At 49.4% G+C, this 214,274-nt stretch overlaps 3 protein-coding genes across 3 annotated transcripts; 2 read left to right on the top strand and 1 right to left on the bottom strand.

The window, feature by feature from the left end:
* Positions 1–147: 147 nt before the first annotated feature.
* LOC135460655 (zinc finger protein 420-like) lies at positions 148–140,212 on the top strand. The gene is given in 6 exon segments (XM_064737560.1): positions 148–199; positions 386–1,043; positions 63,342–63,557; positions 97,455–97,853; positions 97,929–98,068; positions 139,764–140,212. Coding segments are annotated over 6 exon segments (1,914 nt in total).
* LOC135460654 (olfactory receptor 14A16-like) lies at positions 67,119–82,079 on the top strand. Its single transcript, XM_064737559.1, has 2 exons — positions 67,119–67,194; positions 81,133–82,079. The coding sequence occupies exons 1-2, from the start codon at positions 67,119–67,121 to the stop codon at positions 82,077–82,079; spliced, it is 1,023 nt and encodes a 340-aa protein (XP_064593629.1).
* Positions 140,213–166,790: 26,578 nt separating the features above from the next.
* Positions 166,791–169,612, bottom strand: LOC135460656 (zinc finger protein 586-like). The gene is made up of 3 exons (XM_064737562.1): positions 169,532–169,612; positions 167,648–167,729; positions 166,791–167,461 (listed from the first exon to the last, which is right to left on the bottom strand). Exons 2-3 carry the CDS (start codon positions 167,700–167,702, stop codon positions 166,791–166,793), a joined length of 726 nt encoding a protein of 241 aa, XP_064593632.1. The 5' UTR covers positions 167,703–167,729; positions 169,532–169,612.
* Positions 169,613–214,274: the final 44,662 nt, after the last annotated feature.

Consider the following 214,274-nt stretch of genomic DNA (forward strand, 5'->3'; position numbering starts at 1 on the left):
TAGTTGCCTTGATCTTCATTTTGTTATTTAATTGCAATTCTGGTTTAGACGTTCCCCAGGTTTGCCTTCAAACCAGTACAAATCTCAATGTGCTCATCCCTTGTTATTCTCCCAAAACAGGATTTCCCATCCCCAAACCATTGCCAGATGGAAAAGGAGGCTGTGAGGAACAGGAAGGATCCCCGGCACACCCAGGCAGGTGAGGAGGAAGTCAGTGCCCCTTTTCCCCTCTCTCCTGCTCCATCTCCCAGCCCAGCATGGCCCCTGGCTGCAGGACAACCCTGCTGCCAACCCCATCGTGCTGGGGATGCACTGGGGGGATCTCCTTCCCCTTCCCTCTGGCACGGAGGCAAATCCCATCCTCTCCTTGTCCTTCCTCCCCCAGAGAAGGAGCTGAGGATGGAGACCAGGGAGGACAAATCCCCACAGCAGAACCTCGAGGAAGAGGCCGTTATGAGTGACTCCAGGGCACAGGAATCCAACGGGGAGGAAACTCCCCAGAGATCCCTCAGGAGGATGGGCTCCAAACCCAGCCCAGTGTGCTCTGAGGAGGAAAGACCCTCCCTTTGCCAGGAAGGTGGACAGAGCTTCAGCCAGGGCTCAGAGCTGGTGGTCCATGAGCAGCTTAATGATGGAGAGAAGCGCTACAAGTGCTTGGAGTGTGGGAAGAGCTTCAGGCAGAACAGCACCCTGATCAGTCACCAGATGATCCACACCGGGGAATGGCCCTGCGAGTGTGGGGAGTGTGGGAAGGGCTTCAGCTACAGGCCAGAACTCATCAGGCACCAGCGCATCCACACTGGGGAGAGGCCCTACGAGTGTCTCCAGTGTCAGAAGAGGTTTCTGACCAGCTCCAGTCTCCTCCAGCACCAGCAGATTCACACAGAGCAGAGGCCCTTCCGCTGCCCTGAGTGTGGGAAGGGCTTCAAGCAAAAGTGCACCCTCATCACCCACCAATGCATCCACACCAGGGAGAGGCCCTATGAATGTCCCCAGTGTGGGAAGAGCTTCACCAGCAGCTCTAACATGACAAAACACCAACGGAGGCACCACTAAGAGAAGCCCTGTGAGTGCCCCAGCTGCAGGAGGAGCTTTGTGAACTGCTCCAGCTTCATCCCCAATGGAGGTCTAACGTTGGGAAGAGTGTGGGTGATCCATGTTCCCTATGATCCATGATGGGAAGACAACTGCCCCAATACCTTCCCCTCTCAATGACATGGTGTAGAACTGAAGAACATGAGGGTCTGGCCATGGCACTGTAATTACATTCACTCCCACCTCAGGTCATTGCAGGGGAAGGAAAGGGACTCTCTCTCTCCCTGAGAAGAAGGGTGTCCTTTCCAGGTGGGGGAAATATGTTGCTGGGAAGAGCCAGGCAGTTGTGTTTTAGTTTTCCCTGTAAACAGTTTTATTTATCCCTTCTGTGATCAATAGTTCTTCTGTTCCATTTGTTCCTTATCTCGTTGCTGTTCCCAATAAATTGTTCTTATCCCAGCCCAGGATCTTTGCCTTTTGTGCTTTCCAGGGGGAGGTGAGAGGGCAGCGAGGGCAGCGTGGTTTTAGCAGGGGCAGGAAATTGGGGAATCCCATTCCTGAAGCCCGGCCCGTGGAAACCGAGCATCCCAGCTGGTCCCAGCCCTGGTGGTCATGGCAACAGCCTTGGGAGGGGGTCCCTGGCTGGGGCTGTGGGAACCTCTTCCCTCTGGTGCCCAGGGACAGGAGTGGAGGGAACGGCTGCAGCTGAGTCGGGGCGGGCTCAGGTTGGATGTCAAGTAAAGGTTTTTGCCCAGAGGCTGCTGGGGCCCTGCCCAGGCTCCCCAGGGAAGGGTCCCAGCTCCAGGGCTCTCTGAGCTGCAGCAGCGTTTGGGCAGCGCTGCCAGGCCCAGGCTGGCATTGTTGGGGTGTCCTGTGCAGGGCCAGCAGTTGGACTGGAGGATCCTGATGGGTCCCTCCCAGCTCAGCCAATTCTGTGGTTCTGGGATCCCATGACCCTGGGGATGGGGCTGCCAATGGTTACCATGGCAACGGGCTCTGGCTGCAGGCCTGAGCTGGTGTCCATGGCAACCACCCCTGGCATGGGGTCCCCATGGAGCTGCCATGGAAACTGACCATAGAAACAGCGGGTTTGTGATGGTTGTCATGGAATCTGACCATAGCAACAGGGGGCTGGTGATGGTTGCCATTGAAACTGAGCATAGCAACAGCGGGTTTGTGATGGTTGCCATGGAAACTGACCATAGGAACAGGGGGCTGGTGATGGTTGCCTGCTAAGGATCAGATTTGTCACAGGCCCTCTGAGGGGTTCCATGGTGACTTTCCAAGAGTCTCCAGGCTGTTCCAGAGCTGGAATGTCACAGGCACAGACAGGGGCTCCATAGAGACCTCCCAGGGCTTTCTGGGGATGGTAAAGAGCCCTGTGGTCAGAGGCAGTCACAGCCATTCCATGGTGACATCCCAGGGAACCTTGGGCTGCAAAGGCACCGAACTGTCACAGGCACTCACGGGGGCTCCACAGTGACATCCCAGGAGTCCCCAGGCTGCCAAAGAGCCGGGATGTCCCAGATACTCACAGGTGTTCCTGTCATGGGCACAGTGGTAGCTTCAGACAAAGTTTATTAGAGAAGTTCCTGTTGGGTCACAAGGTGCAGAAAGGAGCCCCAATAGCCCCTATAGATCCCCAAATGTCACCGTTGAATCAGAGATGACACAGACTCAGATCAAAAGGCTAAGGGCTAAAAGCCACCTGTTTTTCCTGTCCTCTTCTTTTATATCTTGGTTTGCTATGGGTGGATATCACTGGTCATTTAATCAACACATTTCACATGATTGGCCAATTAAGACAACACCCTTCAGTAAACAACTTCATGGAAAAAAACCAACTTATTACAAACATCGTCAGGTTACCAGTTATTAATGTTTGGGTTTTCAATGGCCCCTCTGGGAGCTCCCTGGATGGGGAAAACCCTCCTGTAGCAGTTCCATGCCAGGTAAAAGGAGATGCACAGGACTTTTTTGTCTTCACCTTCTTGTTTATTTTATCAATAAACAAGATCAATGTCAATATTGTTTATTGTTATCATATCTGAAGTTTTACATGCTGTCCACACCAGCCTCATTTTGCTGGAAAAGCACTGCCAAATGACTCCAAAATGTATGGTTTCAAGGTATTTTAAATTTATCTCATCCTATTAACTCTTAAGACATATATTATTTCTACTTATCTACACATAATTGATCCCTTGACTGTCCACATAACCTCTACACTGTGCTTTCCTTGACCAATCACCCTGAGCCACCAACACTGAAGAAAATGGAATAGATGAAGAAGAAGAAGAAGAAGAAGAAGAAGAAGAAGAAGAAGAAGAAGAAGAAGAGAGGGACTACACACAAATTCCTCCATCTTGCTTCCTATCTACACCATACTAAAAATCCCAAAACCTAAATTTCTCACCTAAGTCCTAAGTGACATGCTATAGTACCCTCTAATTTATTTCACACTTTGGTAAATTCTAATCTATCTCAAAGTCCTGGAAGTCCTCTCCATGGGCAAACGTTAAAGGCAATGTTTCTCTGGGGATCAGGACCCCTCAGAGCAGACACAGAAATATTCCCTGTGCCCTGGATTCCCACACATTTAACCTAAAATCCCTTATTACTCAACATGTGAAGTTACCCAAAAATGTTTCAGGTAAGTAGGATTAGATGGAGAAGAAATAAAGAATGATAGAAAGACACACACATAGGTACCAGCTGCTGGGGTTCCAGCATTGCTAACAGAGGAACCCCAGAAGAAGGCAGGATCCAGACCCTGGGCTGGCCTCGTACTCTGGCTTTTAACCCTTGGGCCTCCGTGGGCCCACCCCTGGGGTGGGACTGCCAGTTGCTTCTCCAGTCAGAGTCAGGGTAGCACCAGATGTTGGTATGTGATTGATTGATTGATTTATTGACAGCTGGGCTAATCAGAGCTTGGTTAACTTCTCCCCTGCTGTGTAACTGACAGCTCTCCCAGGCCATGGCTGGGGGCAGGGCTCTGTCCCATCACAAACCAAGGCCTGACCCGGCCCTGGCCCCACATGGGCATTCTGAGCATCCCAAGGTGTCTTGGGATATTGATCTCATCCAGCCTCTGACAGCAACCACGGTGGCACTATGGAACCTCAGGGAACCATGGGTCAGTTGTGACAATGGAGATCCAAGGAAACTCTGGTGAGACTGTGGAATCCAGGAATCATGGAATCAAGGAGACCATTGTGCAAATCATGGGCCCTATGGAAGCAAGGATCTATGATGAAAGTGTGGTTTGATTATGATTGATTTAAAACAGAAACAAGAAGCCATTGTTTCACAGCAGGGCTGCATGGGGCCAATGGACCCTTGTGACTCTGTTGGGTCTCATGAAACCAAGAAGCCATTGTGACATTGCCAGACCTCATGGAATCAAGGAGAATATTGTGACAGTGTGGGGACCCAGGAAATCAAGGGAACATGGAACAGGTCAGCCTGGTTTGGACTTCTGGGGACTGTCTGACAGGTTCCACTGAATTCGACATGTCGAGGGCTACTTCCCATCTGACTGTGAAGCACTGAGGCTCTGTGCTTTCCTTCCTGTGGAAAAGAACTGTCTTTCTTGTCTAGGCTCCCATGGCAGAAATTAGGATTCCACGTCTAAAATTCTCTATATCCAAGAGTTTCTCCCAAGGAAAATCTGACAATACAGTCAAGTCTAGCTAGCCTCATTCTCTGGTGACTGCCTCTCATCTGCCCATAGCTTGATTGTTTTTCTCCTTTGGAGACCACTTTGACACTGCGGGGTGTTTTGGAGCCAAAGGGCATTGTTACTGTAGGAACTTGTGGAACCAAGGAGATCATTGTGACACTGTGGGTACCATAGATCAAAGGGTATGGTTCCTCATGGAACAAAGGACATCATTGTGGCTCTGTTGGGCTGCATGGTCCCAAAGGGTCAGTGTGAAGCAGCGAGGCTTTGTGGAACCAAGAGGCCATTGCTGCATTTTATGACCTCGTGGAGCCAAAAGGTCACTGTGATCCTGGAGGGGATTGTGGATCCCTGGAGAGCATTGTGGCATTGCAAGGCCCCATATAATCATGGAGGCCATTGTGACACTGTGGACCCACACGGAACCAAAGGGCCATCATGACCCTGCAGTGTCTCATGGAAGGAAGGGGCCATTGTGACACTATGGGAACTTGTGGAGCCAAGGGGATCATTGTGGCACCACTGGAGCCCATGGAACCAAGGAGCCATGGTGACACAGAGGAGCTTCATGGAACCAATAGACCATTAGGGCACCATGGAGCCTTGTGGAACCCTGGAGACCATTAAGATCCTTAAGGACTTGTCTAACCAAGGGGCCATTTTGACACCTGAGGGCATCTTGGAAGCATGAAAACCATTGTGGCACTGCAAGACCTCATGGAAGCAAGGAGCCATTGTGACGCTGCAGGGCCCTGTGGAAGCAACGGAACATGAAATAGGTGTGGCTGCCTTGGCCTCCCAGGAGTCACCTGACAGGTCTGACTGACCTTGGAATGTGGAAGGTCACTCTCATCTGCCCCTGAAACACTGGTGCTCTGGGCTTTTCTTTTTATCGAAAAGAACTGTCTATTTTCCCCAGGCATCTATGGCCAAAACTTGGATTCCACCTCCAAATTTCTTTGTTTCCAAGGATTGCTGCCAGAGAAAAGTTGCCAGGACACACTTGTGCCAGACAGGCTGGTCTTTGATTCCTGAGTGCCAGTACTCACCTGTTTTCCAAACACTAGAAAGTGCTCTGTGCTTTTCTTTTTATGGAAGAAAAACATCCCTCTTCTCCAGGCACAAATGTCGAAAATCAGGATTCCACATTCATAATTTCAAATATCCAAGGATTGCTCCAAGAAAACCTGCCAGGATAGACAGGTCAGGCTTGCCTTGGCCTCTGGTGGCAGCCATTAATCAGCTCCTGAAACATGGGGGCTCCGTGGTTTCCTTCCTATGGAGACCATTGTGACATTTGGGAGCCTTGTGAAATGAAGGGGCCATTGTGACACTGCAGAGCACCATGGATCCAAGGGACCATTGTGACACTGTGGGGCCTCATGGAACCAAGGACATCATTGTGGCTCCATTGAGCTGCATGATCTCTAGGTGCCAGTGCAAATCAGCAATGTGAGAGTTAGCCCAGCTGTAACTCAGAGTCAGCCAGATTTTACCCCGGAAGAACAGGGTATGAGTTTCAAGTCCTAGGAGTTGTTTTTTTAACTTAGGGTGAGCTTGACAAATTCCCCATAAGCCTTTAGTGTTGTTATGGTAAGTTGTCCAAGTTCTACTCCCCTATTGGTTTATTGGTTACTTGTTTCTTCTATATGGTTATTGTTCTAGTTTTCTAGCCCCAAGTGTCTATGTTGTTGCTTCCCCTTTGTCTCAGGTTTTAGGATCCTGCCCCTTGTACTGTGCTGGACTTCTCCATGTTTATTGTTTTTCACTCTGTTATTAAAAAGTTCATTTAAAACAACTCCATTGATCCTGCTCCTTTTCATTTTTGCCTCCCTTGCCCTGAAGTCAGGGAACCAGAGAGGTTTGTCACAGCCACTCTCATTGGGACATTTGGCACCTGAACAGAGACCATGATATTCAGGGCTGCCTGTGCCAGTCATGTCAGCTGGGGTTAGCTGATGGATAGGCCAGTGCTCTCTGGGATTTTGGATTGTGCCAGGCCTGGCGGATTCATCATTTCTTCAAGGGACCTTGCCCAGGATCAGCAGGGACAACGACGATTTCACCTGCACAGGATTGCAGGTGGGTTTGGGGAAATGCAAGACATTTATTGCCCATTTTGCCACTGTGTTTTTACAATATACACCCACATCCCATAACTGATTTGATGTGTCCCGGTAGCTCTTCGCCATAAGGCAGAGAAAGAGAAAAATGGGCAGCCAGATGTCCAAAGTAGAAAGGACCATATATGGATGCTTTAATTCTCACTGATCATGACAAAATATTTTCAAAGAACAAATTAAAATCACTCATGAGGTGGATCATTAGAAATTTTCCAGATGCCTCTGCTGATGAAATCCATACCACTGAATTTTGGGACTCAATGGGAGTTAAACTGTACAATTTCTGATCAAAGGGGACCCCATTGTATCCCACATGCTCCCCATCTTCCACACCACCCTTGACCTGCAAGCAGCGTGTTGAAAACTCAATCTGTTGGTCACTCCAAACTCAGGACATCCCCTCAAACCTGCCTTTTTCAGACCTTCCTTGATGGTGCAAGATTGCAATGGCTGTGCGGTCTTGGAGCATCATGCCCTGGAGACTCAAGATGGAAGGAGCCTGAATGTGGCTTGGGACCCCGACAACCTGTCCTCCATCTTGGCTCCTCCACTTCCTGCTACCACAACCTTCTCTCCCACTATTGGAATAGGAATCCCAATATAACCAGTTAGATTGTGCCTGGGTCAGTGTGACTCTCGCTGCTGAGCCAAAGGCGGCTTCTGTGGTGCTTTACCCCAGAGATACCTTGGCTGCTGGAGATTGCAGCGGGGCACTGGTGCAAGTCCAGGCTTGCCAGGAACTCCGTTTACCTCAGGAGAGAGAGCTTCTGGCAATGGTGAAGAGAAGAAGGAGAGGATTCTGCTGGAGGGTTGCCAGATGTTTATTCCATGGTTACAGAGGTCTGAACAGGGGCAACTGCTGCCACCAGAATGGAGGCCGCATGGTCTGATTAACCTTATAAGCTCGGGGACAGGGGAAGGGGAGGGGACAGGTGAGCTACCAACCAGGTGAAAGGGGCAGGGTCTCAAGGGACTAGGGACACCTATACGGGCCATGTCCCCCAGGCCTGAGGAGCATCCTTTGAAATCGACCAACCATACGACACCTTGCTGGAATGTTAAACCTGATTGACAGGGCTCACTCAGCAAGGGGGCGAGGGGGCAGGGAGAGAGGCATAGGCACACCTGGGAAGGGACCCGGAAGTTTAAAACAGGACATTGCAACACACCGCAACATCCCGCCATAGACGAAACTCGAGACTCCACCCCCAAAACTGTGGGTCACACCCCCACTGACAATCATTCCACCTTCACCCTGGGCCATGCCTCCAGAACTCCACCCTGGAAGTCTGCCATCCTAAATCAAGGCCCTTCCTCCCCAACACCTGACAAAATGGCAGTGCCCTTTGCCTAACCCTCCGGCAAAAATTTAACCCCCATGGTCAAAGATACTAAGCCAAATGGTCACACTATTTCTAATTCAAATGTTCCTCCTCCAAGTTATTCTTCCTCCCCAGAAGACAGTTTGGAATCCCCAGAGCCACACTCAACCCCAGAAAATCCCTAGGAAAGGATCTGGAAACAAGCAGTTAAGGAAGGAGACTGGCAAATATTCTCAAAACTTCTCATTGTTATGAAAGAGGGGGCAGAACCCAGCTATCAGCCATTGGTTTATGGGGATATCAGGGATCCGTGTAGGGCAGCTAAAGACCAGAGGAAGGACTTAAATCTTGGTTTAACGGCGTAATGAGGGCCATGTTTACAGCACATATCTTAACTCCCTATGACTTAAAATATATTATGACCATGTTGTTGTCACCTACAGGATACACCCTGTGGGAAGGGGGATGGAAGTGTTTATTAAATCAATTAATAGCAGACTATGCTAATAATGAGGCAAGGGTGGAATTGACAATCAACCATCTAGCTGGAGAAGGACAACAGAGCCTACCAGATGATCAAGCAACAGGTATCCCCAGAGAAGTATTGGATGATATCAAAGAGATGGGTTTGCAAGCTTTAATCCAGGCATCGGATGGTAGCACCCCCAATTTGGACTACTTTGTGTGACTGCAGCTAAAGCTTTAGGACAATTAGACCATCTTGGGTGCCTGTTAAATAAGCAAACCAATGCTACCTCCCTCACATTGAGTGGTCTGCTCTCAGACATACAGACCATCAGACAGGCCACCTTGCAGAACAGCGATAGAGTTTTTACTATGGGCGCATGGGCATGGCAGTTTAGACTCTGAGGGCATGTGTTGCATGAACCTCTCCAGCCACAGCGAGTTAATCCACAAAAGCTTTCAGGCACTGAAAGAAGAGTTCAAGGAGCTTCAAGAGGAAAACAAAGGCTGGTTGAATAAACTCTTCCAATCTAAAGGAAAAAGGGTTTGATGAGGTCTGGCTAAAAGAGGACTATTAATTCTCTTAGTGGCTGTTGTTTTATTGTTAATTTTCCCATGTTTGTTAGGATGCTTTAAGAAAGCCTTATAAAATTCTTCCAGTTCCATCTTTGCTGTAAAACAGAAAGGGGAAGATACCCAACACAGGCTCCTAATGGACTCCTTGGAGGAGAGAACTGGAGGCCAGGATGGAACAAAAACCTCTCAGAGACTCAGTTTGGGAAGGAAAATCCTTAAAAGTACCTAAAAGTATTCTTAAATCCATAAAGTACCTTAAAAACTTTGAGTATCTCGAAGTATTAATGAGCCCCACTGAGTGTCAGTACAAAGCTCTCCAGGGACTCGTTCAAGCAGATAAATGGGGCCATGATTGCACAAACCTCTCACATAGTCTGTATCAAAAGGGAAACACCAAGCACCTTAAAATAACTGAAGTACATTGCAGCATTAATGAGCCCCAGAGAGTGTTGTTACTGACAAAGCCTCTCCAGGGAATAATTACAGCAGATAATTGGAGGCCATGATTGCACAAACCTCTCAGACACTCCAAAGGAAAAGCCAAACCCAAAGTCCTTTTAAAAACCTGCAATCCCTGCAGGGAGAATTCAGGAGTCCCCAGGGCCATTGCTGAGCAAGGCTCCCCAGGGACTCCTTCCAGCAGATCCTTGAGGCCACTGGGGTGTGGGCTAGGGTGGGATGCTGAGGGCAGGACAAGGGGCTGACAGTGCTCAGCCTGGCTGGGGCTGTGCCAGGAGGCCCCAGGGCCTCAGGACAAGGTGTCTCCTCACAGTCCTTGGTGGCACAGACCCTGCTGTGCCCAAGGGCACCAAGACTTGGCTTCTCTATGTCCCCACCTGTCATCACTGCCTCCAGTTCTCTGCTCTGCCTGGGACCTGGGGACACTTTGTCAGTCATGTCCCTCAGTGGGACCCATTAAAAGTCCAAGAAAATTTGGAGTTGGATTCTGACTTGGAGTTCTGGAGAGGTTTCTTCACCTCCCTCTCAGAGACTGATGTTCAGGGCCTGAGCACAAAGCCCCAGAGGCTCATTAAAGTTCTTGTGCTGTGTCTGTGCTGCTGAGCTGGGCTGGGCTCCTGGCACAGAGGCAGCTGCTGGTAAGCAAGAAGAACTTCAAAAGCACATTTCTCTTGATGAGCAGCTTTTCTGCCAGCCCAGCAGGCCTGGGGCACTGCCTGCAGCCACCCTGGGCACAGGACAGAGGCACAGAGAGCTTCAATCAGTCAGGGCTGGGAAGGTGCTGAGAAGTGCCTGGGGCAGAATTCCTGCCAACCCTCGGCACAAGAACCTCTGGCTGCAGGACAATGTAGCTGCAGCTCCTGGAGCAATCTCCTCAAGCTGGAACATCCCAAATCCTACAGACCCTGTGAGTACATTCTCTGATTCTCTCTTGTGCAGAGCAGCCAGGGGTGCCCAGGGCTGTCCTGCAGAGCAGGGTCCTGCAGCCCAGGGCACTGTGCTAGGGCAGGGACTCTGCTGCCTGCCAGGGACAGCTCTCAGCCAGCCCTGGCAGCTGCTCCCAGCACTGAGGGACAAGATCTGGATGTGAGGAGACAGCTGGTAAGGCTTGGAAGTGTTCTCCTTGTGAGGGGAGGATGCTGCATTGTTCAGGACTGCTCTCAGCACGGCATTTAACTGCAGAACACTTCAAAGTAGATTATACAGGGAGCACAGCAAGGCAGTTGCTGTATAAAAGGGAAAATCCTCCTTCTTTAACTTACTGCTCTGGGTTGCCTGGCTGGAAAATTGCTCATAGATATTCATCTCCTGGTTCACATTTAGAAAAATAAAAAAAAAAATTTCTCACAGATCTGAATAAAGCAGGCAGTGACAGAAATCACCACAGGACCCCTCACAGGCAGCATCAGTGTTGCTTTTCCAGCCTCCTCAGGGATGCTCTGACCTTGCCATCAGAGCCTGCAGAGCCAGAGCTGCCCGTGGGCCATGCGAGAGTGGGCAGAGGTCTGCAGGGCAGAGCTGAGCCCTCAGGCCTGGGCTGGGCTCTGGCAGCACTTGCAGGGCCCAGCCCTGGGCAGAGGGAAGCAGCTGCTGGCAGGGACAGCTCCAGGCAGCAGAGCCCTGGGCAGGCAGTGGGGGGAAAAGTGCCCCCAAATTATGTTGGTATATTTAAAATCCTCTCCAAACATAACTATCCATGGATAATTTTTATACAGATCTGTGTGCCAAGACACTGCAAATGTCCAACAGCAGCTCCATCAGGCACTTCCTCCTGCTGGCACGCGGCAGCTGCAGCTCCTGCACTTCTGCCTCTTGCTGGGCATCTCCCTGGCTGCCCTCCTGGGCAACGGCCTCATCATCAGCGCCGTAGCCTGCGGCCACCACCTGCACACGCCCATGTTCTTCTTCCTGCTCAACCTGGCCCTCAGCGACCTGGGCTCCATCTGCACCACTGTCCCCAAAGCCATGCACAATTCCCTCTGGGACACCAGCACCATCACCATCACCTACACAGGATGTGCTTCCCAAGTCCTTTTCTTTATTTTCTGCACTTCAGCAGAATATTTCCTCCTGACCATTATGTGCTATGACCACTATGTGTCCATCTGCAAACCCCTGCACTACGGGACCCTCCTGGGCAGCAGAGCTTGTGCCCACAGGGCAGCAGCTGCCTGGGCCAGCGCCTTTCTCCATTCACTGCTGCACACAGCCAGTACATTTTCCCTGCCCTTGTGCCAGGGCAATGCCCTGGGCCAGTTCTTCTATGAAATTCCTCAGATCCTCAAGCTCTCCTGCTCCAAATCTTATCTGATGGAGTTTGGGCTTCTTATGGGTAGTGCTTTTCTGTTACTTGGCTGTTTTGTGTTCAGTGTTTTCTCCTATGTGCAGATCTTCAGGGCTGTGCTGAGGATCCCCTCTGAGCAGGGACAGCACAAAACCTTTTCCACCTGCCTTCCTCAACTGGCGGTGGTCTCCCTTTTCATCAGCACTGCAGTGTTTTCTCACCTGAAACCCACTTTGATCTCCTCCCCATCCCTGGATCTGGCTCTGTCAGTTCTGTATTTAGTGGTGCCTCCAGCCCTGAATCCCCTCATCTACAGCCTGAGAAACCGGGAGCTCAAGGCTGCAGTGAGGAGACTGATGACTGGATGCTTTCAGGAACATTGAACTTCTGAAAATTACTTGTAATAAAAATCATTTTTCATACTTTTTCTTTGTTTCATTTTCAGAGTCCTTTTTCTTGTTTTTACATTTTAATGTTGTCCACAAAGGAATGTCATTCTTTGCGCCGTATCTCATTTTGTTTCTCTCCAATATCCCTGTGGCCACCGACTGTGTCAATGAGGATCTGCACTCTCTGTGGCTTTAAAGGGAATGAAAGCTCTCCCAGCAAAGTTTTCTGCAGAGATGCCCTTTGCTTGCCTTCTCTGGAGCTGCAGCAGCAATGTCTGTGTGTAGAGCTGGGGGCAGATCAGTGCTGGCCCAGCAGCTGTGCCCAGCAGCAGCAGCACTTGGTGTTGCCAGTGCTGCTGCCGTGGCCCTGCCCCACTGCCCTGGTGGCCCTGGTGTTGCTGTAGGGCCTGAGTGCTCTTGGGGCCGGGCAGAGCCCTGAGGGTGGCAGTGCCGGGGCTGCAGCAGGGACAGGCCATGGGCACTGCTGGGGCAGCGCTGACGCCTCAGGCCAGGGCCTGGGGGCTCCAGGCTCCTTGCCCAGGCTTTCTCAAGAACATACCCAGGCCAATGCTCAGCACAGAAAAGCCCCGTGAGCAGCCCCAGGCTGGCCGTGGGCAGGCTGGGGGCAAACAGCATGGCTGGGGCTCTGCAAGGGCCCTGGGGGAGATGGGAAGGAGCAGCAGAGCAGGGACTGATCCATCCCCAGTGCGCTGCACAGCCCAGGGCAGCATCCCAGAGCGTCCTGATGGAGTTGCCAACATCCCCCCTCTGCAGCTCTGGCCTCTCCCCCAGCTCACACAGGTGCCCCATCCTTGCAGGCACAGACACGGCAGCACTGGCTCAGCAGCCCCTGTTTGCATTGCACAGAGCAGGGGGAGCACCCCCATGCTGTAGGTGTGGGGACATGAACCTGAGGGACCACAAATGCCACCAGCCCCTGGGGCCAGCAAGGGCTGGGGGACTCCAGAGAAACTACTCAGCTTTGTCGTGGCCTCTGCACTCAGCCAGAAAGTTTGTTCCCATCAGCTGGGAATTTCTTCTGCAGCTGGAATTCCCACTGCAGATGCTGCTGCTCAGAGCCAGGGCTGCCTGGCAGCCACCCCCAAAATGCCCTGAGCATTTCCTTGGCTTCACCTTTGTCTTCTCTCCTGGGGTGACTTCAGGAATTGTCTGCAGGCTCCTGCAGTACCTGGTGCTGCTCCCTTGCCAGAGGCACCCCAGGCCAGGGGGGCACATCTGGGCTGCTGTGTCTGGCTCTGGGGCTCCCTGTTCTGGGCAGTGAGGAGGAGCTGCAGAGGCTCTGCAGGACTGACAGGATGGGCTTTGGGGCTGGCAGGAGAAGCTGAGGGACCTGGGCTGCTGGAGTTTCTCAAGAGGAGGCCCAGGGCTCATCCTGCAACTGCTCCAAGGGTGGTTTCAGAGAATCACAGAATCAGCAAGGTTGGAAAAGACCTTGGAGATCATCAAGTCCAACCTGTGCCCTGACACTGCCTTGTCTCCCCTGAGCCTCCTCTTCTCCAGGATAAACAACCCCAGCTCCCTCAGCCACTCCTCACAGCTCTTGTGTTCCAGACCCCACCCCAGCCTTGTTACCCTTCTCTGAACACGCTCCAGCCCCTCCATGGCCTTCCTAAATTTAAGGCTCAGAACTGGAAACAGCACACGAGGTGTGGCCTCACCTGTGCTGAGTGCAGGGGAAGAATCCCTGCCCTGCTCCTGCTGGCCACACCATTCCTGATCCAGGCCAGGAGCCATTGGCCTTCTTGGCCACCTGGGCACACTGCTGGCTCATGTCCAGCCTGCTGTCCATCAGTGCCCCCAGGTCCCTTTCTGCCTGGCTGCTGTCCAGCCACTCTGTCCCCAGCCTGTAGTGCTGCAGGGGTTGTTGTGGCCAAAGTGCAGGACCCGGCACTTGGACTTGTTAAACCTCACCTTGTTGGATTTGGGCCCTGGATCCAGCCTGTCCAGGGCCCTCTGCAGAGCCCTCCTACCCTCCAGCAGATCCACACTCACACCCAGCTTGGTGTCATCTGCAAATTTGCTGATGCTGGACTCAGTCCCCTCATGCAGATCATCAGTGCAGATACTGAAATCCATGCTGGCTGGCTCTGATCCCTCGGCCATCCTGTGGGTGCCCTGGGATGGCACTCAGGGTGATCTGTTTCCTAACCTAGCCAGGCACCCAGGTCAGGCTGACAGGCCGGGAGTTCCCCAGCTCCTCCTTCCAGCTCTTCTTGGGTATGAGCTCACACTGGCACCTCCAGTCCTCTGGGACCTCCCTGCTGAGCCAGCACTGATGGTAAATGATGGAGAGCAGCTTGGGGAGCTCATCTACAGCTCCCTCATCCCCCTGGGATGGATCCCATCTGCTCCCAGAGACACCTGTGAGCATCTGAGTGGCTCAGCAGGTCCCCAGCTGCTTCCTCCTGGATTACAGAGGCTGTTCTGCTCCCTGTGCCCATCCACCATCTCAGGAGGACACTTGTCCTGAGGACAACATGACTTATTCTTGAAAAATGAGGCAAAGAAGGGGTTAGCTACCTCAGCCTTTCCGTCATATTTGGTAACCCCATCTCCCATAATAATGAATGGAGATTGTCCTTGTACCTCCTTTTGCCATTAATGTATTTATAGAAACATTTTTATTATCCTTCACAGAAGTGGCCTGGTTAAACCTTAAGCTTTTATCTCTCTTCTTTCTGCATGACCTAACAACATCCTTAAACATTTCCTGAGTTACCTGCCTCTCTGTCCAAAGGTGAAGCACCTTCTTTTTTGCTCCAAGTTCCTGCAAAAGGCCCAACCTGTACAGAACGTCACCTGTTGGCTAAAGTACGCCTCAGAGGAGGAAAATACAAGAGTCTATAAATTAAAAGAGGGAAAGCAAGCTAGTAAAGTAAAAGAAGAAGAAGAGGCTGGGAAGGCCGACAAAAACTGGGACCCCCTTGACCACTTACCTCCCTCCCACCCTTGCAGTACCTCAAATCCTTCCTTCACTTTCTTTTGCTGTGGATCCAATTCCTCCTCCTCTCCCAGCTTTCATTCCTTTACCACCTCCTAACCCAGTTATACCTCCACCACCTTCCCCTTGTAGTAAATAGGTATGATTCATGCTGATAAAAATTGAAACAGTAATCAATATTGATACAATAATTAATATTTGAGAATAATAAAACAGTTAATAGTTAAAAGTTGTAATGCCAAAGAAGAGAGGGAAAGGAGGGGCTCCATCCACCTCCTCTTCTCAGCAAATGTTCTCAAAGACCACAAGAAAGAAGCTGAAGATACTGTTGCTAAAAATTACTAAGAACCTAGTTGGGTCTAAGAAAATGCTAATTATAAGAAACTTATTGCTTTGATATGTAGATGCAGTGATATGTTAGTTTTGGCTTACATTGTACTAGCTTAGTGCGCATGTGTAACCCAAAGGTGAATTAAAGGACAACGAAGAAGACTACAGGGCCTTCATCAGTGACGACCCCCAAAGACTTGTGCGACCACCAAACCGAGTGGTGGCGCATGCGTAGTAAAGGTGGTAATGAGGGTGGAGATAGAAAAGTGACAAACCGAAAATAGGAGGAGATGGCATTGACACATGGCATATAAGGGGTGACTTTTATTTGGCAAGCTTGTACGTGAGGTGGCAAGGGTCATTGAACTCTGCCCTCCGTACCCCGCGGTTGTTTTTGCTTATGCGCTATTATTTGAACCAAATTATCCCTTTTTTATATATTTTCTAAACTATTCAATTAAAATTGCTGCTACCTTAAATATTGTTTGAGTTTTTTTTTTTGATGGGATAAATAGGCAAACATAACAATTTTGGTGCCGATACCCAGGACTCTTTTAACTCCGGGGAGGTGGATAGCTTCTGGGAAGGAGCTCCCCACCAGACTTTTAAGTGGTCCCAAGGCTAGACCACTCTCCCTTGGGAAAAGAGAGTTCTTTTTACAATAACGCATAAGCAAATTAGTTATTGGAAGCACGCAGGAGAGGCTCCCATCAGAGTGCCGGCTTGTAGGAGAGAGAGTACCCATAGAAAACTGCTTTGTGCACGAAGACCCTCGTGAGAAAAGGAGGCTGTGAGTATCACGGGGTTTTGGGTCGGGGGGCGGCTGCATGTGTGTGTGAGTGTGTGTGGAGTGTTTGAGACGGGGGCTGGGCAGTCCCCGAACCCCGAAGCAAGTGGGACCTCCCAGTACCGCGTTTTCGCGTTCTCCGGGAGGAGACCGGCCAGGAAAGGAGAGAAGCGAAAGAAAAGTGAATGAGTGGGGACCCTGGGAGGGTTTGACCCAGGGGGAAGGAGGGGATCCCTGGTCCAGGCACCTGTGAGAAGGTCCTTGGGCAGGAGGGATTGACTCAGTAGGGAGACTGAGAGAGTGAATGAATAAGTTCAATTTCCTTGGAGGGGTTGGTAGCAGGCAATTTAGTATGTGATTAGATGGTGAGAAGACGGGGTTAATAGATTTAGAAAGAGGGAGAGAGAGGAGTAGAACAAGTAGATTGCAGAGGGAGACATAAGAGTGGAACAGGTAGATTGAAAAGGTAGTGTGACAGAGTAATAAGTGAGGAGTTGAGCCACGGGGTGAGTGTGGGAAACTAAGACTCTCCTGGTACCGGGGATTTCTTAGTTTGTTGCCGCCAGAAATGGGTCAGGGAAAGAGTAAGTTCCTTGACCCAGGGGCTGCGGATTGTGTGAAAAATTCGCAGTGGTTTGAGGTATCTGGGAACCGTGAGGGGGGTTCTCGGGGGGGAGCGTTCCTCAAGACAGCCCACTGGAGATGTTAATGCAGTTTTGAGATGAATGAGAATCCCAAAAAGAAGAAAATAAAAAAATTCAGAGGGCAGTGCCTAAAAGACATAATATAAGAAAAGTTTTGAGTGAGCATCATAAAAAATATGAGTCACCAGCAGAATGGTTAAAAAGATTAAAAAGAGACTTGCAATTATATTCAAGTGTAGATATTAATACTGCAGTAAGGCAAGTTTTTTTAAAAATTCAGTTTGTGACCGGATCTTGCAGTGACATTAGGAAAAAGCTAGAAAAATTAGAAGATTGGCAGGACAGAGGACTGCAAGAGTTACTGAGAGAAGCACAAAGGGTGTTTGTAAAAAGAAATGAGAAAAAGCAGAAAGCAAACGCCAGAATTTTAGTGGCAGCAGTTCAAGAAATGCAGGCAGCTTTGAATACAGAAAAATCTGCAGAGAAAAACAAGCAGTAGATGTCAAGATCTATTTTTAGTAACAAAAAACCTGTGCATTTTTCCCGCCACAAGAAGAGACACTTAAAAAAATTCTTGCCCCACTTTGAAGGGTGCGGGACCCACCTGTTTTTATTGTCATAAAAAGGGGCACCTGCAAAAAAATTGCAGAAGGAAACAGCAAGATGAGAAAACTTTTCAGGAGAATCAGAGAGGGCAAGAGCTTTGTTTAATGAAGAAGACCGAATTACACCCAGAAGAGGCCTTGATAATAAAGCTAAGAGTAGGTCCTCAGAGTAAAGAAGTCGTATTTTTAGTCAATACAAGAGTTTCTCAGTCGACAGTAACAAAATTACCCCAGGGATGTGAGATAAGTAGTGAGTGAGTTTCAGTAATCGGAATTACAGGAGAGGCTTTCCCTGTTCCTGTAATAAAAAGAGTGAAAATTGAAACAGATGACAAATTTAGAGTAAATGATTTATTGTTGATACCAGAGGCCGAGAATAATATGTTAGGCAGAAATCTAATAATAGCCTTAAATTTACAGATAAAACCCTGTGAAAGAAAACTTAAAATTTATTCTTTAACTGAAAAAGATAATCTAGAAATTAATGACATGGGTTGGCATTCAAGAAAAGTGAGAAAAAGTTTAAGATAAAAGAGTCTAGTCCCCTTCGTGCCTCCTGATTAGCACAAGCCTGTGAATTTTATGCATTATTTCATACATTATTAATACTAAAAAAGCAAGAAAAGACTATTTATACAGACTCCAAATATGCTTTTATTGTAGTACATACTTTTAAAAAAATTTAGAAAGAAAGGAGACTTATAAACACTTAAAAGAAAGGGTTAATACACAAGAGATTGATAATTCAGATACTTGAATCTTTAAAAAGCTCAAAGAAAATAGCAGTAGTTCATGTAAAAAAACACCAGAGAGAGAAAGATACTAGAGTCAGAGAAATAATTTGGCTGATGAAGAAGCAAAAAGAGTGACCTTAAAAAAAAAGAGATGATAGAATCATGACCTTATAAAAAAAAAAAATATATAGAAATTCAGCAAGAGACACTTTCCCTTCCGCTAGCAGAATTGGCAGCTATAAGAAAATTAAGAGCAACATTTAAAGAGAGAAAGAGAGTTTTTCCTGATAGCAAGATTATGATGCCAAAAATCAGCAGCACATTAGATTTTAGATAACTTGTATAGGCAGACACACTGACAAAAAAGGGCCTTTTGTGATCACTTTTTAAAATTTTATGAGTGTATAAAGATATTTGAAATTGAAAAATAAATTACCCAGAAGTGTCTTACATGTTAAAAGGTAAATAAGAAAGTGTTAAGAAGCCCTCCCTTTAGAAGATGCAAAACAGCCTACAAGCTATTTAAAAAAAAAAATCCAAGTTGATTTTATAGAACTGCTTAAAGTAAGTTGGTGAAAATATTTGTTAGTTATAATAGATCAATTAATTCAGCGAGTTAAAGCATTTCCAGCAGCTTGGGCTACAGTTCAAACAGTAGCTAAAATATTGTTGAAACATGATTTATATTAACCCTAATTTATTAAGAAAGAACTAAGCATCCTGGAGTGGCTGCGGACCGCAATTCCCCTGAGCTCAGAAGCAGAAGAACGCCAGTAGAAAAAGAATAAAAAACTTTCTGAATTGGTGAGAACAGCCTAAAAAGATTGAAGATCTCCTCCAGGATCACCCACCAGCAACATTATTAGAATTGATTACAGAACTGCAATTCCAGAAACTGAGATTAGTAACACCTGTTGCTAAAAGAGTTCAGAAACAAAAATGTTGAGAGTGCAATAAACATAGTTTAGAGTGTCATCCCTGGATATGTATTGTTTGCACACTCTGCTTTAACTCATAGTAGAAAGTAACTAAGAGAGAAGAGGAGAGACAATTGATTTGCTTGCTTTGCTGTAGTTATGTATTTAGTCAGCTAATTATAGAACACATTGCTAGTAATTTTTTAGATGCCTTTGAGATTGAGAGATAAGACCCTTCCAGCAGCGATTAGATTAATAGAGAACTTAAATCAATTAGTTCTTACTATATTGTCTATAACACAAATAAGAGAAAGAGCAACTCATAATATTATAAACCAGCGTCTCAAAATTGATAGTTGTTGTAGAGAAGAAGTTTATATACCACATAATAGGCACATTACAGGGGCATATTAGTGCTGTGAGTTTGCCTGTCAGAGGCAGCAATTTAGTAAACTCCCCGCCCTTGAAGCAGAAAATAAATTAGAAAAATCTTATTGTAGTTGGCACATCCCTGAAATTTTAGAAAATACAGTTTTATAGTATTCCAGCCTAATCTTTTTCCCTGTTCTTTTCATTTTAATTATTTCTTTTTAACCAGCTAGAACTGGGAAATAGCATTTAAAAATAGACAAGCAAACTCTGTGGGGCTATGAGTACCAAAGAAACGAAAAGCACCAGTGACTAGATCCCGAGATATTACCTTTGCTACCGAGAAGACTAGTATCTTGGCCCTTAGTTGCAACCCAAGGGGCCTTGAGAAAAGTAAAAAAGTAAATTTCCTAAAGATTATTTTCACTGTGATCATTCTAGTGCCCTTGGCAGTTGGCCAAAGCCAGAGAGCCACACTGGACAGAGTTTCGGCAATGAAAAACAAACAGGGCAAAAACCAAGTCCCAGCAATTTCAACATTTGTGGCTATTGCAATCAACCTGTGTAGATTAAAAACAAAGTAGAATCTGTGTTTGTAACACACCTGTATGTTAGTTCTGCCTGCTACAATCGCAGCAGTGTTATAGATGTTTGTATTAAAGAAAGAAAGATGTATTAGATAGAAAAAAATTTGAGATATAATAGACGAGCTCCTTATCCCCATAGTGATCAAATTTGTCCTCAATATGAAAGATGCGTTTATTTTAAAAGAGATGATAATAGAAAAGATCCAAGTATAAGCATGGGAAATCGGGCACTAAAAGAAAAATTGAAAGAGAAAATAAAACAAGAAAAAGAAACAAAGAGAAATAGAGAAAAAAACAAGAGAAAAAAAGTCAACAGAATTAGCTGAATTGTATAAACAGCTAAAACAGTATTACAAAGGTTGAGATTTGCCTTGAATAAGAATCTGTTTGTGAGCTTGATACAAAAGATTGCTACAGAACTAGAATTATTAAATGCTAGAAAAGTTTGAAGCTAAAAAAAGACAAGAAAACCAAAATTCAGAAAAATATAAAAGATATCAGAGCACAGCCTTTTAAATACAGCACGAATCATAATGATCAAAAAGAGAAATGGAAGATTTGTAGTAAATAGGTATGATTCGTGCTGATAAAAATTGAAACAGTAATCAATATTGATACAATAATTAATATTTGAGAATAATAAAACAGTTAATAGTTAAAAGTTGTAATGCCAAAGAAGAGAGGGAAAGGAGGGGCTCCACCCACCCCCCCTTCCCAGCAGATGTTCTCAAGGACCACAGGAAAGAAGCTGAAGATACAGTTGCTAAAAATGACCAAGAACCTAGTTGGGTCCAAGAAAATGCTAATTATAAGGGACTTATTGCTTTGATATGTAGATGCAGTGATACGTTAGTTTTGGCTTACATTGTACTGGCTTGGTGCGCATGTGTAACCCAAAGGTGAATTAAAAGACAACGAAGAAGACTACAGGGCCTTCATCAGTGACGACCCCCGAAGACTTGTGCGACCACCAAACCGAGTGGTGGCGCATGCATAGTAAAAGTAGTAATGAAGGCAGAGACAAAAAAGTGACGAACCGAAAATAGGAGGAGATGGCATTGACACATAGCATATAAGGAGTGACTTTTATTTGGCAAGCTTGTACGTGAGGTGGCAAGGGTCAAGAACCCTGCCCTCCGTACCCCGCGGTTGTTTTTACTTATGCGCTATTATTCGAACCAAATTATCCCTTATTTATATATTTTCTAAACTATTCAATTAAAATTTTTGCTACCTTAAATAATGTTTGGTTTTTTTTGATAAGATAATTGAGCAAACATAACGCCCTCAACCCTCTTCTTACTCTCTTTAACCTTCACTACTGCCCCCTTACCTCTTCCATCTCATGCACCCCTTAATCTCCAGCAAATTCCTGTTCTGCCTCCCCCACCACAAACGAGAAGCCAAACATCATCTCACAATCTCATGCCCAAGATTGAAGTTACCCAGTCAGCCTCCATAGCTGATGTTGTGAACACCCCATCCAAAGTGGCTGAAGTGGAAAAATTGTTCCCCCTCAGAGAAGTTCCCATAGGCGGGGTGGCCAGTGAGATTGGATTTGTAAACGCTCCCTTGACTGCGTCCCAAGTTTGAAATTTTAAGAAAGAATTGCGTAATTTAGTGGAAGACCCAGTAGGAATACAAATAAAATTGATCCATTTTTAGGCCCTAATATTTATACATGGGGAGAATTGAACTCCATCTTTAACATCCTGTTTTCCCCAGAAGAGACTCGATTAATAAGAACTGCAGGAATGAAAATTAGGGAGTGAGAAAACCAACCCAGGCCCCCAGGTGACCAAAAAATGCCTTCAGTGGAGCCTGTCTGGGACCCTAATCAAGAAGAGGGGAGAAGAAATATGAGAAATCACAGGTCCCTGATGACCAGAGGGATAAAAGAATCAGTGCCTGGAGGGAATAATAACAGGTTAGCGTTTGACGGCACCCAGGAAAAAGATGAGACCCCAGCACCATGGCTTAATAGGCTGAAGCAAAACTTCCAGATTTACTCTAACGTTGACCCAGATAGCCCAGAAGGCCAATCATGGCTTCCCTGTGGTCAGGGATGACCCCAAGAATCCTTTTTTTCCAGCCTGGTGTTTCAAAGAAGGAGTCTGAATTCTTTGGCTCTGGTTTCCAAGGCTGTTTATTGTTTCTTATCTATAACATTTTTTCTCTGGCCTGCCGAGATCTTTTCAGCAGGTCAGACAGAGGCACACTCCCCATCCCTGGGCTGGTGTCTACGTTTTATACTATGAACTCTGTGTACTTTATTTATCATTATTTTCCAATACCTAAAAGACACACAGCAGGGGTATTAATCCTTTCAGTATTACTTAAAACAAATGCACCTTTTATTGAGTGCCCACAGCAGATGCAACAGAAGGATTAGAAAGGAGATAAAGGACAGAGAGAGAGAAAGGAGGGTTGGGTAGGGGGGAATTGCTATCAATAGAGAGATTAAATCCTTGTGGTCTGGCCTATACATCTGTCTGGTCACGTCAGGGAGAGTCTCAAAGTCTTTGGGTAACTCAGCCGTTTTTATAATCTACCACCGGGAGGGAAGCAGGACGGCACATGGAGGGAACAGTGGAGAATAAATCCATTGGGAACAGGCACAGACAGTCCAGTTTTGAACAGCACAAACCGGTGCCAGCAGTGAGCGGGGCCCGTTGTTTCAGGACTGGTTCCTATGGGAAACATCCCGCTTCCCATGGCAGACATCCCGCTCCAGTCAGGCCAGCACCCCAGGGTTAGAATTTTAAGGGTTTCACCTCAGTCCTTGGGGAGGGCATCAATGTCCATCCTTGATGGCAGTTGTGAGGCAGATGAGGGATCTTTGGACCATCTCTTAAAGACTGACATCCCAAAGCATAAAAAATGTATGCATTTTCCCATAAAAATAAAATGTAATGAATAATTAAATGATGATTATTTTTTCTAATTTATTTATAATACTGTTATTCTATATTCGTACTACTGAGTTTTAATATTTATATTTATAATCCATACATTTTTAGCAAGCAAAAATTTATTGGTCATTGGATCTAAGTAACACAATTCCCTTCATTAATTCATTGACCAGTGTTGGCTATTGTTTTCTCCTTCATTATGCTAATTAGTCATGTTTTAAATCCTTTTCTCATCATTTTTATCATTTTCACAGACAGGGTAAAAGAGGCCACTTTGGGGTCCATGGAGACATTTCTGGGGCACGTTTGGGGCAGTTTTGGGTCTGGGGAGGGAATTCAGAGAGAACTTGAGGGTCTGGAGGACACTTGGGGGAGCCAGGTGGGCACTTGGAGGGGCATTCAGGGATTCTGAGGGGCAGTTCGGGGTCCGGGGCAGCACTTGGGGGTCCAGAGGGGCCCTTGGAGGTCAGGGAGGGGAAACTGGGACCCTTCAGGTTGTGGGCGGGCCCTTGGGGGGCTTTGACGGGGCTCTCTGGGGCGCGGGGGGTGATGGGAATTGTGGGCCCGGGTATCATCCGGTTTAATGGGGCCGTGGAGCATCACGGGAGTTCGAGGCGCAGCTGCAATGACTCTCGGTGGAGCGCGGGGCATGACGGGAGATGAAGTCCCGGCTGAAATAGCGCTGTACAGGCCCCGCGGAGCATGATGGGAGCTGTACTCCCAGAAGTGGCTTGAACACGCTGTTTGGGGTTCAGGAAGGCACTTGGGGGACACTTTTGCATCCGAGCCACGACTTGAGGCCCTTGGGGGAACGTAAACTGCTCGAGAGCCCTTGCGGGGAGTTCGGGGAGCTCCAAACTGGCTCTGTAAAACTCCAAACGTGGGACGAGGCAGGAGTTTTAGGCATGGGACTGTGTTCTGAGGGGCTCTGGGGCCGCGGGGGATGAGAGGAGATGAATTCCCAGAAGTGGCTGTACTGGGCATCTGTGGAGTTAGGAGCATTCAAGGGCTCCGGGGACACTTTTGGTGGGTCCCGAATGGGTGCTGAGGGGGCACTGAGGGATCGTGGACAGTCTGGGGGACACTTATGGGAAGATGGGGGCAGATCCCAGAGTTCTGTGGAGCGCAGCGCATGATGGGCGTTGTAGTCCCAGCTTCAATGGGGTTCGTTTGAGCCGCCGGGCATGACAGGAGTTGTAGCCAAAAAAATTGGCAGCTCCAATATCAGGTACCGCCCGCAAGGTCCTGACCCAGGCGTTCATTTGGTGTGGGCAGCTGATGGGTGCGAGCCTCAGCAAATGGGAGCCGGTAGAGGTGGAAACAGCCCATTCAACCGTCTCCAGACCCTCCAGTACAGCCCAATTCATCCCCAGTACGGACCAGTACAACCCCAGTACAGCCCAGTTCATCCCATGTAGAACCCAGTTCAACCTCAGTGCCCCACTAGTCCCTCCCTCTACAGCCCAGTCCCTCTGAATACACCTGAGTGTACATTCCCAGTCCCTCCCAGTTCATCCCAATGTCATCCACAGGATATCCCAGTGTTCCCAGTCTTCCCCACAATGTCCCCAGCATCCCCAGTTTGTCCCACTCTTCCCCAGTTTCACTCCCAGTATGTCCCAGTGTCTCCCACAGCGTTCCCAGTGTTCCCCAGTATGTCCCAGTCCTCCCTGTGAAATACAAAGTTGTATTTCGTGTCAGGTGCAAACAGGCAATGTGTGTAGTTGTGAATGCAAAATGTGTGGACCGCAACAATGGGAGAGCTGTGAATTCTAATAATAACTGAGGAGAATAAAGCATGGAAAAAGGCCTTTGAACCTATCTTTTGTTTGCAAATTAACCCTAGTTGATTTAGGAGCATTGGAATTAAGGTGTTAAAGATGTTGCTTTTTGCCTGCATTTAATCCATAAAGAGTTCTGCAATAATAACCTTTTGAAGTATAATTTTAGAATATTACTTGTATCCTTGAAACTATGGCTTTGAATATATGTAAAGGAAATATGCTTATCTCACGCCTTATTGAAGCAGAGAAAAACAGCTTCAGAAAGGAAGATGAACATCACCTCAAGGATTTATGGTTTCCACCAAAGGGATACTGGACCGCCACCATCTGGGATCCTCCTTTTGAGATACATCCTGAGAAACTAAGATCACAATAGTGTATAGAATTTTGATGTAATAATTTGGAATAAAAATTGCTGATGAGTAAAAAATTTGGAAATAGAAACTGCTGAAAAAGCTGGTGAGTACCCCTATAAATACCTGTAACCATCAATTATCGGTGTGCAGTTGGAGGGAAAATTTCCTCCACTGTACCCAGGGCTGTATTGCTCATACTTTACCATATTAAATAATAAATTGATTGCTGCTTGAATATTGGCCTAGTCAAGCTTCTTATTCATAACAGATTTGGTGCGTTGGCTGGGAATTTCCAATCCATTGAGGGAGACTCCTGATCTCAGGGAGGCGCCCCACCTTGGAGGCTCTTGCCTCCTGTGGCCCTGAGTGACCGGGGAATCTCTCAGGGAAGAGGAAATCCATAAGGTAAATTATGAGCAATGAATTTTGCGCTCCCGGAGTAGACTGCAGTAAATTCACCTGTAAAAACTCGTGCACGAAGACCTAGGCAAGAAAAGGAGGCTGTAACTATCGCTTGGTTTGGTGGGATAAGAACGGGTGTAGATGTGTAAGAGTGTGAATGGTGTGTGTATGAGACGTGTCCTAGTCACGACACGAGTGAGGAGTTCTTCTAACCTCAGTTCCGCTACCCCGCGAGGGGGGCAGCAGGTGAAGGAACAAAGTGTGTGGAAAAGGATTTTATGTATATAAAAGGTTGGGGGGAGGTGAGATAAGATAATAGTTATGGAGAGGATTTTTTTTTCCTTGTAGAAAATCAGAGGCGGGAGGCATTAGAAGGGACTTTTTATTAAGGAAATTCCTGACAAGAAGGGACTAAGGTCTGAACAAGTGAGGTCAAAGTTTGTGGTTAACCCCCCCTTCGGGAAAAATGGGTAAATGCCAAAGCAAAAACCCAGGAGCTTGTATAAACCAGCAGGAAAATAAAGGTACTGAAAGTACTGGAAAAAGAGGGAGGATTTTGCCAGATATACCCCAGGACAGCCCCCTTGGGGTAATGTTAAAATTGTAAGATAAATGTGAATCCAGGAGAAGAAAAAAATAAAGAGAAAATTATACAATATTTTATGGTAGAATGGACTAAGGAAATTCTATGACCTGATAATTTATACTGGCCAATGTACGGGTCGTCTGAAGGGTGGATCTGTAAGGCCTTGAAAGCCTATGTAAATAAAAAGGACCCTATTAACCAAGAAGAAAGCGATTATGCTGCTTTATGGCATGGTCCTGGCCTACTCCCCTGTATGCATTAAAAACCAAAAAGAAAAGGGATCAGTGGGACCCCTCAGATAACCTTCCCCCCCTTATGTACCACAGCCAGCTGCACTGGCAGAGGTGCCTCATCCAGCACCTAACCCGGCACCCTTTGCACCCATTCCAGCACCCCCTGCACCACAAGCCCTGGTGGTTCCGCTCCCACTGCCGCAAGCCCCGGTGACTCCGCTGCTGCTGCCACAAGCCCCGGTGGCTCCGCTCCCACTGCCGCAAGCCCCGGTGGCTCCGCTGCCGCAAGCCCCGGTGGCTCCACTCCCACTGCCACAATCCCCGGTGGTTCCACTCCCACTGCCACAATCCCCGTGGTTCCACTCCTGTTGCCACAAGCCCCGGTGGCTCCGCTCCTGGTACTTGATTCACCACCAGCACACAGAATGAGAACCCAGGAAAGGGCACGAGCAGAAAGCAGTGGGGATAACAATAAAGAAGGGAAGGTGGGCAGCTGTACCCATTGAGGGAAGTACCATTAGTAGGAAATGAAGGGAGACCAGTCATTGGATATGTGTCAGCACCCCTGAACACTGGGGATGTAAGGGCTCTTAAAAAAAGAAATGGGAAGGTTACTTGAAGATCCTCTGGGGGTGTCTGAAAGGTTAGATCAGTTTCTAGGACCCAGTATTTACATCTGGATGGAGATTCAGTCAATTTCAAGTATTTTATTTACAGCAGAGGAGAGGCAGCTGATAAGACAGGCTGGCATGAGAATTTGGGATGGACACCACCAGCACGGATCTTTAGGAGAAATTAAATGGCCCCTGGCAGCCCCTAACTGGGACCATAACAACGACCAGGACAGGCAGAATATGGTGGATCTCAGGAATATAATTATTCAGAGAATCTGAGAAGCAATCCCCAGAGGGCAAAATATTAGCAAGACCCTGAATGAACATCAGGGGAAAGATGAGTCACCCATAGATTGGTTAGAAAGGATAAGGAAGAGTATACAAATGTATTTGGGATTAGATCCTGATACAGCAGTGGGGGAAGCATTAATCAAAACTCAGTTTGTGGCGAAGTCCTGGGATGATATAAGAAGGAAATTTGAAAAGTTAGACCGTTGGCAAGAGAGAGGTTTGCAAGAATTGTTAAGGGAAGCACAGAGAACTTATATTCGCAGAGATGAAGAAAAGGCCAAAGCTAAGGTCTTTGTGGCTCCAGTAAAGGAGGTGCAGAATGGTAGTGCATCTTCAGGGAATGCTAAAACCATGAGAAAAATAACAGGTGAAGGTTCTAAAAAACCTACCTGCTTTTACTGTGGTACAGAAGGACGTTAGAAGGATTTGCAAGAAGCGGGAGGCAGACCAAAAACTGTTTGTAGAAGATTAGATGTGTCAGGGGCTCTATTTATTAGGGACCAGACCATCGCAAGAGCCCTTGATAAAATTGAGAATAGGTCCCGAAGGTGAAGAAGTCACCTTTTTAGTAGATACAGGTGCTGAAAGATCAACAGTGCAAAGATTACCAAAAGGATGCAAAATCAGCAGGAAAACAGCTCAAGTAATTGGAGCAAAAGGGGAGGCCTTTAAGGTTCCCATTATTGAACAAGTATTAATTGAAGCAAAGGGAAAAGTGGATATTAATGATCTATTACTAGTTTCAGAAGCAGAATGCAATCTTTTGGGGAGAGACCTGATTCTTTCATTAAAAATTTGCATCCAACCCCAAAATGATCAACTAATGGTACAGATGTACAAACTGACAGAACAGGATGAGAGTAAAATAAGTCCTGATGTCTGGTCCACTCGTGGGGAGATGGGTAAATTGAATATAGAGCCCTTAAAATCACCATTGTAAATCCTGAGTTTCCTATAAGAGTGAGACAATACCCTATTCCACTAGATGGGAGGCGAGGGCTGAAGCCAGTAATTGAAGAATTTTAAAGCAGGGCAAGTTAGAAGAATGTGTGTGACCCCACAATACCCCCATAATCCCTGTGAAGAAAAGTGATGGCAGCTACCGTCTAGTCCAAGACCTAAGGCCTGTCAATCAACGAAAAGCCACAAGATTTCCTGTGGTAGCTAACCCGTATACATTACTAAGTCAGGTTTCCTCTGACTATACTTGGTATAGTGTAGCGGATTTGAAAGATGCTTTTTGGTCCTGTCCTTTAGAGGAGGGATGCAGAGACTATTTTGCCTTTGAGTGGCAAGATCCAGACACAGGGAGAAAACAACAATTAAGGTGGGCAGTACTTCCACAGGGCTTTACTGAATCACCGAATCTTTTCAGTCAGGCTTTAGAAAGAATTTTACAGGATTTTGAAAGACCAGAAGGAACTAAACTAGTACAATATGTAGATGATCTATTAATTGCAGGAGAGAATCAGGAGCAAGTGAGAGAAGCAACAATCAGTCTGTTGAATTTCTTGGGAAAGAAAGGCCTAAAGGTTTTGAGGGCTAAGTTACAATTTGCTGAAGAGGAAGTGAAATATCTAGGTCACTGGCTGAGTAAAGGAACAAAGAAATTGGATCCTGAGAGAATATTGGGAATACTAAGTCTACCTTCACCTAATACCAAAATGGAGATATAAGACAACTCTTAGGGTTGTGGGGATATTGTAGATAATGGATAGATGGATATAGTGAAAAGGTGAAATTTTTGTATGAAAAACTAACAGTCAATACAATTAAATGGAACCAGGAGGATGAAAAACACATTAAGAATTTGAAAGATGCTCTAATTCAAGCCCCAGTACTCAGCCTACCTAACTTAGGTAAGCCTTTTCAATTATTTGTAAATACAGCTGAGCAAACTGCTTATGGAGTGCTCACCCAGGACTGGGGAGGAGACAAAAAGCCGGTGGGGTATTATTCAAAGTTACTGGACCCTGTTAATCGGGGATGGCCAATATGTTTGCAAGCTATAGTAGCAACAGCTCTTCTGGTAGAAGAAGCAAAGGAAGTTATAATTGGAGCTCCCTTAACAGTATATACCCCTCACAATGTTAGAAGCATATTGCATCAAAAAGCAGAGAAGTGGCTCACTGATAGCCGGATTTTAAAGTATGAAGGTATCTTGATACATTCCTCTGCACTGGAACTTAAAGTCACTCCAGCTCAGAACCCTGCTCAATTTCTCTATGGGGAGCCAGCTTAAGAACTTGCTCATAACTGTGTGGAATTAATCGAAATACAAACAAAAGTAAGACCAGATTTAAGTGAGATGGAGCTATCTATTTTATCAATGGCTCATCAAGGGTGATAGAAGGGAAAAGAAATTCAGGATAAGCTATTGTAGAAGGAGAAAATATGTCTGTAATAGAACGAGGAAAAATAAGTTCTAGCTGGTCAGCTCAGGCTTGTGAATTATATGCCTTATACTGAGCTTTAGAACTTTTAAAAGATAAGGTGGGCACTATTTACACAGACTCAAAATATGCCTTTGGAATTGTACACACATTTGGAAAAATCTGGATGGAAAGAGTTTTGATAAACACTCAAAGGAAGAAACCGATCTATCAGGAGTTAATAATCAGAGTGCTTGAAGCCCTGAAAGAATCTAAGAGAATAGCTGTAGTACATGTAAGAGGTCATCAATGAGCGTCAAGCTACTTAGTGAGAGGAAACAACATAGCTGACCAAGCTGCAAAGGAGGCAGCCTGTAAATTAAAAGAAACTATTCAGCTGAACACTATAGTGGAAATTCAAGAGGAGCTGCCAAAAAGCTATAGTACTCCAGAGGAAGAAAAAGCTATAAAAAGCTTAGAAGCTAAGAAAGAGATGGAAAAATGGGTACTACCAGGTGGGGGAGAGATTTTACCTAAGGCTTATGCTAGAAGGATTCTAAGCCAGTTACACCAACGTACTCATTGGGGAACAAGAGCCTTATGTGTTAATTTTTAAAAATATTATGGATGTATTGGAATTTTTGAGCTAGCAAAACAACACAGGGGTGTTTTGACTTGTCAAATAGTTAGCAAAAAGGTAATGAGACAAGCTTCAACCGGCAGTATAAAAATAGCCTACTGACCATTTGAAAGGGTTCAGGTAAATTATACTGAATTACCAAGGGTGGGTAGATGGAAATACTTGTTAGTATTAGTAGATCAACTAACTCATTGGGTAGAGGCCTACCCAGATGCCTGAGCCATGGCTAAGTTTGTAGTTAAAATATTGTTAGAACAAATCATTCCTCAGTTTAAGGTTATCAGGGCCAATGATTCTGATCAGGGCTCCCACTTTATTTCCAGCATCATAAAAGTAGTAACGCCATGGGTATTATCTGGGAATACCACACCCCTTGGCACCCCCAGAGCTCTGGGAGGGTGAAAAGAATGAACCAAACTATAAAACAGCAGTTAATAAAATTAATGATTGAGACCCAAATGTCATGGGTAAAATGTTTATCTTTAGCATTGCTTAATATAAGGACACTTCCAAATGCAGATACGGGACTTTCTGCATGTGAGATGCTTTATGGAATGCCTTATTCCCAGGAAGTACCCCAAACATCAGTAATCATAGCCGATATGACTAATCAAACATACATCCAGAAGATGGGACATGTCCTAGAACTAAGGGAGGAAGGAGTAATTGCTCAATCAGCATGTGGTGGTTTGACCAGGAAGAAGTGGGAATTCTGGGATGCTGTGGTCAAACCAATGGGTGCTCGGATTTTGATATTGGCACCTGGTGTGGCCAGTGGGGTTTGGACACACCTCCAAGAATACACAGGGGTTAAAACCAGAGCTTCGGCCCAGGAGGCTCTCTTGGGACTTCGAGGGAAGGAGCACGGATCGCCCTCCCTCGTCCAGCTGTGGCTGCTGGGCAGGGGAGGGGCAGCCATGTGGTAGGCCTGGGCCTGGACAGAGATGGGGGGTGAGGAGGCCCTTGAGGATGGAAGGGTGGAGGAGCACCAAGAGACATCGGGCAGCCACCCCCCCCCCAGGAGAGAGAGAGAGAGACCGCCTGCGAAGACGGAATGTGATAGCAGCCGGCCCAGGAAGAGAAGGGAGGGGAATGCAGCGAGAAGGTGCCTGGCTGGAGCAGTAGCGAGAGTGGGAGTGCCGGAGATCTGGGACAGGCAGAGACTGAAATTTTTAACCCCTTTCTTTCATGATTGGGACCTTGCAAAAATGCTGATCCTCCTCGGAATAAGAAGAGATATAAGAGATGAGATAACAAGGACCTGGCCCCGTGGGAAGTGAAGAAGACTGGCTGAGTGGAGAGAGAGATGTTTGGACTGGCCTTTTGGCTGGACTTTTCTTGTGTAGCCATAGACTCAGTTTTATTCCTGTGACACAGAGACTGCATTTAAGGGGAGGCAGTGCCTCAGAACCAGGAGGTTCATTGTGGGGACCCCTCGGCCCCAGGGGGTTGGGAAAAAATGGGGGGGACAGATGTCCCAAAGCAGAGACTCTGCCTTTTTGCAGTGAGAAAAGGCATCCTTAAAAGACAACCCTAAAAGCAGCTCTGGTCCATGCACAGTGGTGAGAGCACTGGGCATGGAAGGAAGATGTCACAAGCAGCAAAAGGACTTTCCGGGCGGTGCCGAGTGACATGGAAGCACACAAGGTTTCAGCGTTTTTCCAGGGGAAGCCTATGGTGCAAGAAGGACTCCTCTCCTCTTCATGGACTGAAGTTTGAGTATTCTAAAGGGTGGTGCCAGACTGGGCAGTTGGTGATTTGGGGGAATGTATCGGATTGAGAAATTTTGGTGGTGGGGAGGAGGAAAGTGTTTTTTGTAAGGTTTTCAATTTTTTCCCTTAGAGTTTTTTTCCTATTTTCTTGTAGTTTAGGTAATAAAGTTTTCTTTATTTCTAAACTGGAGCCTGCTTTGCTTATTCCTGGTCACATCTCACAGCAGACACCAGGGAGAGGGTATACTCATGGGGGCACTGGCTCTGTGCCAGGCCCAAACCATGACACAGCGCCTCTTGGATTTAGCATACATCAAATAAAACCAGGTGACTTGGTGCTGATTAAAAGCTGGAAAGAAGAAAGTTTGTCTCCTAGGTAGGAAGGTCCATATTTAACTCTGCTGACCACTGATACTGCTGTCCAAACTGTGGAAAAAGGCTGGACACACGCGTCGCGGGTCAAAAGACCAGTGGAACCTCCAACAGAGACAGAACCACCGACAGAGATGCCTGCTAAATCCCAGTGGAGAATTGCATCTACCCCTGGAGAACTGAAAATCAAGTTAAAAAGAGACTGATGTATGTCACAAAAATGCTCCTACCTTAAGCTGCAAAACCAATTGTACTCACCAGAGGTACAATGTACTACTCCAAACCGTGTTATCCATGGGGTTCTTTTAAGTGCATAGAGTGTGAAGAATTTTGGTATACAAACCTACCAAGGGGACAGATCCCTAATGCTCTCTGCTGTAATTGTATGAAAGAAATAGAGAAAGAAACTGACAAAATTTTGTGGGCTGCAGTAAGGAAAGGATATATTAAAACAGGAGATAAAGATTGGTAGAGAACTTGGGTACACAGAACAAGAGCAGGAATTGATTTGCAGGAAGTACCAAAGGCCAAATTAGAAAAAGTAGAGTGTGACAAGGGCAATTGGATACCAGATGAATATCAAATTAAAGCAAAAGAGTGGCAGGAAGCCAAGTATCGCTGGAAGAGGGGGAGGCACATACACCGATCCTGTTGTAGTTGCACATCCCCCGAACTCAGGGGCCAATTGGCCTAAATTAAAAAGAATCAGGCCACAACCACAATAAATAGAGATCTGAAGGCTCATGAGGCAAAAGGCAAATATAAAACAAAAGATATCAGTGACTAAATCCCAAGGTATAAACTCTGCTACTGAAAAGATCTATATCTCGGCCCTTGGATGCAACCCAAGGGGCCTTGAGAGAGGTAGAGAGTTAAATGCCCTGAGGATTATTTCACTGTATTGATCATTGCATCCCAGGCAATGGGCCTTAGTAGCCTCACTCCTGAACTCCACATAATCCATGAGCGAGCTGCAGGATCCGAGCCTCTTGCTCCAGCTATCTGTGACAAATGCAATCACACTGTCTGGTTCGGGGGAAAAATGGAATCAATGTTCATGACACATTCCCATGTTAGTGAAGTGTGCTATGACCATAACCAATTAAAGATGTGCACTATGGGTGGCAAATTATACGGGGTTGGAGAAAATTTAAAACATGGACTAAAAGTTTCTCCCAAAGATAGACCCATTTTAACCAACCTTCTCAAAGATGATGATGAACGAAGTTGTTAGCGATATGCCAAATTCTTTTGTTTAGCAAAGGACAGAGAAGGAAGAGACCCAGAAAGTAAAATATCAGAAGCAATTAAGTGAACAATACAGTTAGAACAGCAGTATGGTGATTGGGGTCTTCTGACTTCAAATAAGAACCTTTTAGTAGATCTAATGCAAGAAATTGCCACAGTATTAGAGTTATTCAACTGTTGGATTTGTGGGAGATTAAAATCAGCCGAAAAATGGCCATGGAGAGGTGAGAGTCTAGCTCCAGTGCAATTTCTAAAATACAACCATATTCAAATTTCCAAAACATTGAAACAGCCTGAGGGATGGATTTTAAATTATGAAATAATTGGGACCGTTTGCATCAGCAGGGAGGGGAGAAAATATACTGAAGTGGCGGGGTATACTCCCTGCATGTCTACTTTAGCTGTAAATTCAAACAATAATGCTAGAACTTGGCAGCCAACACCTCCTGCTGTATACTGGAGCATAAATAAAGAGAAAAATTGCGAATGGAACAACAAAACAAAGTTGTGCTGGCATAAAAGTCCTGGAGCTAACCCTTACCAATTCCTGGAGACCCTAAGAATATACTGAGAATAACCTGAGGCTGTAAATGACCCATGGAAAGTCCCAAATAGTATATATTGGATTTGTGGGCAAAAAGCTTACAGTGAACTGCCCTGTAGATGGAAAGGATCCTGTACTGTAGGGATTATACAACCCTTCTTCTTTGTACTACCAAAGTCCAAGAGTAACCTGTTAGGAGCACTCTTATATGAAAACCTGAACAAAGAAAAAAGAGAATTGAAACTGGAGTTTCCAAGAGCAGGAAGGGACCAAAAATGGGGAGAAGAAGAGTGGCTGGCAGAAAGAATAATAGATTATTATGGGCCAGCCACTTGAGCTCAAAAAGGAAGCTGGGGATATAGGACCCCAATTTACCTGTTGAATAGGTTGATTAGACTGCAAGCAGTGGTAGAGATAGTCTCGAATCACTCCTCAGAGGTCCTGGACTTGTTAAGCTGGCAGCACACTCAGGTGCGGGCTTTTATGTATCAGAATTTAATAGCCTTGGACTATTTGCTCGCCGAAGAAGGGGGAGTGTGCGGGAAATTCAATGAGTGGGAATGCTGTGTTGAGATTGATGATTACGGAGAAACCATCCAAGGTTTGGCAGCAGAGATCAAAAGGGTGGCTCATGTCCTTGTCCAAAAATGGAATTCCATTCTTCAAGCCTCACGGTGGGACCAGATGCTTGGAGGAGGAGCTTGGTGGAAAAAAATAGGTTTCCTGACATTGTGCTCATTGGCTGGGTTATTGTTTCTACCTAGCCTTATTCCATGTTTTATCCGACTAATCCACTCAGTTATTCAAAGCATGCAGATTGCAGTAACCGACTTGGAATTGGCTATCGGAGAAGCTGGTCGATTTGAGAAAAGAACTAAGATAACAAAAAAAAATGAAATTAAAGAAAAGAGACCAAAAATAGAAAGCTTCCAAAGTTTTGGCCAGATTTCAAGCCCAGACACGAATGAGTAAGGTAAATGAAAATTTATACAAGCAGAGGGGGAGCTGTCAGATGCAAAGCTGTGTTTCGTGTCAGGTACAAACACAGGCAACGTGTGTATTTGTGATTGCAATATGTGTGGAGACTGACAATGGGATAGTTGCGAATTCTAATATTAACTGAGGAAAATAAAGCATGGAAAAAGGCCTTTGAACCTATCTTTTGTTTGCAATTAACCCTGATTAATTGAGGAATATTGGAATTAAGGTGTTAAAGAGGTTGCTTTTTGCTTGCATTTAATCCATAAAAATGCTCTGCAATAATAACCTTTTGAAGTATAATTTTAGATTAATACTTGTATCGTTGAAACTACAACATTGGAATATATAAAAAGGAAATATTCTTATCTAACGCCTTATTAAAGGAGAGAAAAACAGCTTGAGAAAGGAAGATGGCCATGGAGCCCCGCCTGGCCTGGGCATTGCTGCTGCCGCCCTCTGGCAGCCGTGCCCTGGGGCGGCAGCGTGCGGCAAGGGCCGGGCTGAGCCCTGCCGGGCCAGCAGCCCGTGTGGCCGCAGCGCCGGCAGCGCCGCTGGCAGGGAGCTGTGCCGCTGGGGCCGTGACAGGCTCTGTGTTCACAGGGATGGCCGGGCGGCACCTGAGGGGGAAGAAGGAAGAGCTCCGGCTCATCTGCACTGCTGAGTGAGGGCAGCGGGCTGGCAGCGGGGGCTGCCGTGGCAGCTGCAAGCCTTGCCCCGGCTGCAGAGGGCTCTGCTCCCTGTGCGGACCAGGGGAGGCGTGGGCAGAGCACACGGAGATTTCAGGGCCACCTGGGCGATTCATGGCCAGCACCTTCGGGCTGCTCCCGTTGGTGCCTGCACCCTCCTGGCCATGGCTAGAACCGGCTGAGATGGCCCTGGACGGGGGCCTCTCCTCGGCTCCCCGCAGATCCAGGATCTGACCATGGCTCTGTCCCTCTCTCTTTCAGCCCTTGAACACCTGACAGTGGACACCAGCAGTGCCATGTCAGATGCGGCAGTTGAAACATTGTATGTCCTCCAGGCACTGCAGAGTGGGCGATATTTCGTTATCCAGAGGCTGCAAGACCAGCTCTACAGGGCATGGAGGACACGGCCTCGTCTGTCAGGGGTTGGCTGGCTGCGCCAGGGGTTGGAGCTCTGCAGAGAGCTGATCCCAGAGACTCTGCTGGGGACACCTGAGCCAGCAGCAATTTCCCGTTTCTTTAACATTGTTCTGTTCTTCTTTTTGTTTTTTCATTATTATATGAATATAGGGTGTGGTATAATACACAGACTCCCAGGAGCTTTCTTTTGCTGCCCAGGGTCTTCAGGACATAGAGGATGAAGGGGAGAAGGGTACCCTGGCTCAGCAACCTGCCCAGGTGTGCAGTGTTGCAGGGGAAATGGCCAGAAGCCCCTTGGCCTGTGGTGGTTCTGCTGAAGCCTTTGTGCTGGTGACAGAGCGGGTGGGCAGGGGCCAGAGCTGTGGGGACCTCTGTGAGAGTGGTGCCCAAAGATGGCCACAAGCCCTGTGCCAGGCAGGAAGCGCCATCCGTGTCCTCCTGCCCGTGTGCTGCTGGCTGCCTTGCTGAGGGCTCCCAGGTGCCTCTGGATGGGGCTGCTGTGGGGCTGCGGCGCTGCTGCCGGGCAGCTTGGCCAGGCTGGGGCAGAGCCTGAGGGGCTGGGGCGCTGGCAAGCCCTGAGCAATGGGCTGTCAGAGGCCACAAGCCACCCCCCTGCAGCTGCCCGCCTTGTTCCCGCCAGAGTTGACTTGCAAGAGGGACCCTGGGCACTGTGGAACTAACAGCATCAGTGTTGTTGGAAACCCAAATGCAGGGAAATCTCAGACCTTTGGTCTTGTCAGCAAAGCTTAGAATTAAACACAGGATTTGATCGGAGACCTTGGAAAGGGCTTCCAAACTTAGGTGCTAGAAGCGAGAATGTGGATTTCTAGTTTATTATAGCAGAGACACGGGGAGGAGTGTTGAAGTGGAGGAAAGTTTAGAGTTTTAGTGCTGAAGATCTAGAAAAACTAAAAGTAGTTACAATGGTAAACAAGAAGCTTAGGATGCAGTGCTGTGACTTTGTGTGTCATAACGCGATTGGCTAAGGAAGCTTACACTGTAGCATGAGTCACTAAGACAAAATATTGAAGGATTGGCTGCCAAACATAAATATTCTTGTTGGCAGTGTCTTCTTGGCCAAGAAATCCTTCAAAGCTCTTGTAACTACAAGTCTTGCGGGCCTTGTGAGCCATGCAGTGCAGATGTGAGCCAAACTCACCCTTCCTGTCTGTGTAGAAGAGAAGAAAAAGCAATGGCATCATCTAAAAAACTCGGAGGTCTGCTCTCTAGCTCATTCCAAACTCCCTCAAATCTCCCAAAGTGGGATTTAGCTACAAAGAGATGACAAGGACTCTTAGTGCTGGCTCTTTGACTCCACAGCAGCTGCTTTAGAATCTTTCACATAAGCCTGTGTAGTCATGTGCCAGAAATGTATCATTTGGAGAAACTTTCCCAAGTGACTTGCATGGAGGTTTGTTTGAAGGGTATTTGAGGAGAAAGGTTCCCAGCAGAGGTCTGGGCTTTGGCCTGGCTGTGTCCCCTGCTGATTGTGAAGTGTGCCATCAGCAGCAGGGCTTTCTGGGCTAAAAATATCATCAAGTCACATGGACTTGCTCTTTTAGGCCTCTAAGAGCTGGACCCAATTTTGGGGCACATTTGGAGACATCATCTGTGGGTGGATGGACCACCTAGGATTTTCCCAATTGCTGGGAATGATTCTCCAGGTCCCTGGTGTAAAACGGGGCTCCCCAGCAACTGCGCATCTGCAAGATGGTAAACAATTGTCTTGGTTTGAAGAGAGAGGTGTCTGCTAATGAAGGCAGAAGGCTGCTCTGAAATGGAAAATGTAAATCCCCTCCCTTCAAATTATTCTAATTTAGAAATTCAAATGCTCTAAGGGAAAGATATGGGGATAGGACTGAGCCCGAGAGCCGGGCAGCGTTTGCTGATGCTCTGAGCCCTTCCCAAAGATCCTGTGCAGACTGTCTTAGACACCTGGGGCAAGGGATTCCTTCCAAGCAGGGCCACTTTGGCTGGGCTGGGGGTGGCCCCAGGGCAGAAGGCAGTGTGTGCAAGGGCCCTGGGTGGCACGCTGCAGCACGGTCTCTGTGCCATGGAACGGAACCTGGTGACCAAGGGCCCTTTGTGACACGTGGGAAATAGAAGCTTGCCCGGCTGCTGGGAATGCACAACGGGGCAGAACGGGACAGAGCAGTGCTGTGAGGAGCCCCCGCACAGCGCACCCGTTCCTGTCTGACCCGGAGCCTTTCCGAGGCGTTCTTCCTTCAGCTGAGCTCGAGGCCAGACCGCAGGACTTGGTGACCTGTGGCTATCTCGAGGCTTCTCTTCTGCAGGTGTCCTCACAAATCCAGTCATTATCATGGAGCAGAGAGCCCTGAAAGCGCCCAAGGTGGCCTGGGGGAAAGAGGAGGAAGAAGGCCCTGGAGCTGCCCCAGCACATGAAACCAAAGCGGTTTCATGATATTGCGTGCCGCATTTCTCCCACCGACCCCAACAACATGGTGACCCGAACGATGTGATACCGGTTACAGCGACCACGGGGGATTGGTGAAGGAGTTCGGGTCCTGTCGCAGCAAGGAAGGCAAAAAAGCACCGCTGAAAACGGGGGAGGTGCTGCGCCCTGGGTGACTTCAAAGGAAGGCCTGGCTGATATGTGCTGCTGAGACCTTGTGGGGCTGTAACAGCACTGACGTTTTTAAAATGGAATGGCAAGCAGCATTTGATTTATTTACTTGCTTTTTTAAAAAGGGTCAGGTTAAGGGCATAGATTTGCAGAAAGAGCTTCATGGGTTATTAGCTTACGGGTATACACAGGGATTCTTTCAAAATCCTCACACAGTCCATGAACTGAGTGGAGAAAATTGGGAGATAAGCTGTGGGAGGCTGTTTTAGATGATAATAAAACTGCAAAGAATTTAGGAAGTTATGGTGAGTGGTGCATAATGAGTTAGTACAATATCAGGTGGATAAAAAGGCTGCACAGCAAGCTACTGCGGCTCATGGTAAGAATAAAAGTTATGGGGATTGGTCAGATTGCCCATTATCCCTGCCACATCCACAGTTATCTTACCACCAACATCGGCTCCTGCTTCAAGCAGCAACTCACCCCCCATAACAGCACCATCCGCACCGCCTGTGCCCTGGCCAGACCCTCCCTCTCCCCCTCCTAGCAATGAGCCGATTCCTGGGGCAGAGAGTGACCTAGCAGGGGCCATTGCACAAGAGCAGAGGAAGGCATGGGCAGCGGTAGCAAAAGAGATCATGGATTCAGGGTTAGTGAGGCTATGGCAGCAGCTGTGGAAGTGGCTTGCCCAGTGGTGTATACTCCTCTGGACGGGGCGGGGGGGGGGGATTACAGGCAGCAATTACTGCTCTAGATTGGAAACTGTTGTTGCAGTTACGGTCCACAGTTAGTCAGTTTGGGGAGACCGGTGAGCCCACAAAGCAAATGCTTGACTATATTTGGGGGACCCAGGTGTTATTGCCAGCCAATTGTAGAGGAATTGTGAAGTTTATTTTTACTCAACATCAGCAGCTTCTGTTTAATGCACATTGGCAAGCCCTCTGCCAGGAGTGCGTAGCAGTGGTATGGCAACCAGGTGACCCTTTACATGGGATAACCTTAGATGAATTATTTGGTATAGGGTCTTTTGCTCAAACAGAAGCACAAGCGTTAATCGGTCCTGATAAATGTCGAGAGGCTATGTGACTGGTGAGACTGGCTATAGACAGGATAAAAGAACCAGGCGGGGTTCCCTCATACATGGGTATAAAGCAAGGAAGGGATGAATCATTTGGATCTTTTATCCATAAGGTGGCCACTGCTATCGAGCGAGCTGGCGTGGCAGATTTCAGGAAAGGGGCCCTTCTCAAAGACTGTGCCATTAAAAATAGCAACCAGGCTACGAAGAATGTGCTAAATACCCTAGGAGCTAATTGGACTATAGAAGAAGCTTTAGAACGTATGGCCAATGTGCCCGTAGGGAGTCAGGCAATGCTAGTAGAAGCTATTAAAGAGCTAGGGACAGGACTGAAGGAGCAGGCAGCAGCATCGCAGAGTCAAGTCCTTGCCACCCTTGCAGCCCTACAAGTAGCAGCAACAAGTAGTCCACGATCTCCATCTACTGGCTGATTTAAATGTTACTGGTGCGGAGTCATGTGACATACCCGGCAAGCCTTCCAAGCAGCTAGCATCTGGTGTCACAGCTGTTGCTTGGATACCCACAATACTGGAGCCTGCCGACGCCACTCGGGAACCAGGAAGCCCAGTGCGACCAACAGCCCCCACGCCCAGACACAAGTAGCAGCTGTCAACACCTCAGCCCAGCCCCCCTTCAACCACCTACCGCCGGCAGCCTCAGGCTGGACGTGGCAGCCTCAGTAGCGGTAACATTGATGACCACCCAACCGGAAAAGGTCCTGACTGGAATAAAGGGACCAATCATCATTGATGGACAACCTATGGGAGCTTTGCTTTTGGGGCGATCTTCAGCTACCATGATAGGATTATTTCTTTTAACTGGGGTAATAGACGCTGATCTTACTGGGGAAATTTGTATTATGGTACATACTCCTTTTCCACCGATACAAATCGAGAAAGGACAGAGGATAGCTCAATTAGTCCCATTGGAACAAATGACTAAAACGTTAACCCCTCATCAATCACAGTCCAGGAAGGAACGGGGGCTTTGGCTCCACTGGAGGACTTACTCTGTTAACAATGAACTTAAATGATCAGCCAAAACGTGCTGTATTGATAGAGTATTAGGGTGACAGGCAAACCTTGGAAGGTTTATTAGATACTGGCACAGACTCCAGCATTATCAGCCCGGATTGCTGGCCCCACAACTGGCTGTTACAGCCAACCACAGTGGCAGTTACCAGGGTTGGAGGCTTAACGCTTGCAAGGAAATCACCCATGTTATCAATAACTATCGACGGAAAAATTTTACGGAGTGTTTTCTCTGTTGTGCCTTTGCCCCCTACTGTGCAGTGCCTCATTGGTCGGGACATTTTGGCTCAAATGGGGGTAGTGCTGACAAATTAGTACCCTTTGGGCTAATGGCCATTGCGTGGACTTTCCCAGTCCCACTCATTTGGAACATAGACACACCAGTGTGGGTTAAGCAATGGCCATTAAAAAGGGAAAGTCTGGAACAAGCACATGTACTAGCACAAGAACAATATGAGCAGGGTCATTTACAGTTGTCATTAAGCCCATGGAATACCCCTATTTTTATTATTAAAAAGAAGTCAGGAAAGTATCGTTTGCTACAGGATTTACGGGCTGTAAATGAACAAATGGAGCCTATGGGAGCCTTACAACCAGGTTTTATCTAACCCAGCCATGTTGCCAAAGGACTGGCCACTGTTAATTGTGGATCTGAAGGACTGCTTCTTTATTATTGCTCTTCACCCTCAAGACACTTGGAGGTTTGCCTTTACCTTACCAGCTTTAAATAGGGAAGAAGCACACAAGAGATTTAAATGGCTTACTCTCCCACAGGGGATGCACAACAGCGCCCCCTTGTGTCAGCTGTACGTTGACAATGCTTTACAACCTTTGTGACAGGCCTGGGCCGAAACAACCATTTATCGTTACATGGATGATATTTTATTTGCGCAGCCGCAACCTTTTACAGGTCAACAAATTCAAGAAATACATAAGGTCCTGGAACTACATGGCTTGGTTGTAGCTCCTGCAAAAATCCAGTTATCTGCACCCTGGAAATATTTGGGATGGACACTTACTGATCAGGTTGTTACTCCCCAGAAATTGCAATTGAATATTAAAATACATACATTGCATGATGCTCAAAAGTTACTTGGTGATCTGCAATGGCTGTGCCCTACTGTGGGCATCCCAAATGAGTTGTTAGATGAACTTCGACCTTTATTAAAAGAGACTGACCCAGCACAACCTGTCCATATAACCTCTGAGCAGGTTTAGACACTTCAGCAGATATTGGACTGTGTGACACAGGGCAGTGTCCGGAGACAAGATCATAACCTCCCCATACAACTGACAGTTTGGTGCGGAACTAAATTTTTACTGGGTGCACTCATTCAGCAAAACAGAAAAACAGGGGAGGCATGGGCCTTAGAATGGATATCTCCTCCACTTCACCAGCATAAAAGCCTTCTTCAAAAAATCGAAATTTTGGCTGACTTGCTTAAGAAGGGTCGTGAACGGGCATTACAGATTGTGGGAAAGGAGCCTGATCAGATACGGATACCAGTGATGAAAGATACATTGACCTGGTACCTGATAAACAGTATGGAATTACAAGAGGCCCTGCTGGGAGCTGGAAGCGTGATTGCCACTGATGATATTCCCAATATAGCATTGAACTGGGTAGGGCAGTGGGGTTGGATTCAATGCCCAAAAAGATCACAGAAAGCTCCTGTCGGATGCTATAACAGCCTACACGGACACAGGAAGAAAGTAAAGAACTGCTGCAGTGACCTGGCAGGAAAAGGGATAATGGCACCATCAAATTCTCCAGGCTTCCAAGTCGGATACTTTACAAACAATGGAGCTATTGGCTGTTGTATGGGCCATGATGCCTTTTTTGGGGCCCCTCAACATAGTGAGAGATTCTTTGTATGTTGCAGGAGTGTGTGAGAATAGAGGATGCCTCTATAAAAGAGGTTCAAAACAGAAGGTTACATGAGCTTTTTATTCAGTTACAGAGGGCGATTAAGCTGAGAAAACATCTCTTTTCTGTTATCCATATCAGAAGTCACAAATGGGATATTGGTCTGGGAGAGGGAGATGCACGAGCAGATAAGCTAGTCTCCAATTCCCAGGCATTCTATGGCCAGAGAGGCACATTCCATGTTTCACCAAAATGCAAAGGGACTCCATAGACAATTTCAGATATCTATGGACGAGGCACGGGCAATAGTCAAAGCCTGTCCCCTATGTAGTCATCATAATGGGGGCTGCGGGTAAGGTCTGGGAGTTAACCCAAGAGGGTTGTGTACAAATGAGACCTGGCAAATGGATGTCACACATGTTGCTGAGTTTGGAAGGATGGAGTATGTGCATGTTACTATAGACACCTATAGTCATTTTATATGGGCCACAGCACAGTCTGGTGAGAAAGCTGGACAAGTGGAGCGGCATCTCAGCAGCCACTTTGCTGTAATGGGAGTGCCACAGTGTATTAAGAGAGGTAATGGGCCTGCCTACTGCAGCAAAAGAATAAAGCAGTTTATGCAAATGTGGGGAATAGAACATGTGACAGGCATTCCTAATTCCCCCACAGGGAAGCAATCATAGAAAGAGCTAATGGTACCTTGAAAAGATATCTAGGTAAATACAAGGATATTAGAGAACCGCAAGAAAGATTGTTAAGGTGTTTATTTGTTTTAAATCACTTGTGTGTTTTTGGGGAAAGCAAGGTTACTGCTGTAATTCGCCACTATGTACAGGAGAAAGAAAGTGTAAAGCAGGATGTATGGGTAAAATACAGAGATCCCAAAACAGGACAATGGCAAGGTCCTGCTAAGGTGTTACATTGGGGCCGCGGATATCTTTGTGTCTCTACCCCTACAGGATCCTTATGGGTACCTGCTAAATGGACCCGAGCAGGTGTATTAGATGGAACCACCAGAACTCCATCAACTGAGCACAGAAGACCATCAGTGAGTAGAGACAAAGCTGTTGATCATCCTTCGACCAATACTTCTTAAGCTGAAAGGACAGTGTAGTTTGGCTATCGACCGAGCGATTCATCGGTGTAAATCCTTAGATTATATACTAAGCCCGCTTCAAGCACTTTCTATGTTTGAATTTAGAGGGCTTAGGAACCTAGCTAGTATTGATTGTCATAATAGACAGTGTGCTGCATGGGTATTGTTCTTTTGCGGGGGCTGTCAGCAAAGTAAGTGGGTACATCAGACTCAATTACCTGACTTGTGGTGCAGGAACTGTGGATTTTATTGGCAGTTGGGCTCCTGGCAAGCAGAACTTCAGGCCTTTACAGGATTACCTGGCCGCCAAGGGTTACAGTTGTATGAATCACCAGAACAGAAAATTATTGCATGGTTTAGGTGGGAAACCCAGCATTTAGTTAAACGTGCTTTGGGACAGTCCAAGTCACATATTTTACAGACTAAGTGCGGTAGGGGTATTCCTCTTTCACAGACAAGTATAATAGGTCCAATTTCTGCAGATCAAGATCCCAACCAAGCATGGGACAATTGTCTGAGAGACCTAAAGAGGTTAAATCTGGGCAGATCAAGGAGAAAGAAGGGGAAAGGAAAGAAGAGACATTCTTAACGACTTGTGGGAAACATGTTTATCTCCCAAATGTGTGGGTGGTTCAAAGCAGCGCCTGGGGAAACCAGGGTAATGTGGCACATTTATGCTGTTACCTTGCTAATTCTCACCCTCTTAGCAGACAGCGCAGATGCTGCCAGAAAAGTGAAAACTCATCATGCATGGGCCCCACCTCAGCCTAAGACTAACATTTGGGTCACCCTGCTAAACTTAACTAACCAGGAGGCTATTTGCCTGTCGTTATTTTCTCCTGGTAACCCATTTACAGCTTGCTTGGTTGGGCTACCAGCAGATCCCTGGCCATGTTCCTCAAGTCTACCCACCTTCAAAACTAACAGTCTCAGGACAAGTGTAGATAATTGGGACCAATGGTTTCTCACTTCCCCATAGCACCACAGGAACCCCAAGAATTGGAGCTGTTAGGTTCAGTGATGGCAGATGCATGTATTAATTTTAACCATAGAAGCCAGCTTTCAGCAAAAAAACCATTCCACTATTGTAACTTCCAGCATGGCTGTGTATCGTAATGCAACAGCTTGGTGCAATTATACCACAGGGAAAGTGTCAATCACATCAAATGACTCTATTCAATTGCCAGCAGGTTACTTCTTAATCTGTAGGGACCGTGCTTGGCCTGGTGTCCCATCGATTCTGCACCAGGGGCCATGTACAATTGGACGGCTGTCTCTGCTTACACCCAATACGTCCATGATATTAAACATGAGCCACCGCCGTCATCGACATAAGAGAATGATCCATGCATTTACTGCTGACTGTAGGGACGATGTAAAATTTTGGTCCCCAGGGGCCATAATTGCAGCATCCTTTCTGGCTCCAGGGATGGCAGCTGCAGGTGCCCATGGTGCCCTAAAGAAGTTGGGATGCTGGCTTGCAAAGCAAACCAATGCCACCTCTTTGGCACTTTCTAGCCTTTTGCTTGATGTTGATTCTATTTGTCATGCAACGCTTCAAAATAGAGCTGTGATTGACTTTCTTTTACTTGCACAAGGCCATGGCTGTGAAGAATTTGAGGGCATGTGTTGCATGAATCTTTCTGACCATTTGCAGTCTCCATCCATACCCAGCTCGCAGAATTGCGAAGGTTAACTGGAAACTTACAGGTAGAATCAGGTTTTGGTATTGATGGATGGCTCTCATCGTTAGGCCTGGGATCATGGTTACGTTCTGTTGTTAAAGTTAGCATTATAGTGGGCATTATAGGTCTGTTAGTAGTGTTAATTTTGCTGTGTTTTTGCATGTGCTTACAGAACATGGTGCAAAGGATGATTTCTCCTGCATTTAATCAGACTATGCTTGTCCAACAGAAAAACAGGGGAAGTGTGGAGAGCTTTGTGGACAGTTGGCTAGCTGAGAAAGGTCACGTCGACATAATGCTGCTGGTTAAGCTTGAAGGGGACAATATAGGAGTCAGTAGTCAGTGTCCAATGACAGGCAAGGACATTGTGCCTCTGGTGCAACAACAGGATAGGGGAGAACATCTTTGGCAGAAATACGAAGAAAAGTTTCAATAAAATATCCACAAGAATGCAGAAGTAGGCGTAGTTGGCTGATAAGTAACTAACCAGTAGTGAGCTTGCCTTTGCAATATGTATGAGCCTAATTAACACTGACATAAAGATGTGTGCCTATCAATAAAGCTCGATATTTGCTGATCACTCATATTGCATGCCACATTTCTCCCGCCGATCCCAACATTCTTATTATTCTTTCTTTTAGTTGCTATTAATAAACTTTTCTTTATACGCTTTTAAAGTTTTGAGCCTGTTTTGCCTTTCTCCTAATCCTATCTCACAGCAGGAAATGAGTAAGTATATTCTAGTGAGTGCACTGGTAATCAGCCAAAACTGAACACACCACAATAATTGATGCATTTGCCAAGAAATCTCAAATTGGAGAACCAAAACATAAAAGGAAACCTTCCTGATGAACTGCATGAGAGCAGAGGAAAATCAAGGCAGAGGCATGGTTTTTCAGGAATTGCTTGACCCTAATGAGCCCCGTGGTGCATTTTGACCTGAGCACTGGAACCTCATGGCCTGAGAGGAGATGGCACAAACCTTTCCAGAAGGAAAAGTCAGAGGAAACACCCAAAGTGTCTCAAAGCATGAATGGGTCATACTGAGGTCCATCCTCAACACAGGCTCCTCATGGACTCCTTGGAGGAGAGATTTGCAGACCAGGATGGCACAAAAACCTCTAAGAGACTCAGTGTGGAAAGGAAAATCCTTAAAAGTACCTAAAAGTATCCTTAAATCCTTAAAATACCTTTAAAAACCTTGAGTACCTCAAAGTATTAATGAGCACCACTAAGTTTCAGTACAAAGCTCTCAAGGGACTCGTTAAAGCAGATAATTGGGGCCATGATTGCACAAACCTCTCACAGAGTCTGTATCAAAAGGAAAACACCAAGTACCTTAAAATAACTGACATACCCTGAAGTATTAATGAGCCCCCAGTGAGTGTTGTTACTGACAAAGCCTCTCCAGGGACTAATTACAGCAGATAATTGGAGGCCATGATTGGACAAACCACTCAGAGACTCCAAGGCAAAAGCCAAACCCAAAGTCCTTTGAAAAACCTGCAGAGAGGCTCCTGGCACAGAGGCAGCTCCTGGCAAGGGCAGTGCTGCAGAGAGACAGCTCTGGCCAGGAGCAGCTCCTGTGCACAGCCCAGCAGGGCTGGGGCACTGCCTGCAGCCACCCCAGGCACAGCACAGAGGCACAGAGGGGTTAAACTCAGCCCGGTCTGGGAGCACAGAGCAGAGCTCAGGGCTCACCAGAACAGAAATCAGCCCAGGTTTGAAACAGTCATTCCCTGGCTGTGGGAAGAGAAGCTGCTGTTCCTGCAGGGATCTCCTGAAGCTGGCACATCCGACAGCTTTCAGGACCTTTCAGGAGGACTCTCAGAGCTGCTCCAGGGCAGGGCTGTGGCCCTAGGGCAGGGCTGGCTTTCCCTGCTGCCCCAGCCCAGGCACAGCCCAAGGCAGCTCCTGTTGCCAGGCTCTGCTGCAGGGCTGAGCAGCCGGGGCTGCAGCCAGGCATGCCCAGGGCTGTCCTGCAGAGCAGGGTCCTGCAGCCCAGGGTGCTGTGCTGGGACAGGGACTCTGCTGCCTGCCAGGGACAGCTCTCAGCCAGCCCTGGCAGCTGCTCCCAGCGCTGGAGAGAGGCTGTGGAGCAGGGCAGGGGCTGCTGCTGAGAGGGGCTGGGTGGGGCAGGGTGCTCCCAGCTCCAGACCAGCCTGGGCACAGCTCCAGAGGGCATTTCCCAAGGAAGGTAAGCCTGGGATTGATGTAAAGATCAGGAGCTTTCCTGAGAGTGTTTCCACTTTCCTACTTGGAGAAGGATGGAAACGTTGGAGGGATGACAAAAGATTTTTTCATTTTATACATTTTTCATATATTTGTAGCTCTCTAAATTACTAATATATAGTTACAATACTATAATCCTTACTTCATTAAACTTTTGAATCTATTAAACCACTCTTATATTCTTATATAGCTTTAATCCTGAATTAAATCTAGTATGTTTCCTTACCTTTCTCTTAATAACCTGACTGTCTAAATATATTCCTAAAATGATGTATAGTCCTATTCTTTTATATAGTCCTGAAATACTATATAGTCTTCTCGGAACTGGACATATAGGAACATTTTGGGTTTTGAGAATGAGCAGAATATGAGCAGTCATTATAAAAAGTGAAGGCAAAGAAGCCCTTGGACCTACTCCAATGGGTTGAGCCAGGGGTGTGTAACTGGAGCAACTGAATCTCCTATTGGATGTTCCTGTTAAATATCCTAGTTAATCAATCTTAATAAATTGTTGAAATCAGGGACTGGGTGTGACCCATCCCCACTGGGACACCCGGAAGCTTCCAATTAATATCTGGTTTTTACTTTACTGTTCTAACACTTGTAGCAAGGGTTTGTTTTTTTTCTCTCTTTGGATTATAGACAACAGGGGCATGAGAGAAGCAGAGCAGGAATTGTAATCCCAGAATCACAGAACATTCCGAGTTGAAAGGGACACACTGGATCATCAAAGGAATGTTTGAACATTTACAGGGACTGCAGAACCGTAAATTAAGCTGGTCATTCTCTCTGCTGGGAGCCTCCCAAAGGGCCCTCAGCCACTCCTCAGCCCTGGACAGCAGCAGCATCACCTTTGCAGGGCCCAGCAGGGCTCTCCTGAGCTGCCCTTGCCCAGCTGCACACAGAGCCTGCCCCAGCCAGGGCCCTGCACACAGGCAGGTTTCTGTAGGGCCCCGGGGCACACAGGCTGGGATGGGCTCTGTGAGCGCTGGCAGGGACAAGGCTCCTCTCAGGAGGGAATGTCCAGGCCCAGGGAGATGCTCAGGGAAGGAGAGGGGGCTGAAGAGAGCATTGCTGGGGGCAGGATGAGGGCACTGTTGGTGTGTGGGAGGTGCCAGGCACAGCTGGGCACGGGAACACTGTCCTGAGTGCCCGGCTGTCTCTGCCCTGCCCTCTTAGGCACAGCACCACAACATCTTCTCTTGGTTCTGCAGTGCCCTGATATTGTCACTGTTATCTGCTGCTCTCAGGGAGGCTCTGGCATTTGCAGCAGCTGAGTCAGGCTCTGCCCTAGGCATTCCTGCCAGGCAGGGGTGTGTCCATGGGAATGGGGTGTCCAAGCTTCCCTGGCACCTGTGGGGCTGTGAGCAAAGCAGTCCATGGGAAAGGGGAATGAGCTGAGCCCTATCCCTGAGATCCCATCATGGGCACAGCCAGGGATCTCCGTGCTGTGCCCTTCCAAGCTCTGAGTTGCCCTCCTGGGTACAAATCTGTGCCAGAGCCTCTGGGAGTTCCCTGAATGTCCCACGGGGAAGGGCAGAGCTGCCAGAGCTGAGGAAATGCTGTTGGGTTTGCCAAGGGAGCCGTGAGTGTCCTTGGCACAAGGGGGTGCTGAGACCTTGCCCAGAGACCTTGAGAGAGGGTGAGACATTCAGGGATCCTCTGCTCTAGGCAGGGTCTGGTTTATCCCAGGGTGACCCAGGAGTGTGATTGTGCTCTGATTGCAGCCAAAGGTGCAAAGGCAGTTGGGAACAAGCTCATCCAGCCCCTCACCTTCCCTCAGCACAGGGAATACTTTACCTCTCACATCTCTCAGTGACAAACTCTGAGTGCAGCAGAAATGCTGGGGATTTCTGACTTCAGAGAGCTAGGAATGATGTGTGGGTAGGAAAAAATTCCTTAAACCAGCTCCTGCCATCCATGTCCTAAAAAACTAGGAGTGCAGATGCTACCAAGCCTGTCTGCATTAGGAGTGATTCCCTTGAAATATACTGAATATCCAGCCTTGTCCCTCTGCCAAATGGCCACAAATCCAGGGCAGTGGGGCAGGGATGGTTCCTCAAGAGGCCTGGCTGCTCCTGGCACACTCAGCCAGCACAACTGGAGCTCAGGCAGGGATCTGGGTGAAGGTTTTCCTAAAGCAGGAACAAGGGTGTGTGAGTCCCAGCCGGACAATCTACAGGGAACGTCCCAGGTTTGGCTCAAAGCAGCCTCTCCTGACTTGTCACTGTTTTTTCTCCATGAACAGGTCCCAAGTCCAGCCTCAGCAGATGTCCAACAGCAGCTCCATCAGGCACTTCCTCCTGCTGCCATTGGCAGACACGCGGCAGCTGCAGCTCCTGCACTTCTGCCTCTTGCTGGGCATCTCCCTGGCTGCCCTCCTGGGCAACGGCCTCATCATCAGTGCCGTAGCCTGCGGCCACCACCTGCACACGCCCATGTTCTTCTTCCTGCTCAACCTGGCCCTCAGCGACCTGGGCTCCATCTGCACCACTGTCCCCAAAGCCATGCACAATTCCCTCTGGGACACCACGAACATCTCCTACACAGGATGTGCTGCTCAGCTCTTTTTCTTTGTGTTCTTCATCTCAGCAGAGTATTTCCTCCTGACCATCATGTGCTACGACCGCTATGTGTCCATCTGCAAACCCCTGCACTACAGTACCCTCCTGGGCAGCAGAGCTTGTGCCCACATGGCAGCAGCTGCCTGGGCCAGTGCCTTTCTCACTGCTCTTGTGCACACAGCCAATACATTTTCCCTGCCCCTGTGCCATGGCAATGCCCTGGGCCAGTTCTTCTGTGATGTGCCTCCAATCCTCAAGATCTCCTGCTCACACTCCAAATCCCTCAGGGAATTTGGGCTCATTGCTGTAAGTGCCTCTTTAGGACTTGGTTGTTTTGTGTTCATTGTTTACTCCTATGTGCAGATCTTCAGGATTGTGCTGAGGATCCCCTCTGAGCAGGGACAGCACAAAGCCCTTTCCACCTGCCTCCCTCACGTGGCTGTGGTCTCTCTGTTCCTCAGCACTCTCATGTGTGCCTACCTGAAGCCCCCCTCCATGTCCTCCCCATCCCTGGATCTGTCATTGTCAGCTCTGTACTCGGTGGTGCCTCCAGCCCTGAACCCCGTCATCTACAGCCTGAGGAACCAGGAGCTCAAGGCTGCTGTGAGGAGACTGATGACTGGATGCTTTCAGGAACAATAAATTGCTTGCCAATTTCTGCAAATCACTTGTAATAAAAGCAATTTTTAATATTTCTTGTTGGTTTGGCTGTGGGTTTTTTCCCCTTTTTTTAGGTTTTTTATAATGTCCATAATTAAATATCAGTGCTTGGGCCTTTTCTCATTTTGCTTCTCTCTACCTTCCCTGAGCCCACAGACTGTGTCAATGAGGGGCCATGCTCCTGGTGGCTTTAAAGGAACTAAAGGATCTCCCAGCAGAGTTTTCTGCAGAGATGCCCTTTTGTTGCCTTCTCTGGAGCTGCAGCAGCAATGTCTGTGTGCAGAGCTGGGGCAGATCAGGGCTGGCACAGCAGCTGTGCCCAGCAGCAGCAGCACTTGGTGTTGTCAGTGCTGCTGCCGTGGCCCTGCCCCGCTGCCCTGGTGGCCCTGGTGTTGCTGTAGGGCCTGAGTGCTCTCGGGGCCGGGCACAGCCCTGGGGGTGGCAGTGCCGGGGCTGCAGCAGGGACAGGCCATGGGCACTGCTGGGGCAGCGCTGACGCCTCAGGCCAGGGCCTGGGGGCTCCAGGCTCCTTGCCCAGGCTCTCTCAAGAACACACCCAGGCCAATCAGCACAGAAAAGCCCCGTGAGCAGCCCCAGGCTGGCCATGGGCAGGCTGGGGGCAAACAGCATGGCTGGGGCTCTGCAAGGGCCCTGGGGCAGATGGGAAGGAGCAGCAGAGCAGGGGCTGATCCATCCCCAGTGTGCTGCACAGCCCAGGGCAGCGTCCCAGAGCATCCTCATGGAGCTGCCAACAACATCCCCCCTCTGCAGCCCTGGCCTCTCCCCCAGCTCACACAGGTGCCCCATCCTTGCAGGCACAGACACGGCAGCACTGCCTCAGCAGCCCCTGTTTGCATTGGACCGAGCAGGGGGAGCACGCCCATGCTGTTGGTGTGGGGACATGAACCTGAGGGAGCACAAATGCCATCAGCCCCTGGGGCCAGCAAGGGCTGGGGAACACCAGGGAAACCACTCAGCTTTGTCCTGGCCTCTGCAGTCAGCCAGAGAGTTTGTTCCCATCAGCTGGGAGTTTCCTGTCCCACTGCAGACGCTGTTTCTCAGAGCCAGGGCTGCCTGGCAGCCACTCCCAAACTGCACTGAGCATTTCCTTTTCTTTACCTTTGCTTTCTTTACTCCTTCTGCTTCATATTTCTTCCTCTTGCCCACCCCAGGGGGCCCAGAACTGGACCCAGCACTCGTGGTGCTGCCCAACCAGTGCCCAGCACAGGAGAGGAATCACTGCCCTGCTCCTGCGGCCACACCATTCCTGAGCCAGGCCAGGAGCCATTGGCCTTCTTGCCCACCTGGGCACACTGCCGGTTTATGTCCAGCCTGCTGTCCATCAGTCCCTGTTCGTCCCTTTCTGCCTGGCTGCTGTCCAGCCCCTCTGTCCCCAGCCTGTAGCCCTGTGGCCAAAGTGCAGGATCCCGGACTTGGACTTGTTAAACCACACTTTGTGTGATCTGGGCCCTGGATCCAGCCTGTGCAGAGCCCTGTGCAGAGCCCTCCTGCCCTCCAGCAGATCCACACTCACACTCAGCTTGGTGTCATCTGCAAAGATGTCTTTGTTTCCATGGGGCCCCCTCCGTGTCACAATGGCCTCTTCGTAATATCAGGCCCTGCACCTGATGTCCACCTGACAATGACACCTGTCACACTGGTGTCCTTGGATCCATGAGACCGTGCTGAGCAACAATGGTTCCATGGGGCCCCAAAATGTGACAATGTTCTTCTTGGTTCCATGGGGCTTCACAGTGTCATAATGTGCTCATTGGTGCTACAGTTCCACAGTGGGCCCTTGTTTCCATGAGGTCCCAGAGTGTCACAATGCCCCTATGGTTACATGAGGTCCCACACTGTCACCATGGTCTCTGGAGTTCCACAAGTCCCCTCAGTGTCACAATGGACTCCTTGTTTCCCCAAGGCCCCACAGTGTCACAATGTTCTTCCAGATCCCTTGAGGCCCCCTCATGTCACAGTGGTCCCTTGGTTACACAGCATCCTGCAGTGTCACAATGTCCCCTTGGTTCCATGAGGTCCCTCAGTGTCAGAACAGCCCCTTGGTTCCACTGGGTCCTGGAGTCTCCCAAAGGTCTCCTTGGTTTTGCAGTGTCAAAATGGTGAAACCCCTTGGTTACTAAAGGCTCTGCAGTGTCAAAATGGTGAAACCCCTTGGTTACACAAGGCTCTACAGTGTCACAATGGCCTCTGTGGTTCCATGAGGACCCAGAGTGTCACGATGCACTCCCTGCTTCCATTTGGCTCCAGAGGACCACAATGGACCCCTGGTTCTGTGGGGCTGCAGGGTTTCACCATGGTCCTCTAAGTTCCACAAGGCCCTGCAGTGTCACAATGGCCCCAGAGTGTCCCAATTATCACAGAATAACCAAATTAAATAGGCTGGAAAAGACCTTTGGGATCATCAAGTCCAACCATTGCCCTAATACTGCCTTGTCACCCAGACCATGCCACTAAGTGCCACTGGGGAGGGACAATGACTCTGCCACCTCCCCCCTGGCCAGCCCATTCCAGTTTCCACTCACCCTTTCTGTGAAGAACTTCTTTCTACTCTCCAGCCTGGGCCTCCCCTGGTGCAGTTTAAGGCTGTGTCTTCTTGCCCTGCCCTCCAGCAGATCCACACTCACACCCAGCTTGGTGCCATCTGCATTTTGTGAATGGTGGACTCGATCCCCTCACCCAGATCATCAGTGAAGATATTAAACAGGACTAGGCCCAGCACAGATCCCTGAGGGATACCACCAGTGCCTGGACACCAGCTGGGTGCAGCACCATCCCCACCACTCCCTGGGCCCTGCCTCCAGCCAGCTCTTAAATCTCCCAGTGAGGAGGGAACCTGCCCAAGCTGTGGGCTGCAGCTTTTCCAGAGAATGCTGTCAGAGACAGTGTCAAAGGTTCTGCTGAATTCCAGGCACACAACATCCACAGCCTTTCCTGCATCCACAAGTGGGTCACCAGGTCATAAAAGGAGACCAGCTTGGTCAGGAAGGGCCTGCCACCCCTAAATCCACGCTGGCTGGCTCTGATCCCTCAGCCATCCTGTGGGTGCCCTGTGATGGCACTCAGGGTGATCTGTTCCATAACCTTGCCGGGCACCCAGGTCAGGCTGACAGGCCTGGAGTTCCCCAGCTCCTCCTTCCAGCCCTTCTTGGGGATGGGCTCACATTGGCACCTCCAGTCCTCTGGGACCTCCCTGCTGAGCCATCACTGATGGTAAATGATGGAGGGCAGCTGGGGGAGCTCATCCACCAGCTCCCTCATCCCCCTGGGATGGATCCCATCCGATCCCACACACCTGTGAGCATCTGAGTGGCTCAGCCGGTCACCACCTGCTTCCTCCTGGTTTAAAGGGGTCTGTTCTGCTCCCTGTGCCCACCTACCAGCTCAGGAGAACACTTGTGCTGAGGACAGCCTGTCCTAATATTGAAAAGTGAGGCAAATAAGGTGTTAAGTAGTTCAGCCTTTTCCTTATCATTAGTTTCTATATTCTCCACTGCATCCAATAAAGAGTAGACATTCTCCTCCCTCCTTTTGCTATACACTTCAAAAAAAAATAAAACATTTCTTTTTTTACACAATGGGCCAGGTTAACTTCTGATTGAGCTTTCACCTCTCTAATTTTATTTCGCATAACCTAAAGACATCCTTAAACTCTTCCTCAGTTGCCAGTCCTTCTCCTCCTGAGTTCCCACAAAATCTCCATGGGCAACCAGGCCAGTCATTTTCCTCTCTAGCTCATCTTTTGCCACACTGGGACAGGCTGCTCCTTCCCCCTTAAAATTACTTTCTTGAAGTGTGTCCATCCTGCCTGGACCCCTTTGTTTTTAAGGGCTGCATCTCTTAAAAAAATCAGGACCCAATTTTGTACTCCCCAAATCAGCATCCTGAATAGGCCAAAGTCTGCCCTTCCTAATTCCAGCGCAGAATTTTTGTTGCTGCCCCTCCGTCTTTTACAGAACATTGAACACTTGATTATTTCATGGTCACCGTGCCCTAAGCAGCCTCTGAGCCCCACATCTGCCACCAGCCCTTCTCTGTTTGTGAACAGCAGCAGACAGAGCTGTCCTTGGCAGTGGGAGTGTTACCAAAAATTCTGTAAAACAGAAAACTCCTTAACACCTGTGTAGCATTAAGCAGCAGCATTCTTTATTCAGCTGGATGCACAGGGGAGAGCTCCTTCCAAAACTGTTCATGGTGAGTACAGGAAAGTTTCTGTTTATATTCTGTATTTTGCATACATATTCATTGATTGTCCTGGAGTAAACACACATATGATTTCCTCAAAATCATTAGCATATTTCTCCTCACCATTACCCATGTGTTCTTCTCTCCTGGGGGTCTCTGTGATGGTCCCTCGTGGTCATGGACCCCAATGTTCCAGTGGGCCTGGCTGAGCTGGCAGGACACTGAGGCTGCTGAACTTCCAGTTCCCCTTGCCACACAATGGGCATTGTGTGGTTTCCATAGGCCTGGGGCTGTGGAGAACAAGCTCCAGGTGTCAGCTCACCTGGTGGAGACAACTGATCATCTGGTAACATGAGGTCACAGAGTGGGCTATGACATCACAGGGAGGGTTATGGGAGGTCATCAAGAAGCCATCATAGACAGCCTCTGTGACATCACATGTCCAGCTGTGACATCACTAGTTAGAGGTCTGACATCATAGAGCAGACTATGTCAACACAGAGGGTGCTGTGACATCAGAGGCCAGCTATGTGACATTGGAGAATGGGCTGTGACATCACAGAGAAGGCTGTGACATCACAGAGGGGCTGTGTGACATCCCAGCAGGGCTGTGTCAGGTCACTGGCTTGGTCACTCCGCCCCAGCTCCCCCTCACAGTTTTTCCCAACAAGTCCAAGGCTGTTCATGCCCAGCAGGGACCCTGTCCCCCGGGATCCCCCCGGCCCACCTGGAGCCACAGCCTCCACCAAAGGATGTTCCACAGCATCCACCCCAGAGCCTGACAGGGGACAAGGGGCCAGGGCTGTGTGACCAGGACATCAAGGACAGGGATTATCCAGGTCATTGTGGCCTGGTTTGGGTTGCCCAGGGCAGGAAAGATGTCTGGCAGCTGGAGAGGGTCTGGGAAGGGCCTCCAAGGTGGGGCTGGAGCCCTTGGGCTGTGAGCAGAGGCTGAGGGAGCTGGGCCGGTCCAGCCCGGAGCAGGGAAGGCTGAGGGGCTCCTCATGCCAGCCTGGCAGTGCCAGTGAGGAGGGGATGGAGAAGACAGAGCCAGGCTCTTCACAGGGGGCTGGGGGGAGACAAAAGCCAATGGGTGGAAGGGGAAAGAAAGGAGATCAGCCAGGAGAGGAGGAGATGAAATGAGTCAGGCTGGTTTCAGCATTTCCTCACCACCAAAAGCAGCCTGACCTCCCTTCTCCATCCACCACTGACAGCTTTGCACATCAGGAATTGTTTCAGGCTGTTTTGTCCCTACTCCGGCATCCTTAAGCATCCTTAACATATAATTGTGTTTATATCTATCTCAGAACCACATTTGTCTGTAATTAATTTTACTATGAAACTCACTTGTGGATGTTGGACTCATCAGATGCTGCTGGGATGTTGCACTTAGCTCAGGGAAGAAGGTGATTGTTATTAAATTGTATCCTGCTCAACTATGGTCTGTTGGCCATGAAGAGAAATTTTCTGGGCCTCTGAATCTCACCAGTTCCTGACTCCCAAAGGACAAACCTGATGAGTTGTGGTTCCCATATCAGCGGTGGCACTTGGACCTCCCTCCATAGCCAGAGCAGAGCCCCCTTGTCCCACAAAGTCTCTGGCAAAGGAGGGATGAAGGAAACAGGACAGGCTGTGGGGAGCAGGGGCAGGGCAGAGGCAGGGAAAAGAATGACTTTTGCATTTGATGGAACCGTGCCTTCCCTTGGCTTTGTTGGCTGACAAGAAATGAACATCCCTCTGTGTCTCGGGCAGCTCCTTCTCCAAGGAAAACAGGTGGGAGTTGGAGCCAAGGAGCTGAAAGCTGCAGGTGCAGCCTGGGCTGGAGTGAGCTCAGATTTGCACAAGGCTGCTCTGAGTGCCAGGGCTTGAATGGGGGAAATGATGGGGTGGGGATAGGGACAGAGTCTGATTGATTGTCAGCCATGAAGGGTCTTGATTTTCATATTAATTCAAACTGCATGAGGCGGTACTTGGATTCAGTGTCATTTGGAGATTGCTATTACCAGGGGAAAAAAAAACTAAACAGGAACTAAGAAATGTTTTAACACTGTCTTTTTAAAAAGAACATATTCAGTTGAATGCAGTATTGAAATCTGTCTAATCAACCACAAAAGATTTGAAAATTAAAATCAAATAATTCCCAGAGACTTGGCTTGTTCAGGTGCTCTGAATGTTAATGAGCCCTGGGACACTGAATTCCTGCACTGAAGAGCTGAAGGCTGAACAAGCCTCTGGAGCAGGAAAATTCAGCAGCAGCCTCCAAGGTGCTGAGGATGTCAGCAGCCCCCACTGAGGCCATCCCTGCCCAGAGACCGTGGGGGAATGGGCAGACAAGGAGAGCATCCCTGGGGCTGGGGCAGCACAACTCAGAGGCACCAGGGGCTCCAGCTGGGCAATGGAGTGTGGAATGTGGCTGGGAAAGCCCTGCCTGGGCTGTGCCAAGCAGGACACACAAGCCCTGACTCCCATCCCCCAAACAACTCTCTAAAAGAGAAATTTAAACTTAATTACAATTCTTTGCATGCTCTGGGTTGGACTCACTGGAGAAATACCAGCAAAAATTCTCAGGAGCTCAAAACAACAATACAGCTTTTACTGGTAACTTTAGAGAATCAGAGAAACTTTGGCATAAGGTTTAATACGACATTCAATCAACTCATAACACTTCTCAAAGCATTAACTTGGCCCCTTCACCTTCACAAATTCTAAGCCTGTTCAATTTTAAGTTACTCAAAATTGGCAAGAAGAGGGAATTAGTAGAAGGAAAAGAAAACACAGAAAGAGAGAAAGAAAAAAAAAAACCAAAATACAGAGGAGCACACACACAGCTACCAACTCCTGGATTCCAATAGTGTTTAGATGGAAATTCCAAGAGGAGGTTGGGTCAAGATGTGTGCTTGCCTTGTGGTCAGCCTCAAATACCGCTTGGTCTTCCTGGGCCCTTCCCCCAGCTGGGATTGGGCTCATTTGGTCCCTCAGGAGCTGGGCTGGGGCTGCAGAGGTGGCTGTGGAGCATTGCCTGTGCTGTGCCAGGGACTGGCAGACACTGCTGGGCTGGGATAGAGGCTCTGGAGGGATTGGGGTTCCAGGGCAGGGCAGGGCAAGGCTGGACCTGCCCCTTCCTTCCCGGCACACAAAATGTTTCCAGCCAACAATCTCCTTCGATCTGTCACAACAGGCAATGTTGGAGGTGAAATACCAATTCTGACCATGGGCACCTGGAGGAGAAGGACAGTTGTTTTCCATAGGAAGGAAGGGACAGAGCCACAGTATTTGCAAGGCAGGTGACAGCCTCACTGGGCAAGGCCAGCCAGACTTGTGAGGAATGGCAGATTTTGTCTGGGAGCAGTCTTTGGATATAGGGAATTTTCGAGATGGATGCCCAGTCTTGGCCATGGGCACCCAGACCAGTTGGGAGTGACTGAGTCTACACTGAGGGCAACTGGGATTGACTGGGACCATGCTGGGGGAAACTGGGATCAGAGTGGACTCATACTGGGATCATACTTGGAGTGACTGGGTCTATGCTAGGGGCCACTGAGAGCAAAAGGAATCAGACTGGGAGCAACTGGCAGCAGCTAGGACCATGCTGGGAGCAACTGGGATCATCATGGCATCAGCCTAGGACCATACTGGGAGTGACTGGGTCTTTCCTAGAGGCAACTGGGATCATACTGTGAAGAAATGGGACCATGCTGGGACAAATGGGATCATACTGGGAGCAACTGGCATCACACGGAGGGTGACTGGGCCATTCTGGGATCATACTGGAAGTTACTGGGAGCAGGCTGAGGGCAACTGGGACCATGTTGGGGCAACTGGGATATACAGGAAGTGACAGGAATTATGCTGGAGGTGACCGGGAGTGGCTCTGAGGAACCTGAATCATGCTGAAAGCTACTAGGATCAACTGGGAGAGAGTGGAATCACACTGGGGACAACTGGGGTATACTGGGAGATACCAGAAGTGACTGGGGATCCGAGAGGAGCCATAAAGGAAGTTACTGGAATAATACCGGGAGTATCTGGGAATGACTGGAATCATACTGGGAGTGATTGAAATCATACTGGGTGATTTGGAGTGTCTGGGACCATACTGGGGGCAAAAGACAGCATACTGAGAGTGACTGGGATCATACTGGAATCATACTAGGAAGGACTGGAACCATACTGGGAGTGCCTGGAACTATAATAGGGGTGAATGGGAATAGCTGGGACCATGCTGGGATCATACTGGGAGTGATCAGGATGATACTGGGATCATACTGAGTGTAACTGGAAGTGATTGGGACCATTCTGGGTGTAACTGGGAGCCACAGGGCCCATGGTGGGAGTGACCTGGGGGAAACTGGGGGTTCCCAACCCCAGCTGGGGCTCAGGGTTGTTCTCCCCCCGGGCTGCCCCAGGTCCTGCTACCAGAATAGTTCCAGTTGTTCCCAGTTCCTCCCAGTATGATCCCAGTTGTCCCTAGAATAGTCTCAGTCCTTCTCAGCATAGTCCCACTCACTCCCACTTGCCCCCAGCATAGTCCCAGCTGTTCCCACTGTGGTTCCAATTCCTCCCAGTATGGTCACAGGCATTTCCAGTATATCCCAGTTCTGGTCCAGTAAGGTTCCCTCAGAATGATCCCAGTCTTTCCCAGTAACTCTCACTTGCCTCTAGCATGATCCCAGTTTCTAGCGGTTGCCCAAAGTGTAGTCCCAGTTGCTCCCAGTATGATCCCAGTTGCCCCAGTTGTGTCCTTAGTCCCCTCAGGATGGTTCCAGGACTTTCCAGTTGATTCCAGTTGCTCCCAATGTGTCCACATTTTCCTCCCAATATGGGCCTAGCAGCGCCCAGTACCGCCCAGTCAGGATCCATTCTCACCTGCTGTAATCCCAGTGGCTTCCAGTATGATCCCAGTTGCCCCCAACATGGTTTCAGTTGCTCCCAGTTGCTCCCAGTGTGATCCCAGTTGAACCCAGTTGTCCCTTGTATTATCCCCAGTCACTCCCCATGCTATCCCAGTCCCTCCCAGCATGGTCCCAGTCATGCCCAGTTGCCCCCAGTGTAGAGTCAGTCACTCTCACTCACTCCCAGTTGCTCTCAGCATGTTCATGGTCATTCCCAGACACTCCCAGTGTTCACAGTAAGGTGCTTTTTTATCCCAGTATGATCTCAGTCATGCCCAGTTGCCTCCAGAGTGCATCCAGTCATTCCCAGTTCCTCCAGTTTGCTTGCAGCATCATCCCAGTTTCTCTCAGTTGCTCCCAGTAGCCCAAAGTGTCATCCCAGTTGCTCCCTTTCAACACCAATATGATCCTAGTAAGCTCCAATTTGATCCCAGTCACATGCCAGCACTCCCAGTATGGTCCCAGTATAATCCCAGAAACTTCCAATCACTCCCAGTATGGTACCACCTGCCTCCAGCATGGTTCCACTTGCTGCATCAACCCAGTCAGTCCCAGTATGATGCCATTTGCTGCCAGCGTGCTCCCAGTCAGGCCCACTACTGAGGATGATGTGCAGGGTATGTTCCCAGTCACTCTCAAACACTCCCAGTATTAGTCCAGTCACTCCCAGTATTAGTCCAGTCCCTCCCAGTATGATCCAAAGATGAGCCCAGTGTGCTCCCAGTCCCTGCCAGTATGAACCAGTTGTGCTCCATATGGTTCCAGTTGTTCTCTTTCACCCTCACTTTTGTTCCAGTCACTCCCAGTATCTCCCAGTGTACCCCAGTTCCCTCCAGCATGTTCCCAGTCACACCAAGTTCCTTCCAGCAGGATCTCATTTGCTCCCAACCACTCCCAGTCATCATCAGTGTAGTGGCACTCACTACTCATATGATTCCAGTCACCTTCAGCATGATCCCAGTTCATATCAGTATAAGCATAGATCTTTCCAATTGCCCCCAGCATGCAGCCAGTCACTCCCAGTTCCTCCCAGCTGCACGCAGCATGATCCCAGTTGCTCACAGCTACTGCCAGTCATCCTCAGCATAATGCCAGTAACTCCCAGTATATCCCATTTCCCCAAAACATGGTCTCAAGTGCCCCCTGCAGGCTCCTGCTCACACCCAGTATGATCCCAGTATCCATCAGTGTGAGCACAGTCTGCCCTGGCATGGCAGTATGATCCCTGTATGATGCCAGTAAAAACCCAGGACAGTCTCACCATGATTCCAGTAAAAGCTCAATACAGTCCCAGTCACTCTCAGTACAATCCCAGTCCAGCCCAGTCCCTGGCAGTGCTGCCACTGCTGGGATCCCCCAGCCGTGTGTGCGTTACCCCCTGGCGGATGTGCTGAGAGGAGCCCCAAGGGCTGGCAGTGGCCAGGCAGGGTTCTCCACAAGGCCCAGTTTGGATGTGCAGCCCCAGTTTGCCCAGTTTGCCTCTCCTTTGGCCTGGGCCGGGTTCCCCCCACCCGCAGCGGCTGGGAGCAGCCAAGAGCACCAGGCTGCCCATCCCGACCTGTCCCGGCTCCATCCCCGCTCCTGCCACGGGCTGCGAGGGCTGTGGGAATGGGGCACCGAGGGTGTGGCTGCTGCTGGGGGAGGAGGAGGAGGGAGGGAAGGAGAGGGAAGGAGGAGAGCCAGAAAGGATGGAAGGAGGTGGGCTTAGGGAGAAAGGAGGAGGAGGAATGGAAGAGGAGGAATGGGAGGAAGAGGAGAGACAAAGGAGGATCAAGGAAAGGAGAAGGAGCCACAACGTCAAGCACAAGGTCAAGCACTCCCTGATTTCGCAGCCCCCACCCACGGGATGATCACCTCCCATCCCACAAGTGCCCTGGGCAAGGGGAGCTCAGCCCAGATATCTTTGGGGGTCCCTGCTTTGGGTTTTTTTTTTGATGGGGGGGATGTTTGAAGAATGAAGAATGCCAAAGCTGAGCAGAAAATGCCCCTGGGGGGGACATCGGGGGCTGCCGGTGGCGGCTGCCGGCAGAGGCAGCCTGGAGGAGCAGAGCCCTGTGTCCCCCAGGAGCCCAAAGTGGGGAGCAAGAGAGGGGGAGCACCGCCATTGGTGGGAGCCTCAAGAGCCTGGAGAGGGGCAGGGGGGAATCCTTGGAGCCGCTGCAGCCCCGAGCAGAGAATGAGGGGAGAAGGGACCCTGGGACCGCAAAACCCCCAGCATCCCTAAGTGGGAAGATGGAAAAGGGGGAATCTTTTTGGATTTCTGGGACTCCCAGCAGCCTGGGGAGGGCAGGGACTGCATAGACAGGGGACCTCCAATAGAAGCGTGAGCCCTAGCAGCTGGGACAGGGGAAACCCCAAACACAAAAAGGGAGAGACCAGAGACAGGGAACTCCTGGGAGGCATTTTCAGAGCTGAGTCTTGGTGTTTGGGAGTTTTTTATGGTCACTAAATGGTTAGTGACTTCTAGAGATGGACTTGGGCAAAGGGACCTTCAAACTCAACGTGCTCATTCCTTGTTTTCCCCCAACCAGGATTTCCCATTCCCAAACCTTCGCCAGATGGAAGAAAAGGAGGCTTTGAGGAAGATGCCCTCAAAGATGCCCTGGGATACCCAGGCAGGTGAGGAGGAAGTCAGTGCTCCTTTTCCCCTCTCTCCTGCCCCATCTCCCAGCCCAGCATGCCCTCCAGCTGCAGGACAGCCCTGCTGCCAATGCCGTCCTGCTGGGAATGCACTGAGGGCATCTCCTTCCCCTTCCCTCTGGCACGGAGGCAAATCCCACCCTCTTCTTTTCCTTCCTTCCCCAGAGAAGGAGCTGAGGATGGAGATCAGGGAGGACAAATCCCCGTGGCAGAACCTCATGGAAGAGGCTGTTTTGAGCGGCTCCACAGTGCAGGAATCCAACATGCAAGAAAATCCCTGGAGATCCCAAAACCAGCCCAGGGTGCTCTGAGGAGGAAAGACCCACCCTGTTCGAGGAAGATAGACAGAGCTTCAGCCAGAGCTCAGAGCTGGTGGTCCAGAAGCAGCTTCATGATGGGGAGAAGCACCACAAGTGCTTGGAGTGTGGGAAGTGCTTCAGGCAGAGCAGCACCCTGATCAGCCACCAGATGATCCACACCAGGGAATGGCCCTACGAGTGTGGGGAGTGTGGGAAGGGCTTCAGCTGCAGCTCCTACCTTTTCAGGCACCAACGCATCCACACTGGGGAGAGGCCCTACAAGTGTCCCGAGTGCCAGAAGAGGTTTCAGACCAGGTACGATTTACTCCACCACCAGCGGATTCACACAGAGGAGAGGCCCTTCCGCTGCCCTGATTGCAGGAAGGGCTTCAAGCACAACTCACCCACCCAAACATCACCCACCAGCACATCCACACCTGGGAGACGCCCTACAAGTGTCCCCAATGTGGGAAGAGCTTCACCCAGAGCTCTCACTTGACCAAACACCAATGGAGGCACTGGTAAGGGAAGCCCTGCAAATGCCCCAACTGCTGGAAGAGCTTCGTCCCCCGCTCCAGCTCCATCCCCCATGGGAGGATCCATGTTGGGCAGAGCCCTGGTGACCCACATTCAGTGATCTGTGCTGGGAGGAGACGTGGCTGGTAATCCTTTTGGTTTGGCCCCAATTTCCTCTTGATTTTTCTTCATCACTTAAAAACATCTGAAATAGGACTAATGAGAAATTTATCAAACATGTATAAAGCTCCATCAGTTAACAGTTACTTGAGAAGGAATTTACAGTTTGGGGACATATTCTGGAAGATATGCGGGTTCTTGGTGGATTTCCGGAAGCGTTCTCCATATCTTTGCACTCCAAAAGTCAAGATGGATTGATCTGTCACCTCCAAATGACTGAGTCCCACTGAAAACACCTCAATTCTACCCTCACGGGGCCCATTCCAAATTGCCTTGTTTCCACCTCAAAAAAACTCAGTCCCATGCCAAAATTACTCAATTCCCCATCCTCCAGGGTGAGATAGGATAGGATACAGACTGGGAGTAGTGGGATCCAAATTTGAGGTTGTGGGATCGGGATTGTGGGAGGCTGGGTGCGTGGGATGTATTTTGATAGCAAATAAAAGTTTCAGAATTATTGGTTTCTGTCCCATTCATTTTCAATCAGTTCCAGTTCTGTTTTTCAGAGTGCCACCTTCTCAGCTGATTGTGTTTGTGTCCTCCTTTCTCCCCTAACTTTCTTTCCCTGCTCTGTTTCTCTCTCAGTGTCTCCCTTGACCCAGGGCAGCTCCCACCAAAGATCCTCCCCTGATTTAATTCCCAATCCAGGAGCTACAACAACCATGGGTGAAGTTATGAAGGCTGGCAGTGAAATAAATGTCACTATAAGATCTTGCTCCACTTGGCTTTTGGCTCCTTCTTGAGAGCTTTGCCTTCCAGGCCAGGAACATCTTTTCCTGGCTGGGAACTGCAATTCCAGCCCCTGGGAGTGTGTGCTGTGGATCCCAGAGGGGCATTCCCGAGGCCCCCAGGGTGCTGCTCGTGCCGTGCCTCCCAAGGAGCTGTGCAGGGCCAGGGGACAAGGTCCAGCAGCTCTGTTGATTCTGCAGTGCCACAAGGGCCCCTGGTTCCATGAGTTTCCATACTGCCAACAGTGGTCCCTTGGTTCCCATGATGCCCTGCTGTGTCACCATGGATATTTGGTGCCATGAAGTCCTTCAGTGTCACAATGGCCTCACTCACTCCATGAGCTTCCACAGTGTCAGAATGGCCTCCTTGAATGCGTAGTGTCACCATGGACCATTGGCTCCATGCAGCCCCACTGGGTCACCATGGACTCCTTGGTTCATGAGGTTCTGGAGGTGTTTCCATGGTCTCCTTGGATCCACAGTGTCACAATGGACCACTGGATCCACCTGGCCCTGCTGGGTCACCATGGCCACTTGGGTCCATAGGACACCAGGTGTGGAAGGGGCTAGCAGCGGGCCTGTTAGCTAAAGGAGCAAGAAGTAAGAAGAAGAAGAAGCTGATAAGGAGCTTTCTCCAAGGCCGTAACCAAGGAGATCGAGAGAAGGAAGATAAGAGCATTCTGCAGCTGGACGAAGCGATTTTAGAAAGTTAGGTGGAGTCAGAGTAACTTTTCACCAATGGCATGATATTGAATTATTGTGGCCAATAGCTAAGGTAGAAGAAGGGTAAACAACTGGAAAGTGTATAAAAGATCAGCCATTTTCATTAATAAACTGTTGCCAAGTGTTACCAACTGAGACTACTTGTGGTCTCTGCTTTATGTCGTGACCGCCTCGACTGCGACATTTTGGTGACGCCGACGTGATAAGAACATAGTCGGTGGGGGCCCATACGGGGTCCTAGCAATTGGCAACCGTGACCCACTGGGACGTAGTGGGGGAGGTGGCGTTGGTGCAGCTGAGAGTGGCAGGTGGAAGCCACAGGGAGGTCCGGACCTGATTCCCTCCAATCAAGACACCTGGAAGTAGGTGAGCCACCAACTAGTAATAATGGGACAAAATTTATCTAAAGAGGAAGAAAGTGTTTTGTCTACCTGGAAAGTTTTGTTAAGAAATAAGGGAATTAATACGTCAGACTATGCGCTTCGTAATATATTGCTGTGGGCTAAATCACAGAATTTTGGCACTGATCCCGACACAGCATTTAGTGTTAAGGCATGGAAGAAAGTCGGGGACAGACTTTGGCAAGTTATTCGAGCGGGAGATAAAACAGCTGTTGATTTAGCAGTAACCTGGAACTCGCTCTTTGAGGCTTTAAAAGAATGGAAAGTAGAGAGAGAAACGGAGCAAGATGCGGACGAAGAGTCGGGGCTGATAACAGAACCTGACGGGGGGGCTGAGGCAGAGGGGGCCGCTGAGGTAGAAGGGGGCTCTGATGGGGAACTTGGTGAAGAAAGTTCGGGCGCCATGGGAGTTACCTGGCACGCTGCCAAAGCTTCTGGGAAGGCTGCCAAAGCTTCTGGGAAAGCTGCCAAGGCTTCTGGGAAAGCTGCCAAAACTTCTGGGCAACCTGCCCTAGCCTCTTCTTATCAGACCCCTAAGCCTCCTTATCTCACACCTGCGCAGCAGCTCGCGATGGTGCCTGTATATACTACACGGCTACGCCAGTTAGCTGAAATGTCTCTAGCAGAGAGAAAAACCCAGCCGTCTGCCCCCCCGCTTCCCTCCTCTCTGGTCCAGCCGTCCGCCCCCCCGCTCCCCTCTGAGATGCTTGGACAACCTGCAAGGATGTATCCTCCTTTACCTGACAGTGACAGCAACAGCAAGTCAAGTGATGAGTCTCCTGCAGTAACACCTGTGTTGGGGCAAGGAGCTCTGGTCCCTTCATCTTCTAAGAGCTCTAGCCTTACTGCCCCATGGACTTTGCCTCCATGCCAAGTCACTGTGCTTCCTCGACACCCTCAGGAGTTTTGGGAATTTGTTAGGAGGAAAGCAGTTGAAGAAAAGAATTGGGACATCATAGAAAGGTTAGGTGCTCCAAGAGTACCTCAGGAGAACAGTGCCAATGCAAATGTTGCTTGTGATAACCCTATGGCTTTTCCAGTTTTCAAAGCAGCTCCTGGAGCAGGACAGAATGACAGTCATCACATCTTCGCCTGGAGGGTTGTGCAAGACCTCCAGTCAAAAGTAGCTCAGTATGGTATTAATTCCTCAGAGGTAATGCAGTTAATACGTGTGATTAATGCAGATTTGCTTGCACCTTATGATATCACTCATCTTGCTACAATTCTATTCCAGCCAGTACAATATGGTGTATTTCAAGAAACTTGGAGGCGAGTGGCTGAGCGCACGGCTTTAACAAATATGCAGTTGCCTCAACATGACCCTCGTCATGCTGTGGGTGTTGATGCCCTACTGGGCTCTGGGCCTTTTGCTAATCCAGATTTACAGGCAAGGTGGGATCCTTCGATTTTGGCACAAGCTCAGCAAATTGGCATGACTGCCTTAACTAAAACAATGGAAATGGCAGCTCCAAAGCAGAAATATGTTACTATACAACAAGGGACGAGAGAACCATTTTTGCAGTTTGCAGAAAAACTTGCTGCCGCTATTGAGAAACAGGTAGATGATGAAACTTTGCGAGAGAAATTGTGTGTACAATTGGCTAAAGAAAATGCAAACCCAGACTGCAGAAAGATTATTGACACTTTGCATGGGGAACCCACCTTGTCTGAAATGGTTACTGCTTGCTCAAAAGTTGGTTCAGTTGAACATAAAATGGCAGCTCTTGCTGCAGTGTTAAGACCTTCAGCGAAGTGTTATAATTGTGGACAACAAGGGCACGTAAAGTCACAGTGTACTGTCCGGAAAACAACATTTAGGCCAAGTGCAAGCAGCGATGTTGTATGCAACCGTTGTGCTAAATCTGGGCACTATGCTAAGCAATGCAGGAGCAAATATCATGCAAATGGTCAGCTATTGCCGGGAAACCCAAAGAGGAGCGCGAAGGGGCGCGTGGGAAAACAAATACCCCAACAACCACAACAGCAAATGCGGGTCTTCCCAGCCCTGCAAAGCTACCCATTTGCGAACAATTCTCAGGGGCAACAAGCGGGTCCGCAGGGATTGATATACCCACCGCTGACACAGTAACCATTTTAACAAAAGAAATATGTAAAGTGCCTCTTGATGCCTATGGTCCGATAGGACGGGGATTGAGTGCGTTTTTGATAGGGAGATCAAGTACTACACTTAGAGGTATTCATGTGCATCTAGGGCTTATTGATGCTGATTATTTAGGGCAGATTCATGCTATGGTATCCATTGATGACCCTCCTGTTACTATTCAGAAAGGAACTTGCATTGCTCAACTTGTACCTTTTGTGAGTTCTGTTCCAAATACAGTGGACCGAAGTCGCGGCACAGGAAGCTTTGGATCGACAGGAGAACCTCAAGTGTTTTGGACTGAGAAAGTAACAGAGAGCCGTCCAGAAAAGACATGCACTCTCACCGCCAGTGGATGTTATCCAGGAACTATATCAGTAACAGGTTTGATTGACACTGGAGCAGATGTCACAATACTCTCACGACTTTGCTGGCCTCAATCCTGGCCTCTTACTCGTGCAAGTTTTGGACTCCTGGGATTGGGTGGTGCTACAACAGGTGGCCTGTCAGCCATTGTAATTAATGTAAAACATCCTGATGGCCAACAAGCTAACATCAGACCCTATGTTGCCGATGCTCCTCAAAGTTTGTGGGGACGAGATTGTTTATCTCAATGGGGTGTCAAAATTACTACGGATTTTTAATGGGGGCCACTGTGTTGCAGGGCAATGAACGTCCAGTTGTACCCCTGACATGGTTGACAGATAAGCCTGTCCGGGTTCGCCAGTGGCCCCTGACTACTGAAAAGCTTACTGCCCTGCAAGAATTAGTTACAGAACAATTGCAAGCAGGACACATTGAGGAATCATTCAGTCCCTGGAACACCCCTGTTTTTGTAATAAAAAAGAAATCGGGAAAATGGAGACTTTTACATGATTTACGGCAGATAAATGCTGTAATGGCAACAATGGGAGCTTTGCAACCAGGCCTTCCTACACCCACGATGATTCCACAGGAATGGCAAATAGTTGTCATTGATCTAAAAGATTGTTTCTTCACTATTCCATTGGCTGAGCAGGACAAAGAAAAATTCGCTTTTACGGTGCCTTCTATAAATCATGCGGCACCTGATAAAAGATATCAATGGAAGGTACTCCCACAAGGCACGAAAAATTCGCCAACTATTTGTCAATGGTTTGTGGCACAGGCCTTGTCAAAAGTGCGGGAGCAATTTAAAAACTGCTACTGCTATCATTACATGGATGATATCTTGTTGGCATCTGACAACAAGCAACAGTTGTCAGCTCTTAGACAATGTGCTGTGACAAATTTGAAAGCCTTTGGTTTGATCATTGCTCCAGAGAAAGTGCAGGAACACATGCCTTGGAAATACCTAGGTATGTTGCTGACCAACACTCAAGTTATGCCTCAACCTGTAAAGTTAGACATTGATGTTAAAACTGCTACTGATGTACAGAAATTGGTTGGTTTAATAGGTTGGATTCGATCATATTTAGGCATAACTAATCATCAGATGCAGTCATTGTTTGATTTGCTTTCAGGCATCACTTCCTCCACTGATGAGAGGCAATTGACCTCAGCGGCAAAAAAGACCCTAGAAGAAGTTGAATTAGCCCTAGCACACAAATTTGTTAACAGGATAGATCCCTCTGTTGATGTTCAATTGTTTATTTTGAAGGACCATGAAATACCATGTGGAATATTGTGTCAATGGAATGATAATTGGGAAGATCAGTTGCATATTCTGGAATGGATATTTTTATCTTTCAGATCTCGGAAAACAGCTCCAGGACTTTATGAGCTTTTTGCAGATATTATCATCAAGGGTCGCAGGCGTTGTCATGAGATTTTGGGACAGGACCCTGTGACCATTGTGATACCTGTACAACAGTGGTATTTCGAATGGTGCTTTCAAAATAATCATGAATTGCAATCTGCCTTATCTTGTTTTACAGGCCAAATCTCATATCATTTGCCTTCTCATTCTGTTCTAACACTGACTAAAGAGATCCCTTTTGAAGGCAAGCAAATTTGTTTTCCTGTTCCAGTGGAAGGTATAACAGTTTTTACAGATGGGTCCGGGAAAACCGGAAAAGCAGCTGTGGCTTGGAGAAAGGATGATCACTGGGAATATCAGACAGTGATTCAGCAGGGATCTCCTCAACTGGTTGAACTTTCTGCGTTAGAAGAATGGCAAACTGATGTTACAAAAATGCCAGAATTTGGTCGCTTTAAGTATATTCATGTTACAGTTGATACTTTTTCTCATGCAATGGTTGCTTCAGCATTCACAGGAGAAAAAACTCGAGATGCTATTCGTCATTTTTATCATGCCTTTTCTATTCCAGGTGTTCCGTGTCATGTAAAAACAGATAACGGCCCAGCATATGCTTCGCACAAAATGCAAGCATTCTTTCGTGCTTGGGGCATTGAGCATTCAACAGGTATTCCACATGTCCCCACGGGCCAAGCAATTATTGAAAGAGCTCACGGACTTCTTAAACGTCAGGTTCAAAAACAAAAAGGGGGAATGCAACAGGAGCCACCTCAAGTGAGATTAGATAAAGCTGTTTATGTGTTAAACTTCTTGCGTCCCCTACCTGACTCACAGTTATCTCCAATCTTTTGCCATTTTTCTTCTTTGAATTCTAAGCAACCAAATTTCCATAGAAATGTCAAGGTATGGGTCAAGGATTTGATTACTGGTATATGGTCTGGTCCAGTGGAACTGATAACCTGGGGAAGGGGTTATGCTTGTGTTTTGACAGATAATGGTCCTCGATGGGTTCCTGCTCGCTGTGTCAAACCTTACCTAGAGCGTGTGGGAAAGGACAGGATCGATGGTTCTGCAGCTGAAGCAGAGCGTGCGGATGACACTGGCTAAGACCATATATCGGTACTTGAAGATGGATGAAGGACAGGAACAATTGTATTAAGAGTGGGAATTTTGTTGATGGTTGTGATTGTGATTTTGTGTGTCCCCTCTCTGCTTGGGTTTTTGCAAAGGGCCCTGCAAAAATCCATAGCAGCTGTATTTACAGTTCAAAAACAAAAAAGGGGGAATTGTGGAAGGGGCTAGCAGCGGGCCTGTTAGCTAAAGGAGCAAGAAGTAAGAAGAAGAAGAAGCTGATAAGGAGCTTTCTCCAAGGCCGTAACCAAGGAGATCGAGAGAAGGAAGATAAGAGCATTCTGCAGCTGGACGAAGCGATTTTAGAAAGTTAGGTGGAGTCAGAGTAACTTTTCACCAATGGCATGATATTGAATTATTGTGGCCAATAGCTAAGGTAGAAGAAGGGTAAACAACTGGAAAGTGTATAAAAGATCAGCCATTTTCATTAATAAACTGTTGCCAAGTGTTACCAACTGAGACTACTTGTGGTCTCTGCTTTATGTCATGACCGCCTCGACTGCGACAACCAGGGTCACAATTGGCTCCTTGCTTCCACATAACTCCCTCAGTGCCAAAATGGCCCATTCATTCCATGAGGAACAACAAAATTTTGTAGAAACATTTAGCAAATCCTGCTTAACACAGCTGGGAACATCTGTTTGCATTCAAGAGAGAGGTTAAAGGTGAGGATGGCACCAGCAGCTTCCATCTGCAACAGAGATCCAGGGAAAGGACAGGGACAGAGGATTCAGCTGCAAGACTCAGAGAATTCTGCTTCCAGAGATCATTTCTGCTCACACTGTCGCTTGGAGAAAGGTGAACACCATTCCAGGCAGCCTGTACTGAGCTGGTGGTTCCTGAGTGGGGTTTTTAGTTTTGCTCTGGCTTTTCCATGCTTTCCTTACCAACAGGAATACTTCTCCTGGGCCTGTGTTCAGGCACAGCTCTGAGGAGAGCAGGTGGTACATGGTAAATGGGCTGGAACATGGAGCTGCAGAGCTCAGGGGACAAGGTTCTGCTGGAGGGCACAGGGATGTCAGTCCCAGATGGGCAATGTCAGACATGGTGAGGCTGGGGGTGAGGAGCAGCTTGTCCAAACAAGGTCAGCCCTCAAGGGACTCATTCTTCTCTGTGCCCAGACCTCCTAAGGATACATACAGCATCAAGATCACCTGGGGAATGCTTCTTTCAGCTCTTCTCTGAACTGGGAAATAAAAAAATACTCACTTGATTAAAAAAAAATTTTCATGAGGCGCATTTTGAAATCTTCATCCTTAAAGGAACTCCAAACTGACTCCAATCATCTGCACAAGCCTTGGAGACTTGAAGATTTGGATTTAGGGCTGGGTCCAGGAGCCTCAGGCATTGAGAGAAGGCTGAAGAAACTGCTCTAGGAGTCAGAAGCAAAACTCCAAGTTCCTTGGCACATCACTGGGCCCACTGTGGGCAGGGTCTACCAAAGGCTCCCCAGGGACTGCTGAGAGCAGATCCTTGAGGCCAGGATTGCAGGGAGCACAAGGCTCTGAGCAGGGAACTGCAGTGCTGAGCAAGGCCTGGGCTGGCTGGGGGAAGCAGAAAGGCCAAGCCCTGAGCCCAGCCTGGGACAGCAGGGCCTGTCCCTCACAGGTAGCTTGGGGCTGTTTGTGGGCCAGGGGGATGTGAGGGGCAGCAAGGACAAATGTCATAAACCTGTGTGACACTCCAGATCCTTATGGAACCAAGGGGCCAGTGGGACACTGTGAGGCCTCATGGAAACAAGAGGCCATTGTCAGCCTGCAGGGCTGGAACACCCCAGAACACTGAAATGCTGGGGATAACCGAAGGTTCCTTTCCTTCCTCTCCTCCAGGAGAAGCACCAACCAGATATTCTCAGCATGGGCAGATGCAAAGAATATTCTTCGTAGGAAGGGACTCTCAAGGATCATTAAGTCCACCTCTTAAGTGAATGGCCCACACAGGGATTGAACCCATAGCCTGGGTGATACCAGCACCATGCTCTAACCAACTGAGCTAAGAGGTCAAAATGACACCAAATTTTACTGGCAAAATATGGGCAGTCAAGGAAATTTGGCAAAGGGTTTAACCTAAAAACATTTAACCCTTAAGATGTTTAGTTACCCAAAAATGTTCCAGGTAACTAGGATTAGGAGAAGAAATAGAGAACATCAGAAAGACAGAAGATCTGTAGAAAGACACTCACATAGGTACCAACTGCTTGGGCTCCAGCATCACCAACAGAAGAACCACAGAAGAAGGCAGGATCCAGACCATGGGCTGGTCTTGTGCTGTGGGTTTTAACACCCTGGGCCTTCATGGGCCCGCCCCTGTGGGAATGCCAGTTGCTTGTCCAATCAGAGTCAGGCTAGGCACCAGCTGTTACTGTGTGATTGATTGACAGCTCAGCCAATCAGAGTGGGGTTGGCACAGCATCTGCTGTGTGATTGACAGCTCTGCCACGCGAGGACTAGGGGCGGGGCTCTGTCCCACCATAAACCAAGGCCTGACCTGGCCCTGGCCCCACACGGGCATTCCAAACATCCCAAGGTATCTCAGGACATCGATCTCATCCAGCCTCTGACAACGACCCAAGTGACAATATGGAACCTCATGGAGCCATGAGTCAGTTGTGACAATGAGGGTCCAAGGACACTACAGAACCTCATGGAATCAAGGAGACCACTGTGCAACTCAGGGGCTCTATGGGCGCAAGGGTCAGTAATCAAACAGTGGCGTCCATACAAACAAGGAGCCCTTGTGACACAGCGGGGCCGCATGGAGCCAAGGGAACCCTGTGACTCTGTTGGGGCTCATGAAAACAAGAAGCCATTGTGACACTGCAAGACTTCGTGGAATCAAGGAGACCGTTGTGACAATGTGGGGAACCATTTAAAAAAAGGGAACATGGAACAGGTTTGCCTGGTTTGGCCTCCTGGGGACTGTGTGACAGGTCCCACTGAATTTGACGTGCCAAGGGCCACTTCCCATTTGACTGTGAAGCACTGGGACTCTGTGCTTTCCTTCCTATGGAAAAGAACATTCTTTCTTGTCTAGGCTCACATGGCCAAAATTAGGATTCTACCTCTAAAATTCTGTATATTCAAGGGTTACTCTCCAAAAAAATCTACCAATACAGTCAAGTCTTGCCAGCCCTGGCCTCTGGTGACTGCCTCTCATCTGATCCTGCACCACTGGGGCTCACTTGTTTCCTTCCTATGGAGACCATTGTGACACTGCAGCGTGTTGTGGAGCCAAAGGGCATTGTTACACTGTAGGAATCTGTGGAACCAAGGGGATCATTGTGACACTGTGAGTACCATGGATCCAAGTGGCTAGTGTGACACTGTGGGGTCTTAAGGAGCCATGGAGAGCATTGTGACACTCGGCGGCCTTGTGAAATGTAGGGCATCATAGTGACACTGCAGAGTGCCATGGATGCAAGGGACCATTGTGACACTGTGGGGCCTCATGGAACCAAGGACATCATTGGGGCTCTGTTGGGCTGCATGGTCCCAAGGGGCCCGTGCAAATCAGCAATGTGGGAGTTAGCCCGGCTGTAACTCAGAGTCAACCAGATTTTACCCCAAAAGAACTGGGCGTGAGTTTCAAGTCTTAGGAATCATCCTTTTAACTTAGGGTGAGTTTGAGAGTTCCCCCATAAGCCTTTAGTGTTGCTGTTCTAATTTGTCCAGGTTCTGCTCCCCTATTGGTTTCTTGTTTTTTCCATGTGGTTATTGTTCTAGAGTGTTCTACCCCCAAGAGTACATGTTGTTGTTTCCCCTTTGTCTTGGGTCTTTGGATCCTAGCCCTCATACTGTGCTCAAGTTCTCCATGTTTATTGTTTCTCACCCTGTTATTAAAGTTCCTTTTAAACAACTCCATCGATCCTGCTCCTTTTCATTTTTGCCACCCTCGCCCTGAAGTCAGGGAACCAGAGAGGTTTGTCACAGCCACCCTCATTGTGACATTTGGTGCCCACATAGGGATCATGATATTCAGGGCTCCCTGTGTCAGTCCAGTCAGCTGGGGTTAGCTGATGGATAGGCCGGTGCTCCCCAGGATTTTGGGTTGTGCCGGGCCGGGTGGATTCATCGTTGCTTCAAGGAACCTTGCCCAGGATCAGCAGGGACAATTATGGTTTCACCTGCACAGATTGCAGGTGGGTTTGGGAAAATGCAAGACATTTACTGCCAATTTTGTCCCTGTGTTTTTACAATATGCACCCACGTCCCATAATTGATTTGGGGTGTTCTGGTGTCCCTCTCACATAAGGCAGAACAAGAGAAAAATGGGCAGCCAGATGTCCAAAGTAGAAAGGAGCATATATGGATGCTTTAATTCTCACTGATCATGACACAATATTTTCAAAGAATGAATTAAAATCAATTCATGTGGTGGATCGTTAAAAATTTTCCAGATGCTTCTCCTGGTGAAATCCATACCACTGAATTTTGGGACTCAGAGGGATTTAAATTGTGCAACCTTTTGATCAAAAGGGACCCCATTGCACCCCATATGCTCCCCATCTCCCACACCATCCTTGAGATCCTTCACCCGCAAGCAGTGTGTCAAAAACTCAATCCATTGGTCACTCCTAACTTGGGATCTCCCCTCAAACCTGCCTTTCTCAGACCTTCCATGATGGTCCAAGATGGCAATGGCCACGCAGTCTTGGAGCATCATGCCCTGGAGAGTTAAGATGGAAGGAGACCAAACGTGGCTCGAGAGCCCGACCATCCTCCCTCCATCTTGGCTCCTCCATTTCCTGCTACCACAACCTTCTCTTCCACCCTGAATGAACCTGCAGACTCCACCCCTATTGAAGTTGGAGGGAGACGACCCACCTTGCATTGGTCAGCCATCAACTCCGATTTATTGATCAATCAGGCACCTTTTATAACAGTGTTAATCAAGTTCATGCATATTGCAAAATCTGAGCTCACAATAGGTCAGAGATAGCATACCAACCCCTCCTTATGTTTCCAATACCAAGATCTGGGTTCTCAAAATTATTCTTGCTTTCCCAAAACAGCCAAAGATAGAACATCCACTTGTTATGAGAAAGCTGCCTGAGAACTCTGATGTGCAAGACTCTCAAGGCCTTCATGTTTGTCACTTTTACCTGTAATTAAAAATAACCTGAGAACCTCTGCTGTTCACAGAAACAGGCTGTGAGAACCTGCTCCTCACAGCTGCCTTCTAGGCCATCCCTGAAAAAATCTCCAACACACCCCGACAACTATGGGTCATGCCCCACTGTCAATCATTCCACCTCCACCCTGGGCCATGCCTCCGGAATGCCAGCCCAGTTGTCTGCCATCCTAAATCAAGGCCCTTCCTCCCCAACACCTGAAAAAATGGCAGTGCCCTTTGCCTCACCCTCCGGCAACAATATGACCCCATGGTCACAGATACTATGCCCAACTGTCACACTATTTCTAATCCAAATGTTTCTCCTCCAAGTTATTCTTCCTCCTTAGAAAACAGTTTGGACTCTGCAGAAACACCTCACCCCTTTAACCCCAGAAGATCCCTAGGAAAGGATCTGGAAAGAAGCAGTTAAGGAAGGAGACCTGCAAATAGTCTCGAAAGTCCTTGTTGCCCCCGTATGTTATACCTGGCAGAATCCCAGGTATCATCCATTGGTTTATGGGGAAATCAAGGATCTGTGTAGGCCAGCTAAAGACCATAGGAAGGACTTCCCTTGTTTTAATGGCCTAATGAGGGCGATGTTTACAGCACATGTCGTAACTTCATATGATTTACAATATATTATGACCATGTTGATGTCACCTACAGAATACACCCTGTGGGAAGGGGGATGGAAGTGTTTACTAAATCAATTAATAGGAGACTATGCTAATAATGAGGCAAGGGAGGAATTGACAATAAACCATCTAGCTGGAGAAGGACAACACAGCCTACCAGATGATCAAGCAGCAGGTATCCCCAGAGAAGTATTGGATGATATCAAAGAGATGGCTTTGAAAGCTTTAATCCAGGTATCAGATGGTAGCACTCCCAATTTGGACTACTTTGGGTGGCTGCAGCTAAAGCTTTAGAACAATTAGACTATCCTGGGTACCTGTTAAGTAAGCAAACCAATGCTACCTCCCTCACATTGAGTGGCCTGCTCTCAGACATAGAGACCATCAGACATGCCACCTTGCAGAACAGAAATAGAGTTTTTACTCTGGGCACATGGGCATGGCTGTGTAGACACTGAGGGTATGTGTTGCATGAACCTCTCCAGCCACAGCAAGTCAATCCACAAGAGCATTCATGTACTGAAAGAGGGGTTCCAGAAGCTTCAAGTCAAAAACCAAGACTGGGTCAAAAAACTCTCCCAATCCAAGGAACTAAAGGGTTGGATGATGTCGAGCTAAAACAGGACTATTCATTCTCTTAGTGGTTGTTGTTGTTGTTGTTGTATTGTTAATTGTCCCATGATTGTTTGGATTCTTTTAGAAAGTCTTACAAAAGTCTTTCAGTTCCATCTTTGTTGTAAAATTGAAAGGAGGAAGATATCCAACACAGGCTCCTCATGGACTCCATGTAGGAGAGAATTGGCAGCCAGGATGGTACAAAAACCTCTCAGAGACTCAGTGTGGGAAGGAAACACCTTAAAAGTACCTAAATGTATTCCTAAATCAATAAAGTACCTTAAAAACCTTGAGTATCTCAAGGCATTAATGAGCCCCACTTAGTGTCAGTACAAAGCTCTCAGGGGACTCATTAAAGCAGATAAATGGAGCAATGATTGCAAAACTCTCACAGAGTCTGTATTAAAATGGAAACACCAAGAACCCTAAAATAACAGGAGTACCCTGAAGCATTAATGAGCCACACTGAGTGTGGTTACTGACAAAGCCTCTCTAGGGACTAATTGTCGCAGATAATTGGAGGCCATGATTGCAAAAACTTCTCAGAGACTCCAAGGCAAAAGCCAAACCCAAAGTCCTTTGAAAAACCTGCAGTCCCTGCAGGGAGCATCAAAGACCCCCAGGGCCATTGCTGAGCAAGGCTCCCCAGGGACTCCTTCCAGCAGATCCTTGAGGCCACTGGCATGTGGGCTATGGGAGGATGCTGAGGGCAGGACAAGGGGCTGACAGTGCCCAGCCTGGCTGGGGCTGTGCCAGGAGGCCCCAGTGCCTAAGGACAAGGTGTCTCCTCAGCCCTTGGTGGCATAGACCCTGCTGCTCTGCCCCAAGGCACCAAGACTTGGCTTCTCTTTGTCCCCACCTGTCATCACTGCCTCCAGTTCTCTGCTCTGCCTGGGGCCTGGGGACACTTTCTCAGTGGTGTCCCTCACTGGGACCCATTAAAAGTCCAAGAAAGTTTGGAGTTGGATTCTGACTTGGAGTTCTGGAGAGGTTTCTTCAGCTCCCTCTCAGGGACTGATGTTCAGGGCCTGAACACAAAGCCCCAGAGGCTCATTAAAGTCCTTGTGCTGTGTCTGTGCTGCTGAGCTGGGCTGGGTTCCTTGCACAGAGGCAGCTCCTGGTAACCAAGAAGAGCTTCAAAAGCACATTTCTCTTGATGAGCATCTCTTCTTCCAGCCCAGCAGGGCTGGGGCACTGCCTGCAGCCACCCCGGGCACAGCACAGAGGCACAGAGAGCTTCAATCAGTCAGGGCTGGGAAGGTGCTGAGAAGTGCCTGGGGGAGAATCACTGCCAGCCCTTGGCACAGGAGCTTCTGGCTGCAGGACAATGCAGCTGCAGCTCCTGGAGCCATCTCCTAAAGCTGGAACATCCCAATGCCTACAGACCCTGTGAGTACATTCTCTGATTGTCTCTTGTGCAGAGCAGCCAGGGGTGCCCAGGGCTGTCCTGCAGAGCAGGGTCCTGCAGCCCAGGGTGCTGTGCTGGGACAGGGACTCTGCTGCCTGCCAGGGACAGCTCTCAGCCAGCCCTGGCAGCTGCTCCCAGCGCTGGTGAAAAGCTGTGAGGGGAAGGAGCCACCCTGAGCAGGGCAGGGGCTGCTGCTGAGAGGGGCTGGGTGGGGCAGGGCTGCCCCCAGCTGCAGACCAGCCTGGGCACAGCTCCAGAGGGCACTTCCCAAGGACGGTAAACCTGGGATTGCTGTAAAGATCTGGAGCTTTCCTGAGAGTTTTTTCAATTTCCTACTTGGAGAAGGATGGAAAAGTTGGGATGATGACAAAAAGATTTTTTCATTTTATACATTTTTCATATATTTTTAGCACTATAAATTACTATTACATAATTATGAATCTTTAATCCTTATTTAGGTCTATTAAACTGTTGATGAACTCTATTACTATTATATACTTCTATAAGTATAGTCCTGTATTTACTCTATTATTTTCCCTAAGCTTTTTCTTTGATTTTAGAAAAATAAGCTGGTTGTCTAAATGCATTCCTGAAATACATATAATATACAATACATATAGTATCCTGTAAAGTCTTACTATCAGGAAGAGGACCTACAAGAACATTTTGGTTTTTGAGCAGAATGTGAGCAGTCATAACAAAAATTGAAGGCAAAGATACCCTTGGACTTACTCCAATGGATGGAGCCAGGGGTATGTAACTGGGGTAAGTGAATCTCCTATTGGAGGTTCCTGTTAAATTTTCTTTATTAATCAACCTTAATAAATTGTGTAAATCAGGGCCCGGGTGTGCCCCATTCCCACTGGGACACCTGGAAGCTTCCAATTATTGTCTGGTTTTTACTTTACTGTTCTAACACTTGTAGCAAGGGTTTGTTTTTTGGGTTTTTTTTCGCTTTTGATTATAAAAAACAAGGGGATGAGAGAAGCAGAACAGGAATTGTAATCCCAGAATCACAGAACATTCCGAGTTGAAAGGGACACACTGGATCATCAAAGGAATGTTTGAACATTTACAGGGACTGCAGAACCGTAAATTAAGCTGGTCATTCTCTCTGCTGGGAGCCTCCCAAAGGGCCCTCAGCCACTCCTCAGCCCTGGACAGCAGCAGCATCACCTTTGCAGGGCCCAGCAGGGCTCTCCTGAGCTGCCCTTGCCCAGCTGCACACAGAGCCTGCCCCAGCCAGGGCCCTGCACACAGGCAGGTTTCTGTAGAGCCCCGGCCAGGGCACACAGGCTGGGATGAGCTCTGTGAGCACTGGCAGGGACAAGGCTCCTCTCAGGAGGGAATGTCCAGGCCCAGGGAGATGCTCAGGGAAGGAGAGGGGGCTGAAGAGAGCATTGCTGGGGGCAGGATGAGGGCACTGTTGGTGTGTGGGAGGTGCTGGGCACAGGTGGGGATGGGAACACTGTCCTGAGTGCCCGGCTGTCTCTGCCCTGCCCTCTTAGGCACAGCACCACAACATCTTCTCTTGGTTCTGCAGTGCCCTGATATTGTCACTGTTATCTGCTGCTCTCAGGGAGGCTCTGGCATTTGCAGCAGCTGAGTCAGGCTCTGCCCTAGGCATTCCTGCCAGGCAGGGGTGTGTCCATGGGAATGGGGTGTCCAAGCTTCCCTGGCACCTGTGGGGCTGTGAGCAAAGCAGTCCATGGGAAAGGGGAATGAGCTGAGCCCTATCCCTGAGATCCCATCATGGGCACAGCCAGGGATCTCCGTGCTGTGCCCTTCCAAGCTCTGAGTTGCCCTCCTGGGTACAAATCTGTGCCAGAGCCTCTGGGAGTTCCCTGAATGTCCCACGGGGAAGGGCAGAGCTGCCAGAGCTGAGGAAATGCTGTTGGGTTTGCCAAGGGAGCCGTGAGTGTCCTTGGCACAAGGGGGTGCTGAGACCTTGCCCAGAGACCTTGAGAGAGGGTGAGACATTCAGGGATCCCTCTGCTCTGGGCAGGGTCTGGTATATCCCAGGGTGACCCAGGAGTGTGATTGTGCTCTGATTGCAGCCAAAGGTGCAAAGGCAGTTGGGAACAAGCCCATGCAGCTCTTCACCTTCCCTCAGGCACAGGGAATCCTTTGCCTCTCTCATCTCTCAGTGAGAAACTCTGAGTGCAACAAAAATGCTGGGGATTTCTGACCTCAGAGAGCCAGGAATGATGTGGGTAGGAAAAAATTCCTTAAACCAGCTCCTGCCATCCATGTCCTAAAAAACTAGGAGTGCAGATGCTACCAAGCCAGTCTTCCTTCTGAGTGATTCCCCTGACCAATCCTGAATATCCAGCCTTGTCCCTCTGCCCCATGGCCACAAATCCAGGGCAGTGGGGCAGGGATGGCTCCTTGAGAGCCCCCATGCACAGGCCTGGCTGCTCCTGGCACACTCAGCCAGCACAACTGGAGCTCAGGCAGGGACCTGGGTGAAGCTTTTCCCAGAGCAGGGACAAAGATGGATGAGTCCCAGTGGGACAGGCTACAGGGAATGGCCCAGGTTTGGCTCCAAGCAGCCTCTCCTGACTTGTCACTGTCCTTTCTCCATGAACAGGTCCCCATGTGCAGCTCCAGCAAATGTCCAACAGCAGCTCCATCAGGCACTTCCTCCTGCTGCCATTGGCAGACACGCGGCAGCTGCAGCTCCTGCACTTCTGCCTCTTGCTGGGCATCTCCCTGGCTGCCCTCCTGGGCAACGGCCTCATCATCAGTGCCGTAGCCTGCAGCCACCACCTGCACACACCCATGTTCTTCTTCCTGCTCAACCTGGCCCTCAGCGACCTGGGCTCCATCTGCACCACTGTCCCCAAAGCCATGCACAATTCCCTCTGGGACACCACGAACATCTCCTACTCAGGATGTGCTGCTCAGCTCTTTTTCTTTGTGTTCTTCATCTCAGCAGAGTATTTCCTCCTGACCGTCATGTGCTATGACCGCTATGTGTCCATCTGCAAACCCCTGCACTACAGTACCCTCCTGGGCAGCAGAGCTTGTGCCCACATGGCAGCAGCTGCCTGGGCCAGTGGCTTTCTCAATGCTCTGCTGCACACAGCCAACACATTTTCCCTGCCCCTGTGCCATGGCAATGCCCTGTGTCAGTTCTTCTGTGAAATCCCACAGATCCTCAAGCTCTCCTGTTCACACTCAAAACTCAGGGAACTGGGGCTTCTTGCTGTTACTGTCTTTTTGGTATTTGGTTGTTTTGTGTTCATTATTTTCTCCTATGTGCAGATCTTCAGGGCTGTGCTGAGGATCCCCTCTGAGCAGGGGTGGCACAAAGCCTTTTCCACCTGCCTCCCTCACCTGGCTGTGGTCTCTTTGTTTGTCAGCACCGGTACCTTTTCCTACCTGAAGCCCCCCTCCATCTCCTCCCCATCCCTGGATCTGGTCCTGTCAGTTCTGTACTCGGTGGTGCCTCCAGCCCTGAACCCCCTCATCTACAGCCTGAGGAACCACGAACTCAAGGCTGCAGTGTGGAGACTGATGACTGGATGGTTTTAGGAACGTTAAACTTCTGGTCAATTTCTGCAAATCACTTGTAATAAAAGTCATCTTCAATCATTCTTATTAGCTTCAGTGTGAAAGTTTGTTTTGTTTGCTTTAGCTTTTTCCAATGGTCCACAAAGAAATGTCATTGTTTGTGCCATTTCTCATTTTGCTTCCCTCCACCTTCCCTGTAGCCACAAACTTTGTCAATGAGGGGCTGCGCTGTTGGTGTCTTTAAAGGATTCAAAGGATCTCCCAGCAGAGTTTTCTGCAGAGATGCCCTTTTGTTGCCTTCTCTGGAGCTGCAGCAGCAATGTCTGTGTGCAGAGCTGGGGCAGATCAGGGCTGGCCCAGCAGCTGTGCCCAGCAGCAGCAGCTCTTGGTGTTGCCAGTGCTGCTGCCGTGGCCCTGCCCTGCTGCCCTGGTGGCCCTGGTGTTGCTGTAGGGCCTGAGTGCTCTCAGGGCCAGGCACAGCCCTGGGGGTGGCAGTGCCGGGGCTGCAGCAGGGACAGGCCATGGGCACTGCTGGGGCAGCGCTGGCGCCTCAGGCCAGGGCCTGGGGGCTCCAGGCTCCTTGCCCAGGCTCTCTCAAGAACACACCCAGGCCAGTGCTCAGCACAGAAAAGCCCCGTGAGCAGCCCCAGGCAGGCCGTGGGCAGGCTGGGGGCAAACAGCATGGCTGGGGCTCTGCAAGGGCCCTGGGGGAGACGGGAAGGAGCAGCAGAGCAGGGGCTGATCCATCCCCAGTGCGCTGGACAGCCCAGGGCAGCGTCCCAGAGCATCCTCATGGAGCTGCCAACAGCATCCCCCCTCTGCAGGCCTGGCCTCTCCCCCAGCTCACACAGGTGCCCCATCCTTGCAGGCACAGACACAGCAGCACTGGCTCAGCAGCTCCTGTTTGCATTGCACACAGCAGGCGGGAGCACCCCTAATCTGTTGCTGTGGGGACATGAACCTGAGGGAGCACAAATGCCATCAGCCCCTGGGGCCAGCAAGGGCTGGAGATCTTGCACAACTACCAGGGCCCTCACCCGCTCCTCACAGGTCTTGTGCTCCAGACCTCTCACCAGCCTTGTTGCCCTTCTCTGGACACGCTCCAGCCCCTCCATGGCCTCCCTAAATTGGAGGCCCAAAACTGGACACAGCAGTCCAGGTGCTGCCCAAGCATTGCTGAGCACAGGGGAAGAATCCCTACCCTGCTCCTGCTGGCCACACCATTCCTGATCCAGGCCAGGAGCCATTGGCCTCCTTGCCCAGCTGGGCACACTGCTGGCTCATGCCCAGCCTGCTGTCCATCAGTCCCTGCAGGTCCCTTTCTGCCTGGCTGCTCTCCAGCCACTCTGTCCCCAGCCTGTAGTGCTGCAGGGGTTGTTGTGGCCAAAGTGCAGGACCTGGCATTTGGACTTGTTAAACCTCACCTTGTTGATTTTGGGCCCTGGATCCAGTCTTTCCAGGGCACTGTGCAGATCCCTCCTACCATCCAGCAGATTAAACTCGCACCCAACTTAGTGTCAGCATGGTTCCCCAGAGTGTCCCAATGGTCTCCATGATTCCATGAGGCCTCCCAGTGTCACAATGTCCCTTTGGTTCCATGGGACCCCTTCGTGTCACAAAGTCCCTTGGATCTTTGGTCCTGCAGTGTCACAATGGCCCGTGGTTCCCCCAGGCCCTGAAGTGTCACAGTGGATTGTTGGTTCCATGAATCACAGAGTCACAAAATTTCTACATTGGAAGAGACCTTTAAGGTCATCGAGTCCAATCCATGTTTTAACTCCTCAACTAGATCATGGCACCAAGTGCCACATCCAGTCTTTTTTTAAACACATCGAGGGATGGTGACTCCACCACCTCCCTAGGTAGATGATTACAGTATTACCACTCTTTCTGTGAAAAATTTCCTCCTTAATTCTTACCTGTATCTCTCTTGGCGCAACTTGAGACTCTCCTCTTGTTCTGTCTGTTGTTGCCTGGAGAAAGAGACCAACCCCCAGCTCACCACAGCCACCCTTCAGGAAGTTGAAGAGGGTGATAAGGTCACCTCTGAGTCTCCTTTTCTCCAGGCTGAACAACCCCAGCTCCCTCAGTCGTTCTTCATACGGCTCATGCTCCAAGCTCCTCACCAGCCTCATGGCTCTCCTTTGGACACGCTCAAGCATCTCAATGTCCCTCCTTAACTGAGGGGCCCAGGACTGGATGCAATACTCAAGGTGTGACCTCACCAGTGCCGAGTACAGGGAAAGGATGACCTCCCTGTTCCTGCTGGCCACACCATTCCTGATACTGGCCAGGATGCCGCTGGCCTTCTTGGCCACCTGGGCACACTGCTGGCTCATGTTCAGCCGATTGTCAGCCAGTACCCCCAGGTCCCTTTCCTCCTGAGCACTGTCCAGCCACACCGTCCCTAGCTTATATCGTTGCAGGGGGTTATTGTGGCCAAAGTGCAGGACTCAGCACTTGGACTTATTGAACCTCATCCCATTAGATTCTGCCCATCCATCCAACCGTTCCAAATCCTTCTGCAAAGCCCTCCCTCCCTCTAACAGATGAACACACGCTCCCAGCTTAGTGTCATCTGCAAATTTGCTAATGAAAGACTCTAATTTCATGACATGCAAACAAATCTGTATGATCTGGGTCATTTGAGTATTTTTAAGAAATGGCAGAATTTCTTAAAAATTGGCAGAATGAACAGGAATTTCCTAGAGGTGTACTGATGGCAGGTGGAAAAATACTGATCTTCCCCTCTACTGGTGTCACCAATATTCTGTTTATTACTTCGTCTCCCTTTTCCTTCAGGTGTTTTCAGCTCTTCTGTTGAAATGGCCATGTCTAAGGACGTCTCTTCTTTTACAGCAGGTGGATCTATATATTTCTACTGCTCTCTGATTTCCTCCTCTAGATGCTCTCTGGTCATTCAAGTGCCTTTCAACTGACTGGCTTCATGCTTTCAGCTGGAAGAAATTGCCCAATATTTCTGAAGTTCAAATAAGTATATAATAAATATCATTTTAATTGTGTTTTTATCTATCACAGAATTACCTTATGCCTTGTTTAAAACTGTTGCTGTACAGAAATCCCTTGGGGATGGGGGACATGTCAGAGGCTGCAGGGACATCACAGAGAGCTGTGATGGTTATTAAACTGTTCAAATGTCCAACTTGTGTTTGTTTGCAAGAAACCTTTCTGTGCCTCTGAGTGTCACCAGCCCCTGACACCAAAGGACACAAACCTGATGAGTTGTGGTTCCCACTGCAGAGGCACTTGGACCTTGGCTCTGCACAGAGGAGCTCTTCGTCCCCTTTCTCTCTTTTCCTCCCTCTGGGCATGGAGGGAGCTCCTGACTTCAGTGTGTGACTCGTGTGTGCAAAGAGCATATCTGGGCAGAATTGGGGCAGGGAGGGTTTGGGGGGACCTTGAAATCTGTGCTGGGCATAAAAGATGTTATCCAAAGCTCTGAGACTGTCTGCTGTGGAAAATGTATTTAAGATCCAGCAGAGGAATGACTTTTGCATTTGATGGAGCTGTGCCTTCCCTTGGCTTTGTTGGCTGACAAGAAATGAACATCCCTCTGTGTCTCGGGCAGCTCCTTCTCCAAGGAAAGCAGGTTGGAGTTGGAGCCAAGGAGCTGAAAGCTGCAGGTGCAGCCTGGGCTGGAGGGACCTCAGATTTGCACAAGGCTGCTCTGAGTGCCAGGGCTTCGGTGGGGGAAATGGTGGGGTGGGTGTAGGTACAGAGTCTGATTGATTGTCAGCCATGAAGGGTCTTGAATTTCATGTCTATTCAAACCGCATGAGGAGGTACTTGGATTCAGTGTCATTAGGAGACTGCACAGACTGATTTATGAACAGGAAAAAGTCCCAAACAGGACCTAAAAAATGTTTTCTCACTGTCTTTTTAAATATAAGGCATTCACTTAGAGCACACTACTGAAATCTCTCGAATTACCACAAATATTTGAACACTTAAATAAAATCAACACTTAAATCAAACTCCAGAGGCTTGGGTTCTTAAGGTGTTCTGAATGCTAATGAGCCCTGGGACACTGAATTCCTGCACTGAAGAGCTGAAGGCTGAACAAGCCTCTGGAGCAGTGAAATTCAGCAGCAGCCTTCAAGGTGCTGAGGATGTCAGCAGCCCCCACTGAGGCCATCCCTGCCCAGAGACCGTGGGGGAATGGGCAGACAAGGAGAGCGCCCCTGGGGCTGGGGCAGCACAACTCAGAGGCAGCAGGAGCTCCAGCTGGGCAATGGAGTGTGGAATGTGGCTGGGAAAGCCCTGCCTGGGCTGTGCCAAGCAGGACAGACAAGCCCTGCTCCCATCCACTAAAAAACAACTCTCTCAATGAGATATTTAAAAGAAATTTCAGTTGTTTGTGTACTCTGAGATGGACTCTCTAGAGAAATACCAACAAGAGATTCTCAGGAGCTCAAAACAACAAATCAGCCTTTACTGGCAACTTTAGAAAATCGGAAAAGCTTTGCCAAAAGATTTATTATGACACTGTAGTGGTTTTTGGTTTGTTTATTTAAGATTTTTCTAATCTTGAGATTTCTTAATTAATGTATTGATGAGTGTGGTAGGTTTTAGATTCAGTTAATTATTTATGGATTTACTTTTATTACTTTTTAAAACTGTTCTATGTCAAACTATGGCAGATATTTGAGCAACAAAAAAACCGTCTCAAAAACATTGACTTGGCCCATTCAACTTCACATTCTAAGCCTGTTTAACTTAATGTTAATCAAAATTTGCAGGAGCACAGAAACAGAAGAAGAAGACATAGAAAGAGAAAGACCAAAAAGATACAGAGAAGCACACACACCGCTACCACCTCCTGGATTCCAATAGTGTTCAGATGGAAATTTCAAGAGGAGGTAGGATCAAGATGTGTGACTGCCTTGTGGTCAGCCTTAAATATCCCTTGGTCTTGCTGGGCCCTTCCCACAGGTGGGACTTGGGCTCATTTGGTCCCTCAGGAACTGGGCTGGGGGCTGCAGAGGTGGCTGTGGAGCATTGCCTGTGCTGTGCCAGGGACTGGCAGACACTGCTGGGCTGGGATAGAGGCTCGGGGGGATTTGGGTTGCTGGACAGGGCAGGGCTGGGAATCCAGGGCAGGGCAAGGCTGGACCTGCCCCTTCCTCCCCCACACACTAAAAGTTTCAAGCCAAAAATCTTCTCCAGTCTGCCACAGTAAGGCAATGTTGGACATGAAATCCCAGTTCTGGCCATGGGCACCTGGCCAAGAAGGACAGCTCTTTTCCATAGGAAGGAAAGCACAGAATCTTGCCAAGTGTTTTGGGAACAGATGAGAGGTGGCTGTCATGAAACCGCTGCCAGCCAGACTTGTCCTGGCAATATTCCTATGGGAACAATCTCTGGATATAAGGAAATTTGGAGGTGAAACTCCAATTCTGCCCATATGTGCCTGGAGCAGAATGTCAGATCTTTTCCATAGGAAGGAAAGCACGGAGCACCACTGTTTCAATAGTGGATGAGGCCCTCAACATGCCAAGGTCAGCCTGACCTCTTGGGAGGTGAAACCAGCCAGACCTGTACTGTATTCCTTTGTTTTTATGGGGCCCTGAAGTGTCACAATGGTGCCTTTGTACTGTGGGGCTCCACACTGCCACAATGGCTCCTTGATTACAAGAAGACCTGAAATGTCACAATGGACCCCTTGTTCGATGGGATCCCGCAGTGTCACAGTGGCTCCCAGGTTTCACAATGGTTCCACTGATTCCATGAGGCCTTGCAGTGTCACAATGGTCTCCATGGTTCCCCAGGCCCCACAATGTCACAGGACTCCTCTGTTCCATGAGCCCTGCAATGTCACAATGGACCTTTAGACCCTGGAGGTTTGCAGTGTCACAATGGTCTCATTTTGGCTCCACAGTCTCCCAATGGTCCATTGATGACAGGAGGCCCTGCAATGTCACAATAGACCTTTGCCTCCATGCAGCCGTGCGGTGTCACAAAGGCCTCTTGGTTTCACCAGGCCCCATAGTATCAAAATAGTCCTCTTGGTTCTGTGGTGACCCCCAGGGTCACAATGGTCTCACTGGTCCCATGAGGCCTCACAGTGTCACAATGCTTTCCTTATTCCATGGATCCTCATAGTGTCACAATTATCTCCATGATTCCATGAGTCCCCTCAGTGTAACAATGATCTTCTTGGCTCCATGGTGCCCCACAGTGTCACAATGGCCCCTTGGTTCCATGAGGCTGTGAAGTGTCACAATGGCCTCTCCATGATTACATAAGGACTTGCAATGTCACAATGGACCTTTGGCTCCATGGGGTCTTGCTGTATCAAAATGATCCCTACATTCCATGAAGCCACACAGAGTCAGCACGATCCCCTTGGTTCCATGAGGCCCAGCAATGTCACAGTGCTCTCCATGATTCCATGAGGCCCCACAGTGTCACAGTGGTCCCTTGGTGTCACAGGGCTCCACAGTGTCACAATGGTCCCTTGGTCTCACAGGGTCCCACAGTGTCACAATGGTCCCTTAGTTCCATTTGCCCTGTGCTGCTGCATTCCCCTCACCTTCTCAGGCCACCCTGCCAGCTGAGAAATGCTCCTTGGGCCTCGGCCTTGGCCAACAGCCCCTGGGCTCAGCTCCTCTGCAGCTCATCACAAACACTGTCTGCTCCAGGCACTGCTGCTGCCCAACCACCTCCTGCTTTCTGTAGGAGCAGCCCTGGGAACTGTTTTTGTTCCCTCAGTGGCACAACATCCCTGTTCTCACACTGCCAAAGAAAGCTGTTGGTGCCAAGTGTGGCCAGGATGAACCATTGCTGGGACTGAAGCCCCTCTCTTGGGGCCCTGCACACAGCGCTCCAAAAGGAGCCCTTGGAGCTCTCCTGGGCCAGCGACTCCCTCTGAGTGGGGCCTCTCCCAGCCGGGAACTCTCCCGTTTGCTGCACTCAGGGATCCTGAACAACGATGGATCCCCCCACTTCTCCAGGCTCAACCCTTCACCCACTGGGGAGATGCCAAAGGATCCACAGTGAGCATCGCCTGCCCTCAGGGGAATTTCTCACAGGTGCCTTGCTCTGACTCTTTGTGTCCGTGTACACACAGGAGTGCCTGTGCTGGGGAAATGCGGCAGAAATGCTGCTCTCTAAGGGCTTGGAGTGCCTTGGATAGCTGAGTCAGTCAGGCCTGTAAGTAAGGTTACATCATGACAAATAAGGTAAATGGTATTAAGAGGTTTTATTTTTGCAAAGTTTACTATGTTATAAGGTAAGTTGAATATTGTTTAATGTTATTCCACTATTAAATCCTTAAGTCATTGGTTGTAAGTTGTGGTTAAATACTGTTAAGCCCTGTTCTTTTCCTAAATTGTGAAGTTGAAGGTATCAGTTAAGGTTAAGGTATCAGTGAAGTCCTGTTAAGTTTGACCTCTGTCAAGCTTTTATTTCTTTATTCATTTTATCCTTGCCCTCACTGTCCTTGTGTCTCAAACATACTGGGACAGTTCTCAGCTCATTTCTGGTTTGATTGCCTGGATTCTGTTTGGTTTTGTGTGGGATCCCAGGATTTGAGTCCTGGGATGCAGGGCCCCCGAGACCACCCTTGGGGGGCCCGGGAGTCCTGGAATGTTGCCAGAAGTGTCTGGTGGCAGGACTTTGACCCTACACGGGAGACGACACCTTTATGAAGATAAGAGGGCCTCACCGGGGTGAAGGGTGGAAAGATTAGCTAATTAGAGGGTGAGAAACAGGGTTTAGGATTTATGTACAGGGGGGTTTAGAGGAGTAAGATGGAGGAATTGGGGTGTGTCCTGCCCTCCTTCTTCTTCCTCCTCTCCTCCATCTTCTTTGGCCACGGTGGCACCTTTGGATTGGTTATTACTAAGAGTACACCGAGCTATAAGAATAGATGGTATTGGGGAAAAATGATAAATATTGTATACGTAACAAGGGGTATAAAGATACGTGGCTGCCCGGAGGGCAGAGAGAGTGTGCCCATGGCTGACTGCTGAGCAGATCTCTGGTGGCTGAAAGAACATCTTTTAGATAAACAATTAATAAACATAAAACCAGAAAGAAGAACTGAAGCCTCTTCTCGTCCTTCAATACGCGAGCTGCCCCAAGGCCACCTCCGGGCCTTCCAGGCCCCTCAAACAGCCGAGATAACCCGGACACTTGGCGTCCCTGGACGGACTCGAACTACCACAACCTTTCGGGGGGAGATAAACCGGACATTTGGCGTTCCACTGGGTGAGCTCTGACCACCACAACCTTTCGGGGAGATAAACCGGACATTTGGCTTCCACTGGGTGAGCTCTGACCACCACAACCTTTCGGGGGGGGCACCACCACCACCTTCAAAGCCCTGAAGAAAAAGAGAGAAGAAGAAAAAAAAAAAGCCAGCAGAGACTGCAAAAAACCAGCAGTCACTGAGAAATCCACCTCCAGTTTCTGCCGAAGAATATTCGTAGCAGAACAGCCCGGACTGGAACCAGAAGGCGCCCTGGGTCCACCTCTCATGATCTGCTGGACAGATCGAGACGTCCAGACTGCTCTGGCGACAGATTTGGTAAGAAAGCCTGAAAATAAGAACATGGGAGGCACACCTTCCCAGGAACAACGGGAAATTTTGTCCACCTTATAAGGTGTGACACAAACATACAAAAATTAATTAGCTCTGGCCTTAAAAGGCCAGGAAGGAAGACCCCGAGACGCAGCAGACGTCCGGGGGGGCTACTCTCTGAAAAAGAGGGGGGAGCAAGACTCCGGAAAAAAATTAGCTCTGGCCTTAAAAGGCCAGGAAGAAATAACCCCGAGACGCAGCAGACGTCCGGGGGGGGACTCTCTGAAAGAGAGAGGGGAGCAAGGCTCCAGGAAAAAATTATTAGCTCTGGCCTTAAAAGGCCGAGAGGAAAATGCTCTTGGAGAAAAAAGAGCAAGAAATATTATTAAAACACCCGGTCCCAAAACCCAGAAACCCTGGGAAACTCCCAAAAAGCGTCCAGAAAGCCCAGAGAGCATGGAGGACTCAGGACCGAGGGGGGAGAGCAGGGGGGGGAAGAAAAAGGGATCAGGGGAGGCGCTTTCTCGCGGCGGCGGAGCAGGCGGGGAGCGCGGCTGAAGAAAAAACAAAAGACGCGTGTTCAGATACGGCTTTGCTAAGCTCAGGGCCGGGGGTGCAGCGGCCCCGGGGGCCGGCAAGGTAGCAGAAACGCGCGCGGCAGGCAAAACTCGCAAGAACCCGGGGCAGAAGTCACATGCCAGCGCAGCAGGGGCGTCCGACATGGGCAGCGGCATGGGGGAAATTGCGCAATCTCAGAAAGGCTGCCGGGAGACGCAGGGGGCGCGCGGTTGTGACGCAAAAAACCCGGGACGCAGATCGGAGCGAGTCGCGGCAGAGCGCGGGTGCCGGCGGGAGGGGGCTGCACACACTGACGAAGGGCCACACACACACACAGCGTCGGAGGAGGAGGAGACAGTCAGGGGCAGACCGAAGGGGGAAAATTCAGAGGCGGAAGAAAAAGGGAGAGGAAAAAATTACCTCGGGAGAGACAGAGGGCGGCTCGGAAAGCACGCATGCGCAGAGTAAAGAGCGCGGGCGGGGGCGGGCCGGACCCACGGTAACGTCTCGGGCGAGGAGGGGCCCTCTCCAGACTTGGTGCCTTTGGTAAAAAACCCTCGTGGAGTCCAAGCCTCTCCCCTCCTGGGGAGGCTTGTGTGTTTTCTAACCCTATTGTCAGTTGAATCAAAAACTAGGTAACCCCTGAGTGAGCTTGCAAACAGCAACAATCGCGGAACAAAGAGGCAGTTGTGAGCAGAGCTACAACTATGCAGCGATTTTCCTCAACAAGATATAAGAAGAAACGAATACTCAGACAAAAGTCGGGACTCAGACTGCAAAGGACAACTCAGAAGAGAAACAAGAGAAACGAAAGACTCTGGGGGGGTTTTTCTCTTTGGGGTCTTGAATATTTCTGTATAAGAACGAAAGACTGGGAGGTTTTCTCCTTGGGGTCTTGAATTGCAATAGGCAATGGGGTAATTTACCTATTATAGGAAAAACTGACAAAGGATCATATATTGATCAGCTGGTAGATTTCTTTGACATTTCTCCCATTTGGAGAGGAATTTTAAGGGCAGATTTCTTTGACATTTCTCCTATTTGGAGAAGAATTTTAAGGGTAGGATTTTATGTTTTAATAGTCCTACTAGTCCTCATGATTGTCGTCCCGTGCATTTTTGTATGTCTGAAGCGCGCCATGAATCGGGTGATAAAAGAGGTCTTCTTGGTGCAAACAGAAGGGGGAGATGTGGGATCCCAGGATTTGAGTCCTGGGATGCAGGCCCCCCGAGACCACCCTTGGGGGGCCCGGGAGTCCTGGAATGTTGCCAGAAGTGTCTGGTGGCAGGACTTTGACCCTACACGGGAGACGACACCTTTATGAAGATAAGAGGGCCTCACCGGGGTGAAGGGTGGAAAGATTAGCTAATTAGAGGGTGAGAAACAGGGTTTAGGATTTATGTACAGGGGGGTTTAGAGGAGTAAGATGGAGGAATTGGGGTGTGTCCTGCCCTCCTTCTTCTTCCTCCTCTCCTCCATCTTCTTTGGCCACGGTGGCACCTTTGGATTGGTTATTACTAAGAGTACACCGAGCTATAAGAATAGATGGTATTGGGGAAAAATGATAAATATTGTATACGTAACAAGGGGTATAAAGATACGTGGCTGCCCGGAGGGCAGAGAGAGTGTGCCCATGGCTGACTGCTGAGCAGATCTCTGGTGGCTGAAAGAACATCTTTTAGATAAACAATTAATAAACATAAAACCAGAAAGAAGAACTGAAGCCTCTTCTCGTCCTTCAATACGCGAGCTGCCCCAAGGCCACCTCCGGGCCTTCCAGGCCCCTCAAACAGCCGAGATAACCCGGACAGTTTTGTTGCTACTTTGTTTCCTTGGTGTGCCTGAAGTGTCCAGTCAGGAGCAGAGTGACTCTTGCCAAGGAACTTTGTGCTGCTGTCCCTTAATGTTAAATCTGTTTTTTGCTGATCCCTTGCTGGGGATTTTTTCAGCGCTCTCAGCCCCTCGTTTGTAACAGGGTGAAGGAGCCCTGGCCCAGGCTCTGGCCCTGGGGAACACGGGGACGCTGCCGGGGGGTCCCTGTCACCCTGTCCCCCCCCCAGGGCCCTGGCCCCTGTCCCCGTGTCAGGCTCTGGGGTCGATCGCATGGAACATCCTCTGGGGGAGGCTGCGGGGCCAGGGGCGGGGGGACCTGGGAGGAAAGGGGACCCTGCTGTGCACGAGCAGGGTTGGACTGCTCTGGGGGAAGCTGTGAGGGGAGCCGCAGCAGAGTGACCTCCCCAGTGACCTCGCACTGCCCTGTGATATCACACTGCCCCTGGGATGTCACAGCACCTGTGATGCCACACAGCTCTTTTGCAATGTCACACAGCCCCCTGTGATGTCACAGCCCACTCTGGGTTGTCACACAGCCCCTGTGATCTCACACAGCTAACTATGAGATGCCACCCTATGATGTGCTACATCTCTGCTTTGTGATGTCACGGAAGTCTCTGTCACAACCTGCTCTATGATGTTACACAGCCACCCAGTGATGTCACAACCCACTCTCTGAAGTCACAGAGCCACCTCGATGATGGCAAAATCTGCTCTATTGCCTCACACTATGATGTCACAGACAGCTTTGTGATGTCACAAACCCCTCAGTGATGCCACGAGACCTTTTCTGTGATGTCATAATGTCACTCTTTAATGTCACAGCACACACTTTGAACCTCACAGCCAGCTCTATGATGTCATCCAGCCATGCCATGGTGCCACAGCCTGCTCTGTGATGTCAGAGAATCCCCTCTATGATTCTGTAGCTGCTCAGTGACTTCCACAACAAACTCTCTGATGTCATAGACCAATCTGTTGACTTCAAATTTGCTTCCTAGAGCACTATATTCTAATAGTTGATAAAGCTCCTGAACTGTGGAGTAAATAACTCGGGTTAAAATCTCTCTGTCTGATCATGATCAGAATCAATCAGAGCTGTATTTATAGAAATATATCTGGTATTCCATCATTAATCCTGTGGGACAAATTGGGTTAAAGCTGAATTCCACCTGTCCAGTCTTTTACACATAAACCTTTGACAAATTCTTGGGCTGGGATTGGATCCAGATGTTCCCAGTCTCCTCTCTTAGAAGAAATTTTAGCAGTCTAGGAGACCTGCAAGGGTCTGAGGATCCAAGGTGGCTCTTTGGTATAATATCTGCACCTCCGGTCTCAGCAGGAGTTTCTCTAATAAAGAAATAAAGCTTTTGCCTGAAGTTCCCACTGTGCCCATGACAGGAACCCCTGTGACAGTCTGGGACATTCCGGCTCTTTGGCAGCCTGGGGACATTTTGGATGTCACCGTGGAGCCCCCATGAGTGCCTGTGACAGATCAGTGCGTTTGCAGCCCAAGGTCCCCTGGGATGTCACCATGAAATGGCTGTGACTGCCTCTGACCACAGGGCTCTTTACCATCCCCAGAAAGCCCTGGGATGTGTCCATGGAGCCCCTGTCTGTGCCTGTGACATTCCAGCTCTGGAACAGCCTGGAGACTCCTGGATAGTCCCCATGGAACCTCTCTGAAGGCCTGTGACAAATCTGATCCTTAGCAGGCAACCATCACCAGCCCACCTGTTGCTATGGTCAGTCCCTTGGTAGGTCCATGGAGACCCCATGCCAGGGGTGGTTGCCATGGACACCAGCTCAGGCCTGCAGCCAGAGCCCGTTGCCATGGTAACCATTGGCAGCCCCATCCCCAGGCTCATGGGATCCCAGAACCACAGAATTGGCGGAGCTGGGAGGGACCCATCAGGATCCTCCAGTCCAACTGCTGGCCCTGCACAGGACACCCCAACAATGCCAGCCTGGGCCTGGCAGCGCTGTCCAAACGCTGCTGCAGCTCAGAGAGCCCTGGAGCTGGGACCCTTCCCTGGGGAGCCTGGGCAGGGCCCCAGCAGCCCTCTGGGCAAAAACCTTTTCCTGACATCCAACCTGAGCCTGCCCCGACTCAGCTGCAGCCGTTCCCTCCACTCCTGTCCCTGAGCACCAGAGGGAAGAGGTTCCCACAGCCCCAGCCAGGGACCCGCTCCCAAGGCTGTTGCCATGGCCACCAGGGCTGGGACCAGCTGGGATGCTCGGTTTCCACGGGCCGGGCTTCAGGAATGGGATTCCCCAATTTCCTGCTCCTGCTAAAACCGTGCTGCCCTCGCTGCCCTCCCGCCTCCCATGGAGAGCACAAAAGGCAAAGATCCCGGGCTGGGATAAGAACAATTTAATGGGAACAGCAACGAGATAAGGAAAAAACGGAACTGTATGTGGTAGATAGGGACAGGCTATCGGAACATCACGTGCTATGACGGAAAGTGGCAGGATTCCTTTTCCCCTAGTCCCCTAAGATAAGAGATCACTCTAGGAATGTAAATAGGAATGCAGCGCCCCTAACGATAGTAGTGCTAGTAACTTTCCACTCCTTACTAACCACAGATAGTACTGCAGACCCCCTCTGACTTAGAGAAGCCCCTTAGACTATAAAACCTCAAGAGAGGAGACAATAAAGGCCTTTGACCGTCCCCGCCTCATCTCTGGGCTGCTGGGGGTCCCCCAGCTCTGGTATCGCCCCTTCCCCTCTCCCCGTCCCGGGGGTCCCCCGTTCCACAGCCGCGGCTCTCACAGGGATCCCCAAAACCAATGTCCCACCCCGTCGGTACCGGGCCATCCCCAGTGGCCCCCCCAGGACCCTCTCGTGGGGCGATCACGGCTCCTCTCCCCCCGAAAAAGCTCCTCTTGGGAAGCCCGGAGATATCCGGGGCTAGAGTCCGGGATCTGCCGTCTCCGAACACTCTCCAAAACATCCTCCTGGAGACCCCTGGCTGGAGTTATTCGGGAATTTAGCTACTTGAGCTGGGCTTCTTCTGGGACTTTCAGCAGCCTAGTGTTTTTCACGTTGGAGTGAACAAACCTTTTCAATCTCGCTGGCATCAATTGCTCCCTCTCCTCCAGTGATTTTTACAAACTTTTCAAGAAAGGACAACAAAATATTTTCTTTAAAATCCAGACCCACAACAGCCATTTTCCTCATAAGTTCTTCCATAAGTGACTCAGAGGAAGCTGCGTCCAAGTTCCAAGAGTTCTTCCAGAAAGAACCACAACCTCCTCAGAGGAGGGAACCATGCTGTTGTCAAAGGCACTTGGTGTCAGACAACAGTGCCCTGAACTCACTGCGCCAAAATAATATCTCAATCTGGTTAAGAAAATTACTGGAGAGAGGCCTCTGCCCCAATTAAGGTGCTAATGAGACCAAATCCAAGGTGGATTTTATTGAACAGTAAATGTGAGGTAGAGAGAGTTAAAAGAAAGAGGAAAGCGGGGCATGGCAAGGGAGTGACAAGGGACAGAGACCTTCCCTGGTGCAGGGCAAGTGTGACTTTGCTCCCTATGTGTGTGGCCTTCCCGGGGTGGGGGTTTTACACCTAAACCAGTTTGGGTAAGGGGGGTGGTGTTCACCCCCTGAGCAGAGATTACCCCACTGTTTCAGGTTGCAATGCAAGATGTAACCAAATGCATGTTTTCAATCCCCGTCTTCATCAGCTGCTATAAACAGGTGGGGCAGGGTTCTTTATCTCTTCCATGACTCAGCCCTTATAACGCCCTCCAGGGGAGATGTCTTCTGCTAATGGGGCATTGAGTGTCACTGCAGGACTGATAAAATTCCATCATCCCATTGTGAGATGCTCCGCCCAGGGGGAGGATCCAAGCATTCCTACCTGGATATAAGCTGAGTCTTGCAACACCAGGAGCAGTTTGCCTACTGGATTCCCAGAGGACAAGAGCTCCATAACCACCACTGGACCTTCAGAGGAACACCAGACCCTTCTGCAGGATCACTGCTCTGACAGAACCATGTTCACCTCCCCCACAGGACTGCAGCCACCATTTAATAGGACTGCTGCCACCACCCTGACCCAGGCAGGTGAGGAGGAAGTCAGTGCCCCTTTCCCCCTCTCTCCTGCTCCATCTCCCAGCTTAACATGGCCCCTGGCTGCAGGACAACCCTGCTGCCAACCCCGTCCTACCAGGGATGCACTGGGAGCATCTCCTTCCCCTTCCGTCAGGTATGGAGGCAAATACCATCCTCTCCGTCTCTTTTCTCCCCCAGACAAGAAGCTGAGGATGGAGACCAGGGAGGACAAATCCCCAGGGCAGAACCTCGTAGAAGAGGTTGTTATGAGTGACTCCAGGGCACAGGAATCAAATGGGGAAGAAAAGCTGCAGAGATTCCACAGGAGAAGTGGCTCCAAACCCAGCCCTGTGTGCTCTGAGGAGGAAAGACCCTCCCTTAGCCAGGACAGTGGACAGAGCTTCAGCCAGGGCTCAGAGCTGGTGGTCCATGAGCAGCTTCATGATGGGGAGAATCCTCACAAGTGCTTGGAGTGTGGGAAGAGCTTCAGGCAGAGCAGCATCCTGATCCGCCACCAGGTGATCCACACCAGGGAATGGCCCTACGAGTGTGGGGAGTGTGGGAAGGGCTTCAGCTACAGGTCAGAAATCATCAGGCACCAACGCATCCACACTGGGGAGAGGCCCTACGAGTGTCCCCAGTGTCAGAAGAGGTTTCGGACCAGCTCCAGTCTCCTCCAGCACCAGCATATTCACACCGAGGAGAGGCCTTTCCGCTGCCCTGAGTGTGGGAAGGGCTTCAAGAGCAACTCCAACCTCATCAGGCACAGGCGCATCCACAGTGGGGAGAGGCCCTACGAGTATCCCCAGTGTCAGAAGAGGTTTCAGAGCAGCTCTAGTCTCCTCCTGCATGAGCGGATTCACATGGATGAGAGGCGCTTTCGCTGCCCTGAGTGTGGGAAGGACTTCAAGCGAAAGTCCACCCTCCTCACCCACTGGCGCATCCACACTGGGGAGAGGCCCTACGAGTGTCCCCAGTGTGGGAAGAGCTTCACCCAGAGCTCTCACTTGACCAGTCACCAACAGAGGCACCACTAAGGGAAGGCCTCCAATGCCCCAAGTGAAGGAGGATTTTGTGCACTGCCCCAACTCCAGTAACTGGAGTATCCACATTGGGAAGACCCCTTATGATCCATGTTCTCCATGATCCATGCTGGGAAGACACCTGTACCTTTTCCCGTCCCTGCCAATGACATGATGTGGGATGGAAAAACATGAAGGTCTGGCTATGGCCCTGTCATTACATTCCCTCCCACCTCCAAACATTGCCAGGGGCAGGAAATGGACTCTGTCTCTCCCGGAGGAGCAGAGTGAAATTTCCAGGAAGGGGAAATTGTGGCCAGGAAGATCCAATGAATTTTATTGAGTTTTCCCTGTACACAGTCCCATCTGTTATCAATATTGTTTCTGGTTTTGTTTGTTCCTTGTCTCGTTGCTGTTCCCAATAAATTGTTCTTATCCCAGCCCGGGATCTTTGCCTTTTGTGCTCTCCATGGGAGGTGGGAGGGCAGCGAGGACAGCACGGTTTTAGCAGGAGCAGGAAATAGGGGAATCCCATTCCTGAAGCCCGGCCCGTGGAAACCGAGCATTCCAGCTGGTCCCAGCCCTGGTGGCCATGGCAAAAGCCTTGGGAGCGGGTCCCTGGCTGGGGCTGTGGGAACCTCTTCCCTCTGGTGCCCAGAGACAGGAGTGGAGGGAACGGCTGCAGCTGAGTCGGGGCAGGCTCAGGTTGGATGTCAGGAAAAGGTTTTTGCCCAGAGGCTGCTGGGGCCCTGCCCAGGCTCCCCAGGGAAGGGTCCCAGCTCCAGGGCTCTCTGAGCTGCAGCAGCGTTTGGACAGCGCTGCCAGGCCCAGGCTGGCATTGTTGGAGTGTCCTGTGCAGGGCCAGCAGTTGGACTGGAGGATCCTGATGGGTCCCTCCCAGCTCCGCCAATTCTGTGGTTCTGGGATCCCATGAGCCTGGGGATGGGGCTGCCAATGGTTACCATGGCAACGGGCTCTGGCTGCAGGCCTGAGCTGGTGTCCATGGCAACCACCCCTGGCATGGGGTCTCCATGGACCTACCAAGGGACTGACCATAGCAACAGGTGGGCTGGTGATGGTTGCCTGCTAAGGATCAGATTTGTCACAGGCCTTCAGAGAGGTTCCATGGGGACTATCCAGGAGTCTCCAGGCTGTTCCAGAGCTGGAATGTCACAGGCACAGACAGGGGCTCCATGGACACATCCCAGGGCTTTCTGGGGATGGTAAAGAGCCCTGTGGTCAGAGGCAGTCACAGCCATTTCATGGTGACATCCCAGGGGACCTTGGGCTGCAAACGCACTGATCTGTCACAGGCACTCATGGGGGCTCCACGGTGACATCCAAAGTGTCCCCAGGCTGCCAAAGAGCCGGAATGTCCCAGACTGTCACAGGGGTTCCTGTCATGGGCACAGTGGGAACTTCAGGCAAAAGCTTTATTTCTTTATTAGAGAAACTCCTGCTGAGACCGGAGGTGCAGATATTATACCAAAGAGCCACCTTGGATCCTCAGACCCTTGCAGGTCTCCTAGACTGCTAAAATTTCTTCTAAGAGAGGAGACTGGGAACATCTGGATCCAATCCCAGCCCAAGAATTTGTCAAAGGTTTATGTGTAAAAGACTGGACAGGTGGAATTCAGCTTTAACCCAATTTGTCCCACAGGATTAATGATGGAATACCAGATATATTTCTATAAATACAGCTCTGATTGATTCTGATCATGATCAGACAGAGAGATTTTAACCCGAGTTATTTACTCCACAGTTCAGGAGCTTTATCAACTATTAGAATATAGTGCTCTAGGAAGCAAATTTGAAGTCAACAGATTGGTCTATGACATCAGAGAGTTTGTTGTGGAAGTCACTGAGCAGCTACAGAATCATAGAGGGGATTCTCTGACATCACAGAGCAGGCTGTGGCACCATGGCATGGCTGGATGACATCATAGAGCTGGCTGTGAGGTTCAAAGTGTGTGCTGTGACATTAAAGAGTGCCAGTATGACATCAGAGAAAAGGTCTCGTGGCATCACTGAGGGGTTTGTGACATCACAAAGCTGTCTGTGACATCATAGTGTGAGGCAATAGAGCAGATTTTGCCATCATCGAGGGTGGCTCTGTGACTTCAGAGAGTGGGTTGTGACATCACTGGGTGGCTGTGTAACATCATAGAGCAGGTTGTGACAGAGACTTCCGTGACATCACAAAGCAGAGATGTAGCACATCATAGGGTGACATCTCGTAGTTAGCTGTGTGAGATCACAGGGGCTTTGTGACAACCCAGAGTGGGCTGTGACATCACAGGTGGCTGTGTGACATTGCAAAAGAGCTGTGTGGCACCATAGGGGCTGTGACATCACAGGGGCAGTGTGATATCACAGGGGCAGTGCGAGGTCACTGGGGAGGTCACTCTGCCGCGGCTCCCCTCACAGCTTCCCCCAGAGCAGTCCAACCCTGCTCGTGCACAGCAGGGTCCCCTTTCCTCCCAGGTCCCCCCGCCCCTGGCCCCGCAGCCTCCCCCAGAGGATGTTCCATGCGATCGACCCCAGAGCCTGACACGGGGACAGGGGCCAGGGCCCTGGGGGTGGGACAGGGTGCCAGGGACCCTCCGGCAGCGTCCCCGTGTCCCCCAGGGCCAGAGCCTGGGCCAGGGCTCCTTCACCCTGATACCAACGAGGGGCTAAGAGAGCTGAAAAAATCCCCAGCAAGGGATCAGCAAAAAACAGATTTAATATTAAGGGAAAGCAGCACTGAGTTCCTTGGCAAGAGTCACTCTGCTCCTGACTGGACACTTCTGGCACACCAAAGAAACAAAGTAGCAACAAAACCAAACAGAATCCAGGCAATCAAACCAGAAATGAGCTGAGAACTGTCCCAGTGTGTTTGAGACACAAGGACAGTGAGGGCAAGGATAAAATGAATAAAGAAATAAAAGCTTGACAGAGGTCAAACTTAACAGGACTTCACTGATACCTTAACCTTAACTGATACCTTCAACTTCACAATTTAGGAAAAGAACAGGGCTTAACAGTATTTAACCACAACTTACAACCAATGACTTAAGGATTTAATAGTGGAATAACATTAAACAATATTCAACTTACCTTATAACATAGTAAACTTTGCAAAAATAAAACCTCTTAATACCATTTACCTTATTTGTCATGATGTAACCTTACTTACAGGCCTGACTGACTCAGCTATCCAAGGCACTCCAAGCCCTTAGAGAGCAGCATTTCTGCCACATTTCCCCAGCACAGGCACTCCTGTGTGCACACGGACACAAAGAGTCAGAGCAAGGCACCTGTGAGAAATTCCCCTGAGGGCAGGCGATGCTCACTGTGGATCCTTTGGCATCTCCCCAGTGGGTGAAGGGTTGAACCTGGAGAAGTGGGGGGATCGGCACAGGCTCCATCGTTGTTCAGGATCCCTGAGTGCAGCAAACGGGAGAGTTCCCGGCTGGGAGAGGCCCCACTCAGAGGGAGTCGCTGGCCCAGGAGAGCTCCAAGGGCTCCTTTTGGAGCGCTGTGTGCAGGGCCCCAAGAGAGGGGCTTCAGTCCCAGCAATGGCTCATCCTGGCCACACTTGGCACCAACAGCTTTCTTTGGCAGTGTGAGAACAGGGATGTTGTGCCACTGAGGGAACAAAAACAGTTCCCAGGGCTGCTCCTACAGAAAGCAGGAGGTGGTTGGGCAGCAGCAGTGCCTGGAGCAGACAGTGTTTGTGATGAGCTGCAGAGGAGCTGAGCCCAGGGGCTGTTGGCCAAGGCCGAGGCCCAAGGAGCATTTCTCAGCTGGCAGGGTGGCCTGAGAAGGTGAGGGGAATGCAGCAGCACAGGGCAAATGGAACTAAGGGACCATTGTGACACTGTGGGACCCTGTGAGACCAAGGGACCATTGTGACACTGTGGAGCCCTGTGACACCAAGGGACCACTGTGACACTGTGGGGCCTCATGGAATCATGGAGAGCACTGTGACATTGCTGGGCCTCATGGAACCAAGGGGATCGTGCTGACTCTGTGTGGCTTCATGGAATGTAGGGATCATTTTGATACAGCAAGACCCCATGGAGCCAAAGGTCCATTGTGACATTGCAAGTCCTTATGTAATCATGGAGAGGCCATTGTGACACTTCACAGCCTCATGGAACCAAGGGGCCATTGTGACACTGTGGGGCACCATGGAGCCAAGAAGATCATTGTTACACTGAGGGGACTCATGGAATCATGGAGATAATTGTGACACTATGAGGATCCATGGAATAAGGAAAGCATTGTGACACTGTGAGGCCTCATGGGACCAGTGAGACCATTGTGACCCTGGGGGTCACCACAGAACCAAGAGGACTATTTTGATACTATGGGGCCTGGTGAAACCAAGAGGCCTTTGTGACACCGCACGGCTGCATGGAGGCAAAGGTCTATTGTGACATTGCAGGGCCTCCTGTCATCAATGGACCTTTGGGGAGACTGTGGAGCCAAAATGAGACCATTGTGACACTGCAAACCTCCAGGGTCTAAAGGTCCATTGTGACATTGCAGGGCTCATGGAACAGAGGAGTCCTGTGACATTGTGGGGCCTGGGGAACCATGGAGACCATTGTGACACTGCAAGGCCTCATGGAATCAGTGGAACCATTGTGAAACCTGGGAGCCACTGTGACACTGCGGGATCCCATCGAACAAGGGGTCCATTGTGACATTTCAGGTCTTCTTGTAATCAAGGAGCCATTGTGGCAGTGTGGAGCCCCACAGTACAAAGGCACCATTGTGACACTTCAGGGCCCCATAAAAACAAAGGAATACAGTACAGGTCTGGCTGGTTTCACCTCCCAAGAGGTCAGGCTGACCTTGGCATGTTGAGGGCCTCATCCACTATTGAAACAGTGGTGCTCCGTGCTTTCCTTCCTATGGAAAAGATCTGACATTCTGCTCCAGGCACATATGGGCAGAATTGGAGTTTCACTTCCAAATTTCCTTATATCCAGAGATTGTTCCCATAGGAATATTGCCAGGACAAGTCTGGCTGGCAGCGGTTTCATGACAGTCACCTCTCATCTGTTCCCAAAACACTTGGCAAGATTCTGTGCTTTCCTTCCTATGGAAAAGAGCTGTCCTTCTTGGCCAGGTGCCCATGGCCAGAACTGGGATTTCATGTCCAACATTGCCTTACTGTGGCAGACTGGAGAAGATTTTTGGCTTGAAACTTTTAGTGTGTGGGGGAGGAAGGGGCAGGTCCAGCCTTGCCCTGCCCTGGATTCCCAGCCCTGCCCTGTCCAGCAACCCAAATCCCCCCGAGCCTCTATCCCAGCCCAGCAGTGTCTGCCAGTCCCTGGCACAGCACAGGCAATGCTCCACAGCCACCTCTGCAGCCCCCAGCCCAGCTCCTGAGGGACCAAATGAGCCCAAGTCCCACCTGTGGGAAGGGCCCAGCAAGAACAAGGGATATTTAAGGCTGACCACAAGGCAGTCACACATCCTGACCCTACCTCCTCTTGGAATTTCCATCAGAACATAGCTGGATTCCAGGGTTTGGTAGCTGTGTGTGTGCTTCTCTAATTTTTTTTTTGTTTCTTTCTCACTTTCTAATTCCATCTTGCAAATTTTGATTAACATTATATTGAACAGGCTTAGACTTTGTAAAGTTGAATGGGCCGATTAATGTAAAATGTTTTTTTGATTGATTCAATGCTATATTAAACTTTTTGCCAAGTTTCTCTAATTTTCTGAAATTGCCAGTAAAGTTTGTTTTGTTTTTTTGAGCTCCTGAGATTCTCTTGTTGGTATTTCTCCAGTGTGTCCATTTCAGAGAACACAAACATCTGTAGTTCCTTTCAAATGTCTCATTAAGAGAATTGTTTGGGGGGTGGGGGTCAGGGCTTGTGTGTCCTGCTTGGCACAGCCCAGGCAGGGCTTTCCCAGCCACATTCCACACTCCATTGCCCAGCTGGAGCTCCTGCTGCCTCTGAGTTGTGCTGCCCCAGCCCCAGGGACACTCTCCTTGTCTGCCCATTCCCCCACGGTCTCTGGGCAGGGATGGCCTCAGTGGGGGCTGCTGACATCCTCAGCGACTTGGAGGCTGCTGCTGAATTTTCCTGCTCCAGAGGCTTGTTCAGCCTTCAGCTCTTCAGTGCAGGAATTCAGTGTCCCAGGGACCATCCACATTCAAAACACCTTAACAAGCCAAGCCTCTGGGAATAATTTTATTTCAGTTTCCAAATTATTTGTGGTTAATTCTACAGATTTCAGAAGGCTATTTAAAGTGAATACACTATATAAAAAAAAAAAACAGGGTGAGAAAATATTTTTTAAGTTCTGTAATTTATTTTTTTTAACTCGTACTTCATTGACATGTGCAGTCTTCAATTGACACTGAATCCAAGTACCTCCTCATGCGGTTTGAATAGACATGAAATTCAAGACCCTTCATGGCTGACAATCAATCAGACTCTGTCCCTACTCCCACCCCACCATTTCCCCCATCCAAGCCCTGGCACTCAGAGCAGCCTTGTGCAAATCTGAGCTCCCTCCAGCCCAGGCTGCACCTGCAGCTTTCAGCTCCTTGGCTCCAACTCCCACCTGCTTTCCTTGGAGAAGGAGCTGCCCGAGACACAGAGGGATGTTCATTTCTTGTCAGCCAACAAAGCCAAGGGAAGACACAGCTCCATCAAATGCAAAAGTCATTCCTCTGCTGGATCTTAAATACATTTTCCACAGCAGACAGTCTCAGAGCTTTGGATAACATCTTTTATGCCCAGCACAGATTTCAAGGTCCCCCCAAACCCTCCCTGCCCCAATTCTGCCCAGATATGCTCTTTGCACACACGAGTCACAGGCTGAAGTCAGGAGCTCCCTCCATGCCCAGAGGGAGGAAAAGCGAGAAAGGTGAGGAAAAGAGCTCTCCTGTGCAGAGCCAAGGTCCAAGTGCCTCTGCAGTGGGAACCACAACTCATCAGGTTTGTGTCCTTTGGGCTCAGGGACTGGTGACACTCAGAGGTACAGAAAGGTTTCTTGCCAACAAACACAAGTTGAACATTTGAGCAGTTTAACAACCATCACAGCTCTTCCCTCAGCTCTCTGGAATGTCCCAGCAGCATCTGACATGTCCACCATCCCCAAAGGATTCCTGTAGAGGCACAGTTTTAGACATTGATATAAGAAAAGGTAATTTGGTGATAGATATAAAGACAATTAAGATGTCATCTTATGTGATATTTATTTAAACTTCAGAAAGTTTGGGCAACTCCCTGAAGCTCAAAGCATGAAACAAGTAAGTTGAGAGGCACTTGAATGACCGGAAAGCATCTGGTGGAGAAAATCTGGGACCAATGGAAAAACAAATATCCAGCTGTTTAAGTGAACAGATGTCCTTAGATATGGCAATTTAGCCAGGAGAGATGGGAGCATTTGATGGAAAAGTGAGAGATTGAATAATAGACTGATTATTGGTTACACAAGTAGATGGGAAGATCAGTATTTCTTCTCCTGCCATCAGTACACCTCCAGGAAATCCCCGCTTCTGGTAGGAAAACGTTGCCATTCCTTAAGAGTAATCAAATGACTGAAATAATAAAGATTTGCTTGTAAGTATGAAACTAACAGGTATTAAAACCTGTGCCCCTTTCCTGGCAGACATCAGCTGTGTGTCCATGAACAGGCAGTGCCACTTGTGCCCTGAGGTGCCCAGCTGGGATTGGATCTCTCTGAGAGCACCTGAGGGAGAGCAGAGCCCCTTGCAAGCTGCAGGTCCCTGACAGCCCTGCAGGGCCCCTGTCCCATCAACATCTGCTCTGCTCCAGTCTGAAATAGGGCCAAGCATGGTGCTGGGATCATCAGAGAGCTGAGGTGTGTGCTGGAATTCAATGCCCTCCCCATCCCGCAGCAGCCCTGCATTTCCCTCCTGCAGCCTTGGTCTCCAGCACAGCCATGGAAGCTCTTTGGGCTCTGGACTGTTCCTGCAGCCCCCAAGGGCAGCTGAGCTCTGCCTCGGGCCCAGTCAGGCCTGGCCAGTGCAGGCCATGCTCAGCAATTGCTTGTGTATGCCTGGCCTTGCTGTCAGCCCCGGCAGCGGCTGCGTGGCCCCTTTGTGGCCCTGTGCTGGCCCAGCCATGATGGCCCAGCCCCTGTGCAGGCCCAGCCCAGGCCAGGAGCATTGCGGCTGGGAACGGCCCCTGTGCCGTGGTGCCCACAGCAGCCTTGGGGCTCTGTGCCCCATGGCCTCCCTGCTGGGCAGCCTCTGCCAGCTCCTGCAGAGCCCCTGGCACCTGTGGGGCTGCACAAACAGCCCTGCGCCGGCCTCTGGGCCGGCAGAGAGGCAGCCAGGGCTGGCCATGACCGAGAACAGGCCCTGAGCCCCGCAGGAGGATGGAGCTGGGCCACAGCCAAACTCAGCCCAGGCCAAAGCTGGGCTCAGCAGCCAGGGCTGCCAATGCATGGGGCACAGAGGCTGGCGCTGACAAATGTCCTGGGCCCCCTCCCTGCTCTGTCCATGCCACCAAGGGCACAGAGCAGCCTCCCCTTTGGGCCACTTGCCTGTTTGCAATGCCTTGCACAGGTGCTGGCCCTGCCCCACAAGGCCTGGCCTGAGTCCTGCCCCTGCACGCCCAGCCAGGCTGAGATGGACACTGATGGTTTCTGGGCCAGCCTCTCGGAGCCCAGCCCAGCTCCCTGCAAGTTCTGCCAGCTGCCCTTAGCTCTGGGCAGATCCAAGGGCCTCTCCCCAGCCCAGCCCAGCCGGCTCTGGCCCCACAGCTCTGCTCAGGCCAGGCTGCTCTGGGCACTGCCCCATGGCCTCAGCCCCTGGCAAGGGCACAGCAGCAGCTGCAGCGGCCACAGGACTCAGCCTCAGCCATGGGGGAATGTGCTTGGCCAAGGCCAAAGGAGGCTCCCTGGCTGCCCTGCTGCCCTCGGGCTGAGGTGCTGAGAGCTCTGCAGCCCCTGCTGCCATCCCATCTGCCCAGGGCAGCACAAGAGCCCTGGCCCTGGGGCCCTCAAGAGCTGCTCCGTCTCCAGGCCCAGGGCCCATCCCAGAGCTGGGGCAGCCACCAAGCTGTGCCTGTTTCTGTTCATTGCTGCTCTGATGGGGATGGATCCTCAGCCACTTGGAGGTTGCTGATGAATTTCACTACTCCAGAGGCTTCTTCTTTCTTGATCTCTTCAGTTCAGGAATTCAGTGAGAAAAGCTCATAAACATTTGCTCAAAACACTAGAACAATACAAGTCACAGGGAAAAATCTAAGTTTTCAATATTTCTGTTGTTAATTCACAAGTGTATTAAAAGTGAAATTGCAATATTGAAAAAAAAAAGCAGAGAGAACTGTTTTGTCCTGTTTTCTTTTAATATGTATGGATTGATATCAGCAATGTCCAGTTGATATTAACCCTCAGAACCTTCTAATGCATCCTGAACATTTATGAAAATCAAGATCCTTCATGGCTGACGATCAAACAGACTTTTTCCACACCTCCTCCCCACTGAGACAGAGTAGAGATCTTGAATTAGGTGAAGTGTCTAACAACGGTGAAAAGTCAAACGGCCAAAGCTGAAGGAAAAACTCGCATGCCGAGACAGCAAGGAGACAGAGAAAGAAAAACAGAAAAGACCACGAGGTCAATTTGCCCTGACCTAGAAATTCCTTTGATAAAGAAGAACTGGTGCTAAGTGTCATGCAGGATGAATAAGTATGAACTTATTGTGAAACTGTATGCATATGCAAGGGAGATAAAAGGAGGTCTGAAATCTTCAGGGGTACACATGCCTTTTGAAGAGAATTTTTCTCTGTGTGCGTCCGGCATCGTAAATAAACATACCGAGCTTTACAACTTTTATAAAGTTGTGAGGTTTCTTCTTTTCTCCGCAAAACATTATGTCGAGCCAGCCAGGAGTTCTCTGTCCCCGCGGGGGCAGGGGGGATAGACGGACCTCCAAGGCGCGCCCCAGGATTTTTTTCCTGGTGGGGGTCCGCTTGTCTCAACTTGCCACCTGCGAGGACAGACAACGACCCGCTGGCCTGCGGAGGAAGATATGGTGTGTACTAAGGGGCCCCAGGGGGGAGGAAGGAGAGAAAGGGAGTAAACCACCCAGAGACGTCTGGGTTCATGGGTGCAGCTGATAGAGCAGCTGTATTAGAGATGGGGTTCGTCGTCGTCGTCCTGATGGAGAAGGACTGCCAGCGGCTCCGGGGTAAGCTGGGTGAACCCGTGTATGCGTGTATTAGAATTCAGGTTCTGATAGGGCAGAGCTAAACTCGCGTATGTTTCTTTTGTTTGCGCGTGTGTGAGTGATGTCTGGACACTGTGTTGCTGTATAGTTAATGTGTGTGGCCAGTGCACTGTGTTTGTGATCGTGCAGGTGATATGTGTATGATGTATAAAAGAGAGTAAATCTACAGTGCCCTACAGTGCGGGGGGGTCAGTACTCCCCGTGTTTGAAGCAGCCGAGTGAAGCCAGAGGCGCCGGCTGCAGCAGGCTGCGGGGGCAGGGAGAGAAGTGCCCCACGGAGAAGCGAGTGGAAGAATATCAGTGATAGTATTTATCGTGTTTGAATGTAGTGATTTGTGTAGATTTGGTACATTTTAACCGTGAGTATGAGCTCAGAGAGTTCCTTTTTCTTGGATGTTTGGACTTGATCTCTAGACTGTGTGCTGTTATTTTGATTGTGTCCAGGAAAATTGATATGAGTAAATGCTGAATTATAGTATGCTGTGTTGTGTCGAGAAAAGTGAGCACTTTGAGAAATATGCCCCTTCCCAGTGATTTTGTGTGGTGATTTTCTTCCGCTGCATTGTGGTAATTTGATTCTCAGATTGTATAGTGGTGTTTGTAGAGATTTTAAGATTTTGTTGCAACAAGAGTAGCATTTTACATAAGAGAACTATAGTACAGTGATTTATGTTTAACTTCGATAAAGTGAGTTAAAAGAATTCCAAGAATTCTCCCCCTCATAGTAATTCAAGCCTTAGCTCTAGTGAATTTGAGATAAAGGGGGGGGAGAGTGCATGTGTCTGTGTCTGTGTCTGTGGGCATATCAGAGTTTCGGCTGTGACTAGCACAGCCTTTTTGCAAAGCAGCAAAACAAGTGTAAGTAGACACAGTGCTTAATTAGATTGTGCAAGAAGAGAACTAGAAAAGACTGATATTTTTTAAAACAGAGTTTATGTAGAAGAGATGAATGAGATGAATTAGTTAATGAGACTTATGAGATTTATGAGACTTTGGTTGGTACTGCAGTAAGTCTTTACTGGAAACAATCCGCTGAAAGGATTTAAAGTTCTCTGTAACAAACAGAATAGCCTGCCTTTGTGAGCAATTTCGGGGAGCCTTTAGTACATCAAGAGGCTGGCACGCTGTGTGAGGTGACAGTAGCTGTGCCCTGGGCACAGGGACAGCTCTGGCTGCCCTGTCTCCCCAGAGAACACGGGAATGGCCTGTGGGCAAAAGCTGGATGTGCAGGTATTATTGCAGTGCGGTGTTTATGAGAAACACTGGTATTGCTGTTTTGCTGTTCCAATAAGTGTCAGAGTACACGCCCCGAGTGTAAATTAGAAGTTTCTGGTCAAGCGGATTCAGAACCTAAGGTCTTAGAGCTTGTGTGTGAGAATCACAGCTGATACCTGCCACCTGGAGCTGTGTGTATAGGAGGAAAACTGAGAAACTACTGTGAAAGTCTGTAAAAAAGTTTGAATAGAAGCGAGATAGGGCAAAGAGAAATAAATAATGAGAACTGACCAGAGCAAACAGGTTCCTAAATTAGCCCCTTTTGGGAGGGGCTCACTGGGAAGAGGTTGCCAGTAAGAGCAGCTCAGAAAATAAAAAGATTTATAGTGCTTCATTGTTGTTAGTACTGTTTTATAATAAGAAGATAAATGAGATAGTTTTTGTATGCTGAAATGTCTTTTGTTTTAAGAAATCACCCAGAATGACAAAGAGACTGTGAGATCAGACCACTCTCTGGTCTTGGCCCTTGAAAAGGAAAACAAGGCAAAGAGAAAGCAAATCAAACATGTTGTTCAGCATGCAGCATAAGATAGCAACGTATGAAATCAGGCAAGGATTATCACGCTGAAATGCGAAGCAATCACAGTTCGCAAAATGAGTACATATGATTTGTAAAGGCTTCCTCCCAAGGTAAGGGAAGAGGGGTAAAAGTAACCTTCCCAAAAGGGAAGAATTTTTGTCGGCACAAGAGTCATGTGTTCAGTTTTAAATAAAGCTTTAGTACCTGTGGAGAATGTTTATGTTGTAGTGTGGAGAATGAACAACTGGCCAGTCTGAGAAGGCATACTTTTGCAAACCTTTAAGGTAACATGTGTACTATGTGTACCTAAAAACTTTTGTACAATTCGCTCAATTTGCTAAACATTCTCAAATGAGAAAGGTTACTCTAGAGGCAAATAATATAAAGATGTTAAGCTTAATATTAACAGACACTGAAATTAAGAAAGACATTAGTAAAGAGATATTAGAATAAGTAAATAAGTGTTTTCAAGGGTATGGGCCTCTGCTGTACCAGGGAGAGTGAAACATGCTCCCCCATGGGATGCTCCCCCATCAAGCTTAATGAAAGAACATAACCAGTGAGAACTGAGTAGTACCCTCAAAGGGAAAGTAAGGAAAGAATCAGTCCAATAACTGATAGTACTAGATTAAGGGCTGTCAATAAGATAACACAGAATTTGTACCCTGTGGTAGAAAATCCATAGACCTTACTAACTTGTTTAACACCTGAGCTAACCTGGTTCACTGTTTTAGGCCTAAGAGATGCCTTCTTTTGCCTCCCTATCCACGAAGCCAGCCAGAACATTTTTGCATTCAAACACAAGCTCACATAGTCCATGTGCCTGAAAGCTTCAAAATTCCCCACTCCGATTGGAGAACAGCTTGCAAAGACTCAGAGTCCCGGGAAGCTCCACAAGAAGAAAAGAAGCTGTTGCAGTACGTAGATGATCTTCTAGTAGCCACTTGGACGAGAGAAGCAAGAGAAGCCTAGACGGTAAGCCTTTTGAATTTCCTAGGACTCCAAAGACGCAGAGTCTCAAAGAAAAAGGCACAGGTAGTGAAACAGAAAGTAATCTACCTGGGGTAAGAAGTGAGTGCTGAGCAGCAGACTTTAAGGCAGAGAAACCCTATGCCAAACCCTGAACCCCAGACAACGAAAGAACTCCAAATCTTCTTAGGCATGGCAGGGTAGTGCCAGCTGTGATTTTATAATTATAGACTGTTCGCCAGACCCCTCTATGCTCTTATTGCCAATGGGAACTGAGATCTCCAGTGGACAAGAGATGCCACACGGGCCTTTCACCAGCTAGAGAGTCCCCTCATGTCGGCTCCAGCTTTGAAACTTCCAGATGTAAGTAAAGCATTCTTTCTATTTTTCCATGCAAGGAATTGCCCTAGGAATATTGGCTCAAGACTTGGGTCCATACCAGAAGGTAGTTGCTTACTTCTCTAAGCAACTAAATACAACAGCCAAAAGATGGCCAAGTTGCCTCAGACCTGTAGCAGCAGTTGTGCTGAACACTGAAGAAGCACACAAGTTTACCCTAGGACAAAAATGACTGTGCTAGTGTCCCACACAGTGTCTGCAGTACTAGAAGTAAAAGGTGGCCACTGGCTTTCACCACAGAAGTTTCTGAAATACCAGGCCATCATGGTAGAGCAAGATGATGAAGAGATAGTGGTGACTAATATTGTCAACCCAGCTTCTTTTCTCAGTAGAATCAAAGAGAAGCAGTACACCACGATTGCCTAGAGACCATTGAAGCTACCTACTCCAGCCGCCCAGACTTAAAAGATACTCCTCCAGACGTTGCAGAGACCTGGTTCACTGACAAGAAAGCGACATTGCAAAATTCACAGTGACTACCTGCAGAGAAGTAATAGAGTCTGGACCCTTACCAACAGGTACCTCTGCACAAGATGCTGAGATAAATGCATGGACCCATGCCTTAGAAACAGCAAAAGCCATTCAGAGTTGTGCATGCACATGGAGCCATCTGGAAAGAGAAGAGACTGCAGACTTCACAGAGAAAGAAGAGACAATCCAGCTGCTGGAAGCAGTTCAGCTACCTGAGAAGGCATATTAAGGCACACCAGAGAGTGAGCTTAAAATTAGAAGAAAGAAATGAGCTGGCAGATAGAGAGGCAAAGAAAGCAGCAAAGGGTGAAGTACAGATTTTCCTCGAAGGTAAGCCATAATACAATAATACTAATCAAAAGAGACATACAACTGCAAAGAGTGAGCTACCATTGAAAGAGAGCTAGTAATCCCTTCCCATTTTCGTGGTTACTAGTGAAGGAAGGGCACTAGAAAACACACTAGAGCCTAACTACTTAAAGCCTTTTATAGAGTGTGGCTCCTTTCTCGAAATGACCAAGGCTGCGAGTGATACAGAGCGCATTGAAATGAAGTGTTAACTTTGAAGTAGTAATTCCCACAAGCTTTCTAGAACACACATCTGATTGAAAAGATTGTTGTATCGTTGTCAGGAATCTATATGCCACTATCACTCAGGTGAGCTGATAATGTGATCCTTGCCTCCAGACTAACTCAAAATACCCCCCCCCGGGGCCAAAACTCGGTCAGACTTGGAGAGGCCATGGGCCTGTACAGCAGTGGCAAATCAACTTTTCAGAACTCCCAAGGAAAGGGGGGTATCAGTATTTACTGGTATTAATAGATACATTTTCAGAGTGGCCAGAAACATTCCCCACCAGAACTGTCAAAGCTCAAGAGGTGAACAGATCATTTTCATAAGAAATAATACCACGCTTCAGAGTTCCAGCCACAATATCCTCAGATAAAGAATCACCTTTCATTTCCAAAATAGTGCAACAGATTAGAAGCCATCTGAGCATAGATTAAGAACTTCGCACCCCATACCGCCCCAAATCAAGCGGCCAGAAAGAGAGAATGAATCATTTGATTAAGCAGCAAATCATAAGACTAGAGCAAGAAGCTCTTCCACTAGCACTATTGCAAATTCAAACTAAACCGTTTGAGCTAAAAGAATGCTGAATCCTTTTAGAATGCCTTATAGAAGACCATATAGAATACAAGGGGAATTTCCAGAATGTCCACCTACATGGTGGCATTAAGCAAACAGCTCAGAGTAATTGAGAAACAGGCAGCTAGAACTTGGTGCAGAGAATTAGATAGCCTGGAGATGATGTAAGATGATGTATATGTTAAGTCTCTTACAGAGAAGACTTTGGAACCATAGTGAGAGAGACCACTGCAAGTACCTCTCACCACCTTCACTGCAATCAAAATCAAGGAGCAGAATGCCTAGATCCATCACTCTCGGGTGAAGAAGGCCCAGAAGCCCCTTCAGGAGTGACACCAGGAGACAATGAACTGAGACTAAAACTTACTCGGGCAAAATGAATATAGTGCAGTCAAGAGTAGCTCATACTTTAGTGTACAGAATTGTTTTGTATAGAATTATAACTGAAGTTTTAGAACTAGAGAGTACCTCTACCCAAAGCAATGCTGAATGGCCTTGGTCCCTGGCATTTAATCAGTATACCAGATCCATGAAAAAACCTTCTGAGATAAAAGATTTAAACATATCTACTGTAGTAATCCACGAGAATCAGGTATGTGAAGAGTAAGAATAGCAAGAACAAGAACTGTGAACACTTCAAAAAATCTGAAGAGAAGAAATCAAAGTAAAGTGCTTAGTCATCAATAAGATAGCTTATGAGAGACCAGATTAATTAGTGTCTGAACCTCCCCTGGTGTGTATGAACACCAGGGAGTCTGTGATAACTTAAGTGAATCAGACTGTTGGTGTAATTTCACCCTGATACAGCCTGTAGAAGTGATCTGCCTTTGAGCTCGAGTTACTGTCAGACTTTCATTTGAATTCAAAGTGGACACTGCACTTTTTACCACAGCGGGGCCTTATACACCCCATACTAGTTCAGACTCTACCCAAACTCCAAACTTGAACCTAATGTAGTAAAGAATTTGACTGAACAACAGCTATTATTCAATCCAGAATAGTCTCTCAAACGTGTAGAGTTGAAGATGCAAATTAACATCTCAAAAATCCAACCAGCCTGCTCCTCCTTCCTAAAAACTTCCTGTGAGAGCTGGACAACATGGTCACAAAAACGGGCATATCTCAGGAGCAGAACAAGAAAAGAAAGAGCCAGCTCTCCTGGTGCCTAAAACCAGAAACACCAAGAAATCAGTTTCCTTAGGTCATTTTCCAAGCTCGTTGGATGAACCCCCAGGCAATAGCTGGTAAAGAGTGCTGAACTGCAGGCGATAAATTAACCCAAGCAAGGAAAGTGACTTTCCTTATTTATAGCTGTCCCTTTTCCTATAGAGATTTGGATCAGTGATTTTCCCAGTCTGAAGCAGGTAGATTCTGCTTAAAAGAAGTAGAGAGAGAGAGACCCCCTCAGAGCTCAGCAGCAAGCTGTAGGATTTTGAGCATCACTTTTGGGCTGAGTGTTTCAAGTAGCAGAAACCTGATCCCAGTTTCTTCTGAAGCACTGCAATGAATTTAAGCTCTTCTCTCAAGATTTCCCCTCCATTATCCTCTGCCCTGAACACAGTCCACAGCTTGATCTTAACTAGGGGCAAGGTGGGTGACCAGGAGAGACATTCCTGCTTGCCACACATCTGGGAAATCAGGTGCTTTGGGAGGAGAGAGAGAGGTTAGACTCCCTGAAGTCTCTACATTTCAGAGCAAACATCTGCCTCAAGTATGACCTAAACCTCTGTCAGATACACTTGTGAAGTGTGTCTGAATTTGTAGTATGAGCCTAGCACATCCCTCTGGCAAAGAGAGATGATCATGGACAGAAAGCAGTTCCTGTTCCCCATAACAAACATCTAACTGGCATATTAGGGACAAGATTAAGAGTTTTAAATAGAATTGATTCAGAAATACTGATGAATAAACTGGCTGCTGCAGCAAGTAGCCTAACAAAATTGAAGCAGCCTTTATAGTAATCTCTATTAGCATTAGGAACTAGCCAGTGACAGATTTCAAAAGTACTGCCAAAGTAAAGAAGTATGAAGAAGCCGGGGACCAAGACCACAAATTGATAGTAGAAGCACTTAGTATAGTTCAAGATAATGTGTCTTTAGCTTTCAGTTGTGTACAAGCACAGTTATGGATACAAGCAACAACAGCTCTGATCATATAAGAAAGGAGTAAAAGTAATTTTCCAGCTGAAATTCAGAAAATTGAGTGAGATAATGCAATTGATTTTGAAAAGAAGTTTCAATCCTAGTAGACTATAGTGAATTTCACCTATGATCCTGTTTCTAATGTGGCCACTGCCTTTGTGCTTACCATACGTAATGCCACTGTTTATGTTATCCATCCCATCATTGCCCTAAGATTAAATCATGAAGAAACAATACTCTATCCTTCAGAACATAGAGTGTGGGCACGAAAAGATGAATGGAAAGTGGCAGACAGTAAACTTAGAATCCTGCATTACTAGAGAACAAATGAGATTCATTTGTAAAAACAATACTGCTAATGCCCAGGATGTGTTTGGACACTGAACAGAGTATTTGCCACTTTGAAAGTCATCCAGTCACTGACCAGAAAACTGTGCTCGTATATACTGGAAAAGGGCGTATGTTTGAGAACTGCTTGTGCTGCTGTAAAAATTGATAGCAATGATGTTATTCTGTCTAGTAGAAACCATTCTAATCATTGTGTTTGTAATTTTGTTAAGATTATTGAGTGTGATTTTTCGTATTTAGTACCAGTAACATCCCACCAGCTGATTACAGCCAATTACACAGTGTATCACAGACTACCACCTACCCCTATTGGGGCGAACCTTACATTAGTAAAACAATTAATTAAACACCAAGACCTATTAGAAGTCTTGAAAGAAATCCAAGAAAGTAGAAAGAAAACCTTAATTACTGTCCAACAGGATACAAAAGAGATAACCAGAGTTCTACAAAGAATAAAATAAAATATAGATCATCCCTGGTAAGATGTGATCTTTGAGTAGTCACCAACTGCAAATGGAATCCTTAATGAGTTGTGCCACCCTATTGTAGTTTTACTAATATTAGTTTAGATAAGCTTAAGATTATCTATTACATTGTTAATTTAGAACTAGAGAATACTACAACGAATACTACAACAAATGGCTGTACTAACCTCTTTATCAAACGTACATAGTGAAGCATTAAAAGACACTTATTGTCATGAAAGTTTTCATTAAGTAAAAGAATTTACTTATTTCCTAGGAAAGGGGGGAATGAGACAGAGTAGAGATCCTGAATTAGGTGAAGTGTCTAACAACGGTGAAAAGTCAAACGGCCAAAGCTGAAGGAAAAGCTCGCATGCTGAGACAGCAAGGAGACAGAGAAAGAAAAACAGAAAAGACCACGAGGTCAATTTGCCCCGACCTAGAAATTCCTTTGATAAAGAAGAACTGGTGCTAAGTGTCATGCAGGATGAATATGTATGAACTTATTGTGAAACTGTATGCATATGCATTTGAAAGGGAGATAAAAGGAGGTCTGAAATTTTCAGGGGTACGCATGCCTTTTGAAGAGAATTTTTCTCTGTGTGCGTCCGGTGCCGTAAATAAACATACCGAGCTTTACAACTTTTATAAAGTTGTGAGATTTCTTCTTTTCTCCGCAAAACACCACCATTTCCCTCATCCCACCCCTGGAACTCCTATGGATCAGGAATGGTGTGGCCAGCAGGAGAAGGGCAGTGATTCTTCCCCTGTGCTCAGCACTGGTTGGGCAGCACCTCGAGTGCTGTGTCCACTTCTGGGCCCCCCAATTTAGGAAGGACCTGGAGGGGCTAGAGCGTGTCCAGAGAAGGGCAGCAAGGCTGGGCAGGGGTCTGTGTCACAGACAAGTTTTATGAAAAATCCTTTCCTTAGGATTTTTTTTCTTCTGAGAAGCTGAGAGGCCTCAGGATCAAAATGTAAACAATGATTTTCTGCTTCTGTGGAATGCAACAGGTGGATCTGTTATTGGTCTCATGTTGTTGTTTTAAAATAATGGCCAATCACAGGCCAGCTGTCTCAGACTCTCACTCTGAGACACAAGCTTTTGTTATTCATCCTTCTTGCTTGCTAGCCTTCCGACGAAATTCTTTCTTCTATTGTTTTAGTATAGTTTTAATATATAATTTACTTTTGATATAATATATATCATAAAATAACAAATCAAGCCTTCTGAAACATGGAGTCAGATCCACATCTCCTCCCTCTTCCTGGGACCCCTGTGAACACCACCACAGATCTGGAGCACAAGTCCTGTGAGGAGTGGCTGATGGAGCTGGGGTTGTTTATCCTGGAGTAGAGGAGGCTCAGAGGTAACCTCATCACTCTCTACAACTCCCTGACAGGAGGCTGCAGCCAGGTGAGGGTCAGGCTCATTTCCCAGGGAACAGTGACAGGATATGAGGACACAACTTTCAGCTGCACTAGGGGACATTTAGGCAGGACATTAGGGAATATTCCTCACACAGAGGGTGATTGAGAATTGGAATGGGCTGCCCAGGGAGGTGTGTGAGTCACTATCCCTGGAAGTGTTTAAGGAAAAACTGGATGTGGCACTGAGTGCCATTGTCTGGGTGACAAGGTGGCGTTGAGTCCCAGGTTGGACCTGATGCTCTACAAGGTCTTTTCCAGCCTGGTTGACTCTCTGATGATTGCGACACTGCAAGGCCCTGGGGAAGCAAGGGGCCAGTGTGGCACTGAATGCCATTGTCTGGGTGACAAGGTGGCGTTGAGTCCCAGGTTGGACCTGATGCTCTACAAGGTCTTTTCCAGCCTGGTTGACTCTCTGATGATTGCGACACTGCAAGGCCCTGGGGAAGCAAGGGGCCAGTGTGACACTGCAGGGCCTGGTGGCACTAAGAGGACCATGGTGACACTGTGTACGACATGGCAGCACAGAGCCAAGGGGCCATTGTGACACTGTGGGGCTGAATGGAAGCAAAGAGCTCCATGGTGACAGTCTGGGTCCTAGTGGAACCACAGAGGCCACTGTGACACTGCAGGGCCTTGTGGAACCAAGGAGACCCTTGGGAGATCTTGGGGACAATGGAATCAAGGGGCCATTGCTGCATTGCAAGGACTCTGGGAACTGAGGGAACAATTGTGACACTGGGGTGCCCCATGGAACCAAGAGTCCCTGGTCACACTGCAGGATCTTGTGTCACCAGGGCTCCATTGTGACACTGCAACACCTAAGAATTCATTGTGGCACTCTGAGGCCTCATGGAGCCACAGAGGCCACTGTGACCCTGCTGGGCCTTGTGGAACCACGCAGAGCATTGTGACAGAGCAGGACCTGGTGTCATGATGAGGCCAATTGTGACACTGCAGGGCCCCATGAAACCAAGGGGCCAGTGCTGCTCCTCAGGGACTCCTGGAATGAAGGAAACATGTTTGAGACCTTGGTGCCCTTGTGAGCAAGAGGCCATTGTGACACTGTGGAACTAAGGAGAGCATTGCTGCACTGCCAGACCTCATGGAACCAAGGGTCATTGTGACACTGCAGGGCCCAAGGATCCCAGGGATTTTGTGACACCCAGGGGTCCCATTGAATAAAAGGGACATTGTGACTCTGGGAGGCCTCATGGAATCATGGAGACCATTGGGAGACTCTGGAGCCTCATGGAACCATGGTGACACCAGTTGGCTGGGAATGTGGATCTGCTGGATGGTAGGAGGGCTCTGCACAGGGTCCTGAACAGGTTGGATAAAGGCACCAAATCCAACAAGGTGAGGCTGAAAAACTCCAAGTGCCGGGTCCTGCACTTCGGCGACAACAACTCCTGCAGCTCTAAAGGTTGGGCACAGACTGGCTGGACAGCAGTCAGGCAGAAAGGGATCTGCAGGGACTGATGAACAGCAGGCTGGACATGAGCCAGCAGTGTGCCCAGGTGGCCAAGAAGGCCAATGGCTCCTGGCCTGGATCAGGAATGGTGTGGCCAGCAGGAGAAGGGCGGGGATTCTTCCCCAGTGCTCAGCATAGGTTGAGCAGCACCTCGAGTGTTGTGTCCAGTTCTGGGGCTCCCAATTTGGGAAGGACATGGAGGGGCTGGAGCATGTCCAGAGAAGGGCAACAAGGCTGAGGAAGGGTCTGGAACACAAGTCGTTTAAGGAGCGACTCAGGGAGCTGGGGTTGTTTACCCTGAAGAAGAGGAGGCTCAGGGGACACAAGGCAGTGTGAGGGCACAGGTTGGACTTGATGATCTCCAAGGTCTTTTCCAACCTTGCTGATTCTGGGATTCTCTGACACCACCCTTGGAGCAGTTGCACAATGAGACCTGGGCCTCCTCTTGAGAAGCTGCAGCAGCCCAGGTCCCTCAGCTTCTCCTGCCAGCCCCAAAGCCCATCCTGTCAGTCCTGCAGAGCCTCTGCAGCTCCTCCTCACTGCCCAGAACAGGGAGCCCCAGAGCCAGACACAGCAGACCAGATGTGCCCCCGTGGCCTGGGGTGCCTCTGCAAGGAAGCAGCACCAGGCCTGGGGTGCCTCTGCAAGGAAGCAGCACCAGGCACTGCAGGAGCCTGCAGACAATTCCTGCAGCACTTATAGGATGATCCTGCTGCTTAAGGGAAGTTCCCATGGGGCCAAGTCAGGAACTGCAATGGGGAGTGGGGCCAGAGAGGAAAGGGCAAACAGGGATGGGCTGTTTGCAGGGGAGAGAACAGGGGTGGGCAATAGGAAGAAATTTTTACAAAGGAAGAATAAAGAAAGCAAAAGTGAAGCCCAGGAAATGCTGAGGGCAGTTTGGGGGTGGCTGCCAGGCAGCCCTGGCTCTGAGCAACAGCGTCTGCAGTGGGACAGGAAACTCCCAGCCCATGGGAACAAACTTTCTGGCCGACTGCAGAGGCCAGGACAAAGCTGAGTGCTTTCCCTGGTGTCCCCCAGCCCTTGCTGGCCCCAGGGGCTGATGGCATTTGTGCTCCCTCAGGTTCATGTCCCCACACAAACAGCATGGGAGCGCTCCCACCTGCTGTGTGCAATGCAAACAGGGGTTCCTGAGCCAGTGCTGGCGTGTCTGTGCCTGCAAGGATGGGGCACCTGTGTGAGCTGGGAGAGAGGCCAGGGCTGCAGAGGGGGGATGTTGTTGGCAGCTCCATCAGGACGCTCTGAGACGCTGCCCTAGGCTGTGCAGCGCACTGGGGATGGATCAGCCCCTGCTCTGCTGCTCCTTCCTGTCTGCCCCAGGGCCCTTACGGAGCCCCAGCCATGCTGTTTGCCCCCAGCCTGCCCATGGCCAGCCTGGGGCTGCTCACGGGGCTTTTCTGTGCTGAGCATTGGCCTGGGTGTGTTCTTGAGAGCGCCTGGGCAAGGAGCCTGGAGCCCCCAGGGCCTGGCCTGAGGCGTCAGCCCTGCCCCAGCAGAGCCCATGGCCTGTCCCTGCTGCAGCCCCGGCACTGCCACCCCCAGGGCTGTGCCCGGCCCCGAGAGCACTCAGGCTGTGCCGCAACACCAGGGCCACCAGGGCAGCAGGGCAGGGCCACGGCAGCAGCACTGGCAACACCAAGAGCTGCTGCTGCTGGGCCAGCCCTGATCTGCCCCAGCTCTGCACACAGACATTGCTGCTGCAGCTCCAGAGAAGGCAACAAAAGGGCATCTCTGCAGAAAACTCTGCTGGGAGGTCATTTAATTCCTTTAAAGCCACCAAGAGCGCAGCCCCTCATTGACATAGTCGGTGGCCACAGGGAAAATGGAGAGAAACACAATCAGAAATGGCAGAAAGAAAGGACTTACATTGTGGAAATTATTAAAGAAGTAAAACAAAGTAAAATAACCTTAAAAATTAAATCAATAAGTATCAAAGATTATTTTATTAGAAGTGCTTTGCACAAATTGGCCAGCAGTTTAATGTTTCTGAAACCATGCAGTTATCAGTCTCCACACTGCAGCCTTGAGCTCCTGGTTCCTCAGGCTGTGGATGAGGGGATTCAGGGCTGGAGGCACCACTGAGTACAGAACTGATAGGGCCAGATCCAGGGATGGGGAGGACATGGAGGGGGGCTTAAGATAGGAAAATATTCCAGTGCTGAGGAACAGAGAGACCACAGCCAGGTGAGGGAGGCAGGTGGAAAAGGCTTTGTGCTGCCCCTGCTCAGAGGGGATCCTCAGCACTGCCCTGAAGATCTGCACATAGGAGTAAACAATGAAGAGAAAAAAACTAAAATTTAAACACGCACTAATAGCAATTAGGCCTAGTTCCCTGAGGTAGGATTTGGAGCAGGAGAGCTTGAGAATCGGGGTCACTTCACAGAAGAACTGGCCCAGTGCATTGCCATGGCACAGGGGCAGGGAAAATGTATTGGCCATGTGAATCAGTGAAAAGAGAAAGGCACTGGCCCAGGCAGCTGCTGCCATGTGGGCACAAGCTCTGCTGCCCAGGAGGGTACTGTAGTGCAGGGGTTTGCAGATGGACACGTAGCGGTCGTAGCACATGATGATCAGGAAAAAATACTCTGCTGAGATGAAGAATAGAGAGAAAAAGAGCTGAGCAGCACATCCATTGTAGGAGATGTCCCTGGTGTCCCAGAGGGAATTGTGCATGGCTTTGGGGACAGTGGTACAGATGGAGCCCAGGTCGCTGAGGGCCAGGTTCAGCAGGAAGAACAACATGGGCGTGTGCAGGTGGTGGGCGCAGGCTACGGCGCTGATGATGAGGCCGTTGCCCAGGAGGGCAGCCAGGGAGATGCCCAGCAAGAGGCAGAAGTGCAGGAGCTGCAGCTGCCGCGTGTCTGCCAGTGCCAGCAGGAGGAAGTGGCTGATGGAGCTGCTGTTGGACATTTGCTGGGGTTGGCAATGGCGATCTCTAAGAAAAGCAATCATGGAATAGTTGGGTTTGGAGAGGACTTTAAGTATCCCAGCACAGCCTGGGGGCACTTTCCCCCCACTGCCTGCCCAGGGCTCTGCTGCCTGGAGCTGTCCCTGCCAGCAGCTGCTTCCCTGTGCCCAGGGCTGGGCCCTGCCAGTGCTGCCAGAGCCCAGCCCAGCCCTGGGGGCTCAGCTGTGCCCTGCAGAGCCCTCCCAGCTCTGGCACTGCCCAGGGGCAGCTCTTGGTCTGCAGGCTTTGATGGCAGAGTCAGAGAAACCCTGAGGAGGTTGGAAAAGCAACACTGATGCTGCCTCCAAGGGACACCGTGCTAATAACTCTAAATGCCTGGTTTCGTAAGATTTCAGAAAAAAAAAAATTCTCACTCTGAACTGAGAGATAAATATTGATGTGCAATTTCCATCCTGGCGACTCAGAGCAGTAGACTAAAAAAGCAGGACTTCCCCTTTTATGCAGCCCCTGCTTTGCTGTGCTCCCTGTATAATCTACCTGGAAATGTTCTTGAGTTAAATGCCATGCTGGGAGCAGTCCTGAACAATGCAGCACCCTCCCCACACAAGGAGAACACTTCCAAGCCTTACCAGCTGTCTCCTCCCACCCACATCTTGTCCCCCAGTGCTGGGAGCAGCTCCCCGGGCAGGCTGAGAGCTGTCCCCGGCAGGCAGCACAGTCCCTGTCCCAGCACAGCACCCTGGGCTGCAGGACCCTGCTCTGCAGGACAGCTCTGGGCTCCCCTGGCTGCTCTGCACAAGAGACAATCAGAGAATGTACTCACAGGGTCTGTAGGCATTGGGATGTCCCAGCTTGAGGAGATCACTCCAGGAGCTGCAGCTGCATTGTCCTGCAGCCAGAGGTTCCTGTGCCAAGGGCTGGCAGTGATTCTGCCCCAGGAACTTCTCAGCACCTTCCCAGCCCTGACTGATTGAAGCTCTCTGTGCCTCTGTGCTGTGCCTGGGGTGGCTGCAGGCAGTGCCCCAGCCCTGCTGGGCTGGAAGAAGAGCTGCTCATCAAGAGAAATGTGCTTTTGAAGCTCTTCTTTGTTACCAGGAGCTGCCTCTGTGCCAGGAGCCCAGCCCAGCTCAGCAACACAGACACAGCACAAGGACTTTAATGAGCCTCTGGGGCTTTGTGCTCAGGCCCTGAACATCAGTCCCTGAGAGGGAGCTGAAGAAACCTCTCCAGAACTCCAAGTCACAATCCAACTCCAAAGTTTCTTGGACTTTTAATGGGTCCCACTGAGGGACACGAATGAGAAAGTGTCCCCAGGCCCCAGGCAGAGCAGAGAACTGGAGGCAGTGATGACAGGTGGGGACAAAGAGAAGCCAAGTCTTGGTGCCCTGGTGCACAGCAGCAGGGTCTGTGCCACCAAGGGCTGTGAGGAGACACCTTGTCCTGAGGCCCTGGGGCCTCCTGGCACAGCCCCAGCCAGGCTGGGCACTGTCAGCCCCTTGTCCTGCCCTCAGCATCCCTCCCTAGCCCACACCCCAGTGGCCCCAAGGATCTGCTGGAAGGAGTCCCTGGGGAGCCTTGCTCAGCAATGGCCCTGGGGGTCTTTTATGTTCCCTGCAGGGACTGCAGGTTTTTCAAAGGACTTTGAGTTTGGCTTTTGCCTTGGAGTCTCTGAGAAGTTTTTGCAATCATGGCCTTCAATTATCTGCTGTAGTTAGTCCCTGGGGAGGCTTTGTCTGTAACACTCAGAGTGGCTCATTAATGCTTCAAGGTACTTCAGTTATTTTAAGGTACTTGGTGTTTCCTTTTTGATACAGACTCTGTGAGAGTTTTGTGCAATCATGGCCCCAATTATCTGCTTTAATGAGTCCCTTGAGAGTTTTGTACTTACACTCAGTGGGGCTTATTAATGTTTTGAGATACTCAAGGTTTTTAAGATACTTTTTGGATTTAAGAATACTTTAAGGTACTTTTAAGGATTTTCCCTCCTACACTGAGTCTCTGAGAGGTTTTTGTGCCACCCTGGCTGCTAGTTCTCTCCTCCAAGGAGTCCATGAGGATCCTGTGTTTGATATCTTTCTGCTTTACAACAAAGATGGAACTGAAAGAATTCTGTAAGGCTTTCTAAATGTATCCAAACAAACATGGGAGAAATAACAACACAACAATCACTAAGAGAACAAATAGTCCTGTTTTAGCTCAACATCATTCATCCCTTCAACTCCTTGGATTGGAAGAGTTTATTGAACCACTCTTTGTTTTCCACTTGAAGCTTCTTGAACCCTTCCTTCAGTACCTGAATGTTCCTGTGGATCAAGTCAAGTGTCTACACAGCCATGCCCATGTGCCCAGAGTAAAAACTCTATTTCTGTTTGGCAATGTGGCCTGTCTGATGGTCTCTATGTCTGAGAGCAGGCCACTCAATGTGAGGGAGGTAGCATTGGTTTGCTTACTTAACAGGCACCCAAGATGATCTGATTGTCCTAAAACTTTAGCTGCAGCCACCCAAAGTAGTCCAAATTGGGGGTGCTACCATCCAGTACCTGGATTAAAGCTTTCAAAGCCATCTCTTTGATATCATCCAATACTTCTCTGGGGATACCTGCTGCTTGATCATCTGGTCAGCTGTGTTGTCCTTCTCTGGCTAGATGGTTGATTGTGGATTCTGCCTGTGCCTCATTATTAGCATAGTCTGCTATTAATTGATTTAGTAAACACTTCTATCCCCCTTCCACAGAGTGTGTTCTGTAGGTGACACCAACATGATCATAATATATTTTAAATCATATGAAGTTAAGGCATGTGCTGTAAACATGGCCCTCATCAGGCCATTAAAACAAGTTAAGTCCTTCCCATGGTCTTTAGCTGCCCTACACAGATCCTTGATTTCCTTGTAAACCAATGGCTGATACCTGGGATTCTGCCCCCTTCTTTCATAACATACGGGGGCAATACGAGTTTTGTGACTATTTGCAGGTCTCCTTCCTTAACTGCTTCTTTCCAGATCCTTTCCTAGGGGGGGGAGGTGCAAGGTGGTGGGGGGAATCCAAACTGTCTTCTGGGGAGGAAGAATAACTTGGAGCAGAAACATTTGGATTAGAAATAGTGTGACAGTTAGGCTTAGTATCCTTGACCATGGGGGTTATATTGTTGCTGGAGGGTGAGGCAGAGGGCGCTGCCATTTTGTCAGGTGTTGGAGAGGAAGGGCCTTGATTTAGCATGGCGGATTTCCAGGGTGGAGTTCTGGAGGCATGGCCCAGGGTGAGGGTGGAATGATTGACAGTGGAGGCATGACCCACAGTTGTGGGGCTGGAGTTTGGAGGTTCGTTCAGGGTGGAAGAGAAGGTTGTGGTTGCAGGAAGTGGAGGAGCCAAGATGGAGGGAGGATGGTCAGGCTCCTGAGCCACATTCAGGCTCCTTCCATCTTGAGTGTCCCGGGTGTGATGCTCCAAGGCTACGCAGCCATTGCCATCTTGGACCATCATGGAAGGTCTGAGAAAGGCCGGTTTGAGGGGAGGTCCTGAGTTAGAAGTGACCAATGGATTGAGTTTTCAACACACTGCTTGCTGGCGAAGGGTCTCAAGGATGGTGTGGAAGATGGGTAGCATGCCGGGTGAAGTGGGGCCCCTTTTGATAATAAGGTTGTACAATTTAACTCTCACTGAGTCCCAAAATTCAGTGGTATGGATTTCATCAGCAGAGAGGTCTGCAAAATTTTTAATGATCCACCTTATGATTCATTTTAATTTGTTCTTTGAAAATATTATGTCATGATCAATGAGAATTAAAGCATCCATATATGCTCCTTTCTACTTTGGACATCTGGCTGCCCATTTTTCTCCTTCTCTACCTTATGGGGAAGAGCCACCAGAACATCCCAAATCAATTATGGGACATGGGTGCATATTGTAAGAACACAGTGGCAAAATGAGCAAAAAATGTCTTGCATTTCCCCAAACCCACCTGCAATCCCATGTGGGTGAAACCATCGTTGTCCCTGCCAATCCTGGGCAAGGTCCCTCAAAACAACGATGAATCCACTGGGCTCAGCACACTCCAAAATCCCAGGGAGCACTGGCCTATCCATCAGCTAACCTCAGCTGACATGACTGAATTAGGGAGCCCTGAATGTCATGGTCTCTGTTCGGGCGCCAAAGGTCACAATGCAGGTGGCTGCAATAAACCTCTCTGGTTCCCTGACTTCAGGGCGAGGGTGGCAAAAATGAAAAGGAGCAGGATCAATGGAGATTTTAAAAGAAACTGTAATAACAGGGTGAAAAACAATGAACATGGAGAAGTCGAGAACAGTATGAGAGGCAGGATCCAAAGACCCGAGGCATAGGGGAAGCAACAACATGTACACTTGGGGGTAGAACACTCTAGAACAATAGCCATAGTGGGGAAACAAGTAACCAATAGAGGGAGAGAACTTGGACAACTTAGCATAAGAACACTAAAGGCTTATGGGGGAACTCTCAAGCTTACCCTAATTTAAACAAATGATTTCTAGGGCTTGAAACTCATGCCCAAATCTTTTGGCATAAAATCTGGCTGACTCTGAGTTACAGCCGGGCTAACTCCCACACTGCTGCTTTGCACTGGCCCCTTGGAACCATGTGGCCCAACAGAGCCACAATGATGTCCTTGGTTCCACGAGACTCTACAGTGTCACAATGGTCCCTTGGATCCATGGTGCTCTGCAATGTCACAATCACCCCTTCATTTCACAAGGCTCTCAATCTCACTTTGGTATCCATAGTAAGGAAACCACGGAGCCCCCATGTTTCAGAAGCTGATGAATGGCAGCCACCAGACGCCAAGGCAAGCCGGACACGCCTGTCCTGGCAGGTTTACTTGGAGCAACCCTTGGATATTTGAAATTATGAATGCAGAGTCCTAACTTCAGACATTTGTGCCTGGAGAAGGATGATTTTTTCCATATAAAGAACAGCACAGAGTCCTTTCCAGTGTTTGGAAAACAGGTGAGTCCTGGAACTCATGAGTCAAAGACCAGACAGACCTGTCTGTTGTTGCGGTGTGTTGCAATGTCCTGTTTTAAACTTCCGGGTCCCTTCCCAGGTGTGCCTATACCTTCTCCCTTCCCCCTTGCCCCTTGCTGAGTGTGCCCTGTCAATCAGGCTAACATACCAGCAAGGCGTCGTGTGGTTGGTCCCTCAGGCCTGGGGGACATTGGATAGGTGTACCTAGTCCCTTGAGACCCTGCCCCTTTCACCTGGTTGGTAGCTCACCTGTCCCCTCCCCTTACCCTGTCCCGGAGCTTAAAAGGTTAATGAGACCATGCGGCCTCCATTCTGGTTGGAGGAGTTGCCCCGGTTCAGACCTCTGTAACCATGGAATAAACATCTGGATATAACCCTCCAGCAGAATCCTCTCCTTCTTCTCTTCACCATCACCAGAAGCTCTCTCTCCTGAGGTAAACAGAGTTACTGACAAGCCTGGACTTGCACCAGTGCCCCGCTGCAATCTCCAGCAGCCAAGGTATCTCTGGGGTAAAGCACCACAGAAGCCGCCTTTGGCTCAGCAGCGAGGGTCACACTGACCCAGGCACAATCTAACTGGTTATAGTCTGTCCTGGCAGCTTTTGTCTGGCAGCAATTCTTGGATGCACAGAAATTTGTAAGTGGAATCCTAATTTTGGCCATTGATACCTGGAAAAGATGGACAGTTCTTTTCCACACAAAGGAAAACCCAGAACCCCAGCTTTTCAAGGGCAGGTGGGAGTGGTCTTCCACATTCCAAAGTCAGCCAGACTTGTCAGGTGATCCCTGGGAGGCCAAGGCAGCCACACCTATTTCATGTTCCCTTGGTTCCACAGGGAACACATAGCTGCCTTAAGTGTCACAAGAGCTCCTTGCTTCCATGAGGCCTTGCAATTTCACTATGGTTGTCTTGCTTCCATGATGTCCCGTGGTGTCATAATGGCCCCTCAATTACACAAGTTCTTAAGGATCTTAATGGTCTCCATGGTTCCACATGGCCCCACAGTGTCCTAACGATCTATTGATTCCATGAAGCTTCGCTGTGTCCAATGGCCCCTTGGTTCTATTGGGGCCCAGTAGTGCAGCAATGATTCCCTTGGTTCCACAAGTTCCCATAGTGTCACAATGGCCCGTCCTTCCATGAGCCCCTGCAGGGTCACAATGGTCGCCATGATTCCCATGGGGCCTTGCAATGTCACGATGCTCTCTATGGATCCACAGTGCCTTGAAGGATCACAATGGCCCTTTGGCTCCATGAGGCCCTGAAATGCAGCAATGGCCTCTTGGTTCCACAAAGCCCCGCTACTTCATACTGGCCCCTTGGGACCATGCAGTCCAACAGAGCCACAAAGATGTTCTTGGTTCCACAAGAACAGAAAGATATTCTTTGTTCCACGAGGCCCCACAGTGTCACAGTTGCCCCTTGGATCCATGGTACCTGCAGTGTCACAATGTTCTCCTTGGTTCCACAAGTTCCTACACTGGAACAGGTTCCACAAGGGCCTGCAGTGTCACCATGGCCCATTGGTTCCACAATCCTGCACAGTGTCTGTGGGATCTCAGCACCTCAGGACTGAGGTGCCGAGCCACCGAGACCACCCTTGGGGGGCTCAGGAGTCCTGGAATGTTGCCAGAAGTGTCTGGTGGCTGGACTTTGATCCTACACAGGAGACGACACCTGTATGAGGATAGGAGGATTTCACCGGGGTGAATGGTGAAGGGATTAGATAAATTAGAGGGTGAGACACAGGGTTTAGGATTTCTGTACAGGGGGGTTTAGAGAAGTAAGATGGAGGAATTGGGGCGTGTCCTGTCCTTCTTCTTCTTCTCCTCCATCTTCTGTGGTGATGGTGGCACTTTGGGATTGGTCATTACTAAAAGTGCACCGGGCAATAAGAATAAAAGGTATTGGGGAAAAATGATAAATATTGTACACGTAGCTTTGGGTATAAAGATAGGTGACTCTCCGGAGGGCGAGACAGTGTGCTCATGGCTGGCTGCTGAGCAGACCTCTGTCGGGCCGAAAGAAAATCTTTTAGATAAACAATTAATAAACATAGAGACCGAAAGAAGAACTGAAGCCTCTTCTCGTTCTTTGATACGCGGGCTGCCCCAAGGCCACTCCGGGCCTTTCCAGGCCCTCCAAACAGCCGAAAACTGGACAAGTGTCAAAATGGTCTCCATAGGAAGGAAACAACTGGTGCAACAGACCCCAGTGGTGCAGGGGCAGATGAAAGGCAGTCACCAGAGGCCAAGTCCAGCCAGACTTGACTGTATGGGCAGATTTTGCCTGGGACTAACCCTTGTGTAATGGGTTAATGTCTCAAGTTTGTTCATCAAGTTGCTAAAGTCTACGAAGAGAAGGAAGCCAAGAATAGAAAACCCACAAAATAAATATAATGGGCTAAGATGTTGCAAAATGAATGTCATAAGGCTTAAACCACAATATGTTACAAGCTAATATGTTGAAAGGCTGGATATGCAATATGTAACTATATGCAGCTACATGGCTATATATGGTAAAGGCTATTGCAGAGTCGTCAAAACCTTGAAGAAGAGGCTGGAACCTTCCTCCAAACGACCACCAGAAGGCAGAAAAAGACCCCCTAGCAACTATTGGCGCAGACGCAGAGTACACCGGAAGAATTGCATCTCCAGGAAAAATAGATATATAAAAAGCCTGCGAATTGTCGGGTGGGGTCTGGGCCATTGGCGGAGTGGTGACTCCTTGGCCACACCCAACGCTACCAGGTGGGTGCAAGTCCTTGGCTTCACCCAGCACTGTAATTTGCCTATTATCAGCTTACTCTGCTAATTCAATAAATTCTCTACTGATTGAACTTAACAAATGGTGGCTCATTTCCACTACCAACTTATAACAGAGACTTTCACATAATCTTGTGTAGTTACCTGCAAGAAATGTATCATTCTAAGAAATTTTCCCAACTGACATGAATAGAGGCTTGTAGGATATTTTAGGGGAAACCCTCCAAGCCAGGGACTGGGCTCTGGCCAAGCCCTGGGCCCTCCTGGTCAGGAAACATTCCATGAGATCTGGGAGTTTATGTGCTAAAAATATCATCAAGTCACTTTGACTTACTCATTTGGGCCTATGAAAGCTGGACACACTTTTGGAGCAAATTCAGAGACCTCACCTATGGGTGGATGCACCACGTAGGATTTTCCCAAGTGCTTGGAAGAATTCTCCAGGTCCTTGCTGTGAAATTGGGCTCTCCAGCAACTGCGGACTCTGGATGATGGTAAAGTGCTCAGGCAATTGGGGATGTGTCTTTCTCAATCCCTATCCTTTCTCCCCTGTAATAATGATTAGGTGCATTACCTTGCTTCTTTTTGCTTGTTGCTAAAGCCAAGCACGTAGTTGTACTGAATGTATAATTTTACTTTTGTGTTGTCTTAACACTCACAGTAAAATAAAACCATTCTTCCCATTGGTTTCTGTGCTCTTTAAATCACCCCTGCCAGCTGGCAGAACAGGTATCAGAACCTGATGAAAGCCGGGCTCTGCTGTGATCTAGCTGGGCCCATGGAATGCAGAGGGCCACTGTCAGTCCATGGAACCCATGGGAGCAAGGCTCAGATGTGAAAAAGGCATGCACCATGGAACCCCAGAGACCCTGATGGAGCCAGGGCTGCAGTGTGTCACAGAGGGAGGGACATCATGGCAGCAGGAGAGCATTGTGAGGCTGTGGAACAATGTGGCACCAAGGTTCCACTGGGACTTGACAGAACCCCATGGATGTGAATGGCTCCAAACAGGGCCAGGAAACACTTTCCAGACAAAGCCCAGGGAGGAGGATTTGCCATTGTGACCCGTTGTGCGGCACCATGGAACCAAACAGAGCACTGTGACACTGCAGGGCTCCGTGGAACTGAGAACTTGTATGACAGCGAGGAGCCCAATGGAACCAAGGGGCCATTCCATCCTTCAGGGCTTCACAGAAACAAGGTGCCATTGTGATACTGCAGAACCAAAAGAGACCACTGTGACACTGAGGGGCTTCATGGAACCAATGAGACCATTCTGACACTCCGAGTCCCCATGGAACCAAGGAGCCATTGTGACACCACAGGGCCTCATAGAACCAAGGCAACCACTGTGACACTGCAAGGCCTCATGGAAGCAAGGGGCCATTGTGTCACTGTGGGTCTCCAAGAAAGCAAGGGGCCAGTGTGACACATCCAGGCCTGGTGGAACCAAGGGGCCATTGTGATCCTGGGGAACCCAATAGAACCAAGGTGATGAGAGCACAGAGACTAATATCGCAGAAAGCATACAGGCCTGCATGATAGAAAAAGGGCACGGTCATTTGCAAGGCATAAGTGCATAACCAGGCCTGAAGCCAGCAGACAGTCCTTGAAATGCCCTTGGCCTGGTGATAAAGAGAAGTTGGTCAATTACACAATGCCTCCAGGCCCGCTAGCAGACTATCAGTAAACCGCAAGGCAGAACTATTGCAAAATAAGCAGAAGCATGAACAGCTGGTGTGCACCAATCATAGCATTAGTAAAACCGCATGAACAGATATTTGTAACCAATAAAATGTAAGGTAAAGGCACATGGACAACTAACAATAGTATAAAAGAACATATCAAGCAGTAATAAATCAAACAAGATGCATACCACATATTGAATCGCTTCTTGATTCCAGACCCCTTCTAAACCCCTTATCTCTATACCCTGCTCCATCCCACAGGAGGCTGCTGGTCCGTGCCAGTGTCCCCTGTGTGCTGCAGAGCTCTGGGGACCATCAGAGCAGCAGCTCCACGATACAGAACATCAAGGCTTCCCCACATACAAGTGCACAGCTGCAGCGTCTCCTGGTACATCACAACAAGGTAGGTGTGATGAAGGTGGGGACACAGAATGGTGACTGAGGCTTGATGGCATTGCTGAGTATCCAGGGGGAATCTGTGCCTTCAGTCCCCAGGGAGACCTGGGTTGGGAGGATTGTTGGGGGGTGCTGGATTGGGCCCTGCATTGCAGCCAGCTGCCCTCTCCTCCTCAGCCCAGTGTGACCCTGCTGCACGGTGATGGACACATCTCCAGGGGCCTTAATGACCAGCATCGTACAGCAATCAGGACACAGGATGGGTCAGATATGGCCCTGTCAGGGCAAGGGGGTCAGTGAGGACAGGGGGCTGATTATCTGCAGGGTGCTGGCTGGGGGATGAGTGGGTCTTTGTGTACAGAGCTGGGTAATGTGGCATGGGTATTCTGTGTCTGGGGTAAGAAGGAAGGGGCAGAATGGAGCAGGAGGACTGGCACATGGGGCAACTGAGCTTGGAGCTGGAGTAACATGGGAGAATGGCCATGCCCAGTGTGGGACAAGACCTTGAGTCCTGAGGCGCTCACCCTTGTCCTTCACCGCCCAGGCCCTGCCACCTCAGGACAGCACCGGCCAGGCACAGCTCCTCGACAGGTCTCATGGGCCCCAGGGCTCGAGCAGCCTCTCCAGAACCACCAGACATCAACAGCCCCCAGCCAGCTGGAAAGGACTCAGCGCCCAGTGCTTGACCTGGGACATCTTGTCCGAAGCGAGAAACACCTGTAACAACTGTCATAAGGAACTTGACTATTTACTTGTATATAGTTGTTAAGTTAGTTGTATATAGTTATTAGGTTAATAAAAACTGTTAAAATTATAGGCAGAGCCTTACCTCACAGCCTGTCTCTCCCGGGGCTCCCTGGTGCTCCTTCAGCTCCTTCCCCCCTGCTGTGGCTCTGCCCCCGGGCTGAGCAGATCGAGCCCCGGGCCAGGCCCTGAGGCTGCTGATGTTCCCGCTGCGCCTGCCGGGCAGCCCTGAGGCTCCGGGCCGGCTGTGGGAGCAGGAGCCGCGCTGCAGAGCCCGCGGCCCTCACGGGCTGCGAAGGCACGGGCAGATGGCCATGGGGCCCAGCTGGCAATGCCGGCGCTGCTGCTCTCAGCTGCCGCCTGCAATCCTTACAGGCAGCCCTTTATGCCGGCTCAGGAGCTGCTCGGAGCCGTGCCCGAGGGCTGGCCCCGACCCGCGGCCCCCAAGGGCACTTGTCCCTTCATCTGTGCACTGCCACATTCCGAACTCATTTGTCAGTTCCCTCCTCCTCTTCCTTTCTGCAGGGTAGCGTTAGGGGCCGGCCCAGCGGCTTTCCTCCCGCACAGCCGGCAGCCCCTTGCCCACAGCTCCCTGGCGGGAGCCAGAGCTGCTTTCCAGCCGGGCAGCTCCGCCGTGTCCCGCAGCCCGGGCCGGCTCCTGCCCGCTGCCGGCGAGGCCCGGCGGCTGGGCCCGGCCATCCCGGGCCAGAGCAGCTCCTTGGCCGGGGGAACACAGCCGGACATGGGGGGACACACAGCAACACAAAGGGGACACACGGCGGGCACCGTTTCCCGTGTCCCCATTGCCGCAGAGCAGCGCCGTGTGCGGGGCTGGCACAGACCCGGGCACAAAGGAATGTCTGTGCTGTCACCGGAGAAAGGACACGGCAGGGGTGCTGCTCACGGATGAGGGTGCTTGGGGCTGGGGGGGCTCTCTGACCTTCTCACACCTGGCGAGGCTGGGGGCGTCTCTGTCCCTCTCAGTTCTGATGTGACCCCACCCAAACATCATTGGGGTCAGAGGGACAGAGACACCCGCAAACCCCCAGAAGGGCTGAACCCAGGATTTGATTTGGGGCTGAGGATTTAGGAAGGGGCTGGAATTGGGGCTGGGTTTGGAGTTGGGCCTGAGATTTGGATTAGAGCTGGGATTGGAGTTAAGGCTAGACATGGGATTGCCTTTAGGGCTGGGGTTGGGATTGGGTCTGGGGATAGACAAGTCTGGGACTTGGATGTGATTAAATACAGAACTGTGAGTGTGTCTAAACATGGAGTGAGATTGAGACCACGATCAGGGTCAGGTTTGGGACTGAGCCCACCCAGAGCGGGATAGGGGGGATGTCACTGCAGGATGTCCCTGGCATCGTCCCAGCCCTCCTCAGGCACCTCCACACATGGGGGGCAGCAGGGTGCTCCAAGATCCAGGTGCTCCCATGCTGCCCCTCAATACCAGGCGAGCATTCCCTGAGGGTAGCCCTGACTGTGACTCTTGGAGTTCTGGGATCAGCCCTCACATCCCTGTGGGAGCAGCTGCAGACAGGATGAGAGATTTCCCCCCGTCTTTCCGGAGGAAGGGTGAAGCCCAGCTGCCCTTTTCTTCTGGTGCCTCCTCCTCTCCTCAGCTCAGGATGTCAAACTCTCCAGGAGCAGGAAAATCCCCATTCCCTGTTTGCTTGTGGCTGCAGCCTGGAACATCCACCCAGAATGAAGAACTTTCTGACAGCCCTGCTGAATGACACTGGAAGTTTGTGAGAAAGGGAAGAAATTGTATTTTGATAGTAAATAAAAGGTGCAAAATTATTTCTTTCTGTCATATTCCTTTTCAGTCAGTTCCAGTCTGTTTGCAGAGTTCCACCTTCTCAGCTGATTGTGTTTGTGTCCTCCTTTCTCTCCTGCCTCTCTTCCTGCTCTGTTTCTCTCTCGGTGTCTCCCTTGACCCAGGGCAGCTGCCACCAAAGGCCCTGCCCTGATTTAATTCACAATCCATGAGCTACAACAACCGTGAGTGAAGTTCTGAAGGCTGGCAGTGAAATGTCACTGTAGGATCTTGCTGCACTTGGATTTTGACTCTTTCATAACAGCTTTGCCTTCAAGGGCAGGAACATATTTTCCTGGCTGGGAACTGGAATTCCAGCCCCTGGGAGTGTGTGCCATGGATTCCAGAGGGGTATTCCTGAGCCTCCCAGGGTGCTGCTCCTGCCGTGCCTCCCAAGGAACTGTGCAGGGCCAGGGGACAAGGTCCAGCACCTCTGTGGGCTGCCAGAGCACACAACAAAGGTGGCTTTGCCGGGCATTTTCCAGCACCTTCCCCGCTGGAAGCAGAGGGAGGGAGGAAATAGAAGCGAGTCCCTGACAGAATCCTGGAAGGATTGCGGTGGGAAGGGACCGTGCCCATGGATTACGACCCCACGAGGGAGAGACGCCTCTGCCCCAGTGAAGGTGCGAATAAGAGCGTGGGAACGCAACCGACGATTATTGAACGTGGACTGAACGGAACAAGAAATGGGGAGAAGAAAGGGAGAGAAAGAAATCGGGAAGGCGTTTCAGAGGGACAGAAAGAAATAGGAAAAGGCTCCGGCCCGGACGTGTACCTCCCAGGGACACCCGCAGGGCGCAGCGCCTTTACAATTTCAGCCAATCAGATGACGCGCTGAACAATTTCCAGGCAACCGGAGCCTTTCTCGCCGATGACTCGCCGGTTGCCAGGCGGACCCGCAGAGCCCGGCGGCCCCGGAGCGGAATTTTGGGCTCGGGCCGGGGGGACGGATCCGCCCCGGGGGGTCCCCCAGCCCCCTGCCCAGCCCTGGGGCCGATCGGGGGCTCCCCCACCCAGCAGCCGGTGCTGCGGGGCCGCGGGGCAGAGCGGTGGGAAAGGGGGGTCCGGGCTGGCAGCGGAGGAAATGCGGGAGGAAGAGGAGGGAGAGGAGGAGCAGCAGCGGGAGCGGGAGAATCGCGGCGCTCGCAGCGCCCGCACGCCGAGCCTGCAGCACCCCCTGCCCCAGGAGCATCGCCCCCAGCCTCGAGCCGCAGGTGAGGGCGGAGGCCGAGCTCGCCTTGGCTCCAGCCAGGGGTCTCCGGGAGGATTTTTTGGAGAGTGTTCGGAGCCGGCAGATCCCGGACTCGAGCCCCGGATATCTCCGGGCTCCCTCAGAGGAGCTTTTCCGGGGGAGAGGGGAGCCACGATCGCCCCTCGGGAGGGTCCCGGGGAGTCCACGTGTGGATGGCCCGGTACCGACGGGGCGGGACATTGGTTTTGGGGATCCCCGTGAGAGCTGGGGCTGTGGAACGGGGGACCCCCGGGGCGGGGAGAGGGGAAGGGGCGATACCGGAGCTGGGGGACTCCCGGCAGCCCGGAGATGAGGCGGGGACGGGACCCCCTGACACTGACAGGGGCGTGTCCTGGGGTGACTTCATGATGCTCGTACCCCATCGGTCTGTTTAGCCCAGAAATGAGTTCTGCACCTTTAAGGCTGGTTCTGAGAGAGAAGGGGAGGAGGAAGAATCTGCAGTTTGTTTTCAGAAACTGCACTCACTTCTCCACATTCTGGCTCCTGGATGGACAGACAGCAGGACAGAGCTCTCCTTTGCTTTTAGTCAGTTTTTAGGTCTCTGAGGCAGAGAAGTTCCCTGGACTTTGATTTTTCTTTTTCTTTGGAGCTGTTTAAACCTGCTCTGGACTGAAAAACCAGAACACTGCAGGCACCTCCCACCTGAGGCCCACTGCAATGGACCTGGGCTGAGGCATTTCCAGCGCTGGACGGACTGATAAGAGACTGATAATAGACTGATGATAGACTGATAAGACACTGAGTGGGCCGAGCTAAAGCCCAAGGAGGGACTTTCGGAGTTTGTCCTCTATTTTTGAGCAGCAGGAGGTTTTATTGCTTAATATTGTTGTGCTGGTGAATGCTTTGCCTGTAAAATAAAGTTTTTTTAGACTTTTCTCCCCGGAAATATTTTCCCGGACTGGCTGAGGGTGGGGCTGCTGAATCGGCATTCTAGAGGAAACTCCTTTTGGAGGGTTTCAACCAAATTTGCCCGAAACCAGGACAGGGTGGTGGAAAGAAGGGGGAACCCCAAGTGGCTGGATTGAGGGGAGGCTGGAGAGGGGGACCTTGGGACCCCAGAACCTCCCAGAATCCAAAAGCAGGACCCTGGAGAGGAGGGATCCCCAGGACCCATGGGATTCCCAGCAGCCCTGAGAGAGGGGACCACCAGAACCCCAGAGGGATGAGACTGGAAATGGGAAACTCCTGGAGGCTTGTTTTTTCATTCACTCTTGATTTTTGGAGGTTTTTATGCACAGCTGGTGACTTCTAGAGATAGACTTGGGTGGGAGGAATACCAAACCCAAGGCATTCACACCTTGTTTTTCCCCAAACCAGGATTTCCCCCAAACCTTCCCACTGTGACATCCCCCCTGTCCCGCTCTGGGTGAGCTCAGTCCCAAACCTGACCCCAATCCTGGTCTCAGTCTCACTCCATGTTTAGACACACTCACAGTTCTGTATTATTTTCATCCCAGTCCGAAACTCATCTATCCCAACTCCAGCCTGAAAGTTAATCCCATGTCTAGCCCTAACCCCAATCCCAGCTCTAATACAAAGGCCCAACTCCAATCCCAGCCCCAATTCCAGCCCCTTCCTAAATCCTCAGCCTCAAACCAAATCCCAGGTTCAGCCCTTCTGAGGGTTTGAGGGTGTCTCTGTCCCTCTGATCCCGATGATGTTTGGGTGGGGTCACAGCAGGGCTGAGAGGGACAGAGACCCCCCCAGCCTCCCCAGGTGTGAGAAGGTCGGAGAGCCCCCCCAGCCCCGAGCACCCTCAGTGGTGAGAGGGACACAGAGCCCCTGGTCCCCAGCCCTGCACAGGCATTCCCTGAGGCCAGAGGGATAGAGATCCCCAAGCATCCCCTGGGCTGAGATGGACAGAGACTGCCCGGAGCATCCCCTGGGCTGAGAGAGACAGAGACTGCCCTGAGTAGCCCCTGGCACAGGGGTGAGAGGGAGAGAGAACCCCCAGGCATTTCCTGGGTGAAAATGATGGAGACCCCCTGAGGAATGGCCTGGGGTGACAGGGACAGGGACACCCCTGGGGAACGGCCTGGGATGACAGGGACAGGAAACCCCCTCCCCAAACCCCTCCCAAGCATCCCCCAGTGCGAGAGGCACAGAGACCCCTTGAACATCCTCTGTGCACTGGAAAAAATAAACTTGACTCTGCAAAATCACTTTGAAGAATATATGGTCTTTCCAATGGTAACTTGGGATGAGAGCACAAACAAATCCCAAATATGAATAAACTGACATTCCAAGAAGTGATGTGGCAATTCCAATATTCATTGCTTCCTGCATATCTCCAGCTCAGCTGCTGGCCAGTTCCGATAACAGGAAAGTGGAAATTTGGCCCAATACAGATTATTAAAAAGAAGGGAACACTCTGTGTAGCTGTCACAAAGGTGACAGGGATAAAAAAGAAAAATTATTCTCACATTTGGTAAAGCCACCCAGCCTGGGAATTCAGGACTTATTCGGAAATTTATCTACTTGAGCTGGGCTTCTTCTGGGACTTTTAGCTGCCTTGCATTCCTCACCTGCCTTGCATTCCTCACCGTGGGGTGAATAAACCTTGTCAGTCTCACTGGTAACATTTGCTCCTTTTCCTCCAGTGATTTTAACAACTTTATAAGGAAAGACAACAAATTATTTTCTTTATACTGGCCACCCATAAAAGCCATTTTCCTCATCATTTCTCCCATAAAGAAATAAAGCTTTTATAAGCTCCATAAGCTCCCCAGGAGGAAGGACGGACTGTGTCCAAGTTTCCAAGAGTTCTTCCAGAAAGAACCACAACCTCCTGAGTGGAGGGAATCATGCTGTTGTCAAAGGCACTTGGGGTCAGAGAACAGTGCCCTGAACTCACTGTGCATAAATAATATGGCAATTTGGTTAAGAAAATTGTTAGAGACATGCCTCTGCCCCAATTAAGGTGCTAACGCAACCAAATCCAAAGTGGATTTTATTGAACAGTAAATGTGAGGTAGAGAGATGGAAAGAAAGAGAAAAGATGAGTGACAAGGGACAGAGACCTCCCCTGGAGCAGGGCAAGTGTGACATTGTCCCCTGTGTGTGTGGCCTTCCCAGGGTGGGGGTTTTACACCTGAGCCAGTTTGGGTAAGGGGGGTGGTGTTCACCCCCTGAGCAGGGATTACCCCACTGCTTCAGGCTGAAATGCAAGATGTAACCAAATGCATGTTTTTAATCCCCATCTTCATCAACTGCTATAAACAGGTGGGGCAGTGTTCTTTATCTCTTCCATGACTCAGCCCTGATAACGTCCTCCAGGGGAGATATCTTCTGTGAATGGGCCATTGAGTGTCACTGCAGGACTGATAAAATTCCATCATCCCATTGTGGGATGCTCCGCCCAGGGGGAGGATCCAAGCATTCCTGCCTGGATATAAACTGAGCCTTGCTACAACCAGGAGAAGCTTGCCTACTGGATTCCCAGAGGACAAGAGCTCCATAACCACCACTGGACCTCCAAAGGAAGACCAGACCCTTCTGCAGGATCACTGCTCTGACAGAATCACATTGATCACTCCAACAGGACTGCAGCCACCATTTAATGGGACTGCTGCCACCACCCTGACCAACAGGGTGTCAGGTTATATCCTGACTCTGTCAGTTTAAGGCAGTGTTTCTATATCGTTGCCTTGATCTTCATTTTCTTTTAAATTGTAATTCTGGTTTAGACCCTTTCCCAGGTTTGCCTTAAACCCAGTGCAAATCTCAATGTACTCATTCCTTGTTTTCCTCCCAAAACAGAATTTCCCATCCCCAAACCTTAGCCAGATGGAAAAGGAGGCTGTGAGGAACAAGAAGGATCCCCAGGACACCCAGGCATGTGAGAAGGAAGTCAGTGCCCCTTTCCCCCTCTCTCCTGCTCCATCTCCCAGCCCAGCATGGCCCCCGGCTGCAGGACAACCCTGCTGCCAACACCATCCTACCGGGGATGCACTGGGGGGATCTCCTTCCCCTTCCCTCTGGCACGGAGGCAAATCCCATCCTAATCCCATCCTCTCCTTTTCTTTCCTCCCCCAGACAAGAAGCTGAGGACTGGGACCAGGGATGACAAATCCCCCAGCAGAACCTCGTGGAAGAGGCTGTGGGTGACTCCAGGGCACAGGAATCCAACGGAGAGGAAACTCCCCAGAGATTCCATAGGAAGAGGGGCTGCAAACCCAGTCTGGGGTGCTCTGAGGAGGAAAGACCCTCCCTGAGCCAGGAAGGTGGACAGAGCTTCAGCCAGAGCTCAGAGCTGGTGGTCCATGAGCAGCTTCATGATGGGGAGAAGCCCCACAAGTGCTTGGAGTGTGGGAAGAGCTTCAGGCAGAGCAGCACCCTGATCCGCCACCAACGCATCCACACCGGGGAATGGGCCTACGAGTGTGGGGAGTGTGGGAAGGGCTTCAGCTACAGGTCAGAACTCATCAGGCACCAACGCATCTACACTGGGGAGAGGCCCCAGTGTCCCTAGTGTCAGAAGAGGTTTCAGACCAGCTCCAGTCTCCTTCAGCACCAGCAGATTCACACAGAGCAGAGGCCCTTCCGCTGCCCTGAGTGTGGGAAGGGCTTCAAGCGCAACTCCCACCTCATCAGGCACCAACGCATCCACACCGGGGAGAGGCCCTATGAGTGTCCCCAGTGTGGGAAGAGCTTCACCAGCAGCTCTAACATGACAAAACATCAATGGAGGCACCACTAAGGGAAGCCCTGCGAGTGCCCCATCTGCAAAAGGAGGTTCGTGCACTGCTCCAGCTTCATCCCCAATGGAGGTCTAACGTTGGGAAGAGCGCAGGTGATCCATGTTCCCTATGATCCATGCTGGGAAGACAACTGCCCCAATACCTTCCCCTGTCAATGACATCATGTAGAACTGAAGAACATGAGGGTCTTTCCATGGCCCTGTCATTACATTCACTCTCACCTCAGGTAATTGCCAGGGGCAGGAAAGGGACTACCTGAGAAGAAGGGTGTCCCTTCCAGGTGGGGGAAATATGTTGCTGGGAAGAGCCAGGCAGTTGTGTTTTAGTTTTCCCTGTAAACAGTTTTATTTATCCCTTCTGTGATCAATAGTTTTTCTGTTCCATTTGTTCCTTAGCTCATTGCTGTTCCCATTAAATTGTTCTTATCCCAGCCCAGGATCTTTGCCTTTTGTGCTTTCCATGGGAGGCAGGAGGGCAGTGAGGGCAGCGCGGTTTTAGCAGGAGCAGGAAAGTGGGGAATCCCATTCCTGAACCCCAGCCCATGGAAACCGAGCATTCCAGCTGGTCCCAGCCCTGGTGGCCATGGCAACAGCCTTGGGAGCAGGTCCCTGGCTGGGGCTGTGGGAACCTCTTCCCACTGGTGCCCAAGGACAGGAGTGGAGGGAACGGCTGCAGCTGAGTCAGGGCAGGCTCAGGTTGGATGTCAGGAAAAGGATTTTGCCCAGAGGCTGCTGGGGCCCTGCCCAGGCTCCCCAGGGAAGGGTCCCAGCTCCAGAGCTCTCTGAGCTGCAGCAGCGTTTGGACAGCGCTGCCAGGCCCAGGCTGGCATTGTTGGGGTGTCCTGTGCAGGGCCAGCAGTTGGACTGGAGGATCCTGATGGGTCCCTCCCAGCTCAGCCAATTCTGTGGTTCTGGGATCCCATGAGCCTGGGGATGGGGCTGCAAATGGTTGCCATGGCAACGGGCTCTGGCTGCAGGCCTGAACTGGTGTCCATGGCAACCACCCCTGGCATGGGGTCTCCATGGAGCTGCCAAGGGACTGAGCACAGCAACAGGGGCCTGGTGATGGTTGCCATGGAAACTGTGCACAGCAACAGGGTCCTGGTGATGGTTGCCTGGTAAGGATCAGATTTGTCACAGGCCCTCAGAGGGGTTTCATGGTGACTTTCCAAGAGTCTCCAGGCTGTTCCAGAGCTGGAATGTCACAGGCAGAGACAGGGTCCCCATGGAGACCTCCCAGGGCTTTCTGGGGATGGTAAAGAGCCCTGTGGTCAGAGGCAGTCACAGCCATTCCATGGTGATATCCCAGGGCACCTTGGGCTGCAAAGGCACCGATCTGTCACAGGCACTCATGGGGGCTCCAATGTGACATCCCAGGAGTCCCCAGGCTGCCAAAGAGCTGGGATGTCCCAGACACTCACAGGGCTTCCTGTCATGAGTACAGTGGGAGCTTCAGGAAAAATCTTTATTTCTTTATTGGAAAAACTGCTAAATCATGAGGTGGAGAAATGACACTGAACAGCCACCATGGATCCTCAAGCCCCTGCAGGGCCCCTAGACTTCTCAAATTTTTTCAAAGAGAAGAGACTGGGAGTGGCTGGATCCAATCCCAGCCCCAGACTTTGTCAAAGGTGTAAAGGATTGGACAGATGGAATTGAACCTTTAACCCGATTTGTCCCACAGAATTAATGATGGAATACCCGATAGATTAATATAAATATTACTCTGATTGATTCTAATCATGATTAGAAGAAAGAACTTAACCAGAGTTATTTCCTCCACAGTTCAGGAGCTAGAACAATTATTAGAATATAGTGCTCTAGCCAGCAATTTTGAAGTCAGCAGGGCCTCGCTGGAGTTGTTGGAGGCCATTGCAGGCAGAGCCTCCTGCTCCAGCAGGAACTGCCTTTGCTGTGCCATCAGCAGGGCAGGTCCCGCTGCAGGAAAAGCCCCAGGCCAGCCCCAGCACAGGGAAGGGCACGGACACAAGGGCAGAGTGCCGTGCTGGGAGCTGTGCCAGGGAGAGCCTGAGGCACCAAAGGCACCTTGGCAGCAGCAGCTGCTTGCAGGCCATGGCCAGAAGCCTCCCTTGGCAGCCCGGCCTGGTGGCCACCACTGCAGAGCTGCTGCCTCAGGGCTCATTCCTGGCTGGGCTCTGAAAAGCCACTTCTGCTCCAGGAACCTGACTGGGAAGCCATTGGCCTCAGCACCCTGGGGACAAGATAATAATGACAAAACTCTTCATGGCAGCAGAGCCAAGGCAGGGGCAAAGGAAAGGGGAGAGCCAGGCCCAGGGGACAGGGCTGCCATGGTGATGGCTGTGAGGTCACTGCCCCTGCAGCAGCCTGGCTGCCCTCAGCAGACATTCTGGCCAGAAATGTTGTGAGGGCTCCCAGCACATCAGAGAACCCACACAACAGGAATTCTGTCCCTGGGGATGAGAGGTTTTCACTGGGTCAGGGTGCACAAAGTTCCTGCTCCTAGAATGGGAATTCCTTTGATGGGAAATCCACTTCTCTGGAATAACTGTTGCGGTTTTGTGCCATTCTTATAACTGTAAAATATTTCCTCCTTCTTACAAATGTAAATCCACCCTCATTCAGTTTAAAGATATTGACCTTTCTTCCGTCACTGCAAGATTTGGGAGAAAATAACTTTGATCACTATTTTTCCATTTTCACAGACTTTGGAGAGGACACAAAATCTTCCAGGATGGAGGCCTCATCACATAACCAGGATATAGAAGCTGATAGCTCTGGGGTCAGTGGGGCAGAGACTGAGGACAGAACAGGAGTAGCCTGGGAGGCATGGAAGGGTGAGATTCTGGAGCTTTTCTTCATAGAGGATATAAGCATGAGAAGAAAAAAATGGCACCAAGGGCAGCTGGGGAGGCCCAGACTGAACACCATAGGTCATAGGGACCTTCCCACTGTTTGTTGATTAAATTCCACACCCGAACCTTCGCTGGAGGCTGATGTGCATTGTCTGCAGCCTGCAACAAGAGATGGTGATTCAAAATGACAGGATTATTTGAGTTCTGTGGCACAGTGAGATGACTGATTGTGCACAAAGCTTTTGCCAACCGACTGTGCGGGGTTTCACCCTGCATTCCCCGTTTTTGTTTTTGAAGAACCTGCTTCAGAGTACCATGAGCGCATTCTACAAGAGCTTTACCAGTTGGAGAATGAGGGATACCAAACTTGTGCAAGACACCCCACAACTGCAGGAACTGCCGCACCTTTTTGTCGGTTTTCACAGCAGAAGGTATGCCCAGAACGGCAAAGGCCTACCTCCAGTGGGCAAGGACATCACAGGCCTTCTCCCCAGTGTGAGCTGAAGCCCACATCGCAGAGGAGAACGTGTCCACAGTGACATGCACATACTTGAGCCAGCCAAACTCGGCAATCTGGGTGACATTGGTCTGCCAAAGCTCCAAGGCCCTAAGGCCTCTGGGATTTACCCCTGCTGGCAGAGGTGGAGCAAGCGCATAGCAGTCATCACATGACTCAACAATGTCACGAGCCTCAGTTGGCGTCAGCTGAAACTGCTTCTGCAGGGTATGTGCATTCTGGTGGAAAAACCCACAGGATGCCTTGGACTGTGCGAGTGTATTAGGCTGAGGCGCTACCTACGCTGGGTTAGCCAACTTGTCAGCCCTTGCGTTACCTTCCACTATAAAGCCTGGCAAATCGGTGTGACTCCTCACATGTAGAACATGAAATGGATGAACTCGGGCCTGAATGGCACACCACATTGTCTTGAAATGAAACAGGGTAGGATTACTGACCTACTTCAAAACCGAATGACCCAACCTCTGTGTGATATCAGCCACATAGGCAGAATCCGTGACCAAGTGGAAAGGTTCCTGGGAAAATTTCTCAAATGCCATGACAGCAGCCCTCAGTTACAACCAATTGGGCTGACCCATCCGCATGACCTTTCAGAACCTGCCACTCAGATCCATCCCTCCAGGTAACAATGTATTTTCTTGTTTTCCCTGAACTGTCAGTGAAGACGGTGGGTCCTTGCACAGGTTCCTGGCTGTTTTTAGGCCGCAAAGAAATTTGTGTGAATTTTGCCATATGCAGTAGCCTATGACTGGGCAGATGATAAGTGTTCTGCCCTGAAGAGTTTTCCAGAGCACTCTGCAGGGACACACTGTTTGCAAAGCTCCAGTCAAAACCCTCCCATTGCACCAGGAGTATGATCTGTGCAGGATATGGACCCATCAATTGCAAACACCGTTGCCGGCATTTGATTTTCAAGCGAGCAATCAGCTCAAACAATGCAGTTGCTGTCTTCAGCGGTTGATAGGGCAGAAAAACCCATTCTAAAATGTGCAAGGAATGGAACCATTTGTCACTCCACTGGCCAATGATGTCCGTGGGATGCGAATCTGGAGTGGTGATGAACACAGTGACATCAACGGAGAGATCAACGTGATGAAGTTGGCAAGCCGAAACAGCTTGCTGGACCACCTCCAGCACATTACATGCCTCAGGGGTCAGAGTGCTAGGTGACTAGATCAGAGTCTCCTTTCAACAAATCATACAGAAGAGACAGCTGTGCGTCAGTTAGTCCCAAGTACGGACGTAATCAAGTGATGACACCTAACAATTTCTGAGCATCATTCAGCGTCTTCACAGAACGCACAGCCTCCTGGTGACAGATTGTCCATTCCAGAATTTTGACCCCCAAGTACTTCCAAGGTGGTTTTTGTTGGACCTTTTCTGGAGTTACCTGCAGTTCATGAGCATGCAAAGCATCGAGCAACCAAGGCTGAATCCTCAGCAGCTCATCTTGGGTGGACACAGCCACCAAAATGTCGTCCATATGATACAGACGTGCATCAGGAAACTGCTTGTGAACTCCAGACAAGGCAGGAGAATTACGCATGCCCTGAGGCAATGTCCTCCATTGATATCTCTGTGCAGGCTCAGCCTTGTTAATTGCTGGCACTGAGAAGGCAAACTTCAATCTGTCATCTGGATGCAAAGGAATCGTAAAGAAACAATCATTGAGATCCACAATGAGGACCAGCCAGTCTGCGCAAAGCATAGTAGGTGATGGCATGCCCGCCTGCAATATTCCCATGCTTTCCATCATGGCATTAACTTCCGGAGGTCTTGCAACAACCTCCATTTCCCAGATTTCTTTTTGATACAGAAGACAGGAGTGTTCCAGGGAATGGTAGAAGGCTCCAGATGACCCTGGTCCAACTTCTCCTGCACCACATTCCAAAGGGCGTCCAATTTATCTTGTAGGGAGGGGCCACTGCTTCTCCCAGACAGGTTTGTCCACCAGCCACTGTATAGGAGGCGTAGGACACTCTGTGCCCTTCATCGCAGCGGCCCACATCAAAAATCCATCCCGATGCGCCCCAGACAGACAGAACATCCCTCCCCCAGAGGTTGGGAGGAGTTGAAGTAACATGAGGACTAACCCAGGCTGTCTGTCCCTCTGGGTTCGCAACCAGCATGGGCCACTGGCTCACGTAGCATTGTGCCGTCCCTCCCAGGCCCACGACAGACGTCTCCACTGGATCCAGGGGCCCCTCAGGGGGCCAGGCAGCAAGGGAGAGAACCACGATGTCAGCGCTGCTGTCGAGAAGCTCGTGGAGGTGGATTTCCAATGGCATCGCACCAGGAACAGACAGGGTACACAGCAACTCGGGATGGTCATTGGTCAGGACAGCAGTCCAGTGAACTTGAGGCGGCCCAGTGGATCCAAAGCCACCAGCTCCATGCGACTGGTCACCTGTCCTGCGAACAGAGGACTTAAAAGGCACAAGTTGAGCAAGTCGTGTCCCTTTGGGGATCGTGATGGGAGGGGTTGGGTGTGGAGAGCATGGCACAAATCTGCCCTGTGAAATCTGGATCAATGAGCCCCAGGGGCACAATGAGGCCTTGAAGGGTGGCACTAGACCTCCCCACCAGGAGAGCACTCATGCCCCTGCCCAAGGTACCAGAGGCATCCAGGGGAACCTTGTGTATTTTACAAGATTCTAAGACAACTGTTGCTGCGGTGCAGACATCCACACCTGCTGATCCGTGGGTGCTGGCTGCAAGCCAGCAAAGGAGACCTCCATCGGCTCCAGGGTCTGGAGAGAAGCTTGTGTCTGGGCACATCCCTGCTGCGTGCTTCGCTTGACGTTTCCCGAGCCTGGTAAAGCCTGGCCATTAACATGAACAGTTGCCTTGCAGATATTGGACATGTGATTCGGCCTACCACACCGACTGCACAAAAACATGGGGAATTTGACCTTCCGTGCTTTCTTCCCCCACTTCTTGCCAGCCTGCGCATTCCCCTGCTGTGGCCACCTGCCCTGCAGTGTCGCCCAGACTGGCTGCACAGTGGCAGCCACGGCAGCCAACTTCTGACCGGAGGGAACGATGTCCGCACATGCCTCCGCCATCTGGGAGACAGTAGGAAAACCAGGCACAGCCGCTATGATGCTCCTACAAACATCGTTGCAATTACACCTCACAAGGTCTGCAATCACAATTCTCTTTGCCACAGGATCAGGCACCTGCCTCTCCACAGATGCAGTCAGCCTTGCTGCAAATGCCATGAAAGGCTCAACATCCCCCTGGACGATGGTTGCAAACGGCTGCCTCGGAGCAGCCATTTCCAGGGTCTGAACAATCCCTGCCATTCCCAGCAGGTGGCACTGGTCAAGCACAAGGGGATCGAATCCAGCCTGCCCCTGAACATAAAGCCCAGTGACAGTGACATCCACACGCCTGGGGACCTGCGGCACCAGCGCAGCATTCTGCACTACCTCGTGGGCCACCAAACGAGCCCACTTGGTCTCAAAAACATCAAATTGCACAGCATCAAAAAGACAGCGCGCCACACTATGGAGGTCATGAGGCATCAGCACATCCATAACAACCCTCCAGAGAGTCTGCATAACCTCAGCAGACCCCATACCATGCTGAGCAACTGCATCATGGACTTCCTTCTCAAAAGGGGTTGATGGGTGTTATGAGTAACACCCCTGAGCACAGGGAAAGCCTGGGAACCCCCTGGCAAAGCCACAGCACCTGCTGTGTCCCGGTCCTTGGGCCTCACAGGGACAAGAGCAGATGATTGACAGGAGCCAGGTCAACACCACTCGCCCCTGTGCCCCCTGCAGCACCAGCAGAGCCAGAGGAGCCTGCTCCGCGACCCGGCAGATACCATGAAGAGACAGGCTCATTCATCTCGTCGGTTTTAATTTTGGCTTCTCGCCAGAAATGCTTGGGGTTCCTCAGACACACAGTTACCTGGCACGAGGGAAGCGTCCACAAATTCAACGAGGAGGCATCACAGCCCCGGGAACCCACCGGCCTCCCGCTGGCCATGTCGGCATTTGCGCTAAAGGTAAATACCTCAGCGCCCTGTCGTGCCACAGCCCCGGCTGGGGGGTGCCTTGGCGGGTGCAGATGCTGGCATGACCTGCAAACCCGGTGCGGACTGGGACAATGTGACCGTGGTCACAGGGGTGTTCAGGATGAGAGAGAGACGAGAATGTTGACTCCATGATCAGAAGGCTTGATTTATTATTTTATTATATATATACTACACTATAACTATACTAAAAGGAAATAGAAAGGAAAGGGTTTCTCAGAAGGCTAAGCTAAGAATAGAATCAAAAAGAATGAATAACAAAGATCTGTGTCTTGGCAGAGAGCGAGAGCCAGCTCTGCCGTGAGTGGTCAGTACATCCAAACATCCACAGGAGACCAATCATGGATCCACCTGTTGCATTCCACAACAGCAGATACCCATTGTTTACACTTTGTTGCTGAAACTTCTCAGCTTCAGCAGGAAAAATCCTAATGAAAGGATTTTAATGAAAAAATGTCTGCGACAGGATGAGACCAGTGCGGGGCCCCTGTCCCCGACATGGAGGAGGGGAGGGGTGCCCAGAGAGGTGCAGTCCGTGGAGCCGCATCACTGCAGAGTGGCACAAGGGAGCCTGGCACAGCCAAATCCACCCCAGGGGAGCAGTCGCCATCCCCCAGCACACCATCTCAGGGCGGGGGAGAGAGCTCCACATGACACAGAAACTCAAACTCCCCCTCGTCCACGTCTGAGACAGAAGGGCTTCCCTGGGAAATCCAAGGGGTACAAGAACCAGAACCCTGCCAAAGCTCTTCACACTTTATCCACTGCACCAGCAGCGATCCCACATCTACGGTGCAAAGAGGGCCTCCATGAGGTGCACCCCCACGAGAGACTGCGCGTCCCTAGAGAATGCCTTCGCAGGGTCCGAAAAGAGCCCTCGCTCTTGGGCCCACAGAAACAATCTCTCAAAATCATTCCAGGAAATAGAACCTTTTTCCACTCCAGGACTCCCCTCCAGAGGTCCAAAACTAGAGAATCCTCCACGAAACCCACAGAGGTTGCCATCACCACCAGAACAGCAGGCAAAGCACCAAAGAGGGGAGACAATACAACATCACCGGCAATCCGGACTCTGTGTCTCAGCCTAGGCTGCAGTACACTTTGGCAGTCACCAGATGTCACTAGAGGACACAGAAGAGCAGAAGCGCACACCGCTGTTCTCAAGGTGAAGGAAAAAAGGGGAAGTTTATTTTCTGACTCCAACACTTGTAGTTTCCCAAAAGTGACAGCGCATTGGAAGGTGACAGTGCCACCTCTCCAATGACACTGGTCAAACCAACAGAACTCCAACTCTCTCCTCCTCCATAAAGGAATGTAAAACAATGAGTTATTTACAGAAAGTGTGTGAGAAAGTTCACTACAAGAATGTCAACATCAGAAGGCTTAGAAAATGTAAAAAAAACAGGGTGACACCCCTGCAGCACTACAGGCTGGGGACAGAGGGGCTGGAGAGCAGCCAGACAGAAAGGGACCTGCAGCGACTGATGGACAGCAGGCTGGGCATGAGCCAGCAGTGTGCCCAGGTGGCCAAGAAGGCCAATGGCTCCTGGCCTGGATCAGGAATGGTGTGGCCAGCAGGAGCAGGTCAGTGACTCTTCCCCTGCACTCGGCACTGGTGAGACCACACCTCGAGTGCTGTGTCCAGTTCTGGGCCCCCAATTTAGGAAGGACATGGAAGGGCTGGAGCATGTCCAGAGAAGGTCAACAAGACTGGTGAGGGGTGTGGAACACAAGACCTGTGAGGAGTGGCTGAGGGAGCTGGGGTTGTTTATCCTGGAGAAGAGGAGGCTAAGGGGAGACAAGGCCAAGTCAGGGCACAGGTTGGACTTGATGATCTCCAAGGACTTTTCCAACCTTGCAGATTCTGGGATTCTCTGAAACCAACATTGGAGGAGTTGCAGGATGAGTCCTGGGCCTCCTCTGCAGAAGCTCCAGCAGCCCAGGTCCCTCAGCTTCTCCTGTCAGCCCCAAAGCCCATCCTGTCAGTCCTGCAGAGCCTCTGCAGCTCCTCCTCACTGCCCAGAACAGGGAGCCCCAGAGCCAGACACAGCAGCCCAGATGTGCCCCCCCGGCCTGGGGTGCCTCTGGCAAGGGAGCAGCACCAGGCACTGCAGGAGCCCGCAGACAATTCCTGCAGCACTTGTAGGATGATCCTGCTGCCCAAGGGACGTTCCCATGGTGCCAAGTCAGGAACTGCAATGGGGAGTGGGGCCAGAGAGTAAATGGCAAACAGGCATGGGTGGTTCGCAGGGGAGGGGAGAGAGGTGGGCAATGGGAAGAAGTTTGTAGCAGAAAGAGGAAAGAAAGCAAAGGTGAGGCAAAAGAAATGCTCAGGGCAGTTTGGGGGTGGCTGCCAGGCTGTCCTGGCTCTGAGCAACAGCATCTGCAGTGCAACAGGAAATTCCCAGCTGATGGGAACAAACCTTCTGGCTGAGTGCAGAGGCCAGGACAAAGCTGAGTGGTTTCCCTGGCGTCCCCCAGCCCTTGCTGGCCCCAGGGGCTGATGGCATTTGTGCTCCCTCAGGTTCATGTCCCCACAGCAACAGCATGGGGGTGCTCCCCCTGCTCTGTGCAATGCAAACAGGGGCTGCTGAGCCAGTGCTGCCATGTCTGTGCCTGCAGGGATGGGGCACCTGTGTGAGCTGGGGGAGAGGCCAGGGCTGCAGAGGAGGGATGCTGTTGGCAGCTCCATGAGGATGCTCTGGGACGCTGCCCTGGGCTGTGCAGCGCACTGGGGATGGATCAGCCCCTGCTCTGCTGCTCCTTCCAGTCTGTCCCAGGGCCCTTGCAGAGCCCCAGCCATGCTGTTTGCCCCCAGCCTGCCCATGGCCAGCCTGGGGCTGCTCACGGGGCTTTTCTGTGCTGAGCATTGGCCTGGGTGTGTTCTTGAGAGCGCCTGGGCAAGGAGCCTGGAGCCCCCAGGGCCTGGCCTGAGGCGTCAGCGCTGCCCCAGCAGTGCCCATGGCCTGTCCCTGCTGCAGCCCCGGCACTGCCACCCCCAGGGCTGTGCCCGGCCCCGAGAGCACTCAGGCCCTGCAGCAACACCAGGGCCACCAGGGCAGCGGGGCAGGGCCACGGCAGCAGCACTGGCAACACCAAGAGCTGCTGCTGCTGGGCACAGCTGCTGGGCCAGCACTGATCTGCCCCAGCTCTGCACACAGACATTGCTGCTGCAGCTCCAGAGAAGGTAACAAAAGGGCATCGCTGCAAGAAAACTCTGCAGGGAGATCCTTTAGTTCCTTTAAAGTCACCAAGAGCACAGCCCCTCATTGAGACAGTCTGTGGCCACAGGGAACGTGGAGAGAAACAAAATGAGAAATTACACAATGACATTTCTTTGTAGATAATGTGAAAAATAAAACAAGAGATAAAATACTCCACAACCAAACCAACAAGCAGTAGCAAGGATGAGTTTTATTAAAAGTCATTTGCTGAAACTGGCCAGCAGTTTAATGTTTCTGAAACCCTCCAGTCATCAGTCTCCTCACTGCAGCCTTGAGCTCCTGGTTCCTCAGGCTCTAGATAACGGGGTTCAGGGCTGGAGGCACCACCGAGTATAGAACTGAAACTGACAGATCTAGGGATGGCGAGGACATGGAGCGGGGCTTCAGGTAGGTAAATATGCCAGTACTGACACACAGAGAGACCACAGCCAGGTGAGGGAGGCAGGTGGAAAAGGCTTTGTGCCGTCCCTGCTCAGAGGGGATCCTCAGCACAGCCCTGAAGATCTACACATAGGAGAAAACAATGAACACAAAACAGCCAAATGCTAAAGAGATGGAAAACACAATTAGCCCAAATTCCCTGAGATTTGAGTGTGAACAGGTGAGCTTGAGGATCTGGGGGATTTCACAGAAGAACTGGCCCAGGGCATTGCCATGGCACAGGGGCAGGGAAAATGTATTGGCTGTGTGCAGCAGAGCATTGAGAAAGGCACTGGCCCAGGCAGCTGCTGCCATGTGGGCACAAACTCTGCTGCCCAGGAGGGTCCCGTAGTGCAGGGGTTTGCAGATGGACATAGCACATGATGGTCAGGAGGGAAAACTCTGCTGCAAAAAAGAAGAGAAAGAAAAAGAGCTGAGCAGCACATCCTGTGTAGGAGATGTTCCTGGTGTCCCAGAGGGAATTGTGCATGGCTTTGGGGACAGTGGTACAGATGGAGCCCAGGTCAGTGAGGGCCAGGTTGAGCAGGAAGAAGAACATGGGCGTGTGCAGGTGGTGGCCTCAGGCTACGGCGTTGATGATGAGGCCGTTGCCCAGGAGGGCAGCCAGGGAGATGCCCAGCAAGAGGCAGAAGTGCAGGAGCTGCAGCTGCCGCGTGTCTGCCAATGCCAGCAGGAGGAAGTGCCTGATGGAGCTGCTGTTCGACATTTGCTGGGGCTGGGCATGGGGACCTGTTCATGGAGGAATAGATAGTGAAGAGTTAGGGGAGATAGTTGTAATCAAAATCACAGCCATTTCCCATATACCCTGCCCTGGAAAACAGAGACAAAAACTTTGATTTTTGAGTACTGAGGTTTTCTTTATAAGCTCCCCCATATCTCTCCTTGTGTTCTTGGATATCAGAAACCCTCTGCATTTCTACTCCACGCAGGGAGAACAGAGCAAGTTCTGGGAGGCAAAGGGATGAGTGGAAACTAGGGGAGAGGGTCATTGATTCTCAACTGAGTTTCTTTGGGCTTTAAACTTTTCCAGGTGGAGGGTGATTACCTTCCCGTGCTTCCCCTAAAATGTCACCAGGTCCTGCTGAGAGCAGATGGATCCACCACAGCGCACTACATTTTTTTAGCCAAGGACTCACCTTGATCATTTCATGAACCCAGCAGCCTTTTCAGTGTCAGAACACCTCTGCCTTTCCCCATCAATCTTATAACTCAGAGATGCTCTAGGAGCTGTTTGCATTCTGGATTGAAGCTCCAAAGCTCCCAGCTTGGACAGAAGTCTCAGGGAGACTTCAAAGTGTCCTTATGATGGCATTGGATGAAGGGAGATGCAGCTCCTTCCCTGGCTGCACTGACAGCATTGCCCAGAGCCGGGCACTGGGGACAGCATCACCCTGAGCCAGCTGTGTCCCCTGACAGAGCCCCCAGGGCCGGGCAGCTGCTCCCAGCCCTGTGCTCTGCAGAGGGAACTGGGCCCGGGGCTGCAGAGTTGCCCCATGGCTCTGCTGCAGTTCTGCCTGCACAGGAGGGGCTGCACGCCTTGGAGCCCCAGCCCTGAGGGCAGAGGCTGGGCTGGGGCACAGGAGGGAGGGGGCTTGTTCAGAGGGAGGGGCTGCACTGCAAGGGATCCTGTGGGCATCTCTAAACTCTCCCTGCCACAGCATTGCTGGGGTTTGTTTTCTCTCATTGCCTGATCTTCTCTCTGCTTCCTGCAGATTTTCCTCCTGCAGGTGTTTCCCTGTGCCTGATTTCTCCCTGCCAGCACTCACAGACCCCAAATCTCTGTGCACTCTCCTTGGCCCTACAGAACCCTGCCTGTTTGCAGGGCACTGGCTGGGGGCAGGTTCTGTTTGCAGCTTGGAGAAAGGACAGCTCAGACTGAGCCTGATGGCTCCAGCAAATGTGATGCTGCTGCTGTCCATGGGCAGAGGGGCGGAAAGCTCATTAGGGATCTCCTGTGAACATAATGATCACTAAATTTACCAGGTCAGATATTACAGGCAATTGTCAAAATTTATAGTCATCCTTTAATATTTACCTCCCATCCCTGCCATTCTCCAATAGTAGGAAACTGAATGCAAAGTCTAAGGAAATTTCTTATATTTTATCAAGTCCTTGACTTGGAAATATTGTATGACTGATCAGAACCCCTCAGCATGTAAGAGATTCATGAGCATTTCACCTCACCTGCACCAGAAAAACTCAGAATTGTACTCACAGAGTCTGTAGGCATTGGGAAGTTCCAGCTTCAGGAGATCACTGCAGGAGCTGCAGCTGCATTGTCCTGCAGCCAGAGATTCCTGTGCCAAGGGCTGGCAGTGATTCTGCCCCAGACACTTCTCAGCACCTTCCCAGCCCTGACTGGTTGAAGATCTCTGTGCCTCTGTGCTGTGCCCATGGTGGCTGCAGGCAGTGCCCCAGCCCTGCTGGGCTGGCAGAAGAGCTGCTCATCCAGAGAAATGTGCTTTTGAAGCTCTTCTTGGTTACCAGGACCTGCCTCTGTTCAAGGAGCCCAGCCTAGCTCAGCAGCACAGACACAGGACAAGGACTTTAATGAGCCTCTGGGGCTTTGTGCTCAGGCCCTGAACATCAGTCCCTGAGAGGGAGCTGAAGAAACCTCTCCAGAACTCCAAATCAGAATCCAACTCTGAAATTTCTTGGACTTTTAATGGGTCCCACTGAGGAACACGAATGAGAAAGTGTCTCCAGGCCCCAGGCAGAGCAGAGAACTGGAGGCAGTGATGACAGCTGGGGACAAAGAGAAGCCAAGTCTTGGTGCCCTGGGCCACAGCAGCAGGTTCTGTGCCACTAAGGGTTGGGAGGAGACACCTTGTCCTGAGGCACTGGGGCCTCCTGGCACAGCCCCAGCCAGGCTGGGCACTGTCAGCCCCTTGTCCTGCCCTCAGCATCCCTCCCTAGCCCACATCCCAGTGGCCTCAAGGATCTGCTGGAAGGAGTCCCTGGGGAGCCTTGCTCAGGAATTGCTGTGGGGGCTCCTGAATGCTCCCTGCAGGGACTGCAGGTTTTTCAAAGGACTTTGGGTTTGGCTTTTGCCTTGGAGTCTCTGAGGGCTTTGTGCAATCATGGCCTCCAATTATCTGCTGTGATTAGTCCCTGGAGAGGCTTTGTCAGTAGCAACACTCAGTGGGGCTCATTGATACTTCAGGGTACTTCAGTTTTTTAAGGTACTTGGTGTTTCCCGTTTGATACATACTCTATGAAAAAGATTGTGCAGTCAAAGCCTCCAATTACCTGCTTTAATTAGTCCCTTGAGAGCCTTTATCAGTAATGACACTTAGTGGGCTCATTCATGATTCAAGGTACTTCAGTTATTTTAAGGTATTTGGTGTTGCCCTTTTGATGCAGACTCTGTGAGAGTTCTGTGCAATCATGGCCCCAATTTTCTGCTTTAATGAGTCCCTTGAGAGCTTACTACTGACACTCAGTGGGGCTCATTAATGCTTTGAGATACTCAAGGTTTTTAAGGTACTTTGGCTTTTCCTTTCCACTCTGTATCTCTGAGAGGTTTTTGTGCCATCCTGGCCTCCAATTCTCTCCTCCAAGGAGCCCATGAGGAGCTTGTTTTGGGGATGGACCTCAGGGAGACTCATTCATGCTTTCAGACACTTTGGGTTTTCTTCTGACTTTGACTCCTGGAAAGGTTTGTGCTATTTCCTCCTAAGCCTGAACTTCCAGGGCTCAGCTCCAAAGGCACCACAGGGCTCATTAGGATCAGGCAAGTCCTGAAAAACCACAGCTCTGCCTTGATTTCCCTCTGGTCTGGAGCAGTTCATTAGGAATATTTCCTTTTACAGTTATGGAGAAATATTTCAAAGAGCTTCTAAGAAATATGTAATCTTCTTTTAAGGAGTGTATTTTATTACTGTTCTCTTTAGAGAAGAGCCGATTGCAGCATTCGTGATTGATATTGATATAGGGCCGCTCCTAAGAAGGTCTGGCGAGATCAGAGAAGTTGTTTACCTTGACAGCTTATCCATTGTTGGCAACCTTGCTCCACATTCCTCAACTCCATGTGAGAAACGACTTTTACTTTCAAAAATTGAAATGCTTTATTAAAACCTTGTCAAAATACAATGGAAGACTGAATAAAGGAAAGAATACAGCACCACTGGCAAAGAATTCAGTCACTATGTGCTCATCCACAAAATGGATGTTCTGTCTTGTATACCTCCAGCCCCTCACAAATTCTTGTCAGTCGACTCCTTCTTCTCTGTCCAGTGGTGGAGGTCACTTTCTTACACCTTGAATGGAGGTCAGGTGCTGCCATAGTAACAAGCCGACCATCCCAAATGCCCCAACTACTGAGGCCGTCCTGTGATAACAATGCAAGGGGGAGGGGAGGGATAACTAAACATCTACAAAACTTCTCTGAACATATATTTAATATTCACCCCTTAATTGTGAGAGTCAACCATAGGATTACTCATCTATAAGAACCCCTTTTTCTTTTTCTATAAGTCAGTTTTCTCAAACAATTAAGTGAAAAAAATTTCTCTCTCTTTTTAAGGAGTGTGAAGGTCCACCCGAAATGAACGGGTGACGAATGATTTTTGAGTGCAAAAATAACCAACATAGGCACAGGGGTTTTGCAGTAGCAAATCAACAAGATGCAATTTATTGATAATAACTACAGCTAAATATGCGTTTGGTTAGAGGATCCGGGGAAGAGAAGGATAGGATAAGGGAAAAAGGGAGGAAAGAAAGTTAGGGAATGGGGTATAGCTACCAAGACGTGATGCCTTCGGCGTCCCGCCACCGATGCTTGCTGGTACACGTCTTGGGGAGATTCTTGGAGAGGCAGTCGAACCGAACCCCAGATATACTGTTCTTGGTTGGGGGAAGGGTGGCCGAAATTAGGTTTCCATGGAGGGGAAAAGGATAGATTATTCCATTGTTTTCATGGCCGAATGCTCCCAGGTACGTTTACTCTGGGCAGGTTCTCCCCCTTCCCTGAGTTGGGAGGGGGTACAGTCCCAGTCTCTGGAAGGAGGTTGCCAGGGGGGTGCCATGGGGGTGCCAATAGGGTGCCAGTGGGGTTCTTGGTTCTTTGATGAGGGGATTCGCATCTCTGTTGGTCCATCACGGTGGTTAAAGACAGGCAAGAGGGGTCTTCTCTTGGAGGGCGGGGGGGGAGCCACCCCAGAGCTCAGTCCAGCCAGGCCTGAAGTTTGGAAGAAAGTCCAGTTCCATTGTTCAGGAAAGGGCAGCATGCCCCTTCGAGTACAGCATGGCATGTTCTGCAGACACCATCTGTAAACACACCAAATACGCATGAGACTTTCTTTCCCAACTGGCTCAACAGTTTTTTAACCCTTCGGTGGTCCTTTTCTCATGACAATTGTGAGGCAAAAACTGAAGGATTTCCGGATGGACTTCCACAAGGAGTCATACCAGCATCTGTTGATGTGGGCAAGGACAGTGGGAACAGGAGAAAAAAATCTCAGGTTTTCCTTAGACACACTTATTTGGAATGCACAAAGGCATCACAGAGGTCCAGTAAGGCTTTGACTCCCATATACCAAGCTGAGGCTGCTACCCATAGTCAGTGTATCTTAAGGGTGAGTACAGAGGCCAACTCGGTCCTGCCCTCCAGTCCCTGTTGAATTAAATAGACAACTGAGGAATGATAGAGGTCTGGTGTAGTCTTTTGTCCCTACCTTACCATGCCTACGGGGTTGCTACCCACAGCAGGGCTATGGAGCCTTCTTGGTAGCAAACAAAGGGGCCAACCCAGTCTTGCCCTCCTTCCTTTGTCTTATTTTCTTGAAGAAGCTGTCCCATTACCTTTTACAGTCCCTTGTGTACTTCCCCTCAACAGATGCTGGTATTTCTCACCCATTAAAACAGGAAGACAGTTCTCAAGCTGGTTGGTGGAAGCTTGACTCTACTTTTTGGGCATCTTGGTGTTTTTCTAGTTGTCTCTCAGTCTCTGCTTGAGAGTCAATCTTGTTTCAGCCAGCCTGGCTGTTATAGTCCACTCTTTGTGTTCTTCTACTGGGCCTTTGACTCGGTTGGCATGAGTCCATCCCCGCTCTGCAGTTCGCACGGCCGATTCAGTGGTGAGCAGTACCTGAAAGGGACCTTCCCACTGAGGAGTTAGAGGCTGATCTCTCCATGACTTGATCATCACCCAATTCCGGGGATTAATATTATGGATTCTGAAATCCAGGGTGATAGTTAGAGGAATTGCCCCTTTATGTCTTAGCCCTTCTAAGGTTTCTGCTATAGACATAACTTATTTCTTGGCATTGGCTTCCCCTTTCTCATAGGTAGGAATCTTCTGGGGAGGGGGTCAGGAAGGGTAACCCAAATACCATTTCATATGGTGACACTCCCAGATCTGACTGAGGTTGGGTTCTAATTCTTAATAAGGCCAAAGGGAGACATTTTATCCATGACATTTGGGTTTCAGTCTTTAGCTTAACTAGAGCTCTTTTAAGAGTTTCATTCATTCTGTCAACCTGACTGGAGCTCTGTGGATGCCATGGAGTATGTAATTCCCATATTACTCCCAGGGCCTGAACAACTTCCTGCAATATCTTCAATATGAAATGAGTACCCCAGTCTGAATCAATCCTGTTTGCCATCCCATATCGGGGAATGATTGATTCTAGAAGTGTTTTACTCACAACATTGACACTGAATTTCACAGTGGGTACCACTTCTACCCAATGAGTCACGTGATCTACTATCACTGGCAAAAACTTCCATTGTTGAATCTGGGGAAGCATAATAAAGTCTACTTGGATGTTTTGAAAGGACCATGAGGCTAATTCTCACCCTCCCCTGGGTGTTTTCCTCATGATTTTCTTATTCACTTGTTGACATATCACCCACCATTCAGTCATTTGCTTAACTATTCTGAAAATTCCTATGCATCCCAAGTCCCTTAGAAATTGATCACTCAAAAATTGTTTACCCCAATGTGTTGTTCCATGTATGCCTTCCAGCATTTTCTTGGCAAGGGGTTTATTCAATATTTACCGCCCATCTGCTAATCTCCACTTCCCTTCATTATCTTTCTTCTCTCCTATTTGGAGGAGCTCTACCTCTTCTGTCCCATTGAATACGGGGACTTTTTGCATATCTCTCACGGGTGTTAATACTATTATTAGTTTTTCTGTCTCTGACTCAGTTGCATTTTAGCATCAAAATTGGCTAAATTTTTCCCTCACGCCTCCTGAGTTGCCCCCTTTTTGTGTCTTTTAACATACACCACTGCTGCTTCCTCTGGTAATTTTAAGGTTTCTAACACTTCTAAGACAATTTTTTTGTGAATCAATCCCTTTCCCTTTGAATTTAATAGCCCCTTCTCTTCCCAAGATTTTCCAAAATTATGCACCCCTCCAAAAGCGTATTTTCAGTCTGTATCTATTGTTCCCCTTTTCTGTGCTAATATTTCCAGAGCTCGCTTTAGGGCATACAACTCACATGCTTGGGCTGACCAGTTGGAAGGTAACTTTCTCTTTTCTACGGCCACCAACCCTTCATGTACTATAGCGTACCTCGATACCCTGTGCCTCTTTATTACTTGTGAAGATCCATCGATGTAGAGTTGTTTTCCATCTTGCAGTGGTTGATCTGTTAGGTCCTCTCTTACTTTAATTTGATAGTTTATAACCTCTAGGCAATTATGTATTAGTTCCTCATCTGGTTCTCCATACAAGAACTAGGGAGGGTTGAGTTGGTTACTCACTATTAGCTCTAAACCATTATCTTTTAAGATGGCTTCATACTTTATCACTCGGGAATCAGTGAGCCATTTCTCAACCTTTTGACTCAGGATACTCCTTACTGAGTTTCGGATATATATCTTCAATTTTCCACAAAAGTGTAATTTTTTGCTTTCTGCTATGAGTAGGGCAGTCACTGCCACAGCCTGAATGCAGGTTGGCCACCCCTGGCTGACGGGATCTAGCAGCTTTGATAAACAGGCCACTGGTTTCCTGGATCCTCCCCAGTCTTGGGCTAGTACTCCTTGTGTTACCCTTTTTTCTATATCCACAAACAATAGAAGGGTTTGTCTGAGGCAGGAAGACTCAGTGCTTGTGCACTGACTAATTTTTGCTTTAAAGCTTCAAACTTTTGTTCACCATCTTTTCCCCACCTAATCTCTTCTTCAACTAACATACAAGAACCAGATGATCTGCGTGTATCCTTCAATCCATAGCCTACAATATCCCAACAGGCCTAAAAACCTTCTGACTTCTCTCTTAGTTTTTGGCCGTGGGTGTGACACTATCCCTGTAATTCTCTCAGGGTTCAGCCCCCAGCTCCCTTGACAAATCACATGTCCTAGGAATTTTACTTCTTACTCCACAAATTGGAGTTTCCCTTCTGATACCTGAAGTCCTTGGCCCCCCAGAAAATTTAACAACACTATGATGGATTCCCAAACTACTTTTTCTTCCCATCCTGAGAAAAGCAAATAATTTACATATTGGATGAGCTTTATCTCAGGTTTGATGGAGAAGAGTTGTATTACTTCTGCTATGGCTTGACCAAAGAGGTTTGGGGATTCGGGAAACCCTTGGGGTAACCTAGTCCACCGAAGCTGTTGCTTCCTTCCAGAAAGGGAGTCCTCCCTTTCAAAAGCAAATATAACCCACTTTCCTCTGCCAGTGGGTATGCCCAAAAAGCATCTTTTAGGTCTATCATGCTAAACCACTGGGATGTTACTCAGGAGTGTATAGGGATTAGGCACTACTGGGTATCGATTCACAGTTCTTTTGTTCACTTCTCTCAAATCTTGGACAAGCCTGTAAATCCAATCTGACTTCTTTGCCGGTAATATGGATGTATTATGGGGGGACATACATGGTTCTAAGGTCCTGTCCTCAAGTAGGTCCTGGATCAGTGGCTGCAGTCTTCACCTCTCTTCCAGGGAGAGTGGATATTGTCATACACAGACTGGATAGCTGTCATCAATTAATTTTATTACTATAGGTTTCATGTTCAATTTGCCTCAATTTTTTGTTTTTGCCCACACCATCTCATGAATATTGCCCTCATCCTCTTTCCTTATTCAAGAAGTTTAACCACCATTTTTCCTTCCTCTGGGAGTACTCAAATGCTTAACTGCACTTGTAAATCTCACTCTAATAGATTGCATCCTGCTTCTTGAACTAATAGAACATCCCCAATTCCTATTTTATTTGTTCCTTCAAACTTTATTTGCTTTATAACTGAGGCTTTGAACCTTCCTTTAGCACCTACTACTTGCACAGTATCTTGACCCTTTTTGCACTCCTTTGGGATTCTACAAACACAAGTTCTTTCAGCCCCTGTGTCTACTAAGAATTCAAATTCCACCTCCTGGAGATCTATTTTTAAAGATATCAAGGGCTCCTGATGGTATTCTGTCCACAGGAGGTAGAGCCCCTGACACCCCTAATCTTCTTTTTGCTGAGTCTCATAGACCCTCAGCTCCTTTTCCTTCTGGGGGAAATTCCTTCTAATATTCCCACTCTCTTTACAGAAAAAGCAAACTGGTCCTACATTCCCCTGTTTCCCAAGCTCGCCTTTTTGTGCCCAGTCCCAAGGAGCTGCATTTCCCTTCCATCTTCCCATACTTGGAATCTCCCTCCCTTACCTGGATTGTACTTTACATGCTGGTTTCGTTCCCTAATGGCAGTTACCATTACCTTGGCTTTTGCCTTGGCCTTCTCCTCATCCCTCTTTACATACTCCTTCTGTGCTTCCCTTAGAAGATCCTCTAACCTCCTTTCTTGCCAACCATCTAACTTTTCTAACTTTCTCCATATATCTGGCGAGGCTTGAGTGACAAAATTTATCTTTAGTTAGACCTGTGTGGCCACTGTATCAGGGTCAACCCCTGAATATTGCCTCATATTCCTTCTCAGTCTTTCTAGCCACTCTGTTGGGGTTTTTTTCCTTCCTTTGCTGCTCATAAAAAGCTTTATGACCAGTTTAATTACGTGGAGACACCTCTTTGATACCTTTTGTAATCAATGTTCCATATTCCTCCATGTTTTGTCCGCCCCCCCCGCCCCATGCTGTTTTACTCCCAGGTAGGGTGCACTATGGGCATTTTCAGATCCCCAGGAGGTCCTTGCACACACTCCCTTTCCCATATCCATATCTCAGCCACTCGGATAATCTTTCTTCTGGTGTGAATAGCATGGTCATTATTGATTGCATCTCTTCCTATGTATAAATATTGGGCCCCAGAAACTGGTCTAACTGTTCCACTAATCCAGTGAGGTCCTCTAGTAATGCTTTCAATTATTTCTGAACATTCTTACATCAGAAGAACTGAGAGGCACAGTTATAAATCTAATTCCTCCCTGTTCCCCACACACTGGGGTACACATTCCCTCAGGGGATATAATCCCACTGCTTGGTTCCCACCCCCTGATCTGCTTTCCTCTCATTGTGCCACCCTGTTTCTGGTGTTTTGACTAGGCCCATCAGGGGGTAGGGGAGATGCATCTGAGGCTATTGGACATGGAGGGGGTAAGTATTGTAATGGGTCCCATTCTTTATTTTCTGATACCTTACACATGCTCACCTTTGAGGGTGAACTCTCCCTCCCACAGCAGGCATCACAGTCACTCTCTTCCTGATTGGTTTCCTACCTCTTATGTGGATGCTTAATACCTGACACATCAATCCTTTGTCTGACCCATATGTCGGCCAGTATACATAATCACTCCTAATTTTCCTTCTGGTCCATTCTACCATGCAATTCTGAATCACTTTGAGCTCATCCTTACCTCTGGTATTTGGGTCATATTTCCACCGGGCTAGTTTCCTTCCCAGTGGGCTATCTGGGGGTATACCTATTGGTACTGCCTCAATTTCTACTCCTCCCCTTGGGGATTCCCTATTTGCCCATTGTCCCATCCTGACCGGCCCATCAAAGGCCCTCCTCTGACAGAGCCCACCTTTCCAACCACAGGCCCTCTGGACAGAGCCTGCCTCTCTCAGAAGGGAAAAGGAAAGGGGGATGGGAAAAAAAGAAACAGGGGAAGGAGGAAAGAGAAGGAAAGGGAAGAGAGAGAAAGAACCTAAAAACTGTACTTCTCTTTTGACAAGTAAAAATAAAAAAAATTCTTACGATCCAGGGGCTTCCGTATTACCGGATTGGTCCCTGTGCTTCCTCTCCTCCTCGGTTCAATGCTCTGGTCCCCCGGTGGCACTCAGCTCCCTGTCCTGCCTGGCTCATCTCAGCTATGGCCAGCCCCTGGCCCAATTCACCTTGGCAGCTGCAGTCCCACTCGTGGCCCAACCTGGCTCAGCCTCAGCAACTCCACCATGTATAATTATCGATTATTGATTCGACGCAGTGGCTTCCATCCCGCTTCAAACCTAACTTGGTTTGTCTTCGGTAGCTCCGCTCACTCCACTTCAACTCGGAGGCTCTGCCCACACCAGTTCGGCTTAGCAGCTGCAGTCCTGCCCCTGGCCTGGCTCGGCTCAGCCTCAGTGGCTCTGCCTGCCCCAGTTTGGCTCGGCTCAGCAGCCAGGCCAGCCTGACCCCCTTGGTTCAGCAGCTCTGCCCTGACACAACTTGGCTTGATGGCCAGACTGCCCTGACCCCCCTGGCTCGGCAGCACAAAGACTGCTGCACCAGCCCCTGGGTAACCCCCTGCAGCAAACCCCTCGGCGGTCACCCCAGTTCCAGCCCAGCTTCAGCTGGCCCTGGACATTACAGCACTGGCTGTGCCCCAGAGGCTGCCCCCGCTCTGAGCACTGCGCAAGCCACCATGTTATGTGGAGCTCACAGGCTCCCTTGGTGTGTGCTGGATGGGAATCCCGCCCTGGGTCCCCATCCCGGCACAAACACGGTCCCCACAAACCCTTCAATCCTACATGTCCCTCCAGCCATGGGGTCCTTTTCTATGGGATCCTCGCTTTCCTCCCCACTATGCGTGCCACTGTTTCTTTTTCCTTTCTACCGTCCAATATCCTGACGCTTCAAGGGACCAGGATGGATCCAGTACATTACTAGAGTGAAGCTCACTTTCATATACTGGAATTACAGAGTCACAATCTGGCCAAAAATATTTATGTGGATGGCGCTCACCCCTCTTCCCCTCTTTTCTTTATCCAGTCTCCTGGTGTCTTTGGGCTTTCAACCCGCAAGCACTGGTGGAACTGGGAGAGTCCAATAGACTCCGCCCAATCTGCGGCAGGGGATGCCCCTTTTGAAAAGTCCTAAGGACACCAGCTGTATTTCCTGGACGAGTCCCCATTTGTGAGAAATGATGCTCACTTCCAAAAATTTAAAAGGATTATTAAAATCTTATCAAAAAATACAACAGAAGACTGAATACAGAAAATATTATGGCACCTCGAGCAAAGGATATTTTCCCACTATGTGCTCACCCACGCAATGGATATTTTGCCTTTTAACCCTTTAGCACCTCTCAAAATCTTGTTAATCAACTCTTTCTTCACTGTCCAGTGGTGGAGGTCACTTCCTTACATCTGGATTGGAGGTCAGGGGTTGCCATAGTACCAAGGTAACCCTCCCAAATACCCCAACTACCAGGTAACCCTGTGATAACAACACAAGGAGGGTAAAACATAACTATAAATCTATAAAACTTGTCTTAACATATTTATTACATCTGCCTTTTAATTGTGAGACTCAACCCTGCCATTACTCATTTATCACACCATTATTTCAAAACTGCTTCCTGTTTCACCCGGACTGTCCCTGCAGAGGAACAGGACATCTTTCAGGCACTTCCATAAGCTCCAGCTTCTCATTTCATTGTGAGTCTGGGATAGAAATGGCCATATCAAGAAGGAGAAAAGCAGAGGAAATTGATTGGAAATTCTTAGAAAAAAATACCCTTCTCACAGGCAAGGTTCACCAAGTCATTCCCTGCATTTCTCCTTTTCAGATCCTTTCAGTCTTCTACTCTGGGAGATGCAGCTTCTTCTGCTGCTTATCATGAAGTGATTGTGCTCTTGATTTATACCAGCATGAGATATGTACAATCATTTAAACTGAAAACAGAAAGAAACTGCCTCTGACAACCAATTTTCTCATTCTAGATCACTTTCCAGGTGTCTATGGAGGTATGTGAATGATTATCACACAACTCTCCATTTCTGGCTGCACCTTCTGGAGATTCTTTCTCTGAATTCAGTCAGGCTTGCATTCCCCAACAAGTCCTGGTACCACCTCCTGTTTTCCAAGGTTGGAACAGCCACAATGAAAACCTCACCAATGACACAACTCCCCAGTCCACCAGGAAAATAAAAGGACAAGCTGTCAAGTTTTCCAAACATTTGTCTTGCTTTGCTGCAAGAGTCCTGCTGCATGCACAGTGTGGAAAGCCAAGAGCAGCTGCAGTTGATGTCACATCTTGTGACAGGAGCTCGACCTCATTCTCCAGGAAAGGTTCTTGAGAAGAGCAGACAGGACTGTGGAGAAGATTCCTGGAAAACTGAACCAGCTTTCCAGAAGTGAAATGAAAATGGAAAGAAATCACCTGAAATGTTTTCCTCTATTTATTTCTATGCTCCTGTTTTCCATCTTGCACTACTTCTCCATGTCATGAATTCCAAATGCATCTCACCTCTAAGATCAATGACTTAGTGAGTTTTGAGACACCAAATCCTGACTGACACAGTTTGATTCCCTGTATTTGTTGGAAACAATGCTGGGCCATCAGTGCAGTGCTTGGTCAGCACAAATTCTGCAGGCAGGGAATGTGCCCCGGCAGTGTGTGACCCTCAGCAGGGACAATGCTCAGCAATCCTGCAGGCAGGGAATGTGCCCCGGCAGTGTGTGACCCTCAGCAGGGACAATGCTCAGCAATCCTGCAGGCAGGGAATGTGCCCCGGCAGTGTGTGACCCTCAGCAGGGACAATGCTCGGCAGCGTTGCTGTGCTCGGTCTCCATGGAACCATGCCAGGAGCAGCTGCTGAGCTCAGAAGCCATCGCAGCCCCCGCCCTGCTCCAGAGCCCCTTGGCAGGGTGGGCTCCTGCCCTGGCTCTGTGTGCCAGGAGCCGGCAGCGCTGGGTGCAGGGAGCCCAGGGAGGGCACAGAAACGCTGGGTGAGAAATGCTGGGGCACAGCGAGATGGGCGAGTGCAGCCGGCCAGGGCAGAGGAGCAGCACGCACAGGGGGCACAGCCTGCAGGACACGGAGGAGAAAACAACAAACATGTCCAGGAGGAGAAAACAACAAACTGCTCAGGAGGGTGGAGAACAAATTTTTAGTTGCAAACTTCAGAGAATGACGTACTTAGGAAAACTTAAACAGCATTGAATTACAGTAAAGCACTTGACAAAGCACTGACTTCGCAAACTCTAACCCGTCCAACTTCAAGTTATACAGATTTTGATAAAAGGAAGTCAGGAGAAGAGAGAGAGGGAGACAGAGATCCACAGTCAGTCTTGGATCTCAGCTGTTGTGAGCTCCAGGGCCGGGGGACATGTCAGTGTCACACCCGTGTCACAGCCAGACCTGCTCTGGTCCCTCTCCCAGGTGGGGTTTTTGGGGTGCCAGGGGCTTGGCAGCCACTTTGGGGCTGCACCAGAGGCTGCAGTGGCTGGGGTGGGGCAGTGACCACCCCACCTATGCAGAACTCTCCCTGCCCCAAACACACACTGGAGATGTCTGGGGCTGTTCATCATTTCTCTGCTCTCCAGCACCGAGGCAACAGACTCTGGCTACAGCTCTGAGCTCGTGCCCAAGGCAACCACCCCTGGCAATGGGGCTCCATGGAGCTGCTCTCAGGAAACCCCCAAGAGCTGGGGAGTGCCCCAAAACTACCTCAGAAACATGAGATACTCCAAAATCTCTTCAGGAATGTGGATTATTCAAGAACTCACTCAGTAAAGGGCTTCCTCTCCCTTCATCATCCCCAAACTTTGGCTGTCTCATTCCAGACCCCAGCCCACCTCCCCAGTCCCAACCCCAACCCATCCCACTCCTCGTGGACATCATGACTCCCTTCCCAAGCCATATTTCCCCCATTTCCCACCTCCCAAACCCCATCCCACCCATCCTGCCCCACCTAATGCCCATGTCAAGCCTCCTGATTTGAAGGTCACTTTGCTCAATCCCCTTCCAACCCCATTCCACACCAAAGAGCTGTGGAATCCAGGAATTTTGGGGTGGGATTGAGTAGTTTTCAGTGGCATTGAGGTGACAGATTGAACCCTCTTGTCTCTTTCAGTGCCAAGAAAGGGAAACAAGTACATCAAATACCCCCAAATTCTCCCAATTATCTCCTTGAATCCCAGATTGCCCTGAAACACAAGTAAAAAGTGAGGCTTTAGATGCCATTGATGAATTTATTGAGTTTTACCCCAATTTCCTCTGTTTTAAAGGGATGAAGATGAATCCAAAGAAAATTAGGGTCAAAACAAAAGAATATCCAGCCGCCTTCCCAATGCAGATCACAAGGAATGTGGGTCACCAGGGTTCTGACCATTGTGGGTCCTCCCATGGGGGATGAAGCTGGAGCAGTGCATGAAGCTCTTTCTGCAGTTGGAGCACTCGCAGAGCTGCCCTTACCGGTGCCTCCGTTGGTGTTGAGTAAAGAATGAGCAGTCTGAGAAGCTCTTCCCACACTGGCGACACTCGTAGGGCCTCTCCCCAGTGTGGATGCGCCGGTGGGTGATGAGGGTGGAGTTGTGCCTGAAGCCCATCCCGCAGTCGGGGCAGCAGAAGGGCCTCTCCTCGGTGTGAATGCGCTCATGTACAAGGAGGTGGGTGCTGGTGTGAAACCTCTTCTGACACTTGGGACACTCGTAGGGCCTCTCCCCAGTGTGGAACCTCTGGTGGACAACCAGGTCAGACCTGTGGCTGAAGTTCATCCCACATTCCAAGCACTCGTACGGCCGTTCCCCAGTGTGGATCCTCTGGTGGCAGATCAGGTTGAATCTCTTCCTGAAGCTCTTCCCACACTCCAAGCACTCATAGGGCCTCTCGCTGGCATGAAGCTGCTCATGGGCCACCAGCTCTGAGCTCTGGCTGAAGCTCTGTCCACCTTCCTGGTTCAGGGTGGGTCTTTCCTCCTCAGAGCACCCTGGGCTGGGTTTGCAGCCCCTCCTTGTGCGGGATTGCCGGGGCTTTTCCTCCCCATTGGGTTCCTGCACTGTGGAGTCACTCAAAGCGGCCTCTTCCATGAGGTTCTGCTGTGGGGATTTTTCCTCCCTGGTCTCCATCCTCAGCTCCTTCTCTGGGGGAGGAAGAACAAGGAGAGGATGGGATTTGCCTCCATGCCACCCAAAAGGGGAAGGAGATCCCCCCAGTGCATCCCCAGCAGGATGGGGTTGACAGCAGGGTTGTCCAGCAGCCGGGGGCTGTGCTGGGCTGGGGAATGGAGCAGGAGAGAGGGGGAAAGGGGCACTGACTTCCTCCTCACCTGCCTGGGTGTCCCGGGGCATCTTCCTCTTCCTCCAAGCCTTCTCCTCCTCCATATTGCCAAGGTTTGGGAATGGGAAATCCTGGGGTTTGGGGAAAAACAAGGTGCGAATGCCTTGGGTTGGGGATTCCTCCCACCCAAGTCCATCACTTGAAGTCATCTGGTGTCCATAAAAACCTTCAAAAATCAAGAGTGAATCAAAAAAAGCCACCAGGATTTTCCCATTTCCAGTCTCTGGGGTTCTGGTGGTCCCCTGTCTCAGGGCTGTTGGAGATCCCATGGGCACTGGGGATCTCCCCTCTCCAGGGTCCTGCTTAGGGATGCTGGGGGGTTTTGGGGTCCCCTTCTCCAGCCTCACCCCAGTCCTGTCACTAGGGGCTCTCCCCTCTTCCCACCACCCTGTCCTGGTTTAGGGCAAATTTGGGAGAAAATCTCCAAAAGCGTTTCCTCTAGAAAGCAGATTCAAGCGGCCCCTCCTCCAACCAGATTGAGAAAATATTTCCATGGAGAAAAGGGGAAAAAACCTGTTTATTTAACAGGCAAAGCATTCACCAGCACAAAAAAATGAACAATATGAAACCATAAAATCTCTTGCCGCTCCAAAAGAGGTGACAAACTCAGAAAAATCCCCTCTGTGGGCTGTAGCTTGGATCACTCAGTCTCTTATCAGTCTCTTATCAGTCTGTTAACGGCCCCTCCAGCACTGGAGCTGCCGCGGCCCAGGCTCAGCCTGGTGGGCCACAGGTGTGAGCTGCCAGTGGTGTTCTGGGTGTTCAGTCCAGAGCAGGTTTAAACAGCTCCAAAGAAAAAGAAAAACCACAGTTGGAGGAACTTCTCTGCCTCAGCAAGCTAAAACTAACTAAAAGCAAAGGAGAGCTCTGTCCTGCTGTCTGTCCAACTGCAGACAACTGATACCTTAGGTTTTAAATTTTTGCATTCTGTTTTGATGTGCAGCTTTTAGTTTTATATTAAGTGTTAATGGGATCTTTTCACAGGGTGGTGAAGACACAACAATCCTGTTCTAGCTGGAGACTCAAGGACAATCTCTTAAAACTTCAGGCCCAAAGCATAAACAATGTGAAAAGAGGACAGCAGGCATGCAAGCAAGGAAGATGTAACTTCATCATTTGAAACTATTAATTGAGCAGATAACTTCTATATACAAATGGACTAAAACTTGTTTAAATGTGAGATCTCATGACCAAGCCCTCTTTTGCTCCCATCTTGGAGCCATCCAGGCAGAACCACAGCTATGGCTCCTCTGCTGCCAGGGTGTGGCCTTTAAAGGCACTTCAATAAAAATCAACTTTATTCCTCTTAACTCCATGTGGCCTCTGTTCCAGCTCCTTAAGGCATCACAACAGTCCAGGACCCGGAATGTGGAGGAGTGAGTGCAGCGTATGAAAACAAACTACTGCTCTTCCTCCTCCCCTTCGCCCTCAGAACCAGCATTAAAGGTGTAGAACTCATTTCTGGGCTAAACAGACCGATGGGGTACGAGCATCATAAAGTCACCCCAGGACACCCCTGTCAGGGTCAGGGGGTCCCGTCCCCGCCTCATCTCCGGGCTGCCGGGGGTCCCCCAGCTCCGGTATCGCCCCTTCCCCTCTCCCTGCCCCGGGGGTCCCCCGTTCCACAGCCCCAGCTCTCAAAGGGATCCCCAAAACCAATGTCCCACCCCGTCGGTACCGGGCCATCCCCACGTGGACCCCCCGGGACCCTCCCGAGGGGCGATCGCGGCTCCTCTCCCCCGGAAAAGCTCCTCTGAGGGAGCCCGGAGATATCCGGGGGTCGAGTCCGGCATCTGCCGGCTCGAACCCTCTCCAAAAAATCCTCCCGGAGACCCCTGGCTGGAGCCGAGGCGAGCTCGGCCTCCGCCCTCACCTGCGGCTCGGGGCTGGGGGCGATGCTCCCGGGGCAGGGGGTGCTGCAGGCTCGGCGCGCGGGCGCTGCGAGCGCCGCGATTCTCCCGCTCCCGCTGCTGCTCCTCCTGTCCCTCCCCTTCCTCCCGCATTTCCTTCGCTCCCAGCCCGGACCCCCCTTTCCCACCGCTCTGCCCCGCGGCCCCGCAGCACCGGCTGCTGGGTGGGGGAGCCCCCGATCGGCCCCAGGGCTGGGCAGGGGGCCCGGGGACCCCCCCGGGGCGGATCCGTCCCCCCGGCCCGAGCCCCGAATTCCGCTCCGGGGCCGCCGGGCTCTGCGGGTCCGCCTGGCAACCGGCGAGTCATCGGCGGGAAAAGCTCTGGTTGGCAGGAAATTGTTCAGCGCGTCATCTGATTGGCTGAAATTGTAAAGGCGCTGCGCCCTGCGAGTGTCCCCGGGAGGTACACGGTCTTGGGCCGGAGCCTTTTCATATTTCTTTCTCTCTGAGAACATTTCTGATTTATTTCTCTCCCTCACTCCTTTCCATTTCTTGTTCAGTACAATCCAAGTTCGAGCAGATCCGCAGGTTGCGTTCCCATGGTCTCATTTGCACCTTCGCTCAGGTGTGAGAAGGTCAGAGCCCCCCCCAGCCCGAGCACCCTCAGGGGTGAGAGGGACACAGAGCCCTGGTCCCCAGCCCTGCACAGGCATTGCCTGAGGCCAGAGGGATGGAGACCCCCCAAGCATCCCCAGGGTGAAGGGACAGAGACCCCTGAGCATCCCCTGGGCTGAGAGGGACAGAGACTGCCCTGAGACAGAGTAGGGATCCATCCTGAATTAGGTGAAGTGTCTAACAACGGTGAAAAGTCTGTGAGGCCAAAGCTGAAGGAAAAGCTCGCATGCCGAGACAGCAAGGAGACAGAGAAAGAAAAACAGAAAAGACCACGAGGTCAATTTGCCCCGACCTAGAAATTCCTTTGATAAAGAAGAACTGGTGCTAAGTGTCATGCGGGATGAATATGTATGAATTTATTGTGAAACTGTATGCATATGCATTTGGAAGGGGGATAAAAGGAGGTCTGAAATTTTCAGGGGTACACATGCCTTTAGAGGAGAATTTTCTCCGTGTGCGCCCGGTGCCGTAAATAAACATACCGAGCTTTACCACTTTTATAAAGTTGTGAGGTTTCTTCTTTTCTCCGCAAAACAGCCCCGAGCACCCCCTGGCACAGGGGTGAGAGGGAGGGAGACCCCCCAGGCATTCCCTAGGGTGAGAATGATGGAGACCCCCTGGGAATGGCCTGGGGGTACAGGGACAGGGACAACTCCTCCAGCCCCTCCCAAGCATTCCCAGGGTATGAGGTACAGAGACCTCTCGAGCAGCCACTGACCACTTTGTTATAAATGAGAAGCTTGACTAGGCCAATATTCAAGCAGCAATCAATTTACTAATTAATATGGTAAAGCATGAGCAATACAGCGCTGGGTACGGTGGGGGAAGTTTTCCCTCCAACTGCACACTGATAATTGAGGGTTACAGGTATTTATAGGGGTATTCATCAGCTTTCTTAGCAGTTTCTATTCCCAATTTTTACATGCCAATTCTATACCTATTGTGAATTAATTTTTCTCAGGATGTATCCCAGAAAGGAGTATCCCCAGATTGTGATGGTTCGGTTTCCGAAAGAAGGAAGAAATCTCCCAGACGGTGTGGTCCAGATTCCAGATGTGGGTCCACCTTTTAATTGCAAGGACTATAAATCTCATAACAGTGATGTCCAGCTACACTTGGTCGAAACCATAAATCCTTGAGTTGATGTTCATCTTCCTTTCTCATGCTGCTTTTCACAGTTTTGTTAAGGTGTGAGATAAGCATGTTTCCTTTTATATATTCTAAAGCTATAGTTTCAAAGATCCTTACTACAAGCAGAATTCTCAAATTATACTTCAAAAGGGTTTTGTTACTGCAAAACTCTTTAAGGCTTATCTACAAGCAGAAAGTTTCAGTCAAAAAGCAATATCCTAAAAGCATTAATTCAAATGCTCCTATATCACTTTAGATATATCAAGGATAATTACGAACAAAAGTTAGGTTCAAAGGCCTTCTTCCAAGCTTTGCTTTCCTCAGTAATTATTAGAATTCATCTTTATACCTGTCCCATGGTCGGTTTCCACACAAATTACCATCACAAATACCACATTGCCTGTATGTACCTGACATGAAACACAGCTTTGTATTTCACAGGGGGGCACAGGGATGGCTCCTGTGAGAAGCTGCTGGAAGCTTCCACCATGTCTGGCACAGCCAATTCCTGGTGGCTTCAAAGATGGACCTGCTGCTGGCAAAGGCTGGGCCAGTTACAAATGGTGGCAATGCCTCTGTGATACCAGATTGAAAAAGAAATCAAAATAGAGATTGTGGTGCAGTTTAAACTCCAGTCAGAGGAGAGCAGAGGGAGAACGTGTGAGAAGAACAACTCTGCAGACATCAAGGTCAGTGCAGAAGGAGGGGCAGGAGGTGCTCCAGGCCCTGGAGACCCAGGCACCCTGTAGGAGAGCCATGGAGAGAGGAGCCCTGCTCCCAGGCTGCAGCAGCCTGTCCCTGCAGGAATGCACCCCTGGAAGAGTGACCCATGCTGCAGCTGTTTGGGAAGGACTGTTGTCCCTGGCAAGGACTCACACTGCAGCAGTTTGCAGAGGGCTGTTGCCCCTGAAATGGACTCACATGGGAGAAGCTCCTGCAGAACTGTCTACCTTCAGAGGGACCCACGGTGCAGCAGATGAACCACTCCTCTCCCTGAGCAGGGGCAGAAGCCATGGGTGATGAACTGACCATAACCTCCATTCCCTGTCTCCCTGCACTGCTGGGGTAGGAGGTAGAGCTGGAAGGAGGGAGGTGAGTGGCTTATTTTATTTCCCCTTTTCCTGCTCTTTGTTAGTAATAACTGAATTTCATATCTCTAAGCTAAGTCTGTTTTTCCCAGGACAGTATTTGATGACTGATCTTGCCCAGTCCTTATCCCAACCCATGAACCCTTTATTAAATTCTCTTTGTCCAGCTGCAGAGGGGAGTGAGTGAGCAGCCCACATGGATGCCTGGCATTTGGCCTGGGTCAACCCACGACACCTTGGGACCACAGGGTCACAATGGACCCTTGGCTTTATGGGATCTCATTGGTTCCATCAGGCCCTGCAGGGCCACTTAATTCAAGAAGGCCTCAAAGTTTCCCAGTGGTCTCCAGGATTCCATGAGGCCCTGCAATGTCAAAATGGATCTTTGGATCCCTGGGGGCCCACAGTGTCACAATGGACTCTTTTCGTCCTACAGCTTCACAATGGCCCCTGGGTTTCATGTGTCCTGCACTGTTCCATGAATCCTTAGTTCCATGTGTCCTGTAGGGTCACAATGGTCTCCTTGGTTTCATGGTGCCACACTTGCCATCATTTCCATGGTATCACAACTGCCCTTGGATCCCAAGAGGCCCCAGAGTGTGACAACGGCCCTTTGCTTCCATGACAACCTGTAGTGTCACAATGGTGCCCATGATTCCATCAAGCCTTGCAGTGACACCATGGACAGTTGGTTCAGTGACACTTCACAATGTCACCATGGCCCCTTGGTTCAACAGAGCCCCACTGTGTCACTGTGGTCCCTTTGGTTCCAAGGCTCAGAAGTGCCAGAATGACCCTTTGGTTCCATCAGGCCTTGAAGTTTCAAAATGGTCTCCATGGTTTCATGAGTACCCCACCCCGTGTCACAAGAGACTCTTGGTTCCCTGAAGTTCTTCAGTGTCACAATATGCCCTTGGTTTCATGAGGTTTGGTAGAGTCCCAATTGACTCCTTGGTTCCATGAAGCCCTGCTGTGTCACAATGCCCATGGTTCCCTGAGTGTCCATGGTGTCACCACAGTCTCCTTGGATCCCCAGTATCACCACGGTCTCCTTGGATCCCCACTATCACCATGGTCTCCATGGATCCCCACTATCACCACGGTCTCCCTGGATCCGCAGTGTCACCACGGTCTCCATCGATCCCCAGTATCACCATGGTCTCCTTGCTACCATCCAGGCCTTGTAACAAGAGACAGGGAGCCATTTTGTGCCTTAGATGAAAGGCTGCAGAACTCATGGTTGTGAGGCTGTGTCACTGACAAGAAACAAAAACCACCTTAATCTGAACAACAAATATAATCTCAAGTACCTTCAATCCCAGCCTCGACAGAGGTAGAAAATACAAACAGAGATTCCGCAGTAAATGAAAAACAGGGACCATATTTGGAATGCAGCCAAATGCATTCAAGTGCATTTGAATGCACTCGCTATGATGGGGAGGTGATGATCCCCTATTCCAAGAGTGAACTTAGGAAGGGCTGACTACTGAAGGAACTACACAGAACCACAATATAAGAAAAGCAGGTGGCAAAGGTAATTCTGGCATAGGGAGACCAGAAAGCAAGAGCAGATGAACCAGTGCAGTCGCCACCAAGAAGATCAAGTTCACACACTGTGGGCAGCAACCCCATCAGGCCGTGTCACCATCCCCTGGTACAAGGGGGATCACGATGGTTCATTTCACTGATCTCAGGGTGCAAAGACACACAGCAGGGGACTTTCAGTATTAACCAAAACAAATGCACCTTTTATTGAGTGCCCACAGCAGATGCAGCAGAAGGATTAGAATGGGGATAAAGGATAGAGAGACAGAGAAAAGGAAGGGGGGAATAGCTGCCGACAGAGGGATCCTCGTGGTCCAGCCAACAGTTCCGTCTGGTCATGTCGGGGAGAGTCTCAAAGTCTTTGGTTAACTCAGGGCTCTATTATAATCTGCCGCCAGGAGGGGAGCAGGACGGCACATGGAGGGCACAGTGGAGAATAAATCCATTGGGAACAGGCACAGACAGTCCAGTTCTGAACAGCACAAACCAGTGCCAGCAGTGAGCGGGGCCCGTTGTTTCAGGACTGGTTCCTATGGGAAACCTCCCGCTTCCCATGGCAGACATCCCGCTCCAGTCAGGCCAGCACCCCTGGGTCAGAATTTGAGGGGTCTCAGTCTCAGTCCTTGGGGAGGGCTTTAATCTCCGTCCTTGACGGCGGCTGTGAGGCAGATGAGGGATCTTTGGACCGTCTCTTACAGACTGACATTGCAAAACATAAAAATAATTATTCATCTCCCCTTAAAAGAAAATTAACTGAATTTAAAAAATTATAATTATTTTTCTTATTTATAGTATTATGTGTTATAAATAGACTCAAGAGGAGTGAAATTTCCAATTTGAATTTATTAATTCAAGGCATACAGCATAAGCAAAAGTTTCAGCGCTGGACGGCAGGGGAGTCTCCGCTCCACCAACTGCCGAACCCTCATCCCCAACATCCCCCTTTTTAAGTTCTTAGTGCTTCCGGACTGCTATGTCATTTTGAAGTACTCTGCGCCTGCGTTGATTGTTGCTAGGGGGTCTTCTCTCACCTCCTGGTGGTCGATGATGAAGGTCTTGGTAGTCTTCCTCGGTTGTGTCCTTTGACCTGATTCCATATTTGGTAGAAGAGCTTCGCCCTTTCTCTTATAAAACTTACTTAAGATCTTATGATTACCACGCGATTATGCAGGCAAAAAAAGAATTATGCAAGTTAAATAAATCAAACAGGCACTTAACCACATCCTCTATTTTTGAGGTTTTTTTGTGTAGCAAGCTAGACAAACACTTAATCACATCTTCTATTTTTAAGGTTTTCTGTGTAACGAACAAGAGGTTTTATCTGTTTCAATCCCCCCTTTCTCTTTTATCCTCTTGTTCGTCAAACCTAGCCAATGCGTATCGACTTAGTTCTAAGTATTCTCCCCCTTCGGCTCCCCGCAAAGCTTTGTATTCTGAGCGTATCACCATAAGGTGAGCTGCTTCCAGCCTCCCTTTAACAATATTCACTATTTTATTAAAAAGGCAAAGTCCAAACATAAGTCCCAACATTAACAGTATTACTGGTCCTGCAATAGTTGACAACAAAGTAATAAGCCGGGGGAGTAATTGAACCAAGTTTCATACCAGCTCTGTTGAGCTTCTCTTTCTTTTTTCCTCTGTTCTAACCCTTCTCTAAGTTTTGCCATTGAGTCTTGGATGACCCCACTCTTGTTGACGTATGAGCAACATTCCTCTCGTAAGGCCATGCATAGCCCTTCTTGCTGTAATAATAGAAGGTTTAGTCCTCGCCTATTTTGTAATGCTACTTCTGCCAGGGAATCTAAGGATTCTGTGAGATCTCTTATGGATTCTTCAATTCTCCTTAAATCTTCGTCTACAGATAGTCTAAGTTCTTGAAACCCTTTATGTTGTTGTACTAATGAGGCTACTCCTGTTCCTGTTCCAATTGCTCCGACTCCCAATAACATGGCTACCGTGAGAGTGGTGAAGACTTCCCTTTTTACTAAGTGATGCTCTGGCCCCTGATATTGATCATAAACGTAGTCAGGTGAGTGGTAAGTTATCCTGGGCACGATTAACACTTGAACACAGAATTCACTGGTTCTGTTAAATTTTTCTATATTTATACAAGGAGTAACTCCTAAAGTATTGCAAACCCATTTTGTGTTCATTGCTGGGAGTAGCCATTGTGCTGGCTTTGCTGGATCTCTAAGTTTCCCATACTCAGCACACAGGTGGTGTTTTTCTGGGGGTACTTGTCCTATACATCTCCCCTTCCCTGTGACTTTTGCTAAAGTTATTCCTTTCTGAGTATTCTCTTTCTTCCACAGGCATCTCGCAGGGTTGGTGTCATTTATTCTCTTAGCCTTTGCCGTGATTCCTATTGCCTCATAAAAAGGGGGTTTGAGTGTATAATTTTTGTTTCTAGAACTTTTTGATTTTCCCATCTAATTAGGGACCACTTAAAGGGTTCATGGGTCTGAGCATAGGATATCTTAATCACTACACACATCAGTATTAGCTTTGTCCAAACCGGGTGGTCCACATGGTTGGAATAGGACTTAAAAATTTGTTTTTGTTGTCTTTCTTTTCCCCGTTCCCCTCCCCTTAGTGGTGGCTCACCAATCTTGCGGTAGGACTGCCAGCATCTCCTGGACTTCCCACAGAGGGGTCGAGACTTCCGATTGTCTCCACGGTCCATTACCCCTCTGCCTCGCTCGACAACTCGGTTGCTGCGAGCCTCGAGGGTGACCATCTTCTTGGCAGCAGGGGTATTCTTCAGGAGCTGGATAATTATGATTGTCTCTTCCCCACCTTCTCTCTAAGCTAGCAGCCCAGTTTCTGGCTTTTATTTGTGGGATATCACACCATATGGTGGGACTACTTCTCCTGCACACCACTTCGAGAATGTCGAGGATGAAGGGGGCCGGTTCGTTTGAGTGATAACAGAACCGTTCGGGGTTTATACCCTTTGAGAAGGTCTCCCACCACTGATATGACCCAAGTTTTATTTCTCCCGAGTCTACTTTATAATTAAGGATCATAGAAGTTAGTCTCTTTTCATTAGTATAACAGGGGCCGCAAATGCCCCTAGGAACCCGTCCTCTCCGACAATGAGTCCACCACGGTTCGTGACACAGCTTACAAGAAAAGCATAAAAATGGGTAACAATCACAGTCCAAATAATTGCATTTTAGTCTTATTTCTTCACATCTGGCTGACTCCCCTCCCCAGGTTTGTCCTTTATATTTGAGGCGAGGAGACTTAAAGTAAGGCTTACCCAGTTCATCCTCTAATCTTTTACAATATCCCGGTGATCGCCCGTTTCTTGTTAAGAGGTCTTGAAGATATTGATTGTCCCCTACCCAGACTATTATCCAAATCATGAAGTTCGCTGTAATTTGATTGTGGTTTCTCCAGGGACACTGCAGACCTTCCAGTTGGGTTTCACTGGTCCCTTGATACGACTAGCGTGAGTCCACCCTTTCTCAACAGTTTGGACTGCTGCATCTGTTGTAATAAGTACTTGGTAAGGTCCTTCCCACTTTGGTATCAAGGGGTTTTCTTTCCAGCTTCGGACCAACACCCAATCCCCTGGTTGCACCTGGTGTAAGGTAAAATCTAAGGGGGGGTTTTTGTGCAAGCATCCCTTTTTTTTTTTTTTTTTTTTTTTTTTTTCATAAAGCCTTTTTAAACTTGTTCAATTCTGCTAAGTATTTATTCATGCATTGATCATTAATAACTGGGTGCTCCTGAGGTCCCTCAAGATTGTATGGCATTCTATACAGCATTTCAAAGGGAGATATCCCTATATCTATTCTAGGTGTGGTCCGTATAGTTAATAGGGCTAAAGGGACACATTTTACCCAGGACATTTTTGTTTCCATTACTAACTTAGTTAATTGTTTTTTATTTCTCCATTCATCCTTTCTACTCGTCCTGAACTTTGAGGATGCCACAGAGTATGTTGTTCCCATTTTATTCCAAGAGCTTTGGCTAGGTTCTGGGTTATCTGAGATGTAAAGTGTGGTCCCCGATCAGAATCTATAACTTCTGGGACCCCATATCAAGGAATTATTTCTTCTAGTAATACTTTCGCAACTACCTTAGCAGTTTCCCTCGGGGTTGGGAATGCTTCTACAAAGTGAGTAAGGTGGTCTAACAGACCAGGACTAATAGATATTTTATCCTTCCTACCTTCGGGAGTTCAGTAAAATCTACTTGAATATGCGAAAAAGGTCTCTTTGCCAGAGGTCGCCCTCCCTCTGGCAACTTCCTTAGGTTTTTCCTATTTGTTTGTAGGCACAGAAGGCAACCCCTAGTTACTTGTTTAGCCATGTCCCAGATCCCCATGCTCATGTATTTGGTGGCAAAATAATCTACTAATCCTTGTGATCCCCAATGGGTCTTCTGATGAAGTTTTTCCAATAATCTATAGGCCATAACTTTAGGTAATACTTCCCTCCCATCGGGTAGAAACCACCTCCCTTCAGAATTTTCGGTTGCTCCAATTTCTAGCAGCTTTTTCTTTTCTTCTTCCCTAAATTTTATAATTTGGTCCTGGCCCTTTAAATAAGTGATGTCTTTGTCTCCCTTCAGGGTCAGGATTCGTAGTGCTGCTCGCTTTGCTTCTCGATCCGCTGCATTATTTCCCCTACTCTGTAAATCTAATCCCTGTTGGTGCCCTTTTAGATGGACTACTGCCAACCTTCTGGGTTTCCTTAGTGCTTTTCAAACTTCCGTAATAAGATTCCTGTGAACTAAATCTTTTCCTTGAGAATTGACCAGCCCCCTTTCTTCCCATATTTTTCCAAATGTATGTACTATTCTATAACAATATTTGGAATCTGTAAAGATAGTTTCCTCTTTTCCTTCCAGAAAATTTAATGCACGCAGTAAGGAGTATAGTTCACACGCTTGGGCTGACCAAGATCTATCTAGTCGCCCTGACTCTAGTATTTGCAACTCAGGTCCCCTAATGATAGCATACCCTGATGTTCTCATCCCTTCTATAATCCTTGAGGACCCATCTACAAATAACTTTTCTCCTGTGTTTAATTTTTTTTTTTCTTCCAGATCGGGTCTTATTTTTACTTGTTCCTCTATAGTGATTATGCAATCATGCTCTAATGGTTCTGCGCCTCATTCTCCATATAGGAACTCAGCAGGGTTTTGCAAGGCTGTGGTTTCAATTGTTAAATTTGGGGCTTCTATTAGGATTCCTTCGTATTTGAGAAGTCGAGCATCAGATATCCATTTGTCAGCTTTTTGCTGAAGCACCCCCCCTAATGTTATGGGGAGACATTACCTTCAATGTACTTGTTAAAAGTAATTTTTCGTCCAGAGACAAAGGGTGCTGTCTTATTCTAATCGGGACATCTGGATTCTTAATAGTTACCGTAAAAGGAGTGATTTTTAACTGCCCAACACTCTCAGGAGTGTACCATACTTCGGGATTGATTTTTGCCTCGTCCTCCACTCGCAGAGGACAAAGTTTTATTCTAAGCTCTTTTTCTTCTACATCAATCCTAATTTCTAGTTCAATAATCATGTCTCAACCCAATAAATTATATTCTGATTCGGGAACCAACAAAAATCCCCTATCCCTATTTTTGAATCTGTTTCTATTACTACACCCTTAATAATTTTTACTTCAAATGGTTCCCCTTTTGCCCCAAAGACGGTTGCAACTTCTTTAGACAAATTACATCCTTTTGGTAAAAACTGAATAGTTGATCTCTCGGCCCCAGTGTCTACCAGGAAAGGTATTTCCTGGTGTTGGGGACCCACCTTAAGTTTTATCAAGGGCTCTTTAGGTGTTTTTTGGGTCCCCAATAAATAGAGCCCCTGACCCCTCTAATCCATCAGGAATTCCTTCTCATCTTTAATCCTAACCCTACATTCCTTTTTAAAATGCCCTCTTTTTTCACAATAGAAACAAATCCTCTGACTTGCTGTCTCTTTGGGCTCTCCCTTTCTGGGATCCCCAAACTTCCTCTCTTGTCTTTCATACCCCCTATTCCCACTCGTTGCTGCCACCATCAGCCTAACTTGCTTCCGATAACTCTCATCCTCTCTCCTAACATACACTTTCTGTGCTTCCCTTAAAAGTTCATCCAGCCCTCGGTCTTGCCAATCTTCAATCTTTTGTATTTTCCTTTTTATATCTTCCCATGATTTTGAAACAAAATGTACCTTTAAAAGAGCTTCTCTGGCTGGTCCATTAGGATCCATACTGGAGTATAGCTGGAAGTTCCGTCTTAACCTTTCTAATCAATCTGTGGGTGATTCATCTTTTTTTCTGTCTATCGTTGAAAGCTTTATCTATATTCTGGCCCCTTGGGACTGATTCCCTAATTCCTTGGATTATTCAAATCCTGCATATGCGTTCGATGGGCTGGGTTTTGATGATCCCATTGCGGATTCTGCAGAGGCCACTTAGTATCCGCGGAGGGACCCTGGGCATGTTGCGCATCCCAGATACGCATTCCCTCTCTCCTAATCATATTTCGTTCTTCAGCCGAAAATAAAATTGTTAAAATCGACTGGAGTTCTTCCCATGTATACATGTTTGGACCCAAAAATTGATCTACCTTATCAGCTACTCCTAAAGGGTCTTCTAGTAAATGTCCCATTTCTTTTTTTTTTTTTTAAATTCTTGAACATCGGTCGAACTCAGGGGGACTGAAATAAATCCTATTCCTGCCTGCGGACCCCCATCGGCATTTCCCTTAAGGGAAAAAAGCCCCGTCTGTTGTTCTTTAGTCCGACTCCTAGTGATTGGACTCCGGTAATCTGATTGGTCAGAGTCACTATCATTACTTTGAGGTGGGGGCACCGGTGCATTTGGCACTGGAGGAGGTGGGGGTGGGACATAAGGAGGGGGTACTATTATAATTTCATCTCCTTTTCCCTTCTTCTCCTTTTTCTTATTCAGTTCCTTATTTTCCTCAGTTAGCTTAAAGATGTATACTTCTGGTCTAAACACCCAGATTTTTGCATACTCGCTTTCTTCTGGCGAGATAGGTTCTTTAGAGTTTACCCAAATGTTTAATGTCTGTCTTACCCAATCTTCCGATGATCCGAAGATGGGCCAATATACATTTTTAGAAATTTCCTTCCCGCCCCAAACTTCTACACAATAGTGTATCATTTTAGCCCTGTCTTTGCTTTCAGTTCCTGGGAAGTGTTTCCAGTTACTAAGCAAGTATCCCAGGGGGCTGTCCCTTGAAATGGAGGGAGCTTAACCTGTGCAGGGGGCTTACTCTTCCCCTGTCTCATTCTTCCGGAGTGCCTTCTTACACACACGTATCTTTCACTTCCCCTCTTTCGTGGCCCGAGCCCTCGCGGGTCTGCGGGAACCGCACTACTGGAGGGTCCGCAATCGCTTGGAAGATCTGGCTACCAGTCCTCCTCTCATTCACACATCACATCGCCACACTCCGGGATCCCATTCTTCCGGAGTGCCTTCCACACTCCGGGATCCCAACCCCAACCGGACGGATCCCGTTCTTCCGGAGTGCCCCCGCACTCCGGGATCCCATACTTACGCGTCCTGCGTCTTCGTCCGGACCCTGTGCACAGAAGATTAAGGGGTTCACCGGTGTCTCCCTTTTGCTTATGAGTATAGTTTAGGTTCGTCGGGTGGGGAGGTGGAGGTTGTCCAGAGGGGCCACCTAATTAGGTTAGGTGGGGCGCCCCCCTCTCTGGAACAACTTATCCAATTCAGCTCCCAAATCCGAGTCACGGCACCAATTTGTTATAAATAGACTCAAGAGGAGTGAAATTTCCAATTTGAATTTATTAATTCAAGGCATACAGCATAAGCAAAAGTTTCAGCGCTGGACGGCAGGGGAGTCTCCGCTCCACCAACTGCCGCACCCTCATCCCCAACGTCTCCCTTTTTAAGTTCTTAGTGCTTCCGGACTGCTGTGTCATTTTGAAGTACTCTGCGCTTGCGTTGATTGTTGCTAGGGGGTCTTCTCTCACCTCCTGGTGGTCGATGATGAAGGTCTTGGTAGTCTTCCTCGGTTGTGTCCTTTGACCTGATTCCATATTTGGTAGAAGAGCTTCGCCCTTTCTCTTATAAAACTTACTTAAGATCTTATGATTACCACGCGATTATGCAGGCAAAAAAAGAATTATGTAAGTTAAATAAATCAAACAGGAACTTAACCACATCCTCTATTTTTGAGGGTTTTTTTGTGTAGCAAGCTAGACAAACACTTAATCACATCTTCTATTTTTAAGGTTTTCTGTGTAACGAACAAGAGGTTTTATCTGTTTCAGAGGCCAAGGAAAACCCTTTTAGCATAGCTATCAGTCCAAAGTCCTGTTAAATCCTTTTGCAAATTCATCCCCTTAATCTGTCTTTTTTGTAAAAAAGCAAATAAAAGATCATATGTGGCTTGCCTTCCCATTACCTCTAAGTGTGCGCTTTTGCAGCTCTCTCAAGGTCGCGGCCACACTTTTCGGCCAGGCCCGTCTGTTACGGTCGCCCGGAGCACGGCGTGTCTTGGCATCTTTTCTTCTTCCTTTTTTTTTCCGCACGCTTCTGCTGTTCCGCGGCTGCTCTTGTCCCGGCTGCAGCTTCGGATCACGGAACCCCTCCCTTTTTACTCCATCTTCTCGTGGTGTTTCAATATGACGTCGAGGAGGGTCACCATATATTGAAGAATGGAGGGAGAGACCCATCTTTCTTGATCAGCATCAACTCTGGTTTATTAATCAGTCAGGCACTTTTTATAACAGTGTTAATCAAGTTCATGCATATTGCAAAATCTGAGCTCACAATAGGTCAGAGATAACATACCAACCCCTCCTTATGTTTCCCATACCAAGATTTGGGTTCTCAAAATTATTCTTGCTTTCCCAAAACAGCCAAAGATAGAACATCCACTTGTTATGAGAAAGCTGCCTGAGAACTCTGATATGCAAGGTTCTCAAGGCCTTCATGTTTGTCACCTTTTCTTGTAATTAAAAACAACCTGAGAACCTCCGCTGTTTACAGAAACAGGCTGTGAGAACCTGTCCCCCACAGCTGCCTTCCAAGCCATCCCTGAAAAAATCTCCAACAGGAGTCTTGACTCCATGATCAGAAGGCTGGATTTATTAATTTATGATATATAATACATTAAGACTATGCTAATAGGAATAGAGAGAAAAGTTCAGAAGCTGCTAAGCTAAGAATAGAATAGGAATGAATAAACAAAAGGAGCTCTCTCTGATACTGTCCCAGAGAAAGCTTGTCTTTGATTGGCCCTTAGTTGTACACAAGCAACATGGACCAATCACAGGTGCACCTGTTACATTCCACAGCAGCAGACAACCACTGTTTACATTCTTCTGAGAACCCTTCTGGGTCCTCAGCTTCCCAGAAGGGGAAAAATCCCAAAGAAAGGATTTTTCACAAAAGATGTCTGTGACAGTGAACTGCAGGGCCTTGTGGAACCAATGAGACCATTGTGACATGGCACAGCCTCATGGGAGCAAGGGGCCATTGTGACACTATGGGGCCTTGTAGAACTGAGGAGCCCTTGTGACCCTGTGTGGCACCATGGAACCAAGGAGAGCACTGTGACACTGCAGGGCTCCGTGGAACTGAGAACTCATGTGACAGTGAGGAGCCCAATGGAACCAAGGGGCCATTCCATACTTCAGGGCTTTATGGAACCAAGGTGACATTTTGTTACTGCAGAACCAAAAGAGGCCACTGTGAGACTGAGGGGCTTCATGGAACCAATGAGACCATTCTGACACTCTGAGTCCCCCATGGAACCAAGGGGCCATTGTGACACCACAGGGCCTCACAGAACCAAGGCAAACACTGCAAGATCTCATGGAAGCAGGAGGCCATTGTGGGTTCCCATGGAAGCAAGGGACCAGTGTAACACATCAAGGCTTGGTGGAACCAATGGGCCATTGTGGCATTGTGCAGGCCCATGGAAACAAGGGAATCATTTTGACACGGCAAGGCCTCATGGAAGCAAGGAGCCATTGTGCTACTGTGGAGCCAAGGAGACCATTGTTATATCACTGGGCCTCATGGAAACAAAGATCTGTTGTGATCTTACTGGGCCTCATGGAACCAAGGGGCTGTTGTGATGCTGCAGGGCCCCAAGGATCCAAGAGCATGGAACAGGTCTGGCTGGCTGGGCCTCCTGGGGGGCTGCCTGACTGGCCCAGCTGACCTTTGCATGTTGAGGGTTGCTTCTCGTCAGCCCCTGAAACCCTGGAGTTCTGTGCTCTCCTTCCTGTGGGAAAGAATTGTCCTTCTCCTCCAGGGGTTCATGGCCGAAATTAGGATTCCTCCTCCAGATTTGATTATATCCAAGGATTATTCCCATATGAAACTTGCCAGGACAGACAGCTCTGGCTGGCCTTGTCTTCTTGGGGGCCACCTCTCATCTGCCTTCAAAACACTGGGAGCCTGTGCTTTTCTTCCCATGGAAAAAGACATCTTTCAAGTCCAGGCATCCATGGCCAAAATTGAGAATCTACCTTCAAAATTCCTTATATCCAAGGATAGCTCCTGGACAAAAGCTGCCTGGACTGTCCAGGTTCCCTTGGTTTCCTGAGGGCCAGCTCTCATCTCCCTTTGAAACACTGGGACTCTGTACTTTCCTTCCTGTGGAAAAGAGCTGTCCTTCTTGTCCAGATGCCCCTAGACAAAAGTGGGGCATTTGGCCTCCCAAATTCTGTCTGTCCAAGGATTCTTCCCTGACAAAAGGTCTGGCTGGCCTTGGCCTCCTTGGGGCTGCCTCTAATCAGTCTTTGAAACACTGGGACTCCACAACTCCTTCCCATGGAGAACTGTCATTCCAGTCCAGGAACCCATGGCTGAAATGGAATTCCACCCTCAAAAGTTCCCATATATCCAAAGGCTGCAGCTGCAAGGGCATACAGGTCTGGCTGGCCTTGGCCTCTGGTGACTGCTTCTCATCTGCCTTCAAACCCTGGGGTTCTGTGGTTTCTTTCCTATAGAAAAGAACTGTCCCTCCTGTCCAGGTGCTCTTGGCCTCAGGCACTTGACCACTCCATAGGGAAAGAGGAGTTCTATTCTCAGTGGGGTGGAGATTGAGGACAGCAGAGGAGAGCTCTCATGGGAGAGACTGAAGGGTGGTTTCAGAGATGTTGGATCCTTTTGACGTAGTGGAGAACAGACAGAGAAAGGAAGAATTAATGCCAAGGGCAAGTGGGGAGGCCCAGACTGGACACCAGGAGAAAGGAATTTCCCTGCCAGTGCAGAGCTATGGTACAACATGTCCCCCACAGGGAGCCTGGAGCAGCCCAAGGCTTTGTGGCAGGCGGAGGCAGGCAGGAGGCAGAGCTGTCAGCAAAGGAAGGGGCCAGCCAGGTGGGGTAGCTGGGGGATGACGACAGCCTGCAGAGAAAGAGACACAGGTTTGCTCAGCATCAGAGACATCTTTTCCATGCTTGTCCCAACATGTCATCACTGTCACCAGTGCTCTCCTCTACCTTGAACACTTTGTCAGTCTTGTGCTGCACAGGGATCTATTTAAAGTACAAGAAACTTCAGTTTTTCAATATCTGTTCGAGTTCTTGAGAAATTTTTGGAGCCCACTCTGAGGGACAGAATCTGATGCAAAGAGCACTAAAGCCCCAGAGGCTCATTAAAGTCCTTGTGCTGTGTCTGTGCTGCTGAGCTGGCCCAGAGGCAGCTCCTGGCAAGGGCAGCGCTGCAGAGAGACAGCTCTGGCCAGGAGCAGCTCCTGTGCACAGCCCAGCAGGGCTGGGGCACTGCCAGGGCCCCTCAGGGACACCAGCAGGGCACAGACAGAGCTCACAGGGGCTCAGCACTGGCAGGGGCTGTGGGATGTCCCAGAGGGGGCTGTGTCACAGCAGCACCTCTGGGGCTGTGTCACAGAGGCACAGAGCAGCTGTGATGTCAGCAAGGGGCTGTGTGACAGCACAGAGTGGGCTCTGTTATTGGAATAGTGGTTCCCAATATTACCAGTTAGATGGTGCCTGGGCCAGTTCTGACCCTCGCTGCTGGGCCAAAGGCAGCACTGTAGTGTAATTCACCCCAGAGATACCTTGGCTGCTGGAGATTGCAGCAGGGCACTGAACAAGTCCAGGCTTGTCAGGAACTCCGTTTACCTCAGGAGAGAGAGCTTCTGGCGATGGTGAAGAGAAAAAGGAGAGGATTCCACTGGAGGGTTGAATGTCCAGATGTTTATTCCACGGTTACAGAGGTCTGAACCGGGGCAACTGCTCCAACAGAATCCCGGCCGCATGGTCTGATTAACCTTTTAAGCTCAGGCACAGGGGAGGGGACAGGTGAGCTACCAACCAGGTGAAAGGGGCAGGGTCTCAAGAGACTAGGGACACTTATATGGTCCAATGTCCCCCAGGCCTGAGGAGCATGACCAACCACATGACGCCTTGCTGGCATGTTAAACCTGATTGACAGGGCACACTCAGCAAGGGGCGAGGGGGAAGGGAGAAGGGAATATTGGCACACCTGAGGAAGGGACCCGGAAGCTAAAAACACACCACAACATCTCCCCCTAGTTTTGTTTAAAAAGAAGAGGACTGTGTTTATGGTGCAGAATGATTGCCAAACTAAGTTGGTAAATCGGTTCTTCTTCTACGGGAGGGTCAGTGTTTTCCACTGAGGCTTCCAGGTCATCCATTGGAGCACTGAGGGCTTCCAAATGGTAGACCTCAGGAGGGGGGGGAATGAGCTTGAAATTAATTTGAGAACCATGCATTTGATTAGTCCAAAACCAATGCTACAACTACAATACTATAACTAAAATAAACAGCACTAAAACCACAGTTTTCAGAACACATCCCAACCAGCCCGCGAGTCCCCAGCCTTTGAACAGTCCATTCAGCCAGTCGTCAGTTTCTCTGTTGATGTCCGAGAACCTAAGGTATTCCATATGTGGTTTAGGCTGCGGTACTATGTAGGAGATCGCAGGTGGGATGATCACGAGTAGGACGAGAAGCAGGCTCGGTCTCATGGCGTCTCGAGGCTACACACGAACAGTGGGATCTAAACTGGTACAAGGAACTTGAGACAGACATATATTACAAACTATTCCAGATAGGAGGCTTAAATGGAATTTCCTCCAGAGAACGCGTGTGGCGTTTTCTTCTCCAGGCAGTGTGAGCAACCTGGGGTGCTTCTGCAGATTTCTCTGAGACTTTGGGAACATAGGGCTTTACCCATTTGGAAGGAACCCACCTTAAACCAGAGGGGGTGGACACACAGGCGTATCCACGTCCCCAAGTAACCAATTTGTAAGGTCCCACCATTTTCCAAGTCTCAGGGTCCTTTACTAAAACCGGAGGTTTTTCTTTTATCAACCTGTGACTGCTCCCCCCAAAGTGGCATAGGATGGGTGGGTTCAGGCTGTCAAAAGAACAATTCAGAAAATTGATTGTGAATAGTGCCCTGGATAACCGGATGTGGGGAGGTTCTACCTTCAGAACCTGTTGTTGCTGGTCCAGGACCCTTTTAATATCACGGTGAGTTCTTTCTACAATGGCTTGACCTGTAGGGGAGTAGGGGATGCCAGTTTTGTGCTCTACTCCCCATTGCTGCAGGAAGCTCCCGAATTCCTTGGATTTATAAGCAGGCCCATTATCAGTTTTCAGCTCCTTGGGGATGCCCATGAAAGAAAAGGCCTGTATGAGGTGCTTAATAGCATCGATAGATGATTCTCCTGTGTGGGCAGAAGCATAGACCGCTCCAGAAAAGGTATCTACACTAACATGAACATATTTCTGCCGTCCAAAAGACTGTATGTGTGTTACATCTGTTTGCCACAGTTCACAACTGTTCAGTCCCCTTGGGTTTGCTCCCATACTCACTGTAGGGAGTGCATGTTGTTGGCAATTTGGGCACGTGGCCACAATCGCTTTGGCCTGTTCTCGAGTGATGTTAAACTGGCGAACTAGGCCAGGTGCATTTTGGTGGAAAAGCTGGTGGCTGATTTTTGCCTGTTCAAAAACATTTGGGAGAGTGGCCATCACTGCAGGTGCAGCAAGAGCATCTGCCCTTCTGTTGCCTTCAGCAATAAACCCTGGCAAGTCAGTGTGTGACCTGACATGCATCACATAAAATGGTTGCTCTTGGTGAGTGACTAACTTTACCAGTTTTGAGAGCAATTCAAAAAGTGCGATGTTAGATACATCTTGCAGTATTGCTTGATCTGCTCTGGATACTACTCCTGCCACATATGCAGAGTCTGTAATCAGATTAAATGGTTCTGAGAACCTTTCAAAAGCCCTAACAACCGCAGCCAATTCAGCAACCTGAGGTGAACCTTCCACCTCAGCAATGTCCGTCTCCCACTGCTGGGTTTGAGGATCCTTCCAAGTCATAACGGACTTGTGGGACCTCCCGGATGCATCTGTAAAGACAGTTAGAGCCCTTTTTAAAGGTCTCCTACTTAGAGCAGTTCTTAATTTTAAAGTAAATTGAACATCTTGTTCAAACAATTTGTGAGCGGGCCGCGCTACCGAAAATTGTCCTGAGTAGGAATCCAGAGCAAACTGCAACACTCCATTTTCTTGAAACAATTGTTCCAGTATTTTCATAGTGTTTTGACCTGATTTTAACTCAACTGGAATGTGAGTGCACTTAAAATCACATCCTGCTAACTCCCTGATCCGGGTCCTTGCTTTCCGGATCAGTTCCGCTAACAGCTCCTGAGGCTTTGTCAGTCTCTTGGACCTTTTGTGACTGAGGAAAACCCATTCTATGATCAAGAGAGAGTCCCTCTGGTCCCAGTCCTTTTTTGGTGTGTCCTTTGCCTTAGGTGTTTGTTTTTCCTCCCACTGGAAAACAATTCCATGGAGGTGTGGCAACTTACCTAGAATGATAAATTTGAATGGCAGGTCAGGCCAGCATCGGTGGGCCTGTCTTGTGGACATTGCAATCTGAACCTTTTCTAGAGCTTTCCGTGCCTCTGGGGTAATAGACCTAGGAGCACCTGGGTCCTCTCCCCCTTTTAATAAATTGAAAAGAGGGGCAAGGTCTTCATTAGTCAGACTAAGCCATGGTCTTACCCAATTCAAAGACCCACACAACTTGTGGACATCCGCAAGGGTCTTGATCCTTGGATTGATTTCTAGTTTTTGAGGAACAATGGTCCTATTTCCAATTTCTAGGCCCAAATACTTCCAAGGTGGCATCTTTTGAATTTTCTTTTCCTGGAGCTCGAACCCTGCAACAATCAATGCATCGATCGTTAGGTCAAGCGCATGTGTGAGTAGATCATCATTGGGGGCACACACAAGGATATCATCCATATAATGATAGATGATGGCCTTCTCTGCGGCTGCACGCACTGGGGAAAGCAGGGAAGAGACATACCACTGGTAGATAGCTGGCGATACCTTTAATCCCTGCGGAAGAACGGTCCAATGGTACCTTTTCATAGGAGCTTCTGAATTGATAGAAGGGACAGAGAATGCCAAACGCGGTGCATCATCAGGGTGCAATGGGATTTGGAAAAAACAATCTTTAATATCAATAACAGCTAATTTCCAATCTTGGGGAAGCATTGTTGGGGATGGCATACCAGGTTGGGGAGAACCCATATCTTCAATTACATTATTAATTTGTCGGAGGTCACAGAGGAATCGCCACCGCTTTTTGTCAGCTCTTTGGATGACAAACACTGGAGAGTTCCATGGGGACGTGGTCTCCACAATGTGGCCCTTTTTTACTTGCTCTTCTACTAGTTCCTCAAGCACTTTTATTTTTTGTTTACTGAGTGGCCACTGTTTCACATCAACTGGTTTGTCTGTTTTCCACATCAGTTTTTGGGTGGGGCGCTGTTGTTCAATGACTGCTGCACAAGGATGCTGTGGAGAGTCTGGAATATCAATTGTGACACCACACTGGGCCATTAAATCTCTCCCTAACAAAGGTTCCGAATAATCTAACACAAATGGACGGATATTTGCCAATTGTCAGTTTGGACCCTCAAATTGAACAATGCTTTTAGATTGCCTTGCCAATTGCAGACCTCCTACACTGTGGGATCTCAGGATCTGAGTCCTGAGATGCCGAGCCACCGAGACCACCCTTGGGGGGCCCGGGAGTCCTGGAATGTTGCCAGAAGTGTCTGGTGGCAGGACTTTGACCCTACACGGGAGACGACACCTGTATGAAGATAAGAGGACTTCACCGGGGTGAATGGTGAAAAGATTAGCTAATTAGAGGGTGAGACACAGGGTTTAGGATTTATGTACAGGGGGGTTTAGAGAAGTAAGATGGAGGAATTGGGGTGTGTCCTGTCCTTCTTCTTCTTCTTCTTCTCCTCCATCTTCTTTGGTGATGGTGGCATTTTTGGATTGGTTATTACTGAAAGTGCACCCAGCAATAAGAATAAATGGTATTGGGGAAAAATGATAAATATTGTACACGTAACAATGGGTATAAAGATAGGTGTCTGTCCGGAGGACAGCACAGTGTGCTCATGGCTGACTGCTGAGCAGATCTCTGTCAGGCTGAAAGAACATCTTTTAGATAAACAATTAATAAACATAAAAACCGAAAGAAGAACTGAAGCCTCTTCTCGTCCTTCGATACGCGGGCTGTCCCAAGGCCACTCCGGGCCTTTCCAGGCCCCTCAAACAGCCGAGAAAACCCGACATTTGGTGTTCCCTGAGCGGGCACCCCCACCACAACCTTCCGGGGGGGGGCAGCACCCTCAAAGCCCTGAAGACCAGAGAGAAGAAGAAAACAAAAAGCCAACAGAGTCTGCAAAAAACAGCAGTCACTGAGGAATCCATCTCTCAGTTTCTGCCGAAGACAATTCGTAGCAGAACAGCCCGGACCGGACCCAGAAAGGCGCCCTGGGACCACCTCTCATGATCTGCTGGACAGAGACCGAGACCTCCGGACTGCCCTGACGAAAGATTTGGTAAGAAAGCCCAGAAATAAGAACATGGGGGGCACACTTTCCCAGGAACAACGGGAAATTTTGTCCGCCTTACAAGGCGTGACACAAGCATACACAGAGGGAATTCCAAAGAAAGAATTAAAACAATTATTGCTATGGGCAAGGCTAAACTACCCACTGGCAGAAATGTGCCTGCTATTTGAAGTGGGGTTTTGGCAGGAGATAAACAGACACTTATATTTCTTAGCTACACAAAAGGATGAGACAGCGTTGAAGCTGCTGTCTCCTGCAAGAATAATGCTGGAAGGTATTTCTATGCAAACGAAATTCCAGGAAGACCAACAGATGCAGCAGACATCTGGGGGGCCCTCAAAGGAGGGGGAGGAGCATGACTCCGGGAAAAAATTAGCTCTGGCCTTAAAAGGCCAAGAGGAAAATGCTCTTGGAGAAAAAGAGCAAGGGATATTATTAAAACACCCGGTCCCAAAACCCAGAAACCCCAGGAAACTCCCAAAGCATCCAGAAACCCCAGAGAGCATGGAGGACTCAGGAGCAGAAGGGGGGGAGCAGGGGGGGGAGAAGGGACCGGGGGAGGCGCTTTCTCGCAGCCAGGCTGCAGCAGAGCAGGCGGGGAGCGCAGGTGAAGAAAAAACAAGGGACACGTGTTTTCGCGCGGCTTTGCTTGACTCAGGGCCGGGGGCGGCGGCGGTCCCGACCGGCAGGGGTGCGGAAGCGTGTGCGGCGGGCGGAATTCGCGAAAACTTGGGGGAACCACAAACCAACGCCGGGGCGTCTGACCCAAGCAGCGAAAAAGGGGGATCTGCGCAGCCCCAGAAAGCTGCCATGCGGAGACGTAGGAGGCGCATGGTTGTGACGTTAGAGCCCATGCGCAGATCCGCCCGGATCGCGGAACGCGCGCGGCTGCCAGCGGGAGGGAGGCTGCACGCACCGGCAAAAGGGGAAATAGACACAGGGTTGGAGGAGGAGGAGACAGAGTCAGAGGCAGACCGAAGGGGAGATATCTCAGGGGCGGAACAAGATGGAGACAGTGAAAGTAGTTCGGGAGACACAGGGAGCGGCTCGGAGAGCACGCAGGCGCAGAGAGCACAGCGCGGGCGGGAGCGGGCCACACCCCCTGTAACATCCCGGGCGAGGAGGGGCCGCGCCAGGGAGTTCATATCCCGGGGCCCCCCGCCTTCTCCAGACTTGGTGCCCTTGATCAAAACCCTCGGAGTCCAAGACTCACCCCTTCAAGAGAGACGTTCTGGTGTTCAAACCCCAATTTCAGCTGAAGTAAAAGCCGAGCAAACACGGTCCGGAACGGGGCGACCAACATGGCCGCCGACAGGAAGTGGAGCAGTAGAGTACGCTACGTCATCAGAGACAGGGAGGCCGGTGACAGCGCCGTCTGGTGGCTGGAAGACAGAAGTGCACGACATGCCGGATTGGATCGGCGGAGCCACAGCGCCATCTCGTGGCGAGACCGCAACAATGCAGCAATTTTTCCCAACATTATATAAAAAGAAAAGCATTTTAAAGAAAACAATGCCAACACAACAAAGGGATTATCCATCGACTTCAAGGTTTCATGAAGATGATGAAAGCTCAGATGAAGAACAGCTACAAGAAGGAAATGTTATAAGGATCACAGCATCAGAAGGGGTTCCTATATGGATGCTGTCAGCAGCAGAAGCAACAAAGAGCTTCTTGCATTCAGTGGACACAACAAAAAAGAAACATCAACAGGATCCTCGAGCTTCCTTTTCGGATTTGGGAGCGAGGCCAAAAACCTCAAGGCGAAGAATGAGACGTGATGAACCAACGACATCCACAATACCATTATTTATGCAAATCCCAACGGAACCTGAGGAAGAAGAATTTCAGGAGCCGGTGAAGACGATGGATTGGAAGCGAATCAGAAAAGCGTTGGCAAAAGAAAAGCATTTATTTCCGGGATCAGGAGATCTGACAATGCCAGTGACATATGATGCCCAGGGACAGAACCCGAGGTGGGAAAGGATGGGTCATGAAATACTCAAGGATTTAGGGAAGGCGGCTCAAACTTTTGGGCTGAATTCACAATACTTCAAACAGTTACTAAGAGGGACATTCGCTACATACGATCTCACACCATATGACATTCGAGGTATTGTGGCAATGATTCTCACTGAACCTCAAAGCCTTGCTTGGGAAAAAAGGTGGAGAAAATATCTTGCTGAATTACGGAACAGATACCAAGGTGGACCAAATGCAAACCTCACAGAGGGGCAGTTAGCAGGAGATCCTCCAGATGACAACCCAGGCGAACAAGCAGCTAGGCTCCCACGAAGAGTGTTAAGTGACATCAAGGAAGCAGCGAGGATGGCAATCATGCAAATCACACCAGCAGGAGCTCCAGAAGTCCCATTCTCTTGCATCAGGCAAGGTCCCACAGAGCCATTCATGTCGTTCATTGATCGACTCACGCAAGCCGTGGATCGACAGGTGACGATAGAAGAAGCGAAGAGGCCTCTCTTGGAAAGCTTAGCTTTCGGCAATGCCAACCCGGATTGTCAGCGGGTGATTAGCGCCATGCCAGGATGGCCATCCTTGGCAGAGATGGTGGAGGCATGCAGCAAGGTGGGAACACCTCAGCATGTCGCAGCGATTGTGAAGAACGAATTGAGAGAGGAATGGGAGAATCAATTAAAGGGACATTCAGAAAAGCAAGCAGAGGACAAGACACTGGAAAAGATGCTGGAAAAAATACTGCATCAACAGAATGAGAACATCAACAAAGTTCTTGCGACGATGCAGAAAAAGAACAATCCCCCAAGAGGACAGTGCTATAGATGTGGGGAGCTTGGGCACATGAAAAGGAACTGTGCACAAACACATACACCAGCGCCGATACAGAAGGCGGAAAGGCCAGTTTGCGCACGGTGTGGGAGAGGAAGACACCCTGCGAAAGAATGTTATTCCCGGACAGACGTGGATGGAAATCCGTTAACGTATCCGGGAAACGCGAGGCGCAGCGCGGACCAGCGCGCTCAGACACAAGTACTGGCGGTGTCGCGAGAGCAGACGGGGCAATCATCAGTGAGCAAAAAGCAGACGCCCTCAGCAAAACCCTCAGCCAATTCCACAGTGACCCAGACCTCCTCCCACCAGGGGCACGGTGCACATTGGCAGCTTCAAAATTAGCATGCTTTCTAGACGAAAGTCATGCGGAAATACCAACAGGTGTCCGCGGGGACTCATATAAGAAGCAAGATTTCTTGATAATTGGACAAGATAAGTGCAGTATTTTTGGACTCATTGTCTATCCAACAGTTATCTCAGCGGACAAAAATACAGAATTGACAGTGTTGGCAAGAGCACTTCGTCCACCATTGACTGTACCAGAAAACACTGTGGTTGCGAGAGCCTTTGCACTGCCGCCACACGCAGTTGGAGAGGTCATGTCAATCTTCGACGAAGAAGGTTTCCCTATGAAGGAACATGTTGAAGTACATACAACATGGGTGAAGCACATAGGTCGAGACCGACCCACGCTCACATGCCAATTGACATGCGGGAACGGAACAATAGCGATCACAGGCATGCTCGATACAGGGGCGGATGTAACAGTGATATCATACATCTTTTGGCCACGCAGCTGGAGCTTGGTCGCGCCACTGGGTTCTCTCTCAGGCATAGGGGGAGCATCTCTGTGTCTGCAAAGTGAGAATTCTGTCGTTGTCACGGGACCAGGAGACAAGACGGCGGTCATTCGTCCTTTTATTGTCCAAAAGCCGATCACAGTCTGGGGTCGAGACCTTTTGGCACAATGGGGTGCGAAGATCGAAGTGGATTTTTAGTAGGGGTCACTGCAGCACTCCCCACACTGAAACTGACATGGAAAACCGATGATCCAGTTTGGGTGGATCAGTGGCCCCTTGAGCGGAAAAAGTTGAGTGCTTTGAGAAACCTGGTCCGAGAACAATTGCAGCACATCAAGCCAACAGACAGCCCTTGGAATTCTCCAGTGTTTGTCATCAAGAAAAAACTATCGGGCAAATGGAGATTGTTACACGATCTCAGGAAGATCAACGAAATCATAGAAGACATGGGACCGCTTCAATTGGGACTTCCATCTGTCTCAATGATTCCCAGAGATTGGCAGCTTGTGGTCATTGACCTCAAGGATTGTTTTTTCAGTATCCCACTCCATCCAGATGACGCTCCGAGATTCGCCTTTTCAGTTCCGAGTATCAACAAGGAAACGACTCTGCAGCGGTACCATTGGGTCGTTCTTCCACAGGGCCTCAAAAACTCTCCGACGATCTGCCAATGGTACGTGGCACGAGCTTTGGCACCAGCGCGGAAGAAATTTCCAAAGGTAAAGATCATTCATTACATGGATGATTTGCTCATTGCAGCATCAACACAACAGGAGCTGCAAGAAGCTCGTGACTGTGTGATCGCAGAGGTGCAAAAGGCAGGTCTGGAAATCAGCATTTCGAAGATTCAAGAGGTTGCACCTTGGAAATATCTAGGGTGGAAAATTTCAGAAAGAACAATAAAACCTCAAAAAATGGAGATCAGCACCAAGATCACCAATTTGCACGATTTGCAACAGCTTCTGGGAGAAATCAACTGGATGAGGCCGGTTTTGGGAATCACAAACAGCGACATCCCAGCGTTGCTCGATCTTTTGAGAGGAGACACAGACATTCGGTCTCCCAGGACACTCACGCAAGAAGCAAAGAAGGAATTGGAGAAAGTTGCAGACGCAATACAGAAAAGGCAGGCACATCGATTTGTTCCAACGTTGCCTTTTCAGTTGGCAGTGCTGGGGAAGAAAACACAGTTCCATGGTTTGATCTTCCAATGGGACGAGTCGCAAAAGGACTCTTTGATAATCATAGAGTGGATTTTCCTACCACACAGGCCCGCAAAAACAATTCTTACAGATTTGGAGATGGCAGCACAGATCATCATAAAAGCGAGAACAAGGTTGCTGACGATGGCAGGAAGAGAATTCTCAATCATCAGGTTACCCTTGAAACAAGACTATTTCGAGTGGGCGATGCAACAATCGAAAGACCTGTTAATCGCATTGTTAGCGTTCCCGGGAACTTGCACAATCCACTTTCCACAACACAAAATACTGCAATCGCAAATATGTTATAAAACAAAACCAAGGATAAGTGAAGAACCTTTGGACGGGATCACAGTGTTCACGGATGGCTCAGGGAAGACACACAAGTCAGTGATCACGTGGAGAGACTCAACGACGGGGTATTGGGAATCTGACGTGAGGATGGTTCAGGGCTCTCCACAAATTGTCGAGTTGGCAGCTGTTGTCCGAGCATTTCAGTTGTTCAAACAACCTCTCAATCTGGTGACAGACTCCGCATATGTTGCGGGTGTGGTCAAGAGATTGGAAGGTTCGCTCTTGAAAGAAGTCAGTAATGGGGTTTTATACTCCTATCTGACGAGCTTGAAGGCATTGCTAGAGGGCAGGGAAAGAGAGTATTTTATCACACACATTAGAGCGCACACGACACTTCCGGGATTTTTAGCGGAGGGAAATGCTCGAGCGGACAGGTTGACAATGCCCATTTCGCAAACACTGCCGGACATTTTTGAGCAAGCAAGGTTAAGTCATGCGTTCTTTCATCAGAATGCGCAAGCGCTGATGGAGTCCTTTCGTCTCACAAAGAGTCAGGCGAGGGAGATCATTAGAGCTTGCCCAGACTGCCAGTTTGTGCAGCCACCTTCTTCCACCGGAGCTATCAATCCGCGGGGGCTGCAAAGTCTTCAGTTGTGGCAAGCTGATGTCACGAAATATCCATCTTTTGGGAGGCTCAAAAATGTTCATGTTTCTGTAGATACATTCTCAGGTGCAGTCTTTGCTTCAGCACATGCAGGGGAAACAGCAGACCATGCTTGCCGACATTTTCTGCAAGCATTTGCAGCATTAGGTGTGCCTCAGGAGATAAAAACAGATAATGGTCCAACGTATACAGGCAGGGTGCTTGACAAATTCCTGAAAAAATGGGGTGTCAGACACACGTTCGGTATTCCACATTCACCCACAGGTCAAGCAACCATTGAAAGAACACATCACACCCTGAAATCCCTTCTGGACAGACAGAGAAGGGGTGAACCAGAGGCAACACCTCACATGAAATTAAATAAGGCACTGTATGTGTTGAATTTCCTAAATAGCTCATCCTCGGAACCTAATCCACCAATCGTGAGACACTTTCTAAATAGCACACAGGCAAAGCTAAGGGAAAACCCTTTAGTTTTGATCAGGAACCCAGAGACAGGACAAATAGAGGGTCCTTTCAGACTAATCACTTGGGGCAAGGGTTTCGCTTGTATCTCCACAGATCGAGGTCTAAAGTGGGTGTCGGCGCGGCACGTGAAGCCATTCCGGACGCGAGAACCCGAGAACGCTGATCCGAGAAACAAAGAGACGAGTACTCAGACAGAAGTCGAGACTCAGGCCGGAAAGAGCGATTCCGAAGAAAAATAAAAGAAACTAAGGACTTTGGGGATTTCTGTATAAAAGCGTAATAATGAGTATCATGATGCTTATGTGCATCATCCTTTCATTCATTGCAGCAAGCAATGGAGAAGATTTACCTGTAAATCAGCCAAGGCAAAATCTATGGGAGACTTTGGCTCAAGCAGCAAATCTAGATAGTATTTGCCTGACACATTCGAGGCCAGGAAAACCATTTTCTGCATGCATGGTTGGATTGCCAGTGGACGAATGGCCAGTTCCAGGGCATTCCGCAGTTAACATTTCACAGGTCATTGAAAATCCTGTGAAAGAGTGGTGTGCTTGGACACATCTACTTCCTGTGGCTTCTACAGAACCTCAGGAATTGGAGATTTTTGGGTCCATGACAATGGAATTCTGCATGCAGTTTGAAGTTCCGAGGGCCACAGAGGCAAAAACTATCGATTTAACTCCCATTCATGAGTTTTATAGAATGCATCAGCTTAGTGCAAATATACAAAGAGAACTGCCAAAGGATCGATCCAAGTCCCAGTGCAATTGCCACGGGGTTTGTTTTTAATTTGCGGGGACAGAATTTGGCACGGCATTCCTGCTAATGCCACGGGAGGTCCATGCAGCATTGGGGAAATTTCAATGCTGTCGCCTGATTTGAACATGTTAAGAGAGAAAAGGCGCAGAGGAAAAAGATCAATCCAAAAATATGCAACAGATTGCAATGACGAAATATTTTCTTGGGATAAGAAAACAAGCATTGCTACGGCAATTTTCTCACCTCAAACAGCATCAGGGGTGGCTTTGACTCAGATCGACCACATGGGTTGCTGGTTGAGCAAACATGCACGATCTGTGTCTGTCGCATTGGATGACATGTTAAAAGACGTTAGTAGTATAAGACAAGCAACTCTTCAAAACAGAGCTGCAATCGATTATCTATTGCTCGCCCATAGACATGAGTGTGAAGAGTTTGAAGAGATGTGCTGCATGAATCTCTCAGATCATTCAAAATCAATTCATGAAAGTATTAGAAATATAAAAGACAGCGTAAATAAGCTTGGCGAGATCACGGGATCATGGATTGATCAGCTGGCAGATTTCTTTGACATTTCTCCTATTTGGAGAAGAATTTTAAGGGTAGGGTTTTATGTTTTAATAGTCCTACTAGTCCTCATGATTGTCGTCCCGTGCATTTTTGTATGTCTGAAGCGCGCCATGATTTGTGTGATAAAAGAGGTTTTCTTGGTGCAAACAGAAGGGGGAGATGTGGGATCTCAGGATCTGAGTCCTGAGATGCCGGGCCACCGAGACCACCCTTGGGGGGCCCGGGAGTCCTGGAATGTTGCCAGAAGTGTCTGGTGGCAGGACTTTGACCCTACACGGGAGACGACACCTGTATGAAGATAAGAGGACTTCACCGGGGTGAATGGCGAAAAGATTAGCTAATTAGAGGGTGAGACACAGGGTTTAGGATTTATGTACAGGGGGGTTTAGAGAAGTAAGATGGAGGAATTGGGGTGTGTCCTGTCCTTCTTCTTCTTCTTCTTCTCCTCCATCTTCTTTGGTGATGGTGGCATTTTTGGATTGGTTATTACTGAAAGTGCACCCAGCAATAAGAATAAATGGTATTGGGGAAAAATGATAAATATTGTACACGTAACCATGGGTATAAAGATAGGTGTCTGTACGGAGGGCGGCACAGTGTGCTCATGGCTGACTGCTGAGCAGATCTCTGTCGGGCTGAAAGAACATCTTTTAGATAAACAATTAATAAACATAAAAACCGAAAGAAGAACTGAAGCCTCTTCTCGTCCTTCGATACGCGGGCTGTCCCAAGGCCACTCCGGGCCTTTCTAGGCCCTTCAAGCAGCCGAGAAAACCCGACACTACACCTCGAAGGTGACCGGCAACATTTTGCAAAGGCCAATGTGCTGGCCAGTCTTGTACTGGAATCACTGTGCAGTCTGCACCTGTGTCTACAAGCATCTCAATGCATTTTGACTCCCCACTCCCACTGACATTGCACCACAATTTGGGTTTAGCTTTCCCAATAACTTGGACCCGGGCGACTGTGGGCCCTTGTTTTTCGATATTTTCAGGTAAAGATGGCACAGGGATAGCTTGAGCAACAATTTGTCCCTTGGGAAGAAACAGGGGTGGGTGGAAACAGTGCAGGCCGAGAACAAATTGCTTGGGATCTGATGTTGTCATTCCCGGAGCAATTTCGATCTCTTGTGGTGTGTGTTTGGTGTCCCCAATGACAATGTACTTACAACGAATTCGGTTCCAAGTACCCTTCTGTTCAGGATTTACAGAGACAAAATGCCAGTCAGTGTCCTTCAGGTGGAGTGACTCTGTCAGCTGCAACCTGTAAGGCTCATTGACAGAAGATGTGGTTAATACAGGATCACTTAAATCATAACAAAGGTTATTTTGTTTCACTTTTAACAGTGGACCAGCAGACTTGGTCTTTGAAGCACCTGCTTCACTTACACAAATGTTAATATTATCGCGCGCTTGATTTGTTTTGCTACCCTTATTCTCTTGGCCTGCTCCTTTTATGTCTGCACGCCTGGCAGGCTGGCGCTTTCTTTTCATTTTTTTTGTTGTTGACCCCCAGGGAGGGCTTGTAGTTCTCCTCCCCTGCCATTTCTAAATTCATCAAATTCCCTTTTCAGGGGGCACTGGTTACTCCAGTGTCCTAGGTTATTACAGAGCAGGCATGGTTTAGTGGGCTCAACCATTGCCGGTCTCCGCTGCTGCCCAGGGTACTGCTGTGCTGAGGGAAAAGTTGCAGGGCTGGCAACGGCGACACGCTGAGGTGGTCTTGGCAGCAGCCTTGGTCTGGTGTCTTCAGCCACACTCATCAGAGGCACTTTCCTGTTACAGACTAAAAGCATATCTTTTAGTGTAGGGGGAGGTTCCATAGGAAGGCTCAGGATTGCCGCTCGACACTGTTCATTTGCATTTGTAAACGCTATTTCCTCTAAAATTGCTTCCTTAGCATTTTCCTTTTTAACCTGTATTTCAATGGCTCTAGTTAGCCTTTCTACAAATTTCAAAAAGGGCTCTGATGGTAGCTGTTTAATTTTACTATAGGGTTCCAAAGGCCCCTCAGGTTGTAGGGAAAAGAATGCTTTTTCAGCTGCTTCTTTTACTTTCTCAAGTGTTTCTGCAGGAATTGCAGTGGCTTGGACTGAGGGAGAAGACCACTGGCCCTCCCCACAGAGGTGCTCAATGGTGATAGGGTTACCTCTGTTGTCTTTCGCTGTGTTTGGATCAGCCTGTAAGCTTGGGAGAGCATCTTTTAGCAGTTGTTTCAATGCTGATTCCCATAATTTGAATTCTGTGGAGGTCATGAGGCAGGAAAAAAGCTGTTTTAAATCATGTGGGGTTACCACAGTGCTACTCAATTCAGAATTTAAAAGGCCACGGAAATATGGACTGTGTGGACCATATTCCTTATGAGATTTACAGATCTCTTTAATCAATTGTCGTCCAAAAGAACTCCAATTAGCAGTTGGAGCTGCCCCGGCTTGAGCTGCAGGCTGAAAGGTAACAGGAGCTAGTGACAACATGGGACTATGCATTGGGTCTGCCGTCCCCTGCTCTGTATCCCTGGAATCAGAAGCATTGGGATCACAGCTACAGGTTTGAGGACAGGCAGTGGGTGTGTCCCCACCGTGGGAACCCGGGGAGGGGGCGGGGACAGGGAGCCGGCAAGGGGCAGGGAAACCATGGGAACAAGGGGCGGGGTCAAGGGGCTGGCAGGGGGCGGGGACGCCTGGTGACATCACGTCAGCAGACGCCCCCTGGGAGGAGGAGAGGGGCGGAGCTGAGGGTACTGCAGGAAAGGGGGGGGAAGGGGGGAAGGGGTCACGAGGAACAGGAGGAGAGGGGGATGGGGCAGGAATTTTGGGAAGAAGAAGACCAGGTTTGGGAAGATGCCACGTGGCATCCACCATTTTGCGGACCCCCTAGGGACTGGGGGCCATTTTGGACATCACTGCTCTCCGGAAAGCTACCAAGTTTTGGGTAAAGAGGTTTAGGGGTTTTTGAGCTAGGAGAGGGAGAAACAGGGAAAGCAGAGGTACATGGCTTTACATTTGGCTTTTTCTCCATTTCCTTTTGTTTGAGCAATGCTGTTCGAATTTGTAAACTCCAGAACACAAATTTAGCTGAGGGTGATTTGCTAGATTGTCCTAAGGTTATCAATTCATTCCCAGCTTTATCCCAGAATTGAATATTGTGGATTTCTTCAGGGGAAATGTTTGGGAAATGCAGAAAAAGCCATCTTATAAACTGTTTCAATTTTCCTTTAGAGAATTTCACATTACCCTTGACTAAAATGCTAACAATATTATAATACACTCCTTTTTGTACCATGCTAAGTTTGGAACCATGCTAGATGTAAAAAGCAAAGTACTTAATCCCCCCTGACCAAAAACAAAGCCAAAATCAGCTACCGATTTCTAAAAAAAACCACAGATAGGAAAGCGATAACGAACAGACAAAAGCTTCACAATGCAGCTGTATATACTGCTTTTAAAATTCCCGGGCAGCAGCAGCAGGGCACGCCCTGCCGAGCCGAGGCAGACACAAAGCCTCCCCCGCCGTGGAATGCAGCCCCCCCGCGGAGCAGAGAGAGCAGCCACGCCACGTGGCAAGCCGAAACCGGGGCCCCCCCGCCGCGCCGCGTGTGGAGAGAGCACTCCCCGCCCCCGCACCGAGAGAGATCCCCCGGCCACGTGGAAAGAGAGCCCCCCCCCCCCCCACACAGAGAGCGAAAGAGAGTCTCCGACCACGTGTAGAGAGCTGAGCACGCTGCCGAGCCGGGGGGGAAGGGCAGAGAGCGATCCCGCTCCGGCGCGAATTCCAAAAGACAGCTAAACACACGGCAGAAAGCTAAAAGCCTAGAAGGCAATGAATTCCCGTCTGTGGGGCTGCGCAGCCAAAAATGCAAAAGCAAAAAGGAACAGAACTCACGGCAGAGTCTGTTTTTGAGCTTCTGCTCTACCGAAAGCAGAGACGTTCATGTGAAATGGAAGCTGTAGGTGGCTGGGTACAGGCAGGTTTCTTCACCGGAAAAGGACCTCTCTCTGGGCAAGAGAGGCTGCCCTCTTCTCCCTCTGGAAAATCTGCTCTCCAAACAGAAGCTGGGCTTTCCAGAGGCGCCAAACAGTCTACAAAACTTTTTCTGGGAATATTCCCAAAGTCTCTAGGTGGGAGTCTTGAAGCCAGGCTCCTTTCAGCTGGGTGCACGGCTGGCAGAAGCTTCTCTGAGGTACTGCGAGTCCGTTCTGGGGCTGCGGAGTCGCTTTGCCCTCCCAGGGATGCCAATATATTGGAATAGTGGTTCCCAATATTACCAGTTAGATGGTGCCTGGGCCAGTTCTGACCCTCGCTGCTGGGCCAAAGGCAGCACGGTAGTGTAATTCACCCCAGAGATACCTTGGCTGCTGGAGATTGCAGCAGGGCACTGAACAAGTCCAGGCTTGTCAGGAACTCTGTTTACCTCAGGAGAGAGAGCTTCTGGTGATGGTGAAGAGAAAAAGGAGAGGATTCCACTGGAGGGTTGAATGTCCAGATGTTTATTCCACGGTTACAGAGGTCTGAACCGGGGCAACTGCTCCAACAGAATCCCGGCCGCATGGTCTGATTAACCTTTTAAGCTCAGGCACAGGGGAGGGGACAGGTGAGCTACCAACCAGGTGAAAGGGGCAGGGTCTCAAGGGACTAGGGACACTTATACGGTCCAATGTCCCCCAGGCCTGAGGAGCCTGACCAACCACACGACGCCTTGCTGGCATGTTAAACCTGATTGACAGGGCACACTCAGCAAGGGGCGAGGGGGAAGGGAGAAGGGAATATTGGCACACCTGAGGAAGGGACCCGGAAGCTAAAAACACACCACAACACTCTGTGAGGTCACAGATTGGGCTATGACATCACAGAGTTTGTTGTGAGAGGTCACTGAGCAGCTGCAACATCATAGAGGGGATTCTGTGACAACACAGGGCAGGCTGTGACATCATGGGATGACTGGGTGACATCTCAGAGCAGGCTGTAAGGTCAAAGTGTGTGCTGTGACATTACATAGTGGCAGTATGACATCACTGAGAGGGTTTTGTGACATCATTGAAGGGATTGTTACATCACAGAGCTGACTCTGGTGTCATAGAGTAGGGTGTGACACCATAGAGCAAACTCTGCCATCAGAGAGGGTGGCTCTGTGACATCAGAGAGTGGGTTGTGACATCACTCAGTGACTGAGCAACATCACAGAGCTGGCTGTGCCGTCACAGAACAGGCTGTGATGTCACAGAGTGACTTTGTGACATCACAGAGTCTTCTGCAACATAACACAGCAGCTGCATGACATCACAGGATGACATCTCAGAGTAGGCTCCATGACATCACAGATAGCTGTGTGACATCACAGATAACTGTGTGACATCACAGATAACTGTGTGACATCACAGTGGCTGTGTGAGGTCACTGATGAGGTCACTCTGCCCTGGCCCCCCTCACAGCTCCCCCCAGAGCAGTCCAACCCTGCTCGTGCACAGCGGGGTCCCCTGCCCCCCGGGGCCCCCCGCCCCCGGCCCCGCAGCCTCCCCCAGAGGATGTTCCATGAGATCGACCCCAGAGCCTGATACAGGCACAGGGGGCTGGGGCCCTGGGAGTGGCACAGGGGGTCAGAGACCCCCTGGCAGCGTCCCTGTGTCCTCCAGGGCCAGAGCCTGGGCCAGGGCTCCTTCACCCTGTTATGAACGAGGCCTTGAGAGAGCTGAAAAAATCCCCAGCAAGGGATCAGCAGAAACCAGATTTAATATTAAGGGAAAGCAGCACAAAGTTCCTTGGCAAGAGTCCCTCTGCTCCTGACTGGACACTTCAGGCACAGCAAGGAAACAAAGCAACAATAAAACCAAACCAAATCCAGGCAATCCAACCAGAAATGAACTGAGAACTGTCCCTGTATATGTGTGACACAAGGATAGTGAGGGCAAGGATAAAAGCAATATGGCCAAAAAGCTTAACGGAGCTCAAAGTTAACAGAATTATACCTGAACCCTAACTGATACCTTCAACTTCACAATTTAGCCCAGGGGCTGTTGGCCAAGGCCGAGGCCCAAGGAGCATTTCTCAGCTGGTAGGGCAGACTGGGAAGGGGAGGGGAGAATGCAGCAGCACAGGGCCCATTGTGACACTGTGGGGCCCGGTGAGACCAAGGGGCCATTGTGACACGTTGGGGCCTCATGGAATCATGGAGAGCACTGTGACATTGTTGGACTTCATGGAACCAAGGGGTCTGTACTGACGCTGTGTGGCTCCATGGAATGTAGTGATCATTGCGACACTGAGAGGCCCCATCAAACCATTGTGACACCGCGGGGCTTCATAGAAGCATGGAGACCATTGTGACACTTTGGGGTATCATGGAACCAAGGGGCCATTGTGACACTGTGAGACCCCATGGAGACCCCATGGTCTCACAATGGTGCCAAAGGTCCATTGTGACCTTGCAAGGCCTCATGGAACCATGGAGACACCATCAAAACACTTTACATCCTCATGGAACCAAGGAGACCATTGTGACACTGAGAGGACTCATAGAATGATGGAAACCATCGTGACACTCTTCATTGTGACACTCTTCATGGAATAAACAAAGCATTGTGACACTGTGAGGCCTCATGGAACCAGTGAGACCATTGTGACCCTGAGAGTCCCCACCGAACCAAGAGGACCATTGTGATACTGTGGGGCCTCATGAAACCAGGAGGCCTCTGTGACACTTAGGGCTGCCTGGAACCAAAGGTCCATTGTGATATTGTGGAGCCTTGTGTCATCAGGGGTCCATTGTGACACTGGGAACCAAAGGAGATCATTGTGACACTGCAGGGTTGCATGGAACCAAGTGGCCATGGTGACATTGTGGAAATCCATTGAACCAAGGGTCCATTGTGATGCTGCTGGGGTGCATGGAACCAAAGCTCCAGGGTGACACAGAGGGGCCTCCTGCCATCAATGGTCCATTGTGGCACTCTGGAGCCAAAGGAACCATTGTGAGACTGCAAACCCCCAGAGTCCAAAAGTCCATTGTGACATTGCCGGGCTCATGGAATAGAGTCGTCACATGACATTGTGGGGCCTGTGGAGCCACGGAGACCATTGTGACACTGCAAGGCCTCATGGAATCATTGGGATCATTGTGAAACTGTGGGGCCTTATGGAACCTAGGGGCCATTGTGACATTTTGGGACCCCATCAAACCAAAGGGTCCATTGTGATACTGCTGGACCCCATGGAAACAAGTCACCATTATGGCACTGTGGGGCCTCATAGATCAAAGGCACCATTGTGACACTATGGGGCCCCACAAAACCAAGGGAACACAGAAAAGATCTGGCTGGTTTGGCCTCCCAGGGTCCCCTACATTGGTCCAGCTGACCTTGGCATGTAGAGGCTCTCTGTTCATCTGCTGCTGAAGCACTGGGGCTCTGTGCTTTCCTTCCTATGGAAAAGAACTGTCCTTCTTCTCTGGGCACCCATGGCCAGAATTGGGATTTCACCTCCAAATTTCCATATATCCAAGGATTGTTCGCATGGGAATATTGCCAGGACAAGTCTGGCTGGTAATGGTTTCACAAGGGTTACATCTCATCTGTCCCCAAAGCACTGGGGAAGGCTCTGTGCTCTCTTTCCTATGGGAAAGAACTGTCCTGCTTTTCCAGGAACCGATGGCTGAGATTGGGCTTCCACCTCCAGAATTCCCTATATGCAAAGACTGCTCCCAGACAAAATCTGACATTCCTGACAAGTCAGGCTGGCCTTGGCCTAGTGAGGCTCTCACCTGCCTTCCAAACACTGGTCTCTGTGCTTTCCTTACTATCGAAAATGAACTGTCCTTCTTCCTCCAGGCGTCCATGGCCGGAATTGGGGCTCCACCTCTAACATTCCCAATTGTAATAGACTGGAGGAGATTGTTGGCTCAAAACATTTTATGTGGGGGAGGAAGGGGAAGGTCCAGCCTTGCCCTGCCCTGGAACCCTAGCCCTGCCCTGCCCTGGAACCCCAATTCCCCCAGAGCCTCTATCCCAGCCCAGCAGTGGCTGCCAGTCCCTGGCACAGCACAGGCAATGCTCCACAGCCACCTCTGCAGCCCCAGCCCAGCTCCTGAGGGACCAAATGAGCCCAAGTCCCAGCTGGGGGAAGGGCCCAGGAAGACCAAGGGGTATTTCAGGCTGACCACAAGGCAAGCACACATCTTGCCCCTACGTCCTCTTGGAATTTTTATCGGAACACTGCTGGAATCCAGGAGCTGGTAGCTCTGTGTGTGTCTCTCTATATCTTTTGCCTTGCTCTCTTTCTGTGTCTTCTTCTGTTTCTCTTGCAAATTTTGATTAACATTAAATTGAACAGGCGTAGAGTTTGTGAAGTTGAAAGAGTGATGTCAATGATTTGAGAAGAGTTTTTTGTTGGTGGAATCTCTGTCATAGTTTGACATGAGAAGAATTTTAAAAAGTAATACAAAATTTTTTTTGTACGTGACAATCTGATAAACCACTAAGATACTGAACATGCCTCTGTGAAAGACAAAAAAGCCAGGAACCTCCTCTTTTTTTCCCAGTCAACAAAGAAGCAGCAGGCTCTGGCCCCGGCCCCCATCTCAACCAAACCAAACCAAACCAAACCAAACCAAACCAAACCAAACCAAACCAAGCAACTCTGCTATGGGCTGAGCCCCTTCCCACCTCCCCAGGCTGCCTCTCCCCCCAGTCGGCCCCATTCTAACCAAACCAAACCCCAACAACTACCAAACAGAAAAACAGGAGAGGCTACAAACTCCTAACCAGAACCAAGCCAGCCACAGCTATTAAAATCTTACCATCAAGTACCCACCCCCCAAGACAATTAAAACAATAAACTCCTACAACCTACAACCCATACAAATTTAACCCTACAACTAAAATTAAACAGAAAATCTCTCAAAAATGAACCATAAAACCAATCCTAACCCAACCACCACTTCAACCACAACCTACTGACAGGTCAGGTGTTAATCCTTTCAATACTTCAATCCTCTCTCGAGTAAAAGAAAAACAAAATGCAAGCATATAAAAAACCAACATAAAACCATCAAAGTCAGTAAAGAAGAAATTAAATCCCAAAAAACGATTTTTCATTAAAACACATAAAACTAATAAAAAAATTCAAATTAATATCAAAGAAAAACCACCATACTAAAAGAAAACAACTGTTAAAATAACTGCAATTACATAAAAAGCTTAAACAGGGGGAAAAAACAGTAATCCAATATTCCCAAGAGAAGATCTGTATTCCGAGAGATAAAAAGAATTTTAAAAGTAAACTATGAAAACTTTTACCTTTAAAGAACTATTTTTAAAACAATACCCTATAGATCAACATGGCCCATCAACAAGCTGTAAAAAACCTTCTGGCAATAAAAACAACTTCACAATAACAGTAACTTCACAATAACAAAGTCCCCCAGACCACTGTTATCCATGACAAAATTAAGAACCAGAAAAAAAGCTATTTTTTCCTCTTGTAAAAGAATCTCCATAACCTTAACAAGAAAAACTTCCCTCACAAAGTAAACTAAAAAAAGACAATTCCAGAAATAGTAAAAAACTAGAAATTTTAGGTTTAGTTTCTTTACATTGTCAGTAAAAATAAAGTTGTAAAAAAAAGTGTTCTAAAGAATTTATTTTAATTCTTACTACCTTTTTTCTTTTAGTTACTTTTAATAACATTTTCTTTCTACCCTTTAAAATATTTAAGCCTACTTTACCTTTCTCACAATCCTATCTCACAACAAAATAAATACATAAATAATTAATTGACAATAAAACCCACCACACTCATCAATACGTTAATTAAGAAATCTCAAGATTAGAAAAATCTTGAATTAACAAACCAGAACCACTACAATGTCATAATAACAAAGTTTGCCCAAGTTTGTCTGATTTTGTCAAGTTCCCAGTAAAGGCTGTTTTGTTCTTTTGAGCTCCTAAGAATCTCTTGATGGTATTTCTCCAGTGAGTTCAACTCAGAGCACAAAACTGTAATTCCTCCATGAGAGACTGTAATGTCTCCTTGAGAGAGTTGTCTGGAGGATGGGAGTCAGGGCTTGTCTGTCCTGCTTGGCCCAGCCCAGGCAGGGCTTTCCCAGCCACATTCCACACTCCATTTCCCAGCTGGAGCCGCTGGTGCCTCTGAGTTGTGCTGCCCCAGCCCCAGGGACGCTCTCCTTGTCTGCCCATTCCCCCACGGTCTCTGGGCAGGGATGGCCTCAGTGGGGGCTGCTGACATCCTCAGCACCTTGGAGGCTGCTGCTGCTGAATTTTCCTGCTCCAGAGGCTTGTTCAGCCTTCAGCTCTTCAGTGCAGGAATTCAGTGGCCCAGGGCTCATTAACATTCAGAACACCTTAACAACCTCAGGGAATAATTTGATTTAATTTTCCAAATCACTTGTTCAGCCTTCAGCTCCTCAGTTTAGGAATTCAGTGGCCCAGGGCTCATTAACATTCAGAACACCTTAACAAGCCAAGCCTTGGGGAAAATTCGATTTAAGTGTTCAAATCTTTTTGCGGTAATTTGACAGATTTCAGTAGTGTGTTCAAAGTGAATGCATTATATTTAAAAATACAGTGAGAAAACTTTTTTACATCCTGTATAGGATTTTTTCCTGTTCATAAATCGATATGTGCAATCTCCAATTGACATTGAATCCAAGTACCTCCTCATGCAGTTGGACTAGATATGAAAATCAAGACCCTTCATGGCTGACAATCAATCAGACTTCCTCCCTACCCCAACCCCACCATTTCCCCCATCCAAGCCCTGGCACTCAGAGCAGCATTGTGCAAATCTGAGCTTCCTCCAGCCCAGGCTGCACCTGCAGCTTTCAGCTCCTTGGCTCCAACTCCCACCTGCTTTCCTTGGAGAAGGAGGTGCTCGAGACACAGAGGGATGTTCATTTCTTGTCAGCCAACAAAGCCAAGGGAAGGCACAGTTCCATCAAATGCAAAAGTCATTCTTCTCCCTGGCTCCGCCCTGTCGCTGATCCCCACAGCCTGTCCTGTTTCCTTCATCCCTGCATTGCCAGGGACTTTCTGGGACAAGGAAGCTCTGCTCTGGGGATGGAGGAGATGCAAGTGCCACCACTTGGGTGAGAGCCACAACTCGTCAGGTTTGTGTCCATTGGAGGTCAGGAACTGGTGAGACTCAGAGGCACAGAAAGTTTCTCTTCATGGCCGACAGACTATAGTCGAACAGGATACCATTTAATAACAATCACAGCTCTTCCCTGAGCAATGTGCAACATCCCAGCAGTGTCTGATGATTCTGCCATCTACAGGTGATTTCCATACTAAAACTACTTTCACACAAACATGGTTTTATGATAGATACAAACACAATTAGTTCTTGTATCAGGATTCTCATCTTGGAGTGGGGGCAAAGCAGCTCAAACAATTCCTGATTTGCAAAGCTTTCAGTGGTGGATGGAGAAGGGAAGTCAGGCTGCTCTTGGTGTTGAGGAAACACAGAAACCAGCCTGACTCATTTCAACTCCTCCTGTCCTGGCTGATCTCCCCTCTTTCTCCTTCCATCCAGTGGCTTTTGTCTCCCACCAGACCCCTGGTGAAGAGCCTGGCTCTGTGTTCTCCATCCCCTCCTTGCTGGCACTGCCAGGCTGGGATGAGGAGCCCCTCAGCCTTCCCTGCTCCAGGCTGGACTGGCCCAGCTCCCTCAGCCTCTGCTCACAGCCCAAGGGCTCCAGCCCCACCTTGGAGACCCTTCCCAGACCCTGCTCCAGCTGCCAGACATCTTTCCTGCCCTGGGCAACCCAACCCAGCCACAATGACCAGGATAATCCTCGTCCTTGATGTCCTGGTCACACAGCCCTGGCCCCTTGTCCCCTGTCAGGCTCTGGGGTGGATCCTGTGGAACATCCTTTGGTGGAGGCTCCAGGTGGGCTGGGGGGATCCCGGGGGACAGGGACCCTGCTGGGCATGGACAGCATTGGACTTGTTGGGAGAAACTGTGAGGGGGAGCTGGGGCAGAGTGACCAACCCAGTGACCTGACACAGCCCTGCTGGAATGTCACACAGCCCCTCTGGGATGTCACAGCCTGCTCTGCGATGTCACAGCCTTCTCTGTGATGTCACAGACCCCTGTCTGATGTCACAGACCCCTGTCTGATATCACAGAGCTGCTCTCTGATGTCATACCAGAGTCTGTGATGTCATTGTCTGCACTGTGATGTCAGACCTCTGCCCTGTGATGTCGCAACCTTCTCTGTGATGTCACAGACCATTCTCTAATGTCACACAGCCCCTCTGGGATGTCACAGTCTGCTCTGTGAATTCACAGCCCACTCTGTGACCTCATGTTACCAGATGATAAATTGTCTACACCAGCTGAGCTGACACCTGGAGCTTGTTCTCCAAAACCCCAGGCCTATGGAAACCACACAATGCCCATTGTGTGAGAAGGGGAACTGGAAGTTCACCAGCCTCAGTGTCCTGCCAGCTCAGCCAGGCCCACTGGAACATTGGGGTCCACAACCACCAAGCACCACCAGAGAGACCCCCAGGAGAACAGGGGAGGGGAAATACATTAATGATTTGGGGAAAATGATTATCAGATGTATATTTAGTCTGGGACAATTAATGAATATGTATGCAAAATACAGAATATAAACAGAAACTTTCCTGCACTCAGCCTGCAGGGCTTTGGGAGGAGCTGTCCCCCGTGCATCCCCCTGAATAAATAATGCTGCTTTCTAATGCTGCATTGGTGTTAAGGAGTTTTCTATTTTACTGAATTTTTGGTAACACTCCCACTGCCAAGGAAAGCTCTGTCTCCTGTTGTTCACACACACAGAAGGGCTGGTGGCAGATGTGGGGCTCAGAGGCTGCCTGGGGCACAGTGACCACGAAATAATCAAGTTTTCAATGTTCTGTGAAAGAAGGAGGGGCAGCAACAAAACTTCTACACTGGAATTAGGAAGGGAAGACTTTGGCCTGTTTAGGATGCAGATTTGGGGAGAAACGAATCAGGCACTGATTTTTTTTAAGGAAAACATCCCTTAAAAACAAAGGAGTCCAGGAAGGATGGACACATTTCACGAAAGTAATTGTAAGGGGGAAGGAGCAGCCTGTCCCAGTGTGGCAAAAGATGAGCTAGTGAGGAAAATGACTGGCCTGGCTGGGCATGGGGATTTTGTGGGAACTCAAAGGTAACAAGAGGTGCATCAACTTTGGACAGAAGGTCAAGCAGCTTAGGAAATGTTTAAGGATGTTGTAAAGTCGTGCAGAAAAAAAGTTAAGAGGTGAAAGCTCAATTAGAGTTTAACCTGACCACTTCTGTGACAAAAAAATAGACAATGTTTCCACAATCAAATTAATAGCAAAACATGGGATAAGGAGAACCTCTACTCTTTATTGGATGCAGTGGGGAATATAGTAACTAAAGATAAGGAGAAGGCAGAGCTACTTAACATCTTGTTTCTCTCAATTTTCAATATTAGGACAGGCTGTCTTCAGGACAATTGCTCTGCTGAGCTGGTAGATGGGCACAGGGAGCAGAACAGCCCCTGTAATCCAGGAGGAAGCAGCTGGTGACCTGCTGAGCCACTCAGATGCTCACTGGTGTAGGGGATTGGATGGTACCCATCCTAGGGGGATGAGGGAGCTGTGGATGAGCTCCCCAAGCTGCTCTCCATCATTTACCATCAGTGCTGGCTCAGCAGGGAGGTCCCAGAGGACTGGAGGTGCCAGTGTGAGCCCATCCCCAAGAAGGGCTGGAAGGAGGAGCTGGGGAACTCCAGGCCTGTCAGCCTGACCTGGGTGCCCAGCAAGGTTATGGAACAGATCACCTTGAGTGCCATCCCAGGGCACCCACAGGATGGCCGAGGGGTCAGAGCCAGCCAGCGTGGATTTCAATATCTGCATTGATGATCTGCATGAGGGGACTGAGTCCAGCATCAGCAAATCTGCAGGTGACATCAAGGTGGGTGTGAGTGTGGATGTGCTGCAGGGTAGGAGGGCTCTGCAGAGGGCCCTGGACAGGTTGGATCCAGGGACCAAATCCAACAAGGTGAGGTTGAACAAGACCAAGTTCTGGGTCCTGCACTTTGGCCACAACAACCCCTGCAGCTCTACAGGCTGGGGGACAGAGGGGCTGGACAGCAGCCAGGCAGAAAGGGACCTGCAGGGACTGATGGACAGCAGGCTGATGACTGATGACTGATGAGCCAGCAGTGTGCCTAGGTGGGCAAGGAGGCCAATGGCTCCTGGCCTGGATCAGGAATGGTGTGGCCAGCAGGAGCAGGGCAGTGATTGTTCCCCTGCACTCGGCACTGGTGAGGCCACACCTCAAGTGCTGTGCCCAGTTTTGGGCCTCCAATTTAGGAAGGCCATGGAGGGGCTGGAGCATGTCCAGAGAAGGGCAACAAGGCTGGTGAGGGGTCTGGAGCACAAGTTCTGTTCAGAGCGGCTTAGGGAGCTGTGGTTGTTTATCCTGGAGAAGAGGAGGCTCACAGCACAGGTTGGACTTGATGATCTCCAAGGTCTTTTCCAACCTGGCTGATTCTGTGATTCTAAGAAAGCACCCTTGCAGCAGTTGCAGGATGAGCCCTGGGCCTCCTCTTCAGAAGCTCCAGCAGCCCAGGTCCCTCAGCTTCTCCTGCCAGCCCCAAAGCCCATCCTGTCAGTCCTGCAGAGCCTCTGCAGCTCCTCCTCACTGCCCAGAACAGGGAGCCCCAGAGCCAGACACAGCAGCCCAGATGTGCCCCCCTGGCCTGGGGTGCCTCTGGCAAGGGAGCAGCACCAGGCACTGCAGGAGCCTGCAGACAATTCCTGCAGCACTTGCAGGATGATCCTGCTGCCCAAGGGACGTTCCCATGGGGCCAAGTCAGGAACTGCAATGGGGATTGGGGCCAGAGAGGAAAGGGCAAACAGGGAGGGGCTGTTTGCAGGAGAAGGAACAGGGATGGGCAATAGGAGGAAATCTGGATCAGGAAAGAGGAAAGAAAGCAAAGGTGAGGCCAAGGAAATGCTGAGGGCAGTTTGGGGCAGGCTGCCAGGCAGCCCTGGCTCTGAGCAACAGCGTCTGCAGTGGGACAGGAAACTCCCAGCTGATGGGAACAAACTTTCTGGCTGACTACAGAGGCCAAGACAACGCTGAGTGGTTTCCCTTCTGTCCCCCAGCCCTTGCTGGCCCCAGGGGCTGATGGCATTTGTGCTTCCTCAGGTTCATGTCCTCACAGCAACAGCATGGGGGTGCTCCTGCCTGCTCTGTGCAATGCAAACAGGGGGTCCTGAGCCACTGCTGCCGTGTCTGTGCCTGCAAGGATGGGGCACCTGTGTGAGCTGGGGGAGAGGCCAGGCCTGCAGAGGGGGGATGTTGTTGGCAGCTCCATGAGGACGCTCTGAGACGCTGCCCTGGGCTGTCCAGTGCACTGGGGATGGATCAGCCCCTGCTCTGCTGCTCCTTCCCGTCTGCCCCAGGGCCCTTGCAGAGCCCCAGCCATGCTGTTTGCCCCCAGCCTGCCCATGGCCAGCCTGGGGCTGCTCACGGGGCTTTTCTGTGCTGAGCATTGGCCTGGCTGTGTTCTTGAGAGAGCCTGGGCAAGGAGCCTGGAGCCCCCAGGGCCTGGCCTGAGGCGTCAGCGCTGCCCCAGCAGTGCCCATGGCCTGTCCCTGCTGCAGCCCCGGCACTGCCACCCCCAGGGCTGTGCCTTGGCCCCGAGAGCACTCAGGCCCTGCAGCAACACCAGGGCCACCAGGGCAGTGGGGCAGGGCCACGGCAGCAGCACTGGCAACACCAAGTGCTGCTGCTGCTGGGCACAGCTGCTGGGCCAGCACTGATCTGCCCCCAGCTCTGCACACAGACATTGCTGCTGCAGCTCCAGAGAAGGCAACAAAAAGGC

Source organism: Zonotrichia leucophrys, unplaced genomic scaffold (genome assembly GCF_028769735.1).
Source record: "Zonotrichia leucophrys gambelii isolate GWCS_2022_RI unplaced genomic scaffold, RI_Zleu_2.0 Scaffold_77_214274, whole genome shotgun sequence".
NCBI classification, from domain to species: domain Eukaryota; kingdom Metazoa; phylum Chordata; class Aves; order Passeriformes; family Passerellidae; genus Zonotrichia; species Zonotrichia leucophrys.

Bases quoted from the DNA above. Each gene is read 5' to 3' on its own strand.
- LOC135460654 (XM_064737559.1), top strand. From the start codon at position 67,119: ATGACCCTCGTCATGCTGTGGGTGTTGATGCCCTACTGGGCTCTGGGC. The intron at 67,195-81,132 runs GTGGGATCCTTC...CTCCATGAACAG, and splicing joins AATCCAGATTTACAGGCAAG to GTCCCCATGTGCAGCTCCAG.
- LOC135460656 (XM_064737562.1), bottom strand. From the start codon at position 167,702: ATGGAGGAGGAGAAGGCTTGGAGGAAGAGGAAGATGCCCCGGGACACC. The intron at 167,462-167,647 runs GTGAGGAGGAAG...TTCCTCCCCCAG, and splicing joins GCCCCGGGACACCCAGGCAG to AGAAGGAGCTGAGGATGGAG.